This window comes from Cryptomeria japonica, chromosome 2, assembly GCF_030272615.1.
Source record: "Cryptomeria japonica chromosome 2, Sugi_1.0, whole genome shotgun sequence".
NCBI lineage: Eukaryota > Viridiplantae > Streptophyta > Pinopsida > Cupressales > Cupressaceae > Cryptomeria > Cryptomeria japonica.
The window spans coordinates 47418734-47707091 of record NC_081406.1 but is presented as its reverse complement, the minus strand read 5'-3'; the positions used below and the strand labels follow the sequence as shown (position 1 = coordinate 47707091).

Genomic DNA, 288358 nt, shown 5'->3' with positions numbered 1-288358 from the left:
ACCTTACCCGAATACTATCAAGAAAGGTCATCCATATTGATCAAACCAACAGAGGTAGTTAACATTGGGACAACATAGCAACCAAAGATTCTACATCCGACAACTTCTCTATCAGAACAAGAAATGCAACAATATATGAAATTATTCAAAGGACGACAAATCAATTTCACCTGGTCATATGCAAACATGCCCGGTTTGGATCCAGATCTTATTATGCATCACTTAAATGTCAGTCCAAAAGGCAAACCAGTTAAACAAAAATTAAGAAAGATGCATCCTCATATTTCTCTTCTTGTCAAAGTAGAACTAAAGAAATTACTGGATGTAGGATTCATCAGACCTATAGCATATCCTCAATGGGTATCAAACATAGTTCCTATTTCTAAACCGGATAAAAGTATCAGAGTATGCACATACTTCAGAGATATCAATAATGCATGTCCAAAGGATGACTTTCCTTTACCTAATATTGACATCATTGTGGATTTAACTGCTGGACATTCCATGTTTTCTCTAATGGATGGCTTCTTAGGATATAACCAGATTAAAATAGCTCTTGAAGATCAAGAAAAGACAACTTTCACATGTCCATGAGGTACTTTCTGCTGGAACATCATGCCATTTTGACTAAAGAATGCAGGTGCTACATATCAAAGAGCCATGCCAACGATATTCCATGACATGATGCATACATTCATGGAAGACTATGTGGATGACACATTGGCAAAATCATACAACAGAGAAGAACATCTAGAAATATTGGAAAAGATCTTTGACCGATTAGAACAATACAAGCTAAGGCTCAATCCTAAGAAATGTGCCTTCGGTGTTACTTCAGGTAAGCTATTGGGATACATTGTTTCAGCTAGGGGTATCGAAATATATCCAAGCAAGGTCAAAGCAATCATGGAAATGATATCTCCTAGGAATATCAGTCAACTCAGATCACTCCAAGAAAGACTACAATCAATCAGAAGATTTGTTGCTCAGCTAGCAGATAAATGTTAACCATTTACTCATCTGTTGCAGAAGAATGTCCATTTCAAATGGGATAATCAATGTGAATAAGAATTCAACAAAATCAAAGAATATCTCATGCAACCACCTATTGGCATTTGCATGAAGATTGCATTAATGATATGTTATGTTGTCATTGATGTCAATTAAATCGGTAATGATATTGTTGTTATTTTTGATATTGTCTTGTAATCAGTAGGAAGAGCTTTGTGAAGGTTATTTTAAACCAATATGTAAGTTTGTGAGTTGAACCGGTAATTAGAGTAAAAGGTTAAACCCTTTCTATGTTATGTAATCGGTAAACCCTTCTAGTTGTTTTTGTTAAAACCTAACCAATTAAGGTTGTTGAATTGGTTATGTTGGTTTATGATCTGATGTTGAGCGGTAATGATGGTGATACGTAAGGCCATTGTATGAAGACAAGTTAAAATGTTTTGTCATGATTGTTTGTCTAGGGAATGAGCAAAGTGTATTGCATCTAATGCAAAGCACGTGATGATTTACTAAGCTCGATGAAGTGGTAATCAAGGAGCAGTTGAGGTTTTCTTGATTGATGTGTAGAGATTGCTATGAAATACAATGATCATGCTTGTACTGAATTATTTGTAATCTCTATGAGAGGATTAGATTTTTGTTGTGTTACCAACCTAATTGATTTGTATTTAAGGTCAATGAAGTTGTTTTATTTAGTGTTGGAAAGAACTGAAAGAAATTAGTTGAGTGTGTGGTTGCCGAACCAGAGAATGAGTCTGCAGTTTGAGTAAAGGAAGATAGAAGCTTAAATGGATCTGATCAAGAAAATGTAGTTCTATTCAGACAGATCAAGAAACTCTTGTTGTTTTCTAACAATTACAACAGAATTGAAATCCCCTAAGCAGGTAAGCTCTAACAAGCTTGGTTACCTATTAAATCCTCTTACAAGGTGGTCCATTAGATTGGATTTTTAAATCCTCTATTGAGGTTACTCCTTATAGGATATTTTCTTCTAACAAGGCATTTGTAGTCAATCCCTTAATTGTGTGATTCCTAATAGGATCAGTTCTTAACAGGACTTTTGTAAAAGCTTTAACAAGCTTGGCTCCTAATAGGGCAAACTTCAAAAAGAGTTCAGATATTATCTTGTGAGTCCCATCTCATCGTGGTTTTTACCTATTTAGGTTTTCCACGTATAAATACTTGTGTCATGTGGTGAATATTTTTGTAGTTATGATCTTATGGTTGATTTGATTAACAATTTAACTATTTATGATAATGATAATCATAAGCATTGAGAAATGAAGTATTGGCATATGATAAAGCATTTGGGTGTTTATAAGTTAAAAGTTGTTTACTATTAAGTTGTTGTAACAGTCAACCAATATTCTTATGAGTATTGATCTTGACAGTGGTATTTCATTGATAAGTTTACTTTGTATGTTTGAGTTTGAGTTTGGGAAGTTTGCATTAGTTTTTCTATTTACTAATTCACCCCCCCTCTTAGTAATCTACCAGATACTTATTCTTTCATCATACCATTAATTGGTATCAGAGCGTGTTAGGTCCTTTAAGGTCTAAGCCTAATAGCTTGAAGAAAATATCTGCTAGATCATGATGAAGAAGGAAGGTCTGAAGTTCAGCAAAGAAAAATATAGGATATGGAGCAACAGAATGAAGATTTACATCAAGAGTCTGGGAAGTCAGTATTGGGATCATATAGATACTAAGTATATTGCACCTACTAGAATTCTGACTGATGATTAGAAGAAAGAACAACAAGAAAATCATCAAGCATTGGAGGCCATTATCAGTTCCCTGTCTGATGCTGAATATGTATATGTTCATAGTCTTGAAACTGCATATGATGTATGGAAAAAACTTGAAGAGATTTATAGCGGTGATGAACATGTTAAGATTGCTAAAGAAGAGAGTCTAACAGGAAAGTTTGATGACATGAGGATGTCTGAAGGTGATAATATCTAGCAGTATGGTCAAAGGATAAAAGAGAGTCGGTGAAATTAAGAGTGCAGGAGGGAAAGTGGAAGATTCCATAGTAATCAGTAAGGTATTGAGAACCCTACTATCGGTCTATGCTATTCGAGATGCAACTATTCAGGAGCTAAAGTCCATTGACAAAACTAAGGTAACTCTTGACTCCATCATTGGCAAGCTTACTAATTTTGAATTAAATGGTTATGATGGTAGTGTACAAAAATATGAGTCTCCATTTAGAGCTTCTGTTTCTAACCCATATGTGATAAAAAAGTAGAGATACTAGTCATGGTTATGAATCTATATCCAACAAAGATGCTGATGATGAAGACAGTTTAGTAGAGCTTAAAGCATTATTGGCAAAGCGGTTGCCTAGAGGCATTGGTAAATAGAGAGGTAAATTACCTTTAAAATGTTTTGCATGCAAGAAGATTGGTCACATAGTGACTAATTGTCCTATTGGTGAAAATGAACACAAGAGAGATAAATTCAAGAAGTATAAGGGTAAAGGCAAAAGAGATTGTCTTATTGCTATTGATAGTGGTATCACTGATGAAGAATTTGATGATGATGCTAGTGAAGATATTGTGTTTATAGATATTAAGGAAGAGATATCAGACTAGGAGGCATTAGTATCCAAGATGGATAACTCTGATGATTGGATCATTGATAATGGTTGTTCAAATCATATGACTGGTGATTGGAGAAAATTTCATTCCTTGAAAGAATTTGATGGTGGTATTGTTAGATTTGGCAATGACTCACCATGCATGGTTAAAGGTAACGAAGTTATTTTTCTTAATGGGAAGAGTAGTGCAGATGATGTTTACTGGGTTGAAAGACTAAATCACAATCTTTTGAGTGTGGCACAACTCAATGACAAAGGATATCCACTGGAGTTTACAAATGGTATGTGCAAAATCTTTGACAACAAAGGTGAATTGATTGCAACTAGGAAACAAACTAAAGGTAACCTGTTTCATCTTAATTCTAAAGTTAGCAACTATTTTATTGCTAAAATAGATGATAGCTGGATTTGGCATAAGAGATTTTTTCATATAAATTTTGATAACATTGTTAAAGTGAGTAAGTCCAAGACAGTGAGAGGTTTGCCTTAGTTAGACAAACCGGTTAATGCTCTTTGCAAACAATGTCAATTAGGAAAGATGACTTCTTCAACTTTCAAAAGCAAATCCTTTTCAGTGGAGCACTTGTTTTTTTTATTAAAGTAAAAGAAGGTATTGAAGGGGCCTCAAAACCCTTTACAAAAGGACCTTACAAGATAAAAGCATTAAGAAACCAAGAGGAACAAACTTTAGGAAAACCAACAAAATAACTAGAAAAAACCAGCTAAAAGCCCCAGAAAACTAGCAAAAAACCAGCCAGACCCGACAAAAGGAACTAATTTATGTTTTTGAGGGCATTATCCAAGTTACTGCTAATCCCATACAGGTCTTTGATATTATCCCTAAGATTAGGGATATCCTTAGCATAAGCAACAACAACTTTCTTAACACTCGCTCTAGTTCTCTTTGCTGCTCCACCAGGTGTAGCTTCCCCACTTCCAGTCTCGATTGCATCTTCATCCATGTCAAGGTCCACCACTGGTTTGGGGGAGCTGGAGTTATCGAGGACCTTTGAAATATCCTCTAGGTTCTTTGTAATAACAGACAAGATATTTGGGATAATACCCAGCAGGTTTTTCATCGCCACTTTCCCTTCTTCCAGATAGTCAATTTGAGCTGCCATTTTTTTAACTTTTTCCTCCATGTCCTACTTCTTTTGCTTCTAAATTCTATCATCTTCATTCCTTTTCTCATCCATCTATTTCCTATTTTTATCTAGGTTCTTCAATAGTTCATATGTCCATCTGTCATAACCCAATCTAGCCTCAGTGAGTTTTTAAGGTTATCCAGGAATAACCCTTCTCCAGCACTTTCCTTATCCTCACTCAAACTATCCTTAGCCATATCCTTCTTGGGTTCCTTTTTCTTCTCCCTCTCAAAATTAAAATATTTTTCCTCATTATCCTTATCATCCAAATCCACCATAGGTTGGTTGTTGTCATTGCCTAAGCTAGTACTGTGAATTGGGCTATCATTGTCGGACTTGTTCTCACCTTCTTCATCCTCTGCACCCACATCCTCATCTTTCCAACTATCCTCACCCTCTGACTCATCCATTTCCATTTCACTGCCCTCTTTTCTAGTTTCCTCTGTGTCATTCTTTTCATCATGGGCTTTCATCCCAGTGGTACTCTTGCTTTTTTTTTTCTAGAAGTAGCCTCCTCCTTACTGGGTTCAACCTCCTCTAGCTTTCTCTTTTCTTTCCCTAGAGAAGTGGATAACCTCTTGTTTTACTGCATGGAAAGGGTTTTACAGTGCTCATAAATGAGCAACAAGAGCCCACAATGGAGCACCGGATTCGAGGGATTCTTGCTGTGTTTATTGAGAGACCTAGACAGGGACCTGAAGAGATAGTAGGGTAGGGAGACCCTTTTCTCATGCCTGAAGTGGTTTAATAACACAAAGTGATAAGTGTGAGACCTAGAAAAGTGGCCCTCAATAGTTATGTATTCCATGATGGCATTAAAAACCCAGCCCCAGATTTTCTTGATATTGGAGGCTTCATAATAACCCCTTGTGGCTTTTCCAATTTTAGCCCTCTCCTTTTCCTTATGCGGGAAAAGATTTACCGCATTATTGGGAACTTTAAGATCTCTAAAAAAATTGAGCCCTGAGTGGGGCATACCTATCACAGTCCTGATGAGGCCCACGTCCAATTTGAACCTCACACCATAGCTTTTAAAGGACCCATTACTCCAATTTTCAGAAATTTTGGAGACTGTAAGATTAACCCTACCTTTGTCGTAATCAACTAGCTTCTCCATGAAACTCATTAGGGACCCTTTTTCTAGCTTCAACCAAACTTTCAGCATATCCTTCCATCTGGACGTCTTGTCTGGTTCCTCCCTCCTTAAATCACCTCCCATATTCAATTTCAGACTTTCACCTCTGTTCTTCTGCAAACTCAAAATTTTATTCCCGTTGTCTCAAAATTTTGAAAAAGATGACCCACAAAGTGTGCAGAGTGATATTATATTTGATTGGGGTTCTGCCACTTTGCCAAGTAATCATAACCTTTCTATCAATGCATAAATTACTCATATCAACTATCATGAATATGCGGTCCTTCTTTCCCTGTAAATCTATCCTTTCTGAGGAGCTCTTTAATACTCATATTAATATCTTTCCCATGCCAAATTGTTTGAGATTCAGAGTTAACGCCTAGGTTCGCCAAACAATCTGCCACCATATTTTTCTCTCTAAAGGCATGTTCTATTATTATTACTTTAAAACTAGCAATAATTTCCCTAGCTTTCAAAATAATGTTTTCAATGGACCACGATGGCTCGGTTTCCCCCTTCAAACACTTAATAATATTAAGTGAGTCTCCCTCAAGCCATAATTTATCATGATTTAGGTTCTTAGAAATAATTAGAGTATTCAACGCAGTTGAGGCTTCAACAAAATGACTGCTTTGACTCCTTAAAGGACCAACAACTGCCACTAGGCAACTTCCAACAAAATTCCTGACAATGCCCCCATAACCAACTTTACTCGGATTTCCCTTAGAAGCCCCATCAAAGTTGGCCTTTATCATCCCTGAGGTGGAAAACACCAAGCAAGACCTTCTCTGCCCTTCTCCTTACTAGATTTGGTAGTGGAAAGGTTCCACCTGTCATTCAGTGGAGCACTTGTTAGATTTGGTTCATACAGATCTTTGTGGACCAATAAGAACAAAAAGCATTCAAGGTGATAGATATTTTATGATTCTCATTGATGATTTCTCAAGGATGATGTGGGTCACATTCTTGAAGGATAAGATTGAAGTTTTTGGTAAGTTCAAGGCATTCAGGGCCTTAGCTGAGAAAGAGAGCGGTAAGAAGATAAAATATCTGAGGGCAGATCAAGCTGGTGAATTTACTTCTGAGGAATTCACCCGGTACTGTGAAGAGAATGGTATAAAAGGACATCTTTCTGCACCAAGGACACCACAACAAAATGGTATCATAGAAAGGAACAACTGGTCAGTTGTTGAAGCTACTAGGACAGTGTTGATACAAGGAGGTGTAGAGAAAACCTATTGGAGAGAAGTTGTCAGCACAATTGTGTACACAATGAACCAGGTTCTGGTAAAGAGAGGTAAGGAAAAGACTCCTTATGAATATTGGTATGGAATATCACCTGATGATAGCTATTTTAATATATTTGGAAGCAAATGTTTTATTAAGAGAGGTGATTACATTAGCAAATTTGAGGCTAAGAGTGATGAAGGCATATTTCTTGGCTATTCCACAAAGAGTAAGGCCTACAAATGTTTTAACAACTGGACACAAAGAATTGTTGAGAGTGCTGATGTTCGAGTGGATGAATTTATTAAAGTCTCAGAAGGAACCAGTTCAGAGAAAAAGGATGAAGATCCTTGCATTTTGTTTTTAGAAATAGAAACTGTGAAATCTGAAACTGGCAAAGCAAATTCTGATGCACCAGTCCAACCGAAACAAATAAATTCAAAATAAGATGATGACAATGAAGAAGCAGAACCTGAAGATAATGATCATGTTATTCCTAGATATGTGAGATTGAATCACAATCTTGAGCAAATTATTGGAGATAAGGATGCTGGAGTGCTAACCAGAAGAAGAATCAGAGAGAATTCTTGTATGATCTCCACCATTGAACTAAGAAATGCTAAGGAGGAATTTGGTGATGATCATTGGGTTAAAGCTATGGAGGAGGAATTGGATCAAATTGAGAAGAACAACACTTGTACCCTAGTACCTCGACCGGTAAATAAGAATGTTATAGGTACTAAATAGGTATACATGAATAAGTTGAATGAAGATGGTGTTGTAGTTCGCAACAAGGAAAGATTAGTCTGCAAGGGTTTTGTGCAAGAAGAAGGAGAAAATTATGGCAAAAATTTTGCACTAGTAGCAAGACTAGAAGGTGTCAGAACTTTACTTGCATTTGCAACCCATAAAAAGTTCAAGGTATATTAGATGGATGTCAAGTTTGCATTTTTGAATGGGATATTGGAAGAAGAGGTATACATAGAGCAACCAGATGGTTATGCTTTGACTAATAAGAAAGACATGGTATGTAGATTGCATAAGGCTTCATATGGATTAAAGCAGACACCCAGAGCATGGTATGAAAGGATTCATACACATCTAATGAAGATAGGTTTTCTGAGAACCAATGATGATAGTAACATATATCTCAAGTCTGAAGGAGATAAAATAATGGTCAGTGAAGTATTTGTTGATGATATTACATTTGGAGGTAATGATGTCATGAGCAACAATTCTGCAGATGAAATGAAAAATGAGTTTGAAATGTCTTTAGTAGGGGAAATGATAGGGACATTGAGTGAGAAGTTTCTCAATAGGTCTAAATTGGTTTAATCTATCAAGTGGACCCAAAGGATATTCTCTCCCTTTTCTTTTCAATTAGTGTTTTTGCAACAACAACCTTCAACACCCACACCTCTTCTCAAACAATCACCCCATTGTGTGTTATGCTCCCTTGCTCAAGCTTATATTCCTCACTGTTGCTCAAATCCTCAATCATAGGTCCACAACCCAAAATTATGTCTTAACTATCAAAATTGATTTAAATAGGTCCATTGTGTGTCTCTCAAATTTTTTTCACAAGTTTGGAAGGTTCATACACCCTTGGGGCAATCGGGTTCAACTTTTAGTGAAAACAGGGCTAAAAGGGCTACTAGCCCGTGGAGGCCAAATTGGGTGAATTTTGATTGCATAGGGAAATGATGACCATCATCATCATGACAAATGACTTGTATGGTGTCAAAAAGGTCCAAGATCAAGTATTTTTATGGTTTTGGCTCCTAAGAAGGTGGTTTAATGACTGTCCACATTTTTAGGCAAGAAAAGAGGGTTTTGCACATGAAACAAAGGAATCTCTTCTAAACCCCGCACCAAGATTATAAAATCTTGTAGAACCTCTGCCACATCTTTTATAACACTTCCTCAACACTTCCCTGCATTGTTAGGAATAAGGTGTCTCAACCTTGGATAATTCCTATTCTTATTATTTGTTTTGTAAAATGTATTTCTTGCAAATAATGTAATTAAGTGTGAGTGTCCATGTCTAGTTGGCATGTTGATGTGTCACTCCAATTGATGTGTCAGCATCTTGAATTGTGTGTAAGGAGATCATGGCTGAAACGGTTATGATGGATTCCTATGACATGTAAGAGCTATTTCTAGGAGATTTCAATGACGGGTGAAGACATGCAAGACATGTGGCAACTGATTATGTTGAGTACTGTACACTCTTCTTCAATCGTGGGGTTCCGGGGCATCGCCCCGAAAATTTTTTTAGGGTTCCTATTTTCTCAGAGAATGGTAAAACCCTAATACGGCTATCTTTGGAAGTTACCCTAAAAAGGAAAGTGCATAAGCATTTTTTAGGGTTACAGACTGTGATACGAAAAGAGTGTATTGTTGGTATGATATCGTGCTACTGGATTTGTCTTTAAGTGTCAATTATCTCCTGAAAGAACTTGCATTGCAAGTGTGTTGTAACCATTGTGTTGAAGATAATACATTGTGTAGGTTTTGGAGTGTTGGGGTTTTTTACCGAAAGGTTTTCCCCAGGGTAAATCATTGTGTCATTCTCTATTTTCTGTATGCATGGTATATGGCTGCAATATCTTTGTTAAAGTAGTTAACAAATCTGAACTTGTAAGGATTTAAAAGAATTTTCACAATACTTTCCTCTAGAGATTAGTGTAGGAAGCTGTTTCCGCACTTGAGTTTCCTTACATGCATGACATTATATCAAACACTTTCCATACAACAATAAAATGACTGTTAAATGCACTGTCACTGTCAAATTCACTGTTTTTCCTACACTTTGAAGGGTTAGAACTTCAAGAAAAACTTTACCAAGGTTTGTAACAATATAAAAACACTTTTTCAACACTTTTCACAAGTTTCCAAAGCATGAACACTTCCATAAAGCAATTTTTGGATTCAAAAGACATTAATTTCCCAAAACTAGGTACTTGCTGCCAGCCACAACTCAACACTTTTGTAAGATGAAATACACTTTGTTTGGAGCTCTAAATACATCTAAAACTCCAAGAAGACTAGTGTAGACCTCTGCCTCAAGTTTTATCACTCAAATTGGTCTTTGAGCACAAACAAGTTTGGTCTTGTTCACTTTGCTAGCCAAATCCATCTCCAATTTGCCTAGCATATGCTCAAAAGCACTTCTTTTGCACAACCCTGGCCAAAAAATGAATTATTTACACTGTAAATGAGCAATAAAACTCTTCTAAGTCTATCCATGGGAGCCCAAACTTGGATTTAGACAAGTTGATGCATTTTGGAGGCCAAAACCCTTGTCAAGGCAGCTAAGGAGCAAAAATGAAACTTTTTTGTACAACCAACTTCCAAACACAAAACCTGCAAACTAACTACATAAAGAGAATTGGATATAAAATAAAATAACCATCCAAAAGGTACAGTATGGAAATGAGAAGTCCTAGTATGGACTGCTATACCATTGGAGTGCAAAACTTGAGAAAAGACACAAAATTGTTGCTCTTTCAATTGATTTATGTTAGAAAGTACAAAATCCAACCCTATACCAAGAAGAGGGAGGCATATAAATAGAATTTTTAGGTGGTTATCAAGTCTTGTATGGACATAAGGAATTTTTTGTCTTCTTTTTACAAAAAGTGTCCAAAATGATAACTTTTACAAGCAAAATGACAACTTTTGTTGCGCCAAGTGGCAATTTGAGAAACCTAACTCAAACAACCTTCCAAACCACCTAGGAATTATTAAAAAACCCTTTCTAAACATTTTCAATGATTTCCAAAGCATGGCTAAGCCTATAAGGCAATTTTCCACGTTTTAGCCTTATTTGGCCTAGGAGCACAAAACTGACAACTCAAACTTTAAGAAGCAAAACTTGATCTCTCAAGCACAAAATGAGATCAAACACTTATGAAATGACTAAACACAACCTATAACAACATTAAATACCTATATAAGACTCACAAACACTTAAGCAAGAAAATACTAAAAAGGAGAGTGAAGCATGACTAGGTGCTCCTGTACCAGGAAATAAATTTTTTCATAGGCTTGCAGATATAGCAAATGAAGAATGGTATTTTCATTACATAGTCTAAGTATGTGAAAGAGGTTTTGAAGACATTTGGCATGAGTGACTGTAAACCAGTTGGGACACCAATGGTTATAGGTTGTAAGTTGTCCAAGGAAGATGAATCTAAGTCCGTTGATGAGAAGGAATACAGGTCAATGATTGGCAAATCACACTATGTTGTTCACAACAGACCGGACATAGCCCATGCGGTTGGCATAGTTGCTAGATTATAGAAGAATCCTAAGGAGACACACCTGATAGAAACCAAGAGAATATTTAGATACCTAAAAGGTACTGTTGACTATGGATTATGGTATCCATATGGAGGAAACTTTGATTTGAAGGCACACACAGATGCCGATTGGACATGAAATGTTGATGACCAGAAAAGCACAACCGGTGGAGCATTTTTTATTGGAGGAAGGCTTGTTTCATGGAGTAGTAAAAAGAAGAGTTGTACTTCACAATCTACTACTGAAGCTGAGTATGTTCCAGCTTATATGAATTGCACTTAGGCTATTTGGATGAGGAACATTTTGGAAGGTTTTAAGATGAAGATTTCAGAACCTATAAGATTTTATGTGATAATACAAGTGCCATAAATATTTCCAAGAATCTTGTTTTGCACGCACAAACCAAGCACATTGAATTGAAGTATCATTTCTTGAGGGAAAAAGTTCAGAGCAAAGATTTTATCTTAGAGCACGTTTCTACCAAGGAGCAGCTTGCAAATATTTTTACCAAACCTCTGCCTAAGACTACTTTTGAGTATCTTAGAAGTCAGTTAGGGGTTGTAGCTTGTAATGTCCCTACTAGTTAGAGATCACTGTCCTGCAAAATAGTGTATTAGAATACAATAGACATATAAATATATAATTGATCTGAATTGCAATATAACTTTAAAATACTTAATTAACATAATCATAATTTTTATCTAATAAAAAGGATACGAATTCCATACGAAAGTATGTCCTTAGGCGGCCGTGAAGCTCGCCTTCTTGGAACCCCTCTTGATTCCAAGCCCTTCTTGGAACCCATCTTGGTTCCAAGCCATCTAGGAAATCGAAGGTTAATTCAATTCCTGTCTTGGATGTAATGTCTTACACCCAAGCCATCCGAGGAAGACCATATGTCAATTCCTCGCCTTGGATGATGCATCCCATCATCCAAGTCCTTAGAGGGGACCGGCCAGATCCATCTCTTCTTGGTTGAATTTAATCAACCAAGCCATATATATGCATATAGGTATTCAGTATGTACTGCCCTAGGGATTAGCATAATCCCTCCCTTAAACTAAGGAAGTTTCCTCCCTATAGTTTCCATCATGTGATAATATATTTCTGCCTTTCATTAATTAACATGAATTTTTTTTGCCTTTCATTAATTAACATGAATATTTTTGCCTTTCATTAATTAACATGAATATTTAAACTAAGCATTGACATATATTCCTTAATATTTGAAATCCTTTCATTAAAGCATTTACTAACATGAATATTATTTATACATTAATTACATTAATTAAACCTCTCCCTTACCTATCTAATGCATTTATTATAACATTCATTATTTATATCCATTAATTACTTATATTATAATGTTAACTATTTGTATCCCTTTTACAATACATAATAATTAACATTACCAACGACCTTGCCTATATTCATAACCCCCTTAATATATTTACCCTTTTACCTGTTTGCTTGCAGCAGAATTCCCTTTCTTACTCCTCTACCTCCCCATGTCCCCTTTTCCTTGCGGTGGCTGCTTCCTTTTAGAGCCTCGCGAAGGGCTATGACCCCTCACGATTCCCTTCCGCACCAAGGGATGCGGTGGTAATGTGATTACCGTCGCACTTCTTGGTGCGGGGGAATCGGGGGGGGGGGAGGGGGGCTTATTAGTGTTTGCCTTCCTATTTAATATTGCGGTTTTCTCTTTTTAATATATATTAAATATGATACTTCCTTCATTGTTATATATATTTAAAATAATAATATAATGCTTTCTTCATTTAAAATAATAATATAATACTTCTTGTATTATATGTGTATATTAAACATATGACATTTTAAATAATGTATTTCCTCTTAGTATATTAATATTATTTAATACATTTACACCGGTGATACTGTTAACTCCTTCCTTATGATAATCAATATTATTCCTTAATCGCTACTAACCATAACTGATGACTATTATCAAACTAACCACCATCTCCACTCAGACCGATATTGCGTAAGTCCCTACTCGTTGTCTTTCAACCTTAGAGGAAAATCGTGAAGTCTCATAAATGAGACAATTTTCTGATTTCATTTATAATAAAATAATAATATAATAACATTAAATAATTACTTAATAATTTCAAATAATTATTTGTTGATAATTAATATATATTAATAATTATTGTTTTATTTATGCTCTACCTAATGATCAAGGAGGGGACATGACATAGCTCATCATGATGTTGACTGCATCAGTCCTTGAATCACTTGCATAATCTTACAAGGGTTGATGTAGAAGTGGATGTATTCCACAGGGGGAGCATTAAGTTACAGTATGTTGTTGTTAAATAGTGAAAATTTAACATTACATGTTTTACTTTCAATTTGGCATTGTTGTCAAAAGGGGAGAAGAATTATGTGATTATGGGAAGGAAAACTAGTGACAGACTGAAGACAGAGAGAGCATGTGAATACTTGGTAATGTAAACCAGGATTCCTATTTACAATCACAAAAAGAAATGGTGTTAATATTTGTATTTCCATCAATGCCAAAGGGGGGGATTGTTGGCATTTGCATGAAGATTGCATTAATGATATGTTATGTTGTCATTGATGTCAATTGAACCGGTGATGATATTGCTGATATTGTTGTTATTTTTGATATTGTCTTGTAACTGGTAGGAAGAAATTTGTGAAGGTTATTGTAAACCGGTATGTAAGTTTGTGAGTTGAACCGGTAATCAAAGTAAAATGTTAAACCTTTTCTATGTTATGTAACTGGTAAACCCTACCAATTGTTTATGTTAAACCCTAACCGATTAAGGTTGTTGAATTGGTTATGTTGGTTTATGATCTAATGTTGAGTGGTAATGATGGTGACACGTAAGGTCATTGTATGAAGAGAAGTTCAAATGTTTTGGCACGATTGTTTGTCTAGGGAATGAGCAAAGTGTATTGTATCTAATGCAAAGTGCGTGATGAGTTACTCAGCTTGATAAAGTGGTAATCAAGGAGCAGTTGAGGTTTCTTGATTGATGTGTAGAGATTGCTATGAAATCCAACGGTCATGCTTGTACCGACTTGTTTGTAATATCGATGAGAGGATTCAATTTTTATTGTGTTACCGACCTAATTGATTTGTATTTAAGGTCGATGAAGTTGTTTTGTTTAGTGTTGGCAAGAATTGATAGAAATCAGTTGAGTGTGTGGTTGCCAAACTAGAGAATGAGTCTACAGTTTGAGTAAAGGTAGATAGAAGCCTAAATGGATCTGATCAAGAAAATGTAGTGTTATTCAGACAGATCAAGAAACTCTTGTTGTTTTCTAATAATTACAAAAAAATTGAAATCCCCTGAGCAGGTAAGCTCTAACAAGCTTGGTTACTTATTAAATCCTCTTACAAGGTGGTCCATTAGATTGGATTTTCAAATCCTCTATTGAGGTTACTCCTTACAAGGTGTTTGGTTCTAACAAGGCATTTGTAGTCAATCCCTTAACCAAGTGATTCCTAACAGGATCAGTTCTTAACATGACTTTTGTAAAAGCTTTAATAGGCTTGGCTCCTAATAGGGTGAGCTTCAGAAGAGTTTAGATATTATCTTGTGAGTCCCATCTCACCGTGGTTTTTACCTATTTGGGTTTTTCACATATAAATACTTGTTTCATGTGGTGAATGTTTTTGTGGTTATGATCTTATGGTTGATTTGATTAACTATTTAACTATTTCCAATAAGGCATGATAACCAGAAGCATTGAGAAATGAAGTATTGGCATATGATAAAGCATTTAGATGTTTACAAGTTAAAAGTTGTTTACTGTTAAGTTGCTGTAACAGTCAACCGGTATTCTTATGAGTATTGATCTTGACAGTGGTATTTCATTGATAAGTTTACTTTGTATGTTTGAGTTTGAGTTTGGAAAGTTTGTATTAGTTTTTCTATTTACTGATTCACCTCCCCCCTCTCAGTAATCTACCAGATACTTATTCTTTCATCATACCATCACCACTTGTCCTAATGTCACCAATTCAAGGAAATTCATTGTTACTATATGTATAAGCCACCAAAGTATCATTAGGAGTTATGCTCGCACAATAGGATAATGAAGGAAAAGAATGAGATATTTACTACATCAACAAAACATTAGTAGGATACTAGCTCAACTATTCACCAACAAAAAAGCATGCTTGGTGGTAGTGTTTTCTTCTCCAAAATTGAGACACTATCTACTATCTCACTCCATCAAGCTGATTGCTAAAATCGATCCATTGAAGTATTTTCTTAGCAAGGCAATGTTAAAAGGAAGATTAACAAAATGGATCATGATCCTGAGCGATTTTGATATTGAGTATGTGGACATAAAAGATATCAAGGGGCAAGTCATTGTAGACTAACTAGCAGAGGCACCGCTTCAAGATGATCGTCCTTTACACATTGAATTTCCAAATGCTGATATCTTAATGGTCACCAAAAAAACATGACAATTCTACTTTGATGGTTCATATACTCAACATGGATCAGGAGCAGACATTCTATTCATTACACCGCAAGGGCACACAATTCCAAAGGCATATAAATTGAGTTTTTCATGCAGCAACAATACAATAGAATATGAATCTTTGGTCACAGGTATCAAGATGACCATAGAATGGAACATCACATAATTACAGGTTTTTGGAGACTCTCATCTCATCATCAATCAAATCAATAACGATTATCAAACAAAAGATGAAAAGCTAATGCCTTATAAGAAGATGGTTGATGATGTTAGGAAATACTTTGTCGAAATAACTTTTGAGCATATTCTGAGGAATGAAAACAAAGTAACAGATGCTATGGCAACACTTACTTCTCTACTTCAAACATAGGAAAATCAAGAGTGTTACAAATTCCTGGTGGAAGAGTTGTTTTACCCTACTCATAATTGTCCTGATTCCCAAACTATCTATCACTTTGTTGGGCATGATTCCTCCTGCTATGGCCAAAATTATACATACTTGAAAGCTAACACCCTCCCTCCTAACTTGTCAAAAAATCAAAAGAGAAATTTCATTTGCCAATCCTCCCATTATACTCTTGTCGTGGATACCCTTTTTAAACGAGGTCTGGACAGTACTCTTTTAATATGTCTCGATCAAGAAGAATCTGAGAAGACCTTAAATGAAGTCCATAACAACATTTGTGGCACTCATTCAAGTAGTCTAACCCTTTCAAAAAAACTCATACGCTTGGGCTATTATTGACCAACTATGGAACGAGATTCTTTTCAGATAGCTAAAACATGCAAACAATGTCAAATCCATGAAAATTTAATTCATGCACGAGCACAAGAGCTTCATGCTTGGCAACATCTTGTCCTTTTTTCCAATGGGATCTTGATCTAGTAGGAAAGATAAATCCTCCTTCATCCAATGGTCACAAATTCATCCTTTTAGCTATATAATATTTTAGAAAATGGATTGAGGTAGTACCTCTCACAAATATCACATGAAAACAAATTACTACATTTATCTTGAACTACATCATATGTTACTATGACATACCCATGACCATTATCACTGATAATGGGTGACTATTCAAGAAATAGAATGTACAAGAGCTATGTGAGAAATTCAAGATCCAACACAGATTTTCCACACCCTACTATCCACAAGGGAATGGGCAAGATGAAGCATCAAAAAGTATTATGAAAATCCTCAAAAAGATAGTGAATTATGCTAGTAGAGATTGGAATATTCAATTGAACTCTGCTCTATGGGCCTATCGTACCAGTATCCGCACACCAACAGGCGCCACATCTTTCTCTCTTGTCTATGGATCTAAAACAATACTGTCAATAGAAGTAGAGATACCTTCTCTACGACTATCATTAAAAGGCCTTATCCCAGATGAAGAACATCGAGTATCTAGACTGCAAGAGTTAGAATTGTTCCATGAACAAAGACAAAATGCCTTTGATCATTTAAAGGTGTATCAACAAAGAATGTGCCAAAGTTATAATCACAAGGTCAAACCATGAACCTTTCAAGTTGGAGAACTAGTACTAAAGGAAAATCCACAAAACCAGTCAGATCAAGAAAAGAAAGGGAAGTTTGAACCAAACTGGATAGTTCTGTTTGTGATCACAATAGTATTTGGGTCAAGAGCATATCAGCTATCAACACAGGATGAGGATGAACTCGAGGAACCCATCAATAACATGCATCTGAAGAAGTTTCACGTCTAAAAAAGCATAAAAATAAAAAACAGTGAAAAAGTAGAAAATCCAAAAAAGTGAAAAAGCAGAAAATACAAAAACAATGAAAAACAGTGAAAAAAAAAATCAAATATGAGAAAAAGTGCAATAATAACAGATGGTGAAAACCTGACAATAGGTGCTATCTGTCAGCTAGCTCTTCCATCTATTGGTTCATGCATCTTTCCACTTGCATTCATTTCCATAAGTGTTGTTCATATCCATAATAAAGGCTTTGTACATACGCAGGCATCACAAGTGATTTCTCACCATGGTTTGGATGATCATATATATCATAATAAAGTTTGTTTCTAGATTGAGGGCAAAATCCCGAACCTAGCCAGGGGCAAATTTTTTTATCGTTTTGAGATCAATCCAACATGTAGAACAATAGTTAGACAACTCTCGTCAAGTGAAAACTGAGACACATCCAACATTGAACACAAGGTCAATTTGTCAACCATAAAACTATCACATATCAGTCTAAACATGACAAACACATATCAATAGATGATATCTTTTGACTTATGATTTTAACATTTTGACAATAATGGTTCAACTATTTTATCTTGATTTTTGCTATCATGATTTCTGAGTGACTCAAGGATGTCTTTGACTAGAGGAACACAGAAGGAACATGATCTTTTCTTGTCTATTGTCTATAAATTAATCGTTAATATGTGCAAAGTTGTCTCAGGACATGGTCATTAGAGTATCATCGAAGATATTTCGGATTTGCATATAGAAATGGTTAATACTGCCTGTTTTACGCAAGCAACACTCAGGTCATCTTGGTTCAATTATACCTTGATGCTTGTGCTAACTTGGAATATCAAAACCCAAGAAAGTAGTGCTCAGGTCATAATGGTTCAATTATACCATTGATGTTTGCACTCACTTCCCATATTTTAAAGGCTCAATGATGAAACAAAGCAATGAACACATGACCAACCCGATTGCAACATTACATTTCATTTTGCATTTGCATTTCATTTTGCATGGGATCACAACACTCATATTTTCCAAGGCCAAAGGCTTCAACATGGTGTTATCTCTTTTATTACGTGATTGAGTGCATTGGACATTAATAAAAATAATCAATTCATTCATTCTGCATGATAAGTTAGTTCATCTCATGTAACCATTGTATACTAAGACATCATTCATATAAAATATCCAATCATTCATTTAGTTAGATCATTGCATTGCATCCATCTCATCTCAATCATATAAAGTAGCATCATCGCATTGTATTGTATCCATCTCATATTAACATGCATGGAAAAATCATAAAAAACATCATAAAAATAGAAAGCATTGCATTGCGCGTGCATCACATAGTACTTATAAACATCACCATACATATTCACATTTGCATAAGATCATGTAAATACTGCATCATCATGTAAGAAGCCTACATCCATCATCTAGAATCCATAAGCATATAGAAAATAACACATGCATCATGAAAGTAACTGCACAACATAATCATATAACACACAGAATGCATCCATAATCTCATAGGTCATGTAGAGCGAATAGGATCGACTGCATATCATATCATCAAAAAGATCAATGTCCAAGGTATAATGATACCACAAAAATATATGAGATACATCACAAATATACATCACGAGAATCATCAATATCTCATCACAAAAGGTGTGTATATGAATGGATCAATGTCCCATATCAATGTGACAACTAGGGCGTGGAGTGAAACTCTGTCTTGATGCAGAAACCCTGGTAACACCAACTAATACCCCTGTACCTAGGTCCTCACCTGGGGGATCTCTCAGAAGTGGTCCTATCACTCCTCGTCTCTCAGACTAGCTCTATTTCGATCTCCTGCTTAGCTGTGAAAATCCTGGAGCCCTTCGATCAACAAGAACAACAATATAGTATAAGGTCCTATAATACTTAGCCTCCCGAATCACCTGGAACATCATCTTTAGGGAAACCTTCCCTGAACTAGACTCTCCTAACATCTGTACCCGTGCCTCGACCTATCAGCACCTATCCCTAGTTGCATCTCTCTCAGCCATGAGAGAGATTAACCAAGCCTCTACCTGGACAATCTAGGCCTATGCCTGTGTCTATACCTGGGACATCTGTACATGTGTCTATATTTGTAATTGTGTCTCTGCACCTCTAGCTGGTCTATCTGAGAGTCCCTCTCTGCTAGTCGACTCTCTAGCTTCCTGAACTTGACCCTGCAAGTCAATAATATGAGCCTGTTGTTGATGAGACACAATCCTAATGAGGATCCATCGAGGTGCCTCTGCCTGTGGCTACTCAACCTATGATACTCTCGTAGGTACCTTCTCAACCTGGGGAACCTCCTTCTTTAGGACCTGATGCACCCGATCCACTGGACCTGATCTCCTCCGTTTGACCACCCGGGTCATCCAATCCATATATATACCTTTCTAGCAGATCTAGAACTGTTGGCTCCTGGTGTGCCTGCTACAACCACTGCCACTACTCACCCATCTCTCCCATCATCATCTCCCCCATCATCATCTCCTCCATCCTCATCTCCAACACTATGATCTCCTGCATCTCCTCCATATCCCCCATCATCATCCCCTCTTTCTCTGCCATCATCTCAACCCCCACCTCCTTTCCCCCCACCATCCCTCGGCTACCTAGTAGCTCTCCATCATCGCCTCTCATCATCCTCATCTAGAACTGGCTCTGGCCTTGTTCATATGAGATAGAGGGCCCCCTAGTAGCCACATCCAATCTCTTGCAAACATAATGAGTTGTACCCTATGGTATCCCCTGTATCCTGCCATACTGTCTCAACACCCTCATACAAATGAATCGCTCAATAACATAGGGTATAGACCCAATCGGGTATCGAGTCGAGAATACATATGACATCTCCACTGAATCCTTAGGCTAGATCTCACAATATCTGTACGATCTCCATATCACAATATCCAGATCATCTAGTGCCTATCGCCAATACTCCAATTTGCCCAGCTTTGGCTGGACAATGGTTCTTGGATACCTATTAGCATAGGGCCTGCCTATAGGTCTATCTCTGTCAGCCAATGGTCATGTGATAGGTAGGTGCCCCCAGACCCATATCTGGAGAATTGTCACCTCTGCTGATAATCCGGTTGATCCCTAGTACACAACTCAGTGCAAGTCATAATACAAGTGGGCCAACATACATGATCCCCAAGTGAATCAATTCCCCTGTGTCACCAACTTCTCAAGGAGACAACCTCATCCAATGGATAATCCCTTTGACTTGTGATCAGGACAAAGGAAACCCCCGACGAATCTGACAAGAACAGTAGGTAGTGTGGCATATCCTGTTGTAAAGCGGAAAATCGAACCCTAGGTGTTCCCCCACTCCATGGAGAGAGAAAGGAGCTCACTAGGGTTGACGGTTTTCACTTAGGAGAGACTTTACATTCAAAAGAGGGGTTGAAACCCACAAGATCCAATCTCACACAATGCAAGACTGGATTCTAAATGAGTTTCAAGGGTTAAGACATCAAGGATACCCTCTTTTGTAAAGAATGTAGATAGAATGATTGAACTAGGAATGCATGTAACGTAAGAAAGATTCACTTGTAGACAGAGATAGGGACACAAGATGAAGCTACAGACCTGAAATTAGCAGTAAAATGTCGAGACGATGCTGTCTTGCAAATTTGAGCGAAAGTTGACGGGACGATGGCGCCCGGCGTGCACATGGTCCTCCGAAAAATCCGCAAAACGAAGGGGGATCTGTTCGTCTCTGCACAAGGATTCCAGATCTTCAATTACAGCTGCGTACCTACAATCTACACACAGAAAAGAGAGGATGATTGGGGGGTTAGGGATGAGGGGTTTGCCTTTAGGTCAAATCCCAGTTTTGGAATTAACCAAGAAATGAGAATGCTGTAAATGTAAGTGTTTGTAATGTAAACAAGTACTGATACCTTGTTGTAAGAATGTTTGTATTCTTACATGCGAAGGTGTAATGATGTTGTATGTTATATGTTGTAAGTGATCTCCTCTTCAATGGTTGAATCCTTTTCTTGAATGCAACACCTAGCCTTGAATGGAGACTTAGAATACTCAATTGCTTGAAGGAATGCTTGAATGCTTGAATGTTTTTCTAGCGCTTCCGCCTCTTGTACACATATGTTTTTTTTTTACCTTTCTTTTGGGAGAGGAAATGTAATTTATATACTTGTCGATTAGGGTTAGGAGACTGATTTTTTTGACCTTAGGCCGACCTAGAAGCATTGTTTTCCGAATTGCAAACTTAAAGACCCGATGCCCAACAAGAGACCGGGCCCAAAATAGGGCCAGGGACCAAGGCGCTGGGCGCCATGGTCCCACCTCCCGGGACAACAGGGTGCAAGGAAGGATCAGGCCAAGGTGCAGAAATATGCAGTTTTTGATGTCATAAATAGGTTTCGGGGTCTCCATTCAGGTTCAACATTGCGCTGCAATCATGAAGACCCAAATGTAGTCAAAATTGCAAGTGTCGCAATTTTAGGATGCTACACCTGTATCTACAATCTCCTGCCAAGGAAGGTCGTATGCACCAATCTCATCGTCATTGAATAATCTATGAAGTGCATTTGTCCCACCCTGCTCACTAAGATCATCATACACCAGCTCGCCCATCATGAGGATGCGCAGTATCCGGTACACATCCTCAGGTGTCACTGTCATCTCGCTAGTTGGTAGGTGGAAAGTATTATGCTTGTTGTGCCAATGCTCCGCTAGTGCTGTCAATAATCCCCGATTAATCAAAGGTTGGGCATGTCAAGAAGAGAAGATAAACCACACCTATCAATGTGGTCTTGCTCCACCTGGCTAAGGTGGGGTATCAGCATCCATGTCTTCGGGAAGCGCTCCCGAGACTGGAGAACACTAAAGTACTCCTGCAATCAAATCATCTCATCATATCAGTATCTCGACTTTTCTATCTATCAAATAAATCTATCTATCAGTCTATCTTGCTCACTTGAGATTTCTATCAAATCTCGTTGAGCCCCTATTAATGACGCTCATCTATCATGAGGTCATTATCAATCTTATCTCATCTCGCATGTAAATCAAGATAATCGAAACTGATCATCAAATTTCATCAATCAAGAGTATCTAATTTTATCAGTTAGATACCTAATCAAATCTATCTCACCCCATGAAAATAAAAAATCAAATCAAATTAGCAGCATTTCAGCACCTTTATTGAAAATCATGATGTTTGGGTGTCAGAGGAGCAACTAAATTTTTATCGACATTATAAAAAAATCATCAAAAATCAAGTCAAATCATAAAAAATTCATCCAAAATCAAGTCAAATCATCAAAAATTCATCCAAAATCAAGTCAAATCATCAAAAATTCGTCAAAAATTCGATAATAAAAAAATCAATTCAAATAATTAGTCATCGCAAAAAAAAAATAAAAAAATCAATAATCGGAAAATCAAGTTGTCAAAAATCTGAAAAAAAGTTAGAAAATCACCTCAACAATTGAAACTAATCGCAAAATTAATTCCAAAAATCGAAAAATCATTTTGCAAAAAATAAATTAAAAAATGATTAAAACATAAAAAAAAAAGGCAACGACGACGCCCTGTGGCCCTGGTGGTGGGCAACATCTGCCGCGTCGCCTGCTAGGGCACCCCACCCCCCCCCCCCCCCCCCCACCCCCAATTTTAAATATTTAAAAAAAAAAAAATCGACAAATTTTGAAATTTTTTTAAAAAAATGCGAAAATGTTTCAAAATTTTCAAAAACCCATTTTAAAGCTTGAAAAGCCCATATCAAAAATGCAAAATTTTTAAAAATCCACATGGCGAAAATTGAGAAAAACACTTTTAAAAAAAATAAAAACTAGCTAATTTTTTTTTAAATCAACTAAAAATTGACAAAGCTAGGTTTTTATCGAAGTACGTACCGATGGACCGTAGGATGCTCGTGTTGCCGAACTCGCTTGAACATATGCTGGTGGTACGGGATTGCCATTCCTTCCTCTAAAGCAATTTTTCAAACAATTCAAATGCACAAATGAAGAGGGGTAACAATAATTCACCTTTTTAAACTCAAAGTGGGGCATTTTGGTGTGATTTTTACTCCATTTATATTCAATCATTTAATCAACTAATCAGCCTGACAGGGCAGTGTTTTCAAATTTCTTATCAGGAAATGAATCGGATCGGTAGACACCTAAAATTGTGTAGTCTAATTAAATAAATAATTTTATTTATTTTATTTATTTAAGCCTAATTCTTCTATTAAATAAATAAATCTATTTATTTAATTAATTCATTAATCCTCTTCTAAGCCTTTCCTCATTTAAATAAATATTTTTTATTTATTTAAATTGTCAATTTCCTAAATTAAAGAAATATCATTTCCTCTATTAATTAAATAAATATTTATTTATTTAATTAATTCGTTAGCCTTTTCTACCCATGACACATGTCATTCATCTCTTAATTTCTACACTACCTACCCCCTTTATCATTTTATTATTTCGTCTAACTACCCTTTACTCCTAGCTAACCATTTATCTTTACACCTCTTAATCTTATCCCTCCATTTCTTACAGTGTCTTCTATATAAGAGGATGTTTCTTTCATTATCAAACATCCTAAGCATTCTAATAAATCTTATCCAATCAAGCCTTTTTGCGATCAAGTTATCAACCACATTTCCGTTCTTTGTTGAGCTTTTGTGCACACATAAAATCTGAGAGCAAATATATCAAGAAAAATCAATGGAGATAGGAAGAATGGAGATTCAAACCCTAGTGGACATGTGATGGTATAATCTTTTTTATTTTGTTGATTTGCATTGTCTTAGGTAATCTCCATATGTTATGGTGGATCTTTGTTGTTGTTAGGCTAGGGTTTTGTGGTTGAATTCATTTAGTCTCTCAATATTGTTGTTCCATTATTCAATTTTCACCACCACATTTTGGCACGCCCGGTGGGACTCTTGTCTTTTTGCATTTAACATTTTTGGTTGCAGATTTTGTGTTCTTAAAGTTGCAGATCTGACATTTTCTGGTAAAATTTTGACTTTTCGCGTCTGCATCTTCTAGAACCGCATTTTTGCTTTTCTGTCACATCTGTCCGCCCCTGAATAACGTCTGTGTTTTCGACAATATTTTCATTTTTTGGAGTGCAGGCATTCATTATAGGCATGTCCATGGGAAATATAATCGTGTTTATGAAATATAGTTGCACATGTGATCCTTTTAATCGCGTCTATATTCTGTAGGATTTTTTGTTTTGCATTTTTTTGTAGAAACGTGTCTATGAGATATTAGAACGCGTCTGTGGTTGGTAGAATCACGTTTGTGTTTGGTTTGCATTTTTCAATTTTCGTTTCATCATTTAGAGTTTCATTTCACCATTTTGTCTTGCATTTAGGGTTTTAGATATGTTTGTCTGAGCTAATATCTTGTGATCCAACTAATGAAGTGGTGCAACTTGTCTTTGAAAATGAATCGTGTGTCAAAGGCCCCTAATTTTCACAAAGTGTTTTGAGCTTTTGTTAAAATAAACCTAACTTGTTTTCTTTCAGGAAGGGGTAATCATTTGAAACAGCCCAAACTACGAACAAATCTTTGTTGCAGGATCTTGGCAAGGGTTTTCTTTTGATTTTCATTGTGCCTTATTTTCATAGATTAACAAACACTTCAATTGGTGCACTAAAATTGAACCAATGTCTTTTGTGTCTTGAGCAATAGTCTCTTTGTGTTTAATCTTTAGAGGGCCTACCTCCCCATGTGGTCACTACTACTACTAGTGAGGAGGGAACGACCCAAGTGGTAGCAAGACAAACCCCCCTCTTTCGAACCACTATAAATAACTGTATCCATGGTGAAAGTCATGGGAAACATATTCTGATTCGTTCGTACTGACACTATGTCTCCCCATAAACCCGTTTGATCAAATTTATTCGATCAATAGTAGGGCACAACCCCTACCAGCTAGGAGCCTTCTGTATTTACAGAGCTGAAAGTGTTGCATGCCATACACGAGTGGATGCTCTTACTAGCACCTTTTTATTTTAGAAAGCTAAAATCCTTCTAGTTGTTGGGGCAGGAGGTCGGACCTCTAGAGCGGCCCACACACATACGGTTCTTAGTAGAGCTACAAAGTTCATCACGGGTAGTTTTCATGGGGATTGGTGCTTGGCTGCACCAGAGAAGTGAGTGCCGAGGGTGGAGCTAGTGGGGTCAAGCACCTAAGTATCCGCTTTGAATAGTGTAGCCTCTGAGGAAACCCCATGTGGGATCAACAACTATTGTCCTAGCCAACCATAAGAATTATGCTTGTCTTCTTTTAAACATTCAAACATTGAAGACCAAACATTGAAAAATTGTGTCTTTTATGTCTTCAAGTGTATGCAAAACATTTTTACATCAAACAACACACTTTCTTTTGAGTCATTTTGAGTCTAAACACCTGCAAACACAAAGTTCTCATCAACATTGTGTCCTCTTGTCACGAAAAAATGATCACAAATTCAGATTTGGTCACAACAACAACTTCACAAATTGGAAACATTGCACTCAGGTTTTATAAATGCATCTGTGTCCGACAGAAACACATCTGTGTACTGTAACCACGTTTGTAAAGGACATAAACACGTTTGTGTCATTGTATCAAACTGTATTCACAAGATCCTCATAAATGATTCTGTGCAGTATCTAGTCAAGTCTATGTTGGGTAACCAAGTCTGTGAAGTATACAAAAATGTCTATGTTCAGTATTGGGGAAAATTTACAGTCCAACAAACAAGAGCAATCAGTTTCAAAATTCTTGAGCTTCCTAGGTTATTTCTCTGGGTTTTCATCTAGAATTCAACCTATTTTTGGGTCTCACAAAGTTCATCATTACTTTACACCTTGCATTACATTCACATTTGTCTAAACTTGAGTGAAAAGGTCACTTGCTTGTCCCCATCTTGTTTTGTCAACACAATACATACGATTACATTTTTCTAAGTGGTCCCTCATCAAGGTCTATCACCTTTGGGTCTCATTTGGTCTTACTTGGAGTCAAGGTCAACTTACCTCATCAAGAGATCTATCATCTCTTTAGAAGTCACACCTACTCTACTACATACATACTTGGTCTTACACTATGGACATTGCAAGTACACCTCAGATTCATTTCTATTCCATCCAAATCTTGGTCTTCCATACTCTTTCCATTTTCATTTGGTCTCACACATCTTGGTCAAGACCTAGTTCATGGTTGAAACCCGTTCCCAAAATTCTAGGAGAGAAGCTAAAGAGGTTCAAGAGTCCACAAACATGAGTGGCTATGAGTACGACAACGATATCTTTTTCAATTTTGATCATACCACATTACCTGACATGGACATCTATAGAAATATTTAGAATGTTGAGAACATGGATGAAACAAACAACAATGATGCACAAAATGACAATGTTGACAATATTTCAGTACACTTAGAAAAAGTGAAGGAAACTATCATGGATCCCCATTTTAATAAATTGGTTGAAGAAATAATGAGAAGAGATAGACAATATTTCCTACAAGTGATGGCACAAAGTAGAGCTAAGATATCTCACGATTTTGACATGTCCAAAATAGTGGAGAATCGACCTACTCAAGAAAGTCAACTCAACATGGATCAAAGGAGACCTAATAGTGGAGGTAATAGAGGACCACGTTTCATGCCTGATTCACCATCATCCTTGTTTAAAAAACTGGAGATCCCAAATACACATGGTCAAGATTATGATACTCATGAAAGAACATCTCATGAACAACTTCATCTACGCAGACCTTTATGGAAATCTTATGCGGATAAATACACTCAATCACATACCAATGCTAAGGACCAACCTTAAAATAAATTGGATATCCAGAGGCATGCTCAAAATTTGGACACAAGAAAACCTCATGTCAAATTTGGGGGCAATACACAAGAGAAAACTCATGATATGCCTTATGACCCTATGTCAAGTGGTCCCTAAATGCATTATCATTATAGACCTCCTCCATATGAACATGTTTACGATCAATACCATCCATATATACAGTATCCTCCTCCTCCACCTAGCAACTCAGGCATGTGATATGATCCAAGAAGTTGGTCTCCACCCAAAAACAATTTGGAACAGTAGATAAAGGACTTACAAAAGAAGATGGAGGACATCAATACACCAAAACCATCTTACACAATGAGACATATATGTCCCTATCCATTTGATAAAAGAATTCCAATGCCTCCATTTCCTACACATTTTGTAACACCAAAGTTTGATAAGTACAAAGGCAAAGGAGACCCTAAGGCACATATAAGACAATTTTTCACAACTTGCATTGAGGTAGCACCAGAAGAAACATGCTTGATGAGATTGTTCCCACAAAGCTTAAGTGAACAAGCTATGGAATGGTTCTCCCAACTTCCACCTGGAATTAAGTCATGGGGTGACTTAGCAGAAGCTTTCATACAACATTTCTCATATAACATAGAGACAGATATTTCAGTTGCCACTTTGTGCAATACCAAACAAAAAGACGGGGAGTGATTTTCATCATTCTTACAAAGATGGAGGAATTTAGCCAGCAAATGCTCTTGCAGAATTCCACAAAAAAAAATGGTAGAGATGTTTACAAAAAATATCAACAAAGAAATTGGTTAGGACTTGAGGAAAGTTTGTTTTTCCACTTTTAAGGACGTCATTGAGAAAGGCTTAGCAATAGAGAAGGTCTTAATTGAGAAAGGAATCATCAAGATATTCAAAGAAAATACAGAGGATTTTAAAGGAAAGGACAAGCCATGATTTTGGAACAAGAACAAGAACACAGTAAATGATGGCGTTGTTGATGCTAGCACAGTAAGACCAAAAATCATTCTTTCAGGATCAAGTTCTTCTACAAACAACCAAGTAAATACTCAAGCAACTTCAAAACCATAAAGGAAATACACCCCATTGGGAGAACCACTTGAGTCAGCTTTTAGGAAGCTAGTGGCAAACAAGATAATAACAATTGCCATCTTCTTCTTCATGCATTTCGGGTTTTAAAACCTGAAATGTGCACCTCTCATTGCATATGTACTTCGCATTTTAAAACCCGAAATACACATTCATCACTAATGAACATGCACTTCGGGTTTTAAAACCCAAAGTACACTTTTTTAGTCCATATGAGCCAAAAGTCAAACCAAATTGGTGGAATGATGATGAGTATTGCAAATATCACAAGAGCAAGGGACATAAAACAAGAAATTGCCATCGCTTGAAGAACATTATACAAGATCTTATTGATAGAGGTGACATTGAGATCGAGGGACATGCATCATACCAAAGTTTCCTATAATTATGATTCAACCGTTAACCACATTTCGATGAACAACTATGTTTCTACTATTATCATAAAGGACAAAACACCTTAAAGTTCTACTCAAAGAGCCAAAGTTGTCTTAAAAGGCATTGGAACTTCTTTTGAATCTACCTCCAAATGTAATGTCACAACTCATCGAGGTAAGGTCACCTTGCAAGGTGCTCCAACTAAAACCACCACTTCCTCATCAACCAAACCTGAGTACGACCTAGTAGAACAATTAGGGAAGACACCCACGCTTATCTCAATCCTAGAACTATTGTGTATCTCTCCTTTGCATAAATCCATACTTGACAAAGTCCCAAGAGAAACCTCTGTACCCACTAATATGAACATGGACCAATTTCAAGTCATGGTGGGATACCTTTCCATCCCGCATAGCCTCACATTCAGAGAAGCTGATGACGCTTCCGTAACCCAACCACATAACGCACCTTTACACATTGAGGCCTTCCTACACAAACACCAAATAAAATGAGTCCTGATAGATGGAGGAGACGATCTCAATGTATGTAATTTGAACACAATAATACAATTGGGATATTCAGATAAAGCTGTGAATGCTACAAACAATATTACCATCAAGGCATATAATGACGAAGAGCGTTCATCTAAAGACATAGTCACCTTACCTCTCAGAGTTGGGCCAATTACGAAGGATGTGGTTTGTCAAGTTCTAGACCTAGATCTCACATACAACATATTGCCAAGACATCCATGGATTCATGAGATGAGAGCAGTCCCATCTATGTACCATCGATGCATTAAGTTTCCTCATAACGGAGTCAAAGTGACAATTAATGGCGATCCTAATCCATTTATATACTACAATAATTTGAGGCCAAAAGATGAGATAATAATTCCAATTAATAGAGAGGCAATCCCATCATCTACATATATTGATCGTGAGTCACTAAAACCTTCAACATCAAAACAAGGTGAGATTAAAGGGAAATATCAGGATAAAGGGATGGGTGAATACACTCTAAATCAAACCATGTGCTTGAGGCAAGTCATGGATTCACCAAAAGAATATGGATGACCACATCCTTCTAAACGGGTATCTATCATTACACTCAAATGAGATCCTACTATATTCCAAAAGTGGGGTGAGATGGAAGAAGAGGACTTATACAAAATGCTTCACAGAGACCCTGAAGAAGATACACAAGATCACATCAAGATACCATGCAAAAAATATGGCAAAGGATTCAAAATCCTACAAAAGTTTGGGTACGATGGTAAAGGTCCTCTTGGCTTAAGAAAAGAAGGTATCTCAACCTTTGCAACCAGAATTGACATTTAAAAATCAGCACTCAAAAGGGCTTGGTTTCATACCTTTCAGGATAAACACTCACAAATCTGAAGAAGCATTGCAAATTAGAAATTCCAATGATCAAGAAAGCCGCTATTCCACCAACTCCAATGGATGGGAATGGGGTTCATAAAAATCATCCAATGATTATGAGCTCATCGAAACATTTAGAGAACCAGGTAAACCCATAGAAGAAGAGGAGTTTTATAGAAAATTTAGAGTTGGTAAAAAAAAAACCCTTGAGGATCCCAGTCTTTGTTTTTAGGTTCTAGGTTGAAATCACGAAGAGTGAGGACTCCCATTGCTGAATGCGCTTTTAGTAATGACAATCTGGACTCATTCACAATCAAGATAGATGAGGAGAGTGCTAGCGATGACCTTGACAATTACCTTGATATATCTAAAGACAACTATATCTTCACCCTTACTCCCACTGAATTTGAAAACATTGATGGCCTTCCCCTCGTTCACCAACAACTTATTGATTGGGACCATGAAGGACCTTTACAACTCAACACATTCCAAAATGATGATGCTTTCATAGATTATTTGGGCATACGAGATGATCTTCCACTTGGGGACCATAAGGCAGAATACACTATAGAACTCAATAGTGTGGCATATTTCGGTGAGGGTGTTGGGCTTTCTAGTCGCAAAAATGTAAAAATAAAAATAAATCATGGGTTTTACGGTGAAAAGCACATTGTGGCACTGTCTGACTCCAAAAAAGTAAAAAGAAAGGACATATCTGAGGGTGAAAACCTCTCTGAGGTGCCCAAAGATGGAAGGCTTGACATTCTCCTGACATCATACGAAGAAAAATCATCCATGTTGGTAGCGGAGACTATCAAAATGAACATTGGTACATAAGAGATTCCACATAACATATTCTTGGCGCAATCTTTGACAGAAAGAGAAAGACCGAAGTTCATAAGTTTCTTCACAGAGGGACAAATCAATTTTGTATGGTCATATGCCGATATGCCTAGATTGGATCCTGATCTAGTAATGCATCATTTGACAGTTAAACCAGGAGCAAAGCCAGTGAAACAAAGATTAAGGAAAATGCTTCCACAAGTGGCATTAGTAGTAAAGGTGGAACTTGAAAAATTGTTAGATGCCAGATTCATAAGACCAATTGATTATCCTGAATGGATCTCTAACTTAGTACTAGTCAGTAAGACAAATCGCAACATCAGAATATGTACAGATTTAAGAAATATCAACAAAGCTTGTCCTAAAGATGACTTTCCATTGCCAAACATAGACCTAATAATGGATCTCATAATGGGTCATGCGATGTTATCTTTGATGGACAAATTTTCTGGCTATAACCAAATAAAAATTGCACTTGATGACCAACGCAAAACAATGTTTACTTGTCCCTAAGGAACTTTCTGCTGGAATGTCATGCCCTTTAGACTAAACAATGCAGGTGCTACATACCAAAGAGCTATGACTACTATTTTTCATGACCTTATGCATGTAACTGTAGAATATTATGTTGATGACCTCTTGGGAAAATCATTAGACAGAGACAGACATTTGGACATCCTTTTAGTGGTTTTTGATCAGTTAGAAAAATACAAATTAAGATTAAATCCCAAGAAGTGTGTCTTTGGAGTAACCTTTGGGAAGCTCCTTAGATACATTGTTTCAAAAAGAGGAATTGAATCCGATCCAACAAAAGTCAAAGCTATATTAGAAATGCCACCGACAAGGAATATCAGTCAATTTTGATCTTTACAAGGAAGACTCTAGTCCATGCGAAGATTCATAGCACAACTTGCAGATAAATGTCATCTTTTTCAGCACTTGCTACACAAAAACATCAAATTCAAATGGGGTGATAACTGTCAACAATATTTTCACATACTCAAAGATTATCTTCTGAATCCACCAATCTTAATGCCACCAATTCCAGAACAATCTCTGTTACTCTACATATCAACTACACAAACAACACTGGGGGCACTCTGATAACTCAATGATGAACTGATAGTACTAACTCAGTACTGAGAGGGGGGGGGTGAATCAGTACAGACAAAAATACAGTCCTAAACCGGTCTGACAACAAACACTTCAAATGACTGGCAAATAGTGACACCGGTTTGAAACAGAGTGCAACCGGTAAAGCTAAGAATGACTGAGACAAGCATTAACCAGTTACTCACTTAGCTTTTCACTCAACTCAAGACTATCCTACCATTTCTCCCTTATGCATAAACAGGTAATCTATCATCAGATCATAATAATAGCTAGTTCAACATGTTTTATTGACAAGCATAAAACACAAAACCATCATATGCTTGATAGACAATAGCAAAGCATCACAAGATAAAAGCATCACACATGACACACATATTTTTCACGTGGAAACCCAACTGGGAAAAACCACGGTGGGGATGAATACCCACAAGCTATTTTTGAACTCTTTAGAAGTCCACTTTGTTAGAAGCCTTGTCCGGTTAGAGACATTACAATAGGTTCTGCTAGGAACCGATCCTGTTAGAGATCACCTAGTTAAGGGATGGCTACAATACCCAGTTAAGGGTTAAACCCTGTTAAAGGTTACCTTGTTAGAGGATTTCAAGAACTCAATAGCTAAAGGATTTCGAACTCAATAGCTTTGAATTACCCTGTTAAAGGATTTATAGCAAGCCAGTTAAGGCTACCCTGTTAAGGGATTTTCCAACTATTGAGGTGGTTAGAGATCAACATGTATTACAATGATCTCGTAATAGCACTCAATGCCAATGCAAATCCGCTTAAGCTTCTCTTCACCTTCTACACTTACACTCTGCAGATATCACTTCTCTCCTTTTGGTCTGGCAAGAATCACGTATCCCTTCTCTTGGATACACACACACAACTTTTGCCAACAACCTCAGAAAGAGACACAACATCGACCTTATAGGAAAATAGATAGGTCAGTAGCATAAACCCTAAACCCTAAACCTGTTAGGTTAAGGAATTCAAATGGTTCAATCTTGACCATTGAGCACACTGTATTAAATGCAACAATTCTTGATCCAATCTCAAGACATTCTCCATCGTCCATTTCCACTGATTTTGTGGCGGTTGATAACCCATCACACTTTATCACCATTTTACAGACTTCTCACATTCCCGAGGTAGATAGGAACAATCTCCTTCATGCAAGATCCTTCACGCGCACAAGGCTTACGTGGCAACATGATCTGTTCTTTGTTATCATGCTAACTCATCACACAAAGTCATCGGTTGAGCCACATAGGCTTGAAGCACTTCAACCAGAAACCCTAATGTTGAGACCACCAACCAGTAGTCATACAACGCTTCCATGTGCCAGTTCCCATAACCATATGCCAGTTCACCTTGAACAAGCACACCGCTTCACTTTGGCACAAAAGCTAGTTCATAGTGTTATACCGGTTCTCTCATATTCCGGTTCTCACCTCTTCAGCATATTGACATCAATGACAACATACAATGTCATTATGTTCTCATACCGGTTCACATAATGCCAACAATCTCCCCCTTTGGCATTGATGGCAATATACAAAGATATCTCTCCGCTTCACATCTTCTCCCCCAATTTCTGCAGATATCTTCTCCGCTTTGCATCTTCTTCCCCTTTGACAACAATGCCAAAGTGGAGGCACAATCTTCCCTGTTCCATTATGCTGCTCTCCCTGAGGAGTAGCATCCTTCAACACATCAATCCAAAATAAATTTGACTATGCAATACCTAATTGATGTGGAGCATATGCTTTTTAGTTTACCTCGTGAAGGGGCAACACCCCTAATTCACCTCTTAAGTACATAAATGTAGTCTTTGGGAGAGGCTTGGTGAATATGTCTGCTAACTGCTCCTTACTAGAAACATGTTCCAGTGCAATCTTTTTGTTCTGAACCTTTTCCCTTAAGAAATGATACTTAAGCTCAAAGTGTTTGGTTCTAGAATGTAAAACAGGATTCTTGGAGATATTAATTGCACTAGTATTGTCACAAAATATGCTTACCGGTTCAGATACAGGAACTTTGAAGCCATTTAATACATGCTTCATCCAAATTGTCTGAGTGCAGTTCATGAAAGCTGCAACATACTCTACTTCCGCTGTAGACTGAGAGATACAACTCTGCTTCTTACTCATCCATGAGACCAGTCTACCACCAAGAAAGAATGCACCACCGGTTGTACTCTTTCGGTCATCTACATTACCAGCCCGATCAGCATCTATGAACACTTTCAGGTTAAAATCATTATTGTATGGATACCATAACCCATAGTCAATAGTTCCTTTCAGATACCTAAGAATCCGCTTGACTGCAACCAAGTGAGATTCTCTTGGAATTTTCTAGAACCTTGCAGTAATGCCAACTGCATGTGCAATATCTAGTCTACTATGCACTACGTAATGCAATTTACCAATCATTGATCGGTATTCCTTCTCATCAACCAATTCTGAGTCATCTTCTTTAGATAGTTTACAACCGGTCACCATTGTAGTACCAACCGGTTTGCTATCTTACATGCCAAAGGTCTTCAACACCTCTTTGACATACTTGGACTAAGTGATAAAGATTCCATCCTTCATCTGCTAGATTTGCAGTCCAATGAAGAATTTAATCTCTCCTATGAGTGATATTTAAAACTCTTTCTTCATCTAATCTGCAAACTCATGACTCATCTTGTCATCTCCACCAAAGATAATGTCATCAACAAATACCTCATAGATCATGATTTGATCTCCTTCAGACTTCAAGTAGATATTACTATCTTCACTTGTTCTCTCAAATCCAATCTTCACAAGATGAGAATGTAGACATTCATACCATGCCCTAGGTGACTGCTTTAGTCCATATAAGGCTTTATGTAGCCTACATACCATGTCACTGTCTTCAGATAGGGCAAACCCATCTGGTTGCTCAATATACACCTCCTCTTCAAGTATACCATTTAGGAATGCAGATTTTACATCCATTTGATATATTTTGAAACCTTTAAAAATTGCATATGCAAGAAGCATACGAACTCCTTCCAATCTGGCTATAGGAGCAAAGGTTTCTCTATAGTCATCTCCTTCTTCTTGAGCATATCCTTTGCATACCAATCTGGCTTTGTTTGTAATCACTGTGAAATCCTCATTCAGCTTATTTCTGAAGACCCATTTGGTACCAATGACATTTTTATGCTCTAGTCTGGGTACCAAAGACCCTGTACCATTTTTGTCTATCTGGTCAAGTTCCTCTTCTATTGCCTTGATCCAGTCTTCATCTTTATGTGCCTCTTTGAATGTTTTAGGCTCAAATTCAGAGATCATACATGAGTTTTCTCTGACCTTTCTTCTTGTAAGGATTCCTGCATCCTTATCTCCTATGATCTACTTAGGATCATGATTCAGCTTGACATAACGAGGAATGGTCTTGATAGATTCCTCTTTCTTTTTTTCTTCATTCTCATCTCCATCAGTATCAGCATCTACATTTGCCGGTGTAGGAACATTGTTATTGGTACTCGGTTGGCTGTCAACCGGTTCCCAGAAGGTTGCAATCGGTTTGTTTACCGCTTGCTCACTGCCGGTTTCCTCAGTTTTCTCAGAGGTTTCATCAACTCTTACATTGATGCTTTCCATAATTCTTTGAGTCCTATTGTTGAAACACTTGAGAGCTTTTCTCTTGGTGGAATATCCAAGGAATATTCCCTCATCACATCTCGCATCAAATTTACTCTAGTGTTCACTCCTCTTGATGTAATATTTGCTACCAAACACTCTAAAGTAGCTAACCACAGGTATCTTACCGGTCCAATACTCATAAGGAGTTTTCTCCTTACCTTTCTTGATGAGTACCCGATTCATTGTGTAGATTGCAATGCTCACCGCTTCTCTCCAAAAGGTGTGAGCTACCTTTCCTTGAATCAACATGGTTCTAGCTGCTTCAACCATAGTTTAGTTATTCCTCTCTCCTAGGCCATTCTGCTATGGAGTCCGGGGGGCAGACAATTTCCTCTTGATGCCATGTTCTTCGCAGTACTTGTTGGATTCAGCGAAAGTGAATTCTCCTCCTTGATCAATTCTCAGGCACTTGATCCTTTTACCGCTTTCCTTCTCCACTAATGCTCTGAAAGCTTTGAACTTTACAAAGGCTTCAGACATGTCTTTCAATAATGTGACCCACATCATTCTTGAGCAGTCATCAGTGAGAATCATGAAGTACCTATCACCCTGCACACTTCTAGTTTTCATAGGACCACACAAATCAGTATGCACAAGATCAAGCAAGTTGTCAGCAGTGAAAGATTTACCTTTACAGGTTGAGGAAGACATTTTCCCCAATTGACACTCTCTGCACAAGGTATTATCCAGTTTTCTTAGCACCAACAACCCTCTAACTGCCTTGATCTTACTAGCCTTCACAATGTTATCAAAGTTTGCATGGCAGAGTCTCCTATGCCATATCCAGCTATCATAAAATTTAGCCATAAGACATGTACTTATATTTGCATTCAGATGAAATAGGTTACCTTTGGTTTGCATGCCGGTGGCCACCAATTCACCATTCTTTCATTTGATTCTATAGACTCCATTCTTCAATTCTAGAGTGAGGCCACTGCCATTCAGTTGGGCAACACTTAGAAGGTTGTGTCTGAGACCATCAACTCAATACACATTGTCAGCACTACTCTTTCCATTCAGAGAGATAGACCCTCCGCCTTTGACTATGCATGGTGCATCGTTGCCAAAGCGAACCACACCACCATCATACTCTTCCAAGGATAGAAACTTGCTCTGGTCACCAGTCATACGGTGAGAATAGCCACTGCCAATTATCCACTCATTGGAGTTATCAAATTGGGAGACAAGAGCCTTCTTGTTTGACACATCTTCCTTGACAGCAACAAACACAATATCTTCGTTTTCTTCATCCTCTAATTCTTCATCTGTGACACCTTCATCAACTACCATAAAATAGTTTCTCTGGTTTCCTCCTTTAAATTTCTTGAGCCGTTCCGGTTTGTCCTTGTTGTCGCCATTAGGACAGTTTACAACAATATGTCCTATCCAGTTACAAAAAAAGCATTTCAAAGGTAGCTTACCTCTGTATTTTTTGGTTCCTTTAGGAAGTTTCCTAGAAAGGAGAGCTTCAAATGCCATCAGAATCTCCTCATCATCCATTTCTCTGCCCTATCTTGGTTCACCACTAGTGCTAGCTTCTTTTCCTTTTCTGGATGGTATTGTAGAAGCTTTAAAAGCTGATTCAGTCTTTTGAACACTGCCATCGAAACTATTTAGCTCATAGGCTGTTTGATAGTTCTGATACTTAATGTAAGTATAGATCCAATATCCAACAAGATGAGAGGGGGGGGGGTTGAATCAAACAAACTTAATCTTCCATAAAAACAACAGATTCAACCTTGATAACATATACTTCAGTAATATAACCAAAACTGCTAAACATGCAAACTCAAAATCATATAAACATCATAAACCTCATAACACCAGATTTAACGTGGAAACCCAAATAGGGAAAAACCACTATGGGATTTCAGACCCACTAAGAAATATACCCTTCTAGAGTATGCTTGGTTAAAAGTAAATCCTATTAAAGATTACAAACACATTGCTAGATGTGACTCGGTTAAGGGATTTTCCTTAGATCTGTTAGGATCTTCACTTTGTTAGAAGTGACCTTGTTAAAGGATTTTGAACACTCAATCAGAATGTCACCTTGCTAGAGGGTTTTACAAATAAGACTGTTAAGTCCACTCGGTTAAGAGATTTTCTGTCACTTTCACAAAATAACAGTAATAAAAATCTATCTGCAACTTCACATCTAAAATGCTAAAGAAGATTCTTATTTGCTCAATACAATCTAGACATAGAACTAATCTTGTCCATCTATTGGGCTTCTATACTCTGTTATTTAAACAGGTCTTCAAGTTTTTGTGCTCGGTAATCACTATGTACCATCCCTATGCATACATTTGCCCGCATACATTATTTATCAACAGTTCCCTATTTATAAACAATTAGCTAACCGCTTAATCTCTTTGATCACATTTCCCATGATCAATCATAGCCATCAGATCTTCAATCTTGTCCAGGTTCAATGTATCCTTTGATCTGAAAAATGTTTTACCCTACCTAGGAACTTGCATACATTTCTTGGAACTTGTGCTAGGGTAATGCGGTTCAATCTACGTTGTAGATCTTCATGCCGATTTTACTTTGCCATAGATTCATTAACAAACTTCATGCATGGCATACCAATCATTTAATTAGTTCCAGCTCATCAGCTTCCTTCATTAAATAATGCATGTAACCATTTAATGTATTCTGTTACAGCTCGGTTACAACTCGGTAACAACTCGGTAAATACTAAACTTCACTCGGTAGACATTCCACCTTCATTAACTGATAGCGATAACCTTAGGGTTTACCAACTAGGTTCTTTGCTCGGTAACATAGTATAGTATTAACCTTTCAATCAATAACATATGTAGGATATCAAAACAATCTAAACATCATGATCTCATCATTGTCTGACTCGGTAATAGTTTCCCATTGAATACCTTATTCATCCCCTTATTCATCATATTCTTTCTGTGTCTTTTACCGACATCTTTATACTCATCAAATCATACTTCTCAAGATATGGCAACATCATGCTGAATTCGAAAATCAATTTCTTGACATCAATGAAAAAATAATAATATTAAGATAGTAAATCATCCTTAATCAGTTATATCCATAATCATCAACAACCTTCTCAATATCCTTATTGAAATGCCAACAATCTCCCATTGTCTGTTATAATGCCAAATGCCAACACTGTCAACTTTGCAATGATGGAGTCTAGGGATACCTTAGTCTTGTCTATTGATCTTAGCTCTTGAATAGCAGCAACCCTTATTGCATAGATCGGCAATAGGGATCTCATGACTTTGCTTACCACAATGGAATCTTCTATTTTACCACCTGCACTCTTGATATCTCCAACAACGGTTTTGATTCTTATTCCATACTGTTGAATGGTCTCACCTTCAACCATCCGCATATCTTCAAACTTTCCTCTAAGGCTTTCTTCCTTAGCTTGTTTTACATGCTCATCACCACCATAGATATTTTCAAGAGTATCCCATACCTCTTTGGGATTAACCTTATCCTGAACATCAATAAACTCAATGTCATATAAACTACTAATTAGGGCTTCCATGACTTGCCCATTCTCGTGCATCTCTCTCTTTTGGTCATCAATGAGAGTACCGGTAGGAGCAACATAGGAATTCTCAACATAGCTCCAGTGTTGAGCACCCATGCTTCTGATGTATATCTTCATTCTGTCTTTCCATATACTAAAATTTTCTCTGTTAAACTTTGAACCTTCCCTCTTCATCATTAGACTGGGATCTTTACCTCAAGCGATTAAGCTTATAGCACAAAGGACTTGGAGGATGTTCTGATACCAATTGATAACTCAATGATGAACTGATAGTACTAACCCGGTACTGAGAGGGGGGGGTGAATTAGTACAGACAAAAATACAGTCCTAAATCGGTCTGATAGCAAACACTTCAAATGGCTGGCAAACAGTGACACCAGTTTGAAACAGAGTGCAACCGATAAAGCTAAGAATGACTGAGACAAGCATTAATTGGTTACTCACTTAGCTTTTCACTCAACTCAAGAATATCCTACCATTTCTCCCTTATGCATAAACATGTAATCTATCATTAGATCATAATAACAATTAGTTCAACATGTTTTATTGATAGGCATAAAACATAGAACCATCATATGCTTGACAGACAATAGCAAAGCATCACAAGATAAAAATATCACACATGACACACATATTTTTCACGTGGAAACCCAACTGGGAAAAACCACGATGGGGATGAATACCCACAAGCTGTTTTTGAACTCTTTAGAAGTCTGCTCTGTTAGAAGCCTTGTTCGGTTAGAGACATTACAATAGGTTCTGCTAGGAACCGATCCTGTTAGAGATCACTCGATTAAGGGATGGCTACAATACCCAGTTAAGGGTTAAACCCTGTTAAAGGTTACCTTGTTAGAGGATTTCAAACTCAATAGCTTTGAATTACCCTGTTAAAGGATTTACAGCAAGCTGGGTAAGGCTACCCTATTAAGGGATTTTCCAACTGTTGAGGTGGTTAGAGATCAATAGGTATTACAATGATCTGGTAACAACACTCAATGCCAATGCAGATCTGCTTAAGCTCCTCTTCACCTTCTGCACTTACACTCTGCAGGTATCACTTCTCTCCTTTTGGTCTGGCAAGAATCACGCATACCTTCTCTTGGATACACACACAAAAATTTTGCCAACAACCTCAGAAAGAGACACAACATTGGCCTTATAGAAAAACAGATAGGTCAATAGCATAACCCTAAACCCTAAACCTGTTAGGTTAAGGAATTCAAACAGTTCAATCCTGACCGTTGAGCACACTGTATTAAATGCAACAGTTCTTGATCCAATCTCAAGACATTCTTCATCATCCATTTCCATCGATTTTGTGGCAGCTGATAACCCATCACATGTTATCACCGTTTTACAGAATTCTCACATTCCCGAGATAGATAGGAACAATCTCCTTCATGCAAGATCCTTCACGTGCACAAGGTTTACGTAGCAACACGATATTTTCTTTGTTATCATGCTAACTCATCACACAAAGTCACTGGTTGAGCCACACAGGCTTGAAGCACTTCAACCAAAAACCCTAAAGTTGAGACTACCAATCGGTAGTCATACAATGCTTCCATGTGCCGGTTGACCTTGAACAAGCACACCGGTTCACTTTGTCAGAAATGTCGGTTCGCAGTGTTATACTGGTTCTCTTATATGTTGGTTCTCACCTCTTCAGCATATTGACATCAATGACAACATACAATGTCATTATGTCCTCATACCGGCTCACATAATGCCAACACACTCTTGGCGCAACAAGACAATAAAGGCAAAGAAAAGGCAGTATACTACATCAGTCGTACTTTGGTTGGTTATGAGCTTAACTACACACCAATTGAACGTGCATGTCTTGTTGTGGTTTTTTCTTCACATAAATTATTACATTACATGCTAACTCATAAACTTAAGCTTGTTGCAAGGATAGATCCATTGAAGTATCTTGTCAATAAGGCAACACTCACTGCAAGACTAGCTAAACGGGTTATGACCTTGAGCGAATTCGACATCAATTGTGTGGACAAAAAAGCAATTAAAGGACAAGCTATCACAGATGAGTTGGCAGATGCGCCCATGATTGATGATGCTCCTCTAACTTCAGAGTTTCCAAATGAATCCATTTTGATGGTGTCACACACGAAGCCTTGGCAACTATACTTTGACGACTCATACACGCAGCATGGTGCAGGAGTTGGAATTCTCTTTATGACACCTCAAGGGGATTTCATTCCTAAATCATATTGACTTTTATTTCCTTGCACTAATAATATAGCAGAATATGAAGCATTAACAACTTGATTACAAATTGCAATTTAGTGGAAGATCCAGGAACTTCATGTTTTTGGGGACTCTCAACTTGTAATTCGTCAAGCAACCAATGACTACCAAACAAAAGATGAAAAATTAATGCCCTACAAGAAAAAGGTAGATGACTTCAAGCAATATTTCATAAAGATAACCTTTGAGCAGATACCAACATAACACAATCTAGCTGCAGATGCCATGGCTACTATTGCCTCGCTGATTGATCTACCATAGAATGAAACCCGCTATGAGTTCTTGGTGGACAACCTTTTGGGTCCCTCATATGATATCACTCCTGCCAAGATGATATATGTTTTTGGTCTTGATTCCCCTTTGTATGGTCCCATTTTTACATTCCTTCGTAACAATATCCTTACTCCTGACCTATCCAACAACCAACGTCGTGCTTTCATTCACCAATCTTCTCGATATGTCATTTTAGCCGATACCCTTTACCGTCGAGGTCTAGATGACACTCTTCTTAGATGTCTAGAAGGGGACAAAGTTTAAATTACGTTATGAGAATTCCATAAAGGTATATGCGGTCCACATTCTAGTGGTCCTACCTTAGCCAAGAAAATCATCAGGACTAGATATTACTGGCCCAATATGGAAAAAGATTCATATCAGTTTGTCAAGAAATGTAATCAATGTCAAATTTATGGAGACCTTATTCATGCGCTAGCACAAGAACTTCAACCGATTGTGACTCCTTGGCCCTTTTGTCACTGGGGACTCAATCTCATAGGCAAGATTCACCCTCCTTCTTCCAATGACCACAAATTCATTATCACTGCAACAAAATATTTTACAAAATGGATTGAAGTCATTCCTCTCATCCAAGTCACTGGAAAACAAATTGCTACATTCATTCTTAACTATATCATCTGTCGTTATGGTATCCCTCTTTCCATCATCACAGATAATAGACGTCCCTTCAAGAACCAGGATGTTCGTGAACTTTGTGATCGCTTCCATATTAACCATTGCTTTTCCACTCCATAATACCCCCAAGGTAATGGTCAAGCTGAGGCGTATAATAAAACCATTCTCAAAATCCTCAAAAAGACAGTCGATGATGCTGGACGAAATTGGCACATCCAACTAAATCCTGCACTTTGGGCTTATCACACAAGTGTTTGCACACCTACAAGAGCTACACCTTATTCACTTGTCTATGGGGCCGAAGTTATCTTGCCTATTGAGGTCGATTTACCATCTTTGCGAGTCACTTTGCGCAACATTATCAACGATGAAGACTACAGGGTCTCTCACTTACAAGAACTAGAACTATTCGATGAACGAAGACAAACTGCTTTTAATCACCTCAAGGCTTATCAACAAAGAATGAGTCGCAACTACAATTATAAGGTTAATCCTCATACATTTGCAGTAGGTGACTTAGTTCTCAAGGAGAATCCAAGAAATCAACAGAACTGAGAGAAGAAAGGAAAATTTGAGCTCAAGTGGCTTGGCCCTTATGTCATCACAATAGTCTATGGATCAGGTGCATATAAGCTTTTGACCTCAGATGGAGAACCTTTGGAAGATCCAATCAACAAAATGCACCTTCATAGGTTTTACACATATCTCTTCAGCATATCTTAATTCAAAAATCCAAAAAAATACAGAAAAAAAATCATAAAAAAAAAAAATTGTTACTTGACACAAAAAAATTAAAAAATCGAAAAAGTAAAGAGAAATAAATTCGTCCAACGATGAAAACCACTTCGGTGGCACCCTGAGCAAGTACCATGGTGAAAATTGGGTTACTGGCGCCATGTGTAGAGACATTGCTCCTCCCTCCTTCAGGATTCAATCTCATCCCTTCACTTTACACACACTCACAACCTATCCATCCATAATAAACTTACCCATTCCCATCATGGCTTTTTATTGATCTAGCCAAGATTGGTTAGCCATTCATAATAATCCCTCCTTTTTACCCCTTTCTATCTATAATAAATCAGCTCCTATCTGTGGCTAAGGCAAATCCTAAGTCTAGTGATGGTTGTGGAACTAAGAGCATCACATGTTCTGAGGAGTATATTTTCTTCCATTTTTCTTCAATCTATCCGCACACAATCTACAATAAAGAAAAACTTACCTCACAGATACACAATAAAGTTTCGACTTCTCTGCAATAAAGTATCAGTTTCATGGATGCAGTTAGTTTCAGATAATATGTACATAACAAGGCTTTAACAAATCAATTCTTTCAGTAGACTCATACAACATTATGGTTTAGTGCTATCTATCCTTTTTCTGAAGGTATACATTGTGACCACAATCAAATACACTTATACAAGTGACAAGAGACACTAAACTTGTGGACTATAGTGGATGTTGGTGTTGAGTCTTGGTTTTCTCTTAATTTTCTCTTTTTGGTGACATCTCTTTTATCTTTTCCAGGATGTCTCTGACTAGAGATTCTATCTCCAGGATGTCTTTGACAAGAAAGGTGAGGATGGGATAAGTTCACCTATTATTTTTTTGTTTGTGGATTGTCTCTTAGTAATGCTATGACTTGTCCAAGGATATGAGGACATTGTGAGTCTAGTGTGAACTAGGGCATTCCTTGTTTGTGACTGTATGATCTCCATGCAAATGGGTACAATGAATTTCTGGGTTGAACCTATATCTGAATTGTCATTACCTATTTGCCATAATAAAGCTCAATGACGATAAAGCACAAGAAGCTCTTTCAGTTCCATATCTTCTATCTTACATCCCCCTTTGTTGATTGACCTCCATCTTCCTTCTTGAGTCTTTGTAGCCTGCTATCACATGACTGAGTATAATGACACATCAAAAATATTTGCATTTCATGTAGTTTGCACCTGCATTACCACATATTGGAATTTCATACATACATATAGATATCACAATTGCACCATATCCTACACACAACACATCTTAGAACATTTTACATTTTCATCATGTAAATAGTTATTTGCATTATCATATTCATCTGCATTTCATACATTCACATTTTCATCATGCATGACATATAAAAACATAAAAGAACAAAAATATATTACATTTTATCATGTACATATTTGCATCCATATCATAAGCATCATATAGAAACATGCATCACATAGAAGCAACATCACATAGGTACACATGCATATAGTTGCTGCAAGGATGAATCATCTCATATATATATCTCAAAAATCATAAGTGTCATGATATAATGATGTCAAAATACATATGGCTACAAAATCACCCGAAGGTGTCTACATCATCGAACAAAAATTATACAAAAACTAATACATAGGGAGCCCTCTAAGGCTATGATGAACTCCCTCCCTCAGAGCCAACCAACCTTGATGAAGTCTAAGCCCTGGAAGTCCCCACCCCAGGATCATCTCTCCTACTCCCTCTATCTGGTCATGGTGGAGGACCCATGACCCCACCACTAGATGCCTATCTTCTGTCTCTCCCTCCAGTGGTCGTCGTAGTCCGCGATGGTCTCTGGAAGCTCCTAGCCTGCCGATCTGGTGGGACAACTCCATATTACAAGTCTCTCTAGTAGGCTATCTCCTCCCCTGCTCATAGAACATAGGCATATTTGGCCTCAGTGTCCTTTGCTACCCTTCTCCCTGCCCTCAGTGTCTTCACAAACCTCTGTGTAGCACTGAATAGCCTGATCCCTCTCTTGCTCAGTGTCTCACAATTGTATCTTGAGCCTAGCCCCATCCCTCTCTACATCTTGAATCTCATCTACATGTCCCTGGCATATCTCTCTCAAGGAAAGTATCTCATCCTCCTCCTCTCCTCCCTCCTCACCCTGTCCCTGTGGATGCTCATGTGGCTATCCCTATCCCTATTATGGAACTTGTGCTACTAGCACCTATAAAAGTCATCTACCACTGACTACATGGGTCTATCTCTCCTCTCCTCCATCTCTCCTCCGATCCACTCTCCTCTCTGCTACTGCACCTCGCCTCTGCCATCTGCCTCTGCCTCCACTATCCCCACTATCATCTCCACCATCCCCACCATCACCCTCTATTGGCTCTCTTGAATCTGTTAGCCATGGAAATGGATGATTTGCCCAATATGCGATGTACTCAACATCCATCCTTGCATCCTCCACATCTGCCCAAATTTCCCAAGGCATGGGAACCATCTCCTACATCTATGCTACTGCTTGATCATAAGACAGTAACAAACCTAATGAGCCTGATCTCTCACTATCCATGCATACATCCTTGGGCCACATGGCATCCGCTTTATCCTGCCAAACTACCTACATACTCTGTCAATCAACTGCCGCTTAATAACATATGGTGTCCTCTCGATCAGATACCTACTCCTAAACATATATGGAAGCTCCACTGCATTATCCTCCCACTCCTCACAATCTTGGTAAGGACTCTGTACCACACTGTCTACCTCATCGATCACTCAACGCCAATTCTCTGGCCTCCCAATCTGTGGCTAGGAAGTAATCATATCATACAAATGCACATAACTACACCCACGTCCCCTTCCTCTAAAGTGTATCGACCATGTAACCGAAAGATGCTTATATGCACATACCTGCAGTAATTTCACTCCAGATCCCAATCCTACTAATCCATGATACACAAACTGATGCAACTCATAATACAAGTGTGCTAGCAGACATGACCCCCATGCAAACCTGGTGTGCTTAGTCAACAATGTCTCTAGAGTCCTCCCCCATCCCATAATCATCCCTCATGTCGCCTTGTCTGGACAGAGGAACCCACTAATAACTCCTACCAGGACCACTGGTAGAGCTAATCCTGTCGCTATCATGGTGTCCCAGGCCACATATCCTGCCCTCATCTCCAGTCCTGGATCCTGGAACACTCATCTCAATGCCTCCTTGTCTCCCTCTCGATCAGTATCCATAGTATCCTTTACACATCCTCTAAAGTGACTATCATCTCACCCATCGGTAAATGAAATGTGCATGTCTCTGAGTTCCATCTCTCGGCTAATGCAGCCGACAACCCCATGTTCACCTGAAACTCAAGCATATACATAATATATCATAATCCCATGGCCTCAACTGCTGCTCTATCCTCCAATACCAACTCTAGTCATAATCCCTGAGTCAAAGGGAATCTCTCTCATGACTCTAGCATAGGTAGGTCCTCCTGCAGTCAAGTAAATCAACTATGTCAATCCTAGTAGTACTCCATGTTCATCACAAAGTGCTACTTTTTTATCCTAGTGCTTATATCTATCATATGACACTCTATCCTAGTAGTACTCCATGTTCATCACAAAGTGTTGCTTTTAACTTATCTTTTAAGGCACCTACTTGAGTGTATCCTCTTGGGTAGTTTAACCAATTAACAACGTATGTTCTATCACAAAATTGTCAATTTCTATGGTACTCCCTATTCATCAAAAAGTATCTCGCTCTATCCTATCCTAGGGCCTCTTCTTGAGTGTATCTTCTTGAGTAGTTTCCTGATTGACAACGTATGTTCTATCACAAAATTGTCAATCCTAGCCCTATCTGTTATCCTAGTCTTCCCTAGAGGACCTGTTTGAGTGTATCCTCTCAACACCTTATCTAATCAACAGTGTATGTTTATCATAGAACTATCGATTCGACTTTGAAGACATAAACGTGCATTCATGACACAAACACACTTCAATCACAAACGTTCCTACATTTCACATAAACGCCTAGATTACACAGACGTGCCTTTGCCATGCATATATGCGCCTGCCTTGCACAAACATTTCTACATTTCACAAACGCGCTCGCATTTGACATAGATGCCTTTCAAACCATAGACACACTTGGACCAAGCACAAACACACCTAAACTACCCATACACGCCTGACACCAATGCAGACATGCCTTCATGTCTTTTGCCCTGCTTGACACGTTTCTAAGACATACCTAATATGCATTTATTGACCTACCTAACATGCATTTATGACAACAATTAATGCAACGAGGTACAAAGAGGTTTTGTGGTACTCACCGACTCTCGTACATCTGCTGGCCTCTGATATCGGCCAACACAATCAAATCTATGCACCAATGCCATCATTGCTGACTGCGCTCTGCTCTCTCTGCTCTCATTGCACTTTGATCTCTTAGGTGTGTGGATGACGATGAGGATGTTTTCCCTCATAGTCTATCTTATATACTACCCTAGCCTTGGTCTCTCGTGTCAGTCTTCTTTATCCCGTGACCCTGTCACTCCATCCTATCTTGTCAGTCCTTTCTAGCCTTTCTTTCTTATTGAGAGATTGTTTGCGATCTTTTTAAACATTTTCATCTAATCTCTCGAGGGGGCATATCATTCTTGTCATGGGGCAGCTTTGTATCAGTTTATCTTATCTTCTTTGAAACAACGCGACAAGCTGCACTGTCTCAAAGAGGGGCAAAATGTAGACACCTAAAATTGTCCTATTTAATTAAATAAATATTTTTATTTATTTAATTATTTAAACCTAATTCTTCTGTTAATTAAATAAATCTTTCTTTCTTTATTTAATTAATCCTCTTCTAAGCCTTTCCTCAATTATTTATTTAAATCGTCCTTTTCCTAAATTAAATAAATATGTTATTTATTTAATTGATCCCATTTCCTCTATTAATTAAATAAATCTTTATTTATTTAATTAATTCATTAGCCTTTTCTACCCATGACACATGTCATTCATCTCTTAATTCCTAGACCACCTACCCCCTTATTAATTTTATTATTTCCTATACCTACCCTTTAATCCTAGCCGACCATTTATCTTTACACCTCTTAATCTTATCCCTCCATTTCTTACAATGTCTTCTATATAAGAGGATGCACCTTTCATTATTAAGCATCCTAAGCATTCTAATCAATCTTATGCAATCAAGGCTTTTTGCGATCAAGCTATCAACCACATTTTCATTCTTTGTTGAACTCTTGTGCACACATAAAATTTGAGAGAAAATATATCAAGCAAGATCAATGGAGATAGGAAGAATGAAGATTCAAACCCTAGTGGACATGTGATCGTATAATCTTTTTGGTTTTGTTGATTTGCATTGTCTTAGGTAATCTTCATATGTTATGGTGGATCTTTGTTGTTGTTAGGCTAGGGTTTTGTGGTTGAATTCATTTAGTCTCTCAATATTGTTGTTCCATTATTCACTTTTCACCATACACAAGATCAACTCTGAAAATATCTAAAAATAAAAAAATCATTAAAAATCTAAAAATTGTAAAAAATTCAAAACTATAATTTTTTTTTTTTAAATCGTGAAAAATTCAAAAACATTGAAAAATTATCCGATTCATCTCCTGAGGGGGCATCCTCACATTGTAATCATTAAATCAGCGTCTGAGGCATCATATAAAGAATTATCATCTCAAAAATTGAAACCACATCAAATCCACATCATATCGAGATTTATCATCTCAAATCGAATTAGTATCATATCGAAACCGAATCCACATTGAAATCAAGATAGAATCTGCATCCCATCAAAATCAATATCAACAACATCATCAATTGAGTTTTCTTTGAACCAATACATCATCACACATCACTTCAAAGAGGGGCAAAATGTATATACCTAAAACTGGTTTGAAGATAATTAATTAAATACGTAGTTATTTAATTAATCCCCCTTCCCAATTAATTGAATTCACAGGCAAATTTGATTAATTCCCTTATTCATCTACTACTAAATAAATCTACATGATTTATTTATATAGTTCATTTCATATCCCCTTTTGATTAATTAATCTAAATTAATTAATCCTCCCCCATTAAAATTCATTCTTCTAATCTCATAATTAGTTAAAACAAATCAAATCATGATTTGTTGAGATTAATTATCTTTTTCAAATATTTGAATTTCTAAATTCAAATTGAGCACATGGCTCCTAACTTTTAACCACCTGACCTAACCATCCCCTAACCTAACTCATTCTATCTAATCCTAGGGTCTAACTAGCCCTATCCTCTTGCACATCCTAACCTCTTTTATCCTAACCTCTTATGGGTTGGATATTCTCCCCTTGAGACACATGGTACTTTTGCCACATGTCTCCTCCCCTGGATACTTGCCCTCTAATGAGAAAGGCTCCTTGACACTTGTCACCACAGAGATGACAAGTGTCCCTTCCTCCAACCTCTTCTCCAACTTCCTCAATCTTGACCCTTGATATCTTCAGATTAAATCTGGATCGTCGATTCCTGCCACCTCAACTTTGACCTTGGTGTTGGCATTATGTGTGTGAGGCCCTACCCCGATTCAGTTTGACATTTTCAGTTATTTGCATATTGAGACTATTATGGATGCTTTATTTTATGTTTATGGACTTAGAACTTATATGATTCCATGATTTGGATCACACTGACATATGTTGATGCTTTATTTCATGCATGATGATTATGAAACTTTAGATGTGTTACTAGAATAGAATTACATTATGATGGTGAATGTCATTATTGGAAACTTGCAGGATTTTATTTTGATGATAGAAAAATGATGCTTATCTATGAATGGTTCAATTTTGGAAAACTATGTTAATTGCTTATGTGAAATTGAATTTGAACGAATGAGATATTGAATTATTGTTGCCTAATGTATGAGTGTTTGATGTGCAATGGAATCCATGTATTTGATTATGTATGAATGTGATTATATGGAATTACTAATGTGTTAATTGAGATGCGCAGGAAAATTATCCATGTGACCATGGAATTTATATGGAGAACCAAGCCTAGACCTATGTGCGTTTGTTAAGCCGGGAGTTGTCTATTTGGAGAGACAACACCCCATTGTAATGTATTTTATTTTGTGAAGTGTATAATGCTTGAGTGTTAAAAAAAATTAATTTGTATGTATATGTGTAATCCTACAAGAGACAAATTCCATGTGTGATTTTTATATTGTATTTTTATTGTGTCACTTGACACGTGCTGATTAAGTGTCATTGATTTTGACTTGTCTCTTGGAGGGAGTTTTGTTTCTACCAAAGCCATTCAAAAACATGAGTGTGGTCCCAAATTTGCCTTGGGTAGGGAGTCTTGGGAGTGGTCAACTCAAGTTTGACCCGTAGGTAAACTTCAGTTGGGTTTCCAAAGGGTTTAATGGACTCCTAGGGTCAGTTTTAGGGCTTTTCCAAAGGTCCAAAGGGTATACCTATGGGTTGGGGGTATTTTGCAACACGTGACTTCTCCCATGTGACTATGTAGTCACTTCAAAAAGTGATATTTTCAAGATGAACGAAAATTCAACTTAGAAAGTTCTTCCTAGGATAGAGAACCTTCCGTTTAGATGTCAAACTCTCTTCCCCATCTTCTTCCACCTTTTCCCTTTCCAATTTGAGTAATGTGCAAGAGTTTGGGAAGGGCAACCAATGGGAACTCACACCTCACCCAAGGGGTTGGGAAGTGTGTGAGAGGCCTTCTTAGGCAAGAATTTGGAGACTTAGTGAGTAATCACCCACTCTCCATTCTTGGAGATTATGCTTGTTTTGAAAAAGTTAGTAGGAGTTTAGCACTTTTGGTGGAATTTGGAAAAAGTTAGTGTGGAATTGGGCAGCTCATCCCCAACTAATTTTAGCAAACCTATTGGCAGAATAAGGTTGGTTACTTCTTACCTCCTCTTGTTATGATTGTAAGTGTTAGTTTATGTTGTTTTGTAAAAGAAAAGAGTTGTTTGTAAGAATGTGTTTTATGAAGTTTTTTGTTGAAGTTAGAAATGTGTAGTTTTCTTTTCTATGTATTTTGTTTTGTGTTCTTGTTGTTTTGGGAGTGTCCAAGATCTCCTACTCTTGGGAGGGTAGGAAGATCTTGGGGTGGAAGGAGTATGACAGCCATGGGTGAGAGGCTCTCCTTATGGAGAGTGTTCTTAAGGGTGTCCTTGGTGACCCTTGATGCATAGCCTTGTGTATGCATTTGGGGGTCATAAGGGGAGTAAATATGGCCTTGAGCCTTTTGGGGGGGCATAAGGATTGTGGAAGTATTTGGTTGCATTTGTATTGCCATGAGGTGGCTTGTGTTGTATTGTTTTTGGCATGCATTCTCCCCATTGGTACTTGGTCCACTTCCAACCATGGAAGAGTCACCATGAAAGTGGTGAATGTGTAGCTTGGGAAGGGAAATTTAAATGTAAGTGTTTTCCTATGTTTGTGTATAGTTTGCTTGTTTGTAACCCGTCTAGTGCTTGGTTCTCCAAGCTCGGGGGTGGCTTCTAGTAAGCCTAGGCTGGGAGGTGAGCTTCCCATGGTCAAAAATGTGTTTTAATGCAGGTTGCATGGGAATGGGAAAAGAAGGATTGAAGAACTAAGTTGCATCATTTTAATTAAGTAAGTCGTTAATTAGTTAAATATTTAAAAAAAAATAAAAATTTCCGTTCGTGCCCAAAAGTTGGGCATGACATTTTGGTATCAGAGAAAGGTTGCCAACACTAGGAACCTTACTCCATTACGTTTCGCTATAATTATTTAATTAATTAAATTGTATTTAATTTTATTTTTAAACTAGCTAAAATATTTTCTCATAAAATAGTTATTTATTTCGTTTTATTTTATTTTCTTAAAAAGGATGCCTCCAACTACACGACAAGCTTGCAAACGTGGTAGAGGCCCTAGGCGTGCACGCATGGCACGCGAAGAGGTCATTAGGGAGGAATCGGTTCAGGAAGTGGACCCAGCAGCTCCTCCCGAGCAATCAGTTGACCCAAACCGAGACATCTTGGTAGCTCTTCAGAACCTGATTGAACTAGTACAGGATAGGCTTCCAGCAGTAGATCATCATGTTGAGAACCAGAACTTAGGAAGTCATAGAACAGTAGAACGGGAATGGAGTAGGAGTCCACCTCCTAATCCTGTAGAGAGTCAAGCTGTGCATGAGCCCGAACCCATTCACCTACCAGCACCACCTCCAGCCGTAGCACCAGTGTATATTGAGAGGGCACGTAGAGATCCAGGGGATCTAATCAGGGAGGTTATGCGTCTTTAGCCACCATCATTTGGGGGATCTACCGACGGGGTAGAGGCAGAGGCATGGCTTTTAAGCCTAGATAGGTGCTTTGCATTGCGCTCTTATGAGAGCAATCTAAAAGCACGTGCAGTGGTCCACCTATTGTGAGGAACAACCTCCACATGGTGGAGACAGGAAGAATATAAGTGTGGCTTAGAGATAGAGACCCTCACTTGGGAGATTTTCACAAAGAGATTCAGGGAGAGGTACTTATCAGAGCATTTCAGACAGCATAGGGTGGATGAGTTTCATGACCTCCAGCAGAAGGGTCTTACAGTGACATAGTACGAGAACAAGTTCTTTGAACTCTTGCCTTATGTAGACTACTTGAAAGATGAAAAGCTTCTCGTAAACCGATTTATCAGAGGATTGAATTCCGGCATAGCAGGACCAGTGAGAATGGCCGCTCCAGGGAGCCTCCGGGTTGCCATGGAGAAGGCTTTGATAGCCGAGGAGATTCAGGCCAGACCACATGACTCGAAGGATCGGTTTCAGAACCGTAATCCTTCACCACAGACTTATGGGTTTCAGAAACCCCATTGGAAAGGTAACAACAGGCACTCATCGGGGTTCTCCAAACCCCCTCCTCCGCAACAGTCACAGCAAAACCAGAGGCAAAAGCCTCCGCAGAATTAGCAGGGCACAAAGCCCAAGCAGTGGCAGTCACAGGGTCAGAGGCGAGATCAGAGATCTCAGGCTCCTTACACACCTCCGGCTAGGACTCAGCAGTCCTCTAGAGGTGGGTGCAGTGGTTCTAGTAGGACAGGGAGACAGTCTTTCTCCAGACCACAGGGAGTACAGTTTCAAGCACGAGGCCCTTGCTTCACATGTGGAGCCATGGGACACATGGCGAGAGAGTGTCCTCAGGGTCAAATGGCAGGGAATCAGAGGGTGGCAGCATCAGAGCCAACAGTTGGGGACATGGGCAAGTCCCACAGAGTCTTCGCAGCGGTTGACAACCGCCAGGCAGAGCATCAGGCCACGGTTATTGAGGTAGCAGGTATGATCAGAGGTAGCAATTTATCTATATTATTTGATTCAGGAGCTACTGATTCTTTTATATCTCCATTGGTTGTGGAGCATTGCGGGCTAGTGGCAACTAGGCAAGAGGTCAGTTGGGAAGTGGAATTAGCTTCAGGAGCTAGAGTGTCAGTGGAATCAGAGGTTAAAGGTTGTCAGCTTCAGATTGGTAATACCACCACCTTAGTAGACCTTAGAGTTACACCACTTGGATCATATGGTGTCGTACTTGGCATGGATTGGCTTTATGCCCACAGAGCCAAGATGGATTGTCACCTGAAAAGGATTGAGTGTGAGGATGATCATGGCTCTCCTATAGTGATCACTGGAATTCAGAGACCCGTGTCTCTTCGTATGATCTCCACCATGCAGCTTAAGCGAAGCATGCGAAAGGGATGTCAGTTATTTGTCATCACCATTAGTGATAGAGAAGAAGAAGAGGAAAAGGAACCATCTATTGATGACCATCCTATCCTTAGGGAATTTTCAGATGTATTTCCTTCAGAGCTACCTGGGATGCCGCCCCGTAGAGAGATTGATTTTCACTTAGACCTTGTTCCAGGAGCCGAACCAATTTCAAGAGCACCATATAGAATGACCACAAATGAGCTTAATGAGCTCAAGATTCAGCTTGAGGAACTCCTAGAGAAGGGCCACATTCGCCCTAGTGTATCCCCTTGGGGTGCACCAGTCATCTTCGTGAAGAAGAAAGATGGATCTCTTCGATTATGCATGGACTACCGTCAGTTGAACAAAGTAACCATCAAGAACCGATATCCATTGCCCAGGATCGACGATTTGTTTGACCAACTTCAAGGTGCCAAGGTATTTTCCAAGATTGATCTAAAGTCAGGGTACCATCAATTGAGGATAGTGGAAAGTGATATCCACAAGACCGCATTTCGCACTAGATATGGCCACTATGAGTTCACCGTGGTCCCATTCGGTCTTACGAATGCCCCAGCAGTTTTTATGAGTCTCATGAATGGAGTATTCCGTACATTTCTCGACCGCTTTGTGATTGTGTTTCTCGACGACATTTTGATATACTCACGAAATGAGGAGGAACATGAGGAACACTTGAGACAGGTTTTGCAGTGTTTGAGGGAAAATCAGTTGTATGGCAGTTTGTCGAAGTGTGCTTTCTTTAGAACTGAGATCAAGTACCTTGGTCATGTTATATCCGGTGATGGGATCTCGGTAGACCCATCAAAGATCAGAGCCATTATGGATTGGCCAGCACCTACCAGTGTGACAGAGGTCAGGAGCTTCATGGGCTTAGCAGGTTATTACCGACGTTTTGTTGAGGGATTCTCTAGAATTGCTCATCCTATCACTTCTCTTCAGCGCAAAGGGAAGAAGTTTGAGTGGACGAAGAAGTGCGAGAAGGCCTTTCAAGAACTTAAAAAGGCACTTACTACCGCACCTATCCTTGTAGTACCGGATCCTTCTGCTGATTTCATGGTTTGCACAGATGCTTCCCTAGAGGGTTTAGGAGCAGTACTTATGCAAAATGGCAGAGCTATAGCTTTTGAGTCTAGGAAACTCAAGACTCACGAGCTTAATTCAAATATAAGTAAATGTCTTATGGCTAAGTTTGATGATAGCTGGATATGGCATAGGAGACTCTGCCATGTTAACTTTGTTAACATTGTAAAGGCTAGTAAGATCAAGGCAGTTAGAGGGTTGCTGGTGCTAAGAAAACCGGATAACACCTTGTGCAGAGAGTGTCAATTGGGGAAAATGTCTTCCTCAACCTTTAAAGGTAAATCTTTCACTGCTGACAACTTGCTTGATCTTGTGCATACTGATTTGTGTGGTCCTATGAAAACTAGAAGTGTGCAGGGTGATAGGTACTTCATGATTCTCATTGATGACTACTCAAGAATGATGTGGGTCACATTCTTGAAAGACAAGTCTGAAGCCTTTATGAAATTCAAAGTTTTCAAAGCATTAGTGGAGAAGGAAAGCGGTAAAAGGATCAAGTGTCTCAGAATTGATCGAGGGGAATTCACTTCTAGTAAATTCAACAAGTATTGTGAAGAATTTGGCATCAAGAGGCAACTGTCTGCCCCCCAGACTCCACAACAGAATGGCCTAGCAGAGAGGAATAACTGGACTGTGGTTGAAGTAGCTAGAACCATGTTGATTCAAGGAAAGCTAGCTCACACCTTTTGGAGAGAAGCGGTGAGCACTGCAGTCTACACAATGAATCGGGTACTCATCAAGAAAGGTAAGGACAAAACTCTGTATGAGTATTGGACTGGTAAGACACCTGTGGTTAGCTACTTTAGGGTATTTGGTAGCAAATGTTACATCAAGAGGAGTGAACATCAGGGAAAATTTGAAGCTAAATGTGATGAGGGAATATTCCTAAGATATTCCACCAAGAGTAAAGCTCTCAAGTATTACAACAATAAGACTCAGAGAATAATGGAAAGTATCAATGTAAGAGTTGATGAATCCTCTGAGGAAACTGAGAAAACAGGCAGTGAGAAAGCTGTAAATGAACCGGTTGCAACCTTCTAGGAACCGGTTGTCAGTCAACCAAGTACCAGTAATAGTGTTCCTGAATCGGTGAATGCTGATACTGATGAAGATGAGGATGAAGAGGAAAAGCAAGAAGAACCAGTAAAGACCATTCCTCGGTATGTCAAGCTGAATCATGATCCTAAGCAGATCATAGGAGATAAGGATGTAGGAATCCTTATAAGAAGAAAGATCAAAGAAAACTCATATATGATCTATGAATTTGAGCCTAAATCATTCAAAGAGGCTCATAAAGATGAAAACTGGATCAAGGCAATGGAAGAGGAACTTGACCAGATAGAGAAAAATGGTACATGGTCCTTGGTACCCAGACCAGAACATAAAAATGTCATTGGCACCAAATGGGTGTTTAGAAACAAGCTGAATGAGGATGGCATAGTGATTAGGAATAAAGCCAGATTGGTGTGCAAAGGATATGCTCAAGAAGAAGGAGAAGACTATGGAGAAACCTTTGCTCCTATAGCCAAATTGGAAGGAGTTCGCATGCTTCTTGCATATGCAGCTTTTAAAGGATTCAAGGTATATCAAATGGATGTAAAATCTACATTCCTAAATGGTGTACTTGAAGAGGAGGTGTATATAGAGCAACCAGATGGGTTTTCCCTATCTGAAGACAGTGATATGGTGTGTAGGCTACATAAAGCCTTATATGATCTAAAGCAGGCACCTAGAGCATGGTATGAACATCTACATTCCCATCTTGTGATGATTGGATTTGAGAGAACAAGTGAAGATAGTAATATCTACTTGAAGTCTGAAGGAGATCAAATCCTGATCTATGAGGTTTTTGTTGATGACATTATCTTTGGTGGAGATGACAAGATGAGTCATGAGTTTGCTGATGAGATGAAGAAAGAGTTTGAGATGTCACTCATAGGGGAGATTAAGTTCTTCATTGGACTGCAGATCCAGCAGATGAAAGATGGAATCTTTATCACTCAGTCCAAATATGTCAAAGAGGTGTTGAAGACCTTTGGCATGGAAGATAGCAAACCGGTCGGTACACCGATGGTGACCGGTTGCAAATTGTCAAAAGAGGATGATTCCTCACTGGTTGATGAGAAAGAATACCGATCAATGATTGGTAAGTTGCATTATGTAGTGCATAGCAGACCGGATATTGCACATGTAGTTGGCATTACTACAAGGTTCCAGAAAAGTCCAAGAGAATCCCACTTGGTTGCAGTCAAGCGGATTCTTAGGTATCTAAAGGGAATAGTTGACTATGGATTGTGGTACCCATACAACAATGATTTCATTCTGAAAGTATTCATAGATGCTGATTGGGCAGGTAATGTGGATGACCGAAAAAGCACAACCGGTGGTGCAGTCTTTCTCAGCGGTAGACTGGTCTCATGGATGAGTAAAAAGCAGAGTTGTATATCTCAGTCTACAGTGGAAGCAGAGTATGTTGCAGCCTTAATGAACTGCACTCAGACAATCTGCATGAAGCATGTTTTAAATTGCTTCAAAATCCCTGTATCTGAACCGGTAAGTATATTCTGTGATAACACAAATGCTATCAATATTTCAAAGAATCCGGTTTTACATTCTAGAACCAAGCATTTTGAGCTTAAGTATCTTTTCTTGAGGGAAAAGGTTCAGAATAAAGAGATTGCACTGGAACATGTTTCCAGTAAGGAGTAGTTAGTAGACATATTTACCAAGCCTCTCCCAAAGACTACATTTGTGCATTTACGAGGTGAATTGGGGGTACTGCCCCTTCAGGAGGTGAACTAAAAGTATTTGTTCCACATCAGTCAGGTATTGCATAGTCAAATTTTTGTTGATTGATGTGTTGAAGGATGCTACTCCTCAGGGGGAGCAACATAATGGAACAGGGATGCTTGTGCCTCCACTTTGGCATTGTTGTCAAAGGGGGAGAAGATGTGAAGCGGAGAGATATCTTTGTATATTGTCATCAATGCCAAAAAGGGAGATTGTTGGCATTATGTGAACCAATATGAAGACATAATGATATTGTATGTTGTCATTGATGTCAATATGTGACATGATGTCAATCGGCACATGTGACATGTGAGAAGAGAGAACCGACATATGTATGAACCAGTATATATGCCAAAGTGAAGCGGTATATTTGTTCAAGATGAACTGGCATGTCAAGGTGAACCGACATGTAGTTATGGGAACCGACACATGGAAGCATTGTATGACTACCGGTTGGTAGGTAGTTTCCACTTCAGGATTTCTGGTTGGATTACCTCAAGCCTGTGTGACTCAATCGGTGATCTTTGTGTGATGAGTTAGCAGTATAATGGAGAACAGATCATGTTGCCACATAAGCCCTGTGCGCGTGAAGGATCTTGCATGAAAAAGACTATCCCTATCTACCTTGGGAATGTGCGAAGTTTGTCAAATGGTGATAACACGTGATGGGTTATCAGACGCCATGAAATCGGTGGATAATGGACAATAGAGAATGTCTTGAGATCGATTCAAGATTGTTGCATTTAATGCAATATGATTCAATGGTCGGGATTGAAGCATTTGAATTGCTTAACCTAACAGGTTTAGGGTTTTTGCTACCGACCTATCTGTTTCCTATAAGGTTGATGTTGTGTTTCTTTCCAAAGTTGTTGACAAAAGTTGTATGTGTGTATTCAAGGGAAGTGATATGTGATTCTTTCAAGACCAAAGGAGAGAAGAGATACCTGCAAAGTGAATGTGCAGAAGGTGGAGAGGAGCCAAAATGGATCTGCATTAGCATTGAGTGTTGTTACCAGATCACTGTAATTCCTGTTGATCTTTAACCACTTCAACAGTTGTGAAATCCTTTAACAGGGTATCCTTAACCAGCTTGATACAAATCCCTTAACAGGGTAACTTGAAGTTATTGAGTTCTGGGAAGCTATAGAGATCTGGAGATCCTTTAGCTATTGAGTTCTTGAAATCCTCTAACAAGGTAACCTTAACCGGGTTTAACCCTTAACCGGGTATTGTAGCCATCCCTTAACCGGGTATTGTAGCCATCCCTTAACCGGGTGATCCCTAACAGGATCGGTTCCTAATAGAACCTATTGTATCTGTCTTTAATAGGACAAGGTTCCTAACAGAGCGGACTTCCAAAGAGTTCAACAACAAGCTTGTGGGTATTCATCCCCACTGTGGTTTTTCCCAGTTGGGTTTCCACATGAAAAATATGTGTGTCATGTGTGATGCTTTTATCTTGTGATGCTTGATGTTACCTGTTAAGCATATGATGGTTCTGTGTTTCATGCCTGTCAATAAAACATGTTGAACTAGCTGATGTGAAGATATGATGATAGATTACCTATTCTTACATAAGGGTGAAATGGCAGTGTAGTTCCAAGTTGAGTAGGAAGATAAGTGAGTAACCGGTTTATGATTGTTTTAGTTGTTCTGGGTTTTACCGGTTTTACTCTGCTTCAAACCGGTGTCACTATTTGCCAATCATTTGGAGTAATTGTTGTTGAACCGGTTTAGAAACGGTATTTTGCTTGTACTAATTCACCCCCCCCCCCCTCTCAGTACCGGTTTGGTACTATTTGCTCATCATTGAGTTATCACTTGGAATTCCTATAAATACCCCTCATTTTGGAGCAATGAGGATCCCTTGCATTCATAATTTTAGCATCATTACTCTAGGCATTTTCATTTCAACCATCTAGCATAATTAGCATATTGGATTAATCATGCTTTTCATACCATTTACATCATCATGAAGTAGCTACTCAACTCTTGAGTTGCCACTTTGGAGGTCATTGCTCCGCTGAGAGCCAACAATTCTTCAACCTTCAAGGTCCTCAAGAATAGAGGAAGATGGGACATCTCAAAGAAGTATTTGGTTTGCATTTGTTTAGCTTTCTATTTGCTTTGTACTTTCATTATGTTGTCTCATCTATGTGTATGCTTGTTTCATTTAACCACATTTTTTGAGCATCACACTAGTTTATTATAAAAGATATTTTTATAAATTAAACCATGTATATTTTGATTCATAAGTGAAATTATATTCAAAATGGTTTGCATTTGGAATGATGTAAGATAACTTACAAAATGGTACAATTCATAGGTTCACATTCTAAATATAAATTCCAACCAAGTATACCCCCTTGGTTTTCACTCCTCATCAATTGGTACAATTGATAGGTTCATATTCTAAATGCAGTGACATTATGGCAACCATTGTATTAGGGTAAAATTACAAAGCTGTGTCACACTCTTATACAAATTTTGATTCAACTTTTTAAATTGAATCAAAAGAAAGTGAATAATATGTTTCGAATTTTGAAATGATGTAAACTAAGAAAATGTATATTCTTTTGTGTATTTTATGTTAGTAGTTTAAAAAATAAAAATAAAAAGTTGTTTGAATATAGTTTTTTATAGAGTAAACACTATAATTTAGTTGATAAAATGTTGAAATTGAAGTTACACAAAGCACCACACTTTATTTAGTAAATTTTACCTTTTTTTCTTCAATTTTTTTTGTGTATATTGATAACTTGAAACTTTAGTGCGAGGAATTTTTTTCTATATTTATAAATATATATTTTTCAATAAATTTAAAAATTTGCATGTACTGAAATATAACTCTTTCCATTCGACGCCACCTTTTATCTTCATTATTTATCCAAATTAGAAAAGATTTATATCATCTTGACATAGATTCTTTTCTCTAGTGCATAATATTTATTTAAAAAAATTTAAATAAATTTTAGTATTTTTCCTTGACAAGATAATCAATCTTATATTTTAGTGCCGATGACCTACTTTCAATAAAAATAAAATATAAAATATAAAAAATAATTAAAATGGACACTACTAATTTTTTTTTCTCCTTTATAAAATAACCTCAAAAAATGGTAGTTGGCATCAAAAAGTGTTTTTTGAAGAGCCTTCTTTGGTCTGTGAGAATTGCCATTTATCATATCTAGGTTGCAAAATAAACTTGGAAACCCCCTTTTTTAGTCTCGAAGAAAGATGTTTTTCCTTTGGTAGTTTCTCTTCAGAGGAAAGGCCTTACCAACTGACCTATTTTTGAAGATCCCCTTTATCGGTTTTCAAAATGATACCCATAAATCTATTAATGGAAGTTTAAAAATTATTCGAAGTAAGGGTTCTCTGAAGGAGATAGAAGTAATGTTTTAGGGATGAATTGAGGAACTCCAAGATAAGATTATAGAAGAAATAGTAGATCAAGTATTAAAGGAAGACTAGGCGTTCATAGTGGATATAAGAGGGGAGGGTTAGATGATGCTTTCTCACTTTGACTTTTCTGAATCTTCAATGAGTCCCTATGGGAATATACACTTCTAGAGAAAAGGAGAAGTCAGATTTTTGTCTCATCATTAATCACAATAAATATTTGTGAGATTGAGTCTCATATTCCTTTTCTATCAACAACTCCAAAGGTTTGGTGTGGAAAAGTGGTAAGGATGCTGAAATTTCTTCCCTATAAGAAATAAGAAGTCAAGAACAAAACAAGTTATGGAAACCATTCCTAAATATTTTTATCCAAGACCAAGATTGTTGGATGTTCCGGATATTAAAATTGCCAACAAACATGTGGAAAACAATGTCTTTGATCAAGAAGAGTGTCCTCATAATATACGTTTGGAATTGTTAAAAAAAGGAAATGAATTCTCAAACTAGTTATGCCAAATTGTAATTAGAAGGATGACATCCTATTACTGTTGGCATCTTATAAAACTCAAAGAGTGCCCCAATTCTAAGGATTGAAATGGGCCAATTTATCTCTAAGGATTCATAAACTTCTTCAAAAATCTCTGAAGAGACAATGATAGATTTTCAAAAAGGTGACTCAAAGTTTTTTACACCAACCAAACCAAAAAGAGGTAGACCCTTGGGTAGTTCTACGAATTCAAGAGTAAAGATTAAAGGGGATAAAAAATCATTATACTTAGCGGTTCATAGTTTAAAGATAGATCTAGAAGATCTGCGAGACTAGTGGGGAAACGAAACTTGAAATATTCTCAGTCTATGCCTACAAAGAAATCATTAGCTCTATTTTTATTCACTTATAGGGATAGTGAAGATTTGACTTTATCCTTATCTGATTCTCCATCTCAACTTTGTGGAGAAATCCCAAAAAATTATGAAAATCAAAACCCTTTTTAGTGTCTTCCTTCATTACAAAATTCTGAATTAGAGGACTTAGTATCTTTCTCTCCTGTAACAGAGGAATTGGTTGTAGTATGTGATTTCCTTGGCATATCATAGCCATGATGATATTGATATGATGAAAGAATAAGGATCCAGTAGAATACTGAGAAGGGCGGGGGGGTGGAGGGGGGGGGTGAATCAATATACTAAAAAACTGATACAAAATCCCAAACTCAAAATAAACTTATCAACAAAATAGTTTTGTCAAGATAATGTCTCAAATATTGTCAACATCAACCGGTTTGACTGTTATGACAACTTAATAGTAAACAACTTCAATTTTTTAAAGATAAAAAATGCTTAATCATATGTCAACATATTCATCTCTCAATGCTTCCAGTTATCATGCCTTATTAGAATAGTTAAGTAGTTAATCAAATCAAAAAATAAGATCATAACCACAAAAGCATTCACCACTTGACACAAATATTTATACGTGGACAACCCAAATAGGTAAAAACCACAGTGAGATGAGACTCACAAGGATAACTATCTGAACTCTTCTCAAGTTCACCCTATTAGGAGCCAAACCTATTAAAGCTTTACAATAAGTCCTATGAAGAACTAATCCTATTAGGAATCACCCGATTAAGGGATTTACAAATATGCCTTGATGAAAAGAATAATACCCTGTTAGGAGTAACCTCACTGGAGGATTTGAGAATCCAAACTAATGGACCACCTTGTTAGATGTTTTGGAAAGTAACCAAGCTTATTAGAGCTTACCCGGTTAAGGGATTTTGATTTCTATTGTAATTGTTAGAAAACAACAGGTTTTATTGATCTGTCTAAATAGCACTACATATACTTGGTCAGATCATTTTTAAGCTTCAATCTGCTTCTACACAAACTGCAGATCCATCCACCGATTTGGCAACCACACACTCAACTAATTTCTGCCAACTTTGCTAACTCCTTTACAAACAACTTCATCAACCTTAAATACAAATCAAATAGGTCGGTAACACAACAAAAACCTAATTCTCATCATCGAGATTACAAACAAGTCAGTACAATCTTGACCGTTATAAATCATAACAATATTTTCACATTCTTCAAGAAAATTCCAACCGCTTCATGATCACCACTTCATCGGACTTGTAACTCATCACGCGCTATGCATTAGATGCAATACGCTTTGCTCCTTCCCAAGACAATCAAACAAATGTGCCAAATCAATCTGAACTTTATCTTCATACAATGATCACACGTGTCTCCATCATTACCGCTCAACATTAGATCTTAAACCAACAAACTTGATTGGTTAGGGTTTAACAGAAAAAAACTGGTAGGGTTTACCGGTTACATAACATAGAAAGGTTTAATCCTTTACACTGGTTCAACTTACAAACTACCATATACCGGTTTACAATATCTTCCTCAAAGTTTATCATACCGGTTACAAGACAATAACAATAACAACAATAACATCAACAATATCATGAATACCATTCATCGGTTCAATTGACATCAATGACAACATATCATTAATGTAATCTATATGCAAAAATACCAACAATCTCCCCCTTTGACATTGATGGCAATACAAATATCAACGCCTTTGATTGTTTTTGTGATTGGTGAATAGGAATCTTGGTTTACATTACCAAGTATTCACCATGCTCTGTTTGTCTTCAACCTATTGCTGGTTCACCTAATCAGACACATAATTCTTCTCCCCCTTTGACAACAATGCCAAATTAAAAGTAAAACATGTAATTCCAAATTCTCACTGTGCATCAACATACTGCAACTTGATGCTCCCCCTATGGAATAAATCCACTTCCAAAAACATCAATCCATGTAAGATTCTGCAAGTAGTTCAAGGACTGATGCAATCAACATCATGCTCAACTGACTTCTAAGCTACTCAAAAGTTGTCTTAGGCAGACATTTGGTAAAGATAATCTGCAAGCTACTCCTGGGTAGAAACATGCTCTAAGATAACATCTTTACTTTGAACTTTTTCCCTCAAAAAGTGATATTTCAATTCAATGTGCTTAGTGCAAGCGTGCAAAACATGACTCTTAGAAATATTTATGGCACTAGTATTATCACACAAAATTTTGATAGGTTATGAGATCTTCATCTTAAAATCTTCCAAAATGTGCCTCATCCAAATAGCTTGTGTGCAATTCATATAAGTTGCTACATACTCAGCTTCCGCAATAGATTGTGAAGTACAACTCTACTTCTTACTACTCCATGAAACTAGCCTTCCTCCTAGAAAGAATGCTCCACCGGTAGTACTCTTTCGGTCATCAATATTTCCTGCCCAATCAGCATCAGTGTATGCTTTCAAATCAAAGTTTCCTCCATATGGATACCATAACCCATAGTCAACTGTACCTTTCAAATATCTAAATATTCTCTTGGTTGCTATCAGATGTGCTTCCTTTGGATTTTTCTGAAATCTAGCAACTATACCAATTGCATGGGCAATATCCGGTCGACTATGAATAACATTGTGTAATTTGCCAATCATTGACCTGTATTCCTTTTCATCTACAGACTTAGATGCATCTTCCTTGGACAATTTATAACTTGTAGCCATTGGAGTTCCAACTGGTTTACAATCACTCATGCCAAAAGTCTTCAAAACTTCTTTCACATACTTGGATTGAGTTATGAAAATACCATTCTTCATCTGTTTTATCTGCAAGCCTATGAATTTTTTATTTCTCCTACTAACAACTCATTCTTCATTTCATCTACAAAACAGTTGCTCATGACATCATTACCTCCAAATATAATGTCATCAACAAATACTTCACTAACCAGTATTTTATCTCCTTCAGACTTGAGATAAATGTTGTTGTCATCACTGGTTCTTGCAAAGCCTATCTTCATCAAATATGTATGAAGCCTTTCATACCATGCTTTGGGTGTTTGCTTTAATCCATACAAAGCTTTATGAAATTTGCATACCATGTCTTCTTTGTTTGTCAATGCATAACCATCAGGCTGCTCTATGTATACTTCTTCTTCCAATATCCCATTCAAAAATGTAGACTTAACATTCATTTGGTATACCTTGAACTTCTTGTGAGCTGCAAATGAAAGTAATGTTCTTACTCTTTCCAATCTTGCTATTGGTGCAAAATTTTCTCCATAATCATCTCCTTCTTCTTGCTCATAACCTTTGGATACTAATCTTGCCTTGTTGTGAACTACAACACCATCTTCATTGAACTTGTTTCTAAACACCCATTTAGTACCTATGACATTTTTGTTTACTGGTCGGGGTACCAGGGTCCAAGTGTTGTTTTTCTAAATCTGATCCAATTCCTCCTCCATTGCCTTAACCCAATGATCATCACCAAATGCCTCCTTAGCACTTCTTGGTTCAAAGATGGAGATCATGCAAGAGTTCTCTCTTATTCTTTTTCTAGTTAGTACTCCAATATCCTTATCCCCAATAATCTACTTAGGACTATGATCCAGTCTCACATATCTAGGAATAACATGATCATTCTCCTCAGGTTCAACTTCTTCATTGTCTTCTTCCTCTGAATTTATTTGTTCCGATTGAACAAGTACATCAGGATTTGCTTTACCGGTTTCAGTTTTAACTGTTTCAGGTTCCGAAAGAAAAATGCAAGGATCTTCATCCTTTCTCTCTGAACTAGTTCCATCTGAAATTTTAGGACATTCATCTACATGAACATTAACACTCTCAACAATTCTCTATGTCTGGTTATTGAAACATTTGTAGGCCTTACTCTTGGTGGAATAGCCAAGAAATATGCCTTCATCACTCTTAGCTTCAAACTTGCTTATGTAATCATCTCTTTTGATAAAACATTTACTACCAAAGATCTTAAAATAGCTAACATCAGGTGATCTTCCATACCAGTACTCATAAGGTGTCTTGTCCTTACCTTTTTTCACCAGAACCCCATTCATTGTGTAGACCGATGTACTTAAAACTTCTCTCCAAAATGTTTTTGCCACACCTCCTTGTATCAACATAGTTCTTGCTGCTTCAACCACTGACCGATTGTTCCTCTCTACTATACCATTCTGATGTAGTGTCCTTGGTGCAGAAAGCTGCCGCTTGATACCATTCTCATCACAATACTTAGTGAATTCCTCAGAAGTAAATCCACTGCCTTGATCTGTTCTCAAACATTTTATCTTTTTGCCACTCTCTTTCTCAGCTAAGGCCCTGAATGCCTTGAACTTACCAAAAGCTTCATTCTTATCCTTCAAGAATGTGACCCAAATCATTCTTGAAAAATCATTAGTGAAGATCATGAAATATCTATCACCTGAAATGCTTCTAGTTCTTATTGGTCCACATAGATCCATATGAACCAAATATAACAAGTGCTTCATTGGAAAAGACTTGCTCTTTAAAGTAGAAGAATTCATCTTCCCTAACTGACATTCTTTACAAAGAGAATTAACTGGTTTGTCTATCTGAGGTAGACCTCTTACTGTCTTAGACTTACTCACTTTAACAATATTGTCAAAATTTATATGACAAAATCTCCTATGCCAAAGCCAGCTATCATCTATCTTTGCAATCAAATAGTTGCTAACTTTTGGATTAAGATGAAATAGATTACCTTTGGTCTGTTTTCCGGTTGCAATCAATTCACTTTTGTTGCCAAAGATTTTGCACATGCCATTTCTAAATTCTAGTGGGTATCCTTTGTCATTCAACTATGCCACACTCAGAAGATTGTGCTTAAGACCTTCAACACAATAAACAACATCAGCACTACTCTTCCCATTAAGAGAAATAAATCCCTTGCCTTTAACCATACAGGGTGAGTCATTGCCAAATCTGATACCGCCATCAAATTCCTTCAAGAAAAGAAATTTTCTCCGATCACCAGTCATGTGATGTGAGCAACCACTATCAATAATCCAATCATCAGATTTATCCATCTTGGATACTAGAGCCTTCTAGTCAGATGTCTCTTCCTTAATAGCCACAAACACAATATCTTCACTAGCATCATCATCAGTAATACCACTATCAATAGCTACAAGATAATCTCTCTTGCCTTTACCCTTATACTTCTTGAATTTGTCTCTCTTGTACTCATTTTCACCATTAGGGCAATTAGCTGCTATATGACCAATCTTATTGCAAGCAAAACATTTCAACGATAGCTTACCTTTGTATTTACCAATGCTTCAAGCTCCACTAAACTGTCTTCATCATCAACATTTCTTCTGGATCTAGATTCATAGCTATGGCCGATATCTCTACTTCCTCTCACAGATGGGTTAGAGACAAGCTCTGAATGCAGATTCAGATTTTTGTACACTACCATCATAGCCATTTAATTCAAAAACAGTAAGTTTTCCAATAATAGAGTCAAGAGTTACCTTTGTTTTATCAATGGATTTCAGCTCCTGAATAGTTGCAACTCGAATAGCATATACCGATAGCAGAGTTCTCAGTATCTTACTGATCACTATGACATCTTCCACTTTCCCTACTGCACTTTTTATTTCACCAACTATTTCTTTAATCCTTTGACCATACTGTTGGATATTTTTGCCTTCATACATTCTCATGTCATCAAACTTTCCTCTTAAAATCTCCTCTTTAGCAATCTTAACATGTTCATCACTGCTATAAATCTCTTCAAGTTTTTTCCACACTTCATATGCAGTTTCAAGACAATGAACATCTACATATTCAACATTAGACATGGAACTGATAATAGCCTCTAATGCTTGATGATTCTCTTGTTGTTCTTTCTTTTGATCATCAGTTAGAGTTCCAGTAGGTACAATATACTTAGTTTCTACATGATCCCAATATTGACTTCCTAGACTCAATGTAAATCTTCATTTTGTCGCTCCATATCCTATAGTTATCTTTATTGAACTTCGGACCTTCTTTCTTCATCATGATCTACAAGATCTTTTCCTCAAGCTGTTAGGCTTTAGGTTAAAGAGGACCTGAGACGCTCTGATACCAATTGATGATATGATGAAAGAATAAGGATCCGATAGAATACTGAGAGGGGGGGAGGGGGTGAATCAGTATACTCAAAAACTGATACAAACTTCCAAACACAAAATAAACTTATCAACAAAATTGTTCTGTCAAGATAATGTCTCAAAGATTGCCAACATCAACCGGTTTGACTGTTATGATAACTTAACAATAAACAACTTCAATTTTGTAAACATAAAAAATGCTTAATCATATGTCAACATATTCATCTCTCAATGCTTCCAGTTATCATGCCTTATCATAATAGTTAAGTAGTTAATTAAATCAACAAATAAGATCATAACCACAAAAGAATTCACCACTTGACACAAATATTTATACGTGGAAAACCCAAATAGGTAAAAACCAGGGTGAGATGAGACTCGCATGGATAGCTATCTAAACTCTTCTGAAGTTCACCCTGTTAAGAGCCAAGCCTGTTAAAGCTTTACAATAAGTCCTGTTAAGAACTAATTCTATTAGGAATCACACGGTTAAGGGATTTACAAATATGTCTTGATGAAAAGCACAATACCCTGTTAGGAGTAACCTCACTGGAGGATTTGAGAATCCAAACTAATGGACCACCTTGTTAGAGGATTTAGAAAGTAACCAAGCTTGTTAGAGCTTACCCGATTAGGGGATTTTGATTTCTGCTGTAATTGTTAGAAAACAACAAGTTTTCTTGATCTATCTAAATAGCACTACATCTGCTTGATCAAATCCTTTTTAAGCTTCAGTCTGCTTCTACACAAACTGTAGATCCATCTATCGGTTTGGCAACCACACACTCAACTAATTTCTGCCAACTTTTCCAACTCCTTTACAAACAACTTCATCGACCTTAAATACAAATCAACTAGGTCGATAACACAACAAAAACCTAATTCTCATCATCGAGATTACAAACAAGTTGGTACAATCTTGACCATTAGAAATCATAACAATTTCTTCACATTCTTCAAGAAAATTCCAACCGCTCCATGATCACCACTTCATCGGACTTGTAACTCACCATACGCTATGCATTAGATGCAATCCACTTTGCTCCTTCCCAAGACAATCAAACAAATGCACCAAATCAATCTAAACTTTATCCTCATACAATGATCACACGTGTCTCCATCATTACCGCTCAACATTAGATCTTAAACCAACAAACTTGATCGGTTAGGGTTTACTGGCTACATAACATAGAAAGGTTTAACCCTTTACACCGGTTCAACTTACAAACTACCGTATACCAGTTTACAACATCTTCCTCAAAGTTTATCATACCGGTTACAAGACAATAGCAATAACAACAATAACATCAACAGTATCATGAATACCATTCACCGGTTCAATTGACATCAATGACAACATATCATTAATACAATCTATATACAAAAATTCCAACAATCTAAAAATACCAACAAACCATAGAATGGCGAAACAAAGGATTCATTGTCTAAAAAAAAAGAACTGATAAAGAAGTATTAAATCTGGAGGATTTAGAAGAGGAAGAGAGTGAACTATTTGATTTAAATTCTCAATTCATGGAAACATCAGTAGACCAAAAAGAAAACATTTAGCTTGGTCTTCTAGAGAGCTATTGTAGTAAACTCAAACTAGATTGTGGTCAATTGCCAGAGGGTAGGAGAGGAAGAAGATCTTTAGTGGTATTAAGGTCTTTGGATGGAGAAGATAGGAACCAGTTAAAAATAACTGCCTTTTGGAGCAAAGGGAAGGGGATTTCCCCTGTTAAGGATTCATGAAAATAATATTGTGGAATGTTAGGGGATTGAATGCCCTTACAAAACAATGCTTGGTTAGGCAGTACATCAAAGCTTCAAAACCAGAGGTGGTATTGCTTCAGGAAACAAAATTGAATAAAGAACAAATTTCAACTTTCACAAAAAAAGGATATTGGGAAGTAGACTCGGTAGACACTGTGGGTTCTGCTGGAGGATTGGCCCTGCTGTGGAACCCAAGGAAAATATCATACTCTCACTTGTCTTCAAATAATCATTGGATAATAGGATTGCCCTCTAGTTTTTAGGAAGATATAAATAATTTTATTTTTAACATATGGACCGGTGCAAAATAATATGAAGTTGGCCTTATGGAAGGATCTAGATAGGATTGTTCAAATACTCCTCAAAACAATGTGGTGTTAGGAGGGGACTTCAAGGTGTTTATTTATCTTTTTGAGAAATATTGAGGCATTCAGAAGGAGACACAATCTCAAATCGACTTTAAAGAATGAGTTGTTAAAAATAATTTTTTGGATATAGCTATGGAAAATGGTGTATATAATAGAAGATTGGGTTTTAGCTATATAGCTGAGAAGTTGGATAGATTTTTCTTTAAAGGGGATCTCTCCTTAGTTCCTTTTACTTTGAAATCCTTAATTTTGCCAATTTCTGGGTCAAACCACTATCTGATTTAGTTAGAACTCTCTCAAGATAAGAAACCCTTAAATTGCCCATTTAGATTTGAAAATATATGGATGAGGGATTAGGAATTTTTCCAACTGATTGAGTAAATGGTGGAATGAAGCGAGGTTCGAAGAATCTAAGCTTTTTTGTTTTATATCAAAATTGAAAAAAATCAAACAAATCTCCTTATTTGGAATAGAGATTTTTAAAAAAATCTTTCAAGTCAAATTAACAGTGGAAAAACAAATGTAGCAATTAAATACAGAGGTTTTAGACTCCAAGATGGATCAAAATACAAAGGTTTTAGTGAAAGAGGAAACCTTTTTGAGGCAAAAATCTAGGGATGTTTGGCTTTTTGAGGGTGACAAAAATTATATGTTTTTCCATAATGGTACTAAACAGAGAAGAGCAATCAATAAAGATTTGAGGATTAAAGATGATCAAGGTAATATGGTAGAAGACTCAGATGTCAGCTCTAAAAAATCAGTGTCTTTCTTTTCAAATGTCTTAAATAATTGGGACGGATCAGATTTGGGTTCTTAGAATGAGCTATTGAGTAATATTCCAAGTATCACCAAATGATAATTCAATGCTCAATAATAAAAAAATCCAAACAAGAAGTAGAAAATGCACTTAATCAACTTCATCCAGATAAATGCCTAGGGCCAGATGGATTTCCGGCCTATTTTTTCCAAAAATGTTGGCCCATTTTAGGGAATGAGTTGACCGAAGCCTTAGAGGCAGCAAGAAATTCAGGAAGATTCTTGAAAGATATCAATAATACATTCATTGCCTTAATTTCTAAGAGAGAGAAGTCACCCAAATTAGAAGATTTTAGGCCCATTTCCCTTTGTAATTCCAGTTACAAGATCTTTTCAAAAGTCTTAGCTAATAGATTGAAGACCATTCTTCTATCTATAATCTCAGAAGAACAAACTGGATTTGTCCCAGGGAGGTCCATATTGGATGGAGTTATCATTGCCCAAGAAGCAATACACTCCATTCAAATCAACAAACATCCAAGTATGCTCATTAAACTGGATACTAGTAAGGCATATGATAAAGTTGACTGGAGGTTCTTATGTAAATTCTTAGAGGCATTTGGTTTTTCGAAAAATATGGATCAATTTACTTTTCTATTGCATCTCCACTCCATGTTTTTTCGTCCTAATAAATGGATCTCCTCAAGGTTTCTTTGATTTCTCAAGAGGTCTTCGATAGGGAGACCCTATTTCTCCCTTTCTTTTCATCATTATGGCAAAATCTTTGGGTAGAACTTTCTACAAATATCGATAGGATGGCCTAATCAGAGAGATAAATATTACTAACGCAGTTGAGGTTGTCACTCACCAATAATTTGCAGATGATACAATGTTATTTGGCCAAGCTGATAGAAGAGAAGCAATCAAATTCAAGAAAATTCTTAGAATATATGCTTTAGCTTCAGGCCAACATGTAAATCAAGATAAATCATGTTTTATTTTTTAATGAAAAAACAAAGTTAAAGCATCAGATTCTTGCTCAGTTAAGCTTTAAGGAAGGGAAGCTGCATTGTCTTTATCTAAGCCTACCCTTAGATAAGGGTTTAAGATCAACCAAAGTTTGGGATCCGATGGGAGAAAGGATGGACAAAAAAATGGAGTCCTGGAAGACAAAATGACTCTCTTGGGCAGGTAGAATTATTAAACTGAAGATAGCTCTCTCAGCTATCCCTATTTATCATATGTCTTGTCTATCCCTTTCCATAGGAGCCAACTTAAATTTAATTAAAAAAATGAGATCCTTCTTTTGGCAAGGAATGGCTGAAAAAAGAAAAGTGGCCTTAAGAGCTTGGGAAAAGATCTGTAAACCTAAATCCTTGAGGGGTGTTGGATTGAGGAACCAACTTTGGCAAAACAAAACTTTAAGAGAAAAACTAGTCTGGAAAATTTATAAGGACTCCAATTGGAAATGGGTAAGAATTCTAAAAGGGAGATATTTGGACGATATGACCCTAAAAGGAATCTTTAGAGTCCAAAACCCTCCTAAAGGTTCTAGGGTTTGAAATTTTATCTTGAATTGTAGAAAACTCATTACTGATTAGATTTCTTGGATTGTGAAGGATGAAGGTAAAGCTCTCTTCTGGTCAGACTCTTGGGGTGGTTACCCGACTATTGACAAAGAGATGGGGTAGAACAATCTTAAGGCTATTTCAGAAAACAAGGGCATTTTTGTGAGAGACTATATTAAAATGGCAGTTGAGAATCATTCAATGGATTGGAAATGGAAAATCCTTGAAGAATTACCACCAGACAGGGAAGAAATTAAAACTTTAATGGAAATACTTAAGAAGATAGCTTTAGTATTAGAAGAAGGATCTAATTCGATCATTTTGTTGCAAGGTGTGCACCCTTGGTCTCCTTGTTCTCTACAACGCAACGCTTAGGTTTGTGACATGGCTTAACCGCCTCCTGTGGATTCTACAAGTCTAGTGCTTGTATCGGGAATTAACAGGTCAATCTTTTGGTGCAATGCCAGCCACACTTGTAATAAGTGGTATCGGAGCTTGGTCACAGGTCCAAACCCCTCACTTGTGCTTGGGGGGATCGTTGCAAGGTGTGCACCCCTGGTCTCCTTGTGATGTACAATGCAACGCTTAGGTTTGTGACATGGCTTAACCACCTCCTGTGGATTCTATAAGTCTGGTGGTTGTATTAGGCATTAGCAGGTCGATCTTTTGGTGCAATGACAACCACACTTGTAAAACATTTCGATAGGGGCAAGTTTAGGAAACTACAACTCAAGGGATGACTATAATGCATAGTTCAAAAACAAAATTTTGAGAAAATTGAAATCTCGAAATCTTTATGTTGGGACAAAAGATGTCTTCCTAAAGCGGGGTACTTTGCTTGGGCAACATTGCAAGGTAGAATTCTTACAACAAAATGGTTTAAGAATGTTGGCTATTTGGGCCCATCAATGTGTGTTCTATGTGAAAATGAAGAAGAATCTACAAATCATATCCTCTTGACATGCCCTTTCACTTCCAAATGTTGGCAATGGTTATGCGCCAAATTAGGATGGTTCTTTGCTTTGCCAAATGACATTTTGAGTTTAAATTCATTATGGATCTCTTCACCCTTAGTTTTAATTTGGGAAATTTGGAAGCAAAGAAACAAAATAGTTTTTCAAGGGAAAAAATTGCCTTGGGAAAGTTTTATGAATAAACTTGAAGCGGCTATTGTGGAAGTTGTAAATAGCAGGTTCTCATTCCATAAGCCAAAAAAGTCTCAATTTTCTTGCTGGGATAGAAAAATGAAAGGAAATTGGTTTGGATTAAAAATCCATCCCTTTGTTGGGAAAGGGGGCGAGGAAGCAGTTAAACAAAGAGCTTTGTTGGTTTGGATTCCACCAAAGGAAGGATGGTATAAATTGAATTTTGACGAGGCATCTCGTGGTAATCTAGGGGCCTCTAGAGCAGGATGCATAATTCACTCATCAAATGGAGTGATAGAAGCTATTTGTAAGGAACTTGGCCTTAAAAAAGTAGAAGTTGAAGGAGATTCAACAATAATAATCAATGCTTTAAGAATCGACAACACACCAAATTGGACTCAATTCTTTTTTAAGCAGAGCCTCTGGATTACTTAAAAACTTTGAAGCCTTTACAATTAATCCAATTTTTAGAAAAGCAAATGGAATGGTGGATCACTTAGAAAACAGGGGAACAAATGGCTTTAATGAGAAATATATCAAATCTCCAAGTCTTTTGGAGATTAATGGTCCAGTAAGAGTGTGATTCATTCTTTCTTACAACAAATTTTTTGCATTTTTACGTCAACAGATAGATTAAGTAATTGAATTTTTGTGTCAACAGATAGATTCAGTAATAACTGTTTTGAAGAGATTCAAAAATAAGAAAAGTAGAATAAAAACTAGAACATTAGGCCATTTATGAATTCTTTTTTAGCAGATCCCAATGGCAGGATTTCAGAGCTGATGATGCAGAATGAAATGAAGTATCCAACGGTTGGCATCTTAGGGTGACAAGACAACTGCTATGAAAATCTGTGGTTTCTCTTGCAAAACTTGATTGTCGCCTTCTTGATTGGGATAAAAAAGATAAAAAATGAAAATTAACTGAAGTGGTTTTAGTTAGAAAATCTTTAACAAATTTCGACTTAGATCAAGGAAAGCAAAAAACATATGGTGGATTGCCTTTCAAAATTGGATGTCGTTGTCATGGGTTGGAGCATTTAATTTTTTGTCAGAGTGGATACAAATCTTCCAACATAATAGAAAAGACCCTATCTAATTTGGCGGGGGTGGTAAAGACTTGTTGTCTTTTTCATTAAAAGCTTCTAAAAATGGTTGTTAGAAGTTTGCGGTAGATATAGAGCCTATTTGGTAATCAATTACTATGTAAGAGCATTAAATAGAAAGGATGTGAATGACATATTGGCATTAGGTGTAGTCACAATCTTTGGTCTTTGCTAAGTTCGAAGTGCCCTTTTGAGTCCTTAGCAAGCTTCTGCAACCATCATTCATCCTCTTTGTCTTCCCGTATGTACAAAGATAGTATCTATTTCTTAGGGCTTCTTCCTTGCAACTTGTCTTGGTGTTTTTGGTGTGTTTGCGGGTGTTGGAAACAAGCACAGACAATGGATTCCCCAATCAGGATCCTCTCGTCAAGAAGGCAAGATGGCTTTTATTGGTGAAATCAAAGAAAAAAGAATGAATGAGGTGCTCAATGAGTCTCATTTTGTCACAACCAGAGCAGTCAATTTTTTTTTCGGTGAAGAATTCATAGGAACCAATCATAAGTATAGGGTTAACATGGAGATCCCAATGGTGTTCGTTGCCACCCTCCTCCATTTCGGGCTACCAAAGAATAAAACAAAGACATTATGTAGGAAAGTCTTTAAGGTATATTTTCTAGGAGATTTGAGTAATGCCCTGAATAACATTGATGATAACTTGACAATTTTGACGCCTTTGGACTACAATGCCACGATCAGAAATGGAAAATCACCACTTAGGTTATCCATTTTATACTTTGAGGATGAGAAATGTTTCAAAGAAAGGGAATTCATAATAAAGGAGAATTCTAATTTCCTTTGGGCCCTGTTTTAGTTGACAAAAACTATTGAAGAAAATCGAATCATGAAATATCTTGATTTCCATGGTTTATCAGAATTCACCCCCGCAGAAAGGTTGGCAGATTTAGAATCATAACTTAAAGATGTCTTGGCTCGTGGGGATCCAGAACCACTGGAAGTGATCGATTACTCCCAAAACTAGAAAAACTTGTTTGGGAAAAGCGGATTCCAATGATTGTCGAATGGGTGGACACTTTGAATGCTCCAGAACCTTCTTCACCTGCTCGGTGATTCTCCAACATAACAGAGGCAACACATGACCGGGTTAGGTTAATTTTTTTTCTTTTATATTTTCAGTCAAGTTGGAAATATGTTTCTAGTTAAGTGAAAGACATTGTTTTTTGAAGAATTTTTTGGTTTAGGCCCTAAATCTTTGGGCTAAATCGACTATGTTTTTATTTAGGGCATGTTTCATCAGACTAGTTTGAACTCTAATTATGTATTTAAAGCAATTATATATATAATATTATCAACCTCGACCCTTTGATGATAAAAAAAAGAACAAAAAAAATAAATTAAAATATTTAAAAGATATATATTTTGGAATATTCACTTGTAGATCTATAAAAGGGTATTTTTACATTTAAAAAAAAATATTATTTATAAAAGTAGGAGTTGTTGAAACGCCAAGTTTTTCAAAAAACAATTTTTTTTTGGTTATTAGACCCAAAGTGATATAAAATATACATTTAGTAGACACTTCCAATTGGAAAAGTTGTGGCCCATATATAACTTAGCTATAATGAATCTATATAGACCACGTGTTTGAGTAAAATTAATTTTTAGTCAGAAATCTTAAATTCACTTGTGCTAATAAGTTGGCATGAAACGTAACACAATATTGTACTTTTACCCAATATCAAATGTATAACGAAGATTAAAATATTGTGTAATGAACTACAACTCATTAATTAATATTTCTATCAATTATCCTCAATTTTTTTTTAAGATAATAAGAATAATGACATGATCAAACTAAATATTTAATAACATATAAAAAGTATTAACAAGTATACATCATCATGAGCTTATCATATGTTTACATTTAGGTACAAATGAACATATCATTTTGAATACTCGTACATAAGTATATCCATCAAGCAAGCGCTTACATTTACACATATAATTTTTACATTTTTCAAGCATACAAGGTAATACAATGAGTTTTTATATAATCATGTCTTCAATGATCTTCAATTGCAAGAGAGAGCATCATTAGAGTTCTTTTCCTCCAACCACAAATGAACAATTCTCATATACATTCCTAGTAGAAGTGGCCTTACCCTTAACAAGGGTAGCAGATAAAGAAGTATGCAAAACATATCATGCAATCAAGAACTAGCGTGGTGTATTGAAATTGTTGCATACAATCTATTATACAACCCTAGATACTCTTTATCTAAGTATAAAAACTTTGATTGAAATGCAACCTATCAAACACTATGAAATGACAATGCACACAACAAATTATATTGCTTTGGCAATTTTTTTGTAATATAAAGTCATAATCTCGTATGAATATGTGTCATTGTTCACAGACCTCTTTCTCAAACTTTCCATTAGAAGACCATATTATATTCACATGGATATGTTGTTATAACACATAAAATATGATAGACAAAATGAATTCCACTAATCAAGAAATAATCAAATTGAGACCATATTGAATAATTCAAATTTATCAAGATATGCATAGACCTTAGACTTTCTTCCCTTAAGAGTGGACAATTTACAAAATAACATTGTATTGCTCTAGTTTAAATGTCAAGAGAAGACATTAATGAACTTTGGTTGGCCTAGAGCAGCTATGTGAACTTTATATTGGAGAGATTCATAATGACAACTTGTAGAAAATGGTGTGCTCATGTTTTGGTGGGGACTAAGTTATTAGTAAAGCAATTTCTGACATCTCTTAGTTAGATGGTGGATATGATCCAAGTACCTTATGTTAGTGTTTGAAGCTTAATTCATGGCTAATCCTACATGAATATATTGGGATACAATGAAAAGGGTCTTTAAATATCTGCAAGGTACCTCCAAGTACTCTATTTGTTATCATAGCAATTATATAGGGGACCGACACTTAGTGAGTATTAATGGATTTGGGGATTCATATCGAGTTGAGGATTGCAAAAGATCCATTAGTGGATATATTTTTAGTGTGTTTGGTGGCACAATTAGTTGGATGAGTAAGTAGTAGGTTGTGGTCACTTTGTCCACTACAAAAGTTGAGTACATGACACACACACACATGCTTCTAAGACAACCATCTAGCTTAAGAGATTATGTTCAAACATGGTGCTTACTTCAACAACTATATTACAATTCTATGTGATAGTTAGAGTGTCATTTGTACGACAAATAACCCTTTTCATATGAGGATAAAGCATTATTAATATCCGATCCATTTTGTTCATAGTGTGGTAAAAAATGAGAGGGTGATGCTAGAAAATGTTGACACTTTCCAAAATGTTGTAGATGAATTGATGAAGTCAATGAACACAAGAAAATCCAAATGGTGTTATGAGTCTATGGGCCTCTCAACCCCTAGTAATTCATAGTGTTGGTACTCACTTTGCTCTTACAAGGTGTTCAACAAGTGAAAAAATGTTAGGAAAAGTGTCTCAATCCCAATTTTTTATATTGAATAGTTAATAGTTTTTTATAGGCTCCTAAAACCCATTTACAACAAAAAATTAGCAAAAAAGTAGCTGACCAAGAAAAAACTGACTAGCAACAAAAAGGATCAAGAATATTAAACAAGAAAACACAACCAAATTTGTTCTACAATTAATTGCAACCAGGTTGCTATTAGGAAACAATAAACCCAACTAATATTATGCCTTACCCCTTGCATTCTACACACATTTAACCTGGGGATGGAATTTCAATATAGATCTAGGAAACTTTATGTTTGTTCTTTGAACAATCATCCAATAAACACCATTATCTAACTCTTATGAATATGGAGAGAAGAGGGGCTCTTCAATTGATGCCTCAATTGAAGCAACCTTGTGTGATAATGAAGATTTATAATTAAAGATGACATATGTTGCACAAGATTCACAAACTAAGTAGGAGCAAGAATCCCCCATGGCCCATTGATTGGGCAATGAGGTTTGATGCAAGATAAGCATAAACTAGTTTTAAAAAGTAGAGTCCTAACATGAAGCAACAAAATCACTTGAATGACACTAGCCTTAGGGGTAGCCACCTTATGAGGAGCCTGCCATATTACATTATAATCCATCAAAGAGATAAAAACAACTTAAACATCTACAATCAAATGATTAGGGAAGAAATTCCTCTACCAAGTAGTATTGTCCATTATCTTGTAGCAAGAGCAAGGACAATCAAAAGTAAGATGTTTAGTAGAAAAACATCTTATGCAGTGAAATAGAAGGATCTGATTATGAAATTGTTGAGACCATTACCTATCCTCAACCACCAAGACAACATCCCCATGAAGCACCTTAAGAAATGTTGATGTCCACTAGAATATGGGCAAAGGTAAAATGAACAATTTGGATGTGGATGAGTCCACCTTAAGAAAGCAACCATTAACATTGCCTATATCCTCAAAGTAAGAATCTTCCCAAATTTGGAGACGGAGATTAGGTAGCTTCACCCAAAATGGCATAATATCAAGAGATTTAATCATAGGGTTTGTAGAAGAGAACCATTGTTTTAGAAAGAGGGAATGCTTGCCCACATCCAAGCTCGCCCATCTAGCACCAGCTTCAAGTCCATATTTTGAAACTCTTCTATAGTAAAACCCATACAAGAAAAAATATTGATTGCACCATAAAGGAAAGGCCTCTAGGATTCCAAAACCTACATATGTAGTTAAATGTACATATTAGAATTTAATGGGTGTAATAAGATTTGGTGTCAATAATATCTTGCCCATAAACCATGACAAGAGAGGACTATAAACAAAGAAGGGACCAAAATTCACCACACAGAGGAGGGCATATATTATCCATATGGGCCCTTGTCCTAGCCATGGCCTTACGTGGCTAGCATGCAAATCACAACTAGGAGAAGATGTAGGGATTTTGCACTTGCTACATAAGAAACATGGTTGTTTGATCCACATGTAACAGATCCCATTACAATAATAGTGAATGAACATCACCAAGGGGGTTTTTGATAGTGAGTCTTACATTAAAAGATTCATGTCCTCCAAACATCCACACTAGAGATAGGCACATGTTAGACAAAAGTGACATGGTTTTGAAGGTGGGTGAGCTAAATATTCAAAATATTTTATCTTCCATAGAAGTAACCTTGCTCCTAATGTTAAGATTACAAAAAAATAAAAATCTTAATAAGAAAATAGAAAAAACTTATTTTTTGGCTATAGGTCATTTTTGACCAAAATAAGTATTTTGTTAAATGCCAATTTAATGATATGCAACACATATATCTCTTTGAGCTCTAATTCAAATAATAGGTCCAATCTACCTCTCAAATCAAAAGTTAAGACCTCCAAAATTTTGACATACCACATGATAAATGTAATAATATCTATGGCACATAAAAGACATATAAGAGGGAGTTGTATTTGTTGACCAACTTATCATGTGTGTTATGACAAATCATAAAGCATCTCTTAATGACGATAGTAGAGCCACAATGGAGCACCCAAGTTGGTGAGTAGATCATGAAAAACTTACCATTGGTGGAAAGAATATGTTACTTCTAGCTTGTGGACTAATCTTGGGGTTTAGGTGTCGGATTTTTAACTAGAGACTTGCATGCCACATTTTAGGTAGTTTTAGCTCATGGTTTTCTAATAACCATTTGATAGTTTTGTGTATATCTTCGTCTATTTATTGGGTGCTTGAGCAAAGATTTAAATAGAGTTTTGTAGGTATTATTATGTTACCAAAATTACTCTAGATCTTTGGTTGGTGATATTCCTATAAAGACTTAAATTTAAAAGTATACTATAATCTTTAATTATTGAACAATACATTGAGTTGCTTTAGAGTGGGGTTTTCCTTCTAAAATGGTTTCCCACGTAAATCATTGTGTTATGGCGTATTTTTTTTATTTCCTTGTAACCAAATGATCAGTTTAATTTTTTGCACATACCTCCTCTTATAGATTAGTACAAGAAGTGTATTATAGAGCTCTTATTCATTTTAAATACCTGGAAAGGACCACAAAGAACAAGATAAATGGTCAAGCATTTTATAGAATATATAAATTGGGAAGATATTGCATTGTAATACAAATGTTCTTAAGGACCTCCATGTGATGAAGTCATTCTCCTCAAGCTCCACGTAGTTGATACTTGTGATGACACTCTATTACTAGTTCCTATAGAAAACCTCTCTTCCTTTTTTGTACATTAGATTGCATTACCAACAAGTGATTGTGATTTCATAATATATATCAACTAGCATGTTCTTTCTGATCTCGCATGCAATTTTCTATTGCATGATGTGTTGATATCCCATGTGCATGCATTGATGGTGTTGGCAGAAGCCACAAGTGTAGTTGACATTCTATGAGCGACAAGATTAACATGTGTATGCATTGATTGGTGACCATATATCCCTCATGTATGCTTTGTTTGAAGAATTTATGTGAATAGCATGTGCATGAAAAACCATTGTGTTTGGGATGTGCATTGTTGAAATATCCAGTTAGTTGACTTCTAGTTCAATAGGGTGGGCCTACACATTCTACATGGTTGGTGCATTGAACCACCATTGGGGCCCATGGATTCCTTTAAGCAACTCGAAGAGTATGCAAGGATTTCTCTACCTCACAATATGGTATGTCATTTTGTACTCATGGGAAAATGTGTAATTTAGGACCTTTAATGTCCTTGTATGTAATTTGTACAATTAATTATATAAAACAATGTAACGTATTGGAACCCACCCATGTAGGTGTTATACACCTTATCAACATGTAATATTGCTCAACCTCAAAATCTGACGTGTATGATTGTTGCAGTGCTTTTCCCATGATGGTTTAATTCTAAAAATAAAGTTAGTAGGAATGAATTATGTCTCAATGTTCATTCTTGTCATGCTGATTTGACCCATGTTCCAATAACTCTCCCACCTATGTCATCACGCTTGATGCAATGGTGTGTTGCCTAGTTGTGTTACATCTAAAGTACATAGGTGTGCAATTCATCATGTTTATTATCATCTTTATACTACAAAAAAATGCATTTGACTTATATTCATTATTATTGTAGGTAAAAGTTTGCCATTACAACTTCCATATCCATTCATATCTCCACAACTACTTATCTCTTCATAATCAAATATCAAATCATATGAGCATATATTAAAACCACTTACTTTCCAACACAAAAAAAACCACATTTTTTTACTTTTCAAAATAGTATAATAAAACTTATTGCTTCACAAATATAGCAAAAAGAAGAATGAACTAAGATTGCTCATTTAATTTTACCCATTATTCCACCAAAACTAGCTCTATACAAATGGAGGCTTCCTTCAATCCAACCTCTAATCATTTTTGTACTTGTCAAACCTTGCATCTTGTAGGGACAGTCTTGGTCAAAAGGATTAAACACAGACAATATGCAAGTAAAATCTTATTTTCTTTTCTTTCTAAAATGTGATAAAACATAATAAAGTGTGTAGAAGGAAGCAAGGGGATTCCGTCCTACTTCAAGTTTTTCAATTGATGAAAAAAGCTTTTTTCTCTTCCAAAAATTCTAAGATTCAAAACCACGAGGGAGCTCTCAAAACTCCACTACAAAAATGCTAGAATAACATGTTCAAATTGAAATTCAAATTCGAAGTCAAAGGAAAGAATAAAAAAAGACTGTAATGTCACTCAACCAATTGGAATGGAACCGTGTGTCATTCCAAAATCCCATACACTCAATCCTCCTACAAACATAAGACCTCACACACACACTTAAAGCCAATTCAACTAACTACATAAATTGCATATCATAACTCATTAAATCAACTATCTAGCACAATTATATATCTTGAATCATAAGGTAAACACATATAAGTATCACAAAAGGTCAAATAATCAATTAGCATAATCTAACCAAATGGCACCCTAGAACCAAAAAAACCAATTAGCATAATCTAACCAAATGATACCCTAGAACCAAAAACAGATGTTGATAACAAATCATTAGGTATAATGAGTGCAATGGAGATTGCAAAATAGACCAGCCTCACAATTTAGTTCTACCATGACATACCATAATAAAATATTTAGATGACTTTAAAAGATTACACTAAATGAACTTTATAATCAAATCTTGAGCCTTAAATATTTATGCTGTAAAAACTTTGATATAATTTTAAAATTGAACACCATTCTTTTGCTCCTTTGCTCTGTGTACACCTCCTCTTTGCTCTCCACATACATGAATCTCAAACCTCTAGGAAAGCCATCCAAATACCATTCCAAAAACAATAAAGCAAGAATTTTCAATTATGAATCTCGTTTTTTCAAACTCTCTATTCCAAAGTGCTAGATGCATCTCAACAAATCGCCTCCACTATTTTTAATGTAATTGATACATACTTTTTCTTACCTCGTCACCTCTAAATACCATTGCATAGTTATGCCTTTTCTCTCTCTTTTAACTTTTGTTGCTCGATACATGTCCCAAACTTACGCTTATAAAGCACTTCAATTTTATATTATACAATTATTTGATCTTATTTTCTTGGAACCAAATCTTATCTCTTTTAGCTCATCTCTCAACCATCTACATGAGTGCTGAAGCCACTCTACAAACACAATATAATAGGTTTATATAATTAACTTACGATCCGCTAACAACCGATTTATATTTTCACCATTTAACTATGGTATAAGAACTATAATCTACTAACTATAACATATAGCTTATCTCTCAACTCTACATGAGTTTTGAAGCCACTCTACAAACACAATATAGTAGACTTATTATTAAACTTACGATCCACTGACCACCTATTTATATTTTCACCATTCACCTATGGTATAATATCTATAATCTACTAACCTATAACATATAAATAATACAAAGTGTAATAATTCCTAACATGTATATTAGTGTTCCCTTAATCCATAGACTCTTAGATGTGCTTCTCAACAACAATCAAGTTTCAGATGTGGGTATAAGCACAAGGGACCAAATTTGTCAGCTCAACAACAATAGAGAGGAAATCTACACCACTCATACTAGGTTTTATTGACGACCTAGTCCCTAGAACAAGTTGCAAGCACAGTTCCATCCCAGGTAACAACAACATTATAATATCTTGGGATCATGATCTCTATTTGATACCAGATCTATGTTTCTAGCCTTTGGTTCCAATGTCTTAGTCAATCAAAATCAACATCGCTTCAAAATCCAAATAAAAATTCTCCCTTAGCTATTTCACTCCTCAGTCTTAATTACTCAAATATTCATTTATTTTAATCTCGATGCTTCTTTATCTAAGTTTAATTTTATTAAGCTTAGACGTAGATTTTCGTCGTGTAAGGAGGTCTATTTTATTTCCTTACAATAATCAAGCTTGATTTTCTATTCTATTTGATCTTCAATAAATTATTTCTTCTAATAAATAGGAAATTGGTTTTCGATTCCGTGTCAATCTGTACCATGTAAGATATGGATCACTGTCGATCTTAGTTTTGAGTGACTCGATATGGGTTAGTTGCTAATGTTTTGAATAATCTTTATGATATTAATGTTACTTAGAGTTTAATTGCAATAATATTGATAAAATAACTACAGATTTAAAATGATGTTTCCCATTGTCAAATATCAATAACAAGAAATGGGCAAAGACAAACTTGTTAGATTAATTCTCTAATTATATTAGAGAATGCTTTGGACAAAGAAATCGCTCTTATGTTGGAATCTGATTTGCATTTTCATTCACAAGGCTGTGTACATAATTGAAATTTGTTATTTAAAGTGACTTGGTTCAAATCACAAAGGTGATTGTTAATAATATCAGAGGCAACCTCACAAGCCATGCCAATGAATTGCTATAGCCTTTATTTTAGATTTTAAAACATGTGCAAATGGTTTGAAAAGATATATGTATTATCAAGCTTTGGGACCTTATTTACAAGGCAAATTCTGTTGGATGGTAAAATTCAGCTTCCACGCATGCTCCCATCTAGTCCTTACAACATTCTAGACTCTTGAGAAACATGGAAAATCATGGGACATTACAAAGGGCCAATGGACCAAATTGGTATCTCCCATGGAAGGAAGCTAAGGACAATAGATGAAAGCGATAATCTGGATTGCACTTTGACAGTTTGCTCTAACGAAAGAATCATAGGTCGGGCTCTAATGAAAGAATCATAGGTCGGGCTGGTAATAATTCACATAAAGTTCATGCCAGCCAAATATAATCTACATAAAGTTCATGTCATCCAGTGACCGTTAGTAAATTTTTGATAGACTACTTACATCAGATGTACAATGTGCTTGTTTTGTTTCCCTTGGCAGTTATACTAGGCAAAAAAGAAAAACGAGGAAATAATTTTATTTTATAAGAATTTTAGTCTGTAATTGTTGCTTTAAAAAATTCCAATGGCCAAAAGCCACAACAAATATACACGAAAGTAGATCTCTCTAAATAGAAACTGTGTAAGTTTCCTCCTCTACATAATATTATGTACATCTCTTGATCTTCAAACTTATTAATGAGTAGTTAACAATCCTGTAACTGACCAACAATTATGGAATAATGCAGCCATAATAGGTATGGCCAATGATATTAGAATCCATGATGACTAGAACGAACTTTGAAGAAGATATTCAGAATGTGAACTGCAATTTTCAATAAGATACGTATTTAAATGATATGTACAAAGTAATAGCTTAAACCTCGTTTCGTCCCGAGGGAGAATCTAAGAATAAATTTATAGCCTCAAAACAATACCTGCAATTTATTCAGTTAAAGAGAAATCTAGGAAAATGCTTGTCAAGGACTTTCACTAAACACCATTTCCTGGACCATGGTAGCAAAAGATGATTATCAGTAGCCACTGAAGGAATAAACAAAGTCAATTTCTTCTAAATTTTCAAAAAGAACATGAAAGAGCAAAAGCAGGAAGTAAATTTTGGAAAATAATGTTAAGGACTTTAATCGAAACAGGCACAACACATTAGACGAATAGTTCATTTAGGAAAATTATCAATTAACGTCAAACAAAATGATAATGAAGATTTCTATTGTAAACATGCACACTATAACTTATTCCTAATAACCAACCATAATAGAAACTTGTGGGGAAAGCAAAATAGGGCACCGGGAGACTCTCCTCCACAACTAAGCCCAAGAGTGCCGAACAAGCAACCAAGTCAATCCAACTCAATGGGTGGTCTACTTAATTGAGTGAACCTGTCCTACCGCATCTCCATATTATGTTTCCTTGCCAATTCCTAATATGATTGCTTTATGAAAATCAAATGAATAATTACTAATCCGACAATTCTTTATGGATTGGCAAGTTAATTAAATAAATAAATATGTTCTTTACTTAATTCACAAACTAATAAAATATTGTATTCAAATATGCGAAATATGAAAACTTATAATAAAAAAAGGCAAATAGAGCAAAGGATAATTAGCACTTCAACGTGGTTAATCAATTACACTTTAATAACTTACCATATTTATCAAACCATTCAAGTTAAGCTAATCTGAGTTTTCATTCTAATATTATTCTAAATTTTATATTCCTTGAAACATTAGGAGATTTCCTTGTAAACCATTGGTTCTATGTTGCTTGGAAAGGTAATATTGACTTAGAAGTTGGGTATTGATTAAAAAAACATTTATCAACATTTCTCGTGCAACAATCTCTGCTTAATTGGCATCAATTTTTTTTAAGAAATTGAGAATTTTGTGTTGTTAAAAATTGGACGCCATTTACTAAAAATTATGCAGTTATTTCTTCTGCAAAATCATAATAATTCAGTGATTTTTGTCATGACCTAGTTCAACAAAATCGTGGCCAATGGGCTTTTCTACACATTTTTGACAGTTTTTGAATAGAATTGTGAATTTTTGGCATGTTTTTCAGACCTGCTCGACAGATTTATTGAGAAAGCGTGACGGCCAGGGCAGAAAACACGAAGGGTTTCTGAAATTTTTCCTAACGATTTTTGAATAAAATCTTGGATATTTTCTGCAAAATGTGGCAGCTAGGGTTTTAGTGAAATTTTATGTACGTTTTTTATGGGTTTTGATTAATTTTTTTTTGCAAGGTTTTAAAGAGATTTGCAAGGTTTCTATAGCAGTGTATTTCATGATTACGAGTTGTGGGAGGGATGGTTCATTACCCAACATCGGCATTTCACTGGAAAAAATTTACAATACATGGAAGCAATGCATGCTCACAGTCTTCAAGTATAGATGCCTCGATAAGATCATCTTTGCTACCGACACTCAGCCAGTGCGTACAAGTAAAGATTAGGACAAGTCTGATAAGTGTGATCGAGAAGCTGTCATGCTGATAAAGTTATCAGTGATAGATGAAATGCTTTCAAAGGTTTAAATAGGCAAAACCTCTATGAAAATTTGGAAGCACCTATGAGATCTGAATGAGAATCAAATAAAGGCAACGTCTTCTTCCTAAACAGTATGCTTTTCTCAATCATGATGGATGGGAAGATGTCTTTACAAGAGCATTTGATGAAAAGATCAAAGACATTCACAATTAATTGTTAGCCATAGGTTGCAAAATGGAAGAAGATATGGTGGTCATTACACTTAAAAGTTTACCATGGGCCTATGAACATTTTATTGAGACATCATATTTATTGAAGCATTAAGATTAAGATGTTTACATAAATTAAAATGCATAGACCGATATGGATCTTACCATTTCCTATTACAGATTTCTAATTATGCTCAAGGCACAAAATAAGAGCATACGTCTGTTCTCTAGACTCTCCATCAAACATAAACTTGAATCTCCAAATCTGAATGTCCCACAATGAGGCACATCTGAGGATATATAGACCCAGACCTGAGTTTTAACCTCAAAGCTATAGATTCGGAATTGAAACCCAACCACAAAAGATGGACAAGAGTCGAACCTAAAAGAATCATTTGTAACCTCATAGAAGGAAAAGGAGTGTGATTTGAATGATTAAAGACAACAGCAAGGGACCCGCATGCTGTAGAGCTAAGTCACAGGATACGGCGATTTTCATGGATGACGTTCGAATTTAATCGAATTTCAAACTTCTGTAAAAAAAATCGAATTTAATCGAATTTCCTCTATAAAGCACTGTTATCCGCCTCTAAACACAACTCAGCTAATCGTGAGTATTCTTTGTATATGCTTTGTATCTATTGGGTCATGGGTGTCTCCAATTGCTGGATCGCCCTTGGATTTTCTCCAACAAGGGTCGCTATTCTGATAATTTATTAGAAGTGTACATATATTTAAAAATAAACAAAATTATAGAAGGCGAATTTTATCCGAATTTTTTTTCAATTTTTTCCCTTGTCGAATTTCATCCAAATTTCATGGCTGTCGAATTCGAATTCGAATTCGAACCTTGTGACTTAGCTGTAGAGCGACCACTTTTCAACTGAAAATGATTACAATATCATTCTCTGACACGAGAAGGATACTCGTACCCTCAATAACATGAGTGGGTTCATGGCTTTAAGCATGAGGTAGCATCTCATACTACTTCACTTTACATAGGAAGCAGTTAATAATGATAATAGACAAACCCCATCATTAGTCAAAATCCTCGTTAATTATTTGAAAATCTTTAAATCGTAGCGATTCTCCATCATTTCCAAATTTGACTAGTGTAGGTGTAAAAACAATTTGGAGTTCCAACCTTCAAAACAAGATCTAAAAGCATAATTAATCCTAAATTGTTCTTCTCCTAAAAAATGATCCTTTTCTATTGTTCTAGCTGGTATTGTTGGCCTAAGACAAGGTTCACCATCTTCAATCAGCACATTTGGAAACCATTGATTTGTTAATGGATAAAACTTAACTCTTGGAATTTGGCAGATTGGTGCAACTAGAAATTGCACCATGAATCTCTAAATCTCCCTATTTGATCAAATATAAAAGAGTCACGCATATCTAGAAGGAAACCAAGATTAAATATGTTAACATAATCTTCAAATTCATATTGGTGAAGGGTAATGCTATTAGTTAATCCAAATTTACAACATTTCAAAAAAATATTTTTTATTGGAATGGTCCATTTTGTTGGAAGAGACTATGTGATTAGCACATCCATGGCAAGTCCATTGTTCATAGAAAATGCAATCAGTAGTTCATCCAAACCAAAATGTCTAAGAAATCTTTGTTCATCTTCGAGGAGAAGGAATCCTCTTCTGTAATGATGATCTATGATTTTTCTTAAATATTTAAGCAACCTATCAAGCAAATAAACATTTATAATAAGCTGGATTATATGTTCAGGTAATTCTGGTAACCTAATACCTTTTTTTTCCTGTCGGATATATATGTAAATGGTATTCATGTTATATGTGTAATCCATTTACATATATGTCGACAATTTGGCGACATCATAGGGAGTTCTCCATAAATGATTGATGCTACAAAGAATGATCTCAAAAAATTGTTCGACATGACAAATCTTAGGCTCTCGTATTATTGTCTTGGGCTTGAAGTGTGGCAATAAAAAACTCATATCTAGTCTCTCAGATGAAATATGCCAAGACATTGCTCAATAAATTCAAAATGGAAGATTGCAAACCTATGCCAACACCCATGGAGACAAGTTTGCAACTTTCTCACCATGATCCATCACCTTAGGTGAATGCTACTCTTTATCGTCAATTGATTGGGAGTCTCATCTACCTTACCAAGCTTGATATCAACTACATTGTCAGTTATCTTTCTAGGTTTATGTAGGAACCTAAGGTTGTTCATTGGAAAGCAATAAAGCGTGTTTTGAGATAAACCCATCGTAACAGTGGCATATGGCTTGGAATACAAGCAAAATGCACATTTTTCTTTGTATGGATACACAGATGCAGACTATACAGGTTTAGGGGATGACAGGAAGCTTACTTCAAGCTTCATTTTTTTTGGGATCTATTCCGATATCTTAGGGGAGCAAAACGTAGACCATTGTTGCTCACTATTCCACAAAGGCAAAATATCATGTAGCATGTGGACCTGTCTGTGAGGCGATATGGTTACATTGTATTTTGACAGGTATGGGTGTACCTGAGACAAGTCCTACCAACCATTTTGTTTTGTGACGATCAAAGTGTGTTAAAGGTTTTTTGCAATCCTATTTTTCGTGAGCGTAGCAAGCATATTGAGGTTCAGTGTCACTTTATCCGTGAGCATGTTCAACAATAGAATATCTAGCTCCAATTTTGTTTAACTCAAGAGCAACACATTCACCAAATCTCTTGCAACTATGAAGTTCGAAGCTTTTCGAACTTTCTTGATTTGTTCTCTAGGGCATATCATGTAATAAGGAGGAGATTGTTAGCATTTTATTTTCTATTACATCATAACCAACTTATGGTTGGTCAACTATTTGATAGTCGAATATTTATCAATTCCATTTCTAACCGACTGTTTTGTTATTTATTCAAATGCTCATAATACATTTGCATCGCTTGTATTTTTCTTTTTACCTTTGCTCTATATTTTTGCTCATTAGATCTAAGATACCAATACTAGGAGTTGTTGAAAATTGTAGCTAGCTCGGATACCTGACTATTGAATTTTAATGTTGTCAATGACAATTAAAATTCCTATGTATTACCTCTCATGCAATCAGAACCACTTAGGGTTGGGCCCAAATACATGTAACTTGTAATTATGTCTTGCTATGAACATTGGGCAAGACCTATATATAATGTAACTTGTAATTTGGTCTGACCCTAATTGGGCGATGTAACTTGTGGTCCTATATTGAATGTAACTTGTAACTTGTGAATAGGGCAGGCCCTATCTTATGTATCTTGTAATCTTAACCCTATGTTTTGGCACCAAGTTGAAAGGGCCGACCTAGAGTAAATTGGGAGGCTGAGTCACATATATATACAAAGGCTTAGTCATTTTATCCACATACACTTAGCGAATTGTCTTCAATCAGCAAATCATCTCCTTCATACAACAAATTGTTTCTCTGAGTCAGTGAACTATAATTTAAGGATAGTGAACCATCTTGCAGTGACAGTGAACAAGGTTCTAGAGACAGTGAACTGTCCTCAAGGATAGTGAACTTCATCTTGTGGACAACGAGCTTCATTTGAAGGCTCCGAACTATCATTGATGACAGCGATCTTCATTCTAGAGACAACGAACTATCCTCAAGGGTAGCAAACTTCATCTTGTGGACAGCGAGCTTCATTTGAAGGATCTGAACTATCATTGATGACAACGATCTTCATCCTAGAAGCAATAAACACTATCTCTGGGGCAGCGAACCTCCTTAACAGCAGATACCCTATTCTTAGAGATAAGTTTATCATTTGTATATCGTTGGTTGAAGGCGTTATCCTATTGTGCATAGTTTGCTGGTTCTGATTGCTTCAAGTGTTGAAGCCATATTGTAAGATACTTCTAATTATTGCATAATAAGATCTAAGATCTATAGCTGGGTTTTTCACCTCCAAGAGGGAGGTTTTCCCAGGGTATTCTGGGTGTTCCTTGTGCACATTGATTTGCTTTCTGTTATTGCTATTTTTTGCTACAGTCTGATCCTAAAATTAACATGGTATCAGAGCAGGTTCCTTCTATAAAGCCTAACAGCTTGAAGGTAGATCTTGTATTACTTCTTTTGCAGGACTAGGGCTAGCATGAATCAACAACAAATCTGGACAATATAGCTGCTGGCAAATTGAGGGCATCGATGGGATGATAGCAAGAATAAGATTTCAGGTGTTCTCATTCCTCTATTCTCAATTGTAGGGTTCTGTAGTGTCCCTACTAGTTTGCGATCACTGTCCTGCAAAATAGATTGTTAGAATACAACATATATATATATATATATATATATATATATATATATAGATATATAAGTAATTTAACTTGCAATCTAACTTTAAAATACTTAATTACATAATCACAATTCTCATCTAATAAAAAGGATACAAATGCCATACAAAGATATGTCCTTAGGCGGCCGTGAGGCTCGCCCTCTTGGAACCCATCTTGGTTCCAAGCCCTCCAAGAAATCGAAGGTTAATTCGATTCCTATCTTGGGTGTAATTTCTTACATGCAAGTCCTCCAGGAAATCGAAGGTTAATTCGATTCCTGTCTTGGGTGTAATTTCTTACACCTAAGCCATCCAAGGAAGACCCTATGTCCATTCCTTGCCTTGGGTGATGCACCTCATCACCCAAGTCCTCAGAGGGGACCGGCCAGATCCATCTCTTCTTAGTTGAACTTAGTCAACCAAGCCATACATATGCATATAGATGTTCAGTATATACTGCCCTAGGGATTATCATAATCCCTCCATTAGGCTAAGGGAGTTTCCTCCCTATAACCTCCATTATTTTATCACATTTATATTACATTTTATAATTTATTACTACTTCCTATTCCATAATCCACATTTACATAGTCCTAACTTAGCATATATTCCATAACATATGTTCAGAAGGCATCCATTATAAAACATTCACATTTATTAACGTATATTCCTAACTATGCATTGATATGTATTCATTAATGTATGTTTGTACATATTCATTAACCTATGGTTTGTTGTTTGTAACTAGGGTAATATATGGGTTCGGTTTGCATTAAGGCAACATCCGAACCCATTTAGGACTGGGCCCTATCCTAAAGGGTAACGTGCCCCAAAGATTAAGCCCAGCCCTATGCTTGCACGCCATCCTAAAACCCCACGCAACAATAACAATATTGGCGCCAAAAAGGAAGGAGGCCGACTTGCAATAATAAAGGTTAAGATGCATATAAATAAATATACTTTGCAAAGACAAGATCATTCATTCATTAAGCAAATTAGCTCTGCATGAAAAGTGCGAACTTACACTTGGAGGGTGCGAAATTGTCTAGACTTATGCGAACCTATTCTAGAGGACAAAGGCAATCTTTGGTGCAGACTTGAAGAGCTTAGAAGTGCAGATCTGTCATTAAAGAAGGATTCAGATTTGTCAAGGAAGCTAAGTATTGTATTTGTGTTATTAAGGGAGAATATATAATCTGACCTATGAGTCTTTAATGCTGGGTTTTTCCTCCTTGGAGGTTTTCCCAGGGTATTTGTGTTTGTCTCTTGTTTACTTCCTCCATTTCTGAGTTTACTGAATTATGATTTACTAAAATGTTATAAATCTGATTACAATCTAGGGCATAATTAAAGGATATAAATCTGATTACTAATCTAGGGCACCAAAATTACATGGTATCAGAGCTAAGGTGTCACTTACTTCTGATTTTAGTAAATCATTTGTTGCATATAGCTGTTGTTTGTTTTCAGATTAAAATGTCAGGTTTGAGGGTTGAAGATAGACTTGATGGAGCCCTTGATTTTGTTGCTTGGAAAGTCCGTATTCTATTGATCCTTGAATAGAATGATCTGCTGAAATTTGTAGAAGAAGAAAGGCTGTCTCCTCCAGAAGATGTTGAAGAGCTGAAACAGTTCAAGAAAGATTCCCTCAAGGCTAGGAAGATCATAATTGAGTTCGTCAAGAATCATCTTGTCACTGTCATATCAAAGTTTGTGTCTGCCAGGGAAATGATCAAACACTTGGAAGGGATGTATGAAGTCAACAACCTCAGCAGGGCTCTTGCTCTAAGACAGCAGCTTCTTCACATGAAAATGAAAGAAGAAGACTCAATCATAGCCTACTTCATGAAGATCAATGAACTAAAGGACAAGCTACGTACTCTTGATTGCCAAATCTCGAATAAAGATCTTGTTATGATTGCATTAAATGGTCTACTTGATGAATGGGAACCATTCATTCGTAGCATTGGTGGAAGAGCCGATCGTCCCAACTTTGAGTGTCTTCAATCTGATTGCATCAAAGAGGAATCTCGAATTGAGGTAAGAGGAAAACTCAAGAACTCTCACAAAGAGAATCATGTTCTCTTAGCTAAATCTAGGAAAGGTGGACATTGGAAGAAAGAAAAGAGAAGCAAAGATTTTAGATCCTCCTCCTATGATCCAATGAAGAAGTCAAGAGATTCCTCTCACATTCGTTGCTTCAGATGTGATAAGTATGGTCACTATGCCAGAGATTGTCAGAATGATCCAAAGGAAAGGGAAGTCAATTTAAATGAAGTTGCCGAACAAAGTGAAGATTATCTTCTTATCTCTGCTTTATCTAGCAATGTTCCTATGGACAGCAATACGTGGATACTTGACAGTGGTGCCTCCAAACACATCTCAGGTTTTCGTGAGCATCTCTCAGATCTGATTGAAAAGGACACCAACCTTAATGTGGTAATTGGTGATGATGCTCGATACTCGGTAAAAGGTTCTGGTACTACCTCTTTAAAACTAGATTCTGGTATTTCCTTACAACTCTGTGATATTCTCTTTGTACCTGGTATTAAAAGAAATCTTATTTCCATTTCTGCCTTAGAAGATAAGGGTTTGCAAATAGCATTTTCTGAAGGGAAAGTACTCGCTTGGTCTAAGAAATCTAATTTCAAAACTGCTCGTTTTATTGGAAATAGATGTGATAGTTTATATAAGCTTGCAGCTAATCCAATTCAAGCTCTCATTCATGAGACCCCTGAATCATGCGAGCTATGGCATAGAAGACTTGGACATCTACACTTTCAAGCTCTTCCCACTCTCGGTAAAATGGTTAAAGGTATGCCTAAACTCAGTTTATCTCATGATGATGCTTGTAAAGGTTGTGCAATGGGTAAGAATGTAAAGAATCCCTTTCATAAAAGCGATAGTAGGGCTAAAGAAAAGTTAGAACTTATTCATTCAAATTTATGTGGTCCTATGTCTGTAGCATCTCCTAGCGGTTTCCTATATTATGTTATCTTCATAGATGATTTCTCTAGGAAAACATGGATCTACTTTCTTAAATCTAAAGAGTCTGAAGAAGTCCTAAACAGATTTAAAGAATTCAAAGCCTTAGTTGAAAATACTACAGGAAATCGAATTAAATGTTTGAGGTCTGACAATGGAGGTGAATACACCTCAAGTAGTTTCTATGACTTTTGTGTTAAAGCAGGAATTAAGAGGGAGTTCTGCGTTCCCTACAATCCTCAGCAAAATGGAGTTGCTGAAAGAAAGAACAGGACCATTGTTGAAGCTACAAGAGCCATGATCCATGATCAAGACCTGCAACATTTTCTATGGGCGGAAGCATCCAAAACAACAGTTTATATTCAGAATAGATGTCCTCATCGCGCCCTAAAGAATGTAACTCCTGAAGAAGCCTTTACAGGAATCAAACCTGACATCAGCCACCTAAGGATATTCGAGAGCCCGGTGTATGTTCATGTGCCTAAAGAAAAACGAACCAAGTTGGATCCATCTGGAAAGAAAGGCATCTTAGTGGGATACAGCGAATCCTCCAAAGCCTTCAAGATCTACATTTCAGGTCAAAGGTATGTTGAGGTAAGTAGAGATGTAACTTTTGAAGAAAATATTGCTTTCAAAAGATCTAAAGGTTCATTATCCAACAATAATGACATGGTGGTTGAAAAACAAGATTCAATAGTTGATGCTAACCCTGAGATACAGGAGGAGTCTACTGACCTTCTAGATCAGGAAGTTCAGAATGACCCAACAGAACCTATGCACTCTACCGATATACCTCAGGATATTGTGGTCTGCAAGAAGAGACCACTTTGGGTTAGAAACACGATTCAAGATGCCGAAGGATTTGTTGCTCCTAGAGGAACCTTTAGAGATAGCAAGAGATCCCAAAATCACGCCAACTACATTTCTGTGATGTGTAATATCATTGAGTCTGAACCTCACAATGTCGAAGAAGCTATGTCCCATCATGCTTGGAAGTTAGCCATGGATGAAGAGTATGGGTCTATCATCAAGAATGATGTCTGGGATATTGTACCCAGACCCAAAGGTAAGTCTGTTGTTTTCTCTAAATGGTTGTTTAAAATTAAACATAATGCTGATGGTAGTATTGAAAAAGATAAAGCTAGGTTTGTAGCTCGTGGTTTTTATCAAAAGGAAAGAATAGATTATGAAGAAACTTTGGCCCATGTTGCTAGATATACTTCTATTAGATCTATAATAGCTGTTGCTGCAGCCAAAGGTTGGGAGCTGCATCAAATGGACGTTAAGACAGCCTTCCTCAATGGTGTCATTGAGGAGGAAGTCTATATTGAGCAACCAGAAGGTTATGTAATCCATAAAAGAGATTCTCATGTTTGCAGGTTGAAGAAAGCCTTATATGGGCTCAAACAGGCTCCTCGTGCTTGGTATGAAAGAATTGATAAGTACTTACTAAGCTTAGGATTTTGCAAGAATGATGCCAATGCTAACATTTACTTGAAAGTTTATAATGATGAGATGCTTATTTTAGTTTTGTATGTGGATGATTTATTTCTCACTGGCAAAAATAAATTAATCATAAGATGTAAGAAGGAATTAGCCTCAAAATTTGAAATGAAGGATTTGGGTCTAATGCATTACTTCCTAGGGTTAGAAGTATGGCAAAAATCCAATGAAATTTTTCTAAGTCAAGGAAAATATACTATTGATATTTTGAAAAGATTTAGAATGATGGATTGTAAACGTATGCATACTCCCATGGAATCTAACTTAAAGAAGTTAAGTGTTTCTGCAGCTAACTCTGATTTTGCAGATCCATCTGAGTACAGGCAGTTGATTGGTTCCTTGATGTACCTAGTCAATACTAGGCCAGATATTTGTTATGCTGTGAATGCCCTCAGTCAGTTCATGAGCTTACCTAAACTTGTTCACCTGGTTGCTGCCAAGCACATTCTAAGATACCTGCGTGGCACGATTGGTTATGGGCTGAAGTATTCACTTAATACCTCAATCCTCTTGGAAGGCTACTCAGATTCAGATTGGGCAGGAAGTGTCAAGGACAGGAAAAGTACTTCAAGTATCTGCTTCAACTTGGGCTCTGCAGTGATCTCTTGGGCATGTAGAAAGCAATCTTCGGTAGCATTAAGCACTGCAGAAGCTGAGTACATTGCCGCATCTGTTGCATCCAGAGAAGCAGTGTGGCTTCGCAAGCTCCTTCTTGGATTATTTGGTCAAGCTAGTGGTCCTACCACCATTCATTGTGATAATCAAAGTTGTATAAAGATGTCAGTAAATCCTGTATTCCATGACCGATCCAAACATGTGAAAACACACTATCATTTCATTCGGGACATGGTGCAAAGAGGCGCCATTCATCTAAAGTACATTGGCACGGATGAATAGATTGTGGACATCCTTACCAAACCTTTATCCAGAGTGAAGTTCAAATACTTCAGAGACAGACTTGGTGTTGTGGAAAATGGAACCCTGATTGAGAGGGAGCTCCAATCTCAGTGACTCTATCTGCAGTACTTTGAATCATTCTTTGCTTGTGTGCAAGAATGAATTATGTCCAATCTATGCTTGTGTGCTAGATGGATAATTGTAATTATGTAAAGACCCACTTGTGTATTACACTTTCTATGCTTGTGTGCTAGAACCATCCTATGCTTGTGTGCTAGGTGGAAGATGTAATTCTATGCTTGTGTGCTAGATCCATTCTATGCTTGTGTGCTAGATGGAACTCTAAAGGTTTAGATTATGTATTCTCTTCTTCCCTAGTTAAGAGGGAGTGTTGTTTGTAACTAGGGTAATATATGGGTTCGGATTGCCTTAAGGCAACTTCCGAACCCATTTAGGACTGGGCCCTATCCTAAAGGGTAACGTGCCCCAAAGATTAAGCCCAGCCCTATGCTTGCACACCATCCTAAAACCCCATGCCACAATAACATTATTGGCGCCAAAAAGGAAGGAGGCTGACTTGCAATAATAAAGGTTAAGATGCATATAAATAAATATACTTTGCAAAGACAAGATCATTCATTCATTAAGCGAATTAGCTCTGCATGAAAAGTGCGAACTTACACTTGGAGGGTGCGAAATTGTCTAGACTTATGTGAACCTGTTCTAGAGGACAAAGGCAATCTTTGGTGCAGACTTGAAGAGCTTAGAAGTGCAGATTTGTCATTAAAGAAGGATTCAGATTTGTCAAGGAAGCTAAGTATTGTACTTGTGTTATTAAGGGAGAATATATAATCTGACCTGTGGGTCTTTAATGCTGGGTTTTTCCTCCTTGGAGGTTTTCCCAGGGTATTTGTGTTTGTCTCTTGTTTACTTCCTCCATTTTTGAGTTTACTGAATTATGATTTACTAAAATGTTATAAATCTGATTACAATCTAGGGCATAATTATAATAGAATATTAAAATAATGTTAATTTTAGTATTAATGCTCAATAGTGTATATTCTATTTTAGTTAGATCGTCTACGATCTTCTCAGCAGTTTCTTATTAGAAACCTGCTATTCTTGTAAATATTCTTGTATTATTTATGAGCGCCTTGCTCATTCTGTTAATGAATCAATTCTTTGAAATCCATATGCTTCTGCATTTGTTTTATGGTATCAGAGCGCAGGTCATCGGTTCGAGTCCCTCGAGCCCTTAGACCCTTCATCCGCGTAAGCTTGGCTTATAAGGGAGGGTAATAGAATATTAAAATAATGTTAATTTTAGTATTAATGCTCAATAGTGTATATTCTATTTTAGTTAGATCGTCTACGATCTTCTTAGCAGTTTCTTATTAGAAACCTGCTATTCTTGTAAATATTCTTGTATTATTTATGAGCGCCTTGCTCATTCTGTTAATGAATCAATTCTTTGAAATCCATATGTTTCTGCATTTGTTTTAAATTAAAGGATATAAATCTGATTACTAATCTAGGGCACCAAAATTACATGGTTTACACTTATTCCTTAATATCTGAAAACCATTCATTAATAACTACATTAAAATATTCATTATTATATATATTAAATATACATTAATTACATTCATTAACATATATATTAAATTATTCATTCATTAATATATATATTAAAATATTACTTATATTTATTAACGCATACATTAAATAAGCATTAACTATATTCATTAACGTATATAATAAATGGTTCATTGTTTATATTTATTAACATATATAATTAAGTATTTATACCTTACTTACCTGTCGTGACCTGTAGTTGTAGCTTCTTTCTCTATCCACTTGCAGACCTCCTTACCCTTTCCGCTGCCCTCTCCCTTCCCTTTATATGTATTAATCATTTATGAAGTAAAGTGTCCCTTGGAAACAAATGCCTTCCCCTAAATGCACGCAACCTTTCATTAATCACAACCTCTCATAACCGCTGCCTCATTTTAATGAATCGTATCATTAAAAAATATGCATTAATCAACATAGAACTTCAGCGAACCACTAATGATTTATTAGTGAACCGTTTCATATTGTATACAGGGTCCATAACTTTAAGCTTCAAACATTTCTCTCACCATTTCATATTGGGTCCACCTCTTTAGGCTTTGAACATTTGTTTGACCACCATTTAAAATTGGAATTGTATCCATGTCAGATATGGTAGCTTTTGCATCCACCGCAAATATTGTGAAGAGAAAATACGAACAGTAGTAATATCTTATCAAGTATTTTATAATATTATATTATTAACTGTATCACTGAGTTTATTTCTGCATATGTGCTGTGTTATGTAATTTGCTGAGTGTTATGTTATGTCATGGTTATTATTTCTACTCCACGCACTTGCTGGTCATGGATTGTCTTGAGTACGAATGCTAATAAATGTGTTACAACCTAATTATCAAATGCTACCGCTGATGATCATTGATGTATAGTTGTTGTAATTACTTTGGCTTTGGACGGTTGTATTACTATTTCTTGACTTCAATATATTGGTCACTTTTCCCTTGTATAATTACTTTGTTTTAATTGCCTATTGTGTCTTTTAGTTATTGTTGTCAATTACGGTGTGGTCATCAAAGCCTATGCTCATCGTTCCATACTTAATGGTCATTGGCCATCTTTAGACTAGTCTTTAATTGTATTATTTTTATTATTGAATATATAAATTATGTTGATAATATATAATATTCAAGTCATGTTCATAAATAATATTTAATTAATGAATTTTAAATAATCATTCATTGATAATTATTATATTAATTAATAATAATAATTTCTTCATTTAGGGTCTCTCTCTTTCTCTCCGTATATATATAACGATCCAGGAGGGGACATGACAGGTTCACTTGGTTTGGAGATTTGCATCCGATTGCCTTATTGTTATTGGTGTCTTATCTAGTGCACAAAGTTCTCTTGCTTGTTAACTACTTCATCTGAGGGTGCTTTCATATGGTGGTTTGTGCACTTGTTTTTAGATCTCAGTACTCCTTTAAGGGTTGCATAACTATCTTCCTAGGGTTTGTAACAATCACCCTAGTTCATGCTTTGTTCTTGTGTTAAGAATTTGTTCTAATCCAGTTTGAATTATTGAAGTTAGTTATGCCCTACTCTCTATTTTGAGTGTGTTTATCTCTCAACCTATTTGATGTGGTTTATGCATTGATCTAAATACATCCTTGGCACTTAAGACTTCAGCATGTGTATTTAGATATAAATCTAGGAGTATTATGATGCATATAATAGCAAGCTCAAATAGGAAGATGAATAAATTGATAAGAGATTCAGAAACATGGAACCTTAGTCATTAGTGTGGTAGGCATGTAAAGGTAAGATGTCTTAGTCATCCTATTTAGTATTTATGCCCAATGATGACCTTACTATCTTCATATTATGATATGATCCTCTATGATACTTGCTGCATAGTTCTGATGCACCGTATTCTATCTAAGTCTTGAAATGATCAATAGTCTTGTGGCTCTGGAATTGTATACTCTTATGGTGTGTCTCTTGATTTGCATCAAATATTTTATGGTTTGTATCTTCTGTTCTATAAATGTTTTATGTTTGGATAAGGTTGTCATGTAGGGTTGTGACTGTGCAACTCTTGGTTCTCATCAGTGCTTCGTAAAAGCTCTCATGATCCTTGTTATACTTTTATTTTTAACCTTGCTCTGCTCCTCTTGTGTAGAGGATTGTCGTTAGCTCTAAATGCATTTTCTGTCATGGCTTTCATCATCCTCACATAATATTCATTGTGACATTATCTCTTCAATTTAAGCATACTACCTATTACATTCTTTGAAGTAAGTATTCTCTTGATGATGAAACCTAAGATGAATGAGGTATCTAACTTATTGAAGTTGGCTTTCGATCATACGCTTGTGCTCAACTACAATGTGTATCATTTTTGAGTGGTTGATACTCATATCTGATTTTACGCATTGGCTGGAAAGACAATTTGGCTTATATACCTTGCTTATGGATTTTGTAAAATGTTTTCTGATTGCCTTAGTTTTCTGATATAGCTAACTCTTTGTTATTCAAATATGGAAAACAATTTTAGAATGTTGTGTAGGCTTACACTATGGTTGAAGTTGATCATTAGACTGGCAATATCCTTTTGAGCAATCTTGGCATATGTTGTCAATGGTGGAACTCTAGTCAATAAGGAGATAAGTTACTCATGTTGATGCTTCTCTTCAAGAGATTCTTGAATTACCATGCCTACAAGCTTAAGAGGGAGCTTGGTTTCTTCACTTGAAGGTATGCCTTGATCATAATGCTTGTGCTATGGGTCCATTTTGTAAAAGTGAGGTAAGGAAAAGATTGGCATTTCTCATCTTTGATTTATGGCTGCCTTCCTTGATTGATTCTTATATTATGCAATCTTCATGAGACTTGATTACCACAATTTTATATTAAGAATCAAGAGGGAGTTCCATATGGAAGTTTTTGAAAATATGAAACTAGATGTGTAGCTAGATGTGTAGCTCAAAGTTAGAAGGAAACATTTGCTCTTGCTGCTAGATATACTAATATTAGAACCACTATAGCTAATGTTGCAGGCTGGAAGTTAAATATAAAGACTGTTTTCTTAACATTGTCTATATTGAATAACTAGAAGGTTATGAGAATCAAGATAGAGAATCTCATGTGTGCAGATTAAAGAAAAGCTCTTTACGACCTTAAGCAAGCTTCTTGAGCTTGGTATGAGAATATTGTCAAGCATTTGATTAGTTTAGGATCTTGCAAGAATGATGTTGATTCTAACCTTCACTTTAAAAGTATTCAATAGTGAACTGCGAATTCTGTTTCTTATATATGTGAATGATTTATTTCTAACTGTTGGAGATAGTCTCATCATTAGATGTAAGAAAGAATTAGCCACTGAATTTGGAATGAAGGATCTAGGCCTAATGCATTATTGTCTAGGACTAGAAGTATGGCAAAGATCTTATCCTTAGTCAAGAAAATATGTCATTCATATGATGGATTGTAAATCTATGTCTACTTCTATGGAAACTAACTTAAAGAAGTTGAGTATTTCTGCAGCTAATTCTGATTTTGCAAATCCTTCAGAGTACAGGTAGTTGATTCTTTCCTTGATGTATCTAGTTAATAGTAGACTAGATATTTGCTCTGGAGTGAGTGCACTTAGCCAATTCATGAACCAGCCAAAGCATGTTCACTTGGTGGCAGCCAAGCACATCCTGAGATACTTGCCTGGAACAGTTGGCTATGGGCTGAAGTATCCAATCAACACAGTGATCAATCTGGAAGGCTACTCTGATTCTAATTGGGCTGAAAGTGTTATTGATAGGAAAAGCACTTCAGGAATTTGTTTCAGCTTGGGTTCCGCTATGATCTCTTGGGTTGGTAGGAATCAATCCTCAAGCTTAATACATTGCTTCAAGTGTGGCAACTAGAGAAGCAGTTTGGCTTCGGAAACTTCTTGCTGGGTTGTTTGGACAACCTTGGGAATCCACTATTATTTATTGTGATAATCAGAGTTGTATTAAAATGTCTAATAATCCTGTGTTTCATGACAGGTCAAAACACGTGGAAACTCATTATCACTATGTTTGTGATATGGCACAAAGAGGTGTCATCCAGCTGAAATATATCAGCATTGATGAACAGGTTTCAGATGTTCTCACCAAGCCTCTAGCTCAAGTGAAGTTTGAGTACTTCAGAGAGAAGCTTGGAATTGTGGAGAACACAGTATTGATTGAGAGGGAGTCTCAATCCTAGTGATGCAATTTAGTTTGCATCTTCCACCCTCTGAGGGCAATGCAAGGTGGGGTCACCCTCTGCAGGCAATGCAAGGTGACATTGTATTCTTCTCTGGGAGAAGGCTAAGGTGTAATACCTCTTCAACTCTCTGCGGGCAATGCAAGGTGGAGTCACCCTCTGCGAACAATGCAAGGTGACATTGTATTCTTCTCTGGGAGAAGGCTGAGGTATAAGACCTCTTCCACCCTCTGCGGGTAATACAAGGTGGATCCATCCTCTGTGGCCAATGCAAGATGGACATCATGAAATGAGTTCATGATATTTATGTGTTTTATTGCAAGTTTACTCTATGGAGCTTATACATTCATCCTTGCGGGCAATGCAAGATTAAGGTCATGAATGGATCATGACAAGTGGCAGCTATCCTCCCTAACTAAGAGGGAGTGTTGAAAATTGTAGCTAGCTCGGATACCTGACTATTGAATTTTAATGTTGTCAATGACAATTAAAATTTCTATGTATTACCTCTCATGCAATCCGAACCACTTAAGGCTGAGCCCAAATACATGAAACTTGTAATTATGTCTTGCTATGAACATTGGGCAAGACCTATATATAATGTAACTTGTGGATAGGACATGCCCTATAAATGTAACTTGTAATTTGGTTTGACCTTAATTGGGCGATGTAACTTGTGGTCCTATATTGAATGTAACTTGTAACTTGTGAATAGGGCAGGCCCTATCTTATGTATCTTGTAATCTTAACCCTATGTTTTGGCACCAAGTTGAAAGGGCCGACCTAGAGTAAATTGGGAGGCTAAGTCACATATATATACAAAGGCTTAGTCATTGTATCCACATACACTTAGCGAATTGTCTTCAATCAGCAAATCATCTCCTTCATACAACAAATTGTTTCTCTGAGTCAGTGAACTATAATTTAAGGATAGCGAACCATCTTGCAGTGACAGTGAACAAGGTTCTAGAGACAGTGAACTGTCCTCAAGGGTAGCGAACTTCATCTTGTGGACAGCGAGCTTCATTTGAAGGCTCCAAACTATCATTGATGACAGCGATCTTCATTCTAGAGACAGCGAACTATCCTCAAGGATAGCAAACTTCATCTTGTGGACAGCGAGCTTCATTTGAAGGCTCTGAACTATCATTGATGACAGCGATCTTCATCCTAGAAGCAACAAACACTATCTCTGGGGCAGCGAACCTCCTTAATAGCAGATACCCTATTCTTAGAGATAAGTTTATCATTTGTATATCCTTGGTTGAAGGCGTTATCCTATTGTGCATAGTTTTCTGGTTCTGATTGCTTCAAGTGTTGAAGCCATATTGTAAGATACTTCTGATTATTGCATAATAAGATCTGAGATCCATAGCTGGGTTTTTACCTCCAAAAGGGAGGTTTTCTCAGGGTATTCTTGGTGTTCCTTGTGCACATTGATTTGCTTTCTATTATTGCTATTTTTTGCAACAGTCTGATCCTAAAATTAACAGGAGTCTCATTCCTTCATAGGGAATTTGAGTTTAAAAGGTGTGCCTATTTGTAGATATCAATCTGTTCTCCTTAGAATTGAAGGAAAGGCTAAACTGTCATATGAGGGTAGCATTAGTTGAAGTAGTTGAAATTCAGCAGATCTTCCTTGCAAACATTATTGGGTTGATTTGAAATTTCAGTTCTGAAATTTGGATTTCCAATTAGGAAGTATTGATAGAAGGCTACGGTGTCCTTGAGGGGGTAGGTCAATGTTGATTATACCTTTATAACAAAAATGTGGCAAGACTTCTTGTGTAGAGTATTGCTTTAGTCTTAGAAATACCTCTTCTATACTTTAATAGAAAAAACATTTTCTTTTGCAATCGTGATCAAAGGGTTTTGCCAAACAGCTCTTCCACACAACCACAAACAAAATTGTATACATATGAGGAATGATATCTAAATTTTATTCAAATTCAACATTCAAATTGTTTTCATAATTATAATCAAATTGTTACCATCTAACTGTTCCAATACAATTGTAATAGAAATACAATGAAATCAATTGAAATGGCAGTCTTTTAATGAAAATCAAAGCTTCAGAAAGAAATTGCCTTCATAATACCCCCAAATCAATATGCACCAATCCTAAATTATTCCCCAAAGTTTCTTCTTCCCGATCTTTGAATTCATGCTCTCCTTTGTTTTTTCCCAATTTGCAATGTTTGACCTCTTCAATCCTTCTACTATCAGACCCCTTGCATTTTGTTTTCGGCCTTTATATGTTCCTTGGTGGTAGTTGAACCCTCAATTTGTAAATTGGAACCATTACCACACGTCACCTCTTTATCAATTGTCCAAAATGCCTTTTGGTATTCCTTATTGGTGGTCGATGCTTTGTGTATGGGTGGGAACTACTACTCCCTAGTCATCATTGGGTTCCAGCGTTTCTCATGCATTTTCCCTTATCGAGTGTCAGGACCAACGATGGCTTTGGTTGGGATTAGAAACCCAACAAGAACTCCATGAGCTTTACATATTTAAGCCTTGAGTTGAGACCCAAAGGGAACATGAACCCTGTTGAGGTTTCACGAAACCATAGTTTGAGGACTCTCCTAAAGTCTCCAAACTCTTGAGTCCTATCTCTAGACGAGTCCACTTGCCATTGACCCCTGATGCGAGTTTGGAAGAGTTCTGTGGAATACTCATTCGAGTCTCCCCCCAGGACTCTCCGAATCCCAGACTAGGACTCCCGAGTTTTGGGCATGGACTCTCGAGTCCACTTGGGTGCCACTAGGGAGGTAAAAAAACATTAAAATTGACTTTTCCTTCACTTTTTTTTGTCCAGTCTTGACCAAAACAAGGCTGAACACCAAAATAGGAAAGGAGAGGAGAAGAGGAGCATTTGAGACCCAAAAAGACAATGTTGAAGAAACAATTCATCATCATTTTTCTACTATAACACCTTTTAGTTCGATGCTAACAAATTGAGTTACTTTAGAAGGGGAAAGAGGAAGGAAGTAGATTGTATTTGGTTGTTTTTCTTATTTTGACATATCATTATATGCAAACATTTATAATTTTATGATGTTGTTATACATTTGAAAGTTTGAAACTATGAGAATGAATTATGAAATTTCAAATATTGAGTGTTTGAAGATCATATGACATGTGTAATGTTTGAATTATGACAAATTGATAGTCAAATTGGGCTTTCAGGTTCACTAAATCAATTAATTTCTTTTTTTTAATGGTAAAACTACTATTTTCTTTTTGCCAAGTCCTATCCGAGTTTTTTGCTGAATCTGTGCAGAGTCCCAAGTCCGAGTCCTATTTTGGGCTTCCGAGTCAGCGTCGAGTCTGTATTTTCAAACTTCTTTTTTTAATGGTAAAACTACCATTTTCTTTTTGTCGAGTCCTATGAATTTTTTGCTGAATCTATGCCAAGTCCCAAGTCCGAGTCCTATTTTGGGCTTCTGAGTCATGTCAAGTCCGAGTTTTCAAACTTTGTGCAAAACGCAGATAGGCTTCGACAAACTTACTTTAGAGCTTCTGAAGTAGGCTAGAACCATCAATGGTTCTTGTCCTACTAGTAACCATTTGAAAACTTCACAACACTTTGAAGTTCGAACTTTGGTGCCTTCCAAAGGGGGAAAGGACAATCGAAAAAAAGTGTAAACCAACCTCCATCGACAATCCTTACCTCCATTGATACTATCGAGCTAGCTTTATGTCCACATTTTGATGTCTAATTAGAACTTGTCAACAAATGTCAATGTTCCCAGAACTAGTGTGACTTCCGAGTCCCAAATGAACCTTCAAAAATACCCCAAGTCTTGTCGAGCCTTTACCTCTTGTCGGTAAATCCAACCCCATTGGGAACAAAGTCGTTGTCAATGATTTAGTGAGGAATAGGAACATTTTGGGGGTTTCGAGGGTTCCCAAAACACCTCAAACCTGCAACTTGTTCCTGAGGAGGCCGAAACCTTTGACCCCTCATAACTTGCTTAACTTTTATCCTTTAAACTATAGATGTCCATTAAACCCCTATAGATGTCCATTAAACCCCTTAACACAATGATGCCTTCAAACTTGGACAAAATTTCTTCCAGAAGCAAAAACTAAGCAAAACTTGAACAAGAACCAAAAGAAAACCTGAAAATGTTTTTGGGTGATGCAGGATCACCTATGCGCCTAGGTGATCCTGCATCATTTTCCTATGAATTGGTTTGGAGTTGTTCATAGCTTATCTTTTATATTGTGGTTGGAGAAGTGCTAGTTTTGGAAGGTATTTTCAACTTAGAATTGGTTTCAAGATGTCCATAGCTTCTCTTTTAAGGTGCATTTTAAGGCATAAAAGTATCTTTCATATTGAGGTTGATTTTGAAAAAAAAAAATTTCTACTCCAGATCCTATGGCTATATTGATAAACATTGGTGTAATCCTATAAAAAGGCCTTTGAATTCATTTAATATTGCAACAAACCATATATATCATTTCAACACTCATAATGTTATGCATAGTCTTAGAAATTTTGTTTTTACTTTTATGCTTCTGACTTGGATAAAATAATCTTTCCTTAGCACCAATGAATCTTGTTGAGCACAGAAAAGAATTATGGATAAGTTGCTTGATGGTAACTTCTAATGGACAGTTTCTTTTAATAGGAAATGTTTATAAAAATGGTATGCAGAATTTTAATGAATTAAGACTTTTGTAGCTTAAGTAAAACGCTTTGTTTACATTTGTTATGACCTGATAAAAAAAATGTCTGTAACAAATGATTGCCAATAAAAAAAAATTACAATGAAATGTTGGCTTCACTGGTATAGACTCTATTCTTTCTATTATTTGCCATTTGTATTGAAATATGTTAGATTTATTTACCCACATTTCTTATACTGCAGAAATATGTTTGAGTTACTTAACATTTGTCCTGCCCTTTAGATATTGTGGTGCAAGAGTCACATGAGAATGGAAAAGATGAAGACTTCGAACTATAAAAGGATAGGAAGTTTATTGAATACATCTAGAAAAATAATTTGCAAGTATAAGAAAAACTAAAGAAAGTCAATATATGTTGTACAAAAGGAGGCATGATTAGTGCTATAAAGAACACAACCTCAAATTAGGTCATAATTTGTGGTTGTACTTAGACAAAGAAACACTACCCAGAAAACAACAAGATTGAGACCTTTATGAAATGATCCATTTCTAATTCTATAATAGATGGTTCAACATGCCATTATCTTGTCCATAGTTAATGATACTTTGAATATATGGTAAGGTTATAGCACAAACATATGAATCTTTATCAAAAAATTAATTATATATTTTCTCCTAAAGTAAATCGAGGCAGCACAGTAGAGATTGATGTAGTAATGTTCTTACCATTGTTTTATGTCTTTTTATCAATTTTAATCAATTTAAGGTTGTCATAATTGTGATATGAATTAATTGATAATGCACAATAATAAAAACATTGTTAAAAGTTCAATAGTGGGCAGGTGTGGAGGATCTTTATGTAACTGACCCTTTGTGCAAGATTGGCAACTGCTAGATTTAGTAATTGCAAATTTGTGAGGGTAGTGGGCATTAAGGGCACACAACTACTTATCCATTTAAGAAATGGGAGAGGGAGAGAGAGAGAGGGGGAGAGTTGATATATAGTAATGAGAAAAGGTAAGAAAGTGCTGAAGCCATGTAAAGAGTCCAGTGGATAGTGCAAGATAATGTGATAAACTGTATTATTCCTATATCTCAGCCTATAGGCTTCGACTCTTAAGTTGCAGCTGTTAAAAACAATATCATTTATACCTCATGACCTGTAGCCTATGGCTCATTGATTTTATAACGAACTAAGCTTATTTTCCTATGACATATATATATTGGCAAGATTTTGCATATTAAAAAGGTTTATGTCTATGCCACAATCTGATATTATTATCTGTATGAAATGATATTTCTTTTATACTGTAACCTATACTAGATAGGAAAGAATGCAACTTTCAATTTCTGTAATTATAATTCGCCTACCCGTGTTCACTTCTTTGAATCCCAACTCTTCAATAGATAATCTGTGATGAACCCTTGCTGGTTCAATTCCTCAATCTGATGTAATTTAATATTGTTTTGTGTTTTTGATTATTAGATATGGTCTTTCAGAAATAGACAGAAGTTGCAGAAAGGGGTTTCTTTAATTTTCAATACATATTGAAAGAATACATGAAATTAATCAGCTGAAACAATAAATTGGAGAATTTAGAAGCATACCTGTATGTCCTTAGCAAATTTATTGAAATTAAAAGATTCAAACCAACAACTTACAAAGTTCTGATTTTTATTCTGAAAACAATTCAGATCTGCTCTTATTTAATAATAAGGCACCCAAATAGAATCACTCATCATAGGTCTTCTCTTCTGTAAAGACTTAGGCATCAAAAGATTGGAGATAGAAGGAGATTCAGCTATAACCATTAATGCAATCAGGACAGGCAAGACTCCAAACTGGAAATTAAACAATCTGGTGTCTAGAGCCATAGAACTACTGAAATACTTCAAGCACACTACGATCAACCACATCTACAGGGAAGGTAATATGTTAGCAGACTCTTTAGCTAACCAAGGAGGTGATGGTATTTGGGAAAAAAAAGTAGGTGTAGGAATCTATATCTATATAAACATATATATATATATATATATATATAGATTTTATATATATATATATATATATATATATATTGGTATATATACAGATATATTTAGAATACATACACACCCATTTACATTTGCATATATATATATACATAGATATATATATATAGCTCCATATACACACATTAATTATTATATAGAAGCATAAATAATTGTTACTAGGCTATCCCAAGAGCCATCAAGACTCTCGTAGAGGATTAGTCCTATTATTAAATCGACAAGGATTCGGCTGCCTAAATGCATATACAATCGTTCATTGATCCAGTGATGTCTATAGGGATAAATATTATATGTCGGATTTTAATAGTCTGATATTTTCTTTAGCCTTTCCTAAGCTCAAGGCCGAAGGCTCAGTTATGGTCAGGTTCATTTTCTCGTGGCTAGTGTAGTTAATCCATGAGCTTAAATTCTAGTGATTACACACAATCCTTGATATGTGTGCACACTATTAATATAATAATAATGATTACTTTGAGATGCGCTGGAAGCAAGTGTAGCCATTGGTATTAAGTAACTTGATCTCAGAGAATGATTTTCATCATAAGACAAGCATCCTCGCCTTACATTCTTATTTATCTGACACTTTGGGACGATTTCCTCGCAGGCTTTTCAAGTAAAGAGGTACCGTTATTTATGGCGATTTTAGTTCGCACGCTTGCTAAGGTGGTGATTTCCTCTCACATAGAATTTATTTATTTAGAAGTCGACGGTCTAATCTGTTGTAAGTTAAATTTGAATTGAAGCTCTGAGTTTGAGTAAGTTAGCAGCATGGGCACACCGCTGAGATTGTTGGGGCTTAAGAGACAAATGGCCTTTACAGGGGAAATCAAAGAGGATAGGTTAAGAGGCATCCTTGCCTTTCCTCATGATTTAGTTATCAGAGCGGTCCAGAAGACATTAGGGGAGGAGTATATAAAAAATGAAGACAAAACTAGGGCAAACTCAGACATAGAAGCCATGTTCTTAGTAGTGGCTATGCACTTCGAGAAAGATAGGGAGATGGTAAAGAAATTGTGCCGAAGTGTCTTTAAGAAGGATCTGTTGGGTGAGCTAGATAGGGTGGTCATCAATGTGTCTGATGAACTAACTGTTTCTAAGAGGAATCACTATGACAGATTTATGTGGAAGAACAAACTGGTGCCAAGATTTCCAATTCTGGAAATTGAAGATGAGGAAGCTTTTGTTACATATAGGCCAATTAGGCAGCGTAATTTCTATTTTTAGATGTGGATCCTGCATGTTAAACGTCTGACATGCAAGAGCTAGTTTGCCAACTATTTGGAGGAGGAAGGTATTGAAGCAATGCCAGACGATGAGGAGTTACCTAACGCAGCTATGCTTAGCCCGAGGGAGTCCTCTGTTAAGCCAAGACCTGAGGAAGGCAAATCTTGAAAGAAAGGGAATTTCATTTCCTCTGAATCCTAGGGCTTGTATGTTGTCCCTTCTGGTTTGTTTCTAGACACTTATTTACGCAAATACTAAACTTAACCGTTTATTTTGGCTGAGTTGGGACAATTTTGTTACTATTAGAATGCTATAGTCAGCTTTCGACATAGGGTTCTTTGATGAACTTAGCAGGATGCTTGCAGACTTTTAAACTAAGTTAACCTGTATACAATCTTAGCAGAAAATGGAAAGTAAGTCTGAAATTCCTCTGATTTCTTGTTTTCGGTGAAGTTTGCTACCCGCTATACTTTCCGCTCACTAAATCGCTGCGAGCATACTCTGGTTATATGTTTTTACATATTTATGAATACATATATATGGGTATATGTATATATGTGTTTATAAACGGTCCAACTCATCTTATTAGGCCTTGTTCTCTGTTATATGTTTTCCCATATTTATGTATACATATATATGGGTATATGTATATATGTGTTTATAAACGCTGCCCCTTGACCCCAACTTGGGGGCGCTGCCCCTGTAATATCCCTTGCCCAAACTGATTGATTTTGGTTCAAGGAATATTGTCAAACACTTTGTATGCTGTCTTTCTCTATTCTGATTTTTGTATTTCAGATTGTTTGATACACTTTGAAAGTTGCCAAGAAATTTAGGAAGTTCACCAATGATGTTGACAATACCTCTTACAATGAACTAGTATGCGAGTGTAGTTCTTTTTGGTATTTTCAATACATATACATGAAAACTAGATATGGAATGCATACCTACAGCCAGCTGACATTTCGACAAACAACTGGCATGCAACTATTATGCTGATCATATATGCTATTAAAAGGACATTTCGTCAAACATATGGTATGCAACATATATCTTCTTTATTGAATTCATTCCTAAGTACAATGCTGCTATGGATTTGCCAAGACTAATTGGCTTACAAAAAAGACTACAACAATGCCAAATCTGATTCAAGTTATCACTTACAACAGCAAAATTATATGCCTAAGATTTCAATACTAGCCACTAATAGTTGCAGGAGGAACCTGATAGTAGTGATGCTCGATGATGGAGATGAAAGTTGCAATCGGAATCAAGCACAAATACTATAGCGCGGCACTGTTCACGCGCACTGTTCATGCGCACTGTTCACGGGGTACTGTTCATGCGCACTGTTCACGGGTACTGTTCATGCGCACTATTCATGCATACTGTAGCAGCAAGAACAAACTTTTAAAAGAACAATTACTAATGGCTGCCAATGAATCTTCAGGTCTACACTCAATAGTCCTCAATATTCTTCAAACCCTTTCTGTTATTCCTTTACTTTAAGCACAAATAGAACTCCAGAGTGAAGCTCTCCTGAAATGCCAAATTCAGTGGATATTTCACCACCTCAAATGGTTGCAACACTGAAGAATTGACGTTCTCCAATGGCTAACTGAAATCAGAAACCCTTGGCTTCTTCTCCCAATTTCATATCAAATGCAATTGACAATAATCCGATCATAAGAAAGAACCTCTCATGTTAATTTATTCTTTCCTTGTAGGAGCTCACTTACTTTTCTTCCCAATGTGGGATAAAAGATTTTCTTATATTTGCACCTTATAATATTAAAGTGACTTTATTATTATAAGTTACTTTATAACTTTATAATAACATTAAAATATTTAAATAAATCACTTAAGTCACTTAAACTTTAATATCTCTTGAAATACTTGTCAGATTGCTATGCCGTCTGAAATAGGAATCTCTCCTCATAATTCCCCATGTGACCAAACACACTTTCTAAAAATAGAAAGGGTCCATCTCTATTCCCCCTGACTTACTATACATAGTAAGTATGGCAAATGGAGTCCAAATGATATCGAACAAAGGCCAATTCCCTGAATGTTGGAGAAGAATCAATCCTCAAAAGACCCTCTAACCATCCACATTAGCCTACGAGGGTCCAATTATAGGCCAATCATTGGCTAGCATGATGTCACTAGCTAGAAGGGGACATCACAGTCCGCCCTTCCTGAAATTGCTTGTCCTCAAGCAATCTCAACTCTGGGTGCTGTAAAATCTCCTCGCTCTCCCAAGTAGCATCCTCAACTGGCATATCCTTCCATTTTACCAAGTACTCCCGGATGGTACGTCTCCTCAAGTTCCTTTCTCTGAAATCAATGATAGCCTCCGGTATCAAAACAAGTTTTCCCTCATCATCCAGGGGTGGTAGTACTATAGAAGGCACAATATGATGTCCTAGCGCCTTCTTGAGGCGTGACACATGAAAAACGTTGTGCAGCTTGCTCTCCATCAGCAAATCTAACTCATAAGCCACCTCTCCCACTTTCCTGATAATCCTAAATGGACCATAGTATCGTGGCTTAAGTTTCTCGGCACCACTCTTCTTGAGAGTGGATTGACGGTAAGGCTGCAACATAAGATACACCATATCTCCAACCTCAAAAGTCCGCTCAGTCCTCTTCTGATTCTCATACTGCTTCTGCTAATTCTGTGCCTTAGTTATATTATCCTTGAGAGTCTTAACAATGTCTTGACTCTCCTGTAACAAATCACCTGCACTGGGCACTCTACTGTCACTCAAAAGCAGATCCATAAAATTGGGTGCCTCATACCCATACAGGGCCATAAAGGGTGACATCTGAATAGACATGTGATAAGTGGTATTGTAGCAATACTCACAGAGATAAATCCACTTTACCCATGCCTTTTGTTGCCCTGCTATATAATTTCTGAGATATCCCTCCACCCATTTGTTCACTATCTCCATCTGACCATCTGTCTGAGGATGGTAGCTAGTACTCGGAGTGAGCTCTATCGGACACAACCTGAATAGCTCCTGCCAAAAGTGACTCATAAACCTGTTGTCCCTGTCACTCACAATGCTTCGAGGAAAGCCATGTAATCTGAATATCTCCTTGAACAACAACTCTGCCACCTGTGTAGCAGTGTATGTAGCAGTGATCGGAAAAAAGTGTGCAAACTTCGTAAGGCGATCCACAACCACATATATGCAGTCCCTGCCTTGGGCTCTAGGCAGTCCTGTGATGAAGTCCATAGACAAACACTCCCACTTCCTATCAGGAATCGGAAGTGGCTAAAGTAAACCAGCTGGATAGGAGTGTTCTTGCTTATTCTGCTGGCAAGTGGGACACTCCCTAACATACTGAAGTACCTCTGCTTTGAGCCCTTTCCATGTGAAGCGCTCTCTAATCTGCCGGTATGTCTTGTAGAAACCAGGATGTCCTGCCATAGGTGAATCATGAAAAGATTTCAGAACCATCCTCCTCACTGCTGATCCTGGAACCAAAAATATTCGCCCTTTGTAAATGATGACCTCATTCACAAGGGTGTATCTGCTGTCCTGAATAGTCCCATCTATGAATCCAGCTGCCCAAGTATCCTTTGCATACTCTGCAAGGATCAAGTGTCTCCAATCCTCCGATATGTCTGTCAATAAGCTCAAATGGGGCCTACGTGATAAGGCATCAGCAACTACATTTTGTGTCCCCTTAAAATATGTAATGTCAAAGTCATAGGATTGTAACTTGCTCACCCACTTCTGCTGCCTATCATTGAGATCTCGCTGCCCCAAAAAGTGTTTTAGGCTATTATGGTCGGTTTTGATACAAAATTTGCTACCTACCAAATATTGCCTGAATTTAGCCAGAGCATGCATAATGGCTAACATCTCCTTATCATATATGCTGAAGTCTGGCCCTCTCAATTTCCTGCTCTCATAAGCAATAGGGTGCTTCTCCTGCATAAGCACCGCTCCAATGCCCTCTCCGGAAGCATCACAGTGTAGCTCAAAAGGTTTGCTGAAATCTGGTAATGCTAACACTGGACAAGACGTCATCAACTCCTTAAATTTCTCAAAACACTCCTGTGCCTCAGGAGTCCACAAGAAAGCTCCCTTTCTCATCAAATCTGTCAAGGGTGTTGCATGCTTGGAATATCCATCCACAAATCTCCTATAGAAACCACATAATCCCAGAAAGCCCCTCAACTGTGTAAGGTTCATCGGTGAAGGCCACTCCACAATGGCACGAATCTTTTCAGGATCCATGCATACGCCCTCTGCACTGATGATGTGACCCAAGTACAACAACTCTGTGATGCCCAAATCACACTTCGACTCCTTTGCATACAAGGACTCTCTACCCAATATATCCAACACCATGTCAAGGTGAACCAAGTGCTCCTCCCAAGATCTACTGTACACCAAGATATCATCGAAGAAGACAAGTACAAATTTCCTCAACTGAGGATGGAAAACCCGATTCATTGTTGCCTGAAAAGTAGCAGGTGCGTTAGTTAGCCCAAATGGCATAACTACAAACTCAAAATGGCCACAATGACATCTAAAGGTTGTCTTCTCAATGTCCTGCTCTCTAACTCTGATATGGTGATAACCTGATCTCAAATCTATCTTCGAGAAGAAGCAAGCTCCATGAAGCTCATCTATCAACTCATCGATCCTAGGAATGGGGTACCTGTTTTTAATTGTCTTCCTATTAAGCACCCTATAATCAATGCACATCCTCAATGTCCCATCCTTCTTCTTCACTAAGACCACTGAAGAAGCGAAAGGAGACTTACTTGGTCTAATGTGGCCCATAGCAAGTAACTCCTTTACAGTTTTCTCAATTTCATCCTTCAACCTCTTCGGATGCCTGTAAGGTGTAATCATGATGGGTTTAGCCCCCTCCTCTAACTCAGTGATGTGCTCAATACCCCTGTCTGGTGGTCTACCTGGTGGAATGTCACTGAACACCTTAGAGTGTTTAACTCTAAGCTCCTGAATATCAGGAGGATATTCAATCTTCTGCTGTCCCTCCTGTGATGGCATCAACATGCACTCTGCTGCCCACTCTACCTGATCATGTCGAATCAATCTAGCCATCCTCCGGAAAGAAACCATCCTGAGATCACTGTCCCTGATTGCCTTAAGAATATGTGTCTTCCCATTCACTTTAAACCTCATCTCCATCTCCTTGAGGTTATGAGTGAACTCCCCAATATCATGCAACCAACTCATCCCAAGGACTATATCTGTATCTCCCATAGGCACAACATAGAAATCTGCCTTAAAGTCATAATTATTAACTTTCAATGGGAGTCCAGTGATCTTACGATCACATTTGAGGGCATAGCCATCAGCTACCCTCACTCTAATTCCCCCAAACTCCTCTGTTTGTATGCCACGCTTCTCCACCATCCTAGCATCAATGAAATTATGAGTGGCACCTGTATCAACCAAAGTTATGACTCGCTGTCCAGCAAGCACTCCTCTCATCTGGAATGACCCTTCCTGCCTAATACTTGTGAGACGAGCTTCCCTAAGTTGCCCATCTCCTTCCCCATCCTTGGACTCCATTTTAGACAAGTTTTCAGCCTTGTCTTCCTCTTTTTCACCATCTATTTCCTCTATATCAGACTACTGGTCTGAATTATCTGATTCTGATTCCTCATAGTATGCCCACATAACTCTATTGGCTTTGCCCTTTGGTCTAAGAGGACAATCATGGTTTGCATCATAGGGTCCCTTACAGTAGAAACATAATTTTTTCTTCCTCAAATCATTTAATGTTTCCCTGTCAAAAGGTGCTGGAGTTTTATCTTTAGAATCATTTTTAAAATCAGTCCTCTCTGGTTTTTTATAAAATGGTTTGTTATCCTTACTAGAAGATGCTCCTTTGGACTGAAATTTGTTTGTTGGGACTGCATGTTCCATACTTCTTGCCTTTTTCATAGCTTCCTGTAAAGAAATAGGATCAAATGCCTTTATCCAACCTCTCAGTGTTTCGGATAGGCCCTCAATGAAAAGAACTATCAATCTACGCTCTGAAATGTTTGGCACCATGACTGCCAACCGCTGAAATTCACCAATGAAATACTCCAAGTTGCCTGTTTGTTTTAGCTGTGCTAAGTCTCGGAAGTAAACCTCTGGATCTTTCTTGTCAAATCTTTCAACCAACCTATCCACGAAGTCCTGGTACTCTGTCACCTGATTATGCTGAAGTGTTACCATACCATGGTACCACCAATCATGTGCTACTCCCTCCAAATGCAAAGTGGCGTATTTGATAGCTTCAATCTTTGTCATTGGCTTCAGTGCCAAAAATGTGTCAAGCTTATGAATCCAAGCTTGAGCTGTCATCTTACCACTCCCATCAAATGTAGGCATAGTAAGCTTGCCTGTAACCCTATTCAGCTCACTATTTTGACCTCTAGGCCTCCTATCCTGTCTGAGTGACTTGTAATGCTCTCTCCTCTGATTAACAAACCTCTCGAATGTCATCCTCTCTCGCACCTGTGGAGTTAATAAATCCCATTCGTCATTCGCAGCCATGAGGATATCTGCGAACATCTCCTCTCTTGGTTCTCCTGTAGGTGCTACCTCAGGCTCATCTCTAATGAAGGTAGGACGTGTAGGCCTATCTGCTATCCTAGAATGAGTCCTATGAGCTCTAGGTGACCCCACTGCACTCCTGTTATCCCCTTGCTCCTGATTCTGTCTGTCTTGTGGGTTCATGCGCTCAATCATGGTGGTGAGTGCCTGCAAGGCCTGAGCCATCTGCTGCTGTCCTGTAGCCATTGCTCTGAAAAATTCCCTTGTTTCTTGCTCCTCATTCCTATCGCCTCTGGGTGGGCTACCCCCTTGCCTGTCACCCATGGTGCCCGGCTACTTGTCAAATTCTTGTTCCCTGTCAAACAAAGCTCACCTGCGAGTGTAATATTTGTGAGAGCCAACCTCAGGCGGCTGCATGTGATTGCTAAACCCTTAGGATGGCAGGATTTAGCTCTAATACCACTGTAATATCCCTTGCCCAAACTGACTGATTTTGGTTCAAGGAATATTGTCAAACACTTTGTATGTTGTCTTTCTCTATTCTGATTTTTGTATTTCAGATTGTTTGATACACTTTGAAAGTTGCCAAGAAATTTAGGAAGTTCACCAATGATGTTGACAATACCTCTTACAATGAACTAGTATGTGAGTGTAGTTCTTTTTGGTATTTTCAATACATATACATGAAAACTAGATATGGAATGCATACCTACAGCCAACTGACATTTCGACAAACAACTGGCATGCAACTATTATGCTGATCATATATGCTATTAAAAGGACATTTCGTCAAACAAATGGTATGCAACATATATCTTCTTTATTGAATTCATTCCTAAGTACAATGCTGCTATGGATTTGCCAAGACTAATTGGCTTACAAAAAAGACTACAGCAATGCCAAATCTGATTCAAGTTATCACTTACAACAGCAAAATTATATGCCTAAGATTTCAATACTAGCTACTAATAGTTGCAAGAGGAACCTGATAGTAGTGATGCTCGATGATGGAGATGAAAGTTGCAATCGGAATCAAGCACAAATACTGTAGCGCGGCACTGTTCACGCGCACTGTTCACGGGGTACTGTTCATGCGCACTGTTCACGGGTACTGTTCATGTGCACTGTTCATGCATACTGTAGCAGCAAGAACAAACTTTTAAAAGAACGATTACTAATGGCTGCCAATGAATCTTCAGGTCTACACTCGATAGTCCTCAATATTCTTCAAACCCTTTCTGTTATTCCTTTACTTTAAGCACAAATAGAACTCCAGAGTGAAGCTCTCCTAAAATGCCAAATTCAGTGGATATTTCACCACCTCAAATGGTTGCAACACTGAAGAATTGACGTTCTCCAATGGCTAACTGAAATCACAAGGTTTGGATGTCCTTATGCGTTGGTTTGCGACAATGGATCGTCATTCACATCATTGAGATTCTCGAATTGGGCTTTTGAATATGGAATAACCCTTAAGTTCTCATCAAATTATTATCCTCAGGGTAATGGGTTAGCTGAGTCTACCAACAAGAACTTGCTCAGCGTTATCAAGAAATTGCTAGAAAGAAGCCCGAGAGAATGGCACACCCAGTTAAGATTCGCCTTATGGGCAGACAGAATCAGAACCAAGAACGCATTAGGCATTTCACCTTATTTTCTGGTTTATGGCCAAGATCCAGTCTTTCCCATGCAACTCAGGATCCTGACTTTGAGATTTATTCAGGAGTACATGGAAGACACTGATGCCGTTCAAGCCCGATTAACGCAATTGATGAATTTGGAAGAAAAGAGAGATCAAGCGTTGGAGAATTTTGCGAAACACCAAGGAGTGGTGAAAAGATGGTTCGATCGACAAGCTAGAGTCAAGGCATTCAGAATCTCAGATCTTGTCCTGTACTGGGACAAGGCACATGAGAAAAGAGGAGAACATGATAAGTTTGATAAGCTTTGGAAAGGCCCTTATCAAATTTCAGAGATATTGGGAGAAAATGCATTTAGGTTGCAAACTTTAACTGGAGAAGACATCCCGTTGCCTGTCAATGGGAGGTATCTCAAACATTATTTCCAGTCCTAAGATGCCCAAGGCCTTCCCTTGTACATAGTTAGTTTAGTTTGCTTTCGTTGTTTTCCGTTTGTTTGCTTGTCTTTCGTTTTGGTTTGTCTTTGCTTTGTTTTCGTTTTTTCTTAGTTTAGGTGTTTTGTTTTAGGTTAGTTGTTTTGTCCTGAGGGGTATCCATTTGATATTGGGTGATTTTGTTATGTAACGCTCTGACTTCCCGCTTGGTTGTTGGTTGCATTTGGGCAATCATGAGGTCTTTTGGAATTGCAAAGGGAGTTTCTTTTAGTAAAGCTTTGAGTCAAGACGTATTTACATTGAAGCAAGATTAGCTTATTGAACTCACGTATTTTTGTCCTACAGTTATTATATCTTTACACACTTATAATCTCCGAGTCATTATGGTTTCCAGGCGAAGCTGTGATCAGTGAAAAATCCAAAGTCTAACTTCAGCGCCACCGCAATCCTCAAACCCTAGTGAGTTTCATTACTCACGAGCCAAAGAATTGACGGAACTAAAAAGCAGAATCAAGAGAAAAGATGAAAAAATGAGAAAAAATCAAAAGAAAATGATGAGCTGAAAAGAAATACCAAATTGGCTAAAGGGAATTTACGAATAACTCCATCGGGGCTATAGACGCCTGGCTGGCAATGGAGCAATGTTCGTGAGCTTGCGGCAATAACCTCGTCGGGACTATGGACGTCTGACTGGCAGCGAGGCTCTATCCAGGATGCTTTTGGAGTCTAGACGAACTACGTAGCTTATCACAAGGGAACCTAAAGATCATGATTGTCTTGTTGAGGGGAATTAACGCATTTGCACACACATGGGTAACTGCGGACTTGATACTTTGTTTCGATATGATGGTCCCTTCTTGTAAGTGTTTCTTAACTCCTGGTTTTGTTGAGGGAGGTTTTCTGAGTTTTCTTCTAGAAAGATTGATTCCCAAATGTTTTTCAACATTTCTCAGTGGTGTCGCCAGATGTTGTGACCATTTCACACATCGCCCCATTTGAAATGGGGACCCCCTCTTTTTGCTAGTTTTTGCTCGCCTTTCGCTTTGCTTTTTAGGGTTTTGGTAGTTCGTCAGTTGTCTGAATTTAGGGTCAAGCCTTAGGGTTTCCGTTACTGTCTTTTCAGGCCAGAGTCCAGTCAATCTTGAGAGCTTTTTAAGCTTCCTTTTGTAGGATGCAATTTTGAATGGAATGAATTCGCTAGAATGGTCTATTTTCAATTGGAATTTTGAGTGCAGAGTCTTAATTTGTCTAAGTGTTGATGATGAAAATGTGAATTTTGTCCAATTGAGTGATTTTGACCCAAATTTTGAGTTTTTTGATTTCTGATCCTGGGCATGGGGAATGATTTGTTTTTGCCTTGTGAGGTGATTAAACTTGTGAAATCATGATATTTTGGCCTGTAGGAGCAAAATCGCTCCTGTCCCTTAGTGAAGGACCAGAGCTCGTTTTCAAAAATCTTACTATCTCTGCAGGATCAAGATGATTTTTCGAATGGAAGTAGTAAAGAAAGGCATGATCTTTCCGTTGAATATAAATTGAAGAATTTCACGAACACAGAAATGCCTCAGGAAGCAAAATCGCTCCTGTCCCTCAGTGAAGGACCGGAGCTTAAAATCAGACATTGCTGTGTCCTTGCAGGATTTTAACAACTTGACGATTTAAAGAGGTCCAAGGAGATGCATTTTACCAGTTGAATATAATTTGAAGGCACAAACATGAAGAAAAGTGGACCAAATATGCAAGATCGCTCCTGTCCCTCAGTCAGGGACCAGGGCGAAATCCATTGTAGCTCCCGTCCCTCTCCCAGGGACCAGAGCGAAATTCTTCATAAGGCATGTTTTGAACAAAGATCAAGCAAGTTTTAAGTTTGATGGCAACAAAGGAGGTGAATTGAACCCGTTGAAGACAAATTGAAGATTACAAAACATCTACAAGGGACCCAAATGCCTAAGTTCGCTCCTGTCCCTCAGTCAGGGACCAGAGCGATTTTTACCTTAGACAAATTTCTTGCCAAGTAAGAGCAAATTCCAAGGCATGGATGAGTGAAACGGAGCACTACGAGACCATTGAAGATAATTTTTGAAGTTAGCAAAGTGAGATGAAGCCTACAAGAGCAAGATCGCTCCTGTCCCTCAGTCAGGGACCAAGGCGATATGATGGTTATATTGCCTTTCCTCCAAGTTCAAGACACTCCAAGACGAAGTACAAGGTGGCAAGGGCGTTTCGAAGCGTCTCAATGAAGAACGAAGTATCCAAGGTCGCCAATGTTGAAGGAATTACACCAAGACACCCAGTTCGCTCCTGTCCCTCAGGTAGGGACCAGAGCGAAAGTATTCAAATGAGGCTAAATTTGGGTTGCTATTCACATTTTGAATGTTTGAAAGAGAGTAAAGGATATTGTTTTGCACTTTGAAGATAATTGCAAGTTAGTATGATGAAGATTTTGCACTAAATACCCTAGTTCGCTCCTGTCCCTCAGGCAGGGACCAGAGCGAAATTTTCATGAGGGCTTAGATTTTGAAAGTTGATTGCGTATCAAGTGGCCAAGAAGGACCAAAGGACTTCATGAAAGCAATAGCAAGTTGATGAAAGCAAGCATGAGCTTAAGACATTGAAGATCGCTCTTGTCCCTCAGGCAGGGACCAGAGCGATATTTATCATATTGGCCAAATCCTTCCAAAATCACGTTAAGTCAAGATCATGCGAGGTGGTAAAGGGTCTAAGGTATCTTAAGAAGGTGATATACAAAGGTTTCAAACATCAAACGACTATCAATTGAGCCAAGGAAGCTATATCGCTCCTGTCCTTCAGGCAAGGACCAGAGCGATTTTCATTAAATCCTTCATTTTCCTTCAAAAGCATGTCGAAGCAAGGTCGCACAAGATCAAGATCGTCGTTTGGAAGCAATAAACGAAGAACAAAGGTTGAAAGATGGCGAGTTTTGACTAGAACATGGAGATCGCTCCTGTCCCTCACCAAGGGACCAGGGCGATAATCCTCCAAACATCTATATGCCTTGTGGAAGTCAAGTGAAACAAGCGTGGAATGGAGAAACTATGTCATTGCTTGCCATATAAAGAGGATTGGTGATTAAAGAAGCGAGATCAAGGAGAGAAACACCAAGATCGCTCCTGTCCCTCACCAAGGGACCAGGGCGATATTTGCTAAAACACTTGTTATCCTTCGAAGATCATGTCAAAGCAAAGTTACAAAGGGTTTAAAACGTCATTTGGAGGGCAATGAATGAGGAGTTAAAATCAAGAACGAAGAATTTCAAGTAAGGACATAGGGATCGCTCCTGTCCCTCTCCAAGGGACCAGAGCGATATCACCTCAAGAGGTACTCATTTGCAAGGTCAAGTCACCCAAGTTTGAAATTCCTAGCAAAAAATGCCAATTCCAACGTAAGGATGAAGATTTTGAACGTCAAAAGCACAAGAATCAAGACCAAATTGAAATTTCGCTCCTGTCCCTCAGTCAAGGACCAAGGCGATGAGGTTTGCACTTTTCCATTTTCAAATTTTGGCGCCAAAACGAACATTTTTGAATTTATTTTAAATGCTAAATTCGATAAATTAAAAAATTCAATTAAAAATAGCATTTAAAATTTGCGCAAAATATTAATTAATTATTTTGGCCTTGTAAAAAATCGAATTTGTTAAATTAAAAAACAAAGGCATTTAATAATTAATTATTAATTAATTAAAAATCAAATGGAGCGCTTGGATTGAAAGGTCGGCCTTTATGATTTATTTAAAAATCGTTTTAATTACCTTATTTTTTACCAAGTCGGCCTCAAGGTAATTGTGGTGTGAGCGCTTATAAAGGGTGGTGAAGATTTTCATTTTCACATTATCATTTTATCATCCACATTCAAGTGCGATTTGGAGTATCCAAAGGTGGTGCGAAATTATCATTCAAGAGGAGGTGCGAGTGGGGTTCAAGGTGCGAATTTCATCAAAGGAAGGCGTAAACATCATCTAAGGAGTGCGAACTTGAAGTTTGAATTAAGGCGAAGGACATTGGAGATCACGTCAAGGACATCCCAAAAGGTGGCGAAGTTGCTAGCTTGAGAGATTACGTTGAAGCCATCTAATTTCAAATTTTGCCTAGGCAATTATCTTCGTTTTGCATTCTAGAGTTAGCTCTCAAGAGAGGTATGGCGATATGGTTTTATTATTTTAAATTTGATTGTTGATCGTCATAGCTTAAATTTTGAATTTTGAAATTTTTGAATTCCACGAGCTCAATCGTTTTTAGGAAATGATAACTCAAAGACTTATCATGAAGTTTCCTAAAATTAATCTAATCTATGTTATGCATTGCAATATTTAGTTACTTATTGTGAAATGTTGTGTAGGTATGGCGACCCCTAAGGCGGGAGCATCCACCAGTCGTCCAGCTCTCATGAAGGAAGATCAAAAGACCGAAGAAGTGGAGACCAAGATCGTGTCTAAATGGAGCAACATTGGAGATACTAACTTGGGCAACTTCAGCACGAAGAAGTTTCGAGATGTCCCTTACATTGGCAAGCCATCACCTGTCGCCTGGAGGATAATTGAAAGTGGCATCATTAAGGCGGCCGGCTTCCCTCCAGCAGTACAGTGTCATGAGTTGATGATCGAGTGTGCTCGTCATTATGATCCTCAATCCAGAACGATCGTGTCCAAGGAAGGAAACACTTTAGCTTATCTTTCAGAGGAAGCTATAAGTGAGGCTTTTCATCTTCCAGAGCACAGAGATATGGTCTACAAGAGCATAGAAGGAGCCAGGTCAATGTACGAAGATGATCCAAATGCTTGCCTAAGCATCATTAACAAGAACTGGTTACTCAAGAGTCGTCCTCGCCTGAGCAAGGTACCGAACACACCACACAGGATTGATTTCCAGGAGGAGTACAGAGATTTGATTACAATGCTCAACCGAGTCACAGGAGCCCCTCAGGCTTTTTACTTTGAAAAATGGATGTTCTACTTCATCCAGGTGATAGTTCAGGGTAAAGGAACAATTCATTGGGCTAGAATGATTAGCCATTGCTTGGACGTACAATTGAGGAGACTCAAGGCTACCAAGTCCTTCCACATGAGTTCATACGTCATCTATGCCTTGATTAGGAGCTTTGGGTACGCAGGACTACCTCACAGAGGAGTGATTGGAAGAGGACCCGGCGAGGTCAGAGTTTGTGATTCCTATGTTCACTTGCATCATCCGCCAAGAAGCAACTACAAGCTAGTTAATGATACCTTCACGATGAACATCACAAGGACGTTGCAAGGTGGGATTCACAACAGATTATCTCAGGATGCACAGGAATTAATAAAGAGGTACGGTGCTTGGTTTATCCAATTTCCGAAGTTTACTTATATCAGAGTTCATGGATGTCCTTCACCTCCATACATGTTGCCGAGATATCCGACAGACAGAATAGTGTTACTTGAGGTAACAAGACAGTTGGCAGCTTATGCGAAGGCATTCAGACACAGACATGGAAATGGAGTTCCGGTACCTATCATATTGGGCAATTCAGTTGAGGTATGTCCTAATGCTTTAGCCATGGATGATGCAGAGAAGGAGTTAGCTTTGTATTCTTTTTCATCCTTTGCTTTGAGGGAAAGCTTTGATCCACATGGATATATAAAGGAGACAGTCGGTAGGAAGTTTAAGCATGAGTTTCAGATAGAAGATTTTATGATGAATCTCTTAGACGATCTTGAAGTGAAAAGAAAGATGCATTCTAGATTGCCTTTGGATTTCATCAGGAAATGCAAGATTTACAGAGTGGCCGACCAAGCTCAGGACAGTGGCAGGCATCTCCAATCATCCTACGATCGAGAAAGCAAATCAATAAGGTTAGATTGGAATGAGCCCGAGGTCGTGGATCTAGATGCTTTGATGGCTCCAGTCTTGTCTTGTACTCGCAGATGGGTTGATGTGCAGCATCAGAAGTTGAGAGAGCAAGGCATAGCTATGACTTTCACTTTGGAAGAGAAGCCAGCCGAAGGTGGAGCTAGTGTAAGCGAAGGTAATCCTAATCCCAGAAATGCAAATGAAGGCAACCTTCGAAGTGCAAGTGAAGGCGATCTCCATCCAAGAGGCTCGAAGAGGAAAGAGAGACCTGGAAAGAGAGAATCTTCCAAGAAGAAACAAGAGGCCAGCCGAGATCGTTCATCCGGTACATCTTCTCGACAAGAGAAAAGGACACTTGAAGTAGAGGAGTCTATGGAGTCGATGGTTCAGAATGATAAAGAAGGGTAGGTACCTCAAAGGTCGCCAAGTGGATCTCTCCAAGATTATGAGCTACATGAAGACAAGAACAATGACGAGGTAACATCTCCTCACAGAGAAGAAGAAATATTGCATAAGGAGATACAGGTTAGAGAGACAAGATCAGCCATCCCAGATTGGTTGAAGGAAAGATTAACAAAGGTGATTGTAATCGAGGACGAAGACAATGTGATTGATTTAGAGAGCCTTGTTGGACATTCCCAGGAAGTGACAGAGAAGAGAAAGGCTACCAAGATGTCCAAGATGATTAGAGATGAGACTGGATCCAGAAAATTACAGATAGCTACACCGGCAGTAGACAAGTATGAAGGTGAGATCTTAGCAGAGGAATATGATATAGAGACATTTGAGCTAGGTCCATCCACAGCCGAGCAGACACTAGATGATGCCACAGATTCCTTGGAGGCATTGAAGGACAAGCTTAGAGAAGAAATGGAGAAGAGTAGAAAGCTTGAGAGGGAGGTCGGTGCATGGAGAACATATTTCAGCCATCTCAATCAGCCTTTAGGACGTCAGGATCCAGCAAGATCACCTATACAGGCACTTCCCCTTCAATCAATTGGTGAGGCAGAGAGATTCAGGAGTATGGTCTAGCGTATGAGTACTTGGATGGATAAATCTCATACAGTTGCCGTAGAATTTGCAACAAGGATGATGAAGACTATTCATAGGGCTATTCAGGTTCTTGAGATCATCCACAATTTGATGATAACGGTAGCCGCTTTTGCTCATACCAAGGATGTTATCATTCCTGTCTTGAAAGTAATTAGACAAACATCGAGGAAGGTCTTAGCACAGGAAAAGATTATGGATGGAGGACCTCACAGTTTACTTCAGTGGTCAACCTTACTCCAGATGAAGGAAGTTCTCTTCGAGGACATCAGTACTAGGTGCAGTCATGTTGAGGAGGTGATCAACCCGATCCAGGACAGAGTATTTGAGGTACTACGTACCATTCTTGGCAGGAGGATCGAAGTTGAGACAGATGTGGATTTGCAGGAATTGGAGGATAGGATTAAGGTCATCTTTTGCAAGGACGCCAATATCACAGATGAGCAACAGGACCATATGTTTGCTACCATGCTCCTGATCGAAAAGACTAAGGAACTTGAACTTACGTGGGACGCAGCTCTTCTAGATGCATTTGATCAGGTCATCCACTTGGAAGAAAGAATGAAGAATCTTCCCGAGATTCCAATTGCTGAGATCGAAGGAATCGTGTCAAGATTCATTGCATATGCTAAAAAGGAGCATTGGAAAGGGAATAAGATTCTAGATGAGAGGTGGTTATAGATGACATGGCACCTTAATTGTCATTGGTTAATGTCTCCTAGGGTTTTGTGCCAAATTTAATATTTGGCTATGCATTTAATATTGTTCAGTAAAAAGGAGGCCATTTGTAACAAACCCTAATCAGGGTTTAGGTGTCATGATCTTGACCGTTGATCTGCTTTCAATTTGGACCATTCATTGTAAATGAGGATGCTATTTATACCCTCATTTTCATTTCATTTGTAACAGAGATAGTTAAGAGATTAGAGAGAGAGTTTGATGTATTAGAGAGATTAGAGTTTAGAAGCAATTTATTTTTGTAGCAAGATTGAGTTTGAGGAAAGGAATTCAAGCAATTGTTGTACATGATGACTTTGAAATCAATGAAATATTGAAGTTATGGTGTTTTGTTGCAACTTTCTTGGTTATCTTCATGGTTGTTCAATTCATTTGAATCTTGCTCAATCAAAGTAGTGTGTTAATTTGAAGGACATAGTGTGAGACTTGATCTTTGGTAGGATTCGTAATCCAAACCACTAGCTTCTTGCTGATTGTAGGAACACCTTGCGTGGTCGACTGGAGATATTTGAATCACTTAACCTTCAATCATTATTGTATCTTGGATATGTACCTTCGTGGTAGTGTCTTTGATCTTTGATGCGTTGAAAATCATTTGTTACCTTAGAAGATCGCATCAATTTCAATTGAGTTGTTATTTTATGGCGAAATTGAAGTTGGTAGAATCTTGCCAAGTCTTGTCCACATAAAGTCATTCTTAGGGTTAGATTAGATTAGACCTCTTGCAAACCCTATCCTTTTGTTATTTTTTGAAAAGCTTCTTTAGTTTAGTAAGACTTTCGGAGTGTAAGGCCCCTTAGGAACACAGCAAATCACATCATACCGCTGGAGCTTATCCACACGTAGAGACCCTACTAACCAGAACATTGGAGTCATCCTAACTGATCCTTCATGTGAATCTTCAGCAGTTAGAGACTTTATTCAAGAGAGGATAAGATGCCTTTAGGTATTTTATTCTGTGTATGATTGTGTACAAAATACACGTCAACAGGTCCAAAAATAGGCTAACTCTTCAAACCACTGCCTGTGACTAGGATGGGGACATTACATAATCCAACTTTTTCCACATCCTAGGCAGGACTCGAATTCATAGTCACGCTTGAAATAGGTCATGTGACTGCAATATATAACAATTTGGTCCATCTTCCGGGTTAGGCTTTGGCAGGAGCATAATCGGACCTATATATTGGCAAAATTTTGCATATTAAAAAGGTTTATGTCTATGCCACAATCTGATATTATCATATGTATGAAATGATATTTCTTTTATACTGTGACCTATACTAGATAGGAAAGAATGCAACTTTTCATTTCTATAATTATAATTCACCTACCCCTGTTTTCTTATTGGAATCCTAACTCTTCAATAGATAATCCGACTTTTTCAACGTCCTAGGCAGCACTTAAAGTCAGAGCCATGCTCGAAATGGATCATGTGACTGCAATATATAACAATTTGGTTCAACTTTAGGGTTAGGCATTGGTAGGAGCACAATGGGACATTTCAGACGCAATTTTCAGACCAAATTTTACACAATTTAAATGCAATAAAATCATTGAAAATCACAATTTTTCCATGGAAAAAATCAGCCCATGTGCTGTTTCACTTAAATTTGCAATTAGTCACAATTTTTTGCAAATGTTTGCTTCTATGATTGAAAGTATATACGTAATTCTGATTTCTGGAATAACAAACTGAATTGTTCATTTTAATTGTTTTTTAGTTTTTTTAAAAAGATTGCCAACTGTTTGACAAAATACTTTGAGTAATCTATGATTGATGGTATAAATTTGTGATGAATATATGATTTATAATTTTAGTTAAAACTATTCCAAGTGATTGCAGTCAGAATTTCTTCATAATAGATTGTATGCAAAGTGTTTGACGAAACTTCTGCAAGCTAAAATCAGAAATATTGCAAGTTTGTGACAAACTTTTGCAGAGAGACTTTACATGATGCCATAACATCTCCATTTATTTGATATTCCTAAGGACTTTACCAACAATCAAATCTTTCTAACACCTCAGCTATTTTCGCTATTTATTATAATCCAGAATCCCCCTAACCACACTCTCGTATTTGTATGTAGACACACATACTATGGTCCATGCATAACAAGGTTCACACATACTACAAATCCCCTGAAAACAGACAATTTGTATACATATTTACAAACATAGAATTAAATGTACAGCTTTGTGTCACAATCAAAGGCACCAAACCAAACTATGAGCTGAATTCTGAGTTGCATCCTTTCTATATCATTAAAATTCTGAGATGCATCTTAATATTTTTAAACATCCTTTATTATTGTCTCTTGCATGAAAGCATATAATTTGAGCATTGTAGACACAGCTTATAATTATTGTTAAATGCACAATAGGTCCTAGACGTGATGAAAAACACCTATCCTATGTTACTTATCCAGATTGAATAATTAGATTCCTTATCACGTTACCTACATTGGTCAACCTTTTCTTTAAAAGAGAAAGAAAACTCTCCACATAATGAGCATTTGCATTTTTCTTGGATGTCTATGTTTCTTGAATAAATAGTAACATTTTTTGAATCTCCTTAACCTTTAGAAAACTTGAAACACAAATATTAAAACAATGCCCAAGCCAGAAAGATACCTTATCACAGACTGGACAGTTTTTGCTTCTTTCCATCCATTCATATATACAGCCAAGATGGAAATGGTGCCCACATTGTGTGGGAATTTTTGGATTTTCAATATTATAGCCTGCAAGCAACAGAAATTCAGCAATTGTGAGTGTACAACTATCATCTCGACTTCCAAAAAGTAACTATATGTTATATTCATAAAAGACAACTTATGTTTTATCATTAAAGTTTTATAAAGTGTCACTAGGAATGGGATCCAAAAGTAATGTTTATAAAAAGTCTTTCTAGACACCTAAATTAAGTTTTGGACCGAAAAGGAAAAAAGAGAAAATAATATTAAATTCCCCTAAAAAGGTTATAAAAGAAGCTAGATAGAGAGAAGGATCATCTATTGTTTGAGAATAAACCCCGATGTATGAGACTGAGCCCTTCTGTTCATTTTTTCTGCTCTAGGATGCAAACTTTTTGACAAAATAAATTTGAGGGAGAAAACTTACCTATCTCAAAGGATTACTTGCTTCCTACAGAAATTGGAATTGGGGAAGAAAACCCTCACCTCCAATGAAGTGATTCCGTTCATGGACCGCCAGTGTGCTGAAAAGATTGGAGTCTAGATTTGAAGGTTTTCTAGTGTTTAATATTCACATTTTTCTAGTGGTAGTAGTTGAATAAATACTTCTAGTTTTTTATTAATTTTAGATTGATGAAGTTATTGAAAATTTACTTAGAAAAATTTGAATTGCTGCTATTATAAAATGATAATATGGCCACACCATCATGAGAGGGAAATATACTTTTTACAGATTTGTATGTGGATCATTTGAGTTATCATTGAGGCATGGTTGGCAGGCAATATATACTGTTTTAGACTTTTTAACTCTGGCTGCCTAGTATGAAATCAATTATTTGCATTTATCATTTAGTCACTGCTATTTTATGCAGGCTGTATATCTTCCTTCAACCTACTGCATTACATGGAATTACGTCATTGGTACTAATGTTTGCTACCACATCATCCTTTAGACCTGGTTGTGCCAATTTGGGAAAAAATTACTGCACATTTGGTTGGTATTATGAATTGCGATACCATCCATAACATTTCTAATAAATACAATGTAGTTTGGTGCAATATTCTAGGTGTTGCTTTCAGCAGCAACATTTGTAGAAGAGGCCATACCTTTCTGGTTATAGCTGTTCAGTTTTAGCAGTACTTTCAGTAATATTTGGACAGCCATTTGAGTCTACAGATAGTGTTGCTTCAATCTGGGCAGATTCCGTGCATTTGGTGCATCATTAACAGTATTTTGAGCAACCACTTGAGGATTACAGTAGCATGTATATCATACAGAGACTACATTTAAATCAGTTATACCAATTGGTAAGTTGCCATTTTTGTCTCTACAGCTGGACATATACATTGGTAATCATAGTTCCACGGAGTTTCCTGATGGAGGGATGCAAGGACAGGTTTTGGGGATCGGGGGACCAAGGGCCTAAATTTGGAGACTGTGAGGGGATGGAAGGGGGACAGTGGCGGAGCAGTGGTGGGAGGCGCTGCTGATATAAAAATGGAGGTGAATTGAAATCTTCAAGGCAAAATCTGCAATATAACAAATCTGTGAGTGCCTCATGAAAGGCCAACTAGTTTTCATTAAGTTAAAGGTTGCAATCAGTATGTAATGGCATGTGCCATATAGCAAGCAACCCGGCGGTGTCCTCAGCAGAGGTGGCAGAAGTGGTGGTGCTGTGGAGGGACATTTCCCCCAAATCCCCAAGTCTCGGAAACGTCCCCCTATAGGGGACACAGGTTTTTCGGGGTTGAAATAAAAATCAGCTTACTTTATTTTAAGAATAACAAGCCTTTTATAGGCAATTACATGGTGGTTGTCCAAATTGGGACTAACCGTTCATAGAAGTTAAACTGACTCTAAAACAAACTCTAAAAATAGAAACTCCCGGTTACTCATAGTTCAATCACAAAGTTTCTAAAAATATAATAACCAACTAAGGAACTCTCTAAAAATATAACTAACTCTAAAAATATAACTAAATGACAATTAATAAACACACACAGCTAAAATTAATTAAAAATTCTAATACCCTCCCTTAATGGTCATTTTATCAACTACCCAACCGATGACAAAATTTGCTTATCAAAAAGCATAGAAGGCGGACCCCTCTTTAGAACGCTTTACGACATGAGACTACTCTTGCTCCTGAGACCCTCCGTGGTTGGACTTCTAATCAGCCAACCTCTTTCTATAGAACCATTGGATATGTCGAGGTCCACCACAATAGTGACATATGAGTTTCTTCTTGAACCCCTCCTCAAGTGTGCGTTGTCCTTTTTGTTCAGTGGACTCGCCTTTGCCTTTTTCCTTGGCAGTAAACACTTGTTCCACACTGGCCATGTCAACACTGCTACCAAACTGTTGCCTCCACCCGGCTTGTTGCAATAGCTTATTGCACAACTCATCAAACTTCAAATCAACATTAGTGGAGGTAATGTTGAGCATCTCAATAAAATGCTTGTAGGATCTTGGCAGACTCTTCAATGTGATCACGACCATATCCTCTTCCTCCATCTTGCGACCAATAGCCTCCAAATGGTCACGAATTTCCTTGATCTTCGTAAGGTGTTCCTGTAGTGACATATTCTCATCCATCATAATTGAGAACATGTTATTCAGAAACAACGATTGGCTCTTGTTGAATGTCTCATGAATATTCTTCAAGTGATCCCAAATCTCATTAGCTTTCTTGCCTGATGGCACTTCAAGAAGCATATCATTAGTGATTGATAACTTCAGCAACATAACCACTTCTCAATTACGCTCACCAAACTTGGTTTGGTCATCGCCCACCGTTGCAGGACGAGTCTCTTTACCCTGAACAATTTGGTCAAGGCATTGGTACTCAAAAATAGAAAGCATCCGTTGTTTCAAGGTATTGTAGTTCTTGCCATTGAAGCGTTGACTACCTTCCAACATGATGTTGGTCAACGACGCAATCTATCCCACTTTCTTATGCACAAAAAACGAGGTCAAACTCCAACTTCAAAAAAATCTGATTTTTTTGAAAAAAATCAGTTAAAAACCTTCAGCAAGTGGCAGGCACAAATATCGGGATGCTAAAAAATAAGCACAAAAACTTGGCACGGAAGCCAACTGCATATTTCTGAAAACCCAGAAAATTTGTTGAAATCCTAGCTTAGCAAAAACCCTAGGTTGGATAACAAAAATAACCTAGAAAGATAAAATTTCCAACGTAGAAAACAACATAAAACTCATGCAGAAACCCTGATTTTTCTATGCAAAATCGTGGAAAAATGCAAAAAAACCTACTTCGTGGCTGAAAAAAAACACAAAAAACGCAAAGGAAACTCATGTTGTCACCGCTTTGTAAAAAATCATGTGCGCAAAACAAAAAATCATCGCATGGGAGAAAAATACCAGACTGCATGCAAAAAGACCAGGTGCAAGCATTGCGGCAGAAAAAAACACAGAACCACGCTAGTGGGAAGAATGCAGGGTTGCACAGAAAAAATGCAGAAAAAAAAAACAGCACCTAGAGACTCAAAAACAATCGCACTAGAAAATCGCATGCAGATCCAGAAAACCCTCGCAAGCAATCTCACGCGATTAAAAAAAAAAATGGCGAATTACAAACACACATGCCCACGATTCGCATAAGACAAACAACGCCCTGTGGAATGCAGAACCCTACGATTTAATAATATGCGACCTAGCAAACGCGCCTCAAAACGCTCCTTCAAAAACTTCTACTCCATCAAATTTTTTCATAAAAAAATCGAAAAAATTTCTAGAAATAAATTCCAGGTAGCTAGGGCACGAAAAAACTTTTAATAGCTTGTCACCCATTCTGATACCATGAAATAAAAACCAGCGTACTTTATTGAAAGAATAATAGGCTTTTTATAGGCAATTACAAGGCAGTTGTCCAAATTGGGACTAACTGTTCATAGAAGTTAAATTGACTCTAAAACAAACTCTAAAAATAGAAACTCCCAGTTACTCACAATTCTATCACGAAATTTCTAAAAATATAATAACCAACTAAAGAACTCTCTAAAAATATAACTAAATGACCATTAATAAGCACCGAGCTAAAAATAACAATTAAATATTCTAATAGGGGGTACGCCTCCCCGTGGAACATGTTGGTAAATATTCAAAGCATTACCTTGTTTGTAGCATTAATATTTTCACTATTTAGATGAGATTTTATTGCCATCATTTCCATATTTTAATGATGTCTTGTAAAAAATAGATGTTTCTCAGATCTCTACCAATTAGATAAGAATTATTTCAATCTAAAAGGCATAGCCATCATATTTTGCATTAATATTGTAAGTGGATATTGGAAGGTTTACCACCAACTCCCTAATTAATATCTACACTAACATTGTAATGGAGATTGGATGCCATAGCTGCCAAGATTTGCATTTCCTTATTTTGATCCGATACTTGCATGTTTGCTTTCGATGGCCTGCCACCAAAGTCAACATATTTATCTTCCAATTTTTTGCATGAATTGTAAATTGTGCAGCTTGCCACTAGTATGTGATATATATTGCTTATTGTTCACATCCCACCAACTGTATGCTCACCTATCCCACACCGAGATCTTAGTGATCAGAAAGTGCTAGTGTTTGTGTTTGATTTTAAAAATTGGTCAATCAAGCTAATATTCAATCAGAAACATTAAAAACAAACATTTTTCTATAATATCAGTCAAACCACTTTCACCATATGCCCTAATCTTGCCCACATTAAAATCTTGGTGGTCAAAAAGTGTTAAGGTTGCATGCTTGATCATTTTGAAAGTGAAAATAAATAAAAAATCAGTTTGAGACTATAATGTCCCCTTCTCAGCTCTAGATTGTTAGATGGATCTTTAGCCTATTCTGGAGACCCGTAGGCTAATCAGAGACTAAATTAGGGTTTCCATCTTCTGGGTGGATTTTAGAGGGGTGTTTGCAAAGTTTGGAAGTTTGCCTCCTGGGTTTTCTTGTGTTTCTCGAGAGCTTCAAAGTGGTATGACATGCAAATCCATCAGAGGAGATTTCTTTCTGAGTGGATTTTAGAGGGGTGTTTGCAGGAGTTTGGAAGTTTGCCTTTTGGGTTTTTTGGGGTTTTTTGAGAGCTTCAGAGTGGTATGACATGCATTTTTAGTAAATTTTGATGGCTACCCGGATTGTGCTTAAAAGGTTTTTGGAATCACTTACTATTTTTAGCAGTATGCTATTTTTAGTAAGTACTATTTTTAGCAGTACAATACAACACTTGGTTTCTCTTTCTGGCAGTTCGGTTTGAGGAGTGGCTCATTCGATTCTCTTGGAGTCCATTTTTGGAAGGTAATATCTGAAGTGATTTTATAATTCCAAGTTGCTTTTTGACCCCCACGCCTAGGCTCATTGACTTTAAGTTGTTTTTAAAAGATGTTCTCATGTGGTCCTCCTAGTTGGGAATTATTAATAATTTTTATTAAGTTATTGGTGCACATGAAAAGGGAAATAAAATAAAATTAAAACTTTTAATCCCACATGGCTTGGAGAAGAGGGTCGATTCCTTGAGAAAAGCTATAAAAGCAAGTTTGAGAGGCTCATTTGGTATGCTATTATTTTGATAACGAAGTGCTACTGAAATATTTTCAAAGACTCTTGCTTCGGAGTTGTGTGCCTCCTAGCTTCTTCCAGTTTCGAGTTTGAAAGACAACTCCTAGCTGATTGTGGTGCAGCTTCTTCCAGAGTTGCCAGGGTATTCCAATGGAGATTTTAGTTTTGAGTGGATTTAATGTTTTCTAGTTGGTGTGTGAGTGATGTTTGTTTTTGGAGTGTAAAAACCCTAGTTGTTGATTCAAGTTTGTATTCATACTATCTAGAGGTTTGGTTCGATTTTTGTGGGTACTGGCTCATTCTTTTCAAAAGATCTGGATGCTCCTATGCCCAAGGTTTCATGATTTTTGATGAGGACATTGATTTTTGCTGCTGGTCGTACCTTTTTGCTGGGTGTACTATCTTGCCTAGGCTGCATTGGGATTTGTGCCATCTCCATAGTTGTTGGTTGGAACTTGGGATTGGATGGAGGTTGGATGCCTAGCCTTTATGGTGTCTTTGCTTTCAGCTTAAGCTATTTCGGAGAAGAATCGAGGGAGATATGATCATTTGTAGCTTTCTTGGATTGCTGGTTGAAAAAATCAGCTTGCAGTTGTTGCATATCAGATTGGGTATCACTGTTCTAAACTCCTGTATCATCATAATTTGTCAGCATTGAGTTTGGATTTGTTTCTCTAACTTCTTGAATCATAGCAGCAGCGTTTTCTCATGATGCTTCAATGTTAGCCTTATTGTAATCTGCTGATTTAGTAGTACTAAACAACGTTATTTAATTTTCAGATTTTGAAGCTAATATTGTTACCCCACTGAACAAGTGGAAGTGGTTGGTTCACAGCCAATTTCTTATTTCATTAATTTCCAGCATTGTTATTAGCACTCCCGCTGAATATGTGGTTGAGTTTAGTTTTTGTTTTGCTTGCTAAAAGGTGGAAGTGGCTGGTTACACCTCCAAGTTTTGCTTTCAATAAGCTTGTAGTCAATCTTTGTAATCCCCACTAAATAAGTGGAAGTGGTTGGTCATACCGCCAAAATGTGGTGTTCTTTCAATGTTTTATCTTATCCTCCCACTGCACAAGTGGTCGAGATGGTAAACTTTGCTTATTGCTAACACTAATGGGTGCTAGTGTTGTGTTCAAAAACAGAAAAGACTAAGGGGGTTATTTCAGAGACATTACATAGGTCTCAAACTTTTTCTCTAGGTTAATCCAAAAAAGCATACTTCTAGTTTTATTTAACATGAACTTTAATCACCCTTGAAAACCACTATAAAGATTGTGAATTGCAAGTCCATATTTTTCATAATAGGTTGATTTTTGTTTTATAGTGAGCTTTCCCTTCTAATTCGAAGAGCAATGCTCCTATGCACATATTCCATTTTGTGTTGTACTGAAAGGTACAAATTAATATGCTGACACTAGGTATTTTTTTGTTCTCTCTTCAAAGTCTGGATTCAAAATTTCTTGTCTAAGAATCTTGAAGGAGATTTTAAAATCAAGGATTTTGAGTATTTTATGCAAAGCCCTAGTTGTTGATATGAGCAAAGAAATGAGATAAGAGAAAATGGCTTTAAATGGCTTGTGTCTCAAAGTAAAATTACAATATTATATAGATATAAAAATTCATTATTGCCATATTTGATGTTACATCCACCTCATCAATTGATAATACACCAGGCTTGCTGAAGAGCTGCAACAACTACAAAAACCTTATCAAATAACCTACATGTAACTACCCAAATACATAAACGTGTGAATACCCTTTATTACATTATTATTCTAATGCATTCTAACTAATATAGTAATACCAGTGGTCTCCATTTAAAGTCTAGATTCAAATTGTTTTTAGTTTGACAATTTTTAAAAGGGTGTTTTCAAATATTTTTCTAATATGATGCGAACTTTTCTATCACATGTAAAAAATTCCGAATCATTTTTCTAGGTTTGTTTAGTAAAATGGCTACTATTTAGAATTTAGTGTTGTCCAAGTCACATTAAATTAACAAGCAAAAACTATAACATATGGAATTGGAAGATACCATGACAACCCTATGAGCAACAAAAAGTAGGCCTATCAATATCTCAGGTGACTATGATGAGCATCATAGGGAAGCTTTGTTGAATCTCAAGTTGTCAACGTTACATATTTTACTCCTTGAAGCTTGAAATGTTACATCTACACATGCACTATGGACAATTTGAAAAATATGATCTCTGAATAATGTTTCTATTTAATATTTATATTTTTCTACTAAACTGCATGAGGGGGTTTTTTGTCAAAACATCTTCTGTCAACTCATTGTAGTCAACAAACCAATGGATGAAGAAGATATGGTGGCCCTAATCATCAACAACTTGCCACCTCCTATGAGAATTCGTTGGAGTCTCTAAACTTTAAGGGAGAAAAACAAGCTTTGACCTTTGACAAGGTTAGTTCATACTTGTTGCAGAAGGAACCACAAGAACAAATGAGTTAAGTTTCTTCTAAGAGCTCAAAAAGCACACATCTATGCAATCTTAGGTCTTAGGGTACAAAACACAGTTCTTTTTTTCCAATTCACAATCATAAAGAAAGGTGCAATGCTTATGTTGCTAGAAATTTGAGCATGTTAAGAATGATAAAGAAAAGATAGTATGATTTGTTCCCACTCAATTTGGAAAGCTCATGCCAAAAGAGGCTTTAGGAACTTGTCCTTGTCACTCACTATGCTCTTGGGCGTCCCATGTAATCTGAAAATATCCCTAAAGAATAGATCAGCTACCTATGTTGTAGTATGTTGCAGAAATAGCAAAGAACTGTGTGAATTTGGTCAACATGTCAACCAAAACATATATGCAATCCTTGCCTTGTACCTTAGGTAGTGTCAACATGTCAACCAAAACATATATGCAATCCTTGCCTACCTTAGGTAGTCCAATGATGAAGTCCATGGAGATGCATTCCCATTTCTGATAAGGAATGGGTAAGGGCTGAAGTAGACAATTTGGATAAGTGTGCTCATTTTTATTCTGCTAGCAAGTAGAACAATCTCTAACATACTTAAGGACTTCATCTTTGAGTCTTTTCCATGTGAAACTCTCCTGGGTCTGCCTATAAGTCTTGAAGAATCCCAGGTGACCAGCCATAGATGCATCATGAAAAGTCCTTAATGTCATCACCTTCAGTTGTGAAGTAGGCACCGAATAGATTCTCTCATTATAAATGATCAGCTCATCGAGCACCATGTGTACCTATTATTGTGGATAATGCCCTCAATGATTCTTGCTACCCAAGAATCCTTAGCATACTTTGCTGAAATAAACACTCTCCAATCAGCAGTGATCTCAACCAATGAACACAAATGAGACCTCCTGGAAAATGCATCAATAACTACATTCGTTTTCACCTTTACATATACAATGTCAAAATCATATGCATGTAGTCTACTAAACCACTTCTATTACCTATCATTAAGATCCTTCTAGTTCATAAAATACTTGATGCTATCGTGGTCTGTTTTGATGATGAATTTACCCCGTACTAGATATGGTTTGAATTTGGCCAAGGTATGCATGATGGCCAACATCTCCTTGTCATAAATAAAGTAACTCTTGTCCACACCTCTTAGTTTTTGCTCTCAAATGCTATGGGGTGCTTCTCCTGCATCAAAAGAACTCCAATCACCTCTCTTAAAGCATCACACTCCAACTCAAATGGTTTGAAGAAATCTAGTATTGCCATCACTGGAAATGTAGACATCGCCTGTTTGAAGTGCTAAAAATAATTTTGTGCTAGGGCAGACCACTCAAAAGCTCCATTTTTTGTCATGTTTGTAAGTGGAGCTATAGTTTGTGAAAAGCCCTTAACAAACCTCTTGTAGAAACCACATTGACCAAAGAATCCCTTAAGCTAAGTGAGATTCGTATGTGTAGGCCAATCAACTATAGCCTTGATCTTCTTCGGATCAACTCTCACTCCCTTTGCACTAATATGCATATAGGGACTTGCTCTCTAATATGCTCAAGACCTCAATATGCCTCATATGCTCTTCCCATGTCTACTGAAACTCGGGATGCCATCAAAAAATATCAAAACAAACTTCCTTAACTGTTTTCCAAATATTTAATTCATGCAGCTTTGGAAAGTAGTCGGTGCATTAGTCAAACCAAAGGGCATCACCAAAAATTGAAAGTGCCCAAAGTGGCATCTAAACACTGTGTTCTCTATGTCCTCTTTCCTCATCCATATTTGATAGTAGCCTAACCTCAAATCTATCTTTGAAAAGTAGCAATGTCCATACAACTCATCAATCCTAGGAATGGGATACCTGTTTTTTATTTTCTTATAAAGTGCCCTATAATCAATGCACATCCACAATGTCCCATCCTTTTTCTTCACTAGAACTACTGTTGATGCAAACGGGCTCTTATTGAGTCTAATGTGCCCCATCTCTAGTAACTCATTAATGACTTTCTCTATCTCATCACTAGAACTACTATTAATGCAAATGGGCTCTTATTGAGTCTAATGTGCCCCATCTCCAGTAACTCATTAATGAATTTCTCTATCTCATCCTTATATCTCTTAGGATTTCGATAAGGTGTATTAATCACTATTTTGGCACCCTCCTCTAGCTCTATGGCATGCTCTATCCCTCTCTCTGGTGGCACTCCACAAGGAATACTCCCAAACACCTTGTTATGCTTTAATAGCAACTTTTGAATACGCAGATGGTAGTTGTTCTTTTTCTGAACTCTGAATGTAGACATCATAATTCACTCTATTGCCCATGCCACCTGAGTATCTAATCAAACACTCCATCCTTTTGAAGGATACAACTCTAGGACCTCCATTTGATAGTCCTCTAAGCACTTTTTTTTTTCCCATTGGACTCCAACTTCATTTCCATTTTCTATAAGTTAAAAGAGAACTCTACAAGAGATAGCATCCAATGCATCCCTAAGACCACATCAATGTCCCCAATATTGACCACATAGAATTCATCCTTCAATTCCTAATCTCCCAACTATATGCTCAGATTGGAAATCTTACGAGTACAAGAGAGTTTGTACCCATCAACTACCATAACCTTAAAACCACCATGTTCTTTTGTCTATAGGCCTCTCCTAGCCACAAAGCCCTCATCAATGAAGTTATGAGTGGCACTTATATCAATAAGAGTTATGATTTGCTCCCCCTATAACACACCTTTCACCTTAAAAGTAACTACCTTCTGGACACTAGAGAGTTGGGCAATGGTACCATCACTCGTTTTCTCCTCTCGTGATGAGCTTTCCAATCACTACTCCCCGAATCAGATTGCTGATCTGATTTTTCTAATGCAGATTTTTTAGTAGATAAATATTCCAATTGTTTTTCCTTTGCCTTCACAATGCACTTGTGAGATGGGTCCCAAGGCTCTCTACAATGAAAACTCAATTTCTTCCTTTGTAGGACATATAGCTGCTCACTATCCAACCTATTGTATTCATTTATTGATTGATTTGAGTCCCTATGAAATGTTTTCTTGTTCTTATCCTTCTTATGAGGGAATCCTTTAGACTGAAATTTGCCTCTAGAAGTAGAAGTCTCTATGTCTCTAGCCTTTTGATGGTTTCTTGTAAGGTGGGTGGGTTAAGTGCCTTAATAAATCCTCTCAAAGGATCTGACAAGCCATCCATGAAAAGAACTATTGTGACCTTTTTCACACATAGCCTCATTGAGAGTGGGAACCCTCCCTTTTTCTTGCTTTCAAGGGTTTTTGTTAGTCCCTTGTGACCTCTCGCATCAAGTTTGTTAGTTTGGAACAACCTGAGTTTTCAACATTATGATTTAGTGTGTGCAAGACATGGTTAGGACAGAGTCTAGACGTCGTCATTGTGTCTAGAAAGCCCAAAGGATGACCTCTCGCATCAAGTTTGTTAGTTTGGAACAACCTGAGTTTTCAACATTATGATTCAGTGTGTGCAAGCCATGGTTAGAACAGAGTCTAGACGTTGTCATTGTGTCTAGAAAGCCCAAAGGACGAAGATCGCAATTGATTTGAGATAATTTGGACAACTTTCAAGTTTTGCTTTTTGCTTTTTCCTATTTTTTAGGAAGTTTTGTTTTTGGTATTTTGAGCACGATCACCGTAATGGCTATTTTTAGAAAGTTTTTCCTATTTTTTTAGGGAACCTTGCTCTTTCTATTTTTAGAAAGTGGATCTAGGGTTTGCACTACCGACACTGAGATGCACTGAAAACAATCGTCAAATTCCTTTGAAAATCAAGTTTTGTTCGAAAAAGCCAAATTCCTAGATTTTAGGGATCAAGAGGAATCTGAGGATTGAAGAGTGGTTTTCGAATTTCAAGGCAATCTGAGAATAAGTGTTCAAGTTATGGAGATTCGAAGTTTTGATTTCATGGTTCCTGAAATTCATGAAGTCCGCCTTGAAGTTGAGTGCATGAAATTCATAAAGTCCGCCTTGGAGGTAATGAAAAATGGGTCATGAAAGTGGTTAAGTCCACCTTCTTGGTGCTCAAACATGATAAACTCCGCCCTCAAGCAACGTGGCATGAAGTTAGTAAAGTTTGCCCAACCTGCTAGTTTATGGTTCCCAAACTCAATGAAGTCCACCCTCCTTGGTGCATAAATGTCATGAAGTTCTCTCAAAAAAAGACTTAGCTGAGTCATAGAAGCAAGGAAGTCCACCCATGATGTGGTGCACAAAACCAATGAACTCCGCCCTTGATTGAGTATAAGATGCATGAGTCTCTTGAACCCCGCCCATGGAGAAGGTGCATAAATTTCATCAAGTCTGCCATGTTATAAAGGTTCTCAACTCCCCTCAAGTCCGCCTTGTGAAGAGCAAGGAAAGAAGTGCAAGAGTATGTCTAAGTCCACCCAAGAGGTGAAAGAAGCAGTAAACATTAGGAGCATGGAATCAACCAAGTCCGCCCTCCTACAAGTCCAAGTGCATAAGATGAAGGAAGTCCGCCTAGGACTAATCAACAAAGTGCAACAAATTAAGGAAGTCCGCTTAACACAGCAAGCTGAAGTAAAACATGAGAGATGGTGCACAAGTTTCATGAAGTCTGCTTGGCATAGTGCAAAGGTTTGATGCAGTCCGCCTTAGGGTGTGAAGTAATAGCAAGAATGGTACACAAATCTAACCAAGTCCGCCCTTATATGGAAAAGATTGACAAAATCCGCCTTACTGTCAAGAAAATCTGCCTAAGTTCGAACTAAGGGAAGGAAGAAAGTTTTAGAAAGTTTCAAAATTTGGAAAAAGAAAGAAAGATGGAGTTCAATTCATGAACTCAAACTGAAAATAGAAACTTTCTTATTGAACTAAACTCAGAATCGATTCGAAATGAGAAATTTGTTGAAGGACTAAACTCAACTGAAAACCAATTTAGAAACTTTCATTTTGAACTAAAATTGGGAGTTCGAACTTGCCAAAGGTATGACAGTTCACTGAGTCTAAATTTAGCAACTTCCTTTGAAAGATTAAAGACTGAATGTCCAAGTTCGATGAATGAAGAGCGAATTAGAAACAAATTTTGAAGATCCTTTGTGTTTCTAATTATGAAATTTGAACTTCATACAAATGCCTTTCATTCTCTCATTTCATCATATGAAGTTCGAATTTCAAGAACAAGTTGAGAGGCATTTTGAGAGAAGTTTTGTGCAGGTTGAGAATATTTTGAAGATTTTTCTGCAGATTAAAGTAATTTCAAAGGAGATTTTAAGTTTAAGTCTGAGATTTCCAACATTTTTCACAAGTTCATACATTTTGAGGAAGATTCTTGACTGTTTTGAAGAGCAAATTCACATATTTTCTGAGACTTCAAGAACAATTCAAAGAAATTTTCTGAGGCATTTGCAAGGGGAAGTAGTGAAGATCTTCAGATCAAGCATTCCTTCAACCTCTTTCCTATCCAAAATTTTGAAGGTGATAGGGGTATTCAAGGCAAATTGGTTAAGTTTTTCAATCTAATTTTCAAATTTTGATGAAGTTTTCATGGAAAATGGAGTTGGTTTTCACAACTTAGTTTATTTTTCAGATATTTCCCTATATCCAAATCTGATTTTGACATTCATATCACGAATTTTAGGACTAAGTTATTCATTTTCAGAGTAATCAAAGACAAATTTCACTCCCAAACCTTCAAATTAGATTGAGTTTTCAAGGGTTTGTAAAATTTCTAAGTGTTTGCGGCTTGTTGAAAACTAAAAGTGTTGAGGAAGTGGCGAATCAGAGCACACTTTGCCATCAAACCTTCAAAATTCACGTTCAAAATGAGGATTCTAACTTAATTTCTTTTGGTTTTGCAGATTTTGGATGAGAGCTAAGGCGGGATCATCGTAGAAAACACAAATGGAGTTTCAAGCCAAATTCAAAATTGAAGACAAATCCACAAGCAAGGTTCGTCCGAGCATAAAGATGGCCAAAATTTGGCTAAGTATGGGAAGAGCTATTATGACAAAGGCCTAGAGGAATTCTTCTCCGAATTCAAGGTACTTGAAAGAATCTCAAGGCATCAAGAAAGAAAAGACCTCAGACTTAATGAGAAGTATTTCATACTTCTTGGGGAATTTCATCCACAATACCAGACCTATGGAAGCAATCAGGACAACTTCTTGAAGGATTTCATCTCCTGAAGAATTAAGGACAAGCTCCTAATCAAGATTTAGATGGTGACAAGAAGAAACAAATTTCCATACTTAGACAATTTCTTCACACAAATTGGAGAACTCAAAGAAGATATCCAACAAGTTGAGGTGGCGCCTCGTCATCTTCCAACCAATCAGATTGTTCCAAGTCAGCATGTCTAGGTTCAATGAACCTAACTTATCCACAAAAGCTTCTAGAGGGAACACTTCACAATGCAACAACCTTCTATTTTTATTGTTGGTTCATATTTAGCAATAAGGACAAGTGTCCCCAAATGTAATTTTCTCATTGGTCGAGGGGTAGTTAATTTTAGGAAACCCTAATTAGGGTTTTGATCTTTCAATCTGGGCCCTTGATCGTTGTTCGATCTCGGCCATTCAAAATTTTTGGACTCCTATATAAGGTTTCCTCCTCTCATTTGTAGAGTGTGAGGTTTTTGAAACATTGTTGCATGAAGGTCATTTCCAGATAATACATTCCTTGTGTGCTTTCTCTTAAGGCCTTGTAATCTCTTTTATCTGAATGATTAGCGAGGTTTTCAATTTCCTCAACATAATAGATTAGAATTTATTTCATGTATGTTAGATTGAATGCAAGATCTGATAAGTATTGATTTGTGGTTTTTCTCCGCTCATACTTTTGGTGAATGGATGATTTTCATTCACTATGTAAAGTTAGTCTGAGCTTTCTTTTGTGTATGCTTAACTTCCAATCATAAGCACATCCCTTGAAGATTGCACCCACTTTGTGTAGTTGTCCTAAGTGAGGCGAAGCAAAGTGTGGTTTATTGAGATCACCTGGTCAATACCGTCTCTTGAATTCCTAGGAATAGATTAGAACTTCTAAACCCTTGTCTCCTTTTCTGTTTTTCATGATCCAAGTCCCGAATAATAAAGCTTCATTGTCTAAACCTTCATTGTGAATTGAAAAATCCAAGCATAAGTCCCTTTGTGTATTACCAGCAAATCAAAACGCCCATTGAGCTTATCCACATGTCAAGACCTAACAAAAGAAACCTTGGAATCGCCATATGATCTTCTAGCAATCTTAGCATAAGTGGTGATTTTTCAAGAGGGGATAATTTATCTTTGGGTACTTTATTCTAATGTTCGGTATATGATAAAATGTACCCCAACAAGAACCATGAGCCTCCTCTCTGAAATATTGATGACTAATACTACAAATCTCTAGAAATCGGCTACATATGCATCTACAAAGCCCCATTGTTTGAGCTAAGCTAACTCCTTGAAATGCAACTATGGATCTTTCTTATCAAACCACTCTATTAGTCTCTCTGTGAACTCCACATATGAAGTGATTTGATCGTGACCCATGGTGACCATTCCATGGTGCCACCACTCATGTGCAATGCCATCCAGATGTCTTGCTGCATATTTGATTGTTTCTTCCTCAAACATGGGATTAAGCTAAAAATATGTTTCCACTTTCTATACCCAATCTCTAGCTGAAGTCTCACCTGAACCATCAAAGTAAGGAAGAGGTAGTTTCCCCACTTTTTTCTGCAAATCATGGTGTTGTGCTCTACCTCCAGCGCAGGGTCAATGCTTCATCCTAACATCAATATAATCCCTTAATGATATAGCAACCAAAAACCCGAGTACTCCATTCGACCAATCTTGCATGAATTGATCCTGCAAATCTATTACTTGAGGCTCATTGTCAACCTAAGGTTGAGCCCTAGGTGGAAAGGTAGGCATAAGATGTCTAGAAGCTATTGTTCTTGTTCGCTAATTTGCATTCCCATCATGATCTAAGTTTTCTCCTTGACCATTGTTGTCTCCAATATTTGCATTATTGGCATTATTTGCACCCACATTTATTCCCAATTGTTGAGCCATCAATTCTATCAACCTCAACCTATGATTTGTTTCTTCTGCTCCCAACTCTGCAGCATGTGCACTAATTATTAGTCTATCTAATGACTGTAAAGGCAGACAGATTTGACATGTGTCAGATCTGGTCTGCCACTACATATGATATTAAATATGACTGTCATATGTATTGCAACTATAAACATTACTATTAATATTATCATATATTAATATTGATATTAAATTCTGCATAAGAACATTATCAGGCAGCATACCTATTAAGCAAATCCTCATGCATACCACCAAGAGCAAGGATGTTACTGCCTGTAACTTATAAACAGTTCTGATCTGATTTGATCTGATCTAATCCATGGTGTTCTCTTGGATCCTTTTGATTCCTTTCCTTTATATCTCTCAATGTGAGGGAGAGGTCACACCTCTTCATCATGTATGCCCTTTGGCAAGAGACACACCCTTTCACCATTAGCACCCGTTGAAAGAGTGCAACTCTTCATTATTTCTGCCATTTGAAAGGGACACAACCTTTCATAATCAGATCTGCACTTCTTATTTAAATCATATCTGCACTTCTGATTTTCAAATTGTCCCCCTCTCAAATGAGGTTCTCTTCTCCCTTTTATATCTTATTGTTGAAGGAGTCACAACTTTCCTTCCATGTCTTTTGACCATTCATCAACTTAATTATATTTAATTATATTCTTTTATATTTTAATTTAATTTTTTATTTTTATTCTTTTGTATTTTAATTTTATTATTGTTATTATTAAATTATATTTCAAAGTAGGGACATTACAGCTCTCTTCTCTACAACCTGTTTCCCTCTAACAAGAGCATCTATCAAGTTTAAAAAACACTCTTCTCCTGGATCTCTAGGATCTTTGTCCCCCATGTTACTTGTTCTCTATCCTTCTATTACCCTTTGTCCTTCTGCAACCAATTTCCTATTAGACCTGTTCCTACGAATGTTGTAGTGATGTGTGAAAGGTTGATGGTCAAATCCTAACATATCATTGCTCTATCATACTAAACCCTTTGGATGGCAAGATACACTACTCTAATACCACTATAACATACAGCCCAGTTTTTTTTTTTGTTTTCTGATTTGAATGTGTTTATGGAAGAAGAAAGATATGCAGAAGATTTGTATGATAATGAAATAACTTGCAACAATGAAATAACTCAAAAAATAGCAATATTAAGGAAAACCCACAAATGATATCTCAAATTTATTTTCAAAGTTGGTTTTACAATGTGTCATCAATATGAACAACATCCAAATAACCAAAATGCTTTAAAAACACATTACAAGCATACCCACCAAATCTAGAAATACATAAGTCTACTTTTGGATTGAAATCTACAAACTGGCATCAAGGTACTTGGATGCCACCCTCAAGAATCACCTCCAAAGGCCATGAAATGGGTGTCTTTATGTGCACAAGCCCTAGATGTCCCCAAATAGCAGCAAACCTCTCCAAAATACCAATCGACCTTCTTTCTAGATTCTCACACCACTCCCAAGCAAGTACGACTAGCAAATGAAATACAATCTCTCCTCAAATCTGCTGCAAACTCACTTGAATCTACTCAAACAATCCTTCTTCAATCTGCACTAAGCTCTTTGTGAATCAAACTGAAAATATCGAGCTACAATGAAATCCCACTATGATTTCTAGATGGAACCAGCAAGCAATCCTCCAAATTGGGTCTCTTACCGATGTGGAAGATGCTCCTTGCAAGGGTTTTCATCTTTGCAAAGCTATAGGCTGAACAAGCTCAACCAGCAAAGAAGATTTCCAAAATATCAAATCAAGCCTAACAAATGAGCTCCAAAAACTTGCTTTTATAGTCCCACAAAAATCCATGCCCTCTTTGGTATTTGCTTTCTTTATTTAATTTAAGTCTCCTGATGTCTCCAAAGTGGCACCTCATTCAAAAAGATCTCCCTTTTTTAAGTATTTTGCACTTTAATAATTTGTGTGTCCCTATAGTCCTTTATTAGATATATTAAAATAACAATAAATTTAAATCTTTAATTTAACTTTATAATTTTATTACTTATCGTTATTTTATTTAAAAGCAATGGACTATATCAATTATAGAGATATCATCATTAACTACATCCACCGGCCATTCTAAAAATAACAATATTGACAACTAGCTTAGTTGGTGCCCAGAACTAGGGTACTTCCCATAGTGTGTTGGTTGAGTAGTGGTGTTGTTGTTGTGCCCACCAAGGTTTAAACCCACGCCGGACCATTGTGATCATAGGCTTGTGCCTTTGATGATCCAACGTGCTCACGGGTTCGAGCCTCAACATTGTTAATAGGGGATGAGGTCCTCCGTTTGTGACCTCACTGGTTCATAGCTCCGGGTCAAAAGCATTTCATGTGGTACCGAGGGGAATGTTGTGCCAGCAGCACCGGTCACATTAAAATTTTACTTGGCACTTTAACAAAAAAAAAGGTCGGTGCCCAAAATTGACTTACTAAAAATAGTATGGAAACCCATCCAAATCTACTCCAGAAAAGGGTGTTATGCACATCTCAACAGACTGAGCTCAAAGGAACACCTGTCACTGCTGAATCAAACTGTCATCATGAGTTCCCTAACCCAACTTATTAGCCTACGTGAACCCACTGAATAGGCTAATAGTCCATCACACTTAACTGCTTAGGAAGGAGATATTACATGGCCATATCAAGTTTCCTGGCCATTGATGTTCTTTTTTGTTTGCTTACTAGAATGGATAGTCTCTTTAGTGAGGATTATTCCTTCAGATATATGTCTTTTCAGGATAAATCCCATTTGCTTCTTTGAAATTAGATTAAGAATGAGATTTTCCAGCTGTTTAGAAATAAGCTTGATTATAATCTTGTAAGAGGCATTGCGAAGAGTGATAGGCTGATACCTTTCAACTTTGAACACATGGGGTTCTCTGGGAACTGGGATCGAAATGGAAGAGTTGATACCCCTGTGGATTCTATGATGTTTCATAAAGCCTCCCACCATCTCAAATAGATCTTCTTTGACTGCATCCTACAAGTCCTGAAAAAAAATTGTAGTGAAGCCAACAGAGCATGGGGTTTTATCTCTTTTCATACTGTATACCACTTCCTCAATTCTTTTATGCTCACTTCTTAAAAAAGTCTCTGGTTTGTTCAATTGTGGCAATAGGAGTGCTCAACAGAGTTTGTTTAGTTGTGTGCTTTGATTGTGGGTGTCTTCTTTGTAGAGCTTCTGAAAGTGTTGCAAAGCATGATCCTTTGTGCCTTGAACAGAATCTATTATGTAACCTGAGACAACTTGAAGCTTAGTGATGGCATTGTGCTCCTCCTTCCCTGTGTTACAGTCAAAGCATTTAGCATTATGGTCCCCTTCAGCAAGCCATGACATTCTAGATTTCAATCTCCAAAGGGATTCTTTACCTTTGAGAAGAGTAATTAATTGGTTTGAAAATTATTGTTGCTGAACCATTAAGTCTTCGCAAGGCCCTTCTTCAATCTTGATTGTAGATCCTCCAGTTGTTGCTTCAAATCCTTGGCATCATGATGCTTATGATTTGATTGAAGCCCGCTTATTGCAGCCCTAGTATTCTGAATTTTGTTCACCCAACTTTGACCAAGAAAAGATTTGAGAACATGCTTCTGGCCAAACTTGTTTGACAGCCTGTTCAAAAACCTCATTTTTAGCCAAAGGGGTGAATACTTAAAAGGAGAAGGCCTACAATTTGTTCTTTTTTGATAAAATAGAAAGCAAATTGGTTTGTGGTCAGAAGTTAGGTTGGGTAAAATCTCCAGACGCATAAGAGGATATGCATCCAAAAGGTCTCCAGAGATTTAAAACTAATCTAACCTGAAGTAATATGGACAGCTCCTGTCCTTTTGTTAGACGAAGTAAAGTTTTCTTTTGCTTCTTTCCTAGTCCTCTTATATTTCCAGAATGATTTTTTATTGATTACCTGCTATACAATGAACTTTAAAGGCCAGACCTATTGTAAACAGTTTTCCTAGCTGTAATGTTCTCAGCTGCATCTTGGGAGTGAACATCCACATTTTTCTTTCTTCCTTTTGATTTTTAGTTTGCAAAGGGGATGCCAGAATGTAATGTCCCCTACTAAGTTCAGGCCTGTTTTAACCATAATTAATCCATCTCAACATACTTATGACTTAAACTTAAACTAAATTGATTAGGGGACAACACTATCTTAACGTGAATCCAATTGGTGATAACCTAATCTTCTTTTTGATATTGAATTGATAATTCAATCTGATTTATAATCTCAGATTTACTTGTTCATTCAAATTACCATAGTTGAACTACTCGCGACTCGGCTTGACTCGCCAAGCCCCTAGGAAAAAAACTCGGGGAAAACTCAGGAAAAACTCGGCAACTTAAAAACACGCTTAAACTTTGTAAAAAATGCATTTTTTTGCAAAATTTAATGAGAAGATGCATCCAATGAGTCAATAAATGATAACACAAAAGAAACAAGCTGATTCTAGATATATTTAAATGCAAAGTGTACAAAATCGCATCCTCATGAGGAATGTTGATGGCTGGAAGCAAAATAGTAAATAGTTTTTTGTAAAACCAAAAGTAAATACATCATTACAAATTACAATTACAACTTCCTCTTCCCAACTCTAGCTAAAAGCCTAAAAAAATTTACTATTCCTCTTCCTCTTCCCAGTGGAGATCTACAAACGCGCAATATTTGAAATTTCATCATTCATACTGATAGTTTCAAACTTTCAACTCTAAAATGTATGATACCAAGATTTCTTCAATGCTAATTATGTTGTTATATGGAGCCTAATCAGACTCGGAAAATAAATTTTCCCTACTTCCATCAACGCAGTTTCCCCCTATATTTTTCGACGGGGGTTTGGGGGCAGCGCCCCCAAGTTGGGGTCAAGGGGCATCGCCCCTTGTGCGCTCCCTGTCGCGATACAGGGCGGGGTCGAGGGGCAGCACCCCGCGAGGCCAAAAATACTTTTATTATTCTATAAAGGCGTCAGGTGTTATAAAGTATAAGAAAGGAAAAAGACATATTGAAATGCCACTTATACTTAAATGTTATTTTTCATGTGTATATTCTGATGAAGAGAATGAAACTGACATGAAAAAACAAAAAATGATAATTTTTTGACATGTTTGGGCCTCTTTTTTTAGTCTAGCCGAGTTTTTTAAAGAAACTCGCCGAGTTTTTGCTGCGAGTTGAAGTCAGAAAAACTCGCAGAGCTCAAAAACTCGGCGAGTTTTTGAAACTCGCCGAATACTCTGCGAGTGTGCCATCTATGCAAATTACTATTTCTATATATATATATATATATATATATTCAGTTAGTACTATACTACAGTTCTTATAAAATATTATAGAAATTACAATCATTATATTATTTTCTATAATTATATTATTATTAAATTCTGCATAAGAACATTATCGTGCTTCATATATTAAGCATTCATATTAAGCATATCCCCATGCATACCACCCAGAACAAGGATGTTACTGCCTGTAACAGTTCTGATCTGATCTGATCGATGGCTGCCAGATAATATATATCTCCTCTTTTTATTTTTTTTATATCCCCCTTACAAAAATGATTTTAATCTCTTTATATACGTTACACATAACCTTTCATGGAAAGGTCATATCTTTTTATTGGCTTTAGTCAATATAGACAAATCACGTCTTTTCAAGTTAGATTGTATATTTGGCATTTAAACACACATTATTTCACGTTATTTATTTTTGTGATTGTTGCCTTAAAAATCGTAGTATTATTGTTGTGTTTACAGCTGCTTCTTTCATTAGTCTTTGCAAGCACCGCTTTCTTCAAACAAATCGTTACCTTTGGAACTTAATAACCATGAGTCGATTTTCCTCAACACAATGATTACGTTATAATATTCTGAATGATATCGCAACACATGTAATCACGGGGCACTTAGAATTTAGGAGATCACACCCTTTCATAGACATCCACTAGTTGCTGTCTTAAGGGTGGGTTTGATGATTAGTAATTGCTGTCCCTTATATGGATATTGACAATAATATATGGTTCTGTTTAGGCAATGTTTAGGGTGATTACTGATTGACTTAACCAATCAGTAACTATTGTTATTTTTAGATATATTAAATAAATAATTAATCAACTAACTACTATATCAAATATATTAAATAAATAATCAGTTATCAAAACATCACCATATCAATTGATACGGGGGCATGACAGATTGAAATATTTGTTTATAATTTATGTAATATAATATTAATTTAAATATTTCAAGAATATTATTATTGATATAGAAATATTAATTTAAAAAAATATATATTTAATAATTTCAAATAATCATTCGTTGATAAATTTATATTAATTAATAAATAATAATTGTTTCATTTATGCTATGTATAACGATCAAGGAGGGGACACATAATGTTTTTTACATCCTAATCCTTGTCTTCTTGAATCACACATCTTTCTTCATATTGGGAAGAAAAGTTTTATGTGGCTTGGTTTTTTGTTGCATTTTCTACAGGGGTGTTTTCCTCTTCATCTTCATTGTTTGTTTATCCTTCCTCCACAATCTCCTCTTGCATTAGAGCTTCAAAATAGTTTGAGGTGAAGAGACCTTTATTAGCTGGTCTTGTTTCTGCACATTCTATATTGCAATCAGAAGACTTGTTGATATCCATCCTTTTGGGCTTCTTGTGTTATAGTTTTTCTCTCTCATTAAATGCCTATGTTCATGGTAAAAGTTTGACTTAAGCGAATCTGCCCATAATCAAGGATTTGAGTGAACACCAAGTCAATTCTTCTTGAGATTTATGGCCTCTAGAAGAACCTTCAAGAGATCAACTTGAACATAGATGCAGGCTATAGACTAGTTATTATACTTTGGTTCTGCCAATGTTTTATAAATCCCAATAGTATTCCCAACGGCATTTAGTGCCTCTTCATGCCAGAGATTGAGAGATAGCAAGATCAGCCTCAGCCATACTGATAGAGCCTCCTCTAGAGGGTCGAAATTAGGGGTCCAATCGTTCAAGTAATGTCCTGTTGATGTGTTTTTTATGCACAAAACATTTCAGAATAAAGTACAAAGGTAATTTACCCTCTCTTGAACAAAATCACCTCAGATGCTAAGAATGAGATCAACTAAAATGATTCCAAGGTTTCTACATGTCAGGTCTTGACGAGTGGGTAAGTTCAGTGGTTGATGTGAATTGCTGCGTTTCACTTTGGGGACTTACGCAAATGTTTGGATTATCATGAATGATGCGGAATAGGTGTGTTGACAACTTAAGATTTATCAATAAGGCTCTAGATTTACTTCTTACTAAAAAAAGGGGGAAAAAGAATAGGGGTTCACGAAATCTATTCTAATCCTAGGAATGTAGGAAATGATGAATGGATCTAGTGGAATCAAACCAGGCAAGGTCTCACAATCAGGTATTGACACAAGCTTAGTGCAATCATCTAAGGTATACTTAATGATTTTCAGACTATCACCATCAAACGAAGACACCATCCAAGTTGATGCTTGTCAACGGACGCATAATAGTTGAAGTTATGCTTACTCAAACTCCAGTTGACCACACAAGGCGCACTTACCAGCGGAAAGAGGCTAGTGGTATGGATTAAGGATTCCACACAAATGAATTCAACAAATCTTTCACTCAATCTAACATACATGAAAATAAATTCTAATCTAAATTCTAATCTAACTTGGAGAAATTGAGAACCATGAACGCAAATACAACATTTGAAGAGCAAAATCACCAACAATTGAACAATGATTAGGATTCAAATAGCTATAGCATATACCAACAATTCAACAAAAACTCTCTCTTACAAATGAGAGACAAAGGGGCATATATAGAGTCTCTTACAAAATGGATGGCCCAGATTGATCTAAGATCAATGGCTGAGATCATGCCAACAAAACCCTAGAATTGCACTAATTAGGGTTACATAAAAAATGCCGCCACCAACATATGGCCTAATGAAAAGATATCTAGTCATCATATAGGGAATCTTCTAGAAGATTCCTTCCTGCATCTCTCTCTTTCCTAGCATACTCCAAGAATCTAGCCAATACTGAATCTAATTCCTCCATGGAAATGCTAGGCAAGGTATCCTGTTGTAAATCAATCACATCCAATGAATCCGAGCAAGCATTCAAAGTGTTCTTCCATTCAGGCATGAGCTTCTGCGAATTATGAACATGAATCAACAAAGAGACCAAGTCATCTATCTGACTCTTCTGCAAAGAGTCCAACTGGCAAAAATACATAAATTTCATCTTGTCTCTTAATTCGGCTAAGTGTAAACCACTAGCATCCCTAACATCAACACCCAATAATTCCTCAATCGAGGCAACGATTTTCATCTGAATGTCCTGAATTAATCCTTCCATCTCCATACAACTCGATTGGGCGTTCTCATAAGCTGATTTCTTTCAAGCTAGTGCACAATACCAACCATGGAAATTATATATGTCTCCACTGTGCACAATGTTCTCGTTGACCAAGGTGGAATTAGGAACCTTCTTCAATGCCAGGAGGCGTGGAATAGTCTTCTCTTGGATAGGCCGGAATTCTTCCCAAACTCCCTCCAAATACTGGATTCTGAATACGAGCGTTGTTGTCTTATCATATGCTTGGACAAACTGAGTAAGGAAATCATCTGCCTGCTTTCTTGTGCTTTCAATCCACTTTTCCACCTCTGAGTGTGTACCTCTTGCTACCTCGCAGTGTGAATGTATTCCATGGTCAACTGCAATAGGGGAAATAAGGGTGGGATCTCCATGCCTAGTCCCTGCAATATACTCTCTGAGTCTAATGTTTTCTTCTTTGTACCTTTCATTCTCCGCAATCGCTGTGTCTAACTTTGCATTGATTGCTTGGAGGTTGTCACCAATCTCCTGGAATTCCTGCCCTGCGGATGGATGACCAAGGGCGACTGAAGTGATCTGGAAATCCATGGAGAGTAGCAGTGTCCGCTATCACGCCGGCTCTAGGAACAACAATCTGCGCAATCCGCATTCCTGTCTCATCTCTAGCTATGTGTGACAAAATCTCCGCTCTTCTGGGCTCCTTCTTCTTAGCACTCCTAGCTATGTAGTCATCAATATCATCAATAGGTTGTACCTCTATCATTTGTTTACTTTTTTCCATACTCTCCTTCAACCATTCAAGAATAGCGGTCATCTCCATACCATCATCGAGACATATTTCTCGATCAATGTCCTTCAGTGCCGAGATGACTTCATCATTATCATCAGGATTATCCTTAGTCCAATCATATACTTCATTTCCCAAGCTAACTTCCAAAAGGACAGTAGGGGATCCCAGCTGGTCATCATTCTCATCAGGAGGTGCAGATGTCGCTGTGGTATGGAATTCCTGAATTTTCTCTGGTAGTATCACTGTGTTGGAACACTGCTGAGTCTCCTTATTCTGTTCTGTTACTTCAATCACTTCGATTGACGAGGCACTGGGAGGGGGTGAAGGAATGATGAGTGAAGTGATAGTCTTATGTTTCTTCTTCACATCCTCAATCTTCTTCCCTCTAGCCTTGACTTCTCCAGGCATGCTCTTCCTTCTCTTGGGAGCTTGACTCTCTTCGTCTGCATGAATCCTGACATCACTGACAGTCCTCTGATCATCCTCGGAGGTAGACTCTTCCGGCTTCATCCTTTCATAAGTGAAGGGAACACCCATGTCAACTAATTTGTTCATCTGTATATCTACCCATGTGCGGGAGAAATTCAAGACTTCTCTCATCAATGTATTCAGGTCAATTTCTTCTGACTCTGACCAATTTGGCAATAGGATTGCCTTCTTCATTTCATTCTCATAATGCGGGTGTGTATGATCTCTATCATCTAATACCTGATCAGGGATGAGGAAAAGTCCACACTTCCTCATGAAATCCACTGACATTCTGGACCACATTCTTCTCTTCACTGCTTGTTCGTCCATTAAGTTAGCCCAATAATCTTCTATGTCAACCTTATGAGTGAACTTCTCTCCTCTAATCCTTCCGACCTTCTTGTCTGTTCCGCGTGGAATTCCGAACACCTCAACAATGGCATCCTCAGCAAGGTAGGCAATGACGACACCCTTGGGACTCTTAATCATTCTTGTGAGCGGATCGTAACATCGTGCACATTCCATGATCAACTCACTGCACTGTATGGATTGTGGAAACCCAGCGGCATGGAAAATGCCACTCTTCATAATATTCGCATATGCTGGAGAAGGAACCTGATCTCTAGATCCGAACATCTGACGCTGCATCTGGTCGAAGTCCAGGAAATGCATGTTGGTATCAGTGATCTCCTTTCATCTGGATGAAATCTTAAACTCTCGATAAAATCCAATCTTCAGCAGCTCTTTCCTTTCCTTGTATCTGATTTTGACATCACACCTGTACGAAGCTGGAAGTTAGTCCTAGGATAAAAATAAATACTTGTAATAAAATTCCTGACTTTCTAGAGATTTAGCTAATTCAGAGCATGGAGTCAGGAAAATAATCCATACACTTGGTAAATTTTAGCAATTACGTTCAATGTGTGACAACACTAAGGCATGGAAGCCTTCCATAAAATTCATTTATACCTCCTTATGCTTAGAAAATATGCAAGCAAAAAATGCAAAGAAGTATACCGGATAAGTGATGACTAAGGAAAGGTGTGAAAGGTTGTGTTTTCACACAATGAATGTCTGAAAGCACCTTCCGCAATCAACAATGGAGGTCAAAAAATTTTGAAGACAACCTGAAAAATCAGACTTTCAAAACATGTTGTAGTCTTCAAAATGTGCATAAAATCAATAAAAATCAGTTTTACTGATGAAAACAATCATTTTCTGGAATGTAAGTATGGCTGGTAAAAATTAGTTTTCTAAGGACAAGTCTGAAAATCGAACACTTCAAACTTACTAGCACCTTGCAAAGTGGTTTAAATCCCTGAAAATGATGAAAAAATTTCTAAGGAAACAGCCCCAAGCAAATTCGCCAAAATTGGTTAGGTGGCTGGAAATGAAAATTTCTGAGGACAACCACCTAACAATGGAGTTTCAGACCTGCAACAGTGATAAAATGGTCTAAAAAGTGCACAGAAAACTCCATAAAACACCTCTGAATGCTAAATATTTAAGTTGGAATTGGCTGGGCAATAAAAACTTAAGTCTGAAAATTAATGGCAGCCATTAATGGAGGTCAAAATCTGAAGCAAACCTCAGATCTGAAGCGAATCGGCAAGTTGGAAGTGATGGCAGCCAACAAACATGCATGAAAATCATCAAAACATGGCACCAAAACACTTCCAAGCAAAATCGAATTTTTCCCAAGTCTAGCGCCTAAATGGAATTCTGAAAATTTGATGTCAATGGCAACCTTGATCTGCAACAATGAAGGATGGCAGCAATCTGGAAAAATCGCCCAAGTTGGGGTTGAATACCCCAAACACAAAAATTTGCCTTAGCAAAAAATCGAAATTTTCAAAATTTTGAAAATTGTTGTTAATGGCAGCAATCTGCAGCAATGAAGGTCTGAACAGCAGCAAAAATGGTGGAGGAAAAATCGCCCAAGTTTCCAATCATGAATTTGCCAACTTTTACCAAAAATTGTAAAATTTGGAAAAAATCACCAAACTTAGCAAAATCGAAAATCTGAAACTGGTCTTTAATGGCAGCCAAGAGGAATAGATCAGCAAGCTAGAAAAAATGGAGGAAAACAAATCCTCAATCCCACACTTCACAAAAATGCCTTGCTAAAAAAATTCGCCCAACTTGGAGAAAAATCGCTCTCATGGAGACACTTGGCAAAAATAATATTAAAATAATGTTGAAGTTCCTCTCATATACTTGCTTTCACCTCCAACTTTCACCACACAAGCAATGTGGGATAAAAAACACTTGTATAAATACTTGCTTGGTGAAACCCTAACTTGCTTCTAGAAGGTTCAAACATTTAATAATTATTGCAAGTTATTAAATTTGCTTTTAAATTTTAAATAATCATTTAATAATTATTTAAAAGCAATCAAAATGGGGCTTATCTGTTAAAATATTGCAAATTAAATCCAAAATAAAGCCTCCAGGGGAAAATCGATATAGGTTGGGATTAAAAAATCCCTTTAAAAAATCACTTAAGTGTCAAAATTCGCCCCATAGGGGAAATTCGACCCATGCTTGGATAAAAATCCATGCTCAAAATCATCAAAATGCACATAAAAACCATCCCAGGGGAAATTCGATGTGAGTTTGGACAAAAATCCAGACAAAAATGCACTCATTTTGCAAAAATCACCCCCCAGGGGAAATTCGATGGGTGTCTGGACAGAAATCCATACTCAAAACTCACTTAACTTGGAAAAATACCTCCCTGGTGGAAAATCGACCTCAGTCAGGACAAAAATCCAGACTCAAAACTCTTCATAATGTTCCCAGTGGAAAATCGATCCCTGTCTGGATAAAAATCCGAACAAAAATCCTTACAAAAATGCTCAGGGGAAAATCGATCCCTGTCTAGATAAAAATCCGGACAAAAATCCTCACTTAGTTGTCACAAAAATCTTGGTGGAAAATCGACCCAGGCATGGAATTATCCTTGCACTCCAGTCCGCACTCCCAGGGGAAATTCGATGGCAGTCTGGATAAATCCTGACACTTAAGCCAAATTTTAGCATTTCGAGGGGAAAATCGCTCCAGGTGTGGATAAACAGTGGGGGAAATTAGTGGCCAGTATGGATTCCAGGGGAAACCCATGTGTAGTATGGATTTTGAGTGGGGGAATGGGTTGGGTAGTCTGGAATGTGAGGGGAAAAACACCTCTAGCATGGATTTTGACCCTTTGACCCTTGGAATATGAATTTCCCTTAGGATTTTATCATTTTAACCACTCGAAATCACTCAACGACTTTAAATTTAATTGGACTTATACTAATTTTCCAAAAATATGAGTGAAACGCTAGGAAAATATTGGAATAAAGTGCGAAACCAACTTAAATATTACCTTAGGAGCGAGAAAACAACTCCAAAAGGTCTGTGAATATCTTGGCACTTTAAAATCATTGATGCGCGTGTTTAAAAACACGTTAACGTTCAATAGGTCTAACACTTAGCAAAACTTAGGATCATTAAAAATATCATCTTTTGCAACTTGATCCTAACACTTCAAAACCCTAGACGGCACTAGGCATGATCAAAACTCCGGGACTCGGGCACGGGAAATGCAAAATTGCCCACTAAGCAGCCAAAACCCTAACCTAACAATGCAGGAAACTGGCAAAGAGGGGGTCCCCGTTAGCAATGGGGCGATGTGTGAAAAGGTCACAACATGTCCACAGGGGCCAAGGAACCAGGAGCCACTACACAATATCAGATCCTTTTCTTCTGTCAGAGAAAGTGGCCACAAATAAACCCATCATGAAAGGGGATTTCATTGTTTCCCCTTCTTTATTTCTCTATTCCCAGTTGACCTGGGATTTCAACACTTTGGCAGATAGCCAGGGACCTGTAAATTTGCCCACCAGCACCAGCTATGTTAGATAAATTAGCATATTTTTCATTTCATCTTGGGCGATAATTACTGTTGGCACCTCCCTCTTTGAACAATACAGAGATAACTCTTTCCTTAGCTGGCTCCCTGTTAGTTACAACTCCACAACTAATTGAGACAGAAGAGAGTGTTTCCCCTCTTCTATGAATAGACATGTTGCAGAAATAAGGGAGATGCTCCTACCAAATAGAGAGTGGGCAGTGGCAGATTGATTTAGCAACAATTGGGTTTCTTTGAATAATCCTCGTTAGTTCTCTTGTGCCTAGACCAGTTTCATATAGCAAGGATATGTACTGGATAAACATTAGGGCTGTATGATCTTTAACACCATGGAATACAGCTACTACACGAGAAATCTTATGGAGGCTAAGGTTTTCCAATATTTTAATAGTTTTATGAGATAGACACACAAACTTGTGAGTGACATGCTTTATGATTTCTGTTGGTTGAGAGCGATTTATGCCTTTCCTGATGAGTTGCTTGATAAAATTTCAGGTCAATTTATAAACTTCCCAAACTTCTTAAAACATAATCAACAGTGCTTAAATGCAACCATAGTTAAAGCTGCATGCACCATTTCAATTTAAATTTACTAAAATGTCTTTGAGGATGAAATCAATCTCTTGTATAGAAAACGCCCTTAAAAAAATAAAGAGAAGTAAAGCTGTTTTCCATAACAGAATTATTAATTGGAAACCTTATAAGGAACAATTAACCACACAAGTCAAGAAGAGGAGATTCTGTTTTCAGTCTCAATGAAACTTGGCTACCTCATTTCAACAATCAATTTGGATCCTGAAATGTAATAAAGGAAGAGGAATGCACAATCAAACAGGGAGGCCTTCAAGGAGTGATATCAATGTAAAATGATATGCCCACAGCTGAAAAAAGGGTGATGGCTGGAAGGGACTGTCCTTTTAGGATTGGGAAATTGTCATAATAAGTTAAATGGAAGACAAAACACAAGGAGACCATTAAGACCCAGGATGATATTGCTAAAAAGCTCATAGCATCCTGAAGGAATGGTCCAAGGCACTTGGAAGTGTGACTGAAAGGCTCTTTTGTCTCTGATAGGCTCTTGGACTCACCCGCAAAGTTCAAGTGAAGTTTTTTTATATAATCAATTTCTTATATTCCTGGGGCTTATGTTATCAATGTAGCTTCTATAGTCTATTAGGTATATGAATTCGTATCACAATGCCTCCATATTTGCTTCTTTTGAATCAGAGGGGTCCTTTTGGTCAGTCTATACTCTCGAGTATCAGAAATTATTACTATTTAAGGGGTGAGTAGTTTTTGTTACTCAACCTCCTTCAGTGGAAATTGCTCCAATGACTTTAAGACCAGTTTTATAAAATTAACAGCTCTTAAAATATATCTATTACTTTGCTGATTAAAAAAAGAACATGTAAAAATTAGAGATCAAGCCAAAATCCAAAAGTGATAGCTACTTCTACATAGAAACCAATTCAATTTTTTAACTTGAATTACTAATAACAAAAGGAATATAAAAGCAAATAGTGTGAAATACCATCAAGACAAGTGGGGCAGACATCTTCATCTCCCAGGAGAGATAGGCTAGATTCAATTCTCATCATTGCTTTTAATGTCTGTCGTTTTCCAGGTGATTCAGGTTGGCCTTGATCCTCATAATCTGCCTCATTCCAACTCTGCAAGGTTGTCAAGGGTTCACCATCTTCATCATTATTGGTTCGTCTAAGGGGCTCAGACTCTCCATGCAAATGGCTACCAGTCTTGTCACGTCGTGAAACCAAACCATCACGCTGTAAACGGAGATACCTGGGATCTGTATCATAGGGCAAGGGCCTTGGAGGAGCCCGATATGTATCAGGTGGGGAACTGTCAGGTGAAGTGACACCTAGGAATCCAGCTGACGATGAAGGGACTCCTTGAATAGATGAAGAAACACTATTACCTTCAACTCTATAAAAAACTGATGAATACTGCAGAGAAACACATGAAAAAGAATAAACACACAAGTAAGCTGATGAAATATTTTCCTAACTAGCCAAACCTGCTTTAATGAAGAAATTAACAGAACCATGCCAATCTCAAATCTAGCGGATCTCATCAAATTACTAGAATAAAAATATTTTCGCATACATACACTAACAATGCTCTTAACACAAAAATATTATGTAGATTTGTTTTGGGGGGTGGGTGAATTTTTCCACTGACTAACAGTATCTTTATTGCTCAAATCATCACTATGATGATAATGACTATTTTTCATTAAATAGTCATCTCTCTAGGACCTTTAAATAATTAAATCCATGAAATGCATTGGTGAATAACAACAAGGTACGGTAACTGGAAAAACACACAAATATCTCTAAGCATTTGTTAGTAAATGGATGACAACGCTTTTTTTCTAAATTCTCAAGAGATTCTTTTGTGCTTTGTGGTCCCCTTGCCTCCCTTGCCTCCCTTGCCTTGTGCCTATTCATATAGAGAAGTGACTAATCAGTAGGAATAGTCATCCTGATTATGACATCAGCATTTACAAAATGTTCCCATAGAATGAGAACTCCCTGCCCGCCCACCCCACAAAAAAAGAGTAGAACATCAGACATCAAATATTACTGGAGAAATGAAAGTAGTTAAAATCAAGAGAAATGATCAAATGTACAATAATATTGTTCAATTAACTAATAGTAATACTTTCCAGTCTAACATAACTATACTTTTAAATATAAAGTGCAATCCATGTCAGGTTGGGCCTCCAAACCGTCTGCATTGCCATTACTTAATAAAGAAAATGTTGTCATTTGAACAAAATAGTATTTCCTTAAAACGTATCAGCTGATAGATATATCATTTCTAAACAAAGTTACCTAATCAGAATCAAAGATGGGTATGGCTGCTGGTATGGCAAAAAACATTTGGGGGCTGTGTACATTCTAGGTCAATCTGTACAAAAAACATGTAAAAATCATATGTAAACAAAAAGAAAAGTTAAGAATGAAATACTACATATGCTAAACAAAACTACTATTGATATTAAAAGCTGGAAATATTATATACTAATGTATTTAAAATATTTAATATATACATAGAATTAAAACGTTATAGAATACATTAATTATAAATATTTATAATCTATGTTACCAGATTCATCTGGTGACTAACTGAATTCAGGTCCAGCTCGAATCACATCTATAGTATGGTCCTATTCACATACGGATTCCGACAGAGAGAACAAAACAGGCTGGACAAATCCAGGAAAACCCAAGGAGGATCCAAACAGATCGTAGGGAAGCCACTACTATTTGAATGAAATTTTTTATTTTTTCACCTTTGACTTTGACTTGGTTACCCTAAAACAAATTCCTAACCCTAAAAGTACCAACTAAAGCATATAAAACACTAAAACAAACTCATTTTAGCTCATTGTAATTGCTGAAGACAAATACAATGCCAAAAGGATGAACTTGCATTCTTGCTTATCATTCAACAAATAGAATTGAAGATTCCATAGCAATTGAATTGCTATTCCTATGCACGTGCAAGTGTCCATTAGATACCAAGAAGATTATGGAAGAATTGTTTTGAAATGAGATATGCTTTTCTGTATTTTTTTCCTGCATTTTTGTTTTACAAAACGAACTCTCTTGCTTTCCTTTTCTTTCATTTTTCTATGAATGTATCACTATATTTTAAATTTTAAAATAATTAGATTTAACATATCTATTTTATGATTTTATTTGTTTTGAATGTGTTGTGTGTAAAATTTATAGCTGTAGGCAGTACAATGAAAGCTAGTTCTAGCTCCACAAACCAACATAAATTCAAAACAGATCCAAGTTCTACTCTTTGGAAGTATGTTAATATGTTACAACTCCAAGTTGGTGGGGTTCAACGTCAAGCATTCAAGTTCATATAGTCAAATAAAAGTCCATTTGTATGAAATTCTTGTTCTAGGCATCGACGCTTTCCCTAGAAAGAATGGTGCACTTGTGCCACTGAAGCAAGTGATAGCATATATTATTAACGAGAGGGAGCAAGAAAATGAAGTAACAAGCCATATTGCAAATCATACTTTAGCAAAGAGAAGATCAAAAGGAACAAAGTTCCCTATGCCCCCATCTAACCTGAATGTTGTGGTACAAAGCCACCCATTTTTGGCAACTCCTAAATAACAACCCACCAAAGCTTGTAGAAAATTCATTGAAACCTATAAGAAGATTGCGGACCAAGACAATGGTGTCCATTGTTTTTTATGGGTGGAAAGATGCTAAAAATTGACCCTTGATCAATATCATAGAAATGTCCCCTAAAAATATAGTTTTTAGTGATTGTAAGGGGAAGGTGAAGGATCCTCATTACAACCATTGTGGGTGGGTCCCCATAATGTTGTTCAAATCATAACAAACAATGCAAATAATTGTAGAGTTGGTTTGTTGGTTGAGAAACACTATTCACACATTTTTAGTACACCTTGTGCAATCCACTCTCTTAAACTTAGGTTTCAAAAGATTGGAAACAATATTGATTGGATCAAAGAATTGTACATAGAGGGTAAAGAGATCCAAATGTTCATCACCAACCACCACATGTTGCAAGACATATTTAGAGCATTTTCAAAATTGGAGCTACTAAAGATAAGTGAAGCATTATTAAATTTATGTTTTAGTTTCACTCTAGTTAATTAATAATTTATTAAACTTGGTTGATTCTTAACTTAATTGTGTATTCTAATTCTTCTAAAAAAAACCTGTTTTTAATTTTTATTTTTTTTAATAGATTGTTGAGACCCAATTCACCTCTAACACAATCATCTTAAGACTTGTGAAGGTTCGAGAGGCACTTTCTAGCATTGCCAAAAGCCAAACTTGGTCCATATGGAGCTGATGGAGCACTTGGAGGGAAAAAATACAAAGCAAATGATCCTAGATGACTCTTGGCAGGGTCATGTGGAGTATCTCCTTAGTTTCACTGAGCACATTTTTTAGTAGAATTTGTTGCAGTGACATGGACAAGCCTTACTTGGGAGAGATACATGATGGCATCAGCTCAATGATTCAAAAAAAGACCATCATAAATAAAGGGCAAGATCTTGAAAAAAAATTCTTCAAACAAGTGCACAAAATTAATAAAGAGAGATGGAACATAATGACCATCCCGCTACATTTTCTTGCCTTCGCATTAAATCCAAAATACTGTAATGCTAATATTTTTTTCATTCCAACAAGGGTTGCCCCATATAGAGATTATAAAGTCGTTGAAAGATACAAGGTAGCATTTCGAAGACTCTTCCTTGATCTTGATTTGCAGGTATTAATCACAACTAAGTTCATTGATAAGTACACTCCAATGGTTAAATCATTTAGGCTCTTTACGATAACTTCAAGAAGGATGCTCACAGTTGGTGGTTCTTCCATTGCTAACAATTCCTACACCCACAACCACTCACAATCAAAATTTTATCACAAATTTCATAAATTTTTGTTTTTAATCTGAGTTTCAAATATAATTTTTTATTTTTTTTATTTTATATTATATGACTCTATCTCTCTAGTTTGTCTTCATAGGTTGCTAGTTAATCTACATCTAAGAGAAATTGGAGAACATACTCTTTCATCCACTAAGCAGAATGCAACAGATTGCACTCACAAAAGGCAGAGAACTTAATGCATCTGTATTCCAAATTGTGCCTCCTTTCACAGAACAAACATGGCTACAAGAAAGGGGACACAAAGTTGTGGGATATGGAGCCAAAGCATACTAACTTGGATGCTTCCACTTCCAACATGTTGCACTTGAGGAATCCAAAAGCAAGCACACTTTTAGTGTGAGTTACAATAGTACTCCTTGTGGTTCTTCAAATGTTCCTACATCTAATGTCAATTATGATGATGATTTTGATAATTTAGAAAATCCATGACACTGATATTTGATTGTTGAACTCAATATTATTATTTTATTATTGAACTTGAAATTTGAACAATGAAATATTTTATAATATTTATCATTTATGTTTTAAATAACATTCAATGGTGCTTTTGTTAATTATATGATGCTATGTGGTATTTTAAACTTAATCCTGCTTTTAGCCTACAAACATGTATATATTTACAATTTTTACCTTTTTTCTATGGATGAATCCAATCCCAATAAAAAGTTTGTCAAATCCACAAACTGAATATGCAAACCCAAACCAAAATCCAAGTAGTGACCAAACTAGAACTAGCAACATAGCTTATAATAAGTACAAGTACAATATATGTCTAAACATTAATGTGAAATGTTGTTTCCTTTGGAGCAAACACAATAAAGGTAAGTTGTAAGGACAACATTTGAATATATTAGTTACAAATTAAATGTTATAAAGTTGTATGGATATAGATTGTAATACAAGTTATAAAGTGGTTTTTGGTTTTCTTTTTTCCATTGCAATTATATTCCCAGTGACGCTTCCCACTTAGAGTTCCCATTGCAATATATGTTATAATGTTATAAAGACCAAATATTGCAAATTTCCTACTTAAACTTTTGTGTGCTTGATAACTGCCCTTAACACCTGCATACAAAAAAGATACACACCAAATATGTCTATAAAAATTTGCAAGTATAATTTTTGGTTTGTTGCAGTAGTTGTTTAGGGTTTCCCAATCAACAAGTCAATGAAAAACATGTTGAAACCTTCACCAACTACATGAATTGATTTAGACTCATTTTAGATTTGCCACATGGACCTTAAAACTGCTTAGGTTCAAGCAGCAACGTTTTCAAGTGAATCCATCTACTTGAAACTAAAGCCTACGCAAAACCACAATCAATTCCACTTCATACTAAAAAACAAACAATTTTAAAGCCCATTTGTTAACATAGTTTTTAAAAGGTGCTCATATTACTCAAACCTATTATATAGATCAGATCAAATTAATTTTGACACCAACAAATGATGAGAAATGGTCAAAAGTGCTACAAAATACTAAAAATATGAAGTTGGGTAAAGAGACTGCCTAAGGCCTTTCTAGTTGTAATATCCCTTGCAAGGCATTAGCTCAAAACCATGAGAAATTTTTGTGATCACTCATATCCTAGCTCTTTGTGGTAACGAAATTCCCACCTGTTGTGACCATTTCACACATCGCCCCATTAAAATGGGGACCCCCTCTTTTTGCTTTTGTTTTCCCTGTTCTTCTCTCTGCTTTTAGGGTTTTGAGTGAGTGAGTGAGTTGTCTGGGCTAGGGCTAAGCCTTAGGGGTTTCTTTTGGATATTTTCAAGCCGAGTCCAGTCAAATTTTGAAAGTTATTACGCATCCCCCCAAAGATTGAGATTTTTGAAGAAAGGTGAGTCTGTCACGAAGTCGGATATGTCTCAGGTTACGTCTAGTCAGAGTTCTTTTGGGAAAATTCAAATTTTGTCTAAGTGTTAGCATTTTGAAGATAAAATTGTACATTTTTGCCTAGGTAAATTTTGATCAAATTATGGAGGCAAGATGATGCCTAAAACAGAGAGAATGCTCCCGTCCCTCACTGAAGGACCATGCCACTTTTTCAAGATAACTGATTCCTGGCCTTGAAGATGACCTAATTATGCCTTGTGAAATGATTGAAGACCTAAATTGTGGATATTTTAGCTTAGAAAGGTGAAATCGCTCCTATCCCTCTCCCAGGGACCAAGGCGAAAATGTTATTTAGTGCATATTTGTCTCTGACTTTTTTAAAACTGTTTGTGCAGGGTCTCCAGGGGAGATAATTGGATGTGACTTGATGATTTTAGGGATTTTGAAGGTTTGAAAATGGTGAAATTTGAAGGATTAAGATAAATTCGCCCTTGTCCCTCCCTGAAGGACCAGAGCGATTTTCTTTATACACACCTTTTAAGACCTTTCTCGGACTTGAGCTCTTGTTCATAGCTTGTAACAGGATGATATCTTCCCTAGCAAAGGAATTTCGAGATGAAAAGTGAAAAGATTTGGCCTAGAGGGCAAAATTCGCTCCTGTCCCTCACTGAAGGACCGCAGCTTGAATTTCAAAATTTGCATTATCCTTGCAAGATTAAAGTGATTTTATGATTTGAAGAGGTCAAGGGAGGCGTGTTTTGTCCGTTGAATATAACTTGAGTGGACCACAAAGGAGGGAATCAACCCAAAAGACAATAATCGCTCCTGTCCCTCTCCAAGGGACCAGAGCGATTTTCTAAAAAAGGCAAATTTCTTGCAAAGGTAAGGCAAGTTTCGTGTTTGAAATGAATGAAAGAGGGCGTGGTTGGTGCATTGAAGATAATTTCGAAGGCTAGAAAAGCACAGGTAAGCTCATAATTGCAAAATCGCTCCTGTCCCTCTCCAGGGGACCAGGGCGAAAACCTAAAGGACTATCTCTTTTCTCCAAATTGGGACGAATCCAGGCCAAGGTACAAGTTTGGAATGATACTTAAAGTGCTTCAGGGTGGAATGGAGTTGCAAGGACCACAAATTTCGATGACAATTGGCTAAAGCGCTCCTGTCCCTCACCAAGGGACCAGGGCGAAATCCCCACATATGCCTATTTGCCTAACATTTTCAAATGCTATTTTTTTGTTCCAAGACTCAAGAAGGAGTGGGGAATGATGTTTTATGCTTTGAAGGTAATTGGAGCTCGATGTGATCAAGAGTTTGTACAATGAATTAAAGAACGCTCCTGTCCTTCACCAAAGGACTAGGGCGATTTTTATAAAATAAAAAATTTCCCTCCAAAATCACGTTTAGGCAAGGTGGTGCAAGATGAGAAATGCCTTTTAAAAAATGGTGAACAAGGAATTGCTTCCAAAAATTGACAATCCTAGGCTCAAATGCAAAAATCGCTCCTGTCCTTCACTGGAGGACCAGGGCGAAAATCTTGGGAGAGCCTATTTTGCCTTGAGGAAACGAGTTAAGCATGCATAGAATGAACAATGGGGATCATTGCTTACCCCACAACATGAATTGGCAATTTAAAAGATAAAGATCAAGGACAAAAGTAGAAAATCGCTCCTGTCCCTCACCAAGGGACCAGGGCGAAAATGTCCTAAGGCACACTCCTTCTAAAGATCAAGTGAATTAAACTCAAAGTTCCAAATAACAATGCCATTTTGGACGCCAAGGATGAGGTTTTGAACGTGAAAGCAAGGAATGCAAGGCTTAAAATGCAAGAGCGCTCCTGTCCCTCTCCAAGGGACCAGAGCGAGGTTATTGACATTCGTTATTTTTTACCATGCTTGGGCGTTAATATCCTCCAAGTCGCATTAGATGCCAAGTTCGCTAAAAACTTCGAAATATTTTAAAAATTTTAATTAAATTGGCATTTAATAAAGGTGCATGGGTATTTAATAATTAATTTGAGCCTTAGAAAATCAATTTTTTTTTATTAATTGAGGCATTTGAAATTAATTATTATTAAATTAAAATTAAAAGATAGAGCGCTTGAGGTATCATTTTAATATTTTGTAATGTCGGCCTTCTTCTTTTATTAATTTTTGTTTATTTTGGGTTTTATTTTACCAAGTCGGCCTATGGAAAATGAAGTGGTAAGTGCCTATATAGTAAGGGTGTTTTGAGCAATTTTAATCAATCATTCATTCATTACTTCAAGTGCGATTTGGAAGAGCAAGAAAGAAGTGCGAAATCTGGTCTAGTTGGAGCGAATTTTGTTGGAGGCTAGAGGTGGTGGAATTGATGCTTGTGAAGACTAGAGGAAGTACATTTTGCTAAAGGGAGGACTTCGATCTATCTTTCGCCTAGCAAATTCTCCTTTTTTTTAAATCATTTCTTAGAATTAATTCTCAAGTGGAGGTATGGCGTGATCATCCTTGTCCCAATGTTGAAATTTTGAATTTTGAACTTCAAGTTTTTTTGAAATTGCATAGTTAATTAGGAAATGATAACTCAAGATTTATCATGAAGTTTCCTAATTTAAATCTTGAATCTTCCTTTCTACTCTATATTTCTACATTGTAAAATATATTGCTCATTATGAAATGTTGTGTAGGTGTCAAGATGGCGACCCCAAAGGCAGGAACATCCACTAGTCGTCCAACTCTCATGAAGGAAGATCAGAGGAATGAAGAATTGGAGACCAAGATCGTGTCAAAGTGGAGCAACATTGGAGATACCAACTTGGGAAACTTCAATGTGAAGAAGATTCGAGAGGTCCCTTACATTGGAAAGCCATCACCTGTCGCAAAGAGAATAATTGAAAGTGGCATCATCAAGGCGGTCGGTTTCACTCCAGCGGTCCAGTGCCATGAGCTGATGATCGAGTGTGCTCGCCATTATGACCCACAATCAAGATCAATCGTGTCCAAGGAAGGGAACACTTTGGCTTACCTTTCAGAAGAGGCTATAAGTGAGGCTCTCCATCTTCCAGAACATAAAGATATGATTTACAAAAGCTTAGAAGGAGCCAAGTCCATGTATGAAGATGATCCAGACACTTGCTTGAGCATCATCAATAAGAATTGGTTACTCAAAAGTCGTCCTCGCCTGAGCAAGATTCCCAACACACCACATAGGATCGACTTCCAGGAGGAATACAGAGATTTGATAACTTTACTCAATCGAGTTACAGCGGCTCCTCAAGCCTTCTATTTTGAGAAGTGGATGTTCTACTTCATCCAGGTAATAGTTCAAGGAAAAGGAACAATTCATTGGGCTAGAATTATTAGCCATTGCTTGGACGTGCAGTTAAGGAGACTAAAGCCTACCAAGTCATTCCACATGAGCTCGTACATCATATATGCCTTGATCAGGAGTTTCGAATATGCAGGACTACCTCACAGAGGAGTGATCGGAAGAGGACCCGGGGAAGTCAGAGTTTGTGACTCTTATGTTCATTTGCATCATCCACCTAGAAGTGACTACAAGTTAGTCAATGATACCTTCACGATGAACATCACCAGGATATTGCAAGGTGGGATTCACAATCAGCTATCTCAAGATGCACAAGAGCTTGTAAAGAGGTATGGTGCTTGGTTCATCCAATTCCAAAAGTTTACATATATTCGAGTTCATGGGTGTCCTTCACCTCCCTATATGTTGCCGAGATATCCGACAGACAGGATAGTGCTACTTAATGTGACTAGGCAGTTGGCGGCTTATGCGAAGGCATTCAGACACAGGCATGGAAATGGAATTCCTGTGCCTATCATACTAGGGAATTCAGTTGAGGTATGTCCTAATGCTCTAGCCTTGGATGATGTAGAAAGGGAGTTGGCCTTATATTCATTTTCATTCTTTGCCTTGAGGGAGAATTTTGATCCTTATGGGTATATAGAAGAGACAGTTGGTAGAAAGTACAGGCATGAATTTCAGGTAGAGGACTTTTGGACGAATCTCTCAAGTGATTTAGAAGTAAAAAGAAAGATGCATTCCAGATTGCCTTTGGATTTCATCAGGAGATGCAAAGTTTACAGAGTGGCCAATCAAGCTCAGGACAGTGGCAGACATCTCCAATCATCTTATGACCAAGAAGACAAAGCAGTGAGGATAGATTGGAACGAGCCTGAGGTTTTGGACTTAGAAGCTTTGATGGCTCCAGTTTTGTCATATACTCGCAGATGGGTAGATGTACAACATCAAAAGTTGAGAGAACAGAACATACCAATGACTTTTACTTTGGAGGAAAGACCAAGAGAAGGAGGAGCAAGCGCAAGTGAAGGCAATCCTCATCCTAGAAGCGCAAGTGAAGGCAATCCTCATCCTAGAGGCGCGAAGAGGAAAGAAAGACCTGAGAAAAGGGAACCCTCCAAGAAGAAGCAAGAGGCCAATCGAGATCGCTCATCCGGTACATCTTCTCGACATGAAAAAAGGACGAGTCAAGTTGTAGGACAAGAGAAGAGGGTACCTGAAGTCGAGGAATCTATGAAATCAATGGTACAGAATGATAAACACGAAGAGGGGCAGGCATCTCAACGTTCATCAAGTCAATCTCCCCAAGTCAATGAGCTACATGAAGACAAGAATGATGATGAAGTGACATCTCCTCTCCGAGAAGAAGAACCATTGCCTAAAGAGATACAAGTTAGAGAGACAAGATCTGCCATTCCAGATTGGTTGAAGGAGAGACTAACCAGGGTGATTGTGATCGAGGATGAAGATAATGTGATTGACTTAGAGAGCCTTGTAGGAAATTCTCAGGAAGTAACAGAGAAAAAGAAGGCCACTAAGATGACCAAGATGATCAGAGATGAGACAGGATCCAGGAAGTTGCAGATAGCTACACCAGCAGTGGACAAGTATGAAGGTGAAATCCTTGCAGAAGAATATGATGTAGAAACATTTGAACTTGGTCCACTCACCGCTGAGCAGGCACTGGATGAGGCAACCGATTCATTTGAGGCACTTAAAGACAAGCTTAAGGAAGAAATGGAAAAGAATAGAAAGCTTGAGCGAGAGGTCGGTGCTTGGAGAGGCTACTTTAGCCATCTCAATCAGCCTTTGGGACGTCAGGATCCAGCAGTGTCTCCTGTGCAAGCACTTCCCCTTGAATCAGTTGGCGAGGCAGAGAGAGTCAAGAGCTTGGTTCAGCTTATGAGCTCTTGGATTGACAAATCCCACACAGTTGCCGTTGAATTTGCAACAAGAATGATGCAGACAATCCACCGAGCTATCCAGGTCCTTGAGATCATCCACAACCTAATGATAACAGTAGCCGCCTTTGCCCACACTAGAGATGTTATCATCCCTGTTCTACAAGTAATCAGGCAAACACCAAGGAAAATCCTAGCACAAGAAAAGATAATGGATGGAGGAGCTCATAATTTACTCCAGTGGTCAACTCTACTCCAAATGAAGGAAGTTCTTTTCGAAGACATCAGCACCAAATGCAATCAAGTTGAAGAAGTCATCCATCCAATTCAGGACAAGGTGTTTGAGGTGTTATGTACTATTCTTGGCAGGAGGATCGAAGTTAAGACAGATGTGGATCTTCAAGAGTTGGAAGAAAGAGTCAAGGTCATCTTTTGCAAAGATGAGAATGTTATCACAGATGAGCAAAGGGATCAAATGTTCGCTACTATGCTCTTGATTGAGAAAATCAAAGAACTCGAACCTGGATGGGATGCGGCTCTTCTCAAGGCCTTTGATCAGGTTATCCACTTGGAGGAACGAATGAGGAATCTTCCCGAGATTCCTATTGCTGAGATTGAAGGAATTGTGTCTAGATTCATTGCGTATGCTAAGAAAGAGCATTGGAAAGGGAATAAGGTTCTAGAAGAGAGGTTGTTGTAGATGATGTGGCACCTTAATTATCATTGGTCTATGTTTCCTAGATTTTTGTGCCAATTAAATATTTGGCTATGCATTTAATATTGTTCAATAAAAAGGGGACTTTTTGTAACAAACCCTAATTAGGGTTTAGGTGTCAAAATCTCAACCATTGATCTTCTTTTGATCTGGGCCGTTCATTGTAATTGAGGATGCTATATATACCCTCACTCCTTTTCATTTTGATAATAGTCAGATAGTTAGAAGTTAGAAGATTAGAGCTTTTGGAGAGAAGAAAGTTATCTTGTAGCAAGATTGAGCATTGACGAAAGAATTTCAAGCAATTGCTGTCTATTTTGGCTTTGAGATCAATAAAATATTGAAGTTATGGTGTTTTATTGCAATTCTTGTGGCTATTTTCATGGTTGTTTACTTTCTTGAATCATTCTCGGTCGAAGTAGTATTTAAATTTGAAGGACTAAGTGTTGGGCTTGATCTTTGGTGAGATTCACGTTCCAAACCACTGGCTTCTTACTGATTGTAAGGACGCCTTGTGTGGTCAACTGGAGATATTTGGATTGCTTAAACCTTCAATCATTATTGAACTATTGATATGTACCTTCATGGTAGTGTCTATGATTCTTAATGAATGGAAAAATCATTAGTCACCTTAGAAGATAGCATCAATTTTAGTAGAGTTGTAATTCCTTGGCAATACTGAAATTGGTAGAATCTTACCAAGTCTAGCCTACATTGAGTCATTCTTAGGTTTAGATTAGAATTCATCTCTTGCAAACCCTACCTTTTGATCTTTTTGAGAACTTGCTAGTTTTAGGAAATTCTATTCCTACAATTCGGAAACATAAGGCCCCTTGATGAAACAGCATTCACAACGACCACTGGTGCTTATCCACACATAGAGACCCTACATCGAAGAACCTTGGAGTCATCCTGATTGATCCTTTTTCGCGATATCTTCAGCAATCAGAGGCTTTACTCAAGAGAGGATAAGGTACCCTTGGGTATTTTATTCTGTGTTTGATAGTGTACAAAATACACGTCAACACCACCCAATCTTTACTTAACATGTCATACAACTAGGTTTAATTGCAAGATTTAATTTTCTAGTTTCTTGATGCAGATGGATTTGTAATGTTATAATGTTAACTGTTGATTTTCCCAGGTTTTATTGGATGTGTTTTAATGTATATATCTGATTCAATTTTATACTTGCATTCTTGGAATTCTATATGTTCTCAAATTGAATAACATTATACTATATATATTCCTTTGGAGAGGCATGTCCTTGAATGAACATGTCTCTCCTTTATTATAATAATTTAATCAATATTATAATGTTTCATCAATCAATTATTAATTTAGAATAATATAATAGATTAATATTGAATATTAAATTGTATATGATTAATAATAATATAATAATATAACATAATAATATATTATTATTAATCAACATATATTATATGTATTCTAAATGATCATTCGACTGAAGCTACAAACATTAACACTCCCTCTTAGCTAGGGAAGATAAAATCAATGCAAATGCATTAAGTCTAGATTAATTATGGAATAGAGAAAATATTATCTCACTATGATATCAAGAAGTATGGTATAAACAAGAATATCAAGGCACGTGATATTCACCATAACTCAAAAATATCATCTCATGATATTGGGAGTATTTGCATCAACCATATGATGCTCATCACAGGGGACCATAGTCTCAAGGTGTGAATTTGCCTCCGTCGGCGATTCTATTCACAAGCTCTTGCGTGGATTGCCTTTGTCGGCGATTCTATCCATAAGCTCTTGTGTGGATTGCCTCAGTCGGCGATTCTATTCATGAGCTCTCACGTGGATTGCCTCAGTCGGTGATTCTATCCACAAGCTCTTACGTGGATTGCCTCAGTCGATGATTCTATCCATGAGCTCTCACGTGGATTGCCTCAGTCGGCGATTCTATCCACAAGCTCTTATGTGGATTGCCTCAGTCGGCGAATCTATCCACAAGCTATTATGTGGATTGCCTCAGTCGGCGATTCTATCCATGAGCAGACAATAATTCTATTGTGCAGTACCATCATGTTGAGTACCGTGATGAATTCTAAATTAATAATTGATTGATGAAACATTATAATATTGATTAAATTATTATAATAAAGGAGAGACATGTTCGTTCAAGGACATGCCTCTCCAAAGGAATATATATAGTATAATGTTATTCAATTTGAGAACATATAGAATTCCAAGAATGCAAGTATAAAATTGAATCAGATATATACATTAAAACACATCCAATAAAACCTGGGAAAATCAACATGGTATCAGAGCCAGGCCAGGGTAGGAGCCCCAAGCACACGAGAGGTGTGGCTTAAGGGGGGGTGTTGGTGTTGGAAATAAGCCACACCCGGACCGACGATGGACTGGTCCAAGAGGGGCCAATAGCTTAGTGGTAGAGCACTCCAGCAGCATATGGAAGGTCCTAGGTTCGAGTCCTAGCTGGTCCATGTCTCAACATTAACTAATGCAAGAGCATCCTGGGTTCAAGAGTAATCTTAAACCATAAAAGTATTTGTTTTGTGTTTATTTTGTCTTTTGCAGGTCTTCTTGGTTGTCATAGTCATACTACTCATGTTGCACAAGCATTTTCTTACCACAATCTTCATTTGGAGCACACAATCTAGCAGACAATAATTCTATTGTGCAGTACCAAAATTCATGAAGTGTCTTCAGATTGATACCAAGGAATCATAAGGGTATCCTTAACATATCTACATCTTTTCTCAAGTGTTTATTGTGTATTAATGCAATGTGACTTGTTAATCCTACTTAAAGAAGGCCTATTTGAATTGTGAGCCACACATTTGAATCTCACAACAACAAATAATGTTATCTATGAGGTTATTGGTCCTAAGGAGGTTCATGGTTAAAGCTTCAAAAATTTCCAAAGCTCACATCTTGTTGCACTCATCAAGAGGGTCATTTACACATTTCAAAAGCAAGCATCTGGTTTGAAGGCAAAACCATAGGAGCAATCATTTAATATTGGACCCATGATTCTTATCTCGTGTGCATTGGACAATGCACTAAATTTTTGGTCAATGGCAATATGCTATATCATCTTCCTTGATAAAAGATCAACAATCCAACGTTGAGAAGGGAGCAGCAGAAGAGGAAGGCAATAAAGGTAGTTGGAAGCACAAGAACCCAAAAGTCGAGAGCACCTTTCTAAAGTTGGTGAGTATGGCTAAATAGCACGTTTCTAGCATTCTATTCAACAAAGGTTGCCTATGGTGTCACTTGGCACTATTGAAACGTATTTCTAGATTGCTGCAAGTGCACAGCAAAATTTGTGCATGGAGGCTTCAACCTTCATTATCCACTATAGTGAGTGAACTTTCAAGTCATGATCCATTTTAGGGCAGTGTGCATTTGGATAATGTAAGCCCATTGTTTTGTAAAACTGTTGTACATTGTGGATTAGTGGCATGAGGAGCATTGTTCAGTCTTTCAAGAATTTTCTACCCATGAGGCTTTCTCCCAAGTTCAATTTCGTGTTGCATATTGTGTGATGCAAATTTTTATATTCCACATGCGAGATGTTGTCTTAAAGCACATTTTAAACAGCCATTAGAGGTGGTTGCGGTGCAGCATAGCTGCCCCGAGTTACTGGATCATTTCCAAACAATGATGCTATATCTAATTTTATGGTTGAGAATGACGAAGTAACATTTGAAGAAGAGCAGATTAAATATGAAGGGGTCATCATTCCTGAAGATGTGCTACAACAAGAAGATTTTGCAAGACATCTCCTGAATTGCTAAATTGTAGAAACTGGATGAATTGCATTGGCACACTTTGGGCATGGTTCAACCACTCGAAAGTTCTGCCTAAGACATTAAACTGGCTATGTTTTTCTATTTCTCCACCAGGTGCATATTTAGAGTGGCTTTTCCACATAGAAATTCTGCCAGAAATTCCACCTGGCTCAAGTACATAAAAGTTTTGCTTGGCTTAAGTATCTAAAATCTCTGCATTGGCACAAGTGAAGGAAAACTAAACCTAATTTAAGTCAAAAATGGCAATGGAAAACAAACATTGCACCCAATTTACATAAAAGCATGGAAACCTCAAGCCATTGCAAATGAGAATAGTTGGCCTTGAAAGAAAAAAAACAGTTTTGAAGCATGGAGACCTCAAGCCATTGCCAATATATGCAGTTAAATCACCATTGAGATTTCAACATCTTTTCCAATCATGTGCTATTTTTGGCAAAGGAGGTGTGCCTATTTAGATGGTTTCATTTCTATTTGTTGTTTAGATTTTATCTGCTTTAAATTTTTCTTTCTTTCTTTCCAGTTTTTAGACGTTCACTTTGAAGCTCGCCTTTTGGGATTAAAAATAAAAGGTACTTTGAGCACATAAACTCTAGAATTATGGTTGACACCATACTCATGCTAGTGAAGCTATAATAGAACCTATGTTTATAATTTCACAAGTTTGATCGAATGTGGACACTATGTGTCAAGATTTGTATTAATGTCATTTTATTCATCTGAGTTGTAATTTTGGCATTTGAATATTGAAATAATGAATAGATGCAGTTGTTATTCCTTTCAAAATCTTGTTTGCACTGAATGGCTAATCTCCGTATTAGCTAGTTTGAAGGTGTCATTTGTATGTTTAAATTAGTTATTTCATCCTTTCATATCTAAAAACATCATTTGCAAGACACTAGTAAGTTAGTAACAGTATTGTGCTTCCATTTGGGGTAAAAAAATAAATAGTTGTTTCCACTAATATTGAAAGTCTATAATTAGTTTATCTTAGATTTAAGCTAGTTTGAACCACAAGAAGCTTCCCCTCTAAATTTGGAGAAAGGTTTTAGCTCACACATTATCCCTTTTGTGTTGTCTTACAAAAAACAAACTAAAACACTGACAGAGCCTCCATCTATGACTACACCAAGAAGAATCAAAGAAAAGTTTCGAGTCCTAAAAAAAGGAGAGAGATAATATCTTCTACTATTGATTTATGGGGTAGAAGGTAACAAGAAAATTTACTTGTAAACAAATCACTGAATTGAGAGTCAACTTGCATCAAATTCAAGTTAGAACGCCTCCACAAAGAGTGGGTAGAGAGCAGGGTGTTGATAATGTTGCAAAAAGAATGAAAGAAATGCTCAAATCTAGTTGGATAACACAAAATAAGGGATCATAATTTTATTGATGATAAAAGTTAAAAGTGATGAAGAAACTGAAAGAGAAAATAGACAAAGCTTCTGAGCCAATTGAAGAAGATGAAAGAGATCAAGTTCAAGTAAAGATGTTTAAGGCTATTTCTAATATTGATAAGAAATCTAGAATTGATGTTCCCAGTTACAATGGTATTTTAAATCGTAAAGAATTGATAGATTCGTTGACTGAAATAGAAGAATTCTTTAACTATGAGGATATCTTAAATAATGAAAAATTGAAGTATGCTAAGACAAAATTGAAAGGACAAGTTGCCAAATAGTGGAAATAAGCACAATTAGAGGTGGAGACAAAGAGGAAAGAAAAGATTGAAAAATGGGATAGGATGGTATCAAATTAAAAGCTAGGTTTATTATTATCAATTAGATCTGTTGAAGAGATTGTAAATCTTGAGGTAGAAAAATCTGAATGTAAAGAATTATACTAAGGAATTTTACAAGTTATTAATCAAAGCTGATCATCATGAACCAGATCAAGAAAAGGTGACAATATATACTAATGGTTTAAGAGGATCTATACAAGAAGAGCTAAGCATGATGATGATGCAATTAGTTGAAGAAGCATATTAGTTTGCCTAGAAGGTAGAGGAGAAGTTGAAAAAAAGATTTCAAAAGAAGCAAAATAGGCAAAGAGGAAGAGGTGACACATTTTAGAAAGAAATCAAGTCAGTGGTAGAGAACATGGTTATGAAGAGGTAGAAGCAAAACAAAGTCATAATTCTTACCACGGTGAGAAATCTACTAGAGATAGATTTACTAGAGGAGATTGAAAATCATAACATGGTACTCATTCCAAGTGTGAAGTTAAAGGGCACAGAGCATTTAAGTGCCCACAATCACAAGTAAGCATATCAAAATACTTGGAAAAACTGCATGAGTTGCACATGTAGATGAAGAGTCAATTCGGTCACCTAGTTAAAGAGGTGATCCAAAAATAAGTGATAATTGTTAATGAAAAGAGTATTATTAAAGCCTAATAATGAGGATAGAGAAGAACTCGTCCAAATAAGAATCTGTTTTAAAACCATTTGTAAGGCCGAAGGCTAATACTGAAAAGTCATAATTGATAATGGAAGGGTTGGTAATCATGTGCCAAGTGAAATGGTTGATAATTTGAAGCTAATGAGTATAGAACACTGTAGTTCATATAGAATTTCATAGTAACAGAAGGATCATAAGGTACTGGTAAGCCATTTGGTCAAGTTCAAGATAGGATCATATTATGACGAGATATTGAGTGATAATATGCCTATGTATGTTTGTCATTTATTGTTGGGAAGATCATGGCAATACGATAGAAAAGCTATGCATAATGATAGGTAAAACACATATACTGTGATGGAGGGAGGTGAGGAACAGTCTTACTCCATTGAAAGAGAAGATAAATCAGGTAAACAGTGATGTCGAAGTTTGTTTAGAGGATGATAGAAAATTCTTTGAGGGTTTGTGCATGAGAAGATGTGTTTTGCAATAGTTCCCAAGATATACATTAGTGCAGCATGTATCCTGAAACCTGGGTGACTCAAGCTTACATTCAAAGAGGTACCCAAGTTTAGCCCTCTGATCTTCTACAAAAATTGCCTCTTTGGAACCTACTAGACATCAACATTGTTGATATGTCACAATGAATTTGCACCCTCGTTCTATTTAAATCTTGATCAACTTCCTCCATTTAGGTACTTCTTAAATACCCTTACTCCCCCAACCTCCTCTTGAAGGATGTCATCAAAACTAAGGTCATCAATACGAGCCTGCTTCCTACCTGATGATGAATGCTTTCCTGTATGCATTTGCACCCACTATAGCATTGTATTGAACATGTAAAAAAAGGTATTCCACCTTTATTGTGTTAATAAAGTAAAGAAATACAGGGCTGCATTATGTCAGTCAATTGATATGGATGTACTTGGTGCCATGAACTATGATGTTATATAGATGAATCATGGTTTATGTTCAAAACGGTTAGTTCACTCCATGGTAGATACACTTCAAGCTTGGTACCTCTTTGAGTCATGGATTCACTATGCTCTTAACCCTCGTGGGATCAATTTAATCAAGTTTTCAATTTAAAACAAATGTTGATAAAAGAGCATAATAAAATAAATTTAAATATTAGCATACCATGTTGAGTAACCAGGGGACACAAAAGCTGAGACAATAACAATGCTGTAGCATACGTCCATTTGGATAACCAGTGTATTCTTCAAAGTCTTCCTGATTTAAACAGCAACAGAAAGAACCCATGCTTCACTTTTCTAGATGTAACAAGTCCCCAATATAAGAAATGATTCAATGTTCATGCAATGCCGGTTGGCACCCTTTTCCTGATAGCAGCGAAAGTCCCAGCTGCAGATTATATCACAAAGAACCAGACAATAAAAACAAATTTCTTGTAGAACGAAATTAACAAATACGGCTTCTAAATCATAAACAACTCTCCATGGACCTTCCTGTCTTGTGTCATATACAGGAATACAGATTCAACTCTTTCAATTCTTCCGTCGTCACAAAGTAGAGCAATGATACTCATTAATCCCAAAACCCAGTAGAAGACCTAATAACCAGAACTGAATTTTGGAGCTAGGACTTCCACATCCACCTTTATCTGCCAAAGAAAATTTGCTGAAAATTATTAAATCTCTTGAAAAACCTATTTATAATAAAAAGTTTACAAATGTACATTACTTTCTCTTTTGACAAAGATTATATCCAAACAAAGTGCCCAAAGTCATCGCATATCCAAAGTCTTACTGACCAGACAACCAATAATGGTTTGTGAGTAGGAACTCTCAGTAGATTGTGAGCTCAATTCCTATCCCTTATCAATTAAATAGATAATACCCCATCCATCAACACACCTAGGTATTTAGATTGAGGAAGTGCTGATCAAAAGTTAGACACAAGATTATTTACACCACCACAATTTATTCCTGATAAACTTTGCACACTCTTTACTGTAGAAAAAAATATTTTGAACACAGAGAATACATTTTGTACTGATCAACATAGGGTTAAAGGGCATTAATGATTACATTGAGCAATTGGAACAGAGAAAATTAAGCCTCTGATTAAGATATATCTAGTGGAAAAAACATAGATTGTTGCTTTAAAAATCTGAAAGAAAGATTACATGACATTCCGTTTCATCGTATTTTGTTGTGTCCGAAGGGTCTGTAATGGAATGTTCATTCTCTAAGTTTCCTTTAATTCAAAAACTGTTTCAGAATTTCTCTTGGATTTATATGCGTACCTCTACGTTTATCTTCAAAATGCATTTATCCTTTTGACTTCTGCTCTCTTGATTAGCAATCATTTATTTTCAATAATAATCAGAGACCAACCATGTTGAAACAGATCATTTGAATCGCATAAAAATTGGTCTTTTGACAATGCTCATGAGCGATAAATTCATGTAAACCACTACTCAAGCAGCATGGATCAACGTAGATTGCCTGGAAACAACACAGCTGAATCCTGAAAAATCATATCACATAATTCTTGCATTGGTTTTTGAGATATCATTGAGAAAAGTCAAGTAAACCAGTTACATGTCAGACAATCACATGCAGATCACTGTTATAAGTAAAAATTTGAAAGAATTCAGAGCAAAGACTGCATTTGCAAGAATTATTTTTCTAATTGTCCGACCAAACAGTTACCTAATGCACAAATAAATAAAGAAAGCAAATGGCTCTATCTTTAAAACATGTCCTGTCAGGTTTAGGAATAATTTAAGAATGCCTACACTTTTTTTTTAAGTCTCACAATACCGGCAGGTCATTTTCAATATTAGGTTATTATGATTAAAGTAGAAAATTTCTTCTATTGCCTAATACATTGTTAATTAGTTTTTCTGAGCTTTAAAAATTATTTGTTTTTATAAAGAAAAGTGAAATATATTTTAAAAAGTAGTAAATTACAGAAAACCTGCTTAAGCACATCATTGTAGGGAACGAATACAACCACCAAGCCGTAAGTGCTATCATAGTAAAAAAATATAATAAAAAACAAAGATACATTTCCAATTAAGCAAAATCGGAATTCACAAGTAATTTGAAACTACTATAGGCTGATACATCATTAAAGTAATAAAGACTAAGATAGATTCAAAATGAATAGAGAGCCACATATCCTCAGCCATTGTTTCTGGTGGTACTGCAATCTCTCTTTGTCGTGTGAGGTCAGCAGGCATTTGACCCTGTGAATGCCAACCCATATCACTTTGCAGTTTCTTTTATGGTGTCCACTTTAGTTAAGACTTACATGGAGATTTAGTTGATGCTGCAGCCTAATTGTTCAATTGATTGCTCTCCCATCCACCCAGTAGCCATACAAACAATATTAACAGGAATTCGGATTCAAATGTTTGTTCTTCTCAACAAGAAACAATTTGCCCTTGTCAACAAGAAAGTGCCAAGGGAAAATGTAGCATTTCTTTGGTTCCCAAGAAGAAAAAAGGTATGTGTGAATGCAGAGAGTGTATAGCAAATGAAAATAAATGCACCCGTGGGCAGAGATAATTGTGAGTGAACAGTACATGGAGATTCTTCTGCTCTCTTGTGTGATGTCCCCACCTATTCAGGGGCTTTAGAGTTGATGAGTTAGCTTATTTCTTGGACCCTCGTAGGCTAACAAGGTATGGACAGAGGGTCACGGTGACAATGGATGGAGGATGATGTTCTTCTAGTTCAGTGTTGGGTTCAGTTCAGGCTTCGTTTGAGCAGTTTCTGACTCCATTTGAGGGATTTGCTATTTATAGCATTTTGGCTATTTATAGATGGGAAGTTGGCTATTTTTAGACAAGCCCCTGGTCACATGGGTTTTGGGAGCTTTATCTCCAACTTCTGAAGGTTCATCTTTTGGAGTCATATTGAGAGAGATATTAATTTTTCAGTGAATTACATGCTATATTAATTAATGACGTTTATTATAAAGTCACATTGACTTTTTCATAAAATATTTCACTTAAATTTATTTAAGTGACATTTTAATTTTCTCTATAGTTGGGCGCCATATTTAAGTGACACTTATGAGATTTTTATAACCTTAAAAGCAAATCGTGGGTTTTTGCATAAAGATGCCCTTTGAGAAATCAAAGTCATTATTGTTGATTACTTGATATCTCATTCCTCTCTAGGTTTTGGAGCTTGAGGGTTTCAGACTGGATTCTTCATTGGAGAACGTGTATTCTTCAGTGCATGGTTATCGTGAGACTGTGAAAGATCAGTTGAATTGTTGCAGTTGCAGTTGGCTTCATTCAGAAGTCAAATTGGTTATGATTGCATGCAGATTTGGCTTCTTACAGGGCAAATTTGTTGTAGGTTTTCTTAATTACTATTATTGTTGTTATTTTTTTGTGGTTTGGAAGCCTCTTTTCCTAAACACACAGCTTGCCCATTAATTGGCATCATCTTCTTACTGTTTGGGCATCTTATTATTGAATAAGGGCAGATCTGAATTGTTTCTAGAATAAAAATCAAAACTTTGTAAGTTGTCGATTTAATCTTTTCATTTCAATAAATTGGCTAAAGGACCTACGGGTATGCTTCTAAATTCTCCAATTTATTGTTTCAGCTAATTATTTCATGTATTATTTCAGTATGTGCTGCAAATTAAAGAAACCCCCTTCTGCAACTTCTGTCTATTTCTGAAAGACCATCTTAATAATCAAAAATACAAAAAAGAATTACAAATTACAGCAGGTTGAAGAGTTGAACCAACAAGGGTTCATCACACTAGTATCAGAGCTCTGATCCTGCCACCCTGGAAGGTTAAGGGATTTTATATGCATCACCAACAATTTGGGCATCACAAGTTTTATACCCGCAGGAGATTCGGTTCTCAAAAAAACCAATTTCATTTTGGTCAGAACCAAATTGAAATTATGGGTGATAGGAATGAAGAAGCCACCAGAAACACTACACAGAATGATGACAACGAGGCAAGGGGGGTCATGAGAGATATAGCATCTGGACAACAACAGGTAGCAACAGTGTTGCAATAGCTGACCACCGCCATACAACAACTTTCAATACCTAAAGGTAATGATCTGAATCAAGAAGAGAATGGCAGTATTGCGTATTGCTGGTCATTCCAAAGCTCGTGTGACTATAACACACACATATGACAGACCCACGCGCCCTACTTTTGTCAGAGTTGAACCTAAAGATGATGTTGATACTGAAGTTGGAGATGACAGGGGTTTTGGTGACAATATCATGGCAATGCATGATGAGTGGGATAGATTACCACGGAGAGTTCAGGATCACCTTAGCTTTGACAGGTGTATTAGTCAAAAGAGAGACCATAACAGGAATTGGAATAATCAGAAACCTTGGAACAAAACTAATGATCTCAAATATGCAATCAACAAGCTCACACTTTCAACTTTTGATGGCAGTGGTAGAGTTACAGCCAGAGCTTGGATTAGCAAGTTGGATACTTTCTTGAACCTACGTCATATGTCAGAAGAAGATGCTATTAAGTTTGCAGCTTTGCATTTGGATGGGGTAGCCCATGATTGGTGGCACCATGGGATGGTGACTTTGCATCATGGCCTTATTACTACATACCAAGAATTCACTGACAGATTGGTTGAGCGTTTTGATAAAAGAGATCCAGAGTTGTATTTCAGGGATCTAACCCAGCTGAAACAAATGGGCAGCTTGGAATCTTACATTAGTGAATTTCAGAAGCTTTCAGTTATGGTAACTAACATCTCAGAGAGAAGGCTGGTCATTCTTTTTGTTGACGGTCTTTATGAGCCTATGAAGGGTTGGATTAAGGCTTTTGATCCCCCTACCTTGCAAGAAGCCATGAGGAAGGCACGTAGCATGGAACTTACCGCTCCTCGTAGTAAGTTCACTCCAAACAACTCCAAACCGTCCTCATCATTTAATGACAGCAAGTCTGATCCAAAGAAAACAGAAAATGTGGAGCAACGGAAGAAGTTTGCAGCACCTTTGGATAGGGAAACACTTAATGATTTGCGTAGAAGGAAGCTGTGTTTTTATTGTAAGGGCCCTTATGATCAAAATCATGATTGTCCCCTCAAGCCTAAGGGTCAAAATAGGAATATGGAGTGGTTTTATGAGGGAGAAAACATGACTGATAACACAGGCCAGCAAGCTGATCAAGATGATTCAAAGACTGAAAATTCAGAGAAGGGAGTGGAAAATGAAGTAGAATTTGATCTACGGGAAGCTCATATGTCAAGCATGCAAGGAGAAGGTTCTTTTAGGTTGCGTGGACTCTTGGCTGGTCAAAGAGTCATCTCTCTACTTGATATAGGTGCAACTCATAACTTCATAGATGCACGGTTGGTGGAGAAGCGTGGGATTCAAAGTCGAGTTTGAAGGCATAAGGGTGAAAAGTGTTGATGGTAATGCGCTGACTTGTGATAGAATGATTTCAGATTTACCCATGAAACTCAATAATTATGAATTCAAAGCTGACTTTTATGTGGTTAACATGGGAAACATGGATGTCGTCCTTGGCATGACGTGGCTTCATGCCATAGGTGAATTTACACTCAACCTCAGAAATATGGAGATGAAATTCAAGGTTGATGGGACAAATCATGTTCTTAAAGCTATCAAGGCCAGTAACTTGAAATTAATCACTCTTAAAAGAATGAAGAGACTTGTCAGGCATGACATGGTGGATTGGGCAGCAAAGTGTAAACTAATGCCTACTTATGAAGAGCAGCATAAAACACCTTACCATTCAGATATTCAGGAGCTTAGAGTTAAGCATACAAAGGTGTTTAGTGACATAACTCTTGGTAGGCCTCCTGATAGAGGCATAGAGCACATTATTGAGCTTGAAGAGGGCACCAAGCCCATCATGATTACACCTTACCAGCACCCCAAGCGGTTGAAAGATGAAATTGAGAAAACCATCAAAGAACTTCTAGCAGTGGGACACATAAGGCCGAGTAAGTATCCTTTCGCTTCATCAGTTGTTTTGGTGAAGAAGAAAGATGGCACACTTCGAATTTGCATTGATTACCGTATGCTGAATAGAAGGACTATAAAGAACAAGTATCTCATTCCTCGCATCGATGAGTTGTTAGATGAGCTTCACAGAGCTTGTTATTTCTCTAAGATTGACTTGAGAACAGGTTATCATCAAATCAGTGTCAAGAAGGACATTGAGAAGACTGCATTCAGATGTCATTGTGGACATTATGAGTTTTTGGTTATGCCTTTTGAGTTAACCAACGCACCAGCCACCTTTCAATCCACTATGAACAGGGTCTTCCAATCTCAGTTGAGGAGATTTGTTCTGGTTTTCTTTGATGACATTTTGGTTTATAGTAAAACTTGGGAGGAGTACCTGGTTCACTTGGATACTGCTTTAGGCATACTTGATAGGGAGTCCTTTTACACCAAGGAGTCCAAGTGTGCATTGGGAATGGCAGAACTTTTGTATTTGGGTCACATAATCAGCAGAGAGGGAGTTCGCATGGATCCTGATAAGGTTCGTGCCATTGTTGATTGGCCTACGTCGAAGACCTTGACTCAGCTCAGGGGATTTGTTGGTTTATGTGCCTTCTACCATCGGTTTGTTAGTGGTTTTTCACGACATGCCGCACAACTTACTGATTTGACAAAGAAAGGTGCATTTGTTTGGACACCTCTAGCACAGGAGTGTTTTGAGAAGTTCAAGCAATTGATGACTACATGTCCAGTTCTTGCTTTACCCAATTTCACCAAACCTTTTGAGCTTCATTGTGATGCATATAGAGAGGGTATTGGTGCAGTGATTATGTACGATCGTCATCCTATAGCTTATGAGAGCAGGAAGCTTAGGAGTCCAGAGAGGAGCTATAGTATTTATGATAAGGAAATGTTGGCTATCATGCATGCAATGGCTAAGTTTAGGCAAGATTTAGTTGGTAGCAAGTTTTGTGTCAAAACTGATCATAATAGTTTGAAGCATTTCCTTGGGCAGCGGGATCTAAATGAGCGTCAACATAAGTGGGTCAGCAAGTTACAGGCTTATGATTTTGACATCTCATATGTCAAAGGGACTCAGAACATTGTTGTTGATGCCTTATCTCACCGTCCCCATTTAAGCTCCTCCTTGGCAGCTGTTTCCGAGGATTGGAAACACTTGATTATAACAGAGTACGCCAAGAATCCATGGGCCTCTAGTATTATTGATGGGACAGTACAGGACAGCAGGTACTCTCTTGCAAATGACCTCATCATTTACAAAGAGAGGATATTTCGAGTCCCAGGTTTTGAGGTGAAGTGCATAGTATTGAGGACTTTCCATTATTCACCTATGGCTGGACATCCTGGTTACTTTAAGACCTATAGGCAGGTACGGGAGAGATTCTCTTAGAAGGGTCTCAAGTCGGATGTTCTTCAGTAAGTCAGAGAGTGGTATGTTTGCCAGCAGAACAAGCAGGAGCACAGCTTTCCTGCAGGGTTACTTTAGCCACTTCCTATTCCTGACAAGAAGTGGGAATGCTTGTCTATGGATTTCATCACGGGCTTGCCTAAAGCCCAAGGTAGTGACAGCATTTATGTGGTAGTTGATCGGTTAACTAAGTATGCTCATTTCTTCCCGATCACGACTACTTATTCAGCTGCTCAGGTGGCCGATCTTTTCTTTCATGAGGTATTCAAATTGCATGGTTTACCTCGGAGTATTGTCAATGATAGGGACAATAGGTTCATGGGTCACTTCTGGCAAGAGTTATTCAGACTTTGCGAGACAGAGCTCACTCCGAGTACCAATTACCACCACCAGGCTGATGGATAGATAGAGATTGTCAACAAATGGGTGGAAGGATACCTGCGGAACTACATTTCAGGGCAGCAAAAGGCTTGGGTGAAGTGGTTGCATTTGTGCGAGCATTGTTATAATTCCACTCACCACATGACTATTCAGATGACACCTTTCAGTGCTTTGTATGGTTATGATGCACCGAGTTTCCTAGATTTATTGTTGAGCGATTGTAGAGTGCCTAGTGCTGGGGATTTATTACAGGAGAACCAGGACATTATGAGAGCTCTTCGTGAGAACATCCAAAAAGCTCAGAATCAACAGAAGCAGTATGCTGATCAAAAGGGGGTTGAGTGAGCATTCGACATTGGAGATATGGTATATTTGATGCTTCAGCACTATATGTCAAAGGGACTCAGAACATTGTTGTTGATGCCTTATCTCGCCGTCCCCATTTAAGCTCCTTGGCAGCTGTTTCCGAGGATTGGAAACACTTGATTATAACAGAGTACGCCAAGAATCCATGGGCCTCTGGTATTATTGATGGGACAGTACAGGATAGCAGGGACTCTCTTGCAAATGACCTCATCATTTACAAAGAGAGGATATTTCGAGTCCCAGGTTTTGAGGTGAAGTGCATAGTATTGAGGACTTTCCATTATTCACCTATGGCTGGACATCCTGGTTACTTTAAGACCTATAGGCAGGTACAAGAGAGATTCTCTTAGAAGGGTCTCAAGTCGGATGTTCTTCAGTACGTCAGAGAGTGGTATGTTTGCCAGCAGAACAAGCAGGAGCACAGCTTTCCTGCAGGGTTACTTTAGCCACTTCCTATTCCTGACAAGAAGTGGGAATGCTTGTCTATGGATTTCATCACGGGCTTGCCTAAAGCCCAAGGTAGTGACAGCATTTATGTGGTAGTTGATCGGTTAACTAAGCATGCTCATTTCTTCCCGATCACGACTACTTATTCAGCTGCTCAGGTGGCCGATCTTTTCTTTCATGAGGTATTCAAATTGCATGGTTTACCTCGGAGTATTGTCAATGATAGGGACAATAGGTTCATGGGTCACTTCTGGCAAGAGTTATTCAGACTTTGCGAGACAGAGCTCACTCCGAGTACCAATTACCACCACCAGGCTGATGGATAGATAGAGATTGTCAACAAATGGGTGGAAGGATACCTGCGGAACTACATTTCAAGGCAGCAAAAGGCTTGGGTGAAGTGGTTGCATTTGTGCGAGCATTGTTATAATTCCACTCACCACATGACTATTCAGATGACACCTTTCAGTGCTTTGTATGGTTATGATGCACCGAGTTTCCTAGATTTATTGTTGAGCGATTGTAGAGTGCCTAGTGCTGGGGATTTATTACAGGAGAACCAAGACATTATGAGAGCTCTTCGTGAGAACATCCAAAAAGCTCAGAATCAACAGAAGCAGTATGCTGATCAAAAGGGGGTTGAGTGAGCATTCGACATTGGAGAAATGGTATATTTGATGCTTCAGCACTATATGTCAAAGGGACTCAGAACATTGTTGTTGATGCCTTATCTCGCCGTCCCCATTTAAGCTCCTTGGCAGCTGTTTCTGAGGATTGGAAACACTTGATTATAACAGAGTACGCCAAGAATCCATGGGCCTCTGGTATTATTGATGGGACAGTACAAGACAGTAGGTACTCTCTTGCGAATGACCTCATCATTTACAAAGAGAGGATATTTCGAGTCCCAGGTTTTGAGGTGAAGTGCATAGTATTGAGGACTTTCCATTATTCACCTATGGCTGGACATCCTGGTTACTTTAAGACCTATAGGCAGGTACGAGAGAGATTCTCTTAGAAGGGTCTCAAGTCGAATGTTCTTTAGTACGTCAGAGAGTGGTATGTTTGCCAGCAGAACAAGCAGGAGCACAGCTTTCCTGCAGGGTTACTTTAGCCACTTCCTATTCCTGACAAGAAGTGGGAATGCTTGTCTATGGATTTCATCATGGGCTTGCCTAAAGCCCAAGGTAGTGACAGCATTTATGTGGTAGTTGATCGGTTAACTAAGTATGCTCATTTCTTCCCGATCACGACTACTTATTCAGCTGCTCAGGTGGCTGATCTTTTCTTTCATGAGGTATTCAAATTGCATGGTTTACCTCGGAGTATTGTCAATGATAGGGACAATAGGTTCATGGGTCACTTCTGGCAAGAGTTATTCAGACTTTGTGAGACAGAGCTCACTCCGAGTACCAATTACCACCACCAGGCTGATGGATAGATAGAGATTGTCAACAAATGGGTGGAAGGATACCTGCGGAACTACATTTCAGGGCAGCAAAAGGCTTGGGTGAAGTGGTTGCATTTGTGTGAGCATTGTTATAATTCCACTCAAAACATGACTATTCAGATGACACCTTTCAGTGCTTTGTATGGTTATGATGCACCGAGTTTCCTAGATTTATTGTTGAGCGATTGTAGAGTGCCTAGTGCTGGGGATTTATTACAGGAGAACCAAGACATTATGAGAGCTCTTCGTGAGAACATCCAAAAAGCTCAGAATCAACAGAAGCAGTATGCTGATCAAAAGGGGGTTGAGTGAGCATTCGACATTGGAGATATGGTATATTTGATGCTTCAGCACTATAGGCAGTCCACTTTGAGGAAGAAGGGTGCAGAGAAACTCAAGCCACACTACTATGGACCATTCATGATTGTCAGGCATGTTGGTGAGGTGGCTTATGAGTTAGATTTACTAGCAGATAGTAAGGTTCATAATGTGTTCCATGTGTCATGACTTAAGAAGGCATTGGGACAACATATAGTTCCTTCTGCAGTTCTATCACCCCTGGATGATGAGGGGAAGTTAGTGTTAGTACCTAAGGCCATTCTGGAGTTCAGAGAGCATCATTTGCGGAAAAGTGTCATCAAGGAATTTTTTATTAAATGGAAGGATCTGCCGATAGAGGATGCTACTTGGGAGAGTGGTAGTATTTTATAGCATCCAGCATTGAGTTTGCTTGAGGACAAGCAAATTCAGGGAGGGTGGACTGTGATGTCCCCATCCTAGTCAGGGGCTTTAGAGTTGATGAGTTAGCTTATTTCCTGGACCCTTGTAGGCTAACAGGGTATGGACAGAGGGTCATGGTGACAGTGGATGGAGGATGATGTTCTTCAGTTCAGTGTTGGGTTCAGTTCAAGTTTCGTTTGAGCACTTTCTGACTCCATTTGAGGGATTTGCTATTTAATAATTTATAGCATTTTGGCTATTTATAGATGGGAAGTTAGCTGTTTTTAGACAGGTCCCTGGTCACATGGGTTTTGGGAGCTTTATCTCCAACTTCTGACGGTTCATCTTTTGGAGTCATATTGAGAGAGATATTAATTTTTCAGTGAATTACAAGCTATATTAATTAATGACGTTTATTATAAAGTCACATTGACTTTTTAATAAAATATTTCACTTAAATTTATTTAAGTGAATTTTTAATTTTCTCTATAGTTGGGCGCCATATTAAAAAGTGTTTTAACACTTATGAGATTTTTATAACCCTAAAAGCAAATCGTGGGTTTTTGCATAAATCCGCCCTTTGAGAAATCAAAGTCATTATTGTTGATTACTTGATATCTCATTCCTCTCTGGGTTTTGGAGCTTGACAGTTTCAGATTGGATTCTTCATTGGAGAACATGTATTCTTCAGTGCATGGTAATGGTGAGGCTGTGAAAGATCAGTTGAATTGTTGCAGCTGTGGTTGGCTTCATTCATAAGTCAAATTGGTGATGATTGCAAGCAGATTTGACTTCTTACAGGGCAGATTTGTTGTAGGTTTTCTTATTTACTGTTATTGTTGTTAATTTTCTATGGTTTGGAAGCCTCTTTTCCTAAACACACAGCTTGCCCATTAATTGGCGCCATCTTCTTACTATTTGGGCGTCTTATTATTAAATAAGGGCAGATATGGATTGTTTCCAGAATAAAAATCAGAACTTTGTAAGTTACTGATTTAATCTTTTCATTTCAATAATGATTTAATCTTTTCATTTCAATAAATTGGCTAAGGACCTATGGGTATGCTTCTCAATTCTCCAATTTATTGTTTCAGCTAATTATTTCATGTATTATTTCAGTATGTGTTGCAAATTAAAGAAACCCCCTTCTACAACTTCTGTCTATTTCTGAAATGTTGAAATGGATAGCTAGTTCGGATCATATTTTAATGTTGCCTTGTGGCAATTAAAATATTATCTTATTGTAATAAGGTTAAGCGATTTATGTCTAATAGGGCTGGGCCCAAATGTAACGTGTGGTTAAGCAATTCATGTCTAATAGGGCTGGGCCCAAAAGGAAACGTGTCACGACTTGCAAGTTATGTAGGCCCCAAATTGGGCGCCAAAAGTGCAAATTAAAATATGTAAAATAAAGGAAATTTGATTAAAGCAGACTTGGAAAACTTGAACAAGAATCTTGTATATAAACAAGATTCATTCTACACAACAAACATCTTTATCATGTGCCGTTAGCCTTATGCAAATTCAGTCAGCGAACTTGGAGGTAGAGAGCAATCCATATCTTCATGCTGCTGCAAGTCTATCTGATCCTTGAGCAAATCCATTGGACAACTTGCTGGGCAAGGTGGTGCTCTCTCTGAAGACATACTACAGCTGCATATACTAGGTTCAGTCTGCCTTAGATTGGCACTCAATCAGCTAAGTAATCTGATTCATGTAATCTGCTTATGAATAAAGGAACTGATCTAAATCTTTTTCCTCCAAGAGGGAGGTTTTCCCAGGGTACTTGTGTCTTGTGTTGTGTGCTTTTATTATTATTTCTGCTTATTCTCGGTCTATTTATAATTTAAGTAACTAGATTAACATCTGATTGCCTAAAATCAACATGAAAGACCATCTTAATAATCAAAAATACAAAAAAGAATTACAAATTACAGCAGGTTGAAGAGTTGAACCAACAAGGGTTCATCACATCTTGAGAGACTATTTATTTTGAATATAGCATTGGGAAATTTTCTAAGGAAAATTAAAGTTAGGGAGGCCAGAAACATCAGACAATTTAAATTAAGTGCAGTCGATGGCAGAAGACTCAAAGATGGCAACATACTGCAAACAGTCACTAAAAAAAAGAATATGTTAGAGATATTGAGGAAATTTTTTATTTTCAGATGTTCTCAAACTACGAACCCATTTTTGGAAAAAAATTGGGAGAAGTTTGAAAAGCCAACTGGCAAATGTAAGCCACTCAAATTATCTGAATCATTTTAATACAAGTGATCAAAATATGTGATACTTTTTAGGGATTCAGCTGCATAATTTTGAGTCAATCTAAAACGACCGATGCTAGTTGTCAGGGAACTCTGCACAATTTAGGTTTGCGCGAACTACTCTTAATCTAGTGTTGAATTAACCACTATTTAGGAAATATAGGTAGATGTAGATAAGTAAATGCAGATTGACTCATACTATGCAGGTGAATCCAAAAACATCATCTCATATTATCCCAGTTATTTTCTAAGAGAATTCTCAAAAAATTAAGGCAATTGATGGATAAATTAACATAAATCAGCAAGAATCACAAAAATTGACCTCTAAATCCTACAAGTAAAGCATAAATAAACAAGACTTCAAACAACCGATGGCTGAATTCAAAAAAATACATATATGAACATGAATCCAATGCCATACTTATTTTTATGGATCAGTTAGAGTCTAACTTAAGACCTCCTATTTGTTGTTTGGGTGCTGCACCATTGAGCTACCAACCCATTTGGTGACTGGTCCATCTATGATTCAGGTATAACTCAGTTTTCATCATCACCTTGTGCCACATTACAGGTGCTCATATTAGGTGTTAAAACGAGGTTCCTAAACTGGCCTGGCTCTGCTGACCAAGCCATGATAAACTTTTTTATTAACCTGCTAAGAGTCAAACCTAATACCACTCATTTGTTGCTGAGTTCAATACCACTAAGTTACCAGCACGCTTTGTGGCAGGTCCATCTATAATTCGTATGTAACTCATTTTCCAAAACAACTGAACACTAAATTAAAAAAACGTATAAATAGATAAGCAAGGATTCCGACAATTGACCACTAAATTTCTACAAACTATACATAAATGAACAAGAATTCAGACAATTGACCGTTGAATTCAATAATTTACACATAAACCAGCGAGTGTCCAGGCAATCGACCATTAAATTCGACAAATTATACATGAAGCAACAAGAAATAAAACAATTGACCACGAAATTCTAACCAAATGCGCCACTCTTACCATTACCTTTAAACACGGAGTAAATTTAACTGGATTCCACGCTGCCCACAATGCAATTCCAAATCTCTACTATACGTACCAACAATGCGTCAAATCAAATTCAAATTCCTCCACATAGACAAACACCTCAAATTCCCGTCCTAAAATCATAAGCATCAATTGAAAAGGATGGAAATGCCGCCTCAGAAGCCCACATTACGGCGAAAAAACCATGCGATGAGGAATAATTTGGCCGAGATTTGAAAGCTCCAAAGAAAACAACAATGGCTGAATTTTCTAGACAGATAAATAAGGCTTCTTCCGGGAAAATTGCCGCAAAATGTTAAGGAAACCCTGCAATAACATAATTGACATGATCCAGATTTTAAGAAAATCAATTTAGGACAGAAAATTGGCTCCTTCCTTGATCGCCGTAAAAATGAGAAAATTGGCAGTAAATTGGAAAAATCAGAGACCAGCTGTTCGCCATTGCCGAATTTCGCAGCAACGTCCGTGGACGCCAATGTTTGTTGCAATTCAATTTAGTTTGACGTGGGGTTAATTTTTCCGTCGGGGGTTTTACATTGATTGATAAGTAATAGCAAATTAATTGAATTTAAATTATTTGGCCTGCACGGTGGCGGGTCCCACGTGGCATTCTAAAAAGTGAATACAGAATTTAATGTGGCCATTGCTTTCGTGGAAAATGGTATTAATTATTTATTACAAAATTTATTGCATTTATTTATGGGCAGCAATGTCAAGGCATGCGTGGAGTATATTATTAAATTTTATAAGAGAGTTGTTAAATTCGATTTCATTCATAACTTTTCAATAAGTGGGTTATTATTATTATTAAATTTTATAAGAAGGTTTAGATTTATATTTGTTTTTAGTAGTAGGTTTGTATTGTTTATTTTATAGTACAAGATTCACTTGTTGAAGATTCTGATACGGGGAATGTATTGGGTACTGGAAGATTCTAAATATAATAAAGAGAATAAAGAGCATTACAATAAAATTAATTGAAAATAATGAAATTTTATATTTGTATTTTATGTTATTTTTAAATTGTATTTTTGTATTTATTTTGGAGAAATGTTTAATATATAAAGTAATAATAAACAATATAGATTTTTGTTTGTGAAGTCCGATTTATTCATCTCACTTTTTGTTTATCTTTTACACATATACGTTTATGTATGGTTAGCTTTTGTTTTGTTCTTACACGTACATTTGTTTTATCTATTTGTTTATCATATTTATACATAGACTTACCATGTTATAGTTGTTATCCACCTTGATCAAGGCATTTTATCTACACACACAATGATTTTTTAACTATTGGTTAGACTTCTCTTCTTTTAAAATTCCAATTTTCAAATTTTGGCTAGCTAGACCCTTTTATTTTCTTGCTCAAAAATATGTGCTATATGAAATATTTTTTTTGTGAAATTTGGTGCTATATGTTGGCATTTAAAGGCATTCGGTGTCTTCATTTACATAGCTCCTAATCATTGGAGAATCCAAGCATTATCAATCACACTGGAGGAAATGTTTTAGTTTGTGTTTGGGTTTCAAGCAGATCCGAAGCAAATATGAACTAACAATTATATGCAGATTTAAATACAAAAGATAAAGAAATAAAACAGGACACAGATAACACAGAGATTTAACGTGGTTCACCCAGAATGGGTTACATCCACCATACACAACCGTCCAATCTTTCTTATTATCCAGCAAAAACAGTACATCAACCCTACAATGCCTTAAGCATCCCAGCCGCTTATAACATGCGTTTTTAGGGCAACAAACAAAGTCGGCCTTTTTTAGGGTTTTTTTACAATGTCGGTTTTCATCAACAAAAACGGCAAAAATACGTGCTGAGTGTACAGTACTTTGCTGATCAGTCGCCACATTTCAACAGTTTGGTGCACTGAAAGGAATCTAGATATGCAAGAGCATTCTAGGAGCATATGCCTTACTAAAGGGTTTTGTTCTTTGATTATTTATTTCCACAAGTTGACATAGGAGAATGTGTCCCTTAACAATATTATGACAACCCTACTAAGATGTTTATAAATATCATCAATTTTTAAATACTAGAAACGAGCATACTAAGTGAAGAGAAAGTAGGAAAACCACAAAAGAGAGTGATACATCATACAAGGTCAAGTTGGAATGCACAAAACAAGTCAATGGTCATGAATCCAACCCAACCACTAGACTCAATCCTAGATAAAACATAGATCTAACGGAAGCCCTGAGACACTTTTCTAACAAAGCCCATTCTAAAATCTTTGTGAAAGAGCACTCACTCTTCAACCATAGAGCTAAGTACTACATTCCACTATATTTAATTTTTTATCCTAACATTCAAATTGTTCAAGTATTGAAGTCTCAACTAAAATAATTATTCTAGGTTAATTATACCTAAGTGTGTGCATTTTATTGGATTAGTCTAGACTAAGCTTAAGAAAATTAAGTTTTTCTTTATATTTTGATGAACCTATCAACTCTTACACGACCTAATTTTCTTCTTGTGGTTTCTTATACCTATTAGGGTATTTACTTATAATTTATTGTTATTTCATTTTTTATATCCAACCCAACCACTACACTCAACCTTGAACAAAGTATAGATCTAATGCAAGAACGAAGACACTTTCCTAACAAAGCACATTCTAGATGAAAGATGAAACTAAAATGACCTCTGAGATCTAGTACGCACCTTCAATATCCTACATTTTTTGTTTAAATGTGATTTCAATAATTTGATACAAGCACATACTAGTAAGCCATTAAAGCGGAAACTAGCATAGTTAATTTCCTATCCATTAATTCTTAAAGGAAAGATAATGAAGCTAGTAGATCTAATAAAATTTCAACAACATAACAACATGTAAATCAACACTTAAAGAATGAAAGAAGAAGAATTGAAGAAAGATAGATAGAAGAGAAGAAACACCAATATATGTGGGGAAAACCCTTTTTAGTGAAAAACCCCACACTCCAAAGCATCAAACCAATTAATTATCTCCAACAAACTATTATAATACACTTGCAGGCTCATAGCCTTTACATGGAGCCTACATCTTTCTCTTCTAGAGGAAAATCAACAGCATAACCTTGCAAAGAACAATTGCCTCACTCCTCTCTCAAAACCCACATAGAAGACATATAATATATAGAGAAATACAAGTTTGAAATGGCTTCTAGGAAAATCCAAAGAGAGGGTCGTGCAAGTTCTTGTGGCACATTTTTCAACCACATGTAAACATGCAAATGACACTTGTCCATAATTTCTAACCCCTCTCACATACCTCCAAACTTGGGCAATTATTTTTTGCTAATAATAGGTATGACATATGCTCTTATGCACCTTGTTTAGAAGCACCTTGTAGTTGTCATATATGACAACACTTATAGTTGTAAGAGAATCCATCATAAATGACAATAATTAATTGATTCTCTTACAACTTGTCATAACCCAAGATGCCTTCTAACACTTGTCCCACCTATCATAATAATATATTATAACAATAATGACTTACATAGGTTTCTAAGATGTTTGACACATGGAAAAAGATCTTTGGCAAGGTGGGTGTTAATCTTAGAGGATCCGATTAATACTGAGAGGGGGGGTGAATCAGTATTAACAAAAACTAAAACTTTCAATCACCAAAACAGACTTATCTCGAATATGAAAACATTCAACACTTAAACCAATTCTTCATAACAGATTCCTTATCAGATCTAGATAATCATTTCCACTTATACAAACTTATTAATCAGATTAGCCATCAACTCAACTTCAGATCAACAAACACTATTACCAACTTATTAACTGATCAGAATGCTTCATCAACCATTTAACCATCAATACCGGTAACCACTTTAAGATCTCTGATAAATAAACATAAACTATCTTAACTGGCAATCAAAAATAAAACGCGAACATCGCAAGAAAAGCATTCCAGACATGAACACCATGATTTTCATGTGGAAACCCAAATAGGGAAAAACTACGATGGGAATTGGTACCCACAAATATTTTGCACTCTTTTAGAATGCACCATGTTAGGATCCAAGCCCGGTTAGAAGCTTACAATGATGCCCTATTAGGAGCAGACCTTGTTAGGAATCACCCGGTTAAGGGATTTACCTGAGCCCTGTTAGGAGCTTTGATCTGTTAGGATCAACCTCACAAGAGTATTTAGAACTCAGATATTGATTCACCCTGTTAGGGGATTTTACAATGTGAGGCCTGTTAGGACCTACTTAAGGGATTTTAGTTGTTGTAATTGTTAGAGAACAACAGTGAATGATCTATGTATAGCACTCAACTTCTTGCTTCATCAAATCCAATTAAGTTCTAAGTTTGCATCACTCTGACAGATCTTTTCACATACCCTGGTTTGGCTTCACACACTTCTAAAAATCATCGACACTTCAAAACATCAACCTTACCGACATATATAACCTTTACAACTAGGTCGACATCAAAACCCTAAGACTTACTACATAGATCATCACAAATCTTTACAACTCATTACAGATCATCATATGGATCATTACAATCAATCACAAATTAATATCAGTCGTTGAATGATCATAAATCATCACAGTAAGTCGATCTGGTACAAAGTCAAACCCTTAGCTCATTCTGCTAAGCACTTTGCACATTCCCAAGAAATTCACTCTCCAAACGCGCCAAAGCATCTTTCAAACATATCATGCAGTTTGTGCTGCATTATCATCAACACGTGAACTTGATGTGGATCGCCGTCAAACCAAAAATCATTACCGATCAAGAGAATTCTTTACCGATCCTTAAACCCTTCTTAAACCCTAGCAAAACTTCATCAAAAATTCAAAACATGCCTTCCAGCAACCATCATAGGATGTGGTTTCGGTTACATACTCAAATACATCATAAAAGCTTATGTTTCAAACAACAAGTCACCAATCATCACCAATTACCCAATTCCATCAAAACTTATCTGCTTTACCGATTAAGGTCCTAATTCCCAGTCTTGCCGGTAAACCCTCTCAAAATCTAACTCTAGTAGACCAAATCACTTAGCCAACAAGTCAATCATCGAAAACCATCTGTAAACATTATCAAACATCAGTTGACCCTAGTTGCCATCAATGCCAACACAGATAACTGATCATGTCATCTTTCCTCTACTAGTACAATCATCCATCATCATCTCATCTTCATTAGTTATGCCAAACATGCCAACAGTGGGATGCCTACTTTCCCATATAAGGACAAAGTAAATTCATGTCATCTTTCAGGTCACCTCCCAATGTGAAGACAACTCACTATGTCATGTCGCACTGGATGACAAAATATGATGAGCAAGAAATTACATTTAAGGCATTAAATAAATAAATACAATGCTAGGAATGGCTAAGGTTGAGACACCTTAATCCCAACATTATCCCGCTCGTTGAATACTTTACCATGACCAATTTGAACAATATTTAACTACAAAGGGTCAAACAAAGAGATGCAACATCATAGTCATCCATCAAACTACATGAATCTCCAGCATGTTCTTCTGCTCTAAAAAGGTATCCATAACATATAGGATGTCAACCATATCAAGCAAGAACTCCTCTCATCCTCCAACATACCACCTATGGAAGAAAAGGAACAATCCAAGTTGAAGATGCACCAATCCAAATAACACAAGCATCAAATCCAAGTGATAAAAAAGCTACAAATTGTTGTCACAAATCAATTGTTCTCATGATCTTTACGAAAGCATCAATATATCCAACTTCAAATCCATTAACAGAACATAACTCTAAAGTTAAAAACATTCCTCCCATAATAAAATTAAAGATGAATGTTCCAAAAGAGTTAGAACAACAACCATAGTTTATTGTTAACATCCAGCTAAAAACCCACATGTTTGGAAAAAGTAACCACAACAACCACTAATCTATCTAATCATTCATACCTCAAAGGTATCTAAAACATCAATATAACTCATGCTAATAATATATCAACCCATAAATTGCAATCATGAGCTCCTTGTATCAAACATGTCAATGAAGAACACACACATCTAAGAACTTCCACTACTTGCATAAAATTAAAACTAAAAATAAACCATGACATACCAATTCTACCAATCAATTCTTATACTAAAGATGTGGCAAAATAATCAAACCACGTAGTAATAGAGAACAATCACAATAATTCACATATGCAACACAAACTATTGCATGATCTTTGATAAAATGTCACCATAACTCTCTCAATTTCATCACATTGTCATGTGACAACGAACCTACAAGAAGTAGCCATAGAACTAAGAGAAAACCTATAAATAATATCATAATAGCGTCCTTCTGTCAAAACCTCAAAGTGTTAAATTGTGTCAAGTAAGATCTCCTTGACAACCCTAATGAAAAGCCTCAACAACGCCTAAACATTCAATATCATTAGATCAAGCAAATCATATATTAGATATCACCCTCGTACATGTAAGCTTCTCCAAAACAAGGAAGGTCAAACCCAAAGTAACCATTCCCATACCAAGAATACAACCCAATAAAACATCTCCTAACATCTTCATGACTATATCATAATATCAACCACTTACACAAGGAGATAACCATGTTATTCATTCCTCAAATGAATCTTCTAGAACTAACTATAGACGTATAAATCTGACCATCTGATTAAATAAATATTTAATATTTATTTAATCCATCAAGTCATTTCCTCTATTAATTAAATCATATTTAATTAATTTTCCCCCCACATTCCTCTATTGATTAAATAAACTGAATAATTTATTAAATTTATTCATTGACCACATCCTAGCCTTTTATTAAATAAATCACCTTTATTTAATTAAATCGCCCTTTTTCCCTTTAATTAAATTTACATTTAATTGAATACCTTCTCCAATTTAAATAAATCAAATTTATTTAATTATCTTTCCAAATGCAAGTTGTCATCTACTTTTTTGAAATAAATCATTTTATTTCAAAATTAAATCCAAAAATATCCTCTCACTTGCATTCTCCTAACAAATCCATTTGCATGACTAATTATCTTCAAGATTCTTCTAAACCATCCTAATTAGCCTAATCCCCCCTTAAGCATTTGCACATTCCTAAATAAGAGGAGGTCACTTCTAAAAAACCTTTAAAGTCTTCATAAACCATTAAAGGCTTTATGTCTTCAACTGGTTAACCCCCAAAGTCATCCAAACCATTAAAGGCTCTTACATAACCATTAATGGTTAACTCAAACTTGACCCTTGGTTAGAGACTTTCTCTCTAACTTAACCCTTCTCTAACCCATGTGTCTCTTCAAGCATTCATTGCTTTGACCATGGTTATCCATTAACTCTTGCACAAGAGTTTATCCTTTGGACAAAGGGATTATCCAATAACTCAACCTTGACCTTACCCCCTAGGGTGACCACCATGTCTTCTCAGGCATTTAATGCATCTTTTCTCTCCTCTCAATCATCTCATGTTGACGGTTGTCACCATTGTTAATTCTATGAGGATCCAGTTAATACTAAGAGGTGGGGGGGTGAATAAGTATTAATACCAACTTTAAACTTTAAACCCAAATCTAACTTCATTTACCACATATGCCAATCCATTAAATAGTATCGGTAATCATTGATAAATCTCTGATAAACTGCTATAACCAGTGTATTCAGAAATAATGAATAAACTAAAGATAATCAATAGCATCACATGAAAATCATTCCACACATGAACACCATATTTTTGAAGTGGAAACCCAAATAGGGAAAAACCACGGTGGGATTTAGTACCCACAAATATTTGTATTCTTTTGAAGTACGCCATGTTAGGAGCTTACAATACGCCCTGTTAGGAGCAAAACCTGTTAGGATTCACCCGATTAAGGGATTTGGATGTGCAGCCCGACTAGGAGCTTAAAGACCTGTTAGGATCAACTTCGTGAGAGAATTTACCACTCTTTTTGAGAGCTACCCTGTTAGGGGATTTACAAGATTAAGGCTTGTGAGGACCTACTCGGTTAAGGGATTTAATATGTTGCAACTGTTAGGAAACAATAGTGAAAAAGTGATCTCTTACTTGCACTTCTCAGCTTGGTAAATCAAATCCAGTTATACTCCACTATCTGCAACTCTCAAGCAGATCTCACTCTTCTCTGGTACAGCTTCACACTCTTCTTTAAGACCACCAACACAATGAACATCAACTAACCCAACATAAATAATGCTTTCCACTAGGTTGGCCACTAAACCCTAAATTACATCCTAGATCATCATAGATTTTTACAACTCATTACAAATCATCATATGAATCATTACAATAAATTACAAATCAATATCAGTCTTTGAATGATCATAAGTTGTCACGACAAGTCGATCTGGTACAAATTCAAACCCTTAGCTCATTTTGCTAAGCACCTTGTACATTCCCTAAAAAATCACTCTCCAAACGCGCCAAAACATCTTTCAAACATTTCATGTGGTTTGTGTCCCATTATCATCAACGTGTAGACTTGATTGATCACCGCCATACCAAAAATCATTACTGGTTTTATGATTTCTTCACCAGTTCTAAAACCCTACTAAAAACCTGGCAAAACTTCATCAGAAAATAGAAACATGCCTTTCGATAGTCATCACAAGATGTGGTTTCGGTCAGATACTTATTTCTATGTTAAAATCTTATATTCCAACCACAAATCACCAATCACCACCAATCATCTGCTTCAAGTAAAACTTCTCTGTATATACCGGTTAAAGTCCTATTTCACAGTCTTCTATATATTATCGGTAAACCCTGTCTCTGGTAGACTAAATCACTTAGATGACAAACCAAACATCAAGAAACATCAGTTGACATCATTTAACATCAGTTGCCATCAATGACAACACAAATAACTGATCAAGTCATCTAATCACAAAATCTCAATCTCTTCATCACAATCAGTCTTCTATCCTCTATCGGTTCAATCATCAGTCTTTAACTGCATCACCTCATCTGCATCAGTTATGCCAATCATGCCAACAATCTCCCCCTTTGGCATTTATGGCAACACCAATCATATATACCAATCAGATTGCAACACCATCACTGCTACTTGTTGTTGGTATCATATCATTTATCGGTCTCCTCCTTTTGTCTTCTCCCCCTAAACCAATACTTCTCCAGCTTCTTTGATCCTTTACTTCTCTCAAATTTGATCTTGTTCTTCTCCCCCTTTGACAGCGATGCCAAAGGTGTATGTGCATCATTGATCTTCTTTACTACTACGTATGACATCATCATCTATGCTAACCAAATTAGAACATTATATCCACTCATTATATCAGATCATTAAATCAGAGCTTGATATTTGAGCTGCTCCCCCTATGGAGTAGCTTGCACCTCATCAATCCTTAATGAATAATAAACATTAGATCCACAGGATTGATGCATCTCCATCATTCTAGTTCTTCTGGTGTAGGGGTCTAACCCCTAGTTTACCTCTAAGAAACTCAAAGGTAGTCTTCGATAAGGGCTTAGTAAAAATATCAGGTATCTAATCTTTACTCTTCACATATTCTATCTTGATTTGTTTTCCTTGAACTCTTTCCCTTAGATAATGATACTTCAATTCAATGTGCTTGGTTCTAGCATGAAGTACAGGTTTCTTAGAAATATTTATTGCACTTGTATTATCACAATAGATAGTCACCAATTCAGACATATCTATTTTGAATCCTTCTAGTACATGTCTCATCCATATTGCCTGCGTGCAATTCATGGATGCAACAACATACTCTGCTTCAGCTATAGATTGAGAAACACATGTTTGTTTCTTGCTCGTCCATGCCACTAATCTTCCACCAAGAAGAAAAGCTCCACTAGTTGTGCTTTTCCGGTCATCCACATTACCTGCACAATCTGCATCAGTAAAGACATCCAAATTAAAATCTCCTTTATAAGGATACCATAAACCATAGTCTACTGTGCCTTTGAGATACCGGAAAATTCTCTTCACTACCACCAAATGTGTCTCCTTAGGCTCTTTCTGAAATCTGGCAAGTAATCCAACAACATGAGCAATGTCCTCCAGCCTACTGTGAACAACATAGTGCAACTTACCAATCATAGACCTATACTCTTTTTCACAAACTGCGGAAGAATTATCTTGTTTGGACAACTAAGTGCAACCTGTCACCATCAGTGTTCCTACTGGTTTGCAGTCTTCCATTCTGAATGTCTTCAACACCTCTTTGACATACTTTCTCTGACAAATAAAGATACCACCATCTAGTTGTTGGACCTGTAACCCAATAAAGAACTTTATTTCACCGATTAAAGATATTTCAAATTCTTTTTTCATTACATCAGCAAAATCCATACACATATCATCATTTCCTCCAGAAATTATGTCATCTACAAACACTTTTGCTATCAGTATCTTGTCTCTATCAATCTTCAAATAAATGTTGAGGTCCTCACTGGTACGTTGGAATCCAATTTTGATCAGATGTGCATGTAATCTCTCATACCATGCTCTCAGTGCTTTCTTTAGACCATATAGTGATTTATGCAATTTACATACCATGTCTTTATCATCAAATAGAGAAAACCCATTTGGTTGTTCAATGTAGACTTCTTCTTCTAGAATCCCATTTAGAAAGGTTGATTTGACATCCCTTTAATAAACTTTGAATCCCTTATATGTAGCAAATGCTAGCAGCATTCTCACTCCTAATCTAGCAACCAGTGCAAAGGTCTCTCCATAATCCTCACCTTCTTCATGTGCATACCCTTTGCAGACTAACCTCACCTTGTTTCTTACAATTTTTCCTTCTTCATCCAACTTATTCCTAAAGACCCATTTTATTCCAATTACATTCTTATCCTCCGGCCTAGGAACAAGTGACCATGTATGATTCTTCTCAATTTGATCTAATTCTTTATTCATTACATTAACCCAATCATCATATTTTAGTGTTTCCATTACTATTTTGGGTTCTATTGTAGATATCAAACATGATTTTTCTCTTATTTTCCTCCTTGTTTGTACACCAACATTCTTATCACCAATTATCTGCTCTTGTGAATGGTTCAATCTGACATACCTAGGCAATATTGGTACTGATTTTGTATCTTATGCTTCTTATTCTTAATTTTCTTCATCGTTGTCATCACTTAGCAGTTGAGCACCTAATTCTCCATTTGTCGGTTCTTCATTGTTTTGTGCTTTTGGTTCAATAATCACAAGTTTCTCATCATCTTTTTCAGGCTCAAATTTGTTGGTACCTTCTGACTTTCCAGAGAGATCATCTACCTTCACATTAGCACTTTCAATAATCTTCACAGTTTTCTTATTGTAACATTTATATGCCTTACTTCTAGCAGAGTAACCAAGAAAGATTTCCTCATCAGATTTTGCATCAAATTTCTCAGTGTGATTATTTCTTAATAAAACATTGACTCCCAAAAAATTTGAAATAACTTACACAAGGAGTTTTTCCATACCATAGCTCATAGGGTGGTTTTTTGTTACCTCTTTTTACTAGTACCTGGTTTAAAGTATATACAGCAGTGCTAACTGCTTCTTTCCAAAATATTTTAGGTACATTACCTTGTAATAGCATGGTTCTAGCAGCTTCAACTATTGTTCTATTCATCCTTTCTACTATGCCATTCTGTTGTGGTGTCCTCAGAGCTGACATTTGTTTCTTGATACTATGTTCATCACAATACTTAACAAATTCATCAGATGTGAATTCTCCTCCCCAGTCTGATCTTAAACACTTCAAGTTCTTACCAGTTTCATTCTCAACCACAGTTTTAAATGATTTAAATTTACTAATGCTTCTGATTTCTCCATAAAAAATGTCACCCACATCATTTTAGAATAGTCATCAGTGAAAATCATGAAATACCTATCACCGTAATAACTCTTTGTTCTCATAGGGCCACAAAGATTAGTATGTACTAAATTTAAAATATTCTCAGAAGTACAATTCTTGCTCTTGAAAGAAATATAGGTCATCTTACCAATTTGACAATCTTTGCATATCACATTATTTGGTTTAACAAGCCGGGGCAATCCTCTTACAACACTTGACTTTCTTTCCTTAACCAAATTATCAAAATTAACATGACAACATATTTTTATGCCACAACCATTTGTCTTCCATTATTGCAACCAAACAATTATTAACATTACTATTCAAATGGAACAAGTTACCTCTAGTTTGTTTCCCGGTAGCAATTAGTTCACCATTGCCTCAAAGAATTCTGAAGACTCCACTTTTAAACTCAAGCAAATACCCTTTATCATTGAGTTGACCAACACTTAAAAGATTGTGCTTTAGACCATCAATCCAAAACACATCATCAACATTACTCTTCACATTAAGAGAAAATGAACCTTTACCTTTCACCATGCAAGGAGAGTTATTTCCAAATCTAACAACACCACCATCAAATTCATCAAGGGTTATGAACTTACTTTTGTCTCTGGTCATGTGGTGTGAGCACCCACTATCTATAATCCATTCATCACTATTCTCCATATGAGATACCAATTCCCTTTCATCTGTCAGTTCCTCCTTCACGGCTACAAACATAATTTCCTCATTGTCATCTTCATCTTCAGACTCCTCATCGGTCACACCTTCATCTACTGCAACATAACATTGCTTTTTGCCCTTTCCTTTATATTTTCTAAATTTCTCTTTCTTGTTAGCATCAGGACAATTAGCAGCAATATGACCAATTTTACTACTAGAGAAACACTTCAAAGGTAGCTTTCCTTTATACTTACTGGTGCCTCTTGGAAATCTTTTTGCTAATAGTGCCTCAATTTCCATCACCTGATCTTCATTGTCTTCATTTCCCCAGTTACTTCCATGACTTAACCTGCACTCATGATTTTGACATATATCTTTTCCTTTTCTAGTAGATGAACCGGTAACAAAATCTTTAAAGATAGATTTAGTAGATTTTATCACACTATCGTCAAAACTATTTAACTCAAAAGCTTTAAGCTTACCAATCAATGAATCAATGGTTACCTTATCCTTTGAAATAGATCTAAGTTCTTGGATTGTAGATACTCTTATAGCATACTGAGGTTAAAGAGTTTTAAGCATTTTACTTACTATTGCGTCATCATCCATTTTACCTCCAACACTCTTTATGCCACCAACAACTTCTTTGATTTTCTAACCATACTGTGCAATATTTTCTCATTCAAGCATTCTTATGTCATCAAACTTTCCTCTCAATCTTTCCTCTTTAGATCTTTGTGTTGGTATTTGATTGAAGATTGCATTAATGAACTATTGTGTTGTCATTTATGTCAGTTGTAACCGGTAATGATGTTGTTATGATGTTGTTTTGCAACTGGTAGGTGAGAAAGTGAAGGAAATCAATACTATTTTAGAAGCAGTGAGATCAACTGATAACCCTACATGTTGATGTGTCAAACCCTAACCGATGGAGCTTGCTGAATCGGTTGTATTGATTTATGATCAAATGGTGATCGGTAATGATTATGCCATGCATGCATGTTGTATATGATAAGTTTCAAAGTGGTTTTTGGCATGTAGAGATAATGGTTTTATCTTGGGAATGAGCGAATACATGCATGAAATGGAAACCGCGTGATGAGTTACAAGAATCAATGAAGCAGTGATCACGGAGCGGTTGAGGTTTTCTTGTACAATGTGCAATGATTTCTATGTAATCTAACGGTCGTACTTGAATCAATTTATTTGTAATCTCTATGAGATCTTAGGTTTGTGATGTGTTACCGACTTATTGTTTTGCTTATAAGGTCGATGAGTTGTTTTGTTGTAGTGTTGGCAATTTTGGTTAAGTGTCAGTGTGATTGATTGTCAAACCAGAAGGAGTATATGCAGTATGTGTGAAGGCAGATAGGAGCATGAAAATGATCTAATCAAGCAAAGTAGTGCTATTTACCATATCAGCAAACCCATGTTGTTCTCTAACAATTACAACAGTTAAATCCCTTAACCGGGTAAGATTTAACAGGCTTAGTGCTTTCTAAATCCTCTAACTAGGTGATCCGTTAGCTTGGATTTGAAATCCTCTATCGAGGTTACTCCTAACAGGGTATTGCTTCTAACAAGGCATTATAGTCAATCCCTTAACTAGGTGGTCCCTAACAGGATCTGTTCTTAACAGGAAATTTTTGTAAAGCTTTAATAGGCTTGACTCCTAACAGGGCGAACTTTAGAAGAGTTCAAAATACTTATGGGTATTCATCCCCATTGTGGTTTTTCCCATTTAGGTTTCCACGTCAAAAATCATTGTGTCAAGTGGTGAATGGTTTTTGTGGTTATGTTTGATATGGTTAATTTGCTTAACTGTTAAATCCACTTAGATATGTTAAGATGATCGACAGTAATATGAAATGTGCTTTTACTATTGTTAGTAAAGTATTTTGATGTTTTGGTTAAATGGTTTGGGAGTTTCAAATCTATTATACTATTATTTTGGTATGCCAATCAACTGGTAAACTATTAGTGCTATTACAGTTTGTAGCTTAGTGTTTGAAACAACTTGTTCAGTGATTGACTTGAGAGATTATTTTTGAGCTTGGTGAAAGTTAAGTCAGTTTTCTATCTACTGAGTCAGCCCCCCCTCTCAGTAGTTGTCCGGATCCTTATTGATTCATCATATCATCAATTGGTATCAGAGCATTTCAAGTCCTCTAGAGTCTAAGCCTAACAACTTGAGGTAAAGATCTAGAAGAACATGATGAAGAAAGAAGGTCTGAAGTTTAATAGGGAAAACTACAGAATATGGAGTGATAGGATGAAAATCTATATCAAGAGTCTAGGAAGTCAATATTGGGAACATGCTGTTACACAATATAATGCACCTAGTGGGACTCTGTCTGATGATCAAAAGAAAGAGAAAGAAGAGAATAATCAAGCATTGGAGGCCATTATTAGTTCTTTGTCTGATTCAGAGTATGTTGATGTCCATGGTCTGGAGATTGCTTATGATGTGTGGAAGAAACTTGAGGAGATCTATAGCGGTGATGAGCATGTGAAGATTTCCAAAGAAGAGAGTCTGAGAGGTAAATTTGATGGCATGCAGATGGTTGAAGGTGAGAATGTTCAACAGTATGGTCAGAGGATCAAGGAGATAGTCGATGAGATCAAAAGTGTTAGTGGTAAAGTGGAGGATGCCATAGTGGTTAGTAAGGTGTTGAGAACCCTTTTACTGGTTTACGTTATTCAAGTTCCAGCCATTCAAGAGATAAAGTCTATTGATAAAACTAAGGTAACTCTTGACTCCATCATTGGTAAACTTACTGCATTTGAATTAAATGGTTATGATGGTAGTGCTCAGAAATCAGAGTTTGCATTCAGAGCTTCAATCTTTAATCCACCTGCGACGAAAAGCAGAGATGTTAGTCACAGTTATGAGTCTAGATCCAACAGAGAAGTTGATGATGAAGATAGTCTGATTGAGCTTGAAGTAATGTTGGCTAAGCGATTACCTAGAGGTACCAGTAAGTACAAAGGTAAATTACCTTTGAAGTGTTTTGCATGTAACAAGATTGGAGATATTGCTGCTAACTGTCCTAATGGTGACAATGAGCATAAGCGTGAGAAGTACAAAGGAAAAGGCAAAAGAGATTGCCTCATTGCAGGTGATGGTGGAATCACTGATGAGGAATCTGAGGGAGATGCTAATGAAGGCATTGTCTTTGTTGTCATTAAAGAGGAGACATCTGATCAGAAGGCATTAGTTTCTTGCAGGGATAGTTCTGATGATTGGATCATAGATAGTGGTTGTTCACACTACATGACCAGTGACGAGTAAATTTCTTACTTTGAAGGAATTTGATGGAGGAGTAGTGAGATTTGGAAATGACTCATCCTGCATGGTAAAAGGAAAGGGAACCATTTCTCTTAATGGAAAGAGTAATGCAGATGATGTCTATTGGGTTGAAGGATTAAAGCACAATATGTTGAGTGTAGCTCAACTCAATGATATTGGTTATCCATTGGAATTTAAGAATGGAATGTACAAAATCTATGGGAGCAAAGGGGAACTGATTGCAACTAGCAAGCAGACAAAACGTAACCTATTTCACTTGAATCCTAAAGTCAACAACTATTTAATTGCTAAAGTAGATGATAGTTGGCTTTGGCATCGAAGATTTTGTCATATAAATTTTGATAACATTGTCAAAGTCAGTAAGTCTAAGTCAGTAAGAGGTTTGCCTCAATTTGACAAACCAGTGAATGCTCTGTGTAAGGAATGTCAGTTAGGAAAATGACATCCTCAAATTTTAAGAGAAAATCTTTCTCAGTAGAACATTTGTTAGATTTGGTTCATACAGACCTCCGTGGACCAATAAGGACTAAGAGTATTCAAGGTGATAGATATTTTATGATCTTCATTGATGATCGCTCAAGAATGATGTGGGTCACATTCTTGAAGGACAAAACATAAGCCTTTAGTAAGTTTAAGGCATTTAAGGCCTTAGCTGAAAAGGAAAGTGGTAAGAAGATAAAGTGTCTGAGAACTGATCAAGGAGGTGAATTTACTTCAAAGGAATTCACTAGATATTGTGAAGACAATGGAATTAAGAGGCAACTTTTTGCACCTAGGACACCACAATAGAATGGTATTGCAGAGAGGAATAATCAGTCAGTTGTTGAAGCTGCTAGAACAATGCTTATACAAGAAAGTGTAGAAAAAAATTTATGGAGAGAAGTTGTCAGCACAACTGTATACACTATGAACCGGATATTGGTAAAGAGAGGTAAGGATAAAACTCCTTATGAATACTGGTAGGGTAGATCACCTAATGTCAGTTATTTTAAGATTTTTGGTAGTAAATGTTTTATCAAGAGAGGTGACTATGTTGGTAAGTTTGATGCTAAGAGTGATGAAGGTATATTTCTTGGTTACTCCACCAAGAGTAAAGCCTACAAATGTTACAACAACTGGACAAAGAGAATCATTGAAAGTGTTGTTGTTCGAGTGGATGAGTGTCCTGAAGTTTCAGGAGAAAAAATTGAGGAGAAGAAGGAAGATGAACCTTACATTCTGATTTTGGAACTAAAATCGGTGAAGTCAGAAGTCGGTGAAGTGAATGTTGTAGTACCAGTTCAACCTGAACAGGTAGAATCAGAAGAAGATGAAGATATTAAGGAAGAAGAACCTGAAGATAATGATCATGTTATTCCAAGGTATGTGAGACTCAATCATAATCATGACCAGATTATTGGAGATAAAGATGTTGGAGTGTTAACCATAAGAAGAATTAGAGAGAATTCTTGCATGATCTCAACTATTGAGCCTATAACTGCTAACGAAGTCTTTGGAGATGATCACTGGATCAATTCTATGGAAGAGGAGCTTGACCAGATTGAGAAGAAAAATACATGGACCCTAGTACCCAGACCAGTGAATAAAAATGTGATAAACACTAAATGGGTATTCAATAATAAACTAAATGAAGATGGAGTAGTAGTCAGAAACAAAGAAAAATTGGTATGCAAAGGTTATGCATAGGAAGAAGGAGAAGACTATGGCCAGACATTTGCACCAGTTGCTAGATTGGAAGGTGTTGGGACTCTACTTGCATTTGCAGCATATAGGGGATTCAAAGTATATCAGATGGATGTGAAGTCAACATCTCTAAATGGAATACTGGAAGAGGAAGTATACATTGAACAAAAAGATGGTTATGCTTTGACTGATGCAAAGGATATGGTGTGTAAACAACACAAGGCACTATATGGTTTGAAGCAAGCACCAAGAGCATGGTATGAAAAACTACGTTCACACCTGATGAAGATAGGTTTTCAGAGAACCAATGAAGGCAACAATATATATCTCAAGACTAAAGGAGATAAGATACTGGTTAGTGAAGTGTTTGTCGATGATATCATTTTTGGAGGCAATGATGACATGTGTGATGTCTTTGCAAATGAGATGAAAAGTGAATTTGAAATGTCTCTGGTAGGAGAGATAAAATTATTCATAGGTTTGCAAATTCATCAGATGAAGAATGGTATTTTTATCACACCGTCCAAATATGTGAAAGAAGTATTGAAGACATGTGGAATGGGAGACTATAAATAGTTGGGATACCAATTGTTACAGGTTGTAAACTATCTAAGGAGGAGGATGTCGCATCCGTTGATGAAAAGGAGTATAGATCAATGATAGGGAAACTGCATTATGTTGTTCACAACATAACGAATATTGCTCATGCAGTTGGATTAGTTGCCAGATTTCAAAAAAAACCCAAAGGAGACACACATGATTACAACTAAAAGGATATTCAGATATTTGAAAGGTACTATTGATTATGGTATCCATATGTAGGAAACTTTTATTGAAGGTTTATACAGATGTAGATTGGGCAGGAAATGTTGATGATTGGAAGAGCACAACCGGTAGTGCATTATCCATAGATTGCAACAAGAAGCAGAGCTATATATCACAGTACATTGTTGAGCTGAATATGTTGCAACGTATATGAATTGTGTATGCGGGAAAAGCGGGTCGATAGAACTCAAAATGTGAAAAACGGAGCTCTAGGGAGCCTTGCTCACACACCCACAGGACTTCTTGGTGCAATCTATGGAGTCATGAAGTATGGCTCAGCTTCCCAAGGTTGGTTCCATGGTTCTCTATCTTACACAGTCCCTCAAACCAATGTTTTTGCTCTCAGATCACAGAGCAAAATGGTTTAGGGATGACAAATGCAAGAACGAGGGATGCTTTGTTGATTTTAAGATGAGATGCATCCTAAGCTATGCATGATTCTATAAATGCAATAAACTAGTTATAAGATGACAAGATTAGTAAACAAGACTATCCTAGCATGCTATATTAGTCTATGATTAAACTAAATGATAAGGAACATACTCTAAATTTGCATATTTAGATTGATTCCTATTTAAAAGAGAGGCTAAATGATGAGCATAAATGATATATGAAAGCTTGAATGGATTTTAGTATAAGTGTGATGCTAAAGACTTGGATGATGAAAAATGGAGGAATGAGAGCTCTATTTATAGCAAAAATAGGGCAATGGATGGTCAGGATTGAAAGAGGCAATCAAGGGCCACGTTTGAAAGTTGGGAATCCATGTTTGCAATTGGCACCAATGAAATGGTGACAAATTTCAACATAAGGCTAGTTGAGAGGAGATGTAAGAAGCATTAAATGCTTGAGAAGACCTCATGGTTACCCTAGGGGTTAAGGGTTAAGGTTAAGTTAGGGTTATCCATTGGATAAAGCTTTTACCCAAAGGATAAATTCTTGTGCAAAGGTTTAAGGATAACCATGGTCAAAGCAATAAATGCTTGATGAGACCCTTGGGTTAGATGAAGGTTGAGTTAATGGAAATTCTTTAACCATGTAAGAGGGTTGAGTTAACCATTAATGGTTATGAAGACTTTGGGGACAAATTTGTAAGAGTCCTTCCAAATTTGGGGGTATTCAACAAGTTAGCTTGTTGAATGGATAAAGGCTTTAATGCCTTTTGAAGACTTTACTCCAAATTTGAGAAGTGACCTCCTCAAATTTAGGGAAAAGAGATAATGGATGGGTTTGGGTTAATTAATCAAGATTAGAAGAATCTAGAAGAGGTTAAAAAGAGGGTTAGGATGCAAGTGGGAGGTGTAGGATTTTGCAAGTGGGTGAGGGGAAATAGAATTAATTTAAAATAAATTGCTTTATTTCAATTTGGTTGCAATTAAATAAATTAGATTTATTTAATTTAGGATAACTATTTTAATTAAATTTGAATTTAATTAAAAAGTGGACAGGGGCTTTAATTGAATAAAATGAATGTATCCTATTAAATGGTATAGTGAATTTAATTGAGTAATTTACTCAATTAAATAGAGGAATGTGGGTAATTTAATTAAATTGGATTTAATCAAATAGAGAAATGAACATAAAATATTCATTTAGGAATATGGTCATTTTTATACGTCTACAAATTGTACCTAGGCAATCTGGATGAAACACTTCTAGAAGGATTCAAGTTGTAGATCACAGAACTAGTAAAGATTTTATGTGATAACACCAGTGCAATAAATATTTCAAAGAACCCGGTGTTGCATGCTAGAACTAAGCATATTGAGCTGAAATTTCATTTACTGAGGGAGAAAGTGCAGAGTAAAGATGTGTTACTGGAGCATGGATCTACTAAGGAGAAGCTAGCAGATATCTTTACTAAACCTCTGCCTAAGACTACTTTTGAGTATCTTAGAGGTCAGCTAGGGGTTGTGCCCCTACATGAGGTCAATTGAGTAGATGTGGAAGACATTAGTCCCAGAGCTAATTAAAGAATCTTGAAGTAGGATTGGTGTAGAGTGGAGCTACTCCACAGGGGGAGCATCAAGCTACAGATCGTTGATGCAGAATAGTGAAGAATGACACTACATGTTTTACTTTCACTTTAGCATTGTTGTCAAAGGGGGAGAAGAACTATTTGATTATAGGGAGAAGAATTGTTGATTGATAGGGAGACGAACTATAAACCAACCAAAGACATGGAGACTAAGACTTAGTTGAAGGAGAATACATGGTAAAATTTAAACCAGGATTCCTATACCTATGTATGTACATTACTCTCAACCATCATAATCAAGGGTATTGATATTTGTATTGCCATCAATGCCAAAGGGGGAGATTGTTGGTATTTGATTGAAGATTGCATTGATGAACTATTGTGTTGTCATTGATGTCAATTGTAACTGATAATGATGTTGTTATGATGTTTTTTTGCAACCGGTGGGTGAGCAAGTGAAGGAAACCGATATTACTTTAGAAGCAGTGAGATCAACCAATAACCCTAACCGATGGAGCTTGGTGAATTGGTTTTATTGATTTATGATCAAATGGTGATTGATAATGATTATACCATGTATGCATGTTGTATGTGATAAGTTTCAAAGTGGTTTTTGGCATGTAGAGATAACAGTTTTATCTTGGGAATGAGTGAATACATTGCATGAAGTGGAAACCACATGATGAGTTACAGGAATCAATGAAGCGGTGATCAAGGAGTGACAGAGGTTGTCTTATACAATGTGCAATGATTGCTATGTAATCTAATGGTCATACTTGAACCGATTTATTTGTAATATCTATGAGATCTTAGGTTTGTGATGTGTTACCGACCTATTGTTTTGCTTATAAGGTCGATGAGTTGTTTTGTTGTAGTGCTGGCAATTTTGGTTAAGTGTCAGTGTGATTTATTGTCGAACTAGAAGGAGTATTTGTAGCATGTGTGAAGGCAGATAGGAGCATGAAAAGGATCTGATCAAGTAGAGTAGTTTTTTTACCAGATCAGCAAACCCTTGTTGTTCTCTAACAATTACAACAGTTAAATCCCTTAACCGGGTAAGCTTTAATAGGCTTAGTGTTTTCTAAATCCTCTAACCAGGTGATCCATTAGCTTGGATTTCAAATCCTCTATCGAGGTTACTCCTAATAGGGTATTGCTTCTAATAGGGCATTATAGTCAATCCCTTAAATGGGTGGTCCCTAACAGGATCTGTTCTTAACAAGACATTTTTGTAAAGCTTTAGCAGGCTTGGATCCTAATAGGGCAAACTTCAGAAGAGTTCATAATACTTGTGGGTATTCATCCCCACCATGGTTTTTCCCATTTGGTTTTCCATGTCAAAAATCATTGTGTCAAGTGGTGAATGGTTTTTGTGGTTATGTTTGATATGGTTAATTTTCTTAACTGTTAAATCCACTTAGATATCTTAAGATGATTGGTAGTAATTTGAAATGTGCTTTTACTATTGTTAGTAAAGTATTTTGATGTTTTGGTTATATGGTTTAGGAGTTTCAGATCTATTATACTGTTATTTTGGTATACCAATCAACCGATAAACTATCAATGCTATTGCAGTTTGTAGCTCAATGTTTAAACCAATTTGTTCAGTGATTGACTTGAGAGATTTTTTTGAGTTTGATGAAAGTTAATTCAGTTTTCTATCTACTGATTCACCCCCTCCCTCTCAGTAGTTGTCTGGATCCTTATTGATTCATCATATCATCACTTTGTGCATTCTCATCTCCTCCATAGATTATATCTAACTTTTCCCAAACCTCACCTATAGTTTCCAATCCTTGAACGTCAATATATTATGAATCAGATAAAGTACTAACAATAGCTGCCAAGGCTTGCATGATCTCTTGCTACTCTTTGAGTTCATCCAGTGTCAAGGGAGTAGTAGTAGGAGAAACATATTTTGTTTCAACTTGCTTCCAATATTATACACAAATACCTTTGATGTAGATCTCCATTCTATCTTTCTAGATCTTGTAGTTATTCGTTGAACTTAGGACCCTCTTTCTTCATCATCTTGACTTCCTTAGAATCTTTCCCTCAAGCGGTTATGTTTTCTGCACACAGAGGACCAAATCTTTGATACCTATTGTTAATTCTATGAGGATCCTGATAATACCGAGAGGAGGGGGGGGGTGAATCAGTATTAATAAACTTACAACAAATATAACTTCATTTACCACATATACCAATTCATTAAACAGTGCCGATAATCACTAATAAATCTCTGATAAACTGCTATAACCAGTGTATTCAGAAATAATGAATAAACTAAAGATAATCAATAACATCACATGAAAACCATTCCATGCATGAACACTGAATTTTTGACATGGAAACCCAAATAGGGCAAAACCACGGTGGGAGTTAGTACCCACAAAGATTTGTACTCTTTTGAAGTATGCCCTGTTAGGAGCTTACAATATGCTCTGTTAGGAGCAGACCCTATTAGGAGTCACCGGGTTAAGGGATTTGGATGTGCAAATCGGTTAGGAGCTTAATGACCTGTTAAGATCAACTTTGTGAGAAGATTTACCACTCTTTTTGAGAGCTACCCTGTTAGCAGATTTACAAGATTAAGGCTTGTCAAGACCTACCCGGTTAAGGGATTTAATCTACTGCAACTGTTAGGAAACAATAGTGAAAAAGTGATATGTTACTTGCACTTCTTAGCTTGCTAAATCAGATCCAGTTATACTCCACTATCTACAACTCTCAGGAAGATCTCACTCTTCTCTGGTATGGCTTCACACTCTTCTTTGAGACCACTGACACAATGAACATCAACTACGCCAACATAAATAATGCTTTCCACTAGGTCGGCCACTAAACACTAAATTACGTCGTAGATCATTACAGAAATTTACAACTCATTATAGATCATCATATGGATCATTATAATAAATTACAAATCAATATCAGTTGTTGAATGATCATCATTCGTCACGACAAGTCGATCTGGTACAAATTCAAACCCTTAGCTCATTCCGCTAATCACTTTGCACATTCCAAAAAATTCACTCTCTAAACACACCAAAACATCTTTCAAACATTTCACACGGTTTGTGTCACATTATCATCAACATGTAGACTTGATGTCGATCACCGCCATACCAAAAATCATTACTGGTTTTATGATTTCTTCATCAGTTCTAAAACCCTAGCAAAAATTCATTAGAAATTAGAAACATGCCTTCTGATAGTCATCACAAGATGCAGTTCTGATCAGATACTTATTTCCATGATAAAAGCTTATATTCCAAACCACAAATCACCAATCATCCGCTTCAAGTAAAACATCTTTGCATATACCAGTTAAAGTCCTATTTCATAGTCTTCTATATATTGTCGATAAACCCTATCTCCGATAGACTAAATCACTTAGATGACAAACCGAACATCAGGAAACATCAGTTAACATCATTTAACATTAGTTGCCATCAATGACAACACAAATAACTGATCAAGTCATCTAATTATAAAATCTCAATCTCTTCATCACAAATAGTCTTCTATCCTCTACTGGTTCAGTCATCAGTCTTTAATTGCATCACCTCATCTGCATCAGTTATGCCAATCATGCCAACAACCATTTCATTGGTGAAAATTACAAACATGGATTTAAGATCATTCAATCCTAGCCTTTTTTAAGATTACTCAATCTTAACCATCCAATTGCCCATTTCTTCTATAAACAGGCCTCATTTCTCTCATTATTCATATCCAAGTTTCATACATCTAGATTATAGTCTACTTTCATCAATCATTTGCCGCTCTTTGATAATTAGCATTTTAATCATTTAGGAGCATATTAACATAGCATTTTAATCTTGAATCATGCTAGCATAGCTTGTTAGTTTCTTTATCATATCATTATCTTTATCATAGCATAACTAATCACATCTAAGTAAGCTTATTATATCATATAGATCTTAGGTGCATTTTGAATGTAAATCATCATCTATTATCACTCATTCTTGGAGTTTTCATTCCAAAAGTCAGTTGCTCAATGATCTGAGAGCAACCATTGACTTGAGGAATCCTATGAGATAGAGAACAATCAGACACATCTTTGGGGATTAACTTGTTTTAACTAGTTTAAGTTATTTATTATTTATATTCAAAAGTTTCATTGGTATGTTAGTTTCTAGTTTCAATTTTGATATACTGATTACACTAATTATCGCATACATTTTTGGCGCCCACTGTGGGGCACGTCCCCATTTTTAAAATTATTTTTGCACGTAGGTTGAAGACAATTTCACGCTGGAAACACATAATAGCGCATCTGTGAGATCTTTTAGTGCATACACAACATCCTTTAGTGCATATTCTTAACTTTTCAGTGCATAGGAGGGATATCATAGTGCATCACAACCCCATCTTAGCACATAGTCTATTCTGGTCTTTTAATGCATTCGAGTGCCAGTTCAACACACCGGATTATCAATCTAGTGCATCTAATATGCAAAATAGTGCTTAGGGCCCATATTTTAGCGTATATACTTCATTTCATTTCTTAGCGCATAATAGGGAGATTAATCTAATTTATAAAACAGAAAAGAAAAATTAGGCTTGTCAGCCCACCATATCAAACTGACTGTTTGAATAGGCTTTGCAGGTACTCAAGGACTTAGATTGGTCTTTGTTATTCTTTTTTGTTACAGATTTTCATTTTGCAAAAAGGATAAAAAGAACATCATTTTCCTTTGGCAAGCTTTAAAAAGAACATCATTTTCCTTTGGAAAGCTTTAAAAATAACATCATTTTCATTTTTGTAAAATGTAAAAAGAACAAGCAAACAAAATTTTCATTTTGCAAACTAGATCACATTCATTTTGGTGTTCCTAAAAAGAATAAAAGCAAATTTCCTTTTTGCAAACAAACAAGGTAAAAAGAACAAGCCATTGTGATTTTGGTAACAAAGAACACGCCATTGTTAAAGGCTTAGCTTTCAATTTGAAATCGTTGTTATCATTTTGGCGATTTATTTTGTTGACAAGGATTTCTTTTCAAAATTCAAGAATTGTTATCTTTTCACAATTGCTATCTTGGATAAAATAAACACCATGTCTTTTGGAACAAAATTTCCAAGTAGAAATTATATCATTTTGTGATATTGGTTAAAAAGAAAGACTGTCTTTCATGAATCGAAGGTGATAGGCATACGCTCTCCCCTTAATTGGGTGATCAAAAAGCCAAACTCACCATTTTTACTTGCTTTCTTTCATTTTTGCAATAAGCTAAAACCTTTAGTAGTCCAACCCTCCCGAGGAGCCTTTTAGGATAAATCCATTAACGTTGGGGAGAAGGAAATGACCTAAGTGGGGAATGGCTAACGCCAAGTATTCCAACCCACTATAATCAAATGTGGATGTGATGAAAATCATGTTCAACATTTTTGCTCAGTGATTAGCCTTCCCCTAGTATCCTCAAGATACGTAAAGCCTTTGTTCTAAAGGTTGGGAATCCTCTTGAGGGAGTTTATCACTAAAGACCAAACGAAATCTTTACTAAAAGCTTTAGAAGTAAAAACCTCACCGAGTTAGTTATCCAAACATTTCTAATATCATAGTGCAAGGGTGGGGAAGAATCTGCCCCCAAGATACTCACCTTAAATCTCCTAAGAAAATGATACAATTGAGAAGCAATACTCTTTGGGTCAACTTCTGGCAAAAAGTGAAAAAACAGGCGCACCTTAGGGTGTGATAGGGCTGTTTGAGCTGATGGAGTATCGAGTGTGGGTTATTGATATTTTAAATGACCCTTGAGATTAAGAGAGTTTGATTGATGTGTATTTCTTATTCAAACCAGTGAAAACAAACAAGGATTCGAAAAGATACTATTAAACATACACTCAGTATTTAGATTATGCAAACTATATTTTTGCTTGCTACTGTGTTTTGATATCATTTTCAAAATATCATCCATCACAAAACAAAAAATTCACAAACACAAGTCAAATTGTAAAAAATTGCCAAAATCAAGACAACTTAGCGCATCAACAGTTCATAATAGCACATTCAAATATCAGCCTTGCGCATACTACTCATTTTGTAGCGCATGGAGTCAAACAAAAACACATCCAGATCAAACAATAGCGCGTGATTCCCAAAACAAATTTAAAAAATTTCAACAATCAGAAAAACACTTGTTAGTGCATAGGCAACAAATATTAGCACATCAGGAGGATAGTTTAGCGCATTGGTAGCTCAGAGTAGCGCATTTAACTCATCATTTAGCATGTACCCTACCTATTTTAGTGCATCATTGGTAAAATTTTCTTAGACAAAGAGTAGGTTATACACCTTTTCATAAAATTGACATCATTTTTAAATACCCTTTTATCTTTTCTCTCAGATCCAAGTATCACAGACAAGATTTATTCAAGAAGAATCAAAGGATATCAACTAATGATCTTAGTTTCAAAAATTCAACCAAAATACTTAGCTAGATTATCGAAGTTGGTCAAAACAATCTAGTTTCTAAATCAGGATATATCATTCTTCATCAGGAAACTTCATCATATATTTTGACATACTTAGTCATATCAGTAGGGGAATATCGAAACCCTCTATTCAAATTAGTAAGCTTGGATGTAAAAAAAAGTATTTGTTCTCAAACCAACCTATCCAAAATAGGAACTTTGATCACTCGTATGACTACCCCTCAACACTTAAAGAAGAAGAATCTTCGTCAGAAAATTGATTTGAAAAGAAAGAGACCTAGTCAACAAAAAATCTTGGCAAAAAGGAAGTTTCTCTACATAAAACACAAAACTTTGCTAAAACCGTAACTATCTACATGGGCAAGGAATTGAGTTTGACAAGGAATCCTTGAAAATACGTGCCATCTCAACAAAGGAGGAAAGATAAATTTGGATTATCTACCCGAGGATCCAATCACTTATTAAAGCAATTTTTACATAGCTAATTCACATGCCAATTGTAACTCATGCTCAAAAACATAGAGAACAAGAACTACAATCACAACTCATCATGGGATCTAGGAGAACAAACCCCTTCTTTGATGCTACTGAAAACAAAATAATTGAGGAACTAATTCAAGCAGCTCAAGAAAACCTTGGTTTCTAGAAACTCGTAGAAAAAAACATTGAATCTAACAAGCAAAAATACTTTCACATGCTAGCAAGAAAAGGTGTTAAGATCCCTACGGATTTTGATATGGATCAGCTAGCACAACAAAATCATGAAACAAGAGAAGAGTCGAGAGTATACAACTATGATACCAATGACCATGATAATAATGAAGAACTAAGAGCACATCATGGGACAAGAGAAGAGCCAAGAACACATCACCATAATAACCAAGATGATAACGAGCCCTTGAACGCCTTAACACAACAAATCCAAGCTCTTGAACAACAAATTCAAGACATACAACAAGGAACAACAAAAACATATTCCTTGGACAATATTTGCCACTACCCTTTCGATAGAAGCTTGAACATGATTCCATTTCCACCCAATTGCAAAATTCCTAAATATGACAAGTATAATGGTGCAACTGACCCCCAAGATCATGTAAGGGAATTTTGAGCCATGAGTTTGGAAGTCACACATAATGACACCTATATGATGAGATTGTTTCCAAAAAGTCTAGGGGGACAAAATATGGAATGGCTCTCAAAACTCACATCGACCCTAAAACCATTTGAAGAGTTGGTAAACAAATTCGTTCATGATACTCTTACAATATCCAACATGAGATAACCATGCTTGATCTTTGCAATACCAAACAGAAAAACAATGAACCATTTATGACATTCCTACAAAGATAGAGATGATTGATTTCTAGATACCCTTGCATGGTACCTGAAAAGGAAAGGATGGAGATCTTTATGGACAATCTTGGTAGCGAAATGAGTTATGAAGTCCAATTGCAATTATTGCAAATATGCTGGAATTGCTTATGTGTTGTCATTGATGTCAACACTGTGCTCCGGTTGGATTTGGTTCTATCTCGGTTGGTTACTGCTATCCTAGTTGGTTGTTGCTATCCCGGTTGGACTTGGTTATTGTTACTATTTACTAAGTTTTCATTAGTTTTATGCCCAAAGTCATCCCATATACTCTAGTCGGTTTATACTACCGAAAAGTCTAGTCGGTAAATACCAAGGCTATCAGTGTCGGTTACTGAAGAGAGACAAGTCACCGAGATGATATACACCGAGCTATGAACCGAGATGAATACAGAATGTCTACCGAGCAACAAAGAAGGTATACCGAGTTAATCTGAACCGAGTGGAAATGTGTTACCAGATTCAATGAACCTGGACATACATGTGAAACGTGTTACAAGATTCGAGAAGATGAAACCGTTATTACATAGGAGATTGCATTTAAAGATTTTGTATGATTTTGAGGAAGAATATCCAATGAAATAATTTCTATATTTATTCATTCAATAAAACATGTTTGTATGATCGAAGCATGAACAAATCACCATCTCAGAGATCTATATAAATAGAATGATTTGAGTATTTGAGACATGACATGGAAAATCAAGAGAAGTGATGATATAGTGAAGAAAGAAGATTGACAGAGATATTCAGAGGTTACTGAGAAGGTTTCAAAGAACAGTTTAAGGGACAGAGTATAAAGAAGTGGTTAACAAGTTTATTTATCAATTACCGAGGAATTCTATGAGCAAGGTAATTTTATATTGAGCACATAGAGTCTGCTATAACATTTCAGATGTGAAGTTGCAGATATTTTGTAAAGATTTTGATTGAATTATTAAGTTGTGTTAGAAACCTTTAACAGGGTAAAAGACTTTAATAAAGTCTATAAATTGTAAAGCCTTTAACCAGGTACAATATTTTGTAAAAGTGTTTGTAAAATCCTTTAGCAAGGTAGATCTAAAGATCTTTATACTCCTAACAAGGTAAGCTATCAGAAATAGCTAAACATGTAGCTCTAACCGAGCAATCTTGATTATTGCAGTAGTGAAGTTGTGGGTGCCATCCCACCACAGTTTTTCTCTCTAACCAAGAGTTTTTGCGTGACTAAGATCTTTGTGTTATGGAGTGAAATGTTGATGGATGTTATTTCTATGATTATGTTTCAGTGTTATACATTTATGAGATCAACAATACTTAGTTTGTGTTTATCAGTAAAATTGTTTTTCAAGAAAAGTTTTGAAGTACTGATTCACCCCTCCCCTCTCAGTACATTAGCTTTCCAAGTCAGACCTAACACAGTGTTTCTGATTCGATATGATTAGATTGGTTGTTTCAGTTTTGGGTGGTTATTCGGGATGGTTATATGCTTGTCACATTCAGTTGGTTCATGATTTGGTGCTCTGGAAGCTATCACTTATGTTCTAGATTACCGGTTGGTATTTCTCGATATCGGTTGGCTTTACTAGTTGGTGATATTCAATGATTTGGCTAAGTGATTTTGGTCCGACTTATAGAAATGGTTCCTAACATGCTGAAGGCATTCTTGATCATGTCCTGATTGTTTGGTGGCTTCACATTGGCTGGCGTGATGATTTGGTGGTCCTATTTGGATCTGGTTGGCTATTCTGTGTTATTACATTGAGTGATGCAAGAGCATCCTCGGTTCATAGCAATATTGCATCAACCAAAAATATTTCCTTTTTCTTTGCAGTTTCAACATTTCTTTCTGTGTGCCCCAGATTTGGCTCACCAAAACCTGTGGAGTTGGATTTTGCTTGAAGACTTGATCATCTTCCTTATTCTTAAACTGTGGAGCATTTGGATCATTTTCTCACAAGTTATCGCTACCAGTTTCCGAGACAATTTTCCAGTTACCAGTTGCTTGAACCTATTTGCATCGGTGATCTACCAGATCCCTTATGTAGCTTGCAAAGCCCTGAGCGTTGATTCCAATGTTCCTTAGCATGTGGGCGAGCTTTCCCCATGATCTACACTTCACCCTTTGGATTTTCAAAAGGAATTTCTTTAGCAGAGGTCGACCTTGTTGGTTTTACACGTTAGGTCTTGTTCTTTGGGTTTTGATTCCTTTTTGGGTCGACCAGATCCCCTTGGATCATATTAATCATTGTAATAGAGCATTAGAATGTATTTAGGAAGTTAGACTAAGCATTGAAGATAGATCTTCAGATTTGAGGTCTCGGTTGAGACCTGTTCTATATTTTGAGCATGTTTTAGTAGGCATGTGATCTGGGTTCTGTAACCCAGTTGTTACCGGTTGATTGTGATCATTTTTCATGATATAATTCAATCTATTTTGCATTGCCTCCATCACATCCTTGTGTTTCCATTATGTTTACTCTTGCTGGCTAATCCAGATTGATCTCTTTGAGGTCCCTCCTAGGCGGTGACTGCTTCATGTGGTATTAGAGCGAGCTTTCATTTCGAATATTGCATTGTCTTGAGACTTTTGTTGTAGGGTGGCGAACTGAGGATCTGACTTGTAGCTGCAGAGGACTGGCGTAAAGATGGCGCAAAGAGGAACTAGGAATGGTGGAGCATGTGGAAATGCAGACCCATTTGTGATGGAAATGTTGTGAGGAATAGCAGCTCGGTTGGAAGTCATGGAGATAGCCCAGAGAAGAGGCCGACACATTGAAGATGTAAGTGAAGATGAAGGAGAAGAAGCCCCGATAGAACAAGTAAACCCACTGGCGGTTGATCCGGACGAGGAAAGGTTTTTGAGGGTTTTGAGTAGGGAGAATACTAAACCTCATTTTACCCCACCAAAATATGATGGAAAGTTGGATTCAGATGAATTGATGGATTGGATCTCAGAGATGGAGAAATATTTTAATTTTGAAAATATTGCAGAAGAAAGGAAGGTGAAATATACCTGTAACTGGTTGTAAGGTCATGCATCTCTTTGGTGGGAGCATTTGCACATTGATAGACATAGAAGAGGTAAAGAGAAGATCAAGACATGGGATCAGATGGTTGCTAAGTTAAAATCAAAATTTATGCCAGCTAATTATCAAGAGAATTTGTTCTGGAAGTTGCAGAATTTGAGACAAAAGGAATCTAGCGTGAAGGAATACACCGAAGCATTTTACAAGTTGAATATAAGATCCAGACATGTTGATGATAAAGTTGAACAAGTTACAAGATATTTTAATGGATTCAAGGTGGCTATACAAGATGAACTCAATTTGATCAAATTACAGAGTGCTGAAGAGGCTTACCGATATGCCTTGAAAGTAGAAGAGAAGCTAAACAAAAGACATGAGTAGAGGTGGAAGGTTTTCCAGAGGAAGATTTAAAGGAGGAAGAGGATATACCAGAGGTAGAGGTACCTATACGAAACATAAAAAGGACAAATAAGTGAGCAAAGAAGGTAATTCATACCGAAAAGATGATAAAAATTTCTACCAAAGGAGAAAACCAGATGGCTACCATAATCAAAATTTTGGAAGAGATGACAAAAGACAAGACATGAGAGTGTTTAGAGGAGCTTGCTATAAGTGTGGAAGAGAAGGACATCGTGCTTTCGAATCTAAGAAGACCAAGAATACCAGAAGAACAACAATGGTGGAAGGAAACCCCACTGGATGAGATAATAAACCAAAAGATGGAGAACTATTGATGATGAGGAGAGATTTGTGTCATAGTAGGAGAGATGAAGAGCCCTTGCAGAGAAATATTTTTTTCAAGACAAGATGTAAGGTATCCGGTAAGTGCTCTAAAGTTGTTATCTATAGTGGTAGTTCAGATAATCTTGTTTCAGAAGAGATGGTGAATAAGTTGAATTTGGAAAGATTGAAACACCTTAAGCCTTATCAGATAGCATGGATTCAGGATGAACATAAGTTGTTAGTAAGTGAGCAATTTTTGGTGAAATTGGAAATTGAGAATTATCATGATGAAGTCTTGTGTGATATTATACCTATGGATATTTTTCACCTTTTGTTGGGTAGAGCTTGGTAGTTTGATAGACAGGAAAGACATGATGGGAGGAAAAATACATACACTATTGTGGCCAATGGGATGAAGCAAACCTTGTTGCCCTTGGAGGAACCTTTGAAGAGTGAAGTCTGTATGAATGCTCGAATCTGTTTGGTGGATGGAAGGAATTTCCTTGATGGATTAAGACATGAGAATGTGTGTTTTGCCTTAGTTCCTAAGAGGACTGAGAATCTGAAGCATGAAGAAGAACAACCAGAAGAGATAAAAGATTTGCTGATAGAAGATGAAGACATCATTTCAGATAATGTGCTTGATAGATTGCCACCTATGAGAAGTGTCAGTCATTGCATGGACCTGGTTCCCAGAGCTAGTTTTCCTAACAAAGTTGCACATCAGATGACACCAGGAAAGAATGAAGAGCTGAATAGACAAGTACAAGAGTTGTTGAAGAAAGGTTTGATCAGAGAAAGTTTGATCCCTTGTGCGATACCAACATTATTAGCACCTAAGAAGAATGGAGAGTGGAGGATGTGCACCGATTCCAAAGCAATAAACAAGGTCACAGTGATATACCGGTTTCCTTTGCCTAGGATGGATGACATAATGGATTGTTTAAGCGGAGCCAAATACTTTACAAAGATAGACTTGAAGAGTGGATATCATCATATCAGGATCAGAGAAAAAGATGAGTGGAAGACAACATTCAAGACAAATGAAATAATGCATGAATGGTTGGTGATGTCTTTTGGGTTAAATAATGCACCAAGTACTTTCATGAGGCTGATGAATGAGGTATTGAAGAAATTCTTGGATAAGTTTATTATTGTATATTTGGATGACATTCTGATTTTTCAGTAAGACAAAAGAGGAACATTTATTGCATTTGAGACAAGTTTTGTAGAGGTTGAGAGAAGAAAAGTTGATGATAAATCTTAACAAGTGTATTTTCATGAAGGAAGAATTCGTCTATTTGGGATTTGTGATATCTGAGGATGGTTTGAAGATGAACCCTGAGAAAGTAAAACAAATTGTTGAGTTTCCTACATTGGAAAGCATTGGAGAGGTAAGATCATTTCATGGATTGGCTAGTTTCTACCAGAAGTTCATAAGAAATTTTAGTTCAGTTTGTAACCCTATGATTGAGACCATGAGGGGAGATCAGAAGGAATTCAAGTGGACCACTAGAGAAAATAAAAGTTTTGAACTATTGATATGGAAAGTGACTGAGCAACATGTGTTAGGTTTACCGGATTACAATAAATTATTTCAAGTGGATTCTAATGCAAGTGGAGCAGTCTTGATTCAGGAAGGGAGAGCAACTTAGCTTATTTAAGTGAGAAATTGAATGATGCACGGAGAAGATGTTCAGTGTATGATCAAGCATTTTATGCCATAGTTCAATCCTTGAAGAAGTGGTGACATTACTTGTTGCTTAAAGAGTTTGTGTTGTATATAGATCATCAAGTTTTGCAATATTTGAATAGTCAACGTAGGTTGAATCAAAGACATATGAGATGGGTAGAATTTTTGCAGAGTTACACCTTGTGTTGAAGCATAGAAGTGGGAAATCTAACAAAGTTGTTGATGCATTGAGTAGGAGAAGGAATTTGCTGAGAGAGATGAAAGTGACAGTATTGGGATTTGAGGAATTGAAGACCTTGTATGATGATGAACCAAATTTTGCAAAACCTTGGAGAGCATGTAGAGAACCGGTTATGGTAGATAGAAGCAAGTGGTTGGATTACTTCATTCAGGATGAGATGTTATTCAAAGGAATACATTTGTGCATACCTAAGAGTTCTATGAGGGAGAATCTGATAAAGAGAAAGCATAGTGGAGGATTAGCTGAACATTTTGGTATTGACAAAACACTAGCATTGGTGAGTGAGCATTAATTTTGGCCCCAGATTCATAAGGATGTTAGGAAATATGTGCAAAGTTGTAGAGTTTGTTAAGTTGAAAAGGGTAGTAGTCAGAATGTGGGATTGTATAAACCTTTGACAGTATCGGTAAGACCTTGGGAGGATATAAGCATGGATTTCATACTTGGATTGCCTAAAACACACAAAGAGAATGATTCTATATTTGTGGTAGTGGATAGATTCTTGAAGATGGCTCATTTCATACCTTGTAAGAAGACATAAGATGCATTACACATACCAGACCTATTTTTCAAGGAAGTAGTGATATTGTATGGATTACCTAAGAGCATAGTTTCAGACAGAGACACTAAGTTTGTTGACTATTTTTGGAGAACACTTTGGAAGAAGATGAGGACAGATTTGAAGTTCAGTTCTACTTTCCATCCATAGACTAATGGACAGATAGAAGTAGTTAACTAGAGCTTGGGAAATTTGTTGAGATGTTTAGTGGGAGATAAAACCGGAAGTTAGGATTTGATTCTTGCACAAGCAAAGTTTGCCTACAATAATTCAGTAAACATGAGTACCCGAAGAACACCTTTTGAGATTGTTACCAAAGCACACCCTAGAGGTATATCAAAATTAAGAGATATTAGAAGTGAAGACCAAAGAAGTTCAGAAGCAGAAGAATTTGCAGATCACATGAAGGAATTACATATTCAAGTTAAGCAACATCTAGAGGACATGAACAACAAGTATAAGGAAAAAGAAGATGAGAAGAGGAAACATAAGGAATTTGAAGTTGGTGATGAAGTGATGGTGTATCTAAGAAAAGAAAGATTCTTGGTTGGAACCTATAACAAGTTGCAGATGAGAAAATTTGGACCTTGCAGGATTTTGAGAAAGTTCAGTTCTGGGAATGCATATGAAGTGGAGTTACTAGATAGTCTGAGTATTTCACCTGTGTATAACATTGTAGATCTTCATGAGTATTATGAACTAGAATCCAGTGAGGACAATATTGCATACCTGGAGAAACAATTGCCCCAGAAGGAACCGGATCAGATTGAAGATATTTTGGATAGTACGATTGGGCGTAGTACCTTGAGCAGTCAGTATAAGGAGTATCTTGTGAAGTGGAAGGAAAAACCAGTTGAAGATTCATCTTGGTTTTCTCAGGCAGAGGTAGATCGCCTTGGTTTTCCATTGACCCCAGTAAAGTGAGAGACTCACTTTTTCAACAACCCCAGATGTTTGATGCAGGAGCATCCCCGGTTCATAGCAATCTTGCAGAAACCAAAAATATTTCCTTTCTATTTTGCTTTCTATTTGCAGTTTCAACATTTTTTTTTCTGTGTGTCCCGGATTTAGCTTATGGAAACCTGTGGAGTTGGATTTTGCTTGAAGACTTTATCATCTTCTTTATTCCCAAACCGTGGAGCATTTGAATAATTTTCTGTCAAGTTATCGCTATCGGTTTCCGAGATAGTTTTTGGTTACCGATTGCCTAGACCTATTTGCATTGGTGATCTACCAGATCCCTGTGTGTGTGAAAAGTGGACCTGTATCTGTATCTGGAATACACAACACTTCAATTAAGTCATTAGATGCATGGTTAGTAAATCAATAATCAATGAATAATAAACCATTACAAAGTAACCCATTGCCTTCTAGTAGATGTGAGTATAAGATTGCTCTCATATTTGTATAAGCACTACCAGTGACTAGACTACACCAAGACGAAGGATTTAATCTATATGAGCATGATATTAAGCTAAATGGATGCAAGATTTAAGCTAGATATGCAAGATTAATCTAACATGATTTAAGCAATATATTAATATTTAAGCTAAATGATTTAAGCAATATAAAATAACTAATATGCAATATCTTAATGCACAAATCTCAATGAACCTAGAGCAAAAATAGCATAATAACAATATATTCTTCGGGATCCTTGAATGAGAGATGAGAGCCTAAATTTATAGAAAATTTAGAAAGAAACCAACGATTGAGATCAAATGATGATGAGCGGTCAAGATTTTCCAAGAGGAAGCACAATCCAGGTGAATTGATGTGATTGGATGCTTTTCTTAGTTTTAAAGGAAATTGAACTAAAATTAAGATAAAATTAGGAAAAACTGATTTATTCTCTATTTCATTCAATTTTAATGTTTAATTATTTTAATTGCTTTCTTTGAGATTATTTATCAATTTTTAATTTGTTTTTCAAGATTATCTCCAATTGATTTCTTTTCTCAATTTTAAATTCTTTTTTTGATGATTTAATGACAAACTGATTTATTTAATTAAATATGCTAGGATATTCAATAAAATAAATAGGATAATTGTTTAAAAATGATTTACTTGGAATGATCACTTAATTAAATAAATATTTAATTAATATTGGTTGATTAATTTGCCATGTGACATTGATGATTTTAGAAATAATTGTGTGCTCAAGATTTATTTAATTGCCTTTGGTTAGGACCTTGGTGATGTTGTCGAGATTAGGGGCCCATGGTTTAGATGACTATTTTTAGGGTATTATAATCCCTTCCATAGCTTGTGGAGCCTTGAGCATTGATTCCAATGTTCCTTAGCATGTGGCTGAGCTTTCCCCATGATCTACAATTCACCCTTTGGATTTTTCAGAGGAATTTCTTTGGTGGAGGTCGACCTTGTTGGTTTTACACGTTAGGTCTTGTTCTTCGGGTTTTGATCCCTTTTTGGGCTGACTAGATCCCCTTTTATCATATAAATCATTTTAATAGAGAATTTGAATGTAATTAGGAAGTTATACGAAGGATAGAGGATAGATCTTAAGATTTGACATCCTGGTTGTGACCTGTTCTGTATTTTGAGCATGTTTTAGCAGGCCTGTGAGCCGGTTTCTGTAACCTAGTTGTTAAGGGTTGGTTGTAATCAGTTTTCATGATATAATTCAATCTGTTCTATATTTCCTCCATCATATCCTTGTGTTTTCATTATGTTTACTCTTGCTCACTGGTCTGAATTGATCTCTTTGAGGTCCCTCCTAGCCGGTGACTGCTTCACTGAGGGTTTCTACTGGTTGCTGAAACGTGTTGATATAGGTCTTAGCTAAATTTTTGGTGGATATAATTATTTGGGAATTTAAATTAGGTCCATGCTATGTAATGTAAATCATAATATTGGTTCGGTGCTATCAGGTGATGTAATTTTTGTAATTAAGGTTTATGGGTTTAGGGCTTTGCTGACCTTGTTATCAAGATTGATGATCTGTATTTATAGGTGACTTATTCGTGTAATTTGGGGATCGGTATGGGATTGATATAGATCGAAGGTTATGTTTTCATTATTAGAGAGAGGTAATTGTGTGAACAAGGTTATATCATTTAGCGAAGGGTTCTGAAGGTTTCGGTATTGCAGGGCAAACATCTGTGCTTAATCGGAACTGTATCAAGCATTAGGAGATGCTATTTTCATAGTTCATTTTCTCTGGATTGTAGTCTGATGTTTATGTTAGTCAGTGAGACTTGCCTTTTTGTGTTGAGTAGTGAGCTCTAGGTGGTTTGCCTGATTGCAAGTTCAATTCCCATTGTAATCATTTCACATACTACAACAAAAGTATTATCTGACTATGGGTAGGGTTTCCCACCATGGTTTTCCCCTTTACCTGGTTTTCCATGTCAAAATATTGGTGTTGTGTGTTATGTGCTTTCATGCTTTATCTTTCACTATGTTGTTTATATTGTGCTTCGGTAAATGGTTTATAATCCACATTTTTAATTTATGGAAAACTGATTCAACCTCCCCTCTCAGTTTTCCTCCAGTATCTAAGATTTTAACAATCTGTATCAAAGTGAGGTACTCTCTTTAGAAGCTTAACTGCTTGAGGAGATCCACTGGAATCAACTTCTACATTTAATCCTTACCAGAAGGAAAGTCCCAGATTTGATGGTACAAATTACAAAATATAGAAGGAGCGAATTGATGCAGAGGGTTTGGGATGTTATATCACTTTCTTGGTTTTTACTCAAAAGGGTCTCCAGTTGGTACCATCCAATGGACCAATGTCTTTAACCTTCTCAAGGATTCTAGAGATTGCCCTAGATCCTTCCCAAGGATCTCTTCAGTCAGGATAACTCACAACTAACAAGGAGTCTCCTACCCCTAAGGTTCCAACCTTACAACTAAGGACACCTAACAACCCCAAACCCCAAGCAATAGGATCTTTACCCAAAAGGTGGAATCTAACCTATGTGAGTGTTTACACATGTTTTATATGGCATTTTCACTGATCTTGACCCCTTAGATGGGTGTTTACTAGCCCTTTGTATCTTTTCCTCTTTTGGACCTAGGAAATAGGGCTACAAGCAATTAGCCCTCTATTTGAAATTTTCTTGATTTGTCTCACAACCTACCTGAACAATGCCCTAAATAAATTTGATATTAGAATACCCTTTTGGGGATTCTACAAGATTCTAAACTTCTGGATCTGGGTTTTGATTATAGATGGTCAAACCCTGCTGACCCTATTTAGTCTCTTCCAGCTGGAGTTGGGGTTCAAGCTCTCAAAAGCTTCACCAGTCACAAAGGAATAAAAGGATAACACTTTCCAAGGGTCTTAATTTTTTCAAGGGTACTTCTCATGCCAATTTTGACCATCCTTCAATATTTTTTTCAAGGTTTCTACCCTTTTTTCCTACTGCACAGGCTTGCCACATGAGCAATGTCAAGCCTAGGGCTTCATCTTAGGAAAGGAAAATGATACTTCCTATCTCCAAAAACATAAGTAACATCTAGTATACATTTAAAATCAACATCCTCCTAGGTTTTAGGTTGATCCCATAGAGAGATGTTGATTTGTGTCACTGTTTGCATCCAAACCCTGGTTTTGAGGGTTTTGTCAGGCCAGTGGGATAGAAAATTCAGTTTCTTCCAAAACTGAAGGCTTCAAGACCACATATCAACTCCAAGTGGATGGTGAACCTCTTATAAAACTTTCTAAATGTCTAATTCATGCCCACTATTCATAGGGAATTATACAAGAACAAAAAAGTCAAGAAAAATGTAGGAAATCACAATAACCGTTTGCTTTGAAGACAAGAAATTCATTCAATGTCATCTCTAACTAGTAGGAATAGTTCCTCTAGGATTATATCAAACCAAGGAACTCCTCCAACTATCTCCAATGCATATAATCAACCAACTAACCGTTGGGATAACCACATTTCAAAATCTTGCAAGAAAAGTTGCTTAAGACAATAATGCAACTTTGTAACTTTTGTCGACTTTCTACAATTCGGCCTTGCCTTCACACCAAAGGTTAAGAATGAACATACCACACATTGCAGAACCATAAACATCAAAAGTACATATAAAATTCCCATATAAGGCCTTTGACCAAGTTGACACACCTTGGGGCCTTAAGGCTTATTACATTGCCTAGACCTAATCAATATGCCTTCAAACACACCCATTGCACATTCTATTTCTAAGCATAACCATGAATCAAAATGATGTAGACACATGTCAAAATTAAGTAGACACATGTCCTAGTTCCTTTGCACCATACTCCCTTGGACAAGAAAACACAAGTCCCTTGAGTAACCAACCGGTTGATTGTGGTTCCATGCTTGAGGATATCACTTTCACTCATCCAAGTAGCATCAGACTCAAGAAACCCCTTTCATTTGACTAGATAGTCTTTGTACACACCTTTCCTTGTTTGTTTGATAACCTTGGAGTCAAGAATTCACTCCAATTCCAATGGCTTGCTAGGTGGTAGATCCTTCATCCATTCTACATCCTCTTCCTCAAGAGATGAATCAGGTGCTGCATCTGTCAAGGATCCTTTGAAGGCTGCCAAATCACATACATTAAAGATGGGAGATATTCTCAAGTCTGTTGAAAGTTCAACTTCATATGCATTGTTGCCAAATTTATGAACCACCTGGAGGGGACCTATCTTCTTCATGAGCAGTTTAGAAGGTTGGCCTTTAGGTAACCTTTCTTTCCTTAGGTAAGCCATCACCAAATCCCCTAGTTTGAGCTGAACATCTCTCCTCTTAACATCTGCTCTGAGTTTATATTTATCAATACTTTTTTGAAGTAAAGCCTTAACTTGTTCATGAATGTCCTTCATGGTGACAACAAAATCTTCTCCTTGGGCACTCCTTTTGTCCATGCCTCCAAGATCTCTGAGTTCAAGTATCCCTCTGGGATGTAGGCCATACACAACTTCAAATGGACTTCTCCCTGTGCTCCTATTAACTGAATCATTGTATGCATATTCAACTTGTCTAATCACTAAGTCCCAACTTTGTCCATGCTGCTTGGTATGGAATCTAAGGAGATTGCCAAGGGATCTATTAACCACCTCAGTTTGTCCATTAATATGAGGGTGCTATTCTTATGAAAATGATAGATTGTTACCTAATTTCTTCCAGAGAGTGCTCCAAAAATGACCAACAAACTTGGAGTCTCTATTAGTGAAAATATTGAGAGGTAATCCATGTATCCTTACAACTTCTTTGAAAAACAGACCTGCAATATGAGATGCATCATTGTGCATTTACATGACACAAAATGAGCCATCTTGCTGAAACTATCAACAATTACAAAGACACTATCCACCCCCCTAGGAGTTTTGGGCAATCCAAGTACAAAATCCATACTAAGGCTTTCCCAAGGCCTAGTAGGGATCAGTAAAGGCTGATACAAACCAGCATTGGTTGAGACACCTTTTGCCTTTTGACAAATAGGACAATGCTCCACAAATATTCTTACCTCGGCCTGCATCTTAGGCCAGTAGTAAAATATTGATACCTGCTCTAATGTTTTGTCCAAACCAAAATGACCTCCGAGACTACCATTATGTTTCTCTCTAATGATATTTTTCCTCATAGAACATTGAGGAATGTATAATTGATGCCCATTGATGAGAAATCCATCCTGCAACATAAAATTAGAAAACTCAACATGAAAAGAGTCAACAAACTTAGTACACACATCATATTCTTCCTTGAAATCATTATCCTCCTTGTACATGGCCTTAAGAGAATAAACACCAACACTTTGCAACTGAATTTCTTGGACAGTGAGGGTTCTCCTTCTCAAAGCATCTATAACCTTATTAGTCACACCCTTCTTGTGCTTGATGGTAAAGGTGTAAGGTTGGAGTTGTTCAACTCACTTGATGTGCCTTTGGTTCAACTTCTCTTTCCCATTAAGAAACCTCAATGCAAGGTTATCAGTATAAACAATAAACTCTTTTGGAAGAAGATAATGGTGTCACTTTTTGAGTGCTTGCACCATGGCATAAAGCTCCAAATAATAGGTTGAATACCTCTGTTTAGCCTCATTCAACTTCTCTGAAAAGAATGCCACTAGATGTCCTTCTTGACTAAGGACTGCACCTATTTCCTGCTTGCTTGCATCACATTCAATTGTAAAAAGTTGATCAAAACTAGGGAGTCTCAAGGTGGGAAGTTCTGCAACTTTCCTCTTTAAAATCTCAAATCTTTGGGTTGCTTTCTCTATCCATTCAAACCTGCATTTGATTCCTCCTTTTATAGTGTTAAGGATGGGAGCACAAATATGACTAAAGCCCTTGATGAAATTTCTATAAAAAGTAGTCAATCCATGAAAGCTTCTAACATCACCTACTATCCTAGGTGTAGGACAATTTACAAGAGCATCAACCTTAGAAAGATCAATTTTTAAACATCCATTTGAAACTACAAAGCCTAGATATACCAACTTAGTTTTCATGAATTCACACTTCTTTAGATTGATTACCAATTTCTCTTTATGAAGCTTCCTCAAAACTTGATCCAAATGCTTCAAATGCTCCTCCTTGGACCTGCTTAACAACAAGATGTCATCAAGATAAACAATAACAAATTTTCCAATAAATTCTTCCAATACCTCATTCATGAGGTGCATAAAGGTACTAGGTGCATTTTTTAGGCCAAATGGCATCGCCATTCACTCATATAAGCCCTCGTTAGTTTTAAAGGTTGTCTTCCACTCATCACCAGGTCTGATTCTAATCTGATGGTCCTAACTTCAAATCAATTTTTGAAAAGTAGCATGACCCTCAAAGATAGTCCATTAGGTCTTCAATCTTAGGCATAGGAAACCGATATCTAATTGTGATCTTGTTGATGGCTCTATAGTCAGTGCACATCCTCCATGTTCCATCTTTTTTTGGTGCCAACATAGTGGGTACAACACATGGGCTCAAAATATTCCTAATCAACCCCTTATCCAAAAGGTCTTTCACTTGTCTTGCTATCTCCTCATTCTGACTAGGAGTCATCTTGTAGGCAACTTTATTAGGCAAGGTCACTCCAGGGATTATATCAATTTGATGACTGATTTCTTTGATGGGAGGCAAGTTATCAGGCATGTCTTTGGCCACAACTCCCTTATATCTATCCAACATGGTTTTCACTTCCCTAGGAATCTCTCCTTTCTCACCATTTCCTTTCTTGGACTCATCTTTTGGGTGTAAAACTAAATCATAGCCCTGGGTCTCTTCTTGCTTGAGGACTTCCAAAAACTCCTTTCCACTAAGAAACATGACATGTGGACTAACAATCTTCTCTTCCTCTTGATCAGGTAAAGGATCCATCCTAAACTGTCTACCATTCTTGTTAATGACATACATATTTTTCTCACCATCATGTTGTGCTTTGACATCATAATTCTAAGGATGACCTAGCAATAGGTGACAAGCATCCATAGGAAGGATATCACACAAGATCCTATCCTTATAGTCTCCCATTTCAAAATATACCCAAGTTTGTTCATCTACTACTACATGTTGCCCCTTGTTAAGCTAGGACACTCTATAAGGACTCACATATGGTAACCTTTTCAATTTTAACTTCTCTACCATTTCAAAAGGAGTAATATTCTCTGTGGATCCAGAATCAACAATCACTTTGCAAACCTTACCATGAGACTTACAAGTAGTTTTGAAGAGTGACTTTCTTTGTGGGGGCTCTTTGCCTTGGGGTACCTTCAAAAACGTCCTCCTTAGCATAAGGATTTCTCCATCCAAGGTGGGACCTGTATTCCTCATGGGTGAATTGATACTTTTTCCATCATCTTCTTGCACAAGTTGAGTCCTTTTTTTCGGTCCATGTGAGCTAGAAGCTTTCTTCGGACATCTACTCATAGTGTGACCCACTTGGTTGCATTTGTAACATTTACCAGTGAAAAAATTAGGTCCTCTATCTTGGTTTCCTTGCCTACCCCTACCAAAAGGTATTCTTCCTCCTCTAAAGCCTCCATTCTTATTATTGAACTCTCCATTGGACTCTTGCTGGTTAGAATCACCATTTTTAAAAGGAGTATTCTTTCCTCCATAACCTCCTCTACCTCTGAAATTTCTGCCACCTCTTCCTCTATTATTTTGTTCTCATGTCCTCTTTATCTTATCTTCCACCCTCAATGCCAATTGGAAGAATTTGTGCATAGTGTCTGGAGCCATGGTGCTGATCTCATCTTGGATGTTTTTCCTTAACCCATTCATGTATCTAGCCACCTTCTCCACCTCTTCTTCATGCTTCTTGGACCTAAGACTTATCTTGTGAAATTCTTCAGTATATGCATTCACATCCAACTCCCTCTGTCTAATATTTTACAATTTCTTTTACATCTGAACCTCATAGTCTATTGGTAGGAATTGGTCTTTGATTTTATTCTTCATCCTCTCCCAAGAGGATATCTTCTTCTTCCCTATGTTCACCCTTTCTTACTGCAACACTGTCCACCACAACAAGGCAAACCCCTTGAGTCTAGAATTTGCCAAACTCACTCTTATCTCCTCTGGGACCTCTTTGTAGTCAAAGTGGTTATTGAGTGCTTCTATCCATTCAAGCACCTCTTCTCCATTCAGGCTATCGCTATAGATAGGCAGAATTTCCACATTAACCCTGTTTATTGATTTCAGGGCATCCAAGAACATCTTTTGATCAAGTGCCATATTCTGAGGGATGACCTCCTTCTCCTCATTCTCCTCTTCTAATTCATCATCACAAGTTTTGTCCTTTCCCTTGGACTGTCCGGTCTCTTTGAGTTTCTCTTCAAGAAACTCCTCTACCATATTCTTGATGGCCTCTGGGTTCATTGTCTTAGGAGGCATTGTAGCAACCTCTTCTCCAAATTTTGAGTTTGACATACACTATTCCACTCTTGGTATAGCGCTGATACCAATATTATGTAGAGGGTTTGGGATGTTATATCACTTTCTTGGTTTTTCCTCAAAAGGGTCTCCAGTTGGTACCATCCAATGGACCAATGTCTTTAACCTTCTCAAGGTTTCTAGATATTTCCCTAGATCCTTCCCAAGGATCTCTTCAGTTAGGACAACTCACAATTGACAAGGAGTCTCCTACCCCTAAGGTTCCAACCCTACAACCAAGGACACCTAACAACCCCAAACCCCAAGAAATAGGATCTTTACTAAAAAGGTGGAATCTAACCTATGTGAGTGTTTACACATGTGTTATATGAGATTTTCATTGATCTTGACCCCTTAGATGGGTGTTTACTATCCCTTTGTGTCTTTTCCTCTTTTGGACCTAGGAAATAGGGCTACAAGAAATTATCCCTCCATTTGGAATTTTATTGATTTGTTTCATAACCTACTTGAACAACCCCCTGAATAAATTTGATATTCTAATACCCTTTTGGGGATTATACAATATTCCAAACTTCTGCATCTAGGTTTTGAGTACGGATGGTCAAACCCTAATGATCCTATTTAGTCTCTTCTAGCCGGTATTGGGGTTCAAGCTCTCAAAAGCTTCACCAGTAACAAAGGAATGAAATGATAACACTTGAAAAGGGTCTTCACTTGTTCAAGGTTCCTTCTCATGCCAATTTTGACCATCCTTCAATCTTTTTTTCAAGGTTTCCACCCTTTTTTCCTACTGCACAGGCTTGCCACATGAGCGATGTTAAGCCTAGGGCTTCATCTTAGGAAAGGTAAATGACACTTATTCTCTCCAAAAACACTAGGAAAATATAGTATAAATGTCAAATAAACATCCTCCCAGGTTTTAGGTTGATCCCATAGGGAGATGTTGATTTGTGTCACTGTTTGCATCCAAACCCTGGTTTTGAGGGTTTTGTCAGGCCAGTGGGATAGAAAATTTAATTTCTTCCAAAATTGAAGGCTTCAAGACCTCAAATAAACTAAAAATGGATGGTGAACCTCTTCTAAAACTTTCCAGATGTTTAATCCATGCCCACCATTCACAGGGAATTATGCAAGAACAAAAAACTCAAGAAAAAATGTAGGAAATCACAATAACCGTTTCCTTTGAAGACAAGAAATTCATTCAATATCATCTCTAACTAGTAGGAATAATTCCTATAGGATTATATCACACCAAGGAACTCCTAAAACTACCTCCAATGCATACAATCAACCAACTAACCGTTAGGATAACCATATTTTAAAATCTTGCAAGAAAAGTTGCTTAAGACAATAGTGCAACTTTGCAACTTTTCTCAACTTTCTACTATTCGGTCTTGGCTTCACACCAAAGGTCAAGAATGAACATACCACACATTAAAGACCCCTAAACATCAAAATTACATATAAAATTCCTATACAAGGCCTTTGACCAAGTTGAGACACCTTGGGGCCTTAAGGCTTAGTACACTACCTAGACCTAATCAATAGGCCTTCAAACACACACATTGCACATTCTATTCCTAAGCATAACCATGAATCAAAATGATATAGACACATGTCAAAATGAAGTAGACACATGTCAAAATGAAGTAGACACATGTCCTAGTGCCCCTGCACCATGAATGAAGATTCATCTGAGATGTCTTGGAGCTGAAGTTTGGGAGATAATAGAGAAAGGGTATACACCTCATGATCCTAATTTTGGAACTCTGACACTTGCTGATGAGAAAAAGAATGCTGATAATGATGCCAGAGTGAAAGAAGCTTTGTTATGTTCTCTATTAGATGAGAATCTTTTGAATGTCATAGAGCTGGAAAATGTTAAGCAAATCTGGTTGAAGATTGAAACTCTTTATGAAGGTGACCAAGCAGTAAAAAATGTAAAACTTGAAGGTTACCGAGTGAGATATGAAACTTTGAAGATGGAAGAAGGTGAAAAGATAAGTTCTTTAATGGATAGAGTGAATAAGATTGTCATGGGAATCAAATTTTGTGGTGGAATTGTTAATGAGGATGAGACTGTTTCAAAGATTCTGAGAGTTCTACCTCCGACTTACAAGATGAAGGCTACTACAATAAATGAACTCTAAACAATGTCAAATACCCCTGTTACCAGAGATACATTACTTGGGAAGTTGACTGCTTTTGAACTTGAAGAACTTGGAGATCAGAATGCTGCTAAACCCGAGACTGCATTTAAAGCATCTGTCTCCGGTAAGAAGATAGACTGGAAGGAGATATATGCTAAAAATTAAAAGACATTGAGAGAGAAGACAAAGAACTTGAAGAGTTGGAAGCCCTAATTGCTAGAAGAATCCCTAAAGGACCGGTTGGAAGTATGAAGGAAAAGTTCCTTTTAAATGTTTTTCATGCAATAAGATTGGTCATTTTTCTTCTAGATGTTTTGAAAGAGCTACTAGGAATATGAGGAATTATAAACCTAATTTGGAATATCAGAGAAAACCTAGATTTAGAAGGAATAAGGATAAATCATGTTACTATGCCGGTGATGATGATTTTGGTATTACTGATGATGATGAACCTATGAGTGGATCTGGTAATGGAAGCTCTGACAAAGATTGGGTCTTTATTGCTATTAAGGATGATTCTCCAGAACTTGTCATTGATACAAATCATACTGTGGAGAAAACCCTAGCTGCTAAAATTGAAGAGAAGGATGAATGGGTTATAGATAGTGGACTCTCACATCACATGATTGGCGACAAGAGGAAATTCCCGACTCTGCAAGCATTTGATGGTGGACTAGTCAGATTTGGAGACAATAAGGCATGCAGGATCAAAGGCAAAGGAACAATATCTCTGGATGGTAAGACTATTATAAACAATGTTTATTATGTTGAACGTTTGAAGCATAATCTCTTGAGTGTAGGTCAGATGGTGGATAGAGGATTTCATTTGCAATTCAAAGATGGAAAATGCAATATTATCAATAGATATTGATTGGAAATTGCCTTTGGAACTCAGACCAAAGGAAAATATCTTTCATTTGAACTCTGGTGAGAAGACTTGTTTGATTGCTCAAATTGATGAAAGTAGGCTATGGCATAAGAGGATGCGTCACATGAATTTTGATTGCATAGTGAAGATCAGTTCAACACAGGCTGTCACAAATTTCCCCAAAATTATAATTCGGTATGTAGAGAATGTCAAATGGGTAAGCAAGTTAGAACTTCTTTTAGAAGCATACATGAAAAATCTAATGAAATTCTTGATCTTATTCATACTAATCTATGTGGACCGGCAAGGACTAAAAGTTTTCAAGGTGATAGATATTTTATGTTGCTTATTGATGATTACTCTAGAATGATGTGGGTTGCATTTTTGAAAGAAAAATTAGAAGCTCTTGAGAAATTCAAAATTTTCAAAGCTATGGTTGAGACAGAATCATGATTGAAGATAAAATATTTAAGATCAGATCAAGGCAGCGAATTTACATCCGGTGAGTTCAACAACTTTTGTGAGAAGCATGAAATTAGAAGACAATTTTTTGCACTTAGAACTCCACAACAAAATGGAATAGTGAAAAGGAAGAACAAAACTATCTTAGATGTTGCAAGGTCAATGATGATGGAAGCCAAATTGTCTGATAGCTATTGGAGAGAAGTTGTTAATACTGTAGTATACACTTTCAAGAGAGTACACATAAAAGCTGATATTGGTAAGACTCCTTATGATTTATGGTTCAGTCATACTCCTACTATCAAATATTTCATAATTTTTGGAAGTAAATACTATATTAGAAGAGATGATGCATTAGGGAAATTTGATCCTAGATGTGATGAAGGAATATATTTGGGTTATTCTACTAAGAGTAAAACATATAGATGTTATAACAAAAGATTGAATAGGATAATGGAAAGCATAAATGTCAAAGTCGATGAGCAAGGTAATAATCATATCAGATCATATGACTATGGACTGGAAGATGAGATTGTCAGATTAGAATCAGTTGTGCAAGAATCAATTTAGAGCATTGATCCAGTTGCTCCGGTAACATCAGAAAATTCCATAGTGACTGTTGATGAGCAGAAAGAGTCAGAAAGTCAAGATAATTCAAAGACTCCCAGGTATGTGAAGTTGAATCATTTTGAATATTATATCATTGGAGATAAAAGGAAAGGTGCAATGACAAGAAGAATGTTAGCTGCTGAAGAGGTATGTTTAATTTCTGAAATTGAACAGAAATCTTTTTTTGAAGCAAGTAAATATGAGAATTGGATGAGAGCTATTGAGAAAGAATTGAATCTATAGGAGTTGAGGAAAAATCAACTCTACAGCTCCCAAGGATCACCTGCATGCAAACTTGTCATAGAAGGGGAGAAGCAAAAAAGCTATGGAGGTCAGAATTCAAAGATCTAGAAAAGAGGAGTTATGTTGATTGTGCAACAAGAATGCAATTAAATAATCACAATTGTTATGAAAATACAAAGAGAGAATCCTTATAAAAGGATACTCGAAACCCTAAAGAATTATAATATTCCCGAGTTTAGCTTAAGCGTAGAGTATAATAGACTAATAATTAAATAAATAATTATTAGCTAATAAAAGATAACTCTAACCCCCCCTTTAAGACGAACTTAGGGAGTAGCTAAAAAACAACTAGGGACTAAAAATGCATGTAAACAAAAAATGCATGAAAGCAACAATGGGTCCCGACAACTAGGCCTGATGAGGTACCCAAGTACAAAATAATCTTTGTAAGGTGGATAAATAGAGAAAACCACATGGGGAAAAAAACTCTACTCCAAAAAGAGATGAAGACTAGTGAAGGTCTAAAGAAGCCTCCAAACAAGAGAATGTCCTAGAAAACAAGAACAAAGGAAGATCATGAAGAAGCTCCAAACACTGTCAAAGAGTAACTGCTGATCTGAAGAATCTCCACTGAAATAGAACATAACTAGGTAGAGAAGACTGTAATCTGCATGAGTACCTTCAAATGACACTACTCAAATCAGATGGCAAACAAAGGCAAACAACTGAACTCGAAGATAGAGATGGCATAAAACTCCAAAGTCTGAAGAGCTGATAAATTGAACCATGGAAGAATTAGAACCAATAGGAAAAACCCCCATAATGTTGACAAGGGAGAGGGACAGGTACACTGAAACTGAATGCCAACAAGAACTGCATGACGAAGAACCAGGAACATTGAAGGTGCAGAGAAAGTACATAGTGTCGTGGAAGGAACACTCATGTGACAAAGGTAGATGGCAAAAATTTAAGAAAACATCAACCCCCCATGACGCCTTATAATAGAGTGCATGTACAATAACACATAAGATGCGAAGATCCCAATTATACAATGCATATTCGCACTTTATCTCAATGTGTTTGCATAAAGAAGATGCTTATAAAAAAAAGGTATACAATAATTAGAAGAGACAAAAGGCTAGAAACATAGAAATAACATCCAAAGATGAGACATCCTACTCAAAGAAAGAGATCCTAGGACCTGAAACATCCAAGATATTCACTAGAGTGCTGAAAAGAAAAAACTGAATAAAATGTACTTGGAGCATAATCTAGAAATAAAACTCATATGAATGGAAAGTGCACTGAACAATCTTTCCAATGATATAAAGTTTTCAAAAAATGGAGTTCAGATGCTCATGTTATGTCTCCCAGAGTGCATATATGAACCTCTAGCTTTGACAGCACAAAACACCATAAAAAAAGAAACATAAAAAATTTAAACCTCCATATTGGGATAGAGCTCGGAAAGAGATTTCCGACGATATAAGATTTATCAAAAAATGCCTCTGTATGCCCAAGATATGGCCAAACAATTGAAGGTGCTCTAGATGGGCCCAAAAGAGGCTCGAAGGCTGCTTACATAGTGCCGATGTCATCTGACTGCAAGAACAAATTTGATGGTCATATGGTCGTCACCACCAAAAAACCAATCTTCTTGGAAAAACTCGTCGAAAAAAAAATCTGGTGCCTGCAGAAAAATTCGATCATCGGAAAAGACAAAGGAGAAGCCAGAAACAGGTCAACAACTCCTGGGCAGTGCAGGAGTGGTGTAGGGGTGGTGGCTAGGAGACGATTGGTGGCAACCACTCAGCTTGCAGGAGCAACAGGTCAGTTGTAAATTGTAGTCAGGCGATGACCACTTGGCGACAGAGCGGCAGGCGACTGGGCATTGGTGACAGGCGACTCCCGGGGGTGGCAGTTACTGTGACTGCCATGGTAACCATGAAGCAGAGGAGGGGTAGGGGGGGTGTGGTGGTGTAAAGACCATTGGTGGTAAACTGCCAGGTTGGCCCTGATGGGTTATAGACTGCCGATGGCTTGGGCATGTCTGGTTCGACCTAGGCAAGCCGTAAGATTGCCAAAAAAAATATTTTTTTGCCTCTCAAACACTTGACACCAAAATATATCAATTTTTTTAATCAAAATTTGTGGAATCGGCCTTCTAAATCCAACTATGAGGTCCATTTAGCACCAAAATATACCAAAAAATCAGCTACCCCCAGAAATGAAAAAAAGCAACTGCAAAAACCCCCGAATACACGGATCTGAAGAACAAGGCCCAAAATCTCTCATGAAGAGAACATGGGCATGTAGATCTAGAGCTTTGATACAATATAGGAGTTGAGGAAAAATCAACTCTACAAATCCCAAGGATCACCTGCATGCAAACTTGTCACAGAAGGAGAGAAGCAAAAAAGCTATGGAGGCTAGAATTCAGAGATCCAAAAAAGAGGAGTCATATGGATTGTGCAACAAGAATGTAATTCAATAATTACAATTGTTATGAAATACAAAGAGAGAATCCTTATAAAAGGATACTAAAAACCCTAAAGGTGAAAACCCTAAAGATTTATAAGATTCCTAAGTTTAGCTTAAGCGTAGAGTATAATAGACTAATAATTAAATAAATAATTATTGGCTAATAAAAGATAACTCTAACCAAATTTGATAGAAAAGAATACAATATGGGAATTGGTTCATAGTCCTAAAGATAAAAATGTTATTGGAACCAAATGGGTTTTTAGGAATAAATTAAATGAGGAAGGTCAGGTTTTAAGAAACAAGGCTAGATTGGTTTACAAATTGTCTAAAGAAGATGAATCTCCAAGAGTGAACCAATCTAGACATAAATCAATGATTGGTGGATTGTTGTACTTAACTCAGACCAGACCAGATATAATGAATGTTGTTTGCATTGCTTCTAGATTTTAGTCTAATCCGAGAGGAAGTCATGATATTATTGTTAAAAGAATATTCAGATATTTGGCAGGAACAACAGAGTATGGCTTATGGTATCCAAAGGATGATGATTTCAGATTATATGCCTATACAAACTCAGATTGGGTAGGAGATGTTGATGACCAAAAGAGAACTACACGTGGTGCATTCTTTCTTGGGAAGAAATTGGTTTCATGGCTTAGCAAGAAACAATCATGCACCTCATTATCTATTGCTGAAGCTAAATATGTAGTTGTTGCAACTAATTGTACTCAAATTTTATGGATGAAGAAAATGTTGATGGATATGAGGGTAAGTTATGGTGAGCCTATTGTTATTCATTGTGATAATACTGCTGCTATTGATATGTCAAAGAATCTAATATTTCATTCCAATTCAAAACATATTTCTATAAGGTATAATTTCATGAAAGAAAAGGTTGAAGCAAAGGAAGTCAGATTGTCTTATGTGCCTACTAAGGAATAGATTGCAAATATTCTAACTAACCTTTTCCTAAAGATACTTTTGAATATCTCAGAGATCGGTTAGGGGTCACCACCCCTCTGGAAGAGACTTAGAGATGCAGGGATGCATCAATCCGGCGAGCTTATCAGAAACATCTTTTGATCCGAGTTGATGGGATGATGTTGCTACTTAGGGGGAGTAGTCAACTGTTTGGTTTGTCATCAACCCTTTGTCATTAATGTTAAAGGGGGAGAGGTGTTCATGTGAAAATCATGAAATCTTAGGGAGAGAGATATTTTGTTGGTTCTTGATTGTTTGGGGAGATTGTTGGCATTCCTTGGCACTTGGATGTTTTTCACATTCAGTGTTGCCATCAATGCCAAAGGGGGAGATTGTTGGCAATATGCTAGAATTGCTTGTGTTGTTATTGATGTCAACACTGTGCTTTGGTTGGATTTGGTTCTGTTTCAGTTGGTTACTACTATCATGTTGGACTTGGTTATTAGTGTTTTTGATTTGGTATAATTATATTGGTTGTTTTAGTTTTGGATGGTTATTCAGGATGGTTATATGCTTATCACATTCATTTGGTTCATGATTTGGTGCTCCGGAAGCTATCACTTATGTTTTGGATTACTGTTTGGTATTTTTTGGTACCGGTTGGTGATATTCAATGATTTGGTTAAGTGTTTTTGGTCTGACTTATAGAAATGGTTCCTAACATGTTGAAGGAATTCTTGATCGTGTCCTAATTGTTTGGTAGCTTCGCATTGGCTGGCGTGATGATTTGGTGGTCCTATTTGGATCCGGTTGGTTATTCTATGTTATTACACTAAGGGTTTCTACTGGTTGGTGAAACGTGCTGATATAGGTCTTAGTTGAATTTTCGATAGATATAATTATTTGGAAATTTCAATTAGGTCCATGCAATGTAATGTAAATTATAATATTGGTTCGGTGGTATCATGTGATGTAATTTTTGTAATTAAGGTTTATGGGTTTAGGGTTTAACCGACCTTGTTATCAAGGTTGATGATCTGTATTTATAGGCGACTTATTAATGCAATTTGGGGATCGATATGAGATTGATATAGATCAAAGGTTATGTTTGCAATATTAGAGAGAGGTAATTGTGCGAACAAGGTTATATCATTCAGCGAAGGGTTGTGAAGGTTTTGGTATTGCGGGGCAGACATCTGTGCTTAAGCGGAACTATATCAAGCATTAGGAGATGCTATTTTCACAGTTCATTTTCTCCAGATTGTAGTCCGATGTTTATGTAAATCAGTGAGACTTCCCTTTTTGTGTTGAGCAGAGAGCTGTAGGCGGTTGACCTGATTGCAAGTGCAATTCCCATTGTAATCATTTCACATACTATTGCAGAAGTATTATCTGACTGTGGGTAGGGTTTCCCATCGTGGTTTTTCCCTTTACTTATTTTTCCACGTCAAAATATTGGTGTTGTATGGTCTGTGCTTTTATGCTTTATCTTTCACTGTGTTGTTTATATTGTGCTCTGGTAAATGGTTTATAATCTGCATTAAGTGTTTAATTTGTGAAAAACTGATTCACCCCCCCTCTCAATTTTCCTCCAGTATCTGAGATTCTAACAGTAATGTCCACCTAATTTTTAGAAATTAATCGATAATGGTATCAAAATATAAGAAACCTTGATCAAAAGAGGAACCTTGAAATTCTCTAAGGATGCTACCGGTTTTTCAAACAACTACAACAACAACAACAATAACAATAACAATAACAATAACAATAACAATAACAATAACAATAACAATAACAATAACAATAACAATAACAATAACAATGCTAACAAATCTAAGTTATGGACAAGAAATAAGAACGTAGTCAATGATGATGTACTTGACATTGATAATGTAAAACCCAAACAACTTGTGTTGAACTTATCAGGAACTACACTAGTCAACAATACAGACAACAACAAACCAAAACCATCCCCTGCACCATATCAAAGGAAACTCGCACCTTTGGGGCAATCACTTGAATCATCTTTCAAGGAACTTTTGGCAAGCAAAATCATCACATTTCCGAATACGAGAGATTTTGAACCACAAGTGGAATGACACACATCATTGTGAGTATCATCGAAGCAAAGGTCATTGAACAAATGATTGCGTAAGACTGAAAAAATTGGTTCATGATTTACTAGACAAAGGTTATATAATAGTGGATGGACATAAAACCAATGATGATCATGAAGCATTCAAGAATCCACTTCCTAATTATGAAAAAGGAGCATCATCATCCTCAAACAATAAGGGGTCTTGTATAAACCATGTGTACAACAATGTCATCAATCACATCTTTACATATGACAACCAAATCAATGTCATTAAAATCAAGGACAAGCAAGAGCAAGTCCTGTTAGATGTAACTACTCAGGCCCAATCAAAAGTATGTATTAAAGGGAAAAACTTCTAAAGCGTCCACTCCTCCGAAAGCGCAATACAACTTGGTAGATCAATTACAAAAAACATCGACCCACATATCAATATTAGAGCTTCTCAAGATCTCACCAGCACACAAGGATATTCTAGAAAAAGTTCGTGTTGAAATTATGGTTCCAAATAACTTGGATATTGATCGATTCCAAGCCATGGTGTGGCATTTAATCATGCATCATAATCTGTCATTTTCTGAACATGATAATGTCTCTTTGAGTCATCTGCATAATACTCCCCTCCATATTGAAGTCCTAGTCTATAAACATCAAGTGAAATGGGTACTAATAGATGGAGGAGTCAGTCTAAATATTTGTACTTTAAAACTTATCCATGCATTGGGATTCTCAAAAATAGTCATTGATCCTAAGAAAAAGACAACAGTAAAAGCATATGATGACGAAGAAAGATCATCAAAAGGGCTAGTGGTATTACCTATTCAAGTAGGACCAGTTTAAAGAGATACTCTTTGTCAAGTCTTGGACATAGACTTGTCTTACAACATACTCTTGGGTCATCTTTGGATCCATGAAATGCAAGCAGTACCATCTACATACCACCAATGCCTAAAATTCCCATATGATGGACAAGAAATTTCCATCTCAGTGGACACTAATCCTTTTTAGTATTGTAGTAATCTTAAAGCAACTCAGAATGTTCTTGTAGCACACAACAGGGAAGCTCTTGCTTCCACATCATCAAACAGTAAAGACAAACTCAAATCTCTATCCATATATTTTGAGAAAAACATGAAGTTAAAGGACAAAGGCATGGGAGAATACTCTTTTGAACCATCCTTATGTCTATCAAAATTGCCAATTTCACCAAGATCTCATGGACAACCATCAATACCCAATCAAAAGCCTTCACAAGCCATAAAACTCTTTGATGATATGTTTATTCAAGCAGGAACACTAGAAGATGAAATAGAAGACAAGGATGTCTTGAACTAGTTATACAAGGATGACGAGGACACACAAGCAATAATGTTAAGTATCACAATCCCAACAGAGCAATATGGCAATGGATTTAGAATCATGCAAAGGATGGGATACATAGGAAAAGGCCCTATTGGCAAGCAAAAAGAGGGTATTCTAGAAACCATACATCTTCCTACTCAAAGTGATAAAGATAAATTAGGAATAGGCTTTGGTCAGGATATTCCAGTCTACAGGCAACAAACAAATCAACGACAATATCAACAACAAAAGTCCACATGGCAACATAATTGACAACAAGAATTTGCATGATGATAATAACAAAAACATGAAATAAAACAACAACAAGAAGTAGAAGAAATAATCCAAAAGAGACAAGATGAGGAATGTGCGCAACAACAAACAAAATTTGTCATAAGGAAAGTAGACACAACTCAAAATTTCTATGAGCAATTCCGTAAACCACAAGACATGTCTGACATAGGCTCAAATGAATGGGAATGGGATACTTGTTCTAATGTAACTGAAGACATTGATATAGATGTGGTTCATACCTATACACCCATAATCTATGAAGGAGAAGGCTCAAGATCTCTATCATTTAATTTTGGACCACAACATATCTATGATACTAGTGAGAACGAGCAGATTCGATACAAGATGAGCAATCCTGAGGAGAGTACCATCATTGGCCTTGATCTCATTAATAACTTTCACAATGTCTCTATCATGATCCTTATAGCATTAGACCTTAATCCACCTAACAATTCCTTACCCCTCGTACATACTGAAATCATAGACTAGGAACAACCTAAATGACTCAATATACTTATCTTCCCAGATGATGACACTATTGTCCAATACCTTTGTACAATGAACCTTGAAACATGCTCCACCGATATAACTCATAATGATATCTTTAACCAATGGAGTGTCAAGTCTTTCAGTTGCAAAAGAAATAAAACACAAAAAGGATCTAATGGTGAAAACCACTTAATAGCAGTATTAAATCATAAAAAAGTAAAAAGAAAGGATGCATCCAACAATGAAAACCTCTTTGAGGCACTGACGGATGAAAGACTTGACACTCTTCCTAAGAACTATCAAGAGAGATCACCAATAATGATTGAGTTGACACAATCAATAAACATCGACACAATAGAGATAGCAAAGACTTTACATCTAATTGCATCCTTAACATATCAAGAGAAACTAAGTTTCACAAAGTTTTTCAAAGAAAAGCAAATCAACTTTGTCTGGTCATATGTAGATATGCCGAGAGTAGATCCAGATTTAATCATGCACCATTTATCCATAGCTCTAGGAGCTAAGCCTGTCAAACAGAAGTTGAGAAAAATGAATCCACATGTGGCACTACTAGTCAAAGCAGAACTGAAGAAACTATTGGATGTCAGTTTGATCCGACCAATCGACTATGCAGAGTGGATCTCTAACATAGTACCTGTTTCAAAACCTGACAAACGTATCAAGATATGCACTGACTTTAGAGATCTGAACAAGGCTTGCCCTAAGGATGATTTTACTTTACCCAACATCGACACAATTGTTGATTTAACATCAGGACATTCCATGTTATCACTTATGGATGGTTTCTTGAGCTATAATCAAATCAAAATAACACCAGAAGACCAAGATAAAACAACATTTACATGTCCATGAGGTACCTACTACTAGAATATCATGCCTCTTGGCTTAAAGAATGTCAGAGTGACCTATTAATGAACAATGACCACAATATTTCATGATATGATGCACACATTCATGAAAGACTATGTAGATGACTTATTAGCCAAATCATTTACAAGAAGACATCGAGAGATTATTGAGAAAATCTTTTAGAGGCTAGACCAATTCAATGTGCGACTAAACCCCAAAAAATATGTGTTCGGTGTAACATCCAAAAAACTATTGGGATACATAGTATCAGAAAAGGGCATTGAGGTAGATCCCACAAAAATACAAGCAATCATAGAGATTCCACCTCTTAGGAATATCAATCAATTAAGATCTCTACAAGGATGGCTACACTCCATCAGAAGATTCATTGCTCAGCTAGCTAACAAGTGCCTCCCTTTCACTCACTCCACAAGAATGTTCCTTTCAGATGAGAGGATAGATGTTCAGAATCATTCCACCAATTAAAGCAGTACCTACTGAATCCCCCCATATTGGTGCCACCAATAGCAGATAAATCTATTTCAAGTATATGACTAATCACAAGTGTTTATCTAATAGGCATATGCCTGGCATACCTATTTGAAGACAACATATTTCAATCCTAGAAACCTTCATGCACCAATACATAATCAGTTAAATATGTGTCGTGAATATAATTCTTGCATGAAAATCTATTTCAAGTATATGACTAATCACAAGTGTTTATCTAACAGGCATATGCCTGGCATACCTATTTGAAGACAACATATTTCAATCTTAGAAACCTTCATGCACCAATACATAATCAGTTAAACATGAAATTAAGTTAAACATGACTATCAATACATGCATATTAATTTGAAGTAAACTAATGAATTCATCCAATCCCATAGAGACAACTTTAAAACTTAATTATTATCAACAAAAGGAGAATTTTCGTACTTTTCTTGATTAGGATATATCACAACATATTAGTCATAAAATTCTCAAATCTTCACAATACTAGATAAAGCTCATACTTAACTAATAGGTTGGAATATCAGGGTACACATAGGCTAGCATCATGGTCAGTGAATAACAAAGATCAAGTCTTATACTAGTCAACACAATCCAAAAGGTAAGGTTGAATAACGTAAAATATTCCAAAAGAGATATCTTTTATATAAAGATTTTATATTCTTCTTAATTCTATGCCTCAGTTATGCCAACCTAATGTAACATTCTAACCCCCGATTATGTTGGAATTTCAAAATAAATATAATATATTACCAAATATGAAAATGTAAAAAGAGCCTTACAAAACATAATTTTAACCCGCACCTTTAATAAAGGTCAAACTAATTGTAAAATTCTTTTAATTTATTTTCTGATTCTACATTGTAAGCTCAATCCTTCTCTCTATAACTTTTTTATCATACAACACCTGAAGCAAGTTCAAGAGGGTTGCCATAGAGTTTCACTTTGGTTGACTCGTAATAATAAGCACAATCTAGAACCAATAATAGGACAACAATGATGTATCAGTCACTATAGTCACAATGATCTAATCGATTATAACCATTGAGTATGCTCTACTGTGAAATAGTGCCAACACTTACAACCTACTTATGATCCATTCTTTGAAACATAATCTAAAACAAACTTTCTAATTTCTAAGCTTCGTAAGAAGGGTTAAAATCAAAATAAAGAATCTGTAGTCACATAAATCTGTCCATTTTAATTAAATGAATATTTGCTATTTATTTGATTAAAAATCCACTATCCATCAGTTAATTAAATTAATATTTAACTAATTCATCCTCAAACATTCTCCTATTAATTAAATAAATTATTCAATTTATTTTAATTAACTCATTAAACTAAAATCACAATCAATTAAATGAATAAATTCTATTTATTTCATTTAATCCCCTTTCCTCTTTTAAATAAATAAAATAAAATATTTATTTAAATCATTAAACCCACCCCCCCCACTTGAATTCTCCTAAAAATGCAACTTGCACCTATTTGTTGAAATAAATGAATTTTATTTTAATAAAAATCCTATTTTCCCTCACCCACCAAACCCACTTGCAATCCTAATCCCCTTCTAGATTCTTCTAAACCCCTTTCTAATTAGCCTAATCCATCCCCTAAATATTGTCACATTCCTAAGCCACTTGGAGTCACTTCTCAAAGACTTCAAAGTCTTTGAAAAGCATTAAATGCTTTGTGTGTTCAACAATTTAACCTCTAAAGTCTTCCAAACCACTTATAGCTCTTACATGACCATTAATGGTTAACTCAACTCACCCACATGGTTAGGGACTTTGACCCCTAACTTAACCCTCATGTGACCCATGTGTCTTCAAAAGCATTTATTGCTTTGACCATGGTTATCCTCACTAACTCTTGCACAAGAGTTTATCCAGGATAAAAGCATTATTATTTGAATAATGAATTCATTCACTCAACCCAACCTTAACCTTAACTCCCAAGTTAACTCTCAGGTCATGTCAAGCATTTAATGCTTCTTCCCTCTCCTCTCAACCCATCTCATATTGACACTTGTCATCCTGGGATTGGGTTGAAAGCCCTCACATGGATTGAATATCATTCAATCCCAACCCTTATTGAGATTACTCAATCTCAACCATCCATTGCTCCTTTTTTCCTATAAATAGAGCTCACATTCCTCATTTTCAAATCCTCAAGCATTTAGCATTCATAGTCATAATCCTAAAAACTTGCATGCATTATAGTGAATTCTAGAGAAGAGCATTTAGCATAAATCACATACATTGTTATTTTGGTCTAAAATAAACCATTCTCATTTCATACCATCTAATATTAGTTTTTGTTCACACTTGCATAACATTTATATTAATCATTTGTCAATCTTGAACCTCCATAAGGCAACCATAGTGCAAAAAGCTGCTGAGAGCTACACTAATTTGGAACTTGGAGAGGAGAGGAACAAGGGAGGAGGAGCTATGAGTATGGTAGAAGACATTTGGAGATATCTTCTTGCATTTATATTCATAGTTAAATGCTTTACTTTGTTTTTAGTGTCTCTCTTGGTATGCCTGCTTAGACTAGTTTTTGATTTATTAACACTAACTCTTCTTTGTTTCTCGTGTTTCTTATGTGTTATACGACCATAGGTTTTAGTCTAAACATTAACCCCATTTTGCAAAGCATCAGAATAGTTTTATGTTCCATTAGATCTTGTCACATGGAGACATTCATACATTAATCAATGCATTAGAAATTAAGTATAGGAAATTTGGAAAATAACTCCAAGGTATTAAGTATCAGATTTTTTTTTAACAGTGAGGAAAATTGATTCAAGGTAGAATGCTAAAAAGAAAGACATGCATGAAAACAAAAAAAAAAGGGCATGAAGAAAACTAATAGATTGTTTTCAAGCAAATACAATTGATAGATGCAAGACTGAATTTCTATCCATCGTCCTTCCTATCTATCCCAAATTGGCACCTACGCAAAGGGTACCAAAATGCATCTAAGTGAAATGGAACATAGAATATTGATAGATTTTACAGTTTGAAATCGAACAAATGGGTCTATCAAAGAAACTAGTCATAGGCAGATCCTAAGCTTACGTTAGATTTGATTGACTTACAACAGAGATTTGCAATTGGCAAGTGAAAAGCCAAAATTTGAAACCTTTTTCAACAATAAAATCACAGGACTAGTTTTAATGTTTTTATATTGGAACAACGAATTTCGTTCCTATCTAAGTCAAAAAGAAAAATGTTTGGATATATGACCTACTCACGATAAAGGTATTACACATTGCACACATTATCATTTGGCAGATTTAAAGTCCACCAACATACTATTCCAACCTTCTCCCTATCTATGTCAAACTATGAGGCTTGCATAGGGATTATTTGTTCTCGAAAAGTAATACGATCTCAACTATACCTTCATTGAAAAGGCTTGTTTAGCTATGGTATTTGCTTCTCAAAAGTTTCAATAATGTTCCTTTCAGATGAGAGGACAGATGTGCAGGATCATTCCACCAATTAAAGCAGTGTTTGATGAATCCCCCTATATTGGTGCCACCAATAGCAGACAAACCTCTACTTCTCTACATATCAGCCACTAAGTTATCTTTAGGAGCTTTGTTAGCACAAGAAGATTCAACGAGAAAAGAAAGAGCAATCTACTACATCAGTAGAACATTGAATGGATATAAGATCAACTATACCTTCATTAAAAATGCTTGTTTAGCTATGGTGTTCACTTCTCAAAAGTTTCGACACTATATGCTAGCTCACACAATCAAGCTAATAGAAAAAATAGACCCATTAAAGTATCTACTCAATGAAGCTTCTTTACCAGGAAGACTAGCTAAATGGGTGATAATTTTAAGAGAGTTTGACATTCAGTACACATACAAAAGAGCAATCAAAAGTCAAGCTATAGCGGATCAGTTAGTAGAAGTACCATTACAAGACAATCATCCTATGCATGTTGAATTTCCGGACACCAACACCTTGACAATCACAACACAACCATGGGTCTTGTACTTTGATGGATCGTACACATAGGATGGATCAGGTGTCAGCATCCTATTCATCACTCCACAAGGACACACCATCCCCCGATCTTACAGATTAATGTTCCCTTGCACAAACAACATAGTTGAGTATGAAGCCCTAGTCACGGGAATCAAGGTGTCAGTAGAATGGAAGATCACAGAGTTATAGGTCTATGGAGACTCCAAATTGGTCATCAATCAGGTCATTGATGACTATCAAACAAAGGATGACAAGATGATGCCATACAAAGGAATGGTTAACGAATTCAAAAAATACTTTGTGAGTATCAAATTCGAACAAATCGCCAGGCTGGATAACAAAGCTACAAATACCATGGAAACCATTGCCTCACTCTTACAAATACCATAAAAATAGAGTCGTTATGAGTTCCTGGTGGAGAAATTATTTTTCCCTTCCCATGACAATCCTGAATCCCAAGTCATATATCATCTAGCCGGTTCTGATTCACCACTCTACAGGAAGATCTATGCCTACCTAAAGGATAATACCCTTCCACCAAATATGTCTAGAAACTAGAAACACAACTTTATATGTCAAGCAACTTGTTATACCCTAACTACTGATACACTTTATAAATGAGGTCTTGATGGTGTCTTGATCATAACGAATCTGAAACCGTCTTACAAGAACTTCATGGAGGTATTTGTGGAACACATTCAAGTGGTCCTACTCTAGCCAAGAAACTTCTAAGGATGGGGTATTATTGGACGACCATGGAAAATAATCCTACAAATTTTCCAAGAAATGCCCGAAATGCCAAATCCATGGCAATCTTATACATGCATCGACACGAGAGCTGCAACTCTTCACTACATCATGGCCTTTTTGTGAGTGGGGACTTGACCTCATGGGTAAGATTCATCCCTCCTCATCCAATGGACATAAGTTCATAATCACAACCATTGTGTATTTTAAAAAATGGATCGAGGTTGTTCTATTAATTACTATTACTAGCAAGCAAATATCATCCTTCATCCTAAACTATCTTATTTGATGGTATGACATCCCCAACTCTATTATCATTGATAATGTTAGACCCTTCAAAAATTAAGATGTGCAGGAACTTTGTGACAGATTCCATATCCAACATCACTTTGCCACACCTTATTATCCTTAGGGGAATGGCCAAGCAGAGGCTTCAAACAAAACTATTATGAAAATCCTAAAGAAAATAGTGAACGATGTTGGCCATGATTAACATATTTAGTTGAATCTCGCCTTATGAAAATACTACACTAGCATCTCCACACCTATAGGAGCCACACTATACTCACTTGTATATGGATTAGAGGCCATTTTACCCATTGAAGTTGAAATACTATCACTCAGAGTATCACTGAAAGGACTCATTCTAGATGAGGAGTACATAGTAAACCGATTGCAAGAATTAGAATTGTTGGATGAACACCACCAACATGCTTTTGATCACCTCAAAATCCTATCAACAACACATGTGTAGGAGCTACAACCATAGAGTAAAACCAAGGGCATTTCAAATTGATGACTTGGTATTGAAAGAAAATCCCCGCAATCAACAGGATCAAGAAAAGAAATGCAAGTTTGAACAAAATTGGTTAGGTCCTTTCATCATCATATCAACTTATGGATCAGATGCATATAAGTTATATCATTAGAAGGAGACTTGTTTGATGAACCTATCAACAACATCCATCTTAATAAGTTTTACACCTGAATCATCCAATGCATGGAAAAGCAGAAAAATAAAAAAAAGAGAAAAATGAAGAAAAATTATTAAAAATAAAAAAGTGCAATAAAAGAAAGTAGTAAAAACCTGGCAACAGGCGCTATTTGTGATAGATCGTCTCTTCTCTCTATCAGTACATATATCATACCCTTTTGCATCCATTTCATCTAGGCCATCAGTCGGCACAAATCTTTAACACAGTTCAATCTTGGACACACTTAGCGTAGTCATTGTCCTTCATTGTCTACAATGGTTTATCTATATAATATCTCACCATGGCTTGGTCATTAGTGTATATATCCATATCGACAGTTGTGTTCGGGGCTGGGGGCAAAAAAAAATCCTGACCTCGTTGGGGGCAATTCACCTTTTGGGTTTAAATAAGCAACAACTGCATGAACACAGACATATCCCACAAACAAAGATCATGAAAATCAATGATGAACATTAAAACATTTGAATCCAAATGCAATGCAATGTGGAACAAATGAAACACATTTCAAACCATTCATCAAACTCAACTTCAGGATCGATACAACACAAAACACAATGGATGATTTATTCTGAATCATGGTTTGATTACTTTAGCATGAGATTCGACTTGTTTGTATCTTTATTTTTGGCTGACAGATCTCCTGAGCAACTCAAGGATGTTTTGAACTAGAGAAGCAAGGAAGGAGTCTAATATTTTCTTTGCCTGCTATCTGTGAGTGGATCATTTGTACTATGTCAATTAGTCACAAGACATGGTTGGAAACATATCATTGAAGACATTTCAGATTGGCATATACTGATGATTCACTCTTGTTTGTTTTACACAAACAACACTCAGATCAGCTTGGTTTAATTATACCTCAATGCTTGTGTCATTTTTTCAATATCAAAATGCATGAAAATTGTACTTAGGTCATCATGGTTCAATTATACCATCGATGTTTGTACTAACTTCCGACATTTCAAAAGCTCAGCGTTGACAAAAGAGAACAAATAATTGGCTAATGGAATGAGAACATTGCATAATTAGATTGCATGACCGCAATAGATTTTGTATATGGTGAAAAATGGATAACAACAATAACGATATTGAAAGGCTAAATGAATTCAACCACAAAACCCTAGCCTAACAACAACAAAGATCCACCATAACATATGAAGATTACCTAAGACAATGCAAATCAAATGAAATCACAAAGATTATACCATCACATGTCCAATAGGGTTTGGATCTCCATTCTTCCTATCTCCATTGATCTTGCTTGATATATTTGCTCTCAGATTTTATGTGCACAAGAGCTCAACAAAGAACGGAATGTGGTTGCAAGTAGGATCGTAGTGTAGTCAAGTCCTCAAGATGATTGATTAGAATGAATGATTAGGGTAATTGATTAGGGTTTGATAATGAAGGAGGCATCTCCTTATATAGAAGACACAATAAGAAATGGAGGGATAAGATTGAGAGGTGTAAAAGGAGGTTGGCTATGATTAGAGGGTAGGTAAAAGAAATAATAAAATAATAAGAGGGGTAAGTAGTGTATGAATTAAGAGATGAATGACATGTGTCATGGGTAGAAAAGGTTAATGACTTAATTAAATAAATAAAGATTTATTTAATTAATAGAAGAAGTGGGATAAGTAAATAAATAAGATATTTATTTAATTTAGGAAAAGGATAATTTAAAAAAATAAATGTATTTATTTAAATGAGAAATAAGGATAGAAGAGGATAAATGAATTAATTAAATAAATAAAGATTTATTTAATTAATAGAAGAATTAAGCTTAGATAATTAAATAAATAATTAGACTGGACAATTTTGGGTGTCTATATTTTGCCCCTTTTGAGACAATGCGACTTGTCGCGTTGTTTCAAAGAAGATAAGATGAACTGATACAAAGTTGCCCCAAGATGGGAATGATATGCCCCCTCGAGAGATTGGATGGAAAAAAATGTCTAAAAAGATCGCAGACAATCTCTCGATAAGAAAGATGGGATAGAATGGACTGACTCGGGAAACGAGGGCTAGGACTAGGGTAGTCTATAAGATAGACCACGGGGGAAAATACATCCTCATTGTCATCTACATATCCACAAGAGATCAGAGTGCAAAGCGAGAATAGAGCAACAACAGTTAGTAGAGATGGCCTTCGTTCACAGATTCGACCACGTTCGCCGATTTCAGAGGCCAGCAGAGGTAGGAGAGCCGGTAAGTACCGCGAAACCTCCTTGTACTTTGATGCATTTATTGTTGTCATTAATGCATGGTAGATAGGGCAATAAATGCGCTTAGAATAGGGTCCAAAAAATGTCAAAAAATATTCAGGCGCATCTACGTTGGTGCCAGGCGCATCTATGCTCGCTAGGCGCGTCTGTGTTTGCGCCAGGCGCGTCTGTGATGGAAACTGTGTCTGTGCCAAATGCGGCCGCGTTTGTGATGTGTAGGCGCGTCTGTGCCAAGAAGGCATGTCTATGTCGCCCAGGTGCGTCTGTGCAGAGCATAGGCACGTCTGTGTTTTTTAGGCGCGTCTGTGTTTTTCAAGCGCGTCTGTGCAGTCTTTAAGTGCGTTTATGTTAGGAAAGCGCGTTTGTGTCCAAAAATGTGAATTTGTGTCTTCTAGGTCAAATCAGTAGTTCTGTGATGAACATACGTTGTCGATTGGATAAGCTGCTGAGAGGATACACTCAAGCAAGTCCTCTAGGGAAGACTAGGATAAATCAAGGCACTTTGTGATGAACAGTGAGTACCAAGATAGAGTACTTTGTGATGAACAGGGAGTACTAAAATATGAGCAGCACTTTGTGATGAACAGTGAGTGCAAATGTGAGCAGCACTTTGTGATGAAAAGTGAGTGCCACACATGTAGTACTTTGTGATGAACAAGGAGTACCACTAGGATAGAAGCAACACTTTGTGATAAACAAGGAGTGTCACTAGGGCAAAAGCAACACTTTGTGATGAATAGTGAGTGTCACTAGGATAGATAGCCATATGCACTTAGATAAAAAGTAGCATTTTATGATGAACAGTGAATGCCACTATGATTGACATGATTGATTTGCTTGACTGCAGGAGTATCTGCCTATGTTGGAGTCACGGGAGAGATTCCCATCGACACAGAGATTGCGACCTGAGTTGACAGCCGAGGACCGAGCTACGATTGAGGCTATGGGATTGAGACATATTCTGTATGTGCCTGAGTTTCGGGCGAACATGGGACTACTGACTGCACTGGCGGAGAGGTGGCACTTTGAGACTTGTACGTTCCATTTGCCGATGGCTGAGATGATAGTCACCCTAGAGGATGTATATAGGATTCTGCGGATACCGATCGATGGGGAGCTGATTCCGTATGATCGAGATGGAGACAGGGAGGCCTTGAGATGAGTGTTTCAGGATCCAGGACTGGAGATGAGGGTTGGACATGTGGCTTGGGACACCATGACAACTACAAGATTGGCGCTGCCAGTAGTGATAGGAGGAGCGATCAGTGGGTTCCTGTGTCCTGATAGAGCAACACGAGGGTTGGCTATGGGCTGGGGAGGTGCACTAGAGACACTGGTGACACAGCACACTAGATATGCCTGGGGACCGTGTGTGCTGGCACACCTCTACTATGAGCTGCATTAGTTTGTATACCACGAATCAATGGGATTGGGCTGCGGGGTGACATTGTTACAGGTGTGGGCCTATGAACATCTACCAGTGACGAGACTGATACATTTCAGAGGCAGAGGTCACAGACGCAGTTTTGTACATTTATACGACATGATCATGTCGCAGCCATGGATTGGCAGGTTAGAGCACTGGCGGCAGGTGATTGATGATATTGACATGGTCACATGGAGGCCATACCTTGGATGTGAGCAGTGGGAGGATGATGCAGTAGAGTTTCCCTACACCTTTTAGAGCAGGTACCTGATTGGGCGGACGCCCTATGTGTTGGAGAGGCAGCTAGTGGACAGGGTTGGTAGGCAGTTTGGTAGGATTCAGCAGATGCCACGGGGTTTAGGCATGTATGCACGGACTATGAGAGATCAGGCGCAGTTTGGGCCCCTATTATCATATGATCAGGCTATTACGCAGCTAGTAGAGATGATGCCCCTACCCTAGGACATGTGGCCAGAGATTGAGGATGCCGGCATGGATGTCGAGTGCACGACATACTGGACCGAGCATCCCTTCCCACATCTGACGGATCCAGGAGAGCTATTAGATGGAGATGGTGGTGGAGATGGAGATGATGATGGAGATGATGGTGGCAGAGGCCGATGGAGAAGGAGGGGAGTAGTTGGAGAGAGGAGGGTTGCATTGCAGAGGGAGGGTGGAGAGGATAGGAAGGCTCGGGTGGTGAGGGGTCGCGGTGGATTGCCGCTCTAGGTGCCAGCATCATAGGGTCCCAGACAGGTACAGGTATAGGGATAGATACAGGGACAGGTACCCATAGAGGCACCAGTATAGGTACAGGCACAGGCACAGGGGCAGACACCCGTACAGAAGGAGCCACAGGCAGAGCCACAGGGGGCTGAGGCAGAGGAGGATGAGCTGACGGAGCTGAGGGAGATCTGCCAGGGACAGGCAGATGAGATCCAGGAGCTGGAGAGAGAGAGAGGGATAGGCTCAGGAGGTGGCTCAGAGATACTGAGCAGGAGTGGGATCAGGCCATTTAGCGCTACACAAAGGTTGAGACAGCAATGAGGGCTGGGAGGCAAGCAGCAGAGGACACAGGGGCCGGATATGCCTATGTCCTGCGGGCAAGGGAGGAGATTGCCTACTAGCGAGATCTCTATTATGGTGCAGTGCCAGCGGATCAGTGGGCGAGGAGCTTCCATAGACCATCGTGGACAGCGACAGCTACGGGAGGGAGCCGGAGGAGACAGGTATCTAGTGGTGGGGTTATGGGTCCGCCACCACCACCAGATAGAGGGGACAGGAGGGATGGTCCTAGGGTGGGTCCTTTGGGGGCTCAAATTCCGTCGAGGCCAGGTGGCTCCGAGGGAGGGAGTTCATCATAGCCGTGGATGGCTCCCTATGTATCAGTATTGTACCATTTTTGTATGATGATGTAGACACCTTCGGGTGCTTTGTAGCCATATGATTTTTGACATCATTGTATCGTGACACTTTATATATATATATGTGATGATTCATCTTTGCGGCAGCTATATGCATGCGTACCTATGTGATGAGATGTTCTTATGATGTATGTTTTATGTGATGCTTATGACATGGATGCAAATATGTACATAGTGAAATGCAATATTTTTGTTCTTTTATATTTTTAATATGTTATGGCAATGTGAATGTATGATATGCAAATGAATATGATAATGCAAATGTAAATTGTGCTAACATGTGTTGTGTGCAGGATGTGATGCAATTGTGATATCTATATGTATGTATGAAATGCTTATATGTGATAATGCAGGTGCAACTACATGAAAAGCAAATGTTTTTTTTTTGGTGTGTCATTATACTCAGTCATGTGATAGCAGGCTACACGGGCTCGAGAAGGATGATGAAAGTCAATCAGGAACGTGGGATGGAAGATAAAAGATATGAAAGTGAAAGAGCTTCTTGTGCTTTATCATCATTGAGCTTTATTATGGCAAGTAGGTTATGACAATCGAGGCATATGTTCGAACCAGAAAGTCATTGTACCTGTTTGCATGGAGATAAGATAGTCGCAAACAAGGAATGCCCCAGTTCGTACTAGACTCATAGTGTCCTCATATCCTTGGACAAGTCATAGCATTACTAAAAGACAATCCACAGATAGCAAATACAAAATAGGTGACGATACCCCATCATCGCCTTTCTAGTCAAAGACATCCTGGAGATAGAATCTCTAGTCAGAGACATCCCGAAAAAGCTAAAAGACATGTCACCCAAAAAAGATGAAATAAAAAGAAAACCAAGACTCGACACCAACATCCACTGTAGTCCTCAAGTTTAGTGTCTCTTGTCACTTGTATAAGTCTTATTTGATTGTGGTCACAATGTTTACTTTCACAAAAAGGATAGATAGCACTGAACCATAATGTTGTCTAAGTCTGCTGAAAGATTTGATTTGTTGAAGCCCATTGTTGCTGCTGTGTCTCATCTGAAACTGACTAAATCCATGAAACTGATACTTTATTGTGGAGAAGATGGAACTTTTTTGTAGATCTGTGATGCAAATGTTGCTTTATTGTGGATTGTGCGTGGATAGACTGAAGGAAGTTGGAAGAAACTGTACTCCTCAGAACGTGTGATGTTCTTGGTTCCACACCCATCACTAGATGTAGGATTTGCCTTAGCCACAAATAGGAGCTGATTTATTATGGATGGAAAGGGATGAAAAGGGGGTTTATTATGAATGGCTAACCAATCTTGGGTAGATCAATAACAAGCCATGATGGGAATGGGTAAGTTTATTATGAACAAATAGGTTGTGAGTGTGTGTAAAGTGAAAGGATGAAAGTGAATCCTAAAGGATGGAGGAGCAATGTCTCTACACATGGCATTGGTGACCTAGTTTTCACCATGGTACTTGCCCAGGGCACCACCGAAGTGGTTTTCACCATTGGACGAAATTATTTCTCTTTACTGTTTTCGATTTTTCAATGTTTTTTGTGTCACAAGGCGCTTGTTTGCCAGGTTTTCACCAAGTAATGATTTTTTTTGTTTTATAATTTTTTTTGTATTTTTGAATTTTTTGAATTAGGATACTCTGAAGAGCTATGTGTAAAACTTGCGAAGGTGCTTGCTGTTGATAGGATCCTCCAAAGGTTCACCCTCTATAGTTGAGAGCTGATATGCCCCAGATCCATATGCTGCTGTAATGATGTAAGGACCAAGCTAATTTGGTTCAAACTTGCCCTTCTTCTCTCTGTCTTGCTAATTTTTGGGGTTTTCTCTGAGAACCAAATCACCTACCTCAAATGTGCGAGGCTTGACCTTGTGATTGTAGCTACAACTCATTCGTTGTCGATAAGCCTTGAGATGATTAAAAGCAGTTTGTCTTCGTTCATCCAGTAGTTCAAGCTCTTGTAAGCGAGAAACCCTATAGTCTTCATCACTAATAATATTTTGTAAAGAGACCCGCAAAGAGGGTAGCTCGACTTCAATAGGCAAGATGGCTTCAGCGCCGTAGATAAGTGAATAGGGTGTAGCTCTTGTAGGTGTGCGGACACTTGTGCGGTAAGCCCAAAGTGCAGGATTAAGTTGGATATGCCAATTATGGCCAGCCTCATCGACTGTCTTCTTCAGGATTTTAAGGATTGTTTTATTAGACACCTCAGCTAGACCATTACCTTGGGGGTAATATGGCATGGAGAAACGTTGGTAAATATGGAAGTGGTCACAGAGTTCACGAACATCCTGATTTTTGAATGGACGCCCGTTATCAGTGATAATGGAAATAAGAATACCGTATCGACAAATGATATAGTTGAGGATGAACGTAGCAATATGTTTTCTAGTGACCTGTGTGAGAGGCACGACTTCAATTCATTTTGTGAAATACTCTGTGGTAGTGATAATGAATTTATGACCATTGGAAGAAGGAGGGTGAATCTTGCTTATGAGATCAAGTCTCCACTGACAAAAGGGCCAGGGAGATGCAATTGGTTGAAGTTCTTGTGCTAGCACGTGTATGAGGTCTCCATGAATTTGACATTGCTTACATTTCTTGACAAACTGATATGAGTCCTTTTCCATATTGGGCCAGTAATATTCAGTCTTGATGAGTTTCTTGGCCAAGGTAGGACCACTAGCATGTGGACCAAATATCCCTTCATGCACTTCACGTAACGCAATCTGAGCTTCGTCACTTTCTAAACATCTAAGAAGAGTGCCATCTAGACCTCGTTGGTATAGGATATTAGCTAAAATGATGTATCGAGAAGATTGGCGAATGAAAGTGCGACGTTGGTTATTTGATAGATCCGGGGTAGGGTATTGTTACGAAGGTATGTGAAAATGGAACCATATAACTGGGACTCGGGACCGACGACACATATCATCTCAGTAGGAATGATTTCATATGAAGGAAGCAAAAGGTTATCCACCAAGAACTCATAGCGGGTCTCATTTGGAGGTAGATCGATCAGGGAAGCAATTGTAGCCATGGCATCTGCAGCGCGATTCTGCTCTCTTGGTATCTACTCAAAATCTATCTTGGTGAAGTGTTGTTTCAGGTCATCCACCATTTGTTTGTAAGGTAGTAATTTTTCATCTTTTGTTTGGTAATCATTAGTTGCTTGACGGATTACAAGTTGAGAGTCCCCAAAAACATGAAGTTTCTGGATCTTCCACTGAACTGCAATCCGTAATCCAGTTGTTAATGCCTCATATTCCGCTATATTGTTAGTGCAAGGAAATGATAAGTGGTATGATTTTGGTATAGAATCCCCTTGAGGAGTTATAAAGAGGATTCCAACTTCTGCCCCATGCTGTGTGTATGAGCCATCGAAGTACAGTTGCCATGGCTTCACATGTGACATTGTTAAAATGGATTCATTTGGAAATTTTGAACTTAGAGGAAAATCATCTATCATGGGAGCATCTGCTAATTGATCTATGATGGCTTGTCCTTTTATTGCTTTTCTGTCCACATACTCGATGTCGAATTCACTCAGGATCATTACCCATTTGGCTAGTCACCCAGTAAGTGTCGCTTTATTGAGAAGGTATTTCAACAGATCGATTCTTGCAACCAGCTTAGTCTTATGAGTGAGCATGTAATGTTGTAATTTCTGCGAAGCAAATACCATGGTGAGACATGCACGCTCAATTGGTGTGTAGTTTAGCTCATATCCCACCAATGTGCGATTGATATAGTATACTGCTTTTTCTTTGCCCTCAACAATTTTTTGTGCTAAGAGTGCCCCCAATGCTGTTGGAGTAGCTGATATGTATAGTAACAGAGGCTGATCTGGAACTGGTGGCATCAGAACTGGCAGATTCAGAAGATAATCTTTGAGTGTCTGGAAATCCTGTTGACAGTTATCATCCCATTTGAATTTGATGTTTTTATGTAGCAAGTGCTGAAAAGGATTACACTTATCTGCAAGTTGCGCTCTGAATCTTCGTATGGACTGTAGTCTGCCTTGTAAAGACCAAAGTTGACTGATATTTCTTGGTGGTTGCATCTCCAAGATGGCCTTGACTTTTGCTGGATCAGCTTCGATTCCTCTTTTGGATACAATGAATCCTAGGAGGTTCCCAGAGGTTACTTCAAAGACACATTTCTTGGGGTTTAATCTTACTTTGTATTTTTCCAACCGATCAAAGACGACTGAAAGTATGTCCAAATGTGTATTTCTGTCTATTGATTTTCCCAAGAGGTCGTCGACATAATCTTCCACGGTTACGTGCATGAGATCATGAAAGATAGTAGTCATGGCTCTTTGATATGTAGCGCCCGCATTTTTTAGCCCGAAAGGCATGACATTCCAGCAGAAAGTTCCCCAAGGACAAGTAAATGATGTTTTGTGTTGATCCTCGGGTGCAATCCTTATTTGATTATAACCAGAGAATCCATCCATCAATGATAACATTTCATGACCTGCTGTGAGATCAACAATCAAGTCGATATTTGGTAATGGGAAGTCATCCTTAGGACAAGCTTTGTTGATGTCTCTGAAATTTGTACATATTCTGATGTTACGATCTGGTTTACTAGCAGGCACTAAGTTCTGCTTTGACCAATAATGCAACTTGTGGATGCATCTTTCTTAATTTTTGTTTCATTGGTTTTGCCCTCAGTTTAACTGTCAAATGATGCATTACCAAATCCGGATCTAATCCAGGCATATTAGCATATGACCAGGCAAAGTTAATTTGTCGTTCTTTGAAGAAACTTATGAATTTTGACCTTTTTGACTCTGTCAACGATTGAGCCAGGAATATGTTGTGTGGAACCTCTTCTGTACCAATGTTTGTTCTGATAGTCTCTTCTACCAACATGGATGACTTTTCCTCATATGATGTTGGGAGAATGTTGAGCCTTCCATCTTCGGGTGCCTCAGAGAGGTTTTCGCCCTCGGATACATCCTTTCTTTTTACTTTTTTGGGGTCAGACAGCGCCACAGTGTGGTTTTTGCCATAAGACCCTTGATTTGTTCTTATTTTCACATTTTTGCGACTGGAAGGTTCGACACCCTCACCAAAATATGCCATGCTATTGAGTTCTATGGTGTATCCCACTTTGTGGTCCCCAGGGGGAAGATCATCTCGTAGGCCAAGATAGTCCATAAAAGCTTCATCATTTTGGAATGTGTCGAATTGTGCAGGTCCTTCATGATCCCAGTCAATGAGTTGGTGGTGGACAAGGGGAAGGCCTTCAATGTCTTCAAAGTTAGCGGGGCTAAGAGTGAAGATGCAGTTATATTTGAGTATGCCAAGGTAATTATCAAGGTCATTGATGGCACTCTCCTCATCAGTCTCGATCGCGAACAAATCCAAATTATCATCACTAGTAGCACATTCTGGGACAGGGGTTCTCACCCTATGTGATTTCAACCTAGGACCTTGAGACAAGGAGTGTGTGGAATCCGTCTGGGTTGTTTCTTGACCAACTTTGAATCTTTTATAAAATTCCTCCTCTTTTGTGGGGTCATCTGGCTCTCTGAATATCTCGCTGAGCTTGTATTCACTAGAAGATTTATCTGAACCCCATTCCCATTCGTTGGAGTCTGTGGAATAGCGACCCTCTTGTTGAATTTTGGCAGCTTTAATTTGTAAGGCTTCTTCTGTCCTTTGAGTGTGAACCTTGGAAGTCAAGAAACCAAGTCCCTTTGAGCGTTCCTTTTTGAAAGTCAATTCAGGTTGTAAAGGTTCAATGATGCCTTCCTTTTGTAACCCAAGAGGGCTTTTTCCATCATACCCAAATTTTTGTAGAATCTTGAAGCCTTTGCCATATTTCTCACATGGTAGACTAATGTGATCTTGTGTGTCACCTTCAATGTCTTTGTAAAGCATTTTGTATAAGTCTTCCTCTTCCAGTTCGCCCCATCTTTGAAAGGTAGTAGGATCCCATTTGAGTACCATGATGGTTACTTGCTTGTTAGGATGTGGTCTTCCATATTCTTTTGGGGAACTCATGACTTGTCGTAAGTACATGGTCTGATTTAAAGTGTATTCCCCCATGCCCTTGTCCTGAAACTTACCTTTAAGCTCACCTTGTTTTGATGTCGAAGGTTTTAATGACTCAGGATCAATGTATGCTGAAGAAGGAACAACTTCACGATTACTAGGAATGATGGTCTCAGTTTTTGATCTCAAGTTATTGCAGTATATGAATGGATTAGGATCACCATTAACTGTTACTTCTACTCCATTGTGAGGGAACTTAATGCATTGGTGATATGTAGATGGGACTGCCCTCATTTCATGAATCCAAGGACGTCCTAGCAATATGTTATAAGTGAGATCTAGATCTACGACTTGACAAACCACATCCTTTGTAACTGGCCCAACTCTAAGAGGTAAGGTGACTGTGCCCTTGGATGAACGCTCTTCATCATCATATGCCTTGATGGTGATTTGATTTGTAGAATTCACAGCTTTGTCAGAATATCCCAATTGTTTAATAGTGCTCAATGTACAAATGTTTAGACCTACTCCTCCATCTATCAAGACTCATTTTATTCGATGTTTGTGTATGAAGGCCTCAATGTGTAAAGGTGCATTATGTGGCTGACTTACGGAGGCGTCATCGGCTTCTGTGAATGTAAGAGAGTGTGGAATGGAAAGGTATCCCACCATGGCTTGAAACTAGTCCACATTCAGATCTGTAGAAACGACAGTGTCTCTTAAGGTTTTGTCAAGAATAGCTTTATGTGCGGGGGATATGTGTAATAGTTCAAGGATGGAGATGAGCGTGGGTGTCTTCCCTAACTGTTCTACAAGGTCGTACTCAGGCTTAGTTGATGAAGAAGTGATGTTCTTGGCTGGAGCACCTTGCAAAGTAAATTTACCTCGGCGGTTTGTGACATGACATTCAGAGGTAGGTTCGGAAGAAGATCCAACACCTTTTAGGACAATCTTGGGTCTCCGGGTAGAATTCTCAGGGTTTTTGTCCTTGGTGATAATGGTAGAGACATAATTGTCCATCGAGATGTGATTGATAGTTGAATCATAGTTGTAGGATGCTCTGGTATAGTTGGTTTGATCCTCTATGGCTTTAGCTTTTCCCTTGTCATGCTTTGGGAATGGTTCCTTAAACATCTCATGTTCTTGATTGGAGGAATGTCCTTCAATCTCAATGTCACCTCTATCAATGAGATCTTGTATGATGTTCTTCAGCCGATGGCAATTTCCTGTTTTATGTCCTTTGCTCTTATGAAATTCACAATATTAATCATCATTCCACCAATTTGGTTTAACCTTTGGCTCATATGGAGGAAAATCTGGAATTGTGATTATCTTGTTTGCCACTAGCTTCTTGAAAACTGACTCAAGTGGTTCTCCCAATGGAGTGTACTTCCTTCATGATCTGGAAGTTGTTTGAGTATTCACTTGATTATTTGTAGAGCTTGATCCTGAAAAGATGAATTTGGATCGCACTGTATTGGCATCAACAACACCATCATTGACTGTGTTCTTGTTTCTATTCCAAAATCTTGGCTTATCTTTTCCTTTAAAGTCATCTTTGTTTTCCTTGAATATCTTAATGACTCCTTGTTCAATTAGGACCTTTTCTATCGCTAAGCCTTTTTCAATGACGTCCTTGAAAGTGGACAAACAAGCTTTCCTTAGATCATAGCCAATGTCTTTGTTAACATTTTGGGTGAACATTTCTACCATTTGTTTTTGTGGAATTTCACAAGAGCATCTGCTAGCTAGATTCCTCCATCTTTGTAAAAATGATGCAAAAGACTCTCCCTCTTTTTGCTTGGTGTTGCACAAAGTAGTGACTGATATGTCCATCTCTATGTTTCAGAGAAATGTTGAATAAATGCCTCTGCTAAGTCACCCCATGACTTAATACCAGGTGGAAGTTGGGAGAACCATTCCATAGCTTGATCGCCTAGGCTTTGTGGGAATAATCTCATCAAATATGTCTCTTTTGTTGCTACCTCAATGCAGGCTGTGAAAAATTGTCTTATGTGTGCCTTAGGATCCCCTTTTCCTCTATACTTATCAAATTTAGGCGTCACAAAGTGTGTAGGAAATGGAGGCATTGGAATGCTTTTGTCAAATGGATAGGGACATATGTCTCTCATTGTGTATGTTGGCTTTGGTGTATTTATGTCCTCCATTTTCTTTTGTAAGTCCCTGATTTGTTGCTCCAAAGTGTTCTTAGGTGGAGATCGACTTCTTGGACCATACCCTATGTTCTTGGCACCAATTGGAGGAGAAGCATGTTGCATATATGGATGATATTGATCATACACATGTTCATATGGAGGAGGTCTATAATGATGCTGCGTATATGGACCACTTGGTATAGATTCATGTTGAGGAACGCCATATCTATTTTGTGCATGTATACCATACTCTACAGGCATGTCATGTTCTAATGTGTTGCCTCCAAATTTGACATGAGGTTTCCTTGTGTCCAAATTTTGAGCATGCCTTTGAATATCCAATTGCGTTGGTGGTTGATCCTTAGCATTGTTATGTGATTGAGCATACCTTTCTGCATAAGACTTCCATAATGGTCTGTGAAGGTGAGTATCATATGCTTGACCATGTGTATGTGGGACCTCTGGTTTTTGAAACAAAGATGATGGTGATTTAGGCACCATATGTGGTCCTCTATTGCCTCCACTATTAGGCCTTCTTTGATCCTTGTTGGAGTGAGGTTGTTGCAAAGGTCGATTTTCCATTATTTGAGACATGTCAAAATCATGAGGTATCTTGGCTCCACTTTGTGCAATCATTTGTAAGAAGTATTGTCTATCCCTCCTCATTATTTCCTCAACCAATCGATTGAAATGGGGATTCATAATGGATTCTTCCACATCTGCCAAATGTACTGAAAAGTTGTCCATATCATCATTGTGTGTATCATTGTTGTTTGTAGTGTCCATGTTCTCAACATTTGGAATGTTTCTATAGGCATCCATGTCAGGTAAAGTAGTATGATCCGAATTGAAAAAGACATCATTGTCATACTCATAAGAACTCATGTTTGCGGACTCTTGAGCCTCTTTAGTTTCTCTCCTAGATTTTTGAAGATGGGTTTCATTCATGAACTAGGTATTGACCAAGATGTGTGAGACTAGATGAAAATGGAAAAAGTATGGAAGACCAAGGGTTGGATGGAATGTAAATGAATCTGAGGTGTACTTGCAATGTCCAAAGTGTAAGACCAAGTATGTATGTAGTAGAGTAGGTGTGACTTCCAAAGAGAGGATAGTTTCTCTTGATGAGGTAAGTTGACCTTGACTCTAAGTAAGACCAAATGAGACCCAAAGGTGAGAGACCTTGATGAGGGACCACTTAGCGAAGTGTTGTTGTATGTAGTGTGTTGACAAAGTATGATGAGGACAAGCAAGTGACCTTTTGACTCAAGTTTAGACAAATGTAAATTTAATGCAAGATGTATAGCAATGGTGGACTGTGTGAGACCCAAAGACATGTTGAATGCTAGATGAACCCTGGAGAAATGACCTAGGAAGCTCAAGAATTCTGAAACTGATTGTGTTTGTTTGCTGGACTGTAAAAGTTTTTCAATTCTGAACACAGATGCGCCTGTATACTTCACAGACGTGATTTCCTGACACAGACGTGGTTCTATTTAACATAGACACGTTTCTGAGATTTTTGCAAAATTCACTATTGATTCTAGAAACACAAACGTGTTTCTGCCCTTCACAGATGCGGTTATACAACACAGACGCTATTATGTCAGACGCAGACGCGTTTTTGCAAAATTTGTGCAATTTTTTCCAATCCGTGAAGTCGTTTTGTTGTGACCAAATCTGAATGTTTGACTGTTTTTCGTGACAAGAGGACACAATGTTGATGAGGACTCAATGTTTGCAAGTGTTTAGACTCAAAATGACTCCAAGAAAAGTGTGTTGTTTGATGTAAAAATATCTTGCATACACTTGAAGACACAAAAGACACAATGTTTTGCTGTTTGGTCTTGAATGTTTGAATGTTTTAAATAAGTCAAGCACAATTCTTATGGCTGGCCAAGACAATAGTTGTTGATCCCACATGGGGTTTTACCCCTGAGGCTACGCTATTCATAGTGGATACTTAGATGCTTGACCTCACTGGCTCCACCCTCGGCACTCAGTTTTCGGGTTAGCCAAGCATCAACCCCCATGAAAACTCCCCATGGTGAACTTTGTATCTCTACTAAGAACCGTATGTGTGTGGGCTGCTACCAGAGGTCCGACCTCCTACCCCAACAACTAGAAGGATTTGGGCTTCTAAAAAAAAAAGGTGCTAGTAAGGGCATCCGCTCGTGTGGCCATACATGCGGCACTTTCAGCTTTGTAAATACAGAAGACTCCCAACTGGTAGGGGTTACGCCCTACAACTGATCAAATAAATTTGATCAAACGGGTTTATGGGGATACATAGTGTCAGAATGAACTAATCATCACACGTTATCCATAGTTTTCACCATGAATACAGTTATTTATAGTGGTTCGGAAGAGGTGGGTTTTCCTCGCTACCACTTGGGTCATTCTCTTCTCACTAGTAGTCCTAATGACCACACGGGAAGACAGGCCCTCTAAAGATTAAACAAAAAGAGCCTATTGCTCAAGACACAAAAGACAATGATTCAATTTTAGTGCACCAATTGAAGTGTTTGCTAGTCTATGAAAACAAGGCACACAATAAAAAAAATCCAAAAACCCTTGCCAAGGACCTACAACAAAGAGTTGTTAGTAGTTTGGATTGTTTCAAATAATCACCCCTTCCTGCAAGCACACAAGTTAGGTAAATTTTTAGATTCAAAAGACTTTGTGAAATAGGGGCCTTCAACCAAACGATTTTGCTTTCAAGACAAGCTGCACCAATTTCGTTAGCTAGATCTGAAAATGTTACCTCAAATAAACCGGATCTGAAACTTTAAATGCAAAACCCAAAACTGAATCAATAATCCCAAAATTTGAAACCGGTGAACACAGACGTGATTACCCTCAACACAGACACGACTTCCTGACGTAGACGCGGTTCTGTAAAACACAGATGCAGCTCTAGAATGCAGACGTGACCTCTAGACACAGACGCGGCTAAAAACACCGTAGACGTGACTTAATAACACAAACATGATTCTCGGAACCTGTAAAATAAAAAACTGCCAATAACATAGACGCGATTCCAGATGTTGCAGATGCACCAAAAAATCAAAAACGCGATCCGAAAGTGCGCAGACGTGGGAATATCAAAATGCTGTTGAAAACGTCAGATCTGCAACTTCAAAACACAAGATCTGCAACAAAGATGTTAAATACAAAAGGGACAAGAGTCCCACCGGGCGTGCCAAAATGTATATGGTGAAAAATGGATAACAACAATAACGATATTGAAAGGCTAAATGAATTCAACCACAAAACCCTAGCCTAATAACAACAAAGATCCACCATAACATATGAAGATTACCTGAGACAATGCAAATCAAACGAAATCACAAAGATTATACCATCACATGTCCAATAGGTTTTGGATCTCCATTCTTTCTATCTCCATTGATCTTGCTTGATATATTTGCTCTCAGATTTTATGTGCACAAGAGCTCAACAAAGAACGGAATGTGGTTGCAAGTAGGATCGTAGTGTAGTCAAGTCTTCAAGATGATTGATTAGAATGAATGATCAGGGTAATTGATTAGGGTTTGATAATGAAGGAGGCATCTCCTTATATAGAAGACACAATAAGAAATGGAGGGATAAGATTGAGAGGTGTAAAAGGAGGTCGGCTATGATTAGAGGGTAGGTAAAAGAAATAATAAAATAATAAGAGGGGTAAGTAGTGTATGAATTAAGAGATGAATGACATGTGTCATGGGTAGAAAAGGTTAATGACTTAATTAAATAAATAAATATTTATTTAATTAATAGAAGAAGAGGGATAATTAAATAAATAAAATATTTATTTAATTTAGGAAAAGGATAATTTAAATAAATAAATGTATTTATTTAAATGAGAAATAAGGCTAGAAGAGGATAAATGAATTAATTAAATAAATAAAGATTTATTTAATTAATAGAAGAATTAAGCTTAGATAATTAAATAAATAAAATATTTATTTAATTAGACTGGACAATTTTGGGTGTCTACAGATTTCATATCAATTACATTCATATGTAGTTACATTTATCATTATCATCATAATACCATTTTATTTAGTAGCATAAATACATCATTTTCATGTAAATTAATATATTGTTCTCATCATTAGAATATAAACAATTACATACTTACATGCATTTATCAAGATTCATCATTTTCATTTAGTTGCATTTACCATGTAAACGTCATTGCATCACAACACATAACACAACATCATATAGGGATATATCACCTTCAAAATATATATATCACATCATTATAAAATCACTTATCAAATAGAATCATGTAGACATGCACATAAAACATCTAAAATCATTTATAAAATCATCATCTTCATGTATCATCATATATATCAGATCATGTATCATCATACATATATAAAAAAGACCATGTAGGATAATAATGAAATCAGTCACAACATCATATACATGAATCATCACATATAGACATCTATAAGCATGTCAATATAAATCATGACATCATCATTGAAAAACATATAATCATATATAAGCATCACATGTGGAACCAAGAAAAATCATTATCGCATCTCATATAAATCTCAAATCAAGGTCAAGTATACAAATGATATCATGTCTATATATAAGATACATAAAAAAGAATGATCTATAATGGTACAATTAGGCATGACTACCTCCAGATGCATAAGGTCTTGTCATACTAGTGTCACCACTAGATGTCCCTACCCTAGGATCTCTGCCAGGTGGGTCTCATCATAATGGACTTGTCACACCCCTTCTCTTGGTCCTAGTGTGACTCTGTCCTGATCTCGTAGTAGACACAACCACAAAACTTAGTGCTCTCCGCTCTCTATGGACAAAATCCTCATATAATTACCTATAGTACTCGACCTCTTTGGCCGAGTACTGGATCTCTCTCAAAGTGTCTCTAAGAGGGGCTTCTACTGTTGCTCTGTCCAAACTATCGACTAAGGCCTCCACTCGACCCTGATGCTCTAAAGTAGTATCCCTCTCTATCTGTAGCTAGGCAATCTGTCTCTCAAGTGATACAATCTAGCTCTGCTGAGATACAATCTGGCTTTGCGGTTGTGCCACTTGTACCTTTAACCACTGCACAATGATCTATAATGCCCTGATCTATGCATCCCATTTATACAAGGGCACTCAAGTTTGAATAGGATCTTGAGAGGAGGTACTTTCTACCCTATCCGTGTAAATGGTGGAGGGAGGATCTTTGATCTCCTCCTCTGTGTTGCTCTCCCTGTATCCCGGATAACCCTCACATCCAATACACCACCTAAACTACCACCCCCACCACCCTCCTCATCCTCATCATATCCATCATCATCATCCCTACGTCTCTTCCCTCCATGGCCTTATGGTTTGTCCTCCTCATCATCATCAAAGGATGGCACTAGCTCAACTGGATCAGACAACCGTGACACTCAATGTGATATCTAGAACTATGAATACTCCGTTGTCATACCAACATCAATAACCCCAGTGGCATAATCCCAAGTCCGTACACCCATGCTCAGATACTTTGTCACCATTGCATCAATCGAGATGGTAGGACCCCACTCTGGCACATCCTACTAGGATCAAGCATATAAACAAGCTCCTTGTGGTATACCCTATTGTCGGCCAGACTACTGATACACCTTGCTGTATAGGAACCTCTCAATGATGAATGAAATCTTACCAATCAAATACCATGATGCAAACATATATGGCATCTCTTGTGCATCCTCCGGCTAGGCCTCATAATCTAGATACAACCTTCAAATGATCGTATCTAAGTCATCTAATACTTGGTGCCAATACTCTATCTTTCCCAGCTTATGCTGGACAACAACACCTGTATACCCAAATACATAAGGGTGTCCGACTAGTTTGTCTCTATTTGCTAGCGACCGAGTAATTGCTATATGCTCCCAGGCCCACACTTGTTACAATGTCACCCCTACTAATAAGCTTCTGTACTCTAGGTACACCTTTTGATGGAGCTCTTGGTATTGATGGGACATCATGTATGACCCCCAAGAAAATATCCTACCCTTTGTCACCATGTCCTCTAGCACTAATCCCCATTCCACTGCCAGTCCCTTCGACCTATGGTCGGGACAAAATACTCCTCCAATAAAACCTACCAAGACTGAAGACAATGGTGTACACCTATCATCTATCTCCTACTAGGTGATCTCATACCCACTAATGTGCTCATCCTGGAACACTCATTGTAGGGCCTCGGTGCCACCCTTAGTATGCTCATTTTTTAGCAAATCTCGACCAATAGGATGTTAAAATCTGAGAAAACATATTTAAATCATAATCGAATTGAAAGAGTTAGAACAAAATACTGGAAATAAAATGGATAGAATAAAAATACTAGAGAACTTGATGTGAATGCTCAATGACGTAATAGCATCAAGAGAAATCTCCCAATATCCAATATGAAAATACAAGAAAGGTAGCATGTTTATATAGACTCAAGTGAGGGATGGAGGTTGCAATACCAACCAATGAGGAGAGACCACGATGATGGTATAAACATAGTAAATTCAACTCCTCATAGCATGCCGACACCTCAATACCCACTTGTCTTAAGTAAACATGCTTTATTAACCTAAGAAAGCTTAATTAAAGTGTAGGAAAAACCTAGGAAAAAGGAAAATAAAAACCTTCACTAACACCCCCTTAAGCATAGCTTAGGTGGGTGAAAATATGGGTCTCGACAAATGAAGCCTAATGAGGTACCCTTGTACATAGTCTTTCCCCCCAACAAAGAAGAAGATCCCCCCAACAAAGGAGAGTACGCCCCCCATAATAAAGAGAGAGAGAGAGAGAGAGAGAGAGAGAGAGAGAGAGAGAGAGAGAGAGAGAGAGAGAGAACTAAGAAGCCCCCCAACAAAAGAGAACACCTGCTGCACCCCAAGAAAAACTCTCAAATGAATGAAATTTCTCTCAGTGAAGGGTTTGGTGAAGATGTCTGTAGTCTAATATGATGTTTGATAGTACTGAAGATCAAGAACCTACTCATGAGTCATCTCCTAAATGTAGTGCATGTGAATCTCAATGTGCTTGGTCCACTGATGATGGACTGGATTGCGAGATATCTAAATAGCACTCTAGTTGTCATAAAAGATGATTGTAGGCTTTTGAAAGGAAATTATAAACTCAGTGAGAATTTTATGAAGCCAAATGGCCTCAGTAGCAGCATTATCTTCTCCTTGATACTAAGCCTCAGTAGATGAAAGATAATAGCAGATTGTTTCTTGCTGACCAACAAACTAGACCAGAACAAAGAGAGAAGCAATACCTTGAAGTGGACTTGTGATCTTGAGAATCACCTGCCCAATCTGAATCTATATATCCCACCATATCAATATCCTTGCCCACTATATAATGAATCCCATAACTACGAGTACCTTGTACATAGTGAAGAATCTTCTTAGTTACTTTCCAATGGAGCTCATGTAGCTCCTGCATGAACCTAGAGACTAGGACCATGACATATGAAATATCAAGCCTCATGTGAGTCAAATATATGAGGCTTTCAGCCAATTCACGGTAAAAGGTAGCATCCGCCAAGGGTGAAGAACAAGAAGCCTCAAGTTTGACTCTTGACATAAATGGAGTTGGCGCAAGCTTACAGTCATCCATGAAAAATATCAAGAGCATATCAAGAGCATACTTAGGTTATCCATTGAAGATACCAAAAGCCGACTGAGTGATCTCAATCCCTAAGAAGTGGTGGAGTAGGCCTAGGTCAGACATCAAGCAATGATCATGAAGGGCAGTTTTGACTACCTTGATACCGGATGAGTGACTCCCAATGATCAACAAGTCACCAACATAGAGAACAAGGAAGGTGAGAGTATCATCCTGCTGCATAATGTAGACATTTGGATCAAGAATGGCACCGAGTGAACCCAACTGACAGAAGGAAGGAGTCCATCTTGGCATACCAGGCTTGAGGGGCCCGTTTAAGGCCATAGAGAGACTTCTAAAGGTGACAAACAAGTGAAGGATCTTGGACGAACTCTTATGGTTGCTCCATATATATATCCTCTTGAAGGTCACCATGAAGAAAAGCACTCTTCACATCCATCTGATGAACTTCCCAATGATGGGCTGCAACAATAGCATGGACAAGCCAGATGGAATTCATCTTGGCAACTGGCGCAAAAGCCTTAGAGTACTCAATCTTAGGAACCTGGGAGAATCCTTTGGTGACCAAGTGAGCCTTATGCTTATCAACCAACCCATCTATAGTAATTTTTGTTTGGTAGAACCACTTGCATTGAACAAGTTTCCTTCCCTTAGAAAGAGGGACTAAATCCCAAGTATGGTTCCTCTCCAAGGAATTGAACTCCTCTTGCATAGCAGCATCCCACTCGAGGATACCTGAAGCTTCTCGAAAGGACTGTGGATCTGAAGCTGTAGCAAAGAAGAGATGTGGAGCATGCTCAAATTGAGACTTTGTACTTCTCTCATCTGAAGGATCACCAACCCAATCACCTGCTGATTCCAATGTTTGATGAGACCAAAGAAGCCCAGTAGCTGGAGAAAGAGGAGAATTTGGAGGAGAATCATCACCCTCTAAACAATGACTAAGAGAGGAGGAAGATAAATCCTTATCATCATCATCTGAAGTGGAAGAAGAAGACTCCTCAAAAGGATCAGGAGGATTAAAATCCTTAGAATAACTATCATAATGAAGTCGCAATGTCTCCATAGAAATGAAAGATGGAGAAGTGACAGAAGAAGAAATAGAAACATCCTGCTCAAAACAAACACTCCTCTCAATGAAAAGCTCATGTGCGGTAGGATGGAGAATCCTGTAGCCTTTGACACCATCTAGATACCCAACAAATATGCAAGGCTTTCTCTTTGGATCCATAGCCTTGCATTTCTTTGCTGGAATATGGGCCCATGCAGGAGACCCAAACACACGAAAGTGTTTAACTATGGGTTTCTGACCAGTCCAAGCTTGGAAAGGAGTTATCTACTTCACAACTCGATGAGGAACCTGATTCTGGATATAACATGCACAGTTGATGGCCTCTGCCCAAGAGGTGGCAATGATCTGGAGTGGATCATACAATTAGCCATTTCCTTCAAGGACCGATTCTTACAATCTCCAACTCCTTTTTATTGTGAGGTGTAGGGAACTGTGTATTGAAGATGAATGCCTTCTGAGATACAACACTGCTCAAACCTCTAGTTGACATATTCCCCCCCATTATTGGTGCATAGAACCTTGATGAATTTCCCTGATTGTTTCTCTGCAAAGGCTTTGAATTCTTGAAAAATATTCAAAGACCTCAGACTCTTGTTTGAGAAAATATACAAAGGTGTATCGAGAAAGATCATCAATTAATTTCAAGACATATTTGGCCCTACTAAAAGAAGGATGTGGAAATGGTCCTGCTAAATCACTATGAACTAGCTCTAGAAGCTGTGTGGCTTTCCATGCTTTGCCTTTATCAAATTTTTCTTCAAAGTGCTTTCCAAGAATGCATCCTTGACAAAATCCATCAGAAAATTGAATAGAAGGCAACCCTATAACCATGTCATGCTGACTGATAAATTGTAAGTAGCAGTAGTTCAAGTGGCCAAACTGCTGATGCCACAAACGACTCACCTCATTAGAGTGAGTGAGAAATGCAAGTGAAGGACAATCAAGAACAAAGTGAGAAAAGTGATATAGTCCAGACTTATGATCTTCCTTTTCCACTACAATTGTAGACCCATTGTGCATCTCACTGATTACCACTGTGTTTGGAGTGAACTCAACCCACTTTCTAGAGCCAGTGTGAGTGATTTGATAGACAAATAGGAGATTAGTTGACAAAGATGGAACACAAAGGACATCTCGAAATGTTCCTTCACTCACATCAATAGACCCTCTCCCATGAACCTTTCTAGGAGTGTCATAACCCAATAGAATAGATGGCATAGAACACAACTCCAAGGAGGAAAAACTATCTTTCGATGAAGCCATGTGGTGTGAAGCAACCAAGTCAATGATCCAAGAATTAGGTTGGGAAGCAACATTAACCATGGCCTTTCCCTTTCCTTTCCCCTTACTTGTGTCCTTTGAAGATTACTAAGATGAACCTGGTTTGACTGAATTAGACACCTTGATGTTTTTCTTTTCTAGAAGATGAGTCAAATGATCAATTTTCTTCTTCAGACATTTATGTTCATCATGACCGGGTTTCTTATAGTAGGAACACTTAGTTTTCTCCTTCTTGGGCATCTCACCCTTTGAAGAAGTTGCATCATTAGTTTCTTTTGAAGTAACTGGATTCTATTCTTGCTTCTTTTCTCCTTGGTTCTTTTGTTTATTTTCTTGCTTAGAAAGCCCATTTTGATCTTTTGTACTCTGGTCGGCAACCAAGGCTTGAGATTTAGAGGGATTAATTGTGCCCATTTGAATCATCTTATCTTGTTCTTGTGTGAGTTCTTTTGCAAAATCATCAAGAGAAGGCATTTTAAAGTTGGTTCCTAAGGCACTTTTTGTAGCATAGAAAGTAGAAACAAAAATTGAATAGTTTGGACCAAGTTTGGAAAGAATGCTTAGAATCAATTGTGAATCTTTCTTTTCTATTCCACATATCTTCAATTGCGATCTTACATCCTTTAGTTTTGTGAAGAAGTCCTGAATTATATCAAAATTATATGGATTTAACCCTATTAGCTCATTCTCCAATTGGTGTCCCCCTAACTCATCTTGTTTACCAAACACTGCTTCTAATGTTGTCCATACATCATTTGGAGTTGTAGAAGATTCAACATGAAAAATAAGACCAGAAGATATAGACATACATAAAGTACCATAAGCTTCATCACATTTGTTAAACCATTTTGGCTTTTCTACAATTAGTGTTGGTTTAGTTTCAAGTCCCATAGTTACTCTAAACAACCCCAACTTCTTAAGATAGATTGTCATTTTTTACTTCCACTCATAGTAGTTGTAAGGTGTGAGTATTGGTACTATATTTTGATCCATTTTAAAGTAGAAAGTAAGATTTCTTGTGGAGGGAAGAGAGACGAAACACTTAGAAAGAACACACTGGACCCCCCCCCTTTTATTAGATTAAAAATCACCCCTCCAGATATTATAAGGTGACACTTTATAATTTAGTGCATTTATAATGCTGAAGTTATTTTCCAGAGTTTTACAAAGTCCAAAAAATGGACACAAATACTGAAGGCAAAAATAATATCTTAGAATATGAACATCAAAACTTGACACCAATGTATTCTAATTGAAAAAATATCCACTTTCAAAAAAAGAATGACCTAAATCCGAGATCATATGTGAAAGTTATAGTGGTTTGAAGTTGATAAAATGGGGATTGCCCTTCAGATATGCTAATAAAACTTAATTTCTGAGAACAACTCATTTGAAGATGAGATGTAAAAATGAAAACTGCAATGGTGAGGGGTCTAGTTAAAAATTTCCTAACGCGATTTTAGAAATATCTGTTGACTGAGTTAATAACATGGCAACGACCCAGATGGTTTTTTTCAGCGGCAAAACAAACCTAGAAAGTGTTTTTCTTTATCAGATGCAGAAGATGGGGCCACATTGTAAAAAAGGCCTTCAATAAGGAAAAAATAACATGCAAAGCTTCTGGTGTCCGATCTGCACACACTTTATATGAAAATAGAGGTTTTTGGGCCTTCCAAAAATAAAGGAAAGGTCTTTTAGGACTAAAAACACACTTTTTGAAAGTTCCTTCACAAATCTAAGCTTCAAAAAACCTTGTTTTACAAAAAAAACATATATTTAAAACAATATTACTAGCTCTTCACAAACCTTTACTGGTTTTTCAGATCATGCAAAATGCAAAAGAAAACACATCAAGATTTAATAATATCTCTGCAATAATCTAATATTTCAAAACAGGCTCTGATACTATGTTAAAATCTAAGAAATCAGAATTAAACCATAATCGAATTGAAAGAGTTAGAACAAAATATTGGAAATAAAATGGACAAAATAACAATACTAGAGAAACTCGATGTGAATGCTGAAAGACAAAATAGCATCAAGAGAAATCTCCCAATATCCAATATGAAAATACAAGCAAGGTAGCATGTTTATATAGACTCAAGTGAGGGGTGGAGGTGGCAATACCGATCAATGAGAAGAGACCACCATGATGGTCTAAACATAGTAAATGCACCTTCTCATAGCATGCTGACACCTCAATACCCACTTGTCTTAAGTAAACATACTTTATTAACCTAAGCAAACTTAATTAAAGTGTAGGAAAAACCTAGGAAAAAGGAAAATAAAAACCTACACTAACACAGGAATCTGCAAAATCTTGTACACGTCCTCAGGCATCACCGTCATCTCCCCTATTGCCAGATGGAAGGTGTTGGTGTCGCTATGCCATCGTTCCACCAACGCTATCAATAGATCTCGATTAGTCATATATCGGGGCATGTCAAGAAGAGAGGATAACCCACACCTCTTGATGATATCTCTATTTGCCTATGAAAGCTAAGGGATTGGTCTACATGTCTTTGGGAATCACTCCTGAGACTGAAGGACACCTAGCCTCTCCTGCATATTGAAACCATATCAAGTCAAATCAATATCCGACACCAATCATAAATGAAATCTAATCTATCAATTTTATCCAATCAACCAGCAACATATCAGAATCCAACGCAATATCAGAATCCAACACTCAAATATTAGAATCCAACAATTATTTCTCACTCCCATGCCATATCGCGATCAATAAGCACCATATCAAGATCCGACAAGACTATATCCAAAATTGATCAAAATTCAATCACAACTTAATAAAAAAAATTAATCATTGATCATATCAAATCTATCAAATCAAATATATCAATCAAGATCATCACAAGAAATCAAAGCACCTGATATAAGCCTCAAAATAATCACTCCTCAAGATTAGACCCATAACAAAAAAGAAAACCATATTAGAATTGTTGGCATTTGCATGAAGATTGAATTAATGATATGTTATGTTGTAATTGATGTCAATTATCTGGTAATGATATTGCCGATATTGTTGATACTGTCTTGTAACCAGTAGGAAGAGCTTTGTGAAGGATATTTTAAATCGATATGTAAGTTTGTGAGTTGAATCGGTAACTAGTGTAAAAGGTTAAACCCTATCTATGTAATGTAACTAGTAAACCCTACCAGTTGTTTTTGTTAAACCCTAATCGATTAAGGTGATAACTCAATGATGAACAATAAGTACCAAATCGTTACTGAGAGGGGGGGGGTGAATCAGTATAGGCACAAACTTCCTTTCCCAAACCGGTTTGACTGCAAACACTGCAAATGTCTGACAGACAGTAACACCGGTCTAAAATAGAGTGCTACCGGTAAAGTTAAGAATGACTGTGGCAAGCATTAACTGGTTAATCACTTAGCTTTCCACTCAACTTAATAGTACACTTCCATTTCACCCTTGTGCATGAATAGGTAATCTATCATCAGAAATATAATAACAGCTAGCTCAACATGATTTACCTTCAGACACAAATCACTTAAATCATCACATGAAAAATACTACAAATGACACACAGATTTTTCACGTGGAAACCCAACTGGGAAAAATCACGGTGGGGATGAATACCCACAAGCTGATTTTGAACTCTTTAGAAGTCCACTCTATTAGGATCCTAGTCCGGTTAGAGACTATTACAACAGGTTCTGCTAGGAACCGATCCTGTTAGGGATCACCCGGTTAAGGGATGGCTAAATACCCGGTTAAGGGTTAAACCCTGTTAGAGGTTACCTTGTTAGAGGATTTCAAGAACTCAATTAGTTTGAGTCACCCTGTTAAAGGATTTACAACAAGCTGATTAAAGCTACCCGGTTAAGGGATTTTCCAACTGTTGAAGTGGTTAAAGATCAACAGGTATTACAATGATCTGATAATAGCACTCAATGCGTAATGCAGATCCGCTTAAGTTCCTTCCTTCTGCACACACACACTGTAGGAATCAATCCTCTTATCTCATTTGGTCTGGCAAGAATCACGTATCTCTACATTTAGATACACACACACCATTTTCCAACAACCTCAGAAAGAAACACAACATCGACCTTATAGGAAATAGATAGGTCGGTCGCATAAACCCTAAACCCTAAAACATTTAGGTTAAGTAATTCAAATGGTTCAATCCTGACCGTTGAACACATTGCATTGAATACAAAAGTCTTGAACATATCTCAAGACATTCTCCATCATTCATTCTTCACCACTTTCATGGCGGCTTGCAACCCATCATGCGTTCTCCACCATTTATAGAGACTTTGCACATTCCTGAGGTAGATAGGATAGATCTCCTTCATGCAAGATCCTTCATGCGCTCAAGCTGACATAGCAACATGATCTAATTTTCATTACAATGCTAACTCATCACATAATGTCATCGGTTGAGTCACACAGGCTTGGAACACTTCAACCGGAAACCTTGAGGTTGAGGCTACCAATCGGTAGTCATGCAAAACTTCCATATACCGGTTCTCATACCAACATGTCGATTCACCTTTTCACATATATCAGTTCACAATGTTATATCGGTTCTCTCATATACCGGTTCACTCTTTAGCATATTGACATCAATGACAACATACAATGTCATCATGTCTTCATATCGGTTCACATATGCCAACAATCTCCCCCTTTGGCATTGATGGCAATATACAAAGATATCTATCCGCTTCATACCTTCTCTCCCAATACTGTAGATATCTTCTCCAGTTCACTTCTTCTCCCCCTTTGACAACAATGCCAAAGTGGAGGCACAAGCTTCCTTGTTCTATTATGCTACTCCCCCTGAGGAGTAGCATCCTTCAACACATCAATCCTGAAAAATATTGGACACTACCATACCTGACTGATGTGGAGCACATATTTTCAGTTCACCTCTTGAAGGGGCAACACCCCTAATTCACTTCTCAAATAGGTAAATATACCCTTTGGTAGAGGCTTGGTGAATATGTCTGCTAACTGCTCCTTACTGGAAACATGTTCCAACACAAACTCCTTGTTCTGAACCTTCTCCCTCAAGAAATGATACTTGAGCTCAAAGTGCTTGGTTCTAGCATGCAAAACTGGATTCTTGGAAATGTTAATTGCACTTGTATTGTCACAAAATGTGCTTACCAGTTCAGATACATGAACTTTGAAGCCATTTAATACATGCTTCATCCAAATAGTCTAGATGCAGTTCATAAAAGCTCCAACATACTCTGCTTCTGCTGTAGACTGAGAGATACAACTATGCTTTTTACTCATCCATGAGACTAGTCTACCACCAAGGAAGAATGTACCACCGGTTGTGCTCTTCTGGTCATCTACATTACCAGCCCAATCAGCATCTGTGAACACTTTTAGGTTGAAATCATTATTGTATGGATACCATAACCCATAGTTAATAATTCCCTTCAGATATCTAAGAATCCACTTGACTGCTACCAAGTGGGATTCTCTAGGGCTTTGTTGAAACTGAGCGGTAATACCCACTGCATGTGCAATGTCCGGTCTGCTATGTTCTACATAATACAACTTGCCAATCATTGATCGGTAATCCTTCTCATTTACCACCGCTGAGTCATCTTATTTTGATAGCTTACAACCAGTCACCATTGGTGTACCAACCGGTTTACTATCTTCCATGCCAAAGGTCTTCAACACCTCTTTGACATACTTGGACTGAGTAATAAAGATTCCATCTTTCATTTGTTGAATCTGTAGTCTAATGAAGAACTTAATCTCCCCTATGAGTGACATTTCAAACTCCTTTTTCATCTCATCAGCAAATTCATGACTCATCTTGTCATCACCTCCAAAGATGATGTCATCAACAAATATTTCACAGATCAGAATTTGATCTCCTTCTGATTTCAAGTAGATATTGCTATATTCACTTGTTCTTTTGAATCCAATCTTCACAAGATGGGAGTGCAAGTGTTCATACCATGCTCTAGGTGCCCGCTTTAGTCTATACAAGGCTTTATGTAGCCTACACACCATGTCACTGTCTTCTAATAGGGCAAACCCATCTGGTTGTTCTATGTACACCTCCTATTCAAGTATTCCATTTAGGAATGCAGATTTTACATCCATTTGATATTCCTTGAATCCTTTAAAAGTTGCATATGCAAGAAGCATACGCACTCCTTCCAATCTTGCTATTGGAGCAAAGGTTTCTCCATAGTCTTCTCCTTCTTCTTGGGTGTATCCTTTACACACTAGTCTGGTTTTGTTCCTTACCACTGTGCCATCCTCATTTAGCTTGTTTCTGAAAACCCATTTGGTTCCAATGACATTTTTATGCTCAGGTCTGGGTACCAAAGACCATGTACCATTCTTCTCTATCTGGTCAAGTTCCTCCTCCATTGCCTTGATCTAGTCTTCATCTTTATGTGCCTCCTTGAATGATTTAGGCTCAAATTCAGAGATCATACATGAGCTTTCTCTGACCTTTCTTCTTGTAAGAATTCCTGCATCTTTGTCTCCTATGATATGCTTTGGATCATGATCGAGTTTGACATACTTAGGTATGTTATTAACATATTCTTCTTGCTTTTCTTCTTCATCCTCATCTTCATCAACATCAACATCCACCGGTGTAGGAACACAGTTACTGGTACTGGGCTGATTTGCAACCGGTTCCCAGAAGGTTACTATCGGTTCACCTTCTACTTGCCCACTGCTGGTTTCCTCAGGTTTCCCAAAGTTTTCATCAACCCTAATGTTGATGCTTTCAACAATTCTCTGAGTCCTATTGTTGAAACATTTGAGAGCTTTACTCTTGGTGGAATATCCTAGGAATAATTCTTCATCACATTTTGCATCGAACTTGCTCTGATGTTCACTCCTCTTGATATAACATTTGCTACCAAACATTCTAAAGTATCTTACCACTAGTGTCTTACCGGTCCAGTACTCATAAGCAGTCTTATCCTTTCCCTTTTTGATGAGTACCTAGTTCATTGTGTAGACTGCAGTGCTCACTGCTTCTCTCCAAAAGGTGTGAGCAACTTTTCCTTGGATCAACATAGTTCTAGCTGCTTCAACCACAGTCTGGTTGTTTCTCTCTACTAAGCCATTCTATTGTGGAATCCAGGGGGTAGACAGTTGCCTCTTGATGTCATTCTCTTCACAATATTTATTGAATTCACCGGAAGAGAATTCCCCTCCTTGATCAGTTCTAAGGCATTTGATTCTTCTACCACTTTTCTTTTCTACTAATGCTCTGAAAGCTCTGAACTTTCCAAAGGCTTCAGACTTGTCCTTCAAGAATGTGACCCACATCATTCTTGAGCAATCATCTATAAGAATCATAAAATACCTATCTCCCTACACACTCCTAGTTTTCATAGGACCACACAAATCAGTATGCACAAGATCAAGTAAGTTGTTAGCTATGAAGGATTTACCTTTGAAGGTTGAGGAAGAAATTTTCCTCTGTTGATTCTCTACACAAAGGATTTTCCGGTTTGCTCAGCATTGGTAGTCCTCTAACTGCCTTGATCTTACTGGCCTTC

General features: G+C 37.2%; 1 protein-coding gene across 3 annotated transcripts; it reads right to left on the bottom strand.

The window, feature by feature from the left end:
* Positions 1-85561: 85561 nt before the first annotated feature.
* LOC131046198 (E3 ubiquitin-protein ligase At3g02290) lies at positions 85562-194777 on the bottom strand. Of its 3 annotated transcripts, none has more exons than XM_057979874.2 (7): positions 194236-194777; positions 181467-181690; positions 180338-180821; positions 161283-161715; positions 130057-130166; positions 85984-86052; positions 85562-85871 (listed from the first exon to the last, which is right to left on the bottom strand). In XM_057979874.2, exons 3-6 carry the CDS (start codon positions 180458-180460, stop codon positions 86026-86028), a joined length of 693 nt encoding a protein of 230 aa, XP_057835857.2. In that variant the 5' UTR covers positions 180461-180821; positions 181467-181690; positions 194236-194777; the 3' UTR covers positions 85562-85871; positions 85984-86025. The 3 variants fall into 3 exon arrangements, with proteins under 3 accessions (XP_057835857.2, XP_057835858.2, XP_057835856.2); XM_057979875.2 differs by having other exon boundaries at positions 181467-181668; XM_057979873.2 differs by lacking the exon at positions 181467-181690.
* Between the last annotated feature and the right edge of the window lie 93581 nt (positions 194778-288358).

Bases quoted from the DNA above. Each gene is read 5' to 3' on its own strand.
- LOC131046198 (XM_057979874.2), bottom strand. From the start codon at position 180,460: ATGGGTTCTTTCTGTTGCTGTTTAAATCAGGAAGACTTTGAAGAATAC. The intron at 161,716-180,337 runs GTATGCTAATAT...GTTTCTCTGCAG, and splicing joins TCCCCTGGTTACTCAACATG to TATTCATCAGTTTTTTATAG. The intron at 86,053-130,056 runs GTATCTTTCTGG...ACCATGGTCCAG, and splicing joins ACTGTCCAGTCTGTGATAAG to GAAATGGTGTTTAGTGAAAG.